Source organism: Kogia breviceps, chromosome 2 (assembly GCF_026419965.1).
Source record: "Kogia breviceps isolate mKogBre1 chromosome 2, mKogBre1 haplotype 1, whole genome shotgun sequence".
Classification (NCBI taxonomy): Eukaryota; Metazoa; Chordata; class Mammalia; order Artiodactyla; family Physeteridae; genus Kogia; species Kogia breviceps.
In genome coordinates, this window is record NC_081311.1 from 154,031,161 (window position 1) to 154,319,518 (window position 288,358).

General features: G+C 35.0%; 2 protein-coding genes across 2 annotated transcripts; both read left to right on the forward strand.

The window, feature by feature from the left end:
• The first annotated feature begins 58,794 nt into the window (after window positions 1–58,794).
• Window positions 58,795–181,930, forward strand: FSIP2 (fibrous sheath interacting protein 2). The gene is made up of 24 exons (XM_059055228.1): window positions 58,795–58,893; window positions 59,222–59,347; window positions 62,790–62,951; window positions 63,644–63,733; window positions 64,967–65,106; window positions 66,195–66,336; window positions 66,809–66,919; window positions 78,964–79,090; window positions 81,470–81,559; window positions 89,679–89,794; window positions 90,616–90,661; window positions 91,865–91,971; window positions 94,086–94,146; window positions 114,757–114,814; window positions 136,233–136,269; window positions 139,056–145,513; window positions 145,562–148,029; window positions 149,883–159,346; window positions 161,862–162,362; window positions 163,900–164,000; window positions 172,845–172,891; window positions 175,983–176,026; window positions 179,223–179,292; window positions 181,794–181,930. Exons 1-24 carry the CDS (start codon window positions 58,795–58,797, stop codon window positions 181,928–181,930), a joined length of 20,802 nt encoding a protein of 6,933 aa, XP_058911211.1.
• Window positions 181,931–184,885: 2,955 nt separating this feature from the next.
• Window positions 184,886–204,211, forward strand: COX8C (cytochrome c oxidase subunit 8C). The gene is given in 3 exon segments (XM_059052868.1): window positions 184,886–184,987; window positions 204,009–204,177; window positions 204,180–204,211. Coding segments are annotated over 3 exon segments (303 nt in total).
• The last annotated feature ends 84,147 nt before the right edge of the window (window positions 204,212–288,358 follow it).

Here is a 288,358-nt window from a genome sequence, read left to right on the forward strand (position 1 = left end):
GACTCAACATAGCATCTCAGCAGGGTGGGGGTAGCCATTACTGGAATTCGTGGAGACAGCAGATGGGGAGCAGTCTGGACCTCTAGTACCCAGACTGTATCAGTGCATGCCTTGGCCTGCACCAGTGCCCACTCCAGCCCATCTTGCTACTATCTGCTGCCCTTTGAGGAGAAGGTGCCAATGCTGAGAAGGATGACAGTGCACACTTAGAGGGAATGGAACCAGCTCAGACCTGACTCTCTGGGCTCCAGAAACTTAGGACCCAAATCTGCCCCTGATAGGGTGGTGTTGGCCAATGAGCAGAGGAGGAGCCCTGGCTCATACCTGGCTCGGACTACAGCCACTCCATCTCTAGCCCCAACTACTACCAAGGTGATAGCTACTAGCACACCCTAGGGGAAGACATGCTTACTTCTGATCCTGCTCTCCCACCAAAGCTCTGGGCCCATGCACATTCTATAGAAATGCTCTCACACAAGGACACCCCTTCAAGACCAGGATATGTAACTATTTCACCTAATTTCATAGAGACAGAGAAAATTAAGCTAAATAAGACAGAGTAATTTGTTTCAAATGAAAGAACAAGAAAAAAGCCCTGAAAAAATAACTAATGGACAGAGATAAGTAATTTAATAGATAAAGAGATTCAAAGCACTAGTAATAAGAATGCTAACTGAACTAGGGAAAAGAATAGATGAATGCAGTGAGAATTTTAACAAGGAAGTAAAAAATATGAAAAAGAACTAGTCAGAACTGAAGAATACAATAACTGAAATGAAAAACACACTAAAAGAAAATTAACAGTAGACCAGCTGATAAAGAAGAACACATGAGTGATCTGAAAGATAGACAATGGAAATCACCCAATTAGAACAGCAGAAAAGGAAAACAAATTTTTTAAAAAGAGAACAGTTTAAGGGACCTCTAGGATAACATCATGCGTACTAACATTAGCATTATAGGGGTCCCAGAAAGAAAAGAGGGAAAGAAGGGGGCTAAAAATGTATTTGATGAAATTATGGCTGAAAACTTCCTGAACCTGAAAAAAGAAGAATGTATAGGAAAGGAAAAATTCCACTGATAAAGGCAAATATAGAGTAAAAGCTGAGGATCAACCACTTAAATAAGCTAGCATGAAGATTAAAAGACAAACAATTGAAAAATCAACTATAACTATAATAAACAGTGAAGGAATAAATATGAAGATGTAAAATATGACATCAAAACACAAAATATGGGGAGGGGACTAAAAACTATAGAACTCATGGCATGTCTTTAAACTTAAACAACTACCAGTTTAAAACAAGTAGATATAGTTATAGGTTAAAATATATGAACACCATGGTAACCACAAATCAAAAATGTACAATAGATACACAAAAACTAGAGAGAAAGGAACACAAGCATTAATTAGAGAAAAACCATGAAACCACAAAGAAAGAAATTAGAAGACAAATCAGAGAAGAACTATTAAAAAAAAAACAGAAAACAAGTAACAAAATGGCAATAAGTACATACCTATCAATAACTGTTTAAATGTCAATGGACTAAATGCACCTATCAAGAGATAGAGTGGCTGTTCGGATAAAAAACAAGACCCATCCATACACTGCTTACAAGAAACTCACTTCAGACCAAAAGGCACACATCAACTAAAGGTGGGAGGATGGAAAAAGATATTTCATGTAAATGGACATGATAACAAAGCTGGGATAGCAATACTTCTGTTAGACAAAATAGACGTTAGAACAAAGTGTTCTATATAGTTCTATATAGTTCTATATAGTTTCTATATAGTGAAAAAGGGATCCATACAAGAAGAGAATATATTCACCTAATAAAAAGGGCACCGAAATATATAAAGTAAATATTAACAGACATAAAAGGAAAAATTGCCAATAATACAACAATAGTAGAGAACTTTAACAGAATTTAACACAATATTGTCTATTGAGGTAACACACTTACCTCAATAGACAATAACCAGTCAGAAAGTCAATAAACAACCGTAGTACTGACTGACACTTTAAACCATTTGAACGTAATAGATATCTATAGGATGTTCCATCCCAAAACAGCATAATACATATTTTTTTCAAGTACACATGGAATATTCTCCAGGACAGATCACATTCTAAGCCACAAAACAAGTATCAACAAATTTAATAGGATAGAAATTACATCAAGCATTTTTTTCTGACCACAGAAGTATGAAACTAGAAATCAGTTATGGAAAGAAAAATGGGAAAAACACAAACATGTGGAGACTAAACGACATGCTGCTAAAAAACCAATGGGTCAATGAAAAAATCAAAGATGAAATCAGAAACACTTTGAGACAAACGAAAATAAAAATACAGTTTGCCAATATCTATGAAATATGTCAAAAGTAGCTCTAAGAAATGCAAATAAAAACTACAATGGGGTATCACCTCACATGGGTCAGAATGGCCTTCATCAAAAAATGTACAAACAGTAAATGCTGGAGAGGGTGTAGAGAAAAGGGAACCCTCTTGCACTGTTGGTGGGAATGTAAATTGATACATCCACTATGGAGATCAGTATGGAGGTTCTTTTAAAAATAAAGTTACCATATGATCCAGCAATTCAACTCCTGGGCATATACCCAGAAAAGATGAAAACACTAATTTGAAAAAAATACATGTACCCTAATGTTCACAGCAGAACTATTTCCAACAGCCAAGACATAGAAGCAACTTAAACGTACATCAACAGATGAATGGATAAAGACAATGTGATATATATATATATGTGTGTATACACACACACAATAGAATATTACTCAATCTTAAAAAAAAAGAGTGAAATAATACCATTTGCAGAAACATGGATGGACTTAGAGATTATCATATTAAGTGAAGTAAGTCAGGGAAAGACAAATTATATCACATATGTGGATTCTAAAAAAATGATACAAATTAACTTATTTACAAAATAAAAATAGACTCACAGATAGAAAACAAACATGGTTATCAAAGGGGAAAGCGGGGGAGGGATAAATTAGTAGCTTGGGATTAACAGATACACACTATTATATATAAAAATAGATAAACAGCAAGGGCCCACTATACAGCACAGAGAAATATATTCAATATCCTGTAATAACCTATAATGGTAAAGAATATGAAAAGATATATATATATATATATATCACTTTGCCAAATACCTGAAACTATCAACACTGTAAATTAATTATACTTCAATAAAAAATAGTACATTAATGTTTAAAATAAAAATAAAATAACAATACTTCAAAAAGAATAAAATACCTAGGAATAAACTTAACTAAGGAGGTGAAAAACCTATGATCTCAAAACTATAAAAATACACTGATGAAGAAAATTGAAGATAATACCAAAAAATGGAAAGATATCCAATATTCATGGACTGGAAGAATTAATATAGTTAAAATGTCTATATTAGCCAAAGCAATCTACAGATTTAACACAATCCCTATTAAAATACCCATAACATTTTCACAGAACTAGAACAAATAATCCTAAAATTTATATAGAAACACAAAATACCCTGAATTGCCAAGGCAATCTTGAGAAAAAAGAACAAAGTTGGAGGTATCACTCTCTGTGACTTTGGACTACACTACAAAGTTACAGTAATCAAAACAGTATGGTGCTGTCACAAAAACAGACACACAGATCAATGAAACAGAATAAATAGCCCAAAGATAAACCCACAGTTATGGTCAATTAATGTATGACAACAGAGATAAGAATATAAAATAGAGAAAATACATTCTCTTCAATAACTAGTGCTAGGAAAATGGAACAGCTACACATAAAAGAATGAAAGTAGAACATTTTCTGATACCATATACAAAAATAAACTCAAAATGGATTAAAGACCTAACTGTAAGCAAAGAAACCATAAAGCTCCTAGAAGAAAATATAGGCAGAACACACTTTGACATAAATCACAGCAATACATTTTTTTAGAAATGTCTCCTAAGGCAAAAGAAACAAAAGCATAATAAACAAATGGGACCCAATTAAACTTTTTACACAGCAAAGGAAACCATCAACAAATCAAAAAGACTACCTACTGAATGGGAGAAAATATTTGTAAATGATATGACCAATAAGGGGTTAATACCCCAAATATATAAACACCTCATATACTCAACATCAAAAAAAGAAAAACACCCCAATTAAAAAATGTACGGAAGAATAGATTAGACATCTTTCCAAGAAGACACGCAGATGGTCAACAGGCATATGAAATGATGTGCAACATCGCTAATCATCATAGAAATGCAAATTAAAACCATAATGAGATATCACCTTACATCAAAAGACCACATCAAGCTATCAACAAAAAGACCACAAATAACAAAATGTTGGTGAGGATGCAGAGATACAGGGACCCTAGTATATTGTTGCTGGGAATGTAAGTTGATACAGCCTCTATGGAAAACAGTATGGAGGTTTCTCAAAAAAACTAAAAATAGAAATACCATATGATCCAGCAATTACCCTCCTGGGTATATATCTGAAGAAAAGGAAACCATTAATTTAAAAAGATATATGCACCCCAATGTTCAAAACAGTATTAATTACAATAGCCAAGATATGGAAGCAATCTAAATGTCCATCAACAGATGAATGAATTAGAGAATGTGGTATATATATATATATATATATATACACACACACAATAGAATATTGTTCAGCCACAAAAAAGAATGAAATTTTGCCTCTTGCAACAACTTGGATATAACTGGAGGGTATTATGCTAGTGAAATGAGTCAGACAGAGAAAGACAAATACTCTACATTATCACTTATATGTGGAATGTAAAAAATAAAACAAATGCATAAATATAACAAAAAAGAAACATACCGATACAGAGAACAAGCTAGTGGTTGCCACTGCTGAGAGAGAAGTGGTGAGGGATAAGATAGAGGTAGAGGATTAAGAGGTACAAACTATGCTGTATAAAATAACCTACAAGGATATATTGTAAAGCACAGAGAATTTGGTCATATTTTATAATAATTTTAAATGGAGTATAACCTATAAAAATATTGAATCACTATGCTGTACACCTGAAACTAATTTAAAATTGTAAATCAACTATACTTCAATTTAAAAAAATTAGAAAAAAAACCTGCCACCTACCAATCTGGAGTACTCTGCCTCTTTCACTGGTCTCTCCTTGCCTTCTGTATATGCAGACTGGTTTCAGATTACACCCAGGAAGCTCCAGAGGATGTTCAATCCAACAGAAACACAATCCTCTACAAATTTTGCCCCCTTAATATCCACTGTAATCTCTTGCATTATCTGTTTTGTCCACAAACACAATAGAATTTATACTTTATGTATTAGATAGCAAATCTTAAGAGTGTCAGTTTAGAATCCACAAAGGAAGGGGGAACAATAGAATTGTCCCAAGTCTCATAGTGCATTTTAAAACTTACTTATTTATATCATTCTCATTCTTATTAAGAATTAGGTGGACTACGGATTGATGAGTGAACAAAGCCTATATTATTCCTTTAAAATTCAGTTTCAACGTAAACTTAAACTTTTCCTCTTCCACTCCTTTATATCTTGCATCCAGTATAGATTTAGATATCCCTAATATTATTTCCGATTTCCCTTTTTTATGTGTATATATTTTGATTCATGGAAACAGTATTGTGACACACACACACATATGTCTTATGTATAACTACACATTCCATATATATATATATAATTCTTTTTATATATAAACTTTAAAATATTTATCTATGTTCTTCTGTCCATCTAATCTACTGTTTCTATTTGGGGCATAGAACTCATGTTGTACTTACATGTCATTTAACTATCCTTTAATCCAGTAATAGACACAGACATTTTCTCCATCTTGTTGACAACACAGGTAACACTTTAATAGACATTGTAATGCATGTCCCATTATTGAACTGTAAAAGAAGTTTGGTGGGAGAGGAGAGTAGAGAGTGGAATATATATCTAGGATCACAATTACTAGGATACAGGGTATCAGTAAAATTAATTAGACTGAGATGTGCCGGACTGTTCAAATGAATGGCTGCCCCATTCTACATTCTCAAAGGTGAAGGATTATTTTACATATTTCTACATCCAAGAACACTTCATTAATTTCTATATAAATGCCCTTGTCTCCTGCACTTCACTCTTCTGAATGAAACATCTGTGTGTTGGTAGGAAGTAAGTGGACAAAAGGTAAAGTTATAATTACTCTAATGGTGCATACAGGTTCTGTGTGTATATAGGGAGAGCAACACATTTCCACTGGGGAGAGGACAGCTTTGACGCTGGGAGGAATGAGGAAGAGGAAGCATTAATGATCTTTTGTCACTGATGATCTTTTAGGACTGCCCCTGCAGCCTTGTTCATGAAGGGAAATACTCTGGTAGCGCTCTCCCAAGCTGAATTCCCAAACTTGCAAGCATCATAAATTTAATCAACTGCTTGGTCTGCAATGTTCCTCCAGATAATTCTGGCCATGACTTGCTTGCCATTCCCTTTAACCTTACTGAAAGGGTTATCAAAAAATTCAGGAAATCTCTCCAGCTTCTGTACTTCTTGTGCAAAATACTTCCAGATCTTCCACACTTTCACTCTCCATTATTCCACACGTGTGAAAAGAAGGCCACCTAGCTGGTGGCGCAGACAAACAGGACACATTAGATTAACTGTTTTCAGGCAGCAAACAAAAACAAGGATTAGACTCAATTATTTAAACTGAATTGGAGGACCCTAAGACTTACCAGCATGTTGCGAGGCCACATTAGAGACACTTTCCAACTGTGCCCCCTGTCTAATATAGGTCCCATTGGAGGGTGGGGAGGCCCAATAATTGTAAACACCACTTTCTTTCTAGGAGTATATATGTGCTCCCAGAATTGTACATCTTATGTGGAAGCCAGGCATAAACTATCCTGTCTTCTGAAACACAGTGACTTTAACCTCAGGGGAGCTCTTAAGCAACTTATAAGCAGATTATGTAGCCCTCAAATGACTGAAGAAATTTCTCCACGATGAGGCTGCCCTTATTTATGTGCATGCTGCAGGCAGTTTTCCCTGCAATAGAAGTCGTTCAATTAAGAAAGTGAACACAAAATTTGTCCCTGATTTTAGCTGAAGCAATCAATGACCGTCAGCCGTGGAAGCTATTCAGGTCAGCTTTGATTGCTTAGACAATATAGATAGAGATTATAGTATTGCTCAGATGGTCTCTTCATGGGCCAAGTTAAACCCTGTACAATGACTAATACATCTTGCTCTAACTAGATTAATGCCTTAGGCTAATGGAAAGACCAATACAGAAACTTAAAAAGATAATCACCTTTCTCTCTGAGTTAGACCCTAATCGTGTATAGCGTTTGTTCAATAAGTTGATACTGGTACTCTGCAGGGCAAGGTTGAAGTCAACATTGCAGGTTGACTCATCTTGCTGGTTCTAGTCTTGTTGATAGTGGCCTTAATTATATACTGCATGATACAAATTTGGTCCCAATCCTTGTCAATCAGATTAATCAGAGTAATTTACATTCTCATGAAAGATTCACCAGAGGTTAAGAAAGTGTAGAAATGTGAGGTGGATATTGCTGAAAGACATTTCTCCAGGGGTCTCTTGCATTTCTGCAGAGACACTGACAACTTCAAAGTACCCTTTCAAGGATGTCCGTATAGCAAAGAATTTTGGAAGATGGAAAGATTATCTCCCATTGGAATAAAGGACAGACTTGTCTCCTGTTCAGTGTAACAAAGAATATGTCTTTCTCCAGGGCAAAGTTTGGGCAGGCTTGCTTGCAGAACCTGATCATGAACTTGGGTTTCCTAAGCTCAGGGTTACTCAGTTGTAACACAAACCCACTGTGTATTCAGCATCCACTTTGTCCTCTTCCACTTCACTTGGGAGACTGGGGCCAAAGTAAACTAATACAAACATAAAATTCATATTGCCTTCTGTGCTGTGAGTAATAAATCCTTCATCTCTGACAAAGGAGTCTCAAGTTATATTCCATGAAGCCAAGTTGTTAACTTACAAGTAGGGTAGAACTTCAGCCCCATCATAGTACATGACAGTATTATATGTTTAACAGATGTCCATAAACAAATATTGCTCTTACATCTACTCTTTCTCCCCATACTACAAGATTTAATTCATTTTAAAAAGTATAACTTGCATTGCAAACACAAGCATACATTGTGCCTCATAATATCTAATGTAATATAAAGTATGCAACTCCTTGTATCAATATGGCTTTATTCTACTGAAAAGATATAATCACATGGAACATTACAAAATTTTTAACAAAGAGGAGGCAAGAAGATGGCGGAAGAGTAAGACGCGGGGATCACCTTCCTCCTCACAGATACATCAGAAATACATCTACACGTGGAACTTCTCCTATAGAACACCCACCAAACGCTGGCAGAAGACCTCAGACCTCCCAAAAGGCAAGAAACTCCCCACGTACCTGGGTAGGGCAAAAGAAAAAAGAATAAACAGAGACAAAAGAATAGGGACGGGGCCTGCACCAGTGGGAGGGAGCCGTAAAGGAGGAAAGGTTCCCACACACTAGAAGCCCCTTCGCGGGCGGAGACTGCGGGTGGCGGAGGGGGAAGCTTCGGAGGCGCAGAGGAGAGCGCAGCAACAGGGTGCGGAGGGCAAAGCGGAGAGATTCCGCAGAGGATCAGTGCAGATCAGAACTAACCAGACCGAGAGCCTTGTCTGCTCACCCACCGGAGCGGGCGGGGCTGGGAACTGAGCCTCGGGTGGATCCCAGGAAAAGGTCTGGAGTTGGCAGACTGAAAACAGCCTGAAGGGGTTAGTGCACCACGGCTGGCCGGGAGAGACTCCGGGAGAAGTCTGGAGCTGCTGAAGAGGCAAGAGACCTTTTCTTCCCTCTTTGCCTCCTGCTGCGCGAGGAGAGGGGTTTAAGCGCGCTGCTTAAAGGAGCTCCAGAAACGGGCGTGGAGCTGCCAAAGAGACAAGAGACTTTTTGTTGCCTCTTTGCTTCCTGGTGCGCGAGGAAAAGGGATTAAGGGCACCGCATAAAGGAGCTCCAGAAACGGGCGCGAGCTGCGGCTGTCGGCACGACAACAGAGACGGGTGTGGGACACTAGGGCTGCTACTGCCGCCACCAAGAGGCCTGTGTGCGAGCACAGGTCACTCTCCACACCGCCCCTCCCGGGAGCCTGTGCAGCCCGCCACCGCCAGGGTCCCGAGATCCAGGGACTGCTTCCCCGGGAAAACGCACGGTGCGCCTCGGGCCGGTGCAGCGTCATGCCGGCCTCTGCCGCCGCGAACTCGCCCAACATCCATGCCCCCCGCCCCCCCCCCGCCTGAGTGAGCCAGAGACCACGAGTCAGCTGCTCCGTTAACCCCGCCCTGTCTGAGCGAAGGGCAGACGCCCTCGGACGACCTACGCACAGAGGCGGGGCCAAGTCCGAAGCTGAACCCCAGCAGCTGTGCGAAAAAAGAGAGGGGGAGGTCTCACCCAGCAGCCTCAGAAGCAGCGGGTTAAAGCGCCACAGTCAACTTGAAGTGCCCTGCATCTGTGGAAAACCTGAATAGACAATGAAATATCCCAAGTTGAGGAGGTGGACTTTGGGAGCAAGATATACTATTATTTTACCCTTTTTGCTTTTTGTGAGTGTGTATGTGAGTGCTGCTGTGTGAGATTTTGTCTGTATAGCTTTATTTTCACCATTTGTCCTAGGGTTAGACCGACCCGTTTTTTTTTGTTTTGTTTTGTTTTTTCTTTAATAGAAATTTTCTTCTTAATAATTATTTTTTTATTTTAATAACTGCATTTTACCCTACTTTATTTTGTCTTCTCCCCTTTCTTTCTTCCTTTCTTCCCTTTCTTTCCTATTTCCCTCCCTCCTTCCTTCCTTCCTTTATTCCCTCCTTCCTTCCTCCCTTCCTTTCTTCCTTTCCTCCCTTCCTCCTTCCTTCCTTTCTTTCCTTTCTATTTTTTTCTCCCTTTTACTTTGAGCCATGTGGATTAAAGGCTCTTGGCACTCCAGCCAGGTGTCAAGGCTGTGAGGTGGGAGAACCAACCTCAGGACACTGGTCCACAAGAGACCTCTCAGCTCCACGTAATATCAAACGGCAAAAATCTCCCAGACATCTTCATCTCAACACCAACACCCAGCTTCACTCAAGGACCAGCAACGAACAGTGCTGGACACCCTATACCCAACAAAGAGCAAGACAGGTCATGAGCCCCATCCATTAGCAGAGAGGCTGCCTAAAATCATAATAAGGCTACCAACATCCCCATACACACCACCAGACATGGACCTGCCCACCAGAAAGACAAGATCCAGCCTCATCCACCAGAACAGAGGCACTAGTCCCCCCAACCAGGAAACCTGCTCAACCCACTGAACCAACCTCAGCCACTGGGGACAGCCACGAAAAACAGAGGGAACTACGAACCTGCAGCCTACAAAAAGGAGACCCCAAGCACAGTAAGATAAGCAAAATGGGAAGACAGAAAAACACACAGCAGATGAAGGAGCAAGATAAAAACACACCAGACCTAACAAATGAAGAGGTAATAAATAGCCAGTCTACCTGAAAGAGAATTCAGAATAATGATAGTAAAGATGATTCAAAATCTTGGAAATAGAATAGACAAATTGCAAGAAACAGTTAACAAGGACCTAGAAGAAATAAAGAGGAAGCAAGTAACGATGAGCAACACAATAAATGAAATGAAAAATACTCTAGATGGGATCAGTAGCAGAATAACTGAGGCAGAAGGATGGATAAGTGACCTGGAAGATAAAAGAGTGGAAATAACTACTGCAGAGCAGAAGAAAGAAAAAAGAATGAAAAGAACTGAGGACAGCCTCAGAGATCTCTGGGACAACATTAAACGCACCAAAATTCGAATCATAGGGGTCCCAGAAGAAGAAGAGAAAATGAAAGGGACTGAGAAAATATTTGAAGAGATTATAGTTGAAAACTTCCCTAATATAGGAAAGGAAATAGTCAATCAAGTCCAGGAAGCACAGAGAGTCCTATACAGGATAAACCCAAGGATAAACATGCCAAGACACATAATAATCAAACTGTCAAAAATTAAATACAAAGAAAACATATTAAAAGCAGCAAGGGAAAAACAACAAATAACACACAAGGGAATCCCCATAAGGTTAACATCTGATCTTTCAGCAGAAACTCTACAAGCCAGAAGGGAGTGGCAGGACATATTTAAAGTGATGAAAGAAAAAAAACCTACAACCAAGATTACTCTACCCAGCAAGGATCTCATTCAGATTTGATGGAGAAATTAAAACCTTTACAGACAAAAGCTGAGAGAGTTCAGCAGCACCAAACCAGCTTTACAGCAAATGCTAAAGGAACTTCTCTAAGCAAGAAACATAAGAGAAGGAAAAGACCTAGAAGAACAACCCGAAACAATTAAGTAAATGGTAATAGGAACACACATATCAATAACTACCTTAAATGTAAATGGATTAAATGCTCCCACCAAAAGACACAGACTGGCTGAATGGATACAAAAACAGGACCCATATATATGCTGTCTACAAGAGACCCACTTCAGACCTAGGGACACTTACAGGCTGAAAGTGAGGGGATGGAAAAAGATATTCCATGCAAATGGAAATCAGAAGAAAGCTGGAGTAGCAATTCTCATATCAGACAAAATAGACTTTAAAATAAAAACTATTACAAGAGACAAAGAAGGACACTACATAATGATCAAGGGATAGATCCATGAAGAAGATATAACAATTGTAAATATTTATGTACCCAACATAGGAGCACCTCAATACATAAGGCAAATACCAACAGCCATAAAAGGGGAAATCGACAGTAACACAATCATAGTAGGGGACTTTAACACCCCACTGTCACCAATGGACAGATCATCCAAAATGAAAATAAATAAGGAAACACAAGCTTTAAATGATACATTATACAAGATGGATTTACTTGATATTTATAGGACATTCCATCCAAAAACAACAGAATACACATTTTTGTCAAGTGCCCATGGAATATTCTCCAGGATAGATCATATCTTGGGTCACAAATCTAGCCTTGGCAAATTTAAGAAAATTGAAATAGTTTCAAGTATCTATTCTGACCACAATGCTATGAGATTAGATATCAATTATAGGAAAAGATCTGTAAAAAAATACAAACACATGGAGGCTAAACAATACACTACTTAATAACGAAGTGATCGCTGAAGAAATCAAAGAGGAAATAAAAAAATACTTAGAAACAAATGACAATGGAGACACGATGACCCAAAACCTATGGGATACAGCAAAAGCAGTTCTAAGAGGGAAGTTTATAGCAATACAATCATACCTTAAGAAACAGGAAGCATCTCGAATAAACAACCTAACTTTGCACCTAAAGCAATTAGAGAAGGAAGAACAAAAAAAAAACCCAAATTTAGCAGAAGTAAAGAAATCATAAAGATCAGATCAGAAATAAATGAAAAAGAAATGAAGGAAACAATAGCAAAGATCAATAAAAGTAAAAGCTGGTTCTTTGAGAAGATAAATAAAATTGATAAACCATTAGTCAGACTCATCAAGAAAAAAAGGGAGAAGACTCAAATCAATAGAATTAGAAATGAAAAAGGAGATGTAACAACTGACACTGTAGAAATACAAAAGATTATTAGAGATTACTACAAGCAACTCTATGCCAATAAAATGGACAACCTGGAATAAATGGACAAATTCTTAGAAATGCACAACCTGCCAAGACTGAACCAGGAAGAAATAGAAAATATGAACAGACCAATCACAAGCACTGAAATTGAAACTGTGATTCAAAATCTTCCAATAAACAAAAGCCCAGGACCAGACGGCTTCTCAGGCGAATTCTATCAAACATTTAGAGAAGAGCTAACACCTATCCTTCTCAAACTCTTCCAAAAGATAGCAGAGGGAGGAACACTCCCAAACTCATTCTATGAGGCCACCATTACCCTGATACCAAAACCAGACAAAGATGTCACAAAGAAAGAAAACTACAGGCCAATATCACTGATGAACATAGATGCAAAAATCCTCAACAAAATATTAGCAAACAGAATCCAACAACACATTAAAAGGATCATACACCATGATCAAGTCGGGTTTATTCCAGGAATGCAAGGATTCTTCAATATACACAAATCAATCAACGTGATACACCATATCAACAAACTGAAGGAGAAAAACCATATGATCATCTCAATAGATGCAAAGAAAGCTTTTGACAAAATCCAACACCCATTTATGATAAAAAACCCTGCAGAAAGTAGGCATAGAGGGAACTTTCCTCAATATAATAAAGGCCATATATGACAAACCCACAGCCAGCATTGTTCTCAATGGTGAAAAACTGAAACCATTTCCACTAAGATCAGGAACAAGACAAGGTTGCCCACTCTCACCACTCTTATTCAACATAGTTTTGGAAGTTCTAGCCACAGCAATCAGAGAAAATAAAGAAAGAAAAAGAATCCAAAAAGGAAAAGAAGAAGTAAAGCTGTCACTGTTTGCAGATGACATGATACTATACATAGAGAATACTAAGGATGCTACCAGAAAACTACTAGAACTAATCAATGAATTTGGTAAAGTAGCAGGATACAAAATTAATGCACAGAAATCTCTTGCATCCTTATACACTAATGATGAAAAATCTGAAAGTGAAATTAACAAAACACTCCCATTTACCATTCCAACAAAAAGAATAAAATATCTAGGACTAAACCTACCTAAGGAGACAAAAGACTTGTATGCAGAAAACTATAAGACACTGATGAAAGAAATTAAAGATGATACAAATAGGTGGAGAAATATACCATGTTCTTGGATTGGAAGAATCAACATTGTGAAAATGACTCTACTACCCAAAGCAATCTACAGATTCAATGCAATCCCTATCAAATTACCACTGGCATTTTTTACAGAACTAGAACAAAAAATTTCACAATTTGTATGGAAACACAAAAGACCCCGAATAGCCAAAGCAATCTTGAGAACGAAAAATGGAGCCGGAGGAATCAGGCTCCCTGACTTCAGACTATACTACAAGGCCACAGTAATCAAGACAGTATGGTACTGGAACAAAAACAGAAATATAGATCAATGCAACAGGATAGAAAGCCCAGAGATAAACCCACACACATATGGTCACCTTATCTTTGATAAAGGAGGGAAGGATATACAGTGGAGAAAAGACAGCCTCTTCAATAAGTGGTGCTGGGAATATTGGACAGCTACATGTAGAAGTATGAAATTAGAACACTCCCTAACACCACACACAAAAATAAACTCAAAATGGGTTAAAGACCTAAATGTAAGGCCAGACACTATCAAACTCTTAGAGGAAAACATAGGCAGAACACTCTATGACATAAACCAAGCAAGATCCTTTTTGACCCATCTCCTAGAGAAATGGAAATAAAAACAAAAATAAACAAATGGGACCTAATGAAACTTAAAAGCTTTTGCACAGCAAAGGATACCATAAACAAGACTAAAAGACAACCCTCAGAATGGGAGAAAATATTTGCCAAGGAAGCAACTGACAAAGGATTAATCTCCAAAATTTATAAGCAACTCATGCAGCTCAATAACAAAAAAACAAACAACCCAATCCAAAAATGGGCAGAAGAACTAAATAGACATTTCTCCAAAGAAGATATACAGATCGCCAACAAACACATGAAAGAATGCTCAACATCATTAATCATTAGAGAAATGCAAATCAAAACTACAATGAGATATCACCTAACACTGGTCAGATTGGCCATCATCAAAAACTCTAGAAACAATAAATGCTGGAGAGGGTGTGGAGAAAAGGGAACTCTCTTGCACTGCTGGTGGGAATGTAAATTGATACAGCCACTATGGAGAACAGTATGGAGGTTCCTTAAAAAACGACAAATAGAACTACCATATGACCCCGCAATCCCACTACTATGCATATACCCTGAGAAAACCATAATTCAAAAAGAGTCATGTACCAAAATGTTTATTGCAGCTCTATTTACGATAGCCAGGACATGGAAGCAACCTAAGTGCCCATCAACAGATGAATGGATAAAGAAGATATGGCACATATATACAATGGACTATTACTCAGCCATAAAAAGAAATGAAACTGAGTTATTTGTAATGAGGTGGATAGACCTGGAGTCTGTCATACAGAGTGAAGTAAGTCAGAAGGAGAAAAACAAATACCGTATGCTAACACATATATATGGAATCTAAGAAAAAAAAAATGTCATGAAGAGATTAGTGGTAGGACTGGAATAAAACACAGACCTACTAAAGCATGGACTTGAGGATATGGGGAGGGGGAAGGGTAAGCTGTGACGATGTGAGAGAGTGGCAGGGACATATACACACTACCAAAAGTAAATTAGATAGCTAGTGGGAAGCTGCCGCATAGCACAGGAGTTCATCTCTGTGCTTTGTGACCACCTAGAGGGGTGGGATAGGGAGGGTGGGAGGGAGGGTGACGGAAGAGGGAAGAGATATGGGAACATATCTCATATACATATGTATACATATATGTATATATGTATATGTATAACTGATTCACTTTGTTGTAAAGGAGAAACTAACACACTATTGTAAAACAGTTATACTCAAATAAAGATGTTTAAAAATTTTTTTAAAAATTTAAAAAAATTTTTAACAAAGGAAAGTAAATGTTGGTAGTTGTATGTTTTACAAAAAGTTATATCTTGTATAATTATTCAGTTTGGTTTATTTCAAATTGAATTTTGTTAATTTAACTAAATTTGTGAATTTTGTTAATTTAACCAAATATTTTAGGAATAATTTGTAAACGCTATTGAAGGAATCTTGTAGGAATATTAGAAAAAAGTACAACATGAACTCAGAATCTAAAAGTTTTACATTCTACAGCACTGTCTCTAGAAATCCAACACACTCAGCGTCATTTCAAAGACATTTTTTTTCTAATCAATATACATTGATACCTGAGAAAGAAGCATCCCTTTTCTATGCTCATTTACATATATTTATTCAATGAATATTAAATTAATGCAACATGGCTAATTTAGAGCTGTACAAACAAATGTCCTGTTCAAAGAATGATGATGGTCCACTTCTAAAAAAAGAAAAATACATGTTACTTGTCTTTTATTCCTTATGCTCCTTCTTATGTCATTTTATGAATTTTCTGAAATTATGTTGAATAATATAGTTGTCATATTACTTTGGTTAGTAGATACTGTAATAGATGGAACAGATGCAAACTAGTCTTCTTAAATAAGACACAAACAATTTTTGTATTTTGAATTAAAAACTATAAAACTATTTTATAAACATAGTCACATCATGAAGTAAATACATAAGCATTCCAAACAACAGAATATGCATTTGGAATAATTTTCAATTGTCCCAAAATATGATGATGTCGAGAAAATCAGGATGGCCCTTTTCTATTACTCTAAGTTGATGATTAGCAAGCAATTATGTACAAGCATGAAAACGCTACATATATTTATTCTGTTAATTTTCTGCATCCATTTTTCTTTTCAGTACGTTTTATTTGGTCAAACATAAAGTTTAAACCAACCAAAATACACACAAAAAATAATTTTACGCTATAAATGGAGAAAATCATTTAAGAGCACTGATATACCTTCGTATATGACAAAGAAATGCAGTAATTGCTGATTTCTTCTAAAGCAATACCTATTGAGCCCCTGAGATAATTTAATCAACAACATATATTTGAGAATATATACTCATGTTTACTAGATATCATGATGGTAAATGATAAACTTCTGTAATCCTTTTCAAAAAAGAAAATATACACATATAAAATTATATTTTATAAATGATTCACCATTTTTTAGACAAACATATTAATGAGGAAAAAATAAGAGAGATCAACTCTAAAAGACAGTACACCATACATAGCTTCAGGCTTCAAATAAATTTCTTTCATATCAAATAAACTGTACAAAATATTCTAGTCTTTACATTCATGGGCAGCTTGTATTACTATTAAAAATGGCTGTAAATAAACAATGTAATAATTTTGAACTTAGATTTGAAAATAATTCACTGTAAACAAATGCCATGCAAGAATTAAGGAATTGTTTTTATCATTTGTTTAGTTCTACTATGTTCACCTCACATTTGAAAAAGAAGAGAGAAAATCAGCATGAGAAAAATAGTAGTTAAAAAGTGATCCCACACTAAACTCTATGAAAAGTTATTCATCCTGGATTAAAAAGAAAAACAACTGTGTCTCATGACAAACATCAAATTGTTTTAAGAATGATGGATGAATACAAAGGTATTTCTAGTGTACAAAAAACAAATGAAAATAAAGATAAAGGGAACATTTCCTGACTCTAAAACAATCGACACTGGTAACTATACATTCAATTATAATTTGATTTTTCTTGTTGTTTGTGCTCATGTATAATGTAATTATAATCTCGTGATAAGTAATTTCAAATATTGAATAAGACTATGAATTAATATAAGTGTTACATTTGACATCCATGACTTCTTTTTTATATTCTGTACAATACTTGTCAGGCCTATAGTAGATACATAGCCCTAATTCCTGCTTTCATCCAATCTTAGGACTGGTTGCTCTATTTTCAGTAAAATAATTTTGGATATGTTAACCATTAGACTATATTTTTGTACATTTACTTGTTCTTGCTCCAAGGGACCACCATCATTCAACACTTTAACAAAATTGTTTTAATGATATGCACACACACACATACGCGCAGCACATACAACAAGCCAGATGCTGAAAGTGTCATCAGACAGGATTCCTCAGGTCACCTGAATAATCTAGATCATATGCGTCCTCAGATGAAAACACTATATTTTAACTAGATAATATGTGATGTATTTTCAAAACATAAAACTATATGTTATTAAGAAGAAATAGATATAAACGGAAAAAAAGTGAAAATAAATCAAATAAAGTTTCCCAAATACAAAATAACATAGAAGTTGCTTTAACTGCAGATGGATATACAATGGAGACAAATCGGAAAGAATAAATGGAGAAGGATAAGGATACACTGTAAAACTCCTATGCAACAACCAGCTCTATGAAGAATTCATGTTTGAATTATAGTGAAAATTGAGCAGTTGAAACCTTTGGGAGAAAACAATATGAGTTGTATACTACCTATACCTTGATAAGAAATGAAGTATACTGCCCAGAAATGAAGTATCCAGCCCAGATCCACTGAATTGAGAGGCAATAAAATATAAAATATTCAATATACACCTGAGATAAAAATAAAGAGAAACAACCAAGTGCCAAAAGAGAATAAATAAATTTAAAAAAATAGATGTAAGAAGATGCTATAGTTTTGAATCAGCTATAGATCTTGGAGAGGGTAGATTTTTTTAATACCCATGTAGCTCCCCTTTCTGGCTCCATGAAGCAGGAATTGGAATTGCCATGACAGATTTCAAAATATGTTTTAAAGCCATTGTTTTAGAATAAATTTTCTTCCACATAAACAAATAGTTGAGCAAGGTTATATCTTTATGAATAAGTAATGCTGATGAGAAAGGGGGAAAATGTTTCTACAGGTATACTATTGATTCATTCTAATGGGATAACTGACTAATCTGAGTCTATGGGAATCTACATATCGAACAAGACTGACAGCTGATTCTTGGTCACACTAGTGTTTAAGTAGCACTGACTTGGGGATATGGTCCAATAAAAATAAAAGTATTCTATTCCAGATAGGTTAGCTCAAAGTGACTTTAAAGGAAAGAGAGTTTACTCCATCTGATTGACCATCAACTCTCAGTTATTTTATATTTAATGACGAACTAAGATGTTATAGAGTATACACTAAGACAGGAAACACATTATTCTTTCATAAGAATACCTAATAGAGAAATTATTCCAATAAGTCTATTATATTTCAAAAGCTTTTTACTTATATTTTAATGGCCCAAGTAGCTAAGTCAGTGTCCTATTTAAAAGCATGGTAGTTTCCAGAAATTTAATACTGAAATAAAATAAACTTCATAATCCATGGCAGATTTTTTTGTTATTTCTGTAGACAATGGAAAAAATGCTTTAAATATTCTCATGGATTCTTTCCTTTCTCCTGGGGACTCTTTAATGAACCAAAGACATCACTATTTGGGAAACCAGTTTGATCATCAATTGCTTAAACGATATATCAATTCAAAATGATTTTGTGGATTCTGAATGGGATTTGACAGATTGTTATTTTATAATAAATACTCATTAAATGTCATCTACACCAAGTAACTGAAAAATACACTCTCTGTGATTCGTTCAATTTACCTTCCAGCATGGAATAGTTATAATTGGTTGAAATCAAGATGTGGGGCTGAAAATTTACTCATTCATCCTCCCCCAAACTGAGAGAAAATGAATATTGAAAATTGGATTATTTTGAAGTATGTGAGTTTGTTTATCTTCTGCAGGGAATTTGAATTTTGGTCATAAATGCTTAGAGCACATCTGGCACATAGGATAAGGAAAGTAAGTTCATTAGACAAATTGCAAAGGGTCACAATGGAGCGTATGCCCATGCATGAATATGGGGACTGCACCCTGGGGTAGTACTGAGGCATGTTTGGCCGGCTGCTTTAATTTGTCCTACATGATTTGTTAAGCAAACAAAAGAATATGAGAAGCTTGCTTGCTTGAGTGTGCCAAAGCTGCAATCAGGCACTTCATCCATCCTTTCCAGCCCACCACCCCTGTGAGAGCTGCAGATGCAGAAAAGCTGGCTGCTGCACCAAGGTAAATATGACACAGTAGCCAGAAAGAATTATGAACTACAAAAATGTGAACTGCAGATGCTGTACCAGAAGAATACACAAACATGAAAAAAACAAGAAAATTTAAAAGGCATAAAATATTCATTGAAGGCTAAAACTCACTTTCTTAGATATCTAGATAAAGTTTGTGTATTTAAATACACTATAAGGAATTATGCAAACGTTGTCATGAATTGTACAATAATAATATAGAAACTCTAACATGATGGAAACTAAATTTGTAGAGGAGAAAAACAGTCACCTGTGAGGATAAACTATGTGTCAACTCATACCATAAATTTGAGGCAGGCCTGAAATTACAACTTGAGCCTCATGATTCCTAGTCTAATCCTCTTTCCATTGAGGCATGCTGCCTATCTCTCATCATCATCATGCTCTCTATATCACCAATATCACTCACCTTATGTTGCTGTTCAACATGCTATTTGATTATTTATAAAATATTACTGCCTATTAAATTCAAGTTATTACTTGATGTTTTGATAATATATTAAATGAACATGTACAACTTTTGTTAAATTTCTCATTTTATTGAACAAATTATATAGTAGTTTAAAATATTTTAATTAATGTAATATATATTATAATTTTTCCTGTGACAATATTTCTATTATTTAACCTTTTTGTTTTCAGGTTTTTTTTTTAGTTCCTTAAAAAACTGGACATACTGTACTCTTAATCCTTTTAAGGAATATTAATTACATTTTTTAAAATGTCTCTTCCATTCTTTACATTATCTCAGTATGTTTTGGAATCTCTGGTTCAGTTTTTATATCCTGATCTTTCTCTTTCTGCTCCTGGCTTTCACCCTTGATTAGTATTTCATATTTATGAATAAAGAAATATGTTGCTTAGTATTGGTATTGGCGTTTTATTCCTTTGCAGGGGTGAAAGGTTGCAAACAACATGCAAATAGTATAAGGTTTGCAAAATGAGCAGGTTCTAATTAGAAGCAGCCTTCCATTTAAATTATTTATTAGGGAGATGCTTAAGACTCTTCAACTCACTATAATCACAAGGAAGCTGCTCTGAGGTTGGCATATTTAATACTTGTTTCAGAACTAAGTGGCACTGAGCTCCTCTACTTTTATTTTCCCTTGTTTATTTTGGGGATTGAAAATTGTCTTAAATTATGTCTGTTCTCCAATTCCCACACTAGTTCCCTTCTGTGGAATGGTTAATTAGAAAGTATTTCTTGGGTCCAGCTAAGGGCATATGCTACAGCCTGCTGCTCCTTGTACACAGAATATATGCATTTTCGAAGACAGTTCTTTAATTCATTACAGTGATTTCTTCTCCAAAAGCCTATCACTGCATTCAGATTTTCTACTGCATTCCCTTCTGTGCAAAATTAGAGTTATACATTCTATTCCTCAGATGTCTCAGTCAATATATCATCTGCTCTCTCCCCTCAGGAATTTGTCAGTGTTTCTCTTCAGTTGATGGTACTATTTCTAATTTTGATACCGACATACTTTTGTGATTACTATTTTGTATATATCAATTCTCACTTCAATTAGAGTTTATGAAAAAGAAAGGGTAAATTATGTACTCTGCCATCTTGAATTACATATGCATTTGCTTTTTATCATTGTTTTTCATTGTTGTTTTGACCATACATTTTAAAAATTCATATAAATCTTTGTCTATCATTTCCTTTTCTATTTTCTGTCTTTGTAGTTTTTATTAGGAAGAATTTTCCCTCTCTAACAATACCCAGCATTTTCTTACTTAATTTTAATTATCTCAAGGTTTTATCAATTTTTTCTCTTTCTGTATGATGATTAGAAACACTATGAACAAAAAAACCCCAACATTATGGACATCAACATGCGATTTACCTACCTCTACTCGGAGGAGGAATTAGGGTGTTCTGCATGGGATTGTGTAATGAACAAAGGATAGAATTAAGATTGTGGGGACTTCGGTTTTTAAGTAGATTATACTATAATGAGAATGCATTAGAGAATTTATGGAATATCACAACACTATAGTTTTCCCAACTGGCATGAGTTATAATCAGTGTAAATAAACTAAATATTAAAACATCTATACGTTTACATCCTCTATCTTGCCATTGTTTTCTGGAAGAAAACTTCAGAGCTAGGAAATGATGGTGACATTCCCTGGCTTCAGGTGTGATCTGGAGTGGGCTATTACTATTAAAGCATCTGTAGTAAGAAAGCTAACTGAATTAATGAAAAGAGTAGATGAACACAGAGAGAATTTTAACAACGAATTAGGAAATAGAAAAAAGAGCCCATCAGAACTGAAGAGTAAAATAACTAAAATGAAAAACACAACAGAAAGTCTATTTGGAAGATCTTCCTATAATGTTAGGATCTATGTAGAAAAAGCACATTTTTTGTTTTCTGGATGCTATTTTAGTTCTGTAAGTTCACTTTCCTTTCCTCCAAGTAATTTTACCTAGTGGAATAGATAAATTTGAGAACTTGCCTTATTAATGAAAGTAAATATGCAAGAATCAGCTTTCTTTTTTTTCCTTGAAGATTGATATTAAGTGAATCTCTACAAGAAATCTAGTTTGACCACAACAAAATTTACCCAGAATGAAGTTCTATAGGGAAGGTAATTACAAAGAAAGAGAATCCCAGAGGTCAAATGCTTTTTGACAAAGAATCAAAAGCAATTTAATTAAGAAAGGATAGTCTTTGTAACAAAGGTACTGGAACACCTGGACACCCATATGCAAAAAACAAACAAAACATCTAAACAGAAACCTTTCACCTTTCACAAAATCAACTCAAAATAATCATAGACATAAATGTAAAACACAAAGCTGTAAAACTCCTGGAAGATAACATAAGAGAAAAATCTTGCTAACATTGGGTCTGGTGATGACTTCTTAGGTACCACACCAAGCGTGAGCTACCAAAGAAAAAATCTGTAAGTTGAAATTTAATAAAATTAAACACTTCTCCACTGTGAAAGACACTGGAAGAAATATTTGCAAAACATATATGATAAATGACTGGTAACCCAAATATGCAAAAAACTCAATAATATGCAAAATTCAAAAAAACACCTCAACAATAAGAACACAAACAACCCAATTAAAAAGTGGACAAAAGATCTAAACAGACATCTCCACCCAAGAAGATATATAGGTGATAAGCACACTAATAGATGTTCAACATCATGTATCATTAGGGATTGCAAATTAAAACAAGATACCACTACACACATATTAGAATGGCTAAAATCCAAAACAGTGCCAACATCAAATCTTGGTGAGGATGTGGAGAAACAGGAACTTTTGTTCATTGCTGTTGGAAATGCAAAATTTTACAGCCACTTTGGAAGACGCTTTGGCAGTTTCTTACAAAACCAAACATACATTTAACCATATGATCCAACAGCTGAGTTGCTTAGTATTTACTCTGCCCAAAAGAATTGAAAATTTATGTCCTCACAAAAGTCTGCACATAAATGTTTATAGCAGCTCTATTCATCATTGTCAACCAGGATAAACTTCAATAAGGTGAATGGATAAACAAACTGTAGTATATTCAGAAAATGGAATATCATTCAGCATAAAAAGAAAAGAGCTATCAGGCCATGAAAATACATGAGAAAATCTTAAACAGATATGGCTAAGTGAAACAAGCCAAACTGAAAAAGCTACATGTTTCCAACTATATGACATTCCAGAAAAGGTAAAACTATGGATTCTGTAAAAAAATGTCAGTGGTTTCCTGGGGTTTAGTGGGGAGCAGATAGAGAAAAGGAGGGATAAATAGGTGGATCACAAGGGATTTTTAGAGCATTGAATCTATTCTGGATGAGACTGTAATGGTGATTTCATGTCATTACACATTTGTCAAAACTGGTAGAAAGTGTAACACAGAGTGAGACTTAATGTGAATTATGTACTTTAGTTAATAATAATGTATCCATATTGGTTCATCTATTTTAACAAATGTACCACAGTAATGCAATATGTTATAAAAGAGGGATAATAGGGCAAGTGAGAACATATGTGGGAACTCACTGTACTTTCCACTCAGTTTTTCTGCTCTGCATACCTAAATTTTCTCTGAAAAAATAATAAAGTATATATTTTTTTAAATGGGCAAAGGAATTGAACAGACATTTCTCCAAAGAAAATAAATCAAAGGCCAATAAGCACATGAAAAAATGCTCATCATTACTAGTCATTAAGGACCCTTTAAAACCACAAGGAGATACCACTTCATACTCAATAGGATAGCTACTATGAAAAAACAAAAACAAAAAACAAGTATTAATAAAGATATAGAGAAATTGAAGCACTCATACACTGCTGGTGGGAACATGAAATGGTCTGTGGAAAAAACTTTAGCAATTTCTCACAAAGTTAAACATAGAATTACCATATGACCCAAAAATTCTACTCCTAAGTGTGTAACAAAGAGAGCAGAAAATATCTTCACACAATAACTTATACATCAATTTTCACAGCAGCATTATTCTTAATAGACAATAAGTGGAAAAAACTAAAATGTTCATTAACTGATGAGTGATAAACAAATGAGCCATGCCCATACAATAGAATATTATGTAGCCATAAAAAGAATGAAGTACAGATACACAGTACCACCTGGAAGAACCTTGAAAATGTTACACTAAGTGAAAGAAGACAAACATGAAATGTCTAATGTTGTATGATGTCAATTATAAATATCTTAAATAGGAAAATCTATAGACAGAGCAAGAGGATTAGTGGTTGAGTAGATTTGAGGAGGGTGAGAGAATAGGGATATGATACCTAAAATATATGGGCTTCTTTTTCAGGTGATGAAACAGTGTTATAATGGACTCTGTGGATGATTGCTCACATCTGTGACTATACCAGAAATCATTGAATTGTTCACTTTGAATGGGTAAATTGTATGCTATGTAAATTAATATATCAATAAAGGTGTTTAAATAATAATGTTGGGAAAATTACTACATGCAAAGAATCGGCATAAGTAGATTCATAAATAGGAAAAAAATCAGTCAATAAAAATAGAATCAAAATGAGAGAGAAGATGGAATTAGAAGACAAACATTAAAACTGCTATTATAAATATGCTTAACGAGGGACTTCCCTGGTGGTCCAGTGGGTAAGACTCTGCACCCCAATGAAAGGTGACCAGGTTCGATCCCTGGTCAGGGAACTAGATCCAACATGCATGCTGCAACTAAGAGTTCAGATGCTGCAACTAAGAGTTTGCATGCCACAACTAAGGATCCCGCATGCCACAACTAAACATGCCGCAACAAAGATCCCATGTGCCACAACTAAGACCTAGCACAGCCAAAATAAATATGCTTTTAGAAATAAAAACATAGATATAAAGAATTAAAAGAAAATATGAAAATAGAAACATGATATTAGAAAAGAACTCAATGTTAACTCTATAGCAGAAAAATATAATTTATGAAATATAATTTATGAAACTTTCACTTGGTAGTCAAAAACAAACAATTCTTTAGTTATGTGTAGGACAATATCATGCAGTGTATCATATGAATAATAAAGGTTAAAAAATGTCTAAAATGGGCTTCCCTGGTGGTGCAGCAGTTGAGAATCCACCTGCTGATGCAGGGGACACGGGTTCGTGCCCTGGTCCGGGAAGATCCCACATGCTGCAGAGCGGCTGGGCCCGTAAGCCATGGCCACTGAGCCTGTGCGTCCGGAGCCTGCGCTCCGCAACGGGAGAGGCCACAACAGTGAGAGGCCCGCATACTGAAAAAAAAAAAATGTCTAAAAGACTTCTTGTGAGAAAAAAAGAATACCTAGAGAAAATGGAATGACATATTTGTAATATAAAAAGTAAAAGATTTTAAAATAAAATTTTCAACCTAGACTTCCATATTGAGGAAAAACATCCTTCAAAAGTGAAGGCAAAATAATTTTTTACATGGAAAAAAAGTTGAAAGAATTCATGACCACCAAATGTGAACTACAAGAACTATCAAAGTATGTGCTTCGGGAAGAAAGAAAATGACGTTGCATTGAAACTTGGATCTACTCAAAATATATACCAAAGTATTGTGGATAAATATAATAAAAGATGTTTTTCAGTTTATGATTTCATTAAAAGGTAATTGACACTGAAAGGAAAACTAATCATTGTGGGTTTCATAACATATAGGGAAAAACATGACAACAGCAAAAAAAAAAAAAAAAAAAAAAAAAAGGAAATGAAAATATACCCTTATAAGAATTTACATTATAAATGAAATGATTTAATGGTATTTGTACGTAGACTGTGTAGGATAAAGATGCAAATTGTATTCTCTAGAGCATGGCAAAAAATAAATCAAAGAGATACAGACAGGAATACACAGAGATAGCATAGAACACTGAAAATATTCGAAAAGAAGAAAAAACAAATAATAGAGGGGGCAAATAGAAGATCAAAGCAAGATAGTGGGTCCAGATATGCTATGTCCCAAGCCAGTTTCTTCCTTGAGCCTTAATGTTGCTTCTTTCAAGATATGTTCAGTTATCTCAGTTTCAAGAAGTGCTGATCATTTTTTTGGTTAATATTAGTCAACATCTCCACCCCACCCTACTTCTCAAGAACTTAGGATTCAGCTCTTTTAGCTGTAAAGGAATAATTTCCTTCTCAATGAAATGGATCTTTATGTTAACATTGAATTATCTCACTCTATGTACAGCTCATCTCATCCAGTTCTTAGATATTTTTAAAAATTTGTTTAGGTTTACATTTCCCTCTAATAAGTATTTACACCATAATTCCTGAGATGCAAGAGGTAAATTTGAAAGTTATTTCTGAGTTATTATTTTAAAACTACTCTCCATTTAGACATATGTGGTATTATTCTTTTTGTGTTGATTCTTAGAATCATATTCCTGTTTTTCTTAGTCTCTGGAATCCAGACTTTATACTCCACTTCTTTTTCTGAGGACTTATTTCTGGATATTTGCTCATCCTTTCTGTATCTATTTAGGGATTGGATTTAGCTACACAAAAGAAAGACCTGCCCATAGAAGCTTTAACAAATAGGGGTTTATTTTTCTCATGCAGTTAGAAGTCCGGTATAGGCAGTCCAGAGCTTATTTAGCTGCCAAAAAAGAAGTTTCTTCTATCTTTCAGTATTTGAGCCTCTGTGACTTTTCCCCTCTTGGTACAATAACACTATTCTGCCTTCAGTCTGAGTATGCTATCTGCATTCCAAGGAGAAAGAAAAGCACAGGATGAAGCAAAACCTTTCCCAGAAATCCACTTCTACTGACTTTACATCTTTTTGTCCAGAACTGTAATACTTGGCCACACTAGCTGCAGGAAAGGCTGAGGAAGTGAGGATATTTAAATGGACACATTGCCTTTCTCAACAAAATTATGAGTAGTAAAGAACAGAGACACTGGAAATCAGGATGCAAATAGCAACCTTAGGTCAGAAGGTTTCTTCCGTAACTTCTTTCTGGATTCCTCAGTACAATATTGTAGTAAAATCTATTTTTTATCTACATCAATATTTTATTCTTTCCAAAGTAAACAAAGCAACCAATTTCACGTATACATTGTTCTCTCATCAAAATATTTGAAAGGGCACCAAGTGTGCCTCTCTTCCATCTGAGAACATGCATATACTCAGTAGTCCTATAGCACTTTCTTTCTTCAAGAAACCTCAAGGTGATATGAAATCAGAACCCAGATAATTCAATTTCCCAGATCCTTTTTCCTCTAGCCAAATACATTTTGTCCATTCCACAGCCCTCCCTAACAGATTTGAACTATAAAACCCTTTATCTACATCAAGAATGTATTAAGGGAATTCCCTGGTGGTCCAGTGGTTAGGACTCCACGCTCTCACTGCCGAGGGCCCGGGGTTCAGTCTCTGGTCAGGAAACTAAGATCCCAAAAGCCGCATGGTTTGGCCAAAAAAAAAAAAAAAAAAAGGTATTAAATCTGCCAGTATGCTATATCATGAAGATTTATAAAACTATTTTTACCTTATACATAGATATTTCTAATATTCTAAAGTTATGGTAAGAAAAATTCGTGATATATTTTAATAAATTATTCAAAATGTATAATATTTGCTTATGATTTCATTATTTATCATTCTCCAGTATCTTATCACCAACTTTTCCTCTTTTCGGGGGAGGGGCGGGGGGACTGACATAGCAAACTGCATCAAACTAATTTATAGATTTTCTTGTCCCTAATTTTTTAATCAATTGGCTATCTGACTGCAGCTCTTTAACTAGTCTTCCCATAATTAATTTCATATTTTTTGATATGTTTCAAAGTAAATGCAAACATTATTACATTTACCCCTGAATACTGCAGTATGGACAGATTTCAAAATTTGTTCAAGTTATTGTTCGTTTAGGTTTTTTTAAATGTAGTATTCAAATACAATAAAAATACACAAATCTTAAGTGTACATTGGCTGAGATTTGATGAACGAATAGTCCTATGAAAGCAAAATCCTTATCCAAGGTAAATAACATTATCGTCACCTCAGAAATTTCCTTTCTTTCCCTTCCCATTCAGTTCTCACCCACACTCCAAACGTAATTATTGCTATGATCTTCCCCATAAGCATTAGTTTTATGCATCCTACAAATCCATATAAATTGAATCATTCAATATGCATTCTTTAGAGAAAGCATACTTCACTCAACAAAGGATTTTTACAATGTACCCGTGCTGCAGTATATATCACTAGTTTGTTCCTTTTATTTCTGATTGATTTTATTTTATTTATTCATTTATTTTAATTTAAGCAATTTATTTGAGCAAAAATTCATTCAAGTCAGGCAGCAACCAATATAGCAGATAGAAAGCTCCAAAGAGTTGTACAAAATCAAAGTTTTACAGGCATGTATACTAAGCAAAAAAAGTAGGTTGGTTATTACAAAGTTCCTTTCCTTTCCTTTCCTTGAGATGGCAAGCGTAACTCAGACAGATTACCTAACTAGTGCTGATCAGGTGATTCCTGATTGACTGGTTTAAGATTCCACTTCCCAGAGAGCTCAAGCTGTAATTAAGTTTAAGTCTTGGCTGGCTACATGTGGCTTAGCAAAAGTGTCTCCATTTTGGGTCTGTTGTCTTATTTTTAACACATTCTATTAATTTTCCTTAGAAACTCGATGATCACCCCTTACAACTGGTTACCATGAAGAATTAGGTTGATGAATATAGTAGATGTCTTGGGTGGTTTTCCTTTGCTGCTGTAGACCTGTTTCCTAACAGTCCATTCCTTTTAATGTAAGGACCAATAGGGTGTTTCTTGGAAGTGGGTCTTCGTGTTGGTGGAACACAGAGGGAGCTAGGCTGTGGATCCCCACAACTACCAAAATAAAGGCTCTTCTAATCTCCAGGGAGAACACCTGCATTTATTCCTGGGTAAAGTTGCCTTCAACACTTTTATTACACATGTATTTTTTTTCAGCATCTGATATAAAGTCCAGAGTTTCCTCAAGCTTTGCTCTTTTATCTTGGGCTTGACAACCCACACTGGCTTGCTACCTAGACAAACAACTTTCTTCTGAGAGTGGTTCTCAAATTTTATTCAAGAAGTTAAAGCTTTTCTCTACTCTACAGAACCCAGGAATGGGGAGAGGGAGCATCCACATGGCCACCTGTCATGAATAAATGTTGTTAGTAGTTAACCTGCCTGGGGGCTCATGGTCCACACCTGCTCCTTATATTGGTTGCTTCTCTGATGCAGTTTGTTCAGAGCTCTTTCAGGAAGAACTACGCTTTCCTCTACTCTCTTGGGTGAGTGTTTCCCCTGGTTTTTATTTTTTCCGTCAGTCTGTTTTTCAGCATCTTGGACTGTAGTTTTTCCATTTCATATTTTCCAACCTTGTTTTGGTTTTTCTGCTTCCCTGTATGTTTCTCTTTTGCTCTTTCATCAGGACCTTAAGAGATACAGAAGGTAAGCAGACAGACAGGTTGTCTTTATTTGGGTCACAATATTTATATTGTAGCTTCTTTAGGAAAAGAAACTAAACGAAGAGAAAAATCTTGTTAGTCATGCTGACATAGTTTTGCAAAGTGCTGATAAAGTGTTTTAGACTTTAGAGAAATATTTAGCTACTGGAAACTTGTGAAAAACTAGTTTGTTCCTTTCCATTTCTGAGTAGTATTCCACTGTAGGAATGTACCACATTTCTTCAGCAATTCTCCTGTTGAAGGACACCTGAGATGTTTCCATGTTTTTGCCTATTACGAAATAGAGCTGTTATTAATATTCATCTACACTTATTTTTTGTGAAAATAAGTTATTTCTTTTTAATAAATACCCAGGAGGGGACTGCTGGGTCAAAGGGTGGTTTATCTTTACTAAAAAAGAGGGGAAAAAAAGCTTCCAGATTGTCTTTTGCAGTTGTTTTACCATTTTACATTCAACCAATTATATATTGGTTGGTTATTCCAATCAACAACCAGAGAGGTCTGGATATTTCACATTGTTGCTGACATTTGATGTTCGCAGTCACTGTAACAGACATTCTGATGGATGTGTGTAGTGTCTCACTGCAGTTTTAATTTGCATTTCTTAGTGGCTAATCACGTTGACTCGGGTGCTTTGAGTCTACCTCATGTATGCATGGTTTCAGAGTCAGTCAGAGATTTTATCAGAATTTGTAAATAAAATTTGGAGCTCCTCACCTCTATTTTCAGATCTAATATTTCAATTGAATTTTCTTTCATATTTGCTATTCCTCTACTGATATTTCACTCATTACAAGCGTATTTTTCCTTTACTTCAATGAACATAGTCAAGAAAGTTATTTTAAAATCTTGGTCTGAAAATTGCAGCATCTGAATTAACTAGCAATCGCCATGTGTTGAGAGCTTTTTCTTGATACTAGGTCACATTTTCCTGTGATTAACTTGATTTTTGTCCTGAACATTGTGAATAGTATGTTTGGTACATTCTAGATTCTGTTATACCTCTCCAAGAACACAAACGTTTCATTTTAGTTTGTTAGACTTAAATTGCTAACTCATGCCTGCATTGAGTGGCAGTTTAGATTTCCACTCGATTCATTAATCTTCAGTTGCAATACGCTTTCAATTTGACCTTCATGTGCCTTGTTCAGGGACCATTCAGTGAACACGGACTAAGTTAATGAAGGAATCAGGTTTCTCCTGTCTCTTCCCTTACTAGGGACTCCTTCCTCACTTTATAGCAGCTGTGGTTTCCTGGATTTCCTTCACAAGGTTCCTCCAGCTTCAAAGATTTCACATTTTCCTATTAGGCTTTTGGAACCCAGTGCTTCCACTTTTGCAACTATGGTGGGAATCATTCCATGTTGATCAATTCTCCCAAGTTTTGCCTCCTCTTAAAAGAAAAAAAAAAATGCCTATTCTTTTAAAGCCATAGAGCCCCCAGGGAGTGTTCTGTTTTCCTCCCAAATTATTAATAACTTATTGGTGAAAAGACCAGTGTGTTAAATTCTTAGTCCTCTGTGGCCAACAACAAATTCTGGCAGCAATTATGTATAAAGACTTTGCTATGTCAGACTAAAACCCTGTCATTTAAAGTGTCACAAATATCAGCTAGTTATGAAAGGGGCTAGCCTTCCTAAAAGTATTTTTGTGGGCCTTTTATCTTTCATTTGAACTACATTACTGAACAGGTATCAAATTAATTCATGGTATTTGTGTATCTGCTATAGGCAACCATTCTATTAGTCCAACTATTTCAGTAGTCCTTTTCATTTCTACAATTCTTATAAATGTTTAGACAAGGCATTTTAATACAGGATATGTAGGTAGAGAAACTGGAAAAATGAATATTGCGTCTACTATGTAGTAAATATTTTGCTAGAGAAGTGAATTCTACATATCTAGTCCTACCTAAGCTTATCCCAGCTACTGTATTTCTCCATGTGGCTCTGATAGCAAACACCTCAGCAAAAACCTCAGATTTTAAGTGCTCAAATATAACTTAAGAAGTATAAGTAAAAAATAGAATCAAGTTACTACCTAATTGTCAAATTTTAAAGTTTTCATGGTAAATAAGTATTTTTTAATCAAAGTAAGTTGGAAGTTTAAGATATAATTATGGAGACAAAATGGGAGATGAAATAAGTGCATAAAATAAGTACAATATATAAAATTCCACATGCAAAAAATAGACAATGATTTTCTTCATTTGTACATAATATGGCATCAAGAATAAATATGCCTTAAATTTTGATACAGGTTAATATTTTATGAACCTTTCTCTAACCTGCTGATTAAAATCAATTTCAAGAGTCAATTTTTCTTTTCATTTTCGTATCAAATGGGTTTTATAACTTATGAATTAATAATGGCCCATCTACTCCAGATTTTAGAAATACTGTATATTATTTCTACTTAAATAATAAATGAATCTTAGGATCCCTGTGATTATTTTATAGGTATATCATTTTTGTTATAGATTTTGCAATAGACTGAATTTAAAACTGCAATTCTTTTTACTTACTTTATTACCATATTAATACATTGAAAGTCACACTAAACTTAATACAGATTGATAAAGTCCTTTTGTTTAATGAAATTCAAACATTCTTTATGGTTCAGTCTACTTTCACTAAGTCTTTCACATATCCTTACTTCTTTGATATCCCACAACATCATTCAAGTGGTATTAATCATGTGCTATCCTGTGACCTCAACTGTAGCATTAGTTTTATTTTTCACACTATATGTCCTATTGCCCTGAATAAACAATCTCAGGGAGATTACATTGTACTTTTAAATTGTTCCTATAAAGAAACTCAAAAGATATGTATACATAATCTGTTGAATATATACAAAAAAAATGAAATATACCTGTTTGAAAACATGAAATACCTATTTTTGTCTTAACAGAATAACATAGAAATGTTACATTTCTGAAAATATAAACAGTGAAAGAATTCCACAATGTCTACAGCTGAATTTAACTATATATATATATATATTTTTTTTGTTTTATTATGTCATTCTAGGATTTTATTATGTATACATTTTAGATTGTTGGCTGTTTTTTATTTGTTTTTGATAAATTTGCCATGTTACATTTTATATATTTAAAGTGCACAGTGTATTACTTTGTTAGCCTCTTGTTCTCTTGACCATTTATCATTCATTACATAATTACCTTATTACCATTTTTGGCTTGATCTATTTTGTCTGATATAAGTATGGCTATACCTGCTTTCTTTCAGTTCACATTTGCTTGCAGTATCATCTTCCACCCCTTCACTTTGAATCTGTTTGTCTTTGGAGTTGAAATGAGTCTCCTAAGGCAGCATATAGTTTGCTCTTCAATCCATCCAGCCACTCTGTGCCTTTCGATTGGTGAGTTTAACTCATTTATATTTAGGGTGATTATTGATATATAAGGACTCATTACTGTCATTTTATGGTTTTTTTTCTCATTGTTTTGTATCTCAATTGTTTGTTTTTACTTTATGTTTCTGTTTGCCTTTCTGGGTTGGTAGTTTTCTATAATGATTTGCTCAGTTTCCCCTTTTGTACTTTTGTTCTAGACTGGTTTTCTGGTTACCATGAGGTTTGAATAAACTCTCATAGATGAAACAGTCCTTTTTCTACTGATAGCAGCTTATCTTCATTTGCTTATATAGGCTCCATCATTTTTCCCACCCCCTTTTATATTTTTGGTGTCACAAATTATCCTTTTTTATGCTGAATTTGTTACTAAACTGTAGTAGCTATAGTTATTTTTAATGCTTTTTCCCTTTAAACCTCTATGCTATAATTGTTTAACATCCTATTCTAAAATAGTTACAATTTTCTGATTCTGTCTTTTATCACCTTACTCAAAGTTTTGTGTATTTTTGTCTTACTGCTTTAAGTAGAAAAGCTCCCCGCAACATTTCTTGTAAGGCAAGTTTAGTAGTGGTAAAATCCCTCAGTTTTTGTTTATCTGAGAAAGCTTTTATTTCCCTTTCATACCTGAAGGATAACTTTGCTGAATAAAGTATTCTTTGCTGCAAGTCTTTATCTTTCAATACTTTCAATATGTCATTCCACTCTCTCCCTGTCTGTAGAATTTCTGCTGAGAAATTTGCTTATGGTCTAATGGGGGTTCATCTGTAGGTTTTTCCCTGACTGCATTTAATGGTCTTTTATCATTGACTTTTGGAAGATTCATTGTAATGTGTCTTGGAGGGGGTCTTTTCTCATTGAGATAGTGATCTTTTATCTTCATGGACTATATGTCTACTTATTTCCCTTGGTTTGGGAAGTTCTCAGCTATTATTTCCTTGAATAATCTCTCTGTCCTCTTCTTCTCTTCTTCTAGTATACCTGTTACTCTTAAGTTAGCTCTCCTAATGGAGTCTAATAGTTCTCATAAGGTTTCTTTACTTTTTTAAAGTCTTAGTTCTCTCTCCTATTCCACTGGAATCATTTCTAGATTCCTATCTTCCAGATTGCTTATTTTCTCTTCCACCTGATCTGTTTCCATGTGTCCCAATGCATCCTTCACCTCATATGTTGAGTTCTTCAGCTCCAGAATTTTTGTTCTTTATAATTTCTATATTTTTGGCAAATTACATCTGTTTACTAATTTTATTCCTGAGTTAACTGAACTACCTTTCTGAGTTTTCTTGTAGTTCACTGAATTTCTTCATAACAGCTATTTTGAATTCTCTATCAGTTAGATGCCAATCTTCCATGACTTTGAGTTTGGGTGCTGGAATATTGCCATTCTCTTTTCTGTGATATCATATTACTGTGATTTTTCATGGTATTTGATGAAATGTGCCTCTGATGGCACATTTGAACTAAAGACACCTTTTCTCTTTTTTAAATTTATTTATTTTTATTTATCTATTTTTGGCTGTGTTGGGTCTTTGTTGCTGAATTTGGGCTTTCTCTAGTTGGGGCGAGTGGGAGGCTACTCTTCATTGTGGTGTGCAGGCTTCTTATTGTGGTGGCTTCTCGTTGTGGAGCACAGGCTCTAGGCACGCGGCCTTCAGTAGTTGTAGCACGAGAGCTCAGTAGTTGTGGCTCACAGGCTCTAGAGCACAGGCTCAGTGGTTGTGTTACATGGCTTAATTGCTCCACGGCATGTGGGTTCTTCCCAGACCAGGGCTCAAACTCGTGTCCCTACATTGGCAGGTGGATTCTTAACCACTGTGTCACCAGGGAAGTCCCTAGGGACACCTTTTTTATTTAGGTAAAGCTTCTTTACCTTGGGAATTAAAGGCCTTTCTTTTGTTTTCTAGCAAGTGGTACTATAGCACATGTTTTCTTTTGCTTGTTTTTAAAGGAGTTGCCTCCAGCTATATTTGTGAGTGCACACTTTCCACCCTCTACTCCTTCTGCCAGAGGGGTTGTGGGTGCCATTGTCCTTGCTTGTACCACAGAGGTCACCAGTTCTGTTGCTGCTAACAAAATTGCCAGGGTCACAGGCACCACCACCATTGCTGGGGTCCAGGGTTGCAGGCACCACAACCACTGCTGGGGGAGCTAGGGTTGCAGGTGTTGCCACTGCTGCCAGGGCCACGGTCATGGGTATCACTGCTATTCCTGGAACTGGGATTGTGGGAACCACCGCCACTGCTCCTCCAGTTCCACCACCTCCATAAGGTCCAATCCACCCACCGTCAGATGTACAGATCAATAGACATATAATGTTTTATAAGTTTAAGGTGTATGTATTGATTTTATAAATGTATATATTGCAATATGATTACCATCAAAGCATTAACTAACACATCTATAATATTACATAAGTATCACTTCTTTTTTGTGGTGAGATCATTTAATATCTAGTCTCTTAGCATCTATGAAGTACATAATGCAGTATTGTTGGCTATAATTACTATGCTATGCATTAGATCTCTAGAACTTACTCACCTTCTAATTGCAATTATGTATCCTTTAACAACATCTTCTGATTTCCCCACCCTCTCCAGCCCCCCATAATCAACATTCTACTTGCTGTTTCTACAAGTTCGGCTTTTTTAGATTCCATATATAAGTGATATCATACAGACTTTGTCTTTCTCTGACTTATCTCATTTTGCAATATGTTTTGTTAACGTTGAATTGGTAGTAAGTTAACAGTTTAGAAGTCAGTCAAGGTCAGATTAGACATGACATAGGGCAAAGAGACAAAAATATGTCATTTCTGGAGAGAAGACTCAAAGAAGGTAAGAACCATATCTAGATCCAGAGATAGATGTTAGCCCTATTCCATAGTATTGCAGCAGGCTCAATATCCAATAGATATTTCCCTGGGAGAGAAGTTAGTAGGATAAAGTACAAGGTCATTTTAAGGTTTTTGTCTGAGTATCTTACATACTTAATTTTATTTTCTATTTCAGCATTTGCCAGATGGGTTAATGGTAATTAATGGTAATGGTAATTCAGCAAGAGTTGCTTAATTTATATACATTATAAATGTATTACTATTCTTGAAATATTAAGTGACTATTTTGGTTAATAAATATATAGTATGTTTAAAGAAATGAATCTATATACTTATTATTCATAATGTGTTTCTTCAGTCAGCTGAGTCTGAAAATTCAAATACTAGCATGGTAAATGGCTGAAATATTTTGGTATTTAAAGGGTTCCATACTCAAAATGTGTGGAAAACAATTATTTTAAGTGAATTTATTTATTATGCTATTTTTAAAAGTTAACACTGTAAAGGAATTTTAGAGATCTCATTGATGGACATTTTGTAAAATTTACCTCTTTAAATAACAAAACAAAACATGGTGATTTAGACATTGGTTCTATCAGCTGCCAACCTGAGTACTGTAAAGATATTTGTTCTCTAAAAGTGTCTGATGACATTTTAAGAAAAATGGCTTATCCTTTTGATATTGAGTAATCTTTCTTCTGAAAACCCTTTTCTATCATAAAACAAGGACCCCATTTAGAGTCAGTTCTCTACATCAGGTTCTACAAGAGAATGATGATGATCAATATAAATGGAGAGATCTAAATATGGTTTTTCATGAGTATATTCAATCACCAACTGTTCACAACAGCATTATATATTTTCCAGACTCAGCCATCACTGTTGTTCAGAGAACACAAAAAATAGTTTGTTTTGATCTAACTTCTTAGAAATACAAAGTTTATTTCAAAAAAATCCTTATGAAAATTACTACTAGTTTCATGTACTAGCTGGTTAAATTACAGTATGCATAACAGAGAGGTATGTGTGTATTACACAAGATCTGTCCTCATATTTATCCCATTTAGAACTGTGCCATATGTGCAAACGTGAGAGCTGTACTCTGAAACTCACAAAAGAACCTTGTTGATTCTTTATAATATGTAAAAACAGCATATTAAATTCTGAATTATAAGCGTACTGTTAAATATATACTGCTTGCATTTAAAGTCTTGATAGTTGCTAACTGAAATTGAATATTATAAAACAGAAGTGTCTTTATCCTATAAAACCTCTCACAGGCTTTGTTTTAATGAAAATATTACTGGAGTTATTCTTCACTGATACTCCTATCTTCTCTTCACCCCACATTTCCATTCTCAGTAATTTAAGCCACATATTTGCTTTTGATTCCTTTCTTTCCTTTATCTACTCTCATACTAAACAACTAAATCATGAAATATTCCTCGTTCTACTTTCTTAATATTTCTGGAATCTATACCTTTTCTCCTTCAAGCCAATAGTTAGCTAAGCCCATGATCTCTAGCTTAGTTTACTTCAACAGCCTATAAGCTGGGCTACCTGTCTCTTGTAAAGGAACTCTTCTGATTCACTCTCTGTATTGCATTCATTCATGCATTCATTTATCTAGTATTTAATATATACTTTGGGACCAGACACTGTTTTGTGTGTATGGTTAATCTTTCTAAAACTCAGTTAATCATATTATCATCTTCTTTAAAACTCTTCAATGAGCTCATCTTTTTCTATGAAATCCAATTATTTAAATTATTTATCTCCTCATTAATTTACTATTGCTCATTACTGGTCCATTGCAAATGTTTAGATGCCTTCTCTGGCTAAGATCTCCCTTTTACCTAATGCTTTGTCAAGACTCTTATGTCCTCCCATAGTATTCATGAAGAGCACTCATTATACTGTATTTTACGTACTTGACTAAAATGTCTCATCTCTTGAAAAGAAGCTCCTTGAAAACAGACAATGTGCATTAGTATTAATTACATGTAAAGTGTTTAGTGAAAGTATGGGGACAATAGAATCTCAATAAAGAATAAGTGAACAGTCCTGATCACCTAAAGTATTACAGTATATGCTAAACTCAATTTTCCATCAATTATGTCAAACTTCTGAATCTCAAATACAATATTAAAAATACAGATCCAAAAACATATTGGGCAAAACCTAGTCACTTTTTTCTGGAGTATCTGAAACATTCAGGCAGAACTGTAAACCAAGAGGTATACAAACCTCATAAGAAAGACAAAGGGAAAGTCTTGTGAGTGACAGATTGCTCACACTTTGGATGTGACCTAGGAAGTCATACGTATTCTGACAGCATATTATGAAAATTCATTCTTCAATATTCTTATGTTGTAAATTTTATACAACATCCCATATTGTATACTAATAAGCAAACATTGCATCATTTAATTTTTCTGTACCATATTTATGACCATCTCTTCATTATACCACTGTGAACTCACATAGATTTCTGTCCAGTAAGATTGACACAAAGATCCCAGGTCTAAATTCATATGAGAATTGAATTCTAGAATTCAATTGATTGTTGATTCTAGAATATCAAGGTGACACCTGGACTCATTCATACAAACTTTGAGGTAATGGAAAATAAAATGTTTTAGTGAAATGTGTCCTCTCTCCCATTTTAAGGTGTTTTGGGTGAGTGTGATGGCTTTATGATGTGTCAACTTGGCTGAACAATATTCCCCAGAATTCTCTTCCTAGTATATTTCTAATTAGAGTAGGCTACAGGGAATATTTTCTTGACATAGTTAAAAGAAAGATGACAGTAGTAATTTTTTACCATATGCACACCGTCTCCTGATTATTCAGTCAAACACTATTCTATGTGTCATTGTAAAGGGATTTTATAAATATTAAAGTCCCTAATCAGTTGGTTTTGTGTGTGTGTGTGTGGTACGCGGACCTCTCACTGTTGTGGCCTCTTCCATTGCAGAGCACAGGCTCCGGATGCGCAGGCTCAGCGGCCATGGCTCATGGGCCTAGCTGCTCAGCGGCATGTGGGATCTTCCCAGACCGGGGCACGAACCCATGTCCCCTGCATCGGCAGGCAGACTCTCAACCACTGTGCCACCAGGGAAGCCCTCAGTTGATTTTAAGTGAATCAAAAGAGAGCATCCTGCACACACCAAACTTAATCTGTTGGTATTTATTTAGTATAATTGACCTACAACACTGTTAGTTCCAGGTGAACAACATAGTGATTTGATATTTCTACACATTACAAAATGATCACCATGATAAGTTTACTTACTACCTGTCACCATACAAAGAGATTAGTATTGACTGTATTCCCCTAGCCATACATTTCATCCCTGTGACTCATTTATTTTGTAACTGTAAGTTTGTACCTCTTAATTTTTCTCAAATATTTCCCTCGTCCCACCATCCTTCTCACCTCTGCAATCACCTGTTTGTTCTCTGTATCTACAACTCTGTTTTATTATGTTGGTTCTTTTTTTTTTTTTTTTGAATTCCACATAAGTGATTTCATACCATATTCATCTTTCTCTGACTTATTTCACTTAGCATTATGCCCTCTCCATCTATCCATATTGTTGCAAGAGGCAAGATTTCATTTTTTATGGCTAACTGTATAAATATACCACATCTTCCTTATCTATTTATCTATCAAATGTAGCATCCACATTTTGGCTATTGTAAATAATGCTGTGATGAACACTGGAGTGTGTTTATCTTTTCAAATTAGTGTGTTTGTTTTCTTCAGAAAAATACCCTGAAGTGGAATTTCTGGATCAATTTTTAAGTTTTTGAGGAACCTCTATTGATTTCCATAGTGGCTGCAACAATTTTGCATTCCTACCAACAGTGCACAAAGATTCCCTTTTCTCCACATCCTCACCAACATTTATTTATCTTTTTTTATAATATCCATTCTGACAGATGTGAGATAATATTTCATTGAGGCTTTGATTTGCATTTCCCTGATAACTACTAAGGTTGAGCATCTTTTCATGTGTCTGTTTGCCACCTCTATCTCTTCTTTGGAAAAAATGTCTATTCAGGTTCTCTACCCATTTTTTATACAGGTTGTTTTTTAATATTGAGTTGTGTGAAGTTTTGTGTATATTTTTGATATTAATCTATCAGATATATCATTTGAAAATATTTTCTCCCATTCAGTAAATCAGAAGGTGTGATACTTCCAGCTTTGTTCTTCTTTCTTAAGATTATTTTGCCTTTTTGAGGTTTTTTGTGTTTCCATACAAATTTTAGAATTATTTGTTCTAGTCTTGTGAAAAATGCCATCGGTATTTTGATAGAGATTGCATTGAATCTATAGATTGCATTGGGTAATATGGTCATTTCTAACAATATTCTTCTAATCGATGAGCATGGTGTGGCTTCACATATTTTTGTTGTCTGTATTTTATAAATGTCTTATAGTTTTCTGAACACAAGTCTTTTGCCACCTTGGATAGTTTTATTCCTAGGTATTTTATTTTGATGCAATTGTAAATGAAATTGCTTCTGAATTTTCTGATATTTTGTTTGTAGTGTATAGAAAAGTGACAGATTTCTGTATTTTGTATCCTATAAATTTACTGAATGCTTCTACTAGTTCTAATAGTTTTGAGTGGAGGCGTATTTTGAATTTCAATATGGCATCCTGTCATCTGCAAACAGTGGCAGTTTCACTTCTTCCTTTCCAATTTGAATTCCTTTTATTTTTCTTGTCTTATTGATGTGGCCAGGAATGCCAATACTATGTTGAATAAAAGTGGTGAGAGTGGGCATCCTTGTCTTGTTCTTGATCTTAGAGGAAATTCTTTCAGCTTTTCATCATTGAGTCTGATGTTAGTTGTTGGCTTGTCATATATGGCCTTTATTATGTTGAGATATGTTCCCTCTATATCTGTGTTGTTGAGAGTTTTTATGAAATGGATGTTAATTTTGTCAAACGCTTTGTCTGCATCTACTAGGATGATCATGTGATTTTTCTTCAATTTGTTAATGTGTTTTATCACATTGATTTTTGGATATGGGACCATACTTGCATCCCTGGGATAAATCTCATTTGATTAGGTTTTATGGTCCTTTTAATGTATTGTTCAGTTAGGTTTGCTGATCTCTTGAGGATTTCTGCATCTTTATTCATAAGTGATTACTGGCCTGTAACTTTCGTTGTGGTGTCTTTTTCTGCTTTTGGTATCAGGGTGATGCTAACCTCATAGACTAAGTTCAGAGCATTATTTCCTCTTCCTTCTTTTGGAGTAGTTTGAGAAGAATAGGTGTTAAATCTTTTTCAAATGTTTGGTAAAGTTCAATTGTTAAGCCTTCTTGTCCTGGGCTTTTGTCTGTTTACAGTTTTGGGATTACTGATTCAATTTCATTACTAGTAATTTGTTCATATTTTCTATTTCTTTCTGATTCTGTCTTGGGAGATTGTATATTTCTAGTAATTTGTCCATATCTTCTAGTTTGTCCATTTTATTGGTGTATAAATCAACTAATTTGTTTGTAATAATCTCTTATGATCTTTTGTATTTCTCTAGTACATATTGCAACTTTTTTCTCTCTGATTTTATTTGGACCTCTTTTTTTTCTGATGAGTCTGGCTAAAGGTTTATCAATTTTATTTATTTTTTCTAAGAACCAGCTTTTTTAGTCTCATTCATCTCTTCTTTTGTTAAATCTCTATTTATTTCTGCCCTGACTTTAACATTTCTTTCCTTCTAACTTTGGGTTTTATTATTTTTCTAGTTCCTTTAGGTGTAAAGTTAGGTTGTTTATTTGACATTTTACCTGTTGCCTGAGGTAGGCTTGTATTGCTATAAACTTCCCTCCTAGACAGTTTATCATGTGTCCCATATATTTTGAATCATTGTGTTTTCACTGTTATTTGTCTCCAGGTATCTTTTAAATTTCCTTTTGATTTTTTCAGTGACCCACTGGTTGTTTAGTAGCACATTGTTTAGCCTCCATGTGTTTGTGTGTCTTATAGTTGATTTCTAGTCCCACAGTGTGTCAGAAAAGATGCTTGAGATGACTGCAATCTTCTTAAATTTACTGAGGCTAATTTTGTGGCCTACCACATGATCTATCCTGAAGAACATTCCAAGTGCACTTGAAAAGAATGTGTATTCTGTTTTTGGATGGAATGCTCTCTATATATCTATTAAGTCAATCTGATCTCATGTGTTGTTTAAGGCCAGAGTTTCCTAACAGATTTCCTCTCTGGATGATCTATCCATTGATGTAAGTGGGGTGTTAAAATCCCTGACTATCGCTATATGACTATCAACATCTCCTTTTGTTTATTAATATTTGCTTTATGTATGTAGGTGCTCCTATATTGGGTGCATATATGTTTACAATTATATCTTCTTGTTAGATTGATCCCTTTATCTTTATATCATGTACTTCTTTGTCTCTTGTACCATCTTTGTTTTAAAGTCTATTTTGTCTGATACACGTATTGTTACCCCACCTTTGTTTCCATTTCCTTGAAATACCTTTTTCCATCTGCCAATTTTCAGTCTGTGTGTGTCTTTAGATCTGAAGTGAGTCTCTTGGAGACTCACATATACATGGATCTTGTTTTTTATCAATTCAGGCACTGTATGCTTCTAATTGAAGTCTTTATTCCATTTACATTTAAAGTAACTATTGATAGGCATGTAATTATTGCCATTTTGTTCATTGTTTTCTGGTTGTTTTTTAGATCTTTTTTTTTCCTTTTTATTTTACTCTCTTCCCTTGTAATTTGATATAATTTGACTATGTTTAGTGTTATGTTTGGATTACTTTCTCTTTTTTCTATATGTATTATAGTTTTTTGATTTCTGGTTACCATGAGATTCATATATATAACTTCTTAAATATATGTGATTATTTAAAGTTGATGCTCTCTCAATTCAAACACATTCTAACCACCCTACATTTTACTCTCCTCTTAAGTTTAATGCTTTTGATATCATATTTTACATCTTTTTGTGTATCCCTTAACTACATATTGTGCATATAGATGATTCTACTACTTTTGTCTTCTAATCTTAATACTAGCTTTATAAGTGGTTGACCTACTACCTTTATTGTATGTTTGCCTTTACCAATAGATTTTTCCTTTCATAATTTTCATATTTCTAGTCATGGTCTTTTCTGCTTAGAAAGATCCCTGTAACATTTCTTTTAAAGCCAGTTTAGTAGTGCTGAACTCTTAATTTTCCTTTTTTGTAAAACTCTACCTCTCCTTCAAACCTGAATGATAGACTTGCCAGGTAGATTATTCCTGGTTGTGGGTCTTTTCCTTTCTTCACTTTGATATATTATGCCACTCCCTTTTTGCCTGCAGAGTTTCCACTGAAAAGTCAGCTTACAGTCTCACGGAAGTTCTCTTGTATGTAACTAGTGCTTTTCCCTTGCTGCTTTTAAGAGTCTCTCTTTGTCTTGATTTTTGCCATCTTAATTACAAGGTGTGGATCTTTTTGGGTTGATATTCTTTGGGACTCTCTGTGAGTCCTGGACATGGATGTCTGTTTCCTTTCCCAGATAAGGGGAGTTTTCAGCTATTACCTCTTTAAGTAGGTTTTCTGCCCCCTTTTCTGTCTCTTTTCTTTCTGGGACCCCTACTATGTGTATGTTAGTACACTTGATGTTGCTCCAGAGGTCTCCTAAACTGCCCTCATTTTTCAAAATTCTTTTTTCTGTTCAGCTTGGGTGATTTCCATGACTCTATCTTCTAGTTTGCTGATCTGTGCCTCTGTATCACCTAATGTACTGTTGATTCTTTCTAGTGTATTTTTTATTTATTATTTCATTCTTATGTTGGTTCTTCTTCATATTTTCTAGCTCTTTTTCAAACTTTTCGCTGTGTTCATCCATTCTTCTCCTGAATTCATTGATCATGATTATGATGAGCTTTTATTGGGTAGATTACTTATCTCCACTTTGCTTAGTTCTTCTGTAGCTTTATCTTGTTCCTTCATTTGGGACATATTCCTCTGTTGCCTCTTTTTAACTAATTCTGTTTTATTTCTATGTATTAGGAATGTCAGTAACATTTCTGATCTTGGAGAAGTGGCCTTATGTGGGAGACATCCTATGGAGCCCAGCAACACACTCATCTCTGATCACCAGTGCTCTAGGGGTGTTCCCTATATGGACTGTGTGTGGCCTCCTCTTTTGTGGCAGGGATGATTACTGTGGGTGTGCTGCTAGGTGGGCTAAGGTCCCAGCATTAATAGTCTAGGAAGAGGACTCCAAAATGCTGCTTACCTGTACCAGTGTCCTCACATTGGAAGAAGCTACAAATGGTTGCCACCAGTGTCTATGTCCCCAAAGGGTCCTATTGGCCTCTTGCCTCTCCAAGAGGCTTCTCCAAGATCTCCAAGTAGGTCTGAACCAGGCTCCTTTCAAATTACTGCCTCTGCACTAGGTCTCAGAGTGTGTGAGACTTTGCATATGCCCTTTAAGTACACAGTCTCTGTTTCCTACAGTCCTCTGGCCCTCACAAAAGTAAACCTTGCTAGCCTTCAAAGCCAAACATTCTGGAAGCTAATATTTCCAATGCAGACCCGCTGGGCTGGGGAGCCCAATGTTGAGCCAGAACCCCTCAGTCTTTGGGGAAAGCCTCTGGAATTGTAATTATCCTTCTGTTGGTGGGTCACCTACCTGGGGGTATGGGCCTTGACTGTACTGTGTCTCCACCCCTCCCACCTGCCTTGTTGTGTTTCCTTCTTTTTATCTTTAGTTGTAGAAGATCTTTCCTGCTAGTCTTCAGGTCATTCTCATTGCTACTTCCTCTGTAAATCATTTTAAATTTCATGTGTCCATGGAAGGAGGTAAGATCAGTGTCTTCCTACTCCACCATCTTGGCCACTTCCCTCTGTTGGAAGAACATTAAAAGAGGGCTTAGCACTTCCCTGATCAAAGACTACAAACAGCAGCTGGATCTGCAATTTCTCTCCTTTTTAGTGGATCTTCCTTTCTGGTTGCCCATCTGTGCACAGTAAGCTTCAGCTCATCTCATGGCGTTTCATCCCGCTCGTGATCTACCCTTCCTGGCTGCCTACTCTGTAGACTTTAGGGCTTGTTTAGCCAGCCCCCACAACTGCATACAGTAATTCCTCACCATAAACAAACAAATATATATATTCACTTTCCTAATGATTCTGTTTCTCTGAATGAGTCCTGCCTAGTACACACTAGTTTAAAAATATGACAACTCAACTGTCCATATCTATAATTACTCATTAGCTTTAATATATTTTAAGAAACATGCCAGGTATGCTTTTTGCCTCTTAGCAAGAATTTAAAGAGTAAACTATTATATCAGGTGTCTGGCTTACAAGAAGAAGTAGTACTGCAACTGTAGATCTCAAAGTCTAATCTTGGATTTTTTTTAAATGGTAAGTAGCTGTATGATTTATGTAGTTTCTGTAATATAATGGCCAGAAGTTTCCAGGCCAAAATCTAAGCGCTTCAGTGATTTATATGAAAGAAGAGTAAGAAACAGAACTAAAAAGTGCTTTAACTCTCACTAGGATGATTTGCCCCGAAGAAGTGATCTGATATAGGAACTACCATATAAGAGGAATTATCCTGAAACTTTACAGAATTTGCTTATTTGTTCTAACAGTTTTTTAGTGTAATCTTTAGGATTTTCCATGTAATAGTATGTCATCTCCAAAGAGAAACCATATTATTTCATCCTTTCTGATTTGGATGTCTTCTTTTTCTTCCCTAATTGCTCTGGCTAGGATTTCCAGCACTATGTTGAATAAAGATGGGCATGCTTGTCTTGTACCTATCTTAAAGGAAAAGCTTTCAAACTTTCCCATTGAGTATGATGTTAGCTGTGGGTTTGTCATATGCAGCTTTTACTATGTTAAGGTATGTTCTTCCCAATATGTTCAGAGCTTTTATCATGAAAAGGTGTTGAATTTTGTCAAATACTACTACTGTTATCTATTTAGAGAATCATACGATTTTTATACTTCATTCTATTAAGGTGGTGTATGGAGTTTATTGATTTATATAGGTTGAGCCATCCCTGCATTCCATGGATAAATCCCACTTGATCATGGTATATGCTCATTTACATATGCTGTTGAATTTGGTTTGCTAGTATTTTGTTTGGAATTTTTCCATCTATATTCACCAGGTATATTGGCCAGTGGTTTCTTTTCTTGTAGCCTTTATCTAACTTAGGTGTCAGAGAAATTTTGTCTTTGGGAACAGAGAACACTTTGGGAGTATTCTCACCTCTTCAGTTTCAGGGTGGAGTTTGAGAAGAATTGGCATTAATTCTTTAAATGTTTGATAGGATTCACCAGTGAAGCTACCTGGTCCTGGGCTTCTCTTTGTTGGGAGGGTTTTGATTACTGCTCAATCTCCTAAGTCATTATTGGTATGTTCAGATTTTGTATTTTTCATGATTCAGTCTTAGCAAATTTATCCATTTCTTCTAGGTTATATAATTTATTGTCATATAATTGTTCATAGTAGCCTCTTATATTTTGTATTTCTGTGGTGTAAATTGTATTTTTTTCTCTTTCATTTATAATTTTGTATATTTGATTTCTTTTTTTCTTGGTTATATTTATTTCTGCTCTAATCTTTTATTTCCTTTCTATTGCTAACTTTGGAATTAGTTTCTTTTTCAAATTCCTTGAGGTATAAAATTTGATCGTTTATTTGAGGTCTTTTTCTTAACATAGGCATTTATCACTGTAAACTATCCTTTTAGAACTGATTTTGCTGCATCCCATAAGCAATTTTATTGTTTTCATTTTCATGTGTCTCAAGTTACTTTCTGATTTCCCTTTTTGATTCCTTCATTTACCCACTAGTTTTTCAAGGTTGTGTTTTAATTTTCATGTATCTGTATGTTTTTCCATTTTCTTGTTATTGACTTCTCGTTTCATATTATGATCAGAAAAAAACAACTGATAGGATTACAGTCTTCTTAAATTTATTAATATTGGCTTTGTGGCCTAAAATATGATCTAGAGAATGTTCTGTGTGCATTGATAAGTATGTGTATTACAGTGCTGTTGGATAGAATGTTCTATATATGTGTGTTAGGTCTATTTGGTGTAAAGTATTATTCAGGGCCACTATTTACTCATTAATTTTCTGTCTGTATGATCTATCCAATATTGAAAGCAAGGCATTGAAATCTCCTACTATTATTATATTAGTCTATTTCTCTCTTTAGTTCTGTTAATATTTGCTTTTTATATTTAGATGCTCATTGCATTCTTCAATTCCAGAATTTGTTTGCTTTATGGTTTCTACTTCTTTATAAAACTTCTCATTCTATTAGTGCATTTTTTCCTGATTTCATTTAGTTGTCCATCTGTGTCCTCTTGCATTTCATTAAGTTTCCTTAAGACGTCTGACAAAGAATTCAAAACAGTTAATTTGTAGATCTCCATTTCTTTAGGGTAAGTTACTAAAGCTTAAAAGTTTCCTTTGGCAGTATCATATTTGCCTGTTTCTTCATGATCAATGCACTCTTGAATTGGTGAGCAACTCCTCCCAGGTCCTTAGTAAATAGTGCTGGTGAAAGGACCATGGCTAATGGGGCTGTAGCCTACTCCTGAGGGGTACAGAGCTGTTTCTGGGTCTTTAATCAAGACCACAATTGGCAAGTCAGCCTCTTGGGCGCGGGCATGCCTCCTCAAAATGGTTTTCCTAAGTTTTGGACTCCACTAAAGTTTCACAACCTCCTACCTAGATCCCAAAGCTCCTACAAAGGCACTTTTGCCCATTTATGGTTGCCAAGTTATTGTTGCTGAGGTGAGATATCAATGAGAACCTCTTTTTCCTCCATCTTGCTCAATTCATCTATTTTTCTTTCCTGTCATTTTGCCTTCTATCTTTTCTCTTCAAAAAAGAGAAAAGAAAACTGTTTCAATTACTTTCCATTTTCTTTCCTTTTATCAAGGTGACCAAGATAGAAGAGGCAAACATGACTGAGGTAGAAGTAACTGGCAGGACTGGGGAATGGTTAAACAAAGGGGTCATGAAAAAAATAAGTAAATTTATTAAGGATAATGGATACCAGCAGGGAATTAAAACATGAGAAAGAGGAAGACAAGAATGAAGCCTGTAGCATTTGATTGGACTTGGATAAATTGGTGTGAGCTGTGTGTTAACAAATGGATATGAATAAACAAAGAAATAGATATAGGTCTCTTTGTGCATGTGTGTGTATCTTAGCTCTGTCTAATGAAAATACCTGGAAGCTATGAGCACATTTAATGTCTAGGTTTTTTAAATAAAAGTTTCAAAAGCAGTAATAACAAACAGGAACTAGTATTGGGAATGAATAAAGTAGGGAAAGATCATTTTTACAGTATAATCACAACTAAGAAGTTCTACATAAATAGGATGAATTGTAGAATGAGAAACAAATAAAAATTTGGTAAACATAACAGTCCTATTTTTTCAGGAGACTATCCTCAGTGGATACTAACACTCATGGATGAAAATGTGTTATGAAACATACTATATAGTCTTAAAATATCTCCCACAATTCCAATCAAAGTTATGGCACGTTTTTGTTTTTGTAGAAATTTACAAACTTATTCTGAAATTTATATATAAAGGAAAGGGTCCACAAATCTAAGATTGGTTTGAATATGAAAAAGAAAGCTGGATGTTGTACAGTGACAGGCAAATCTGTAGTAATTAAGAGAATGTGGTACAGGTGCAAGGATAGACAAATAGCTCAATGGAGCAAAGAGAGAAACATACTGACTCCTATTGTCACCTGGTTTACGTCAAAGTGTCACTGCATTGAAATGAGGAAAGGTGTTCTTTTTTGAATAAATGGTACTGGATCAGTTGGAATCTGTGTGAAAAATACATCTTTTCCACCACAACACACAAATAGCAATTCAGATAGATTATAAAACTAAATCTGAAAGTTAAAACAATAAAGCTTTTAGAAGTTAACACAGGCAAATATCTTCAAGACCCTAGGATAGACAACAATTTATGAGTAGGTATATAAGAAACAAAATATTAAAGAAAAGATAGATTAATTGGATGTCAAAAATTAAGAGATTCTGGGACTTCCCTAGTGGCTCAGTGGTTAAGAATCTGCCTGCCAATGGAGGGGACACAGGTTTGAGCCCCGGTCTGGGAATATCCCAAATGCCATAGAGCAATTAAGCCCGTGTGCCACAACTACTGAGCTTGCACTCTAGAGCCTGGGAGACCCAACTATTGAGCCCAGATGCCACAACTACTGAAGCCCGCACATCTAGAGCCTGTGCTCTGAAACAAGAGAAGCCACCACAATGAAGAGTAGCCCCCACTCGCTGCAACTAGAGAAAGGCTGTAAGCAGCAACAAAGACCCAATGCAGCCAAAAAATAAATACATTAAAAAAAGATTCTGACCATCAAAAGACATTAAGAAAGTGAAAATTAGGCCACAAAATGACAGATATTTGCAATATGTGAAAACAACAAAGGATGTATGCAAGTCCATAAAAACTGCTACAAATCAATAATTAAAAAGCAGACATGCCAGCAAGGTCAAAAACTTTGAACACTTCACAAAAGAGGATAAACAAATGACAGACAGCATATGAGAAAATATGCATCATTAGTCACCAGAGAAATGAAAATTAGATACCACTGCATGTCTACCAGAGGGCTAAAACAAAATAACAACAACTGATTATACCAATTATTAGTGATGATGTGGAGAGCTAGAACTTTTCGGTCCTACTGGTGGGAGTGCAAATTAGAAATCCACTTTGGAAAATAGTTTGCAGTATTTACTAAAGCTGAAAATATTCATGCTACCACTCATCAATTCTATTCCCGAAATACATATACATGTGCATCAAAGAGCATGTACAAAAATTTTTGTAGCATCGTTATTTGTAATATCTCCAAACTAGAAACAATCAAAATGCCCATCAATAATGAAAAGTAAAAGTACAGTTTGCTATATCCATATAGTGGATACCATTCAATGAACTGCTCCTACAGGCAACAACAGGAATGAATCTCACAGACATAATACTGAATAAAATAAACCAAGCACAAATGATACATGTTGTTAGATTCTATTTATGTAATATATAAAACATTCAAATTTCATCTGTAGTGATATATATCAGAATATTTTGCTTTGAGACATCATTGATAGACTTCTGATGTACTGATAATGTTCTAGATCTTGATCTAGGTGACAGTTATATAGGTGAGTTCATTTAGTAAAACTCATAGAGATATATGCTTAATATTTTTGCATTTTACTGGATATAGAGTATGCTTCAATAGAAAAAATTAAATAGACAAGAAATCAAGCCCCAATTCATGCAGTTTGGTCAGCTTCATTGCAATTTGTGGCTCCAAGAAGACTGACAGAACTAAGCCAGTAGAAATCTTCTATTTCTTTTAATAAGTTAAAGAAGTTGTTATAATACTTTTGAAAATAAATATCAAAAAGATAAAACACAAATTGACAGCAGTGTGTGATGCTCAAGATTTAAGAAAACAGTTTTAAAATTTTATGTCTCAGAATTTTAAGATTAGCATATTCATACTCAAGGAGAGGCTGTAACCTGGACTGAGTTTTTATACACAAGATAGAAATCCAGGGGGAAAAGTTGGAAAGGAATCACAGAGTGTTGTATTAAAGTTCTGATCACTTACTGTTCGACTGTTTACATTTCATTTTATGATAATACACATAAAAGATCAATTGTTCTAGAAACAGGAAGATAAATGCTTATTTTATCAAATGTAAAGAAAACATTGTAAGTGTGCTAGATTATCTCTTCTATACCTATCTCTAACATAATCATGGTAAGGATAAAAACTAATTTTTCTGGAATCTTCTTCGCCGTAAGCTCTAGGTCAGAATTTGCCAATGAAAGTAATTTGTGAGACAGGAGAAGTGAAGCAAAAGCCATTGTTTTCAGAGATCAGTCATAGTACCTTAATCAGAGTGAAGCTGCAGATGACTTTACAAGCTCACTGTCCCACTGTGGCAGACTTTGCAGAATTCTTCATAAACTCTCTCTTCATGCTCCCACCTTTTGGATAGACATCGCATAACTGGATTTCTATTTGAACACCAGCTTTTCCTCCTGCTCTAGTGCTTTAGGCTCTAGTTGTTATTGTCTCACTGATCATCCAGCTGTAGCATTTCAGATGTTCATACTAGCCCTTCCTGCTTTTGTATAAGCTCTAATTCATTTTATTAAACCCCTCACTCATATAAAAGTTGAATGGCTCAGTTTTGTTAACTGAGAAGCCACTTTGATATTTTACATATTGAAGTTTTCCAACTTTACTGCCACATTCACATTTTTTAAATTAAAGAACAGGATAACTTACTGACATGTTATTTAAGTACTTCAAAACAATTTAAAGAGATGTAATTTATAATAATAAGCACAATGTACTAATGTTAGCAGTGAAAGCATATTTTTTATATTCTACATGCAAAACTTAGACTTTATTAACTTTTAATTAATGTAACAATCTTCTTATTTATAAAGGTAGGCTGCTTCCTTTATCACTCTAAAAGTCTTTGGAAACTTTACCAGGTAGTTAACAAACTTGAGTTACCGAAACAAGAAAGATTTTTTTTTAATTCTTGTACTTCGTGAAGGTTAAAGGAATAATTTTGGTTTTAAAATATATTTTATGAAGCATAATGGTTATAGAGACAAAGATTTTACAATGTTAGCATTCTGCAATGGTAGAAAGATGATAATTAGTAAAGGTCAAAAACTGTTCTTATTTATGATTAGCTGCAAATAAAGTAGGAATTTAAATGTGTTATCTGAATACCTTTGGACAATCAGATATTCATTGGTAAGAGTTTCCTCCTTAGTGATAAAAGTCTCCAAATAGATGTGATGAAAATACTATCTTTGAAGTAATTTTTTCTGAAATCTGATAAAACTCACTTACAGAAAACTGCATTATTTGAGTAAAAAATTAATGAGGAAAGTGAAAGTTGCCCAAAGACACAGAATATGCATTTGAATCTTATGATCACAGGCAGGCATTATATATTCAAGTTCTCACAATAATTCTTGTTTACATAAATGGAAGAGGAAAAAAATATATAAAGAAGTGGAAAATAACATCTATTTAGGGTTGCCTGCAAATCATTGCACAGCTTCCTCACATATGCTAGTTCACATTTTAATAACATAATTATTTAAAATAGATATTATTATCACTGCCATTTTAATTAAGGAATTGTGGTTCATAGCTCATTCAGTTAAGAGTTGGTAAAGGTGAACTTAGGACTACCTTGTACAAAAGCCTGTTGGAATTTTTTTAAATTAGTGTGACAAAGGTAAATTTTATTCCTGTGAGCACACTAATATATAGTGTGTTCTGGAGTGAAGGAGGAATCACTTTCTAATTCTGTAACCTTGAACAAGTTATTAGCCCTGAGATAACACAAAGGATTCCGTTTCCAAATCAGACTTACATGATTTGAAGATCTTTTCCAATATAAACCTCTTTTAATAATTTCAAAATAATTTTATTAGTACTTTCTGTTTAAAGATATCAAAGAAATCTAGAAGCATTAATAGGACAGTTAAGATCTTTAATAAAGTTAAACAAGAAAGGGAGTGAGAAAGTCACCAAAGGAATCTTAGTAAATACAGCATAAAATAATTTGACAGAGTAGAACATATATTTATGTTAATAAGTGAAAATGGGTTTATTAAATTTTTTAAAAATTTCAAATTGTCCCACAAAACAAAACCCAACTGTTTTCTGTATGTCACAGATATATCTAAAAGTGATTCAGAGGATTTACAATAAAGAAATAGGTGACTGCATATGTCTGTCATGCCACCACTAATAAAACAGAAGTGAGCTCCTATATCAGACAAGGTAAAATTCAGACAGAAAAGTCTCAAATAAAAAAGAATTGAGGGGGCTTCCCCGGTGGCGCAGTGGTTGAGAGTCCGCCTGCGAAAGAGAGGTTTTTTTTCCCTACCAATGTCCTCTAAGGTCTTTTTTATTCCCACCTTCATTACTTTTGAAACCATACTAAAGATAAAAGTTTTTTTCAGACTGTTCACTAATTAGGTGAAAATTAACCAACCAAACAAAAAGCCCCGCAACTGATAAGCTGCTTCCTGTGAAATAACCCTGTGATTCCCTGCAACATTAATATAAATGACCAACTGGCAGAAGACGATAGGATGTAGTAATATTTTTAACTGGTGCTTATTCTGAACACTTATATTAGGATAGTTTTAATACCAAGTACAGGAAAAGGTGACAATTATTCCATGTTAACAAAAATTTCTCAATTCATTATTACAAGGATAAAAAAGTTAAGAAATTAATAAATGCCTCTAATTGTGGTTATACATTTAAATGAATGTCTATTTTTTAACAATATTGAACAACCACATTTCTATGGTGATTGTACCTAGTATAAAACAAATGCTTATTGAAAAAAAATTAATCTTAACTTGATTCCAGTTTCAATCTGAGTAGAACAGATCCAAAATTATATTCTCGAACAGCATAAAGCATTATATTCTCTCAAGTGCCACGATTTGAAAAATTGACAGAAGCCTTGAGTTACAACCTTAAATTTCCCATTAATCTATTGATAATTTTGGAAGATTTCATTTTACTAATTTCCTGTGATTTTATTTGTAAAATAAAAGTATTCATTTAAATGTCCGATACCATTTTCTATTCTAATATTCTGAAGGATTTTCATGTTTTAGAATATTTTTATTGAAGTATAAATGCTCATAATCTATTATTTTGTGGCTGTCCTTCCTTAAATTCATAATACACACATTACATATATAAGGAAAATATGTCAATTATAAATCTATAAAGAAAATTTGCATAAAGTAATATGCTAAATCTGAAAAACTATTTTTTCGTCTTTTCTCTTTTATCTTTAAAAATACTGCCTTGATCCACAGAGTTAATTTCACAAGTAGCTAACAGTTTTTGATCCTCCATTTAACAAAATAACTATACCTTTACCCAGATCAATAAGCCCCTGAACTTTGTTTAATCTGCAGATACTGATAGGTTTTATAAGTATCACTGTATGAAAGCCGAACAATTGCAATTAAAATATTCTGATGCAATCAAAGTATGCAAGAAAGTTATTACTATAATTTAATGATGTACCTAGTCTTTAAATAAATAATTAAATGAGAGAAAAAGAGGAATGGCAAGCTGTAACATTTTCTTTTTACTACCCTGTAGTTCATTTCTTTTAATATATATTGGAGTACAGTTGATTTATAGTGTTGTTTCAGGTGTACAGCGCAGTGATTCAGCTATACACATATCTATTCTTTTCCAAATTCTTTTCCCATTTAGGTTATTACAGAATACCAAGTACAGTTCCCTGTGCTCTACAGTAGGTCCTTGTTATGTTTTAAATACAGTAGTGTGTATATATCAATCCCAAACTCCCAATTTATCCTTCGCCACCCCTCCCACCCCTGCACCTTTCTCCTTTGGTAACCATAAGTTTATTTTCTAAGTCTGTGAGTCTGTTTCTCTTTAGTAAATAAGTTCATTTGTATCATTTTTTTTAGATTCCGCATGTAAGCAATATCATATGATATTTTTCTTTCTGTCTGACTTACTTCACTTACTATGATAATCTCCAGGTCCATAGCTCATGTTCTTAACACCGTGTAAGAAAACAATAATTTAGAGATTAAAAATGTGGGATGCTATCTAAAGAAGATAGTGTCAATTAGAAAGATCATTGCTCAGAAATGGATGCAATAAAATAAAATGAAAACAAAAGCATAAACATCCTGAAGTAAACACTGGTAATGTCCTTTTAGGCAATAACCAAGAAAAAAAATTTTTCCCTTAAATTTACTCATTTACTGAAATGGTGTTTATTGATTACCTCCTACTGTTTTTTTTTTTTTTTTTTTTTTTTTTTTTTTTTTGCGGTAAACGGCCCTCTCACTACTGTGGTCTCTCCCGCTGCGGAGCACAGGCTTTGGACGCGCAGGCTCAGCGGCCATGGCTTACGGTCCCAGCCGCTCTGCAGCATGTGGGATCTTCCCGGACTGGGGCACGAACCCGTGTCCCCTGCACTGGCAGGCGGACTCTCAACCACTGTGCCACCAGAGAAGCCCCCTACTGTCTTTTCTATTTAATAATAATAACTGAGCACTGATCTAGTTATTGAAGAGTACATTGAACAAGACAGACAAATCTTCCCTAAAGAATTTTCATTTTATCGTGATGAGACAGACCCATGTCTTCATATGATCATCCCTCTGTGCCTGTCTATATCCTAACCTCCCATTCTGATAAGGATATCAGTCATATTAGATTAGGGCCTATTCTGATGATCTCATTTTAACTTAATCACCTATTTAAAGGCCCTCCCTACAAATATGGTGACATTCTCAGGTACTGAGGGTTAGGATTTCTACATAGGAATTTTAGGGGAACACAATTCAGCCCATAACAGAGCCCAAGGTTTTTATGGTGGATGATTAGATAGCACCTGCTCCCTAGCAGCCCAGATAGAAACCATGTGTCCAGTATAAACACTGTCTTTACAAACAGTCTAGGCACAGTGAACCCATGTAATCATTTGTGAGTGGTTCAACTGCCAAGTTCCCAGATGCTAGTCATGAGAGAATCTTGCAAGCAGACTTCTCTAAAAAGATAGCAAGCTCAGGTTTAGTGTATTAACCCTTTTGTACACAGGCTGACAAGTTCAAGCTTATTTTTAATTTGTGATATATTTTGGGCTAAATATACACATGTTTATTATGATTACTAAATGTTGCTTTGATTTTTAAAGGAAACAAAAAATATATTTTGCTGGTTAGTCCATAATAAGCAATTTGGCCACTACTTTTCCTTTTATTCATTCCCTAAGCTTATATAACTTTAAATACATTAACAGAGATTTTGCTTAAAGTTAGCAGAGTAAAGGTTTCAAAATACAAGATTTTTTAAAAAAAGCATGAAAATTGAGGGAAAAGAATCTATACTTGTCTCTGAAACAAAAAAAAATTATAAAAACTAGTTTTACTTGAAACCACAACCTATGAGAAATATCTACTCAGGACAGAAAGAAGACAATAACATCAGGCACGTACCTTACCAAATCTCTGTTTGTGGTAGGATGAATTAGTGTTACTGTTTTGAGGGAAACATGACAATATCTGTAAGAAAAAAAAACATACCCTTTAATCTAGGAATCTATTTAAAAAGATGCTTATTACAGAATTTTTGTAACAGAAAAAAATCTAAAAATTCATAAATACAAGACTAGTTGAATAAATTATGGTAATTACAGCATTACACACTATACATGTGTAGTTAAAAATGAAATTAAATCACAGTTGTTCATATGGAATGATCTTCAAGACATATTGCTCAGTAGAAACACTAAATGCTTCATAAGATATGTCTGCATGTACATAACAGTACACAGACTATATCAATAGTTTGCTTCTGGGTTGAGAGTCCTGGGATCTGAGAATAAGGGCGAATTAATTTTAGTGTTCAGATTTTTACCCACATATGTTATTACTTTACCAATATAAAATTCTTCATCTTATGCCTTCTGAGGGACATCAAATGATTAAATCAATCAATAGGATGAAAGTTGAGAAGGGCTATCATAGAAATCAATGCATCTTGGAATTTAAGATAACATAAAGGATTAGCTTGATGATTCAGATTCAAGAGACTCATACCCAGTATCAAGCTTTACTAATAATTTCAAGGATATATATAATCATAAGGCACAGGTAACATTTAAAAAAAGTTCCAAGACCTCTAGCACAGTTCTCCAAGTCCTACTACACCACATCAGATGCACTCTGGCCCAAGTTAACAGATGAGGTTTTTGTGAGGAATGCATTACTTCACTTTGATAGAAGGAGCCAGTTAGATTATGAGACATTTATATTTTATATTGGGTTACACAGATTATATAACATTCTCCAACCAACCATTATCCATAAATCTTTATATTCCAGTTTGTTTACCATAAGCAATTCTAGACCATTTAGGAACGTCCTGCTAAAAGCATTCCATAGAAAAAGATTTTTGCTAGCAAAAACCTTTATTGCTATTGTGTGGGTAGGGCCATCATTAGTATGTAGCAACAAAAATGTACTAAACGCTTGCTAGGTACTATGCCAAGTACTGTACATATAAAATTGAATAAATAAATACCTGCTTTCAAGGAGTTTCCATTCTATTTAAGGGAGAGTGACAGGTAAAGAGACATTTTTGATGTATTGGGAAAAGTGCTAAAATGGAGGGAAGCAGAGTAAGAGAATTTGACAAAAGCTTAGAAATGTCAGAAAGGCTTCCTAGAGGAGGGAATACTTAAGCAGTCTTAAAGGCTGATTGCAATTAGCCAAGCAATGAAGTGCAAAGGGCTGTCAGGCAGAGGAAACAGCACAGCAAAGACACAGTCAGTCTTTAATCAGCAGGCTCAGAAGGGGAAGTATCTAGAATTTCTCAGCTTCTGGTTTGGGTAGATACTGATATTGTCACTGAGATGGGAAATGCAGGAAGAATAGGGCCTTCGTTTTGTTCTATGGTGGAAGGTGTGGGTTGAGATTTGAATATATTGAATTTGAGATGATTTTGAGACATCCATTCAAATTTAGGAGTCCTAAGCATCTGCATGGCATTAAAACAAATAGAGCAGATGTAAAAGTAGAGTGTACTGATTTAAGAAACTGCTTCTGGGGCCACTATTTAATAGTGATTGTCATTCTTCTTTAATCTTTGAAAAAATGAGGTATTTCTTGACAAGGCTGTTATAAAGGTTAATGTAGAGTGTTTAGCACAGAATCTGGAGTTAGCAAATTCTCAATAAATGGTAGGTATTATTACTAATGGCCCCAAAATAAGAGGATACGAGTGTGACAAGGAATCTAAGAGACTAAGTCCAAATTCCTGACATCAGATACAGTCAGTCTCTGCCCTCAAAGTACTCACAGTCTAGTTAGCTCGTTGAAGAAAGGGACCATATTTTTTTCGCATCACTGTATCCTTTAGTAGCCAGCTCAGATGACTGGCCCAAAGGTGTCAGGCACTTTATAAATTTTGGCTGGATGGTTGAGAGGAGGAGAAAGAGGCATATAGGAGAAGAGCAAGAGAGGTGGAGAAGAGGGATTGGGAGAGAGAGAGAAGAGAGCTAGAAATGAAAGAGGAAGACTAGAGGGGGGTCAGAGTACAGTACGTCCTGTGGGACGTGGAGTGGGGTGGGGAGAGGTTATGGGAACCTGGGGGTGTGGTATGGTCACAGTCTACAAGGGGGGAGGAGGGGCGGGGCATGTAGAAAGCTAGGCCTCAGGCCCTAGAATGGGCGGCACAGTCACTCTTTTTTGTTTGTTTTCTGCATGGAACCAAACCTTCTCGGAGACCAGGAGAAATTAGCCAGCTAACACGCCAGCAAAGCTTTATACATTTTGATTCTGAGTTGGTTTGACTGAGGGCTGTAGGGTTCAGAAAGAAAAGATATTTCGACCTTGGCGCGCTGGGACCAGGCCCCTAGTACCAATTTCCCCAGCTCTGAGGCGCCCAGGCCTCCAGCGCAAGGGGCCCACCCTCGCGGAGCACACTGCTGTTGCGTCGCCCGCACGTTCGGAGCCTGTGACGCCGCGAGGGTGGGCCTCCGGAATGCCGGGTACCGGCCATCCGGCCCTGTGGGGACTGAGGGACAACGACGGGAAAGGGGTGTGAGGGGAAGCGAGAGGGGAGGGAGGCGGAGGCGCAGAGGGGCCCAGGCCGGCTATGGAGTTGTACCTCAGCGCCTGCTCCAAGGCTGCCAACGTCGCCGCTACCAAGACAGCCACCAGCGGCCTGGCCGTGGACAGCCAGCAGTGCAGAGACGTGAGTGTCAGCGAAGACTGGTCGTCCTCGTCCTCTAGCAGGCCTCAGGCCTGGAGGGCGTGGTGGGGGGCGGTGCCGTGGACGCTCACGTGCGGTCCGTAACCGTCCAGCTTCTGGCGCCCTCGTGCGGCGCAGCAGGTGGCAGGGCTGGGGCGGCACTGGCCTCAGCTGGCCGTGGCGCAGCGGGAGGGAGCTGGAAACCCGGAAGCGGAGGTCTTTTCGGCTGTCTGGAGGGTTGGACCCTTTAGTTCCTTAGGTTGGAGTAATAGGTTGGCCTAAACTTAACATACCTAAAGGAAAGACAGAACTCTCCAATTGTACCTGACAGGGCGCGCACAAAACCCACTTTCCGGGAGTTGGAGCGGCTCAACTACTGGATCTGCCTCTTGGGGTGAAGCTGCCTGTGATCCCAGGAAGCAACCCTTTATACTATACCACGAAATTAAGTGAAAAGGTAAAGTGATGTTTAATTGTCTTACGTTGATTTCTTTGTCTTTTTCGACTGCTGTTAAATTCAGGCGCTAGCTATATCACGCGAAGTGCATTGAGGGAATTTGCACTAATATTCCGTACCTATCTTATCCTAAGGTATTGTTTAGGATGTGTATACCAAGCAACTTCATCTAGTATGATTTGGACAGAATCATGGGCTAGAAAGTTTAGATTCTTAGTTCTGTCTTAATATTATTCCATAAATTATAAATTAACTTTACAATAACACTTCATTTATACCTATTTATTGAGATATAATTCACTTAGAAATATGTTTGGTTGAAAGGTGGAAAGTTATCTGTACTGGCTGGCATTTAATTATATGTTATGATTTTAACCAATAATAACTTGGACAGAACTCTCATTACAGAACACCTCTCTTTGTTTTGAGTTGAATTCTGTTTCACACACGAAGTGCGAATAAAAGTAGAGTTGAAATGAATTAAAGTGTTTAGTCCTTTAACCTGACTTTAGGAAAACAAGACTCTGTCTCCCTGAGGAGACTCCATGATTTGCCCCAGCCTCCCCATCCAGTCTTTTCTCCAGTGCAGAGCCTCTGCTTTTTCTAGTTGGGGTCTTTTATACCTACTCACACAGACCATGTTAATACTTCTGTGACTTTGTTCACCTTGCCTCCCAAACCTGGCATGCCCTTTGCTCTTCTCCCCAACTATGAATTTGGTCCATCTTTCAAGATTCCTTCTCAACCATTACAGCCCCCCAATTAGCTTATATTTCCTTATAATTTGCATTGCCCTTGGTTTGTATAATTTTACTCAACACTGTAATTTTATAATTTAAATCTTACTGGTTTATAGTGTATACTGCCCTCAAACTCTTTCATGTTTTTAGTCCTCAGTGTGACCCCCCCTCTCTCAAACCTCCCCATTCCTTGATTCAGTACTTAACACTGAAGGAGGTTCAATACATTCTTTTAGAGCAGTTGCTTTGATCAGTATTGCAAAAAATTCTACAAGGAAGAATTCTGAGTTACCCCCTTACTCATCTAGTATTTATGATGTCATCAGAAATGAGTAGGGGCCCTTCATATTCGATAGTTGCCTAATAAACATGATTTCTTAAAGTAAATTTTGTTTTTGGAAAATACATATTTCCCTTTTTAAAAAGAAGTCTCTTCTACTAGAATACAGGCAAGTTAACTAAAAATATGCCAACTTCACACAATTGGACTAAGTCATATACACACAAACCAGCGTTCCTAAAGCATGCTTGAAACCTATATCACTCCTTTTTATTATGTAAACTTAGCCCTGTCTTCTGTCTGCTTCCTCAAATATTGTTTGCTGTATTACCATTTTCTCTGTCAAATAATAATTCACTTGTCAACTACTTTTTAAAAAGATGTTCTCTGTTCTTTATTACATTCATTTTCCCCCAAACTCTTCATTTAATCATAATTAGGCCCAATTTCCCTGAAGACTGACTTTGTACTGAAAGAAAAATAAGGATATCAATCTCCTCAATGAAGTAGTGCTTTATATTTACACTTTTAGTTGTTCTTTCCAATTATTTTAATTGACAACAGATGGGTTACCCTGACACTAATAAATGGGTTTGTATTGGGTTGCCCAAAAAGTTCATTCAGGTTTTTCGGTAAGATGTTACTGAAAAACCCGAATGAACTTTTTGGGCAACCCAATATGAAAGGTGTTCTTTGTTTACAGTCACTAGTCCAGGGCTGGTTTTGAGAAACATAGGCCATCAAAGCTAAAATTCAACATCTAAAGGAAGTTGACAGCTAAACATCAACATCTAAAAGAAACAATCCACTCCTTGACTCATGATTTTTGACTATTTCCCTTACAGGAAAGATATGAACTTCTTATCTGGTCTCACTGAATTTAAGACATTGCCCTATAGAATTCCCTTTTTTTTTTCTTGCCTTCTCAGGGAAGCTTTGGTAATTAGGGAATTCTACTTTACAACTTAGACTGCTTGGAAGAGATTAAAGTCTGGTATTAAGCAAGTGGTCAGAAACTTACCAGGAAGCTTTTAAATGGATAAGGAACACTGGCATCCTATCAGGTTCCCCATTCTCCCCTTTTGTCCACATAAGAATCCTCATACTTACCTTGAGGGAGTTGTTTTTAGGGTCCCAACCCAGGCTCCTTAGTGTTCAGAATCTGACTGAGGTGGCTACCGCCAGACAGAACACAGACTGAGCACGAATTGGTACCTCCAGACAGTTCTGGATTGATACACAGTGTGTGGGGTCATATAAATTGAATTACATGCCTGCAGACAGGGCATGTGCTCTCAGGTTTGCCACATCTCCCACACATTCCAATTGCCTTTCACTTGAGCCAATTCCTGCTTTGACATCACTTTAGACTAAAGTTTCTGTTGTTCTGGCCAAGAAAACATAAAGGAAAGCACAAAGATAAGATACAAAGACAACATTCGGACGACTTCCACACCTGCTTCCATCCTCTACTTTTTCCCTTTCAGATGTTCTCCCATTACCCATTATCACCATCCTGCTATTGAAAAATTTTTGAAAAATAGATTAAGTACTCACATCCCCCCCCAAAATTTTAAACCCCCTCACTTTGTAATGTTTTAACTTACAGATGAGATTAAATAATTCATGTGCTTCCTCTAAAGTAACAGATATAGCAATATGACTATTAGCTGATATTTTCCTTCTTTTATATGTTAATGACTACTTCATAAGGTTGTATTTGGTCTTTACACATATGGAGAAACCTCGATCCCTATCAATATCCTTTATAATTGGTTCTTCAATATGTTGAACTGTATAATATAGACCTTGAATTTTTTCCTGACTGTAGTGCTCAGAAATCATTGGGTTTCTTGTATTAGATAAGAACTCAAAATACAGTAACTCTTTAATTCATCATGTTTAACATCTGAGTTTTACTTCTATTTTTTGTCAGTTTCAATGAATCTTTGTGAAAGATTTTCTATTTTCCTTTATTTTCAGATTATTGAGATATAATCATGATAATTGATATTATCCCTTTATCCTTCTAATGCAGTGCCTTGATTTGGAAGAGGGAGGAGGAAAAGGGAGAATCTTAGTATTAGCTTTATACATTAAAAACAAATTTTATCCTATTCCCTTTCTTTTCCTTTCCTCCTTTGTTTTCTAGCTTTGGGTCAGGAGCTGATGGAGATTGGGGTTGGGGGTGTTAATTGAGTGAGGGTGAATTTTTAGAATAATTCAGGTCAGTGAAGAAAAGAGGTAGGGATAAGAAATTAACATTGCCCATTCCAAATTATTCTATTGCTGGTTTTTCCCCACTTCACATTCTTCTTGCATGCTTTATTTTCAATGAACAATCTGGTATTTTAATAGGTTGATATTTAAAGTAAAATTCATTAATTGTATGTTTATAATATGTTTAAATCCATGTTTGCAGCTTTTCCGACCTTCTTATGGTTTTAATCTGACTGATCCTTATTGTCGACTTTTGGAAAACCAATATAAAAGTCTCCATGATCCACATTTAAGAGCCTACCATAAGCGTAAAGACATCTTGAGGAGATTAAAGAAAGGTGGCTACATCACCAGTAATAATAAAGTGAGTTGAAGATAATTTCTTTTTAATCATTGAAAACCTCAAAGACTTGGTATAAGCTTGCTTCTGTACCTCACTGGGTGACCTGTATCACCTTTAACTTGGTCATAAGAGATACTTAATGGAAAAGTCCATAAATTATTCAGTATTTGGATCAAAGGAAATCAGACAGCAGTTGTTTTCTAAGTGAAACTACTTCCTCATTTACCTTTTTTCTTTATAATATCAAAAGATGATTACCAAATAATTTGAGGATATACAAATAATTCTCCCAACTGTATCATAGTCCTCTTTCTCTGTCTCTAATGGCATGTATGCTTGTCAAGGATTATGTCCCGTATACTTTTTTAAAACTTTAGACAAAATAAGAACCTAGCAAAATCAGCCTGATAGAGTCCTGATAGACTCTATTCTTATTGGGGTTGAACATTATTATTACATTGGTATTTTTTAATAGCTCCAATTGTGTGTACTCAATTCCTTATCATGGCATAAGTCATATTAATGATGTTATTTGGATAGCAGTTTCCTATTGATTAACAATTTTAGAGAGATATTACTTACAAAATTGTTAGCAATTTATTACTTGACATCAAAATGTTATTTTTGCTCTGGAAAGTAATTGCTTTGATTTAAAAATATTTGTATTTATATATTTTTGTTGTTATTCTTGTTTTTTGTGTGTTTTTTTTTAGATTGTATGTACCTTGAGGGAATTGAATAAGTACAGGCAATATCTTACCAGTTTAAAATTAGACTTTGAAAGAAACTATATAAGAGAACAAGTAAGTTAAATACTTAAATTTGTTTTTTTTACATAGAGTTTGGAAGAAAGGTTTGTATACAAAGTATTTTCTTATAATATTTTACTTTGAATTTTGATAACTTAATTTTTCCAGGTAAAAATTTAGAGCAGTAGTAAGTAATATTTTGAGGTTCCTATTTTGTGCCAAGAGAAGGAAAGGGACGAAGTCATCTATTAATATGCCAGTGGTAGCTGACAAAATTTAGTAATTAAATTGCTACTCAGATTGTCCCTTCTACGTGAACTGGGACCAATGGGAAGAGTAGCAAGATTCTTAAGCTGGAAACCAAAACAGCTTAAGTAACAGGAGAGGAACAATATGAATAGTTATAACATCCTAAAGGTGACTCAAGGAACATGTACACTGTATGTTTGTACCCCCACACGTGGCTGTGTTCATACAGTGAAAAATGTCCTTAAAGGTGAAGTGGAATGATTGATATAGAGTGAGTGGGTAAAGTTAGTGACTTCCTTTCACATTTTCACTCAAAGTTCATGTGAGAATGTGTGCCTGCGTGAGTGAATTCAGGCGTTAGAGTCAAGAGAGTTGGGTAAAAATGAAAAAGGTGCTCATATGTGTACTTTTACAAGTTTATGTTCTAAGGTCTAGAGAGTTGTATAGAAATGAGGATGACTCCCCAGTACTTTTAAGTGTTCTATATTTCCCCCCATTTCCTCCTCTGTGCCTACAGTTTCTCCTCCACTTCTTCCATTTTTAAAAATTTCTTCAGAATGGGTAGAAAAATAGGCTGAAATATTTATCTTTTATTTTCAGAGAGAGAAATCTTTACTGTTCAGTTGTCCATGTCTTCAGTGGATTCAAAATAGATTTAAATGAAGTTAGGGACTTCCCTGGCAGTCCAGTGGTTAAGACTTTACCTTCCAATGCTGGGGGGGGTTCAATCCCTGGTCCGGGAGCTAGGATCCCACATGCCTCAGAGCCAAAAAACTAAAAATACAAAAGCAGTATTGTAACAAATTCAGTAAAGATTTTAAAAATGGTCCACATCAAAAAAAATCTTTAAAAAAAAGATTTAAATACAGTTAAACAATATTAGTTATTTACAAAGTTTGGGAATTTTACTAAATACTAAATATGAAAAGACATATCAAATGACAGTTTTCTGGGAAATGTTTAAGAAAATTTATATATACATATATACACACATATACGTACATATACATATATATGATACATACTTTTTCTTAATAGAAAATGCTTGCAAAACAAGTAAATAAACTACAGGAAGACAATCAAATACCTGGACGTTCTGATGTTACACAGTTCCAAAACTGGTTGTTACAGGAGGGCACCCCATCTATTAAGGACCAGGAACGATTAATAAGGCACAGGTGAGATTGAAGTTAATGCATATTTTATGTATATAATGTGGACCCAAATAAGTTGGAAAATACTACAAATAATTGAAGGTAGGAAATTTTTTTAAGTACTGGATGCTATTTAACTCCACTCCTTCAGTATGGAGAGGAAGGGAGATCAAGAAGTACAGGAATTGGAAACTTGGGTACCAAGGCTAAAGATGAATTTCTACTACAGAAGATAGAGTTTCTGGGAGTCCAAGAGGTAAGACAAACTGATAACTGAAGAATTAATCAAATCCAAAATGCTTCCTATAGTAGGAGATGGTAGGAAAGTATCTTTAGCACATGCCTCTAATAATAGTTTTTATGCGTCTTCTTTAAGCGCTGATAGCTTTAAGTTTGAGGAAATTAATGCCAAGTCAAAAAAGGAGGTTTGGTATAACTTTATCTAATACTAATATAAACATGCATTATCTAAAAAAAAACCTGCAAGCTCTTTAGATATTATCTACTTACATTCAATCATTACCTTTCCATGTTCAAGACCATTTCTTACTATAGTTCTTTCCTCCTCCTCCATTAAGGTGAGAAATTAACCTGCATTACCTGATTTTATGTTCCATGGTAGTTCCATAATACAGATTGACATACCAGAGACCCAGAGTATAGATGGAAGATTTGTTCAAGGCCTTATAAATTACAGGGGGCTCAACACACATCTTTTCTAAGGAAATTCAAATCTGATTTTTTCCAGATTTGAAGTCAGTGTTTCAGTTATTTCAGTCTTCTTTGCAAACTCATATTCCTAAGCCTGTTGTGAATATGTACTGTACAAAATGTTTTTAATCAGTCTGCTCCACATTTTATCATTGTCTTGGCCATAACAACAGATTCTTATATATATAGTAGGGAGATCTGTATAATGAATAAAATATGTTGAGTTTATGAGTCAGGCTGGCTTAAACTCCATGAACAGAGCTGATAGAAAAACAGTAAAATTCCTGTAGCTCAAGAAATAAGAAACAAGAAAGGAGGTAGTTTGGGAATATCAAAGCAGATGATGCCATAATAAGGAAAACTCCCAATTCACCTTCACTTACATTTGCATTTTTATTTAGATATTTGGATATGATAAGTAGGGAATTAGAACATCTTGAGAGCACAGCAGAAGAGCAACGCCTAATCCGGATGGATAGGGAAGAAAGACGACAGCGGGAACACACAAGAAGAAAACTTGGTCTTCGTAGAAAAATGGAAGAGGTGAGAGAGAACAAATTTAAAATATTGAGAGAAAAATTGTGTACAGTTATTTCATTTGTAAATAATTTGAGCTGTCCATCATACTTCTTGAAGTCATTTCAAGTCTAAGCATTTTACCCACATTGATCTTTCTTCACAGCTATGATATGCATGTTGTTACATAAAATGAGGATGACACCACAAACTACATATATGAGTTAATATCTGCTCTTAAAGTGATGATGGTGAAAGTTACTAGATACCGTTTAACTATCCTATAGCCCTCAGTGTGGAGAGGCAAAAATTTTAAATTTAGCTTTAGTTAAAAATAACCATCCCTGCATTCCTAATAGGAGTGCAGTGAAGAAAGCGCATTCTAAAGCCAACATATGACTTCAGTTACGCTTGACCTGATTTCTGTTAGGCTCTTGACTTGTTCTAACTTGCTTGTTGGTTTATTGTGAATACATACTGAATACATCGTGCGCTTTAGGAATGGAAGACAAAAGAGATGTTACTTCTAACAAGGATCGGAGAAGATGTTAAAAGAGAAGCTAGGATAGAGGAACAACGGCGTAAAAGCAGAGAAGAGAGTGACAAGAAGGTAGGGTGAGCTTTAACTTCTAATTGGGGCTGTTTGAGGACAAACTTTTGATAGCTTTGATTTTGTAATGTAGTTCACTTTGTGAGATGATAGAATAGTTACCCCAAATGATTTGTATTATACAGAACTGAAAGTTATAAAAAATTTTGCTGTATTTTGGTCATGTTGCAACTATAATATAAAAAGTACTTCTCTATTTTTTGATATAACTACTTTTGATTTTATCTCACACCATAAACTACACTTGTAATTCCTATAGAAAAAAATGACATAACTGATTGTTTTTCTTAGAATCAGAATTTCTTGGAGAAAGTTCTCAATTTTTCCCCACCAGTTAATTTTTTTAGAGTAATTGTTTTGAACCTTAAATAATATGTAATATTTTATGATTCAGAGTATAAATCAGTATAAAGAGAAAGAAAATTCATTTGTAATCCCAGCACCACCCTATTTATTGGTATACATACACACACAGCTACATACACATACATTGCATAATATTTCTATGAATATTTATATATTGCTATAAATACATGTTATTGTTCCTTAAGGCTGTTTTATAGACTGCTTTTTCATTTAATGAAATAACATTGAAAGCTCTTCATGTCAATAAATATTAACCTAAAATAATCTAATCTAAATGATTATTTTAGGTAGTATGTTGTTGACAAACCTATATGTAAGTGTAAGATTTACATAATTTGATTATACTGCTATATAATTTTTTAATATTGGAAATTGAAATGTATTGGTAATCTTTTATTCTATCCTTCATACATGTACCTTTAAGTATTGTAAGGGACTCATTACCCATATGGCAAGCTCAGCTTATTCCAATTTACTATAATTATTATTTTCTAGTTTTTTATTTTTCACCACTTTTTTATTGGAGTATAGTTGATTTACAACATTGTTAGTTTTCAGGTGTACAGCAAAGTGATTCAGTTATACATGTACATATATTCATTCTTTTTTAGATTCTTTTCTCATATAGGTTATCACAGAATATTGAGTAGAGTACCCTGTGCTATACAGTAGGTCCTTGTTGGTTATCTATCTTATATATAGTAGTGTGTGTGTATTCATCCCAAGCTTCTGATTTATCCCTTTGCCCACCACATTTCCCCTTTGGTTACCCATAAGTTTGTTTTCGATATCTGTAGGTCTGTTTCTGTTTTGTAAATAAGTTCGTTTCTTATTTTTTTAAATTAGATTCCACATATGAGTTATATCTCATGATATTTGTCTTTCTCTTTCTGACTTCACTTAATATGATAATCTCTAGGTCCATCCATGTTGCTGCAAATGGCATTATTTCACTTTTTATGGCAGAGTAATATTCCATTGTGTATATGTACCACATCTTCTTTATCCATTCCTCTGTCAATGGATGTTTAGGTTGCTTCTGTGTTGTGTCTACTGTAAATAGTGCTGCAGCACACACTGGGGTGCAGGTATTCTTTTAGATTACAGTTTTCTCTGGATATGTGGCCAGGAGGGGTTGCTGGATCATATTGGATTGCTGGATCAAAAATAGAATCATAGTTCTATTCTTAGTTTTTTAAGGAACCTCCACACTATTCTCCATAGTGGTTGTACCAGTTTAGATTCCCAGCAACAGTGTAGAAGGGTTCCCTTTTCTCCACACCCTCCCCAGCATTTATTGTTTATAGACTTTTTGATGGCCATTCTGACCAGTGTGAGGTCATATCTCATTGTAGTTTTGATTTGCATTTCTCTGATAATTAGTGATGTTGAGCATCTTTTCATGTGCTTTTTGGCCATAGGTATGTCTTCTTTTGATAAATGTCTATTTAGATCTTCTTCCCATTTTTTGATTGGGTTGTTTCTTCGTTTTGACATAGAGTTGCATGAACTGTTTGTATATTTTGGAGATTAATCCCTTGTCAGTCACTTCATTTGCAAATATTTTATCCCATTATGAGGCTTGTCTATTCATTTTATTTATGGTTTCCTTTGCTGTGCAGAAGCTTTTAAGTTTAATTAGTTCCCATTTGTTTATTTTTGTTTTTATTTTCATTACTCTAGGAGGTGGATCAAAAAGATATTGCTGCAATTTATGTCAAAGCGTGTTCTGCCTATGATTTCCTCTAAGAGTTTTATAATGTCTGACCTTACATTTAGGTCTTTGATCCATTTTTTTTTTTTTTTTTTTTTTTTTTGGTGGTACGCAGGCCTCTCACTGCTGTGGTCTCTCCCGTTGCGGAGCACAGGCTCAGCGGCCATGGCTCACGGGCCTATCCGCTCCGAGGCATGTGGGATCTTCCCGGACCGGGGCACGAACCCGTGTCCCCTGCATCGGCAGGCTGATTCTCAACCACTGCGCCACCAGGGAAGCCCATGATCCATTTTGAGTTTATTTTTGTGTATTGTGTTAGAGAGTGTTCTAATTTCACTCCTTTATGTGTAGCAACAACATGCCCTAGGTTTCCTCTTAATTTTTGCCTGATCACATTTGCTTTTCAAGGAGTCTTGGCCAATTTTAGTGACATCTAGTGCACTGGATCAAATTATGGCACTGGGAATGTCCATTAAACATGACCACTGATGTTAGGCATGGTAACACCACAGGCTACCTGAGGCATCTTAATGGCAGAGCTATTTGAATTATTGATATTTCCAATGCAGCTATTCTAAATTGTCTTTTTTGAATCATGTTTTAATATGAGAGGTTTTCAATTCATTTGTATATGTTTCTTAATATATTTATATTTTTTGCTTTCAGATTTGATATTATCAGTATTTTTACTCCAATTTATGTGCTTAAGTTACAGGGTTGTCAAAAATTTTAAAGAGATCTCTCTTAGCTTCTTTGTTAAAAATCAGTTGTATTAGTCTAAATTTACTGCTTTTCTGCTCTTTGCCCTATTTGTCTATTATACTGCCTTGATTATTATACCTCTAATAATTGTTTAAATCAGTAGTGTTAGCCTTCCAAGTTTGTTTTTCTATTTTGAAGTTGTTTTGGTTAATCTAAGCCCTTTACATTTCTGTATAAATTTTAAAATCATCTTGTCAATTTCTGCCAAGAAATTTTGCTGAGATTTTGATTGGAATTGTAGTGACTCTGTAGGTCAGTTTGGGCAGAATTGATCTTTTGATAATACTGGGTCTTCCAACTCATGAACCAAATACCTCTCTCCATTTTTTTTAGGTTTTCTTAATTTGTCTTCTCATGTACTCATGTAATTTGAAGTGTACAGCTCTTACACATCTTTTGCTAGATTCATCCCTATGTATTTCATGATTTATGCTATTGTAATTTGTATTTTTAATTTCTAATTCCAATTGAGGTTAGGATATAGAAAAACAATTTTTAATATTCATTTTGTATCTTGTATTGATAAAAACTTATTAGTTCTAGTTGTTTATTCTAGGTACCAATCAATATTTTACATGAATGATCATGTTGCTACAAATAAAAGTAGTTTAACTTCTCATTGAATATGGATGCCTTTTAATTTTATTTTCTTGCCTGACTGCACTGACTAGAACCTCCAGTATTATGTAGAATAGAAGCAATTATAATGGACATTATTATCAAACATTTTTTGTCCTATCTTGCCTCTCTACAGACATAATAGGCTGCTTGACATTGTACCAGACTTCACTGATACGCTTTTCATTTTGTAATTTTAAAATTGAAATATAATCAGTGTACAATATTATGTTAGTTTCAGGTGTATTACATAATGATTTGACATTTGCATACATTAGAAAATGATCATCACAATAAGTCTAGTAATCCTCTGTCCTTATACAAGTTATTATGATATTATTGACCATATTCCCTATGCTATATATTTTGTCCTTGTGATTCATTTATTATATAACTTGAGGTTTGCACCTCTTAATCCCCTACATCTATTTTACCCACTTCCCACCCCCTCCCTTCTGGAAACCACCTGTTGCTTCTCTGTATCTGAATCTGTTTTATTTTGTTGTTGTTGTTCGTTTTATTGTTTAGATGCTACACGTGATATGCAGTATTTGTCTTACTCTGACTTATTTCACTTAGCTATAATATCCTCTAGTTCATCCATGTTGTCACAAATGGCAAGATTTCATATTTTTAATGGCTGAGTAATATTCCATTGTGTGCGTGACCACATCTTCTTTATCCATTTGGCTATGGATGGACACTTAGGTTGCTTCTATATCTTGGCTACTGTTAATAATGCTGCAGTGAACGCTGGGGTGCATGTATCTTTTGTATTAGTGTTTGTATTTCCTTTGGTTAAATACTGAGAAGTGAAATTCCTGGGTCATATGGTAGCTCTATTTTTAATTTTTTGAGGAGTTTCCATACTGTTTTCCGTAGTGGCTGCTACCATCTAATAATTTACAATCCTACCAACAGTGCCTTGAGGGTTGCCTTTTCTCCACATCCTCACCATTTGTTATTAGTTGTCTTTTTAATGATAGCCATTCTGGCAGGGGTGAGGTGGTAACTCATTGTGATTTTGATTTGCATTTCCCTGAAGATTAGTCATGTTGAGCAAGGCCTCTGACCATTTTTAAGTTGGCTTGTTTTTTTTGTTTGTTTTTTTGTTTTTTGATGAGTTGTAAGATTCCGTTGTGTATTTTGGATATTAAATCGGTCGGGTGTATCGTTTGCAAATATCTTCTCCCATTCGGTAAGCTGCCTTTTGTTTTGCCAATAGTCTACGTGTCTGAAAACGTTTTAGTTTGTTGGAGTCCCATTTGTTTATTTTTGCTTTTGTTTTTCTTGCCTGAGGAGACAGATCAAAGTAATAATAATAATGCTAACATCAATGTCAAAGAGCATACTGCCTGTTTTCCCCTAGGAGTTTATTGGTTTGGGGTCTTACATTTAAGGCTTTAATCCAATTTTGAATCTGTTTTTGTATATGGCATGAGAAAGTAAATCAGTTTGATCCTTTCCCTGTAGCTGTCCAGTTTTCCCAGCACCATTTATTGAAGATGTCTTTTCTCTGTTGTATATTCATGCCTCCTTTATTGTAGATTAATTAACTATATAAGTGTTGGGTTTATTTCTGGGCTCTCTTCTGTTCCAGTGATATATGTGTCTGCTTTGGTGCCAGCTCCATACTACTTTGAACTGTAGCTCTGTAGTATACTTTGAAATCAGGGACCATGATTTTGGTCATCTTTCTCAAGATTGTTTTGGTTCTTCAGGGTCTTCTGTGTTTTCATACCAATTTTAGAATTATTTGTTCTAGTTCTAAAAAATGCCATTGGTTAGGGTTAGGGATTACATTGAATCTGTATATTGCCTTGAGTAATATGGTCATTTTAACAGTATTAATTCTTCCAATTCATGAGCACAGTATATCTTCCCATTTGTCTTCAGTTTATTTCATTAATGTCTTATAGTTTTCAAGTATAAGTCTGTTACCTCGTTTGTCAGAGTTATTCCTAGGTATTGTATTCTTTTTGATGCAACTGTAAACGTGATTCATAATTTCTCTTTCTGATAACTCATTGTTAGTGTGTAGAAACAGGACAGATTTCTGTATATTTTGTATCCTGCAACTTTACTGAATTATTTACTAGTTATAATAACTTTGGGGGGCATCTCTAGGATTTTCTATATATAGTATCATGCCATCTGCAAACAGACAGTTTTACATCTTCCTTTCCAATTTGGATGCATTTTATTACTTTTCTTGTCTGATTGCCATGGCTAGGACTTCCAATACTATATTCAAGAAAAGTGGTGAGATGGGGCATCCTTGTCTTATTCCTGATCTTAGAGGAAATGCTTTCAGTCTTTCACCATTTGAGTGTGATATTGACTGTAGGTTTGCCACAAACGGTCTTTATTATGTTGAGGTATGCTTCCTCTGTACCCACTTTGTGGAGGGTTTTTTTTAATCATAACTGGATGTTGAATTTTGTCAAAACTTTTTTCTGCATCTATGGAGAAAATCATATGATTTTTCTTCAGACTGTTAATGTGGTGTATCACATAGATTGATTTGCAGATATTGAACCATTCTTATATCCCTGGGATAAATCCCACTTGATTGTGGTGTGTGATCCTTATAATGTATTGTCAAGTTCTGACTTCTAATATTTTGTTGAGGATTTTTACATCTTAGGTTCACCAATGATAATGGCCTGTAATATCCCTTTTTTGTGGTGTCTTTGTCTTGTTTCAGTATCAGGGTGATGCTGGTCTCCCAGAATGAGTTTAGAAGACCCTTCCTTCCTTCCTCTTTGATATTTTGGAATAGTTTGAGAAGAATAGGTGTTAACTCTTCTTTAAATATTGGTAGAATTCACCAGTGAAGCCCTCAGGTCCTGCTGGTTAAACTTCGTTACTAGTAATTGGTTTGTTCATATTTTCCTCCCAGTTCAGTCTTGGGAGATTGTACATTTCTGGGAATGTATATTTCTTCTAGGTTGTATATTTTATTGGCTTATAATTGTTCATAATAATCTCTTATCCTTTGTATTTCTGTGGTGTTGGTTGTAACTTCTTTTTCATTTCTGATTTATTTATTTGGGACCTCTCTTTCTTGATTAGTCTGGCTAAAGGTTTATCAACTCTGTTTATCTTTTCATAGAACCAGCTCTTAGTTTCATTGATCTTTTCCACCTTTTTTTTTTAGTCTTTATTCCATTTATTCTGCTCTGTTAATTATGACTTCTTTCCTTCTACTGACTTTTTTTTGTATGTTCTTCTCTTTCTAATCCTGTTACGTGTGGGTTAGGTTCTTTATTTGAGAATTTTCTTGTTTCTTGAGGTAAGCTTGTATTGCTATAAACTTCCTACTTAGAACTGCTTTTGCTGTGTCCCATAGATTTTTGGATCATTGTGTTTCTATTTTCTTTTGTTTCCAGGTATGTTTAGTTTGATTTCTTCAGTGACCCATTGGTTGGTTAGTAGCATGTTGTCTAGCCTCTACATATTTGTGGTTTTTGCAGATTTTTTTCTTGTGGTGATTTCATTGTGGTCAGAAAAGATGCTTGATATGATTTCAATCTTCTTAAACTTATTTAGACTTGTTTTGTGACCTAACATGTGATTGATCTATGCTGGAGAATGTCCCACATGTACTTGAAAAGAATGTGTATTCTGCTTTTCGATGGGATGTTATATGTGTATATAAAATCCATTGGGTCTAATGTGTTATTTAAGGCTAGTGTTTCCTTATTGATTTTCTGTCTGGATGATCTATCTATTGATGTAAGTGGATTGTTATTGTCCCCTACTATTATTGTGTTACTGTCAATTTCTCCCTTTATGTTTGTTAGTATTTACTTCGTGTATTTAGGTGCTCCTATGTTGGATACATAGCTATTTATAATTGTTATATCTTCCTGGATCAGTCCTTTTATCATTATGTATATCCTTCCTTGTTTCTTGTCACAGTCTTTGTTTTAAAGTCTATTTTGTCTGATAAAAGTACTGCTACCCCAGATTTTGTATGGAGTACTTTTTTCATCCCCTTAACTTTCAGTTTGTGTGTCTTTAGATCTGAAGTGAGTCACTTGTAAGCAGCATATATATGGGTCTTGTTTTTGTGTTCATTCAGCAACTCTGTCATTTGTTTGGAACATTTAGTCCATTTACATTTAAAGCAGTTATTGTTATGAATGTACTTAATGACATTTTGTTCATTGATTTGTGGTTGTTTTGTAGTTCTTTTACATTCCTTTAATCTTTTGCTCTCTTCCATTGTGACTTGATGAGTATCTTTAATATTATGCTTGGATTTGTTTCTCTTTTTTTGTGTTTTATTATACATTTTTGGTTTGTGGTTACTGGGAGGTTCATGTGTAAAAACCCATATATATATGATTATTTTAGTTGATTATCTCTTAGATTCAAATGCATTCTAGCAATCCTACATTTTTATTCTCCCCTCTACTTTTAATGTTTTGATATATTATATTTTACATCTTTTTATTTTATGTATCCCTTAACTACTTATAGTGGATATAGATGATTTTACTACTATTGTTTTTTAACTTTCCTACTAACTTTATAAGTGGTTGATCCACTGCCTTTATTGTATGCTTGCCTATACCAATGAGATTTTTCCCTTTGTGTTTTTCATATTCCTAGTTGTGCTATTTTCTGCTTAGAGAAGTCCCTTTCACATTTCTTGTAAAGCCAGTTTAGTAGTGCTAAACTCTTAGCTTTTGCTTATCTACAAAACTTATGAGCTGTCCTTCAAATGTGAATGATAGCCTTGCCAGGTATTCTTGGTTATAGTTTTCCCTTTCACACTTTGAATATATTGTGCCACCCTTTTCTGGTCTGCAAAATTTCGGCTGAAAAGTTAGCTCAGAGTCTTATGTGAGTCACCTTGTACATAACTAGTTGCTTTTCTCCTGCTGCTTTTATGATTCTTTCTTTAATTTTTGCCAATTTAATTATAATGTGTCTTGGTGTGGACCTCTTTAGGTTGATCTTGATTGGGTTTCTTTGTGCTTCCTGGACCTGAATGTCTGTTTTCTCTCCCAGGTTAGATAAGTTTTCATCTATTTCTTCAAATAAGTTCTCTGTCCCTTTCCCTCTCTCTTCTCCTTCTGGGACCCCTGTAATGCAAATGATAGTGTGGTTAATGTCCAGAGATGTCTTAAACTCTCCTTATTTTGTTTAACTCTTTTTTTTCTTTTTTCTGTTCAGCTTGGGTGATTCCAACTACTCTGTCTTCTGGTTCACCAATCTGTTCCTCTGTATCAGCTAATCTGTTGATTCCTTCTAGTGTATTTTTTATTTTAGTTATTGTATTATTCAGTTCTGTTTGATTCTTCTTTATGTTTTCTAACTCTTGTTGAACTTCTCACTGATTCATCCATCTTCTGGGTTCCTTGAGCGTGTTTATGACCATTACCTTGAACTCAATTTTATCAGGTAGATTGTTTATCTCCACTTTATTTAGTTCTTTTTCTGAAGTTTTGTTTTTGTTTGGAACATATTGCTGTCTCTCCTCATTTTGCCTAATTCTTTGTGTTTATTTCTGTGTATTAGGTAGATTGGTTACATTTCCCAATCTTGAAGAAGTGTCCTTATGTAGGTGCCATCCTGTGACTCCCAGCAGCACACTCCCCTCTGGTCATGAGAGCTCTATGCTCTAGGGGTGTCCCCTTTGGGTGCTGCATGGGCCTTTCTGTTGCTTCTGCAGTTGCAGGGCTGACTACTTTGGTGCGCTGGTAGGCATGGCTGGTCCCTGGTCTGGTTGGCTGCCAGGCCTTGCCTCATGTGATGGCTGCCTGCCCACTGGTGGATATAGCTGGGTCCTGGTGCAGCTGGTTACAAACCCAGGGGGTCCTATGTCTCATGCCAGCCAACTGGTGGGCAAGGCATGTCCTAATGAGGCTGGCTATGGAGCCTGTGGTGGCTGGGTTAGGAACTAGTCACCTGTTGGGAGATGGTGGGTCACAGTGAGGCTTGTTGTATGGCCCAGTTGGATCCCAGGACTGGTACCAGCTCCCTGGTGAGAAGATCATCCCCCAGTGCTAATAAGCTAGAGGGAGGATTCCAAAATGGCACTTGCCAGCACTGGTGTCTTCATAGTAGAACAAGCCTCCCAAAATGGCTACCACCAGCATCTCTATCCCTAGAGGGAATGCCAGCTGCCTCCTATCTCTCCAGAAGTCTCTCCAAGATGAACAAATTGGTCTGACCCAGGCTTCTTTCAACTTACTGCCTCTGTGCTGGGACTTAGAACATGTGAGATTTACATGTGCTGTTTAAGAACAGAGTCACTATTTCCTGCAGCCCTCTGGTTCTCCCATGCACAAGCCCTGCTGACCTTCAAAGCCAGATGTTCTTGAGGTTCGTCTTCTTGGTGCAGGACCCCCTGGCTGGGGAGCCTGATGTTGAGCTTGGACCTCTTTCTCCTTGGGAAGAACGTCTGCAATTGTGATTATCCTCTTGTGGGTCACCTACCCCAAGGTATGGCTCTTGACTATACCTCATCTCTTCATCTCCTACCCATTTCATTGTGGTTACTTCTTTATATCTATAGTTGTGGAAAATCTTTTCTGCCAGTCTTCATGTCATTCTCACAGTTGCTCTGCAGATAGTTTTAATTTCAGTGTGCCCATGGAAGGAGGTGAGCTCAGGGTCTTCCTACTCTGCCATCTTGGCCACAGCCTCTCATTTTGTAATTTTTTTTTCTGTGTTTCTTTTTAGATGGTTTCTTTTTCTGAACATGTATTAATTAATCTCTTTCCCTGAAATATCTACTCTGCCATTAATGTATCCATTGCATTACTCATCTCACACATTAAAAAAAATTGATTTGGGCCCTTTTTATATCTTCTGTGTCTCTTATTTACCTTGTAAATATGTAGAATGTAGTTATGTTTTCTGTTTTTTAATAATTCAAGTATAGGTAATTTACAAGTCATGTTAGGTTTAAGTGTGCAACAGTGATTCAGTTGTACATATATATGTATATATAGATAGATGCTTTTTCTTATTCTTTTCCATTATAGTTATTACAAGATACTGCATATAGTTCCCTGTGCTATACAAAAGGTCCTTGTTGTTTACCTATTTTATATATAGTAGTGTGTATATGTTAATCCCAAACTCCTAATTTATCTCTCCACCCACTCCCTGCTATCCCCTTTGGTAACCATAAGTTTGTTTTCTATGTCTGTTGAGTCTATTGCTGCTTTGTAAATAAGTCCATTTGTATCATTTTTTTAGATTCCACATATAAGTGATATATGATATTTGTCTTTCTCTGACTTACTTCACTTATGTGATGATCTCTAGGTCCATCCATGTTGCTGCAAATGGCATTATGTAATTCTTTTTTATAGCTGAGTAATATTCCATTGTATACACACACACACACACACACACACACACACACACACACACACACACACACACACATATATATACACCATATCTGCTTTATCCATTCCTATGTTGATGGACATTTAGGTTGCTTCCATGTCCTGACTGTTGTAAATAGTGCTGCAGTGAACATTGGGGTGCATGTGTCTTTTCAAATTAGAGTTTTCTCCGGATATATGCCCAGAAGTAGTATTGTAGCATCACATGATAACTCTATTTTTAGTTTATCTATTTTAATATTATCTTTAATTCTAACATCTGTATCATTTCTGGATCATTTTTTATTGATTACTCACTTTATGGGTCATATTTCTGTGCTTCTTTATATGCTTGGTATTCTTTGATTAGATGCCAGATATCATGAGTTTTATATTGTATGTGCTGAATATTTTCAGCTTTTTATAAATATTCCTTAGCTTTTTTTCTTGAATGTAGATAGGTAGTTTATTTGGAAATGGTTTGATTTTTATAGGTCTTGCTTTTTAATAGTTGTTAGATGGGGCCAGAGCCATGTTTAATCTGGGACTAGTTATTCCCCACTACTGAGGCAACATTTTAGTACTCTACCCAGTGCCTTATGACTTACAAAATTTTTCTGGGGTGGCTGGTGAGAATAGGCATCATAGGTAGGTGCCAAGTACTGTTTTCTTGAATCCTTTGGGATGATCCTGTCTTTGGGGAGTCCTGCTTTCCTCACATACACATAGTGATCCATTCCATTGCTGACTACTTTAGGAAATTCTCTGAGGATTTCTGGGTGTTTTCCTCTGTGCAGCTATCTCTTTTCTGGCACATCCAGTGTCGATATTAGTCCAGAGATTTACAGAGAGAAGTCAAATTTCATGTATGATATTATGTTTACCTATGTTAGGCCTGAGTGACTCTTGGTTAAGGAATCCTCCAGCTGAAGATGATTTGAAATGGCCTAAACTCACCAGCAGAGCAATGCATTGAGATGCTATCTGATCTGAAACTAGACACCCTGAAGGTGTGCAGTAAGATAAATTGCATCTAAGGGTTAAATATATTCTTCATGTTTGACCACGTGTGGAAATTTACCCCTTACTACCCTCCCAAATTTGTACTCAGAATAACGTTACAAGTCACAAGGCTTGCTCATTTCCAACATACTATCACATTTTAAATATTTATTTGTATTTCTAAACAGCAAGTTGATGTTAACCAATATACTTCTTTAATATTTTAGAAACAAGCCCTTCTAGAGAAAAAAATGGCTTATCATTTACAAAAAATGCAAGAAAATGGCATTAAAAGAGAAGATATGAGGAAAAATACAATTGATTACAGAGAACAAGATGGACCACATTATGAATGTGAGAACATTAAGGGCTGATGTAGCTATGTAGAAACTGCTTGTCTGTGTATTGATGTAAAAGATCCTTTTACAAAACTCTGTTTGCTCATGCTTGCTACCTGCTTTGTGCTAGGGAAGGGTTCTAGGCATTTCCCTATCAATAGTTCAAGTTGAAAAGTAGACATACATGTAAAAATTAAAATAACCTTATCAAGTGGTTCAGCAGACAGGCTTGCCTATATTGCAGTTCTAACCAACTTCCCTATACTTAATGTATTTTTTGCTACTAAAACCTGAAAAATTTGAAAGATAATTGCTATCACATAGCAACATGGTGTTCTACTATTTCGCCAGCCATAAAGAATAGACAGTACCAGAAAAGAACACAGGGAAGAAGGAAAGGAGGAGGTAGAGAAAGATAGAAAGGAACAAAGAAAGGAAAAAGGAAGAAATGAAAGTTTAAAGGAAGTGCATCAAGTCATTACTTTGTTCTGTCCAATATCTACCAGCTTCCTTTTATTTTTAACATTTTAAGGCTATAGTAGGATTTATTAAATTAATTAATGATATTAAAATTTCATGGCCAGAATACAAAAATGTAGACTTGTTTTAATTATCTGTGACTAAATGTATCAGGAAAGAAGATAATAATCTTCCATGAGTTATCATCATAGCATCCCATCAATCCTATCTCTGTCCCATCAATCCTGTTTCTATGTGAGAGCCTCCCTTTGTCACTTAAGTATATTACTAACTAGTCTCCATTGGCTCTTATTTTTACCTACCTCAGATCCATTTTTTACACTGCTATATAATTACACATAAAACTCTGTTCTGCTAGTTTTCTCTCCTGGCCTCAAAACTTAAAGATCCCCATTACCTCTTAAATGAAGCTCAGACTTAGACAACCATTCATCACCATCTAGGGTCAAACCCAAACCTAACTTTATTTCACATTACCTCCTTGAAGAAGGCAGATATGATCTAGGGGTGATATGCTTAGGCTCTAGAGCCAAACTGCTGCAGTCGAAGTCCTGCTTTACCATTGTCTAGCCATGTAAACAGATTGGACAAATTATTTAACCTCTTTGAATCACAGTTGCATCATCTGAGAAGAAAATACTCCGAAATCCCATAAAGAGCCCACGAATTCTAGCCCATAGTAATTGTTCAATTAATTTCATTGTCTAGTCAAATGAGACTGCTGACCATTCCTAAAACACAAGTGAACTTTTATACTTCTGTGCCTCTCTTTATCCAAGTTTCTAGCCTGGAATGACATGCTCACTGTCCATCTCTTTAACTCCTACAATTCTTTAAGCTCCACTGTAAGTGACACTACAAAAAGTCTTTCTTGTTAACTGTAATTGGAAGATACCTGTCCTTCGAATCATTTACAGTACTTTGTATTCTTAATACATGTATTCCATACTTCCCACTGTCTTAATTACCTATTATATTGTAACTCCCACCTTTCTGTTGCACAGAGCACCTAGTATTATATGTATATATATATATACCTTTGTATGTGTTTGTACATATGCATGCTTACTGAATGGACTAATTCAGTCTATTCCGCTCATTGAGATAATGATAGCAATTTCATCCTTCAAAAAAGAAATCACTTTAGAAACTATATACATTCCTGCATCAACAACTGTTAACTTTCTCATTTAATAGGAAAAGAGTTTCAAGAAGACATTTTTAAACACTTGTTGCCTCAAATCCCTTTTTTTGAAGAAATAGGATATAAATTAATTTATTTTATCAAGGTGACAAATGAAATTGAATTATTCCTCTGTAGAAATGTTGTCATCTTCCACCAAGTAGACAGCTTCCAGAGGGACAGAGAGAATAAGAGAGGACAGGAATATTGGGTGAACCTGCTCCAATGAGAAGACAGATCACTCTCACATTTGACAGCCTTAATGAAAACCCATTGAGTGCACATGCTGTGAGGATCCTTTGCCCTCCTAAATGGTTAGAAACGGGAACTATAATTTCCTTTATCGCAAAAGAGGAATATGTATATGGTTGCTTATGCTAGGCTGTGAGGTACATTCAAGAGTTGCAGTTGTCACTGTGGGCTGGTGGGTCTCCAGCCAGTAGCTGTATTGGTATCCATCTCTACAAAGACAAAATGGCGTGTTACAGTTGAGCCAGGTATAGCTTTTCTCTCTGTCAGAGGAAAATTCTGTCCTGTCTTTTAACTTGAAGGGATAACATTTGAAGAGTAATCGTTTTTCTCATTCCTCCATCTTCTCCAATACCTCCCCACAATCCTAAATAGAAATTAGCATATAGGCTCACTTCCTATTGGGCATGAAAAGAGAGCCTGTTATGGGTAATTCTGTCATCATCATTATTAAAAATAAATGTTTTGTTGCATTTCTTTAAGCTTATTCTCCAAAGAAGAAAAAGAAGAGTAATGATGACATAAAGATAGTTTATCCTGTTGGTGACCAGAAAGCAAATAAAGGAGCAAATGGTAATTTAATATTGTGATAAGAAATATTAAATAGTATTTTGGGGAAAGACTGAATTTGGATGGCCTTTTTTTGCTTAAATTCAGATAATTCCTCTGTTCTTTGTTGTCAAATGACAGATTTAGAGTGATGCTTACAAACAATGATATAACCTCTATTGCTTTCAGAATTTCATCTCAAGTTACAGATTTAGTGTTCTGAACTTATCATCATTTTAGACAAGTTAAATGGTCTTATTGCTGCTGAATGAAAAATACATGAATGTAACAAATTGCAAGATAATTTTTATATTGCTCAAAATGATTTTTAAAAACTCTGCAATGCAAGAGGCAGGGGATATGGGGATATATGTATACGTATAGCTGACTCACTTTGTTATACAGCAGCAACTAACACAACAATGTAAAGCAATTATACTCCCACAAAGATGTTAAAAAAAGCAAAAAACTCTGAAGTGAGTCAGAAATTAAGTTTATGTACATGCACTCAACCCACTGTGGACCCCAGTGAAATATCACTTTCTTTATTTATATCATTCTATTTTACTTCATGTTGTCCATTAGAGCTCATTGGATTAGACCATTAGAGCTCATTGGATTAGACCAGGAACCCAAGCAACGGCATAAATATCCTCCAAATAATATACTATCAAAAGTATAAGACTGTTAGAAATTGAGCAATATGAATTCTTCTCCCATATTACATTTCCAGGGAAAAATTAAAGTATAAAAATTAAATCCCTTTGTCTTTATCAATTAAATTCTAAAGAAAAAGTTTAAAATCTTTTCTTCCCTGAGTGTGTAATTTGATTAGTCTCATAAAGTCTCTGGGGATAAGACAGGGTTGCCTTACTGAGGCTGTCTTCCACTCAGGACTACTGAGGTTCACTTAATTCAGCTCTAAGCTTTAAAGACCAAAGATTTTTAAAGTCCAAAAATTTTTTGGTCCCATTTTTAAAGTCCAAAGATTTTTTTAATAAAATATCAAAGAGTTACAGCATATACAATTATGACAACACCAGCCACATATCTACTAAATGTAGACAATAAAACTAAATTCTCAGTCTCTAAAGCAGTTATCTCATGCAGAATGATCTTCTAAAAGTCTAGTGTTGAATGCAGGCCAGACTGGTCTTACTGATGTCAAAAATATCTCAGTGTTATTGGGGGAAAGGATGATAGATGGAAAATATGATTTTCAGCTTCACTAAGATACCCGTCTATCTCTGACAGTTGTCCAGGTATCAAAACTATAAATTTAATTAAGCATAGTTGGGAGACAAAGATGAAATCTAAAACTATATTAATACATATCTGGGGGGGGAGAGGATCTATTTCTACCCTCTAAGAGATTGGCAAGTGAATCATTCTTGTTTTGTGTGAATTTTAGAAATGTACAGTAGTGATATCACAATTCATTATATATTAAAAGTGCACCTCTTTCCCATTCACCATAATCAAACCTCCTTAGTTTCCATCTCATCACTGAACTGAGTATGAACTCCATACAGTGTCACAACCTTTACACTCTTATGGGCAGTTTGCCCCCACATTTCATAATTGGCAACTATCCAAACAGTTCAGAGGCCAGAATTCTCTATAGTTCCTGCTTCTGATCTTGTCTCTGTATTTTTTCATTCTCATAAAAAGATCCTGAGGTAATTTATTATGGTTTTTAAATAACCCTAAAGCAAAATGGAATTTTTTATATAATTGCATGATTTTAACACACGTATGAATTTGTATGACCTCTACCACAATCACATGAGAACATTTACAACATTCCAAAAGTGTCCTTTTGCTGTCACACCATCTTGCCTCCCACTAATAAGCCCAGGCAACCACTGATATGTTCTCCATCACTATAGTTCTTTTTCCTTTGTAAAATGCCATGTAAATGGAATCATATGGTATTTGACCTTTTGATAATTGCTCCTTTCAGCATGCCTTTGAAATTCTTTCAAATTATTTCATTTGTCAATAGTTGACTCCTTTTTAATTGCCGAGTAGTAGTCCATTGTATGCACCAGGTTTATTTATGCATACATCAGTTGAAATAAATTTGGTTGTTTCCAGATTTTGGTGATTATGAATAGAAAGATCAGAAGTATACATTAAGCTTTTTTGTGAACAAGGAATTGTTGTATACGTTTAATTTTATAAAGAATTGCCCAACTGTTTTCTAGAGTGGCTATAGCATTTTGCATTCCCTATATGCTATGCATCCTTGTAACTGTTGGTATTATCAGTAGTTTTTTTTTTAGTCATTCTAATAGATGTACTGGTATCTCATTGTGGTTTTCATTTGTATTTGCCTGATGGCTAATGATGATGAATATCTTTTCATATGCTGTTTGCCTTTTGTAAATCCTGCCTGGTGAAGTATCTGTTGAAGCTTTTTGCTCTGTTGAGTTTTGGGAGTTATTTGTATATTCTGAATATAAGTATTTTTCAGGTGTGTGACTTGCAAATATTTTCTCTCAGTCTGTAACTTGCCTTTTAATTTTCTGTTTATGTTTCTGATTGATCAGTGTGTCTCCCCCTTTGCCCATATTGCACTATCTTTGATTACTGTAGCTTGTTATTAAAATGTAGTATAATTCCAGCAACTTAATTTTTGTTCAAAATTTTTATGGGTATTTAAATTCATTTGCCTGAGTATAAATTTTATACTCAGCTTTACTGTAAAAATTATGCCAGGATTTTTGAATAAAGTATATTAAATCAATCTATAGATCAATTTAAGGGGGAAAGAAATCTTTACAGGGTCCTTCCAATCAAGGACGTTTAGGTCGTCCTTGATTTCTTTCATAAGTGTTTTGTAGTTTTCAGCACAGAAATCTTGTATATGTTGTGTTATATGTATACATAAGTGCTTCATTTTTGGTACTGTTGTACATGGTATTTTTAAAGTTTGATTTCCAATTGTCCATGGCTATTGTTTTTACTATGTCTCTTTGTACAGATTTTTTAGTGGTTGTTCTAAGTAACAGTGTACTTACTTAGCTTATCACAATCAACCCTAACTAGATATTCTACTTCTTTATGTAGAATATGGAAACCTTACCACTATATATGTCTCCTTACTCCTCTCCCCTTTGTTATATTATCTTATGTATTACATCTACATATACCAAACAGCCACTCAGAGTAATCATCATTTAAATGACTAAATAGGGAAGAACAGCCTATCATATTTACTCAAATAATTAACATTTTGGTTGCCCATTAATTCTTGATGTTTCTGGTCCCACGTTTCTTTCTGGTATCATTTTCCTTCAGTCTTTAGAACTTCCCTTAGCATCTCTCTTAGAACAAAATATCTGGCACTGAATTATCTTAGTTTTCCTTCACCTGAGAGTATTTTTATTTTACCTTCATTCCTGAATGATACTATTTACCCTTGATATCGAATTATAAGTTGTCAGGCTTTTTTTTCCCCAAAAAACTTTAAAACTGTTGTTCTCCATGGTTCTGATGGACAAAGATACCATTATTAAAATATTTTAATATAATTGATATGACACTGTATACAGTGTTTTGTGACTTGCTTTTTATACTCAGCATTATATTTCAAAAGTTTTACCTATGTATTATTTGACATTTTACTTCCTTTCAATACTAATCCTATCCCATTGTGTGAATATCCCATTGTGTAAATATACCACAATTTAATATGTTTTTCTTTTGGTGGAAGTATCTGTTATTTGAACAACATTTCACCAAACATTCTATACATATATATCTCCTGGTATTCATGGACAGGTGATTCTCTAGGGGTTATATGCCTCGATATGGGATTTCTGGGTCATGTTCCCTCTTCTGAGAAATTATTTTTTCAAATCTCTTCTCCATTTTCCTATCGGGTTATTTTTCTTTCTTTTACGGATTTGAAAGATTTTTTTGGTCACATACTCTATTATATACATATATATGGTATAGCAATACCTTCTTCCAATTTGTAATTTGTTTCTATTCTCTTTTTATTTTTGATGTACAGAAGTTCTTATTTCAGTATAATGAAATTTTACATTTTTCCATATAGTTTGTATATTTTGTTACTTTTTATTTGAGGTTCATTTCTATGAGTTCTCTTTGATATGGCAAAGACATTAATCTTTTGTCCTATTTGTGGCACATATTTCCATAATTTTGTTAATGACTTTTTTTAGCCTTATTAAACATTTCAAACATAAGCAAAACCCAACAGAATCCTTATGTGCCTATCTTTCAACTTCAACAACTCATGGACAGTTTTGTTTTGTCTATGCCCTCAACTTCTCCCTGCTGCCATATTGTTTTAAAGCACATCCCACACATATTATTTCATCCATCAGCATATCAATATGTACCTAAAAGATAAGGATTATTTTTTTAATGCATAAGCACAATACCATGATCACATTGCACAAATAATAACTCCTTAATGTAATCAAATATCTAATCACAATTCAGCTTTCCAGTAATCTCATAAATGTCACAATAATATTTTGACATTACTTTGAATCTACATTGACACATACTGTGATAGTTTGTATGTCTTTTGAGTCTTTTAATCTATAGGTTCTCCTTCCATATATTCCTCTCCTTCCCTCCCTCCCTCCCACCTCTTCTTTAAAATTAGTTTATTTGTTGAAGAAATAGAGTTGCTTGTCTTGTTGAGCTCCTCAGTGACTGAATTTTTGCTGACTGCATCTATATGGTATATGTTATTTCTTCTGTATTTCCTGTAAAGTATTAGTTAAATCTATGCACTTTCAGGTTCAGTTTCTTTAGCAAGACTGATGCATACATGATGGTGTATCTTTCCATCAGGAGACACATAATATTGCATTGTCTTTCTCTTTGTGATATTAGCAGCCATTTATGTTCAAGGCCTTGATCCACAAATTAATTATGGGTTACAAAATTGGAATATTTTCCCTTCTTAGTAAACCAGCTAGAAAATTTCTAATAAAAAGAAACGTTCCCCCAACTACTGTTTGGTTACATTGTAATACAGGATACTTGAGAAGAGCAGACTGATGCTTAATATTTTACCATCATTTATTAGTTTTCCAAATAATGAATTGTTTTAGTAGCATCGTCTAACAGTGAGCAATTAGTTTTGTTTTGTTTCATTATGCATTCACAGATTTATATAAATTTTATGCGCTTAAAAATTGCTATTACTGTGCTTACTAATGTTGAAATTGTGACAACTCTCGCCAGTGAGAGTGCCTTCAAGATAACTCTCGAGTCCTTTTTGACACAACCCTAGTGATTTTTGTTAGCTTCCTTGCTATCTGAGAAGACTGGACTATCCAAGCTTATCTTGTACACATTCAGTTGTTTCAACACCAATGAGTTTCATTGGTATCTTTGAGAAGATGAAGTAATCATATATCGTTGGACCTATTTCTGGACATGCTTTTCTTTTATTGGTATATTTGTCCTTATGTGTGTATATTCAATAGCATTCTCTTAATTACTGTTGCTTTATAATAAGTCTTGAAATTTGGCAGTTTGAGTTCTCCAACATTTGTTGTTCGTCTAAGTTGACTTGGTTGTTCTAAGCCCTTTGCATTTCCATAGAAATTTTATTTTTTTTTATCAAAGTATAGTAGATTTACAATATTGCATTAGTTTCAGGTGTACAGCATAATGATTCAGGGGTTTTTTGGCAGATTATATTCCATTATAGGTTATTACAAGATATTGAGTATAATTCCCTGTGCTATACAGTAAATCCTTGTTGCTTATCTATTTTATGAATATAGTTTGTATCCATTAATCCCATACTAATTTGTCCCTTCCTTATTCCCTCTCCCCTTTGGTAATCATTAAATTTGTTTTCTAAGTCTGTGAGTCCATTTCTGTTTTGTATAGATTCATTTGTATTATTTTTTAGATTCCACATATAAGTGATATCATACAGTATTTGTCTTTCTGTGTCTGACTTAACGCACTAAGCATAATATTCTCTAGGTCCATCCATGTTACCGCAAACAGCAATATTGCATTATTTTTTATGGTTGCATAATAATCCATGTGTGTGTATACACATACATGATACACTACATCTTCTTAAGCCAGTCATTTGTTGATGGGCACCTGGGTTATTTCCATGTCTTGACTGTTGTAAATAGCAGTGCTGTGAACATTGGCATGTATGTATCTTTTCAGCTCTCCAGTTTCTACAACATAGTCACCTAGGATTTTATTTGGGTTCACCTTTCATTTCTTTTTCTTGCTGGCCAGGACCTCCAGAACAGTGCTGAACAAAATGGTGATTGTGTACATCCTGATCTTGTTCTAAAATATAAGGCTAAGTGATCAATATAAATTAGAATATAGTTCTGGAGATTTGAAGATAGCTTTTATCAAAGGAAGGACATACCCTCATATTCCTCATTCACTAAAAGTTTCATCATGAATCGGTGTTGAATTTTATCAAGTTTTTCCTTTCGTCTTTGAGATAATTGTCTACATTTCCTCCTCTTTTCTCTTACTGTGGTAAGTTACTTCGGCTTATTTTTGAATGATAAACTAACCCTGCATTCTTGGAATAAGTCTCACTTATTCATTATGTATTATCTTTTATTGTATATTGTTATATTCAATTTATTTATAGATTTTGCATCTTTATTCATAGGAGGATATTGATTTTTTTCTTTTCTTGTAACGTCTTGTAATGATTTTTATATCTGAGTGATTCTGGTCTCAAAGTATGAGTTGGGAGAGGAGTTTACTCCTCTTCAATTTTCTGGATGAATTTGTGTAAAATTAGTGTAAATTCTTCCCTTGGTATTTTGTGTAATTCAGAAGTAAAGTCTTTTGAGCCTGGAGTTTTCCTTATAGAAATGTTTCTAACTATGTATTCCATTTCTTTAATAGATATGAGATTCTTCATATTTTCTATTTATTCATGAGTGAGATTTGATTGTTTTTGAGGAAAATCTGTCCCTTTCATATAAGTTTAATTTATTGTAATACATTTTCATAATCTTTTATTTTTAGTATTACTTATAGACTGTTATGCTGTTATCTCTGATTTCCCTGATGATGGAAATTTGTGTCTTCTCTTTTTCCTGATCAATCTGGCTTTATCGGTTTTATTGAACTTCTCAAGGAGTCAATTGTTAGTTTATTTTCTCTCTTGTTTTTCTATTTCTTTTTCACTTTGATCTTTACTTATTTCCTTTCTCCTGCTTACTAAGTGTTGACAAGGATGTGGGAGAATTAAAACTCTGATGCACTGCTGAATTACCGGTATGAAATGGTACAACCATTTGGGAAAACAGTTTGGCATTTCTTAAAAGTTAGACATATACCTACCATATGACCCAGCCATTTTACTACTAGGTATTTACCCAACAGAAATGAAAAAGTATGCCCACACAAGAACTTGTGCAGGTAAGTTCATAAATATTTGTAAGTTGCCAAAACTGGAAACAACCCAAACAACAGGTGAATAGATAAAGAATGATAGCATATCCATACAATAGAATACTTCTCAGAAATTCTTTAAAAAGGAATAAATTATTAAAACATACAATACTGAGTAAAAGAAGCCAGGCAAAAGATACTATATATCACATACTGTATGATCCCATTCATATAAAATTCTAGAAAATTCAGATTAATCTTGTGTAAGAGGTACAGAGCAGTGTTGTCTGAGGATGGAAAGAAAGAGATAAATGGATTACAAAGGTGGATGAGAAAACTTTCAGGGGTATTAGAAATTTTATTTTGGTTGCAGTGATGGCTTCACAGTTATAGATGTATTTTTAAATTGAGGAAACCATTCAATTTAAATAAGTTATAATTAAATTATAATTAAACCAAACAATTGTAATTAAACCATTAAATCATACTTCAGTGAGTTCTTTTAAAAAATATACTGTTTCTGGGCTTCCCTGGTGGTGCAGTGGTTGAGAGTCCGCCTGCCGATGCAGGGGACGCGGGTTTGTGCCCCGGTCCGGGAGGATCCCACATGCTGCAGAGCGGTATGTGAGCCATGGCTGCTGAGCCTGCACATCCGGAGCCTGTGCTCCGCAACGGGAGAGGCCACAACAGTGAGAGGCGAGCATGCTTCAACAACAACAACAACAAAAATACTGTTTCGTTCATTTACTTTTAGGACCCTTTGTAAACACCATTCATCGGTCTCTAAGTAGTTCAAAGAATGTTGCAAAAAAATCAGTACCTTCTGTTGTTTGTCAACCAGATGTACAAGATAATGATATTGAACAAAAGGTATGAAATTATGTCTCAAGCTTATATATGGTGATTATTAATTTATCTAGTTAACTTTTACTTCTGTGAACCATCTCCCTCTCTAGCATGTTATGGATTGGTTAGGGATATTAGGATCTATTCCTGAGAATTGATCCCTTTCCCTAGATGTGTTGAGTTACCTTTGTGCTAAACTCACTCTCATTAGCAGAAACTAATCCAAACAAACATTTAGCAATTGCAATATCTAATATTTATTGAGCATCTACTGTTGGCCAAAGCCCTGTGACTTTTTCCTGAAGGAAGGGAAAATGAATAAATTGGTCACATAGGATACGAAGAAGAATAAGACATAATCTTTCCCCTTGAGGACTCATTGTCTAATGGGACAGACATATACAAAAATGTTATTACAGTAAATAGAGAGTCTGTGATGATAAATTTTATTTTGATTCTAAGCAATGTGTTTTTAAAGCATTAGACTGGATTAGAATAGGTTGGATTTTATTTCCCTGAAACAAACTGAATGACTAAACATTTTAGAACCAACCACTAAATAGATTACCATGTCTTTAAACAAAATATGGAGTACTAGAAGAGGGTAAAGTTTGTACGTGGCTGCATATTAAACTCAATTTTGTACTAGTGAAATTTGAGATCCCTGTGGAAGGTGTCCTAGGAAGTTGGTAATAAGTATTGTCCCTGAGACAATTTTCATGAGAGAGTTAGAAGATAAAAGGGAAGAAAATCTGTATTAATTTGGTTGATTGGTAGAAGGCAAAATCTCTTTCAGAAGTGAAGTTACTAATGAATGTTTTTATCTTTAATGTTGTACCATATAGAAAGATGGAGAGACAAATAAAAAATCAAGTATTTTTGATAATAGAGGTAAGAAAATAAAAAGCATTCATAATTGTTGTTTGTTAAGTACCTAATTATGGTTTCACCATATGGTTTCTCAAGTTACTTGTTATACCATGGATTATAAAAACCATGGTTATTTTGGAAAATAAAGCATGGTATAAAACTTTATGAATTTTGATGTTATAATTAGCCTATATGTTTGAATGATTGCTTGATAAGTGTGACTTTTGAAATTTTCAAAGTGTGGAAAAGTTAGAGTCTCTGCTGTAGCTGTTTATAGTGATAGGTAGAGTAAGGGACTGACATACTATGGTTTAGTAGGTTATAATACAGAGAAATATCCCCAGGAAGGTCCTCATACTGCACTGCCATCTATTCCCCACAGACAATACATCCTATTTCCCATCTCCCCTTGAGTGGAATATACAATAACTAAGTTTTTCTGCACGTTGTTAGATTTTCGGAAGTCACTAAAAACACTCTCATGCAAAACCTATATACACACATAGAAAATACTGGACACCTCCATCCAGTGGCCAATGACCACCTCAAATTCAATACAAAAATCAAATTTTTTAACTTCTTGATCCTTCTGTTTTTACCCAGGCACAAAACTTGACTTATCTTTGACTCTTCCTCTTTCTTGAATTTTGTATCCCAAAGTTGCCACTCTCTGTCTAATCTACCTCCTTCATTCCTCTTTCCCTCTCTTTTGCATTCCCACAACTGCTGCCTTTCTTTCCTCCATCCTTGACTATTTCAGTAACCTTCCTCTAACCTCTTCTTCTTCTTTTTAATCCACCCTACATTTTGGTGTAAAGCAATCTTCCTAAAACACAGTTTTGGTTATTCCCCTATCCAAGTTGTGAATGGTTTTCTGTCACAGACTGAATGAAATGCAAACAGTTAAATCTGCCAGTGGTTTGTGGTTAGTTATAGGGATTAAGCTGGCATAATATTAAATAAATTAGGATCAGATGTTAAGAATCTCAGACTTGTTCCTGAGGGCAGTGGTGAACCACTGGAAATTTGTAGACACTAAACATCAGAAAAGGTCATGTTATTCTTAGAGATACTTCCTTAACTCAGGTAAATCCCTGATTGGTGTATTCCAGTGATTGTGGCAGCTCAGCAGGGAGAACATTGGATCAGTTCTATTCATTAACATTCACCCTTGTTCCAGCAATATTATCTTTTCATATGTAAAAGTATCTCGTCTTTCTCCAGGAGAGATACATGTCTCAGCTCAAGATTCAATGATTTCAGCTCAGAATTCAGCTACAAGAAATTTTCCCAGATCTTCACAGTCTTATGTGGGTCCTTCAAAGGATGAGGTATATATTTCTTTTGCCCCAAATGCAAACAATAAATGAAGTACAATCATATGATCATCATTGGTATAAAAAATTCACTCATGAAAAAAAAAAAAAAATTCACTCATGAAATGACAGTACAGAACTTCAGTCCCTGAAATTAATCATACCATAATAAAATTTTAATAGCTCTAGGATAGTCTTCCCAAATATAAGCTACAACATGTTGTTTACAGTACATATGTGCAGCCTTCAGAGGAAGTATCAAATTAGGCTTCTCTGATTGGGCTTTGACTAGTACTGATGGATTGTTCAGAGACAGACATACTGTCTCTCCCCATTTCCTTTTGACCAGTGAACAGTTACTTGCTGTTGAAAAGTTACCAGCAAAAATTCAGGGTGCAGCTTCTGAATATAACATAGATATATAGATATTTTTCTCTGTGCATTGCCAGCTTGCCATTATAGGAGTCAAAACCACATCTTCCATTCCATTAGTAACACAGTGTTAACTGTATCAACTGTGCTAAAAAGTTAACATGGTTTGCAAGAGATTTCAGTAAACTGGAAAAATATTAAATTCTCTCCAAATGAATTCTATTTGATTAGGGTAGAAAGTGGCATCTTCTGTGTCCTCTAATGCATAATGATTGACAGACTACATTATACGTAGCTCATAAATGTAGTATGTTTACTATAATATGCTTCTGTGTAGCACAGTTTTATTATAAACAAGTATTTTACATTTCAGTGTTCTACTATGTTAATATCCACATTAAGCATGAAAAAGAAATTTCTTAACAACTCTGACATTTAAAGTCCTCATATTGCCCAACAGATGTCAAAGACTATGTCGTGTACTAAAAACCAAACCAAAACAACAAAAAAATGAAAAACTTCTTTAAAAACAGTCTATAAATTTTATTATTGACCTTTTTTGAGTAATATATTTTTAAATTTGCCATCCATATTTCTCTAAAATGAATACTAAATGTCCACAAATATCTAATTTATTAGGATAAATACTATGAGAATTTTATTATGATAAGTATCACATCCTGTTTCCAACATGTTGTACAAAGCCTACCACTGTCAGAAAATGTATTTCTGGTGGCCTGTGTTCAGCTCTTAGATCTGGGAATAAAAAAGTCTATTGCAGGAATTCCCTGGCAGTCCAGTGGTTAGGACTTGGCGCTTTCACTGCTGGGGGCCTGAGTTCGATCCCTGGTTTAAGAGCTAAGATCCCACAAAGCACATGGTGCAGCCAAAAGAAAAAAAGAAGTCTATTGCACTGGATTTTCTGCTCTGAGAGCCAAATCCTCATATATTTAGAGAATCTGCTCTCTGCCTTCCAGCTCTGCTTAGTCTTTTATTCTTTTTTTAGCCTTGTTTAAAAATACACCTATTCATTTGTCCCATTAACTTCCTTACTAATCAGTGCACTCCAAAGATAATTTAACAATAAATAATATTGTACAGAAAAGAGTTAACATAGCAGGCTTGGGACTGCTGTCTTTGTAGAGGCCTGCTTACAAGATTGGCCTATGGCTAGTGTTTGGGAACTTGGCTTTTCTAACATTCCCTAACCGATATGGAAATTTTCCTAACTGAATGGGTGGGTGCATGTACGTAGATTCTGCAAACAATGTGATTTTTGCTGAACATCTTATTTCCTTTAGGGGGGCTAGAATTTCATATATGCACTAGACAGAGGATGTCTTCATGACCAGCCTTCAATAAAAACCTTCAGTGCTGAGTTTCTAATGGATTTCTCAGGCTGAAATGTTGATGCATTTTTTATTGCTGGAGAAAAGAGCATGTTCAAATGTGTCCTTTTACAGGAGGGAGAGAACATAAGGAAGACTATGCATGGATTTTTCCATACTCCTCCTATGTCTTTCCCCTTATTTATCCTATAGTGTATCCTTTTACTGTAATAAATCTGTGAACTTTTGAATTCTGTAAGTAATAGATGTAATATAACCATCAAAAATGTGTACATTTCTAAAAAAACTGACATTTAAGAGTTTTCAGAATATTAAATCTCTATTTTAAATATATAAATAATAGTTGATGTTCAGATCCTGGAAAAAAAATCCTTTGAGAATGTTTGTTTTGTTGTTTGGATTATGTAGGAGGAGATAAATGCTGATTGGAATGAAAGATCAAAGAGACCAAGTTACTTCTGTGAATCAGGTAAACATCAGCAACAGCTATTGAGTAAATGGTGCAGTCTATTAATTCATTCTTTCAACTAATATTTATTGATCTCCTGATTCATGCCAGGTATGGTGCTAAAGACTGAACAAAGAAAACCCATGGTTCTTACCCAGGGCTGTTACAGTGTAGTCAGGAGATAATCATGCCAATAACCACAACCCAATATGATAAGTACAATAAAGAAAGTAGGAGTGTGTACAAATCAGAAGAAATATAGAGAAGACAGTGCCTAGGTCTGCCTGGGGTCCTCAGAGAAGCCTTTACAGAATAGGTCAAACTTAAGACGTGAAAGATGAGAAGGAATTTTCTATTTTAATTTTGAGAAAATTGATACTTTTTAATGTTCATTGTTCTCTTTCTTTCAGTATTGAATGCCTTTCTATTTGTTTAGAAGTTGTCTTGAATATTGTTTTATTATATACATATATATGACACATAAATATGTGATTCAGGATAAATATTGGTTTTGTGCATAAGTTTATTCCTAAATAATTTTATCACTTTTGCCACTTTTATAAATATATGCCCACATTCATGTATAAATAGAATCCTAATGCTACAGAAACACTAAAGTTTTTCCTCTTGTATCCAACTACCTTACCAAAATCTCCGGTTAATTTTAATACTTTTGTAATATTTCTTGTTTTTTTCTTAATAAACAATTACATGAGAGAATTTTTTAAATTCCCAAATGTTTGTACTCATTTTAATAATCTGTCTAAATATAGTTACTGGAACTTCCAATATTAAGTGGCATGGTAGTTAACAATATGACTGTTAAATTCTGGGTTTTACTTGAAATAGTTTTGGTGTTTTGCCATTTAGGATATTTGCTGTTGATTTTGGTAAATAATACTTTATATTGTTTTTCTTTTAATGTCATTAGAAATTTTATTTTTTTTTAATTAGAGTATAACTGTTTTACAATAATGTATTAGTTTCTCCTTTACAACAAAGTGAATCAGTTATACATATACATATGTTCCCATATCTCTTCCCTCTTGCGTCACCCTCCCTCCCACCCTCCCTATCCCACCCCTCTAGGTGGTCACGAAGCACAGAGGTGATCTCCCTGTGCTATGCGGCACCTTCCCACTAGCTATCTAATTTACATTTGGTAGTGTATATATATCCCTGCCACTCTCTCACTTCGTCACACCTTACCCTTCCCCCTCCCCATATCCTCAAGTCCATGCTCTAGTAGGTCTGTGTTTTATTTCTGTCCTATCACTAATCTCTTCATGACATTTTTTTTTTCTTAGAATCCATGTACATGTGTTAGCATACAGTATTTGTTTTTCTCCTTCTGACTTACTTCACTCTGTATGACAGACTCCAGGTCTATCCACCTCATTACAAATAACTCAGTTTCATTTCTTTTTATGGCTGAGTAATATTCCATTGTATATATGTGCCACATCTTTATCCATTCATCTGTTGATGGACACTTAGGTTGCTTCCATGTCCTGTCTATCGTAAATACAGCTGCAATGAACATTTTGGTACATGACTCTTTTTGAATTATGGTTTTCTCAGGGTGTATACCCAGTAGTGGGATTTCTGGGTCGTATGGTAGTTCTATTTGTAGTTTTTTAAGGAACCTCCATACTGTTCTCCAAAGTGGCTGTATCAATTTACATTCCCACCAGCAGTGCAAGAGGGTTCCCTTTTCTCCACACACTCTCCAACACTTATTGTTTCTAGAGGTTTTGATGATGGCCAATCTGACCAGTGTGAGATGATATCTCATTGTAGTTTTCATTTGCATTTCTCTAATGATTAATGATGTTGAGCATTCTTTCATGTGTTTGTTGGCAATCTGTATATCTTCTTTAGAGAAATGTCTATTGAGTTCTTCTGCCCATTTTTGGATTGGGTTGTTTGTTTTTTTGTTATTGAGCTGCATGAGTTGCTTATAAATTTTGGATATTAATCCTTTGTCAGTTGTTTCATTTGCAAATATTTTCTCCCATTCTGAGGGTTGTCTTTTGGTCTTGTTTATGGTATCCTTTGCTGTGCAAAAGCTTTTAAGTTTCATTAGGTCCCATTTGTTTATTTTTGTTTTTATTTCCATTTCTCTAGGAGATGGGTCAAAAAGGATCTTGCTGTGATTTATGTCATAGAGCGTTCTGCCTATGTTTTCCTCTAACAGTTTGATAGTGTATGGCCTTACATTTAGGTCTTTAACCCATTTTGAGTTTATTTTTGTGTGTGGTGTTCGGGAGTGTTCTAATTTCATACTTTTACAGGTAGCTGTCCAGTTTTCCCAGCACCACTTATTGAAGAGGCTGTCTTTTCTACACTGTATCTCCTTCCCTCCTTTATCAAAGATAAGGTGACCATATGTGTGTGGGTTTATCTCTGGGCTTCCTATCCTGTTCCATTGATCTATATTTCTGTTTTTGTGCCAGTACCATACTGTCTTGATTACTGTAGCCTTGTAGTATAGTCTGAAGTCAGGGAGCCTGATTCCTCCAGCTCCATTTTTCGTTCTCAAGATTGCTTTGGCTATTCGGGGTCTTTTGTGTTTCCATACAAATTGTGAAATTCTTTGTTCTAGTTCTGTAAAAAATGCCAGTGGTAATTTGATAGGGATTGCATTGAATCTGTAGATTGCTTTGGGTAGTAGAGTCATTTTCACAATGTTGATTCTTCCAATGCAAGAACATGGTATATTTCTCCACCTATTTGTATCATCTTTAATTTCTTTCATCAGGGTCTTATAGTTTTCTGCATACAAGTCTTTTGTCTCCTTAGGTAGGTTTATTCCTAGATATTTTATTCTTTTTGTTGCAGTGGTAAATAGGAGTGTTTTCTTAATTTCACTCTCAGATGTTTTCATCGTTAGTGTATAAGAATGCAAGAGATTTCTGTGCATTAATTTTGTATCCTGCTACTTTACCAAATTCATTGATTAGCTCTAGTAGTTTTCTGGTAGCATCCTTAGGATTCTCTATGTATAGTATCATGTCATCTGCAAACAGTGACAGCTTTACTTCTTCTTTTCCTATTTGGATTCCTTTTACTTCTTTATTTTCTCTGATTGCTGTGGCTAGAACTTCCAAAACTATGTTGAATAAGAGTGGTGAGAGTGGGCAACCTTGTCTTGTTCCTGATCTTAGTGGAAATGGTTTCAGTTTTTCACCATTGAGAATGATGCTGGCTGTGGGTTTGTCATATATGGCCTTTATTGTGTTGAGGAAAGTTCCCTCTATGCCTACTTTCTGCAGGGTTTTTATCATAAATGGGTGTTGGATTTTGTCAAAAGCTTTCTTTGCATCTATTGAGATGATCATATGGTTTTTCTCCTTCAGTTTGTTGATATGGTGTATCACGTTGATTGATTTGCACATATTGAAGAATCCTTGCATTCCTGGAATAAACCCCACTTGATCATGGTGTATGATCCTTTTAATGTGCTGTTGGATTCTGTTTGATAGTATTTTGTTGAGGATTTTTGCATCTATGTTCATCAGTGATATTGGCCTGTAGTTTTCTTTCTTTGTGACGTCTTTGTCGGGTTTTGGTATCAGGGTGATGGTGGCCTCATAGAATGAGTTTGGGAGAGTGTTCCTCCCTCTGCTATCTTTTGGAAGAGTTTGAGAAGGACAGGTGTTAGCTCTTCTCTAAATGTTTGATAGAATTCGCCTTTGAAGCCATCTGGTCTTGGGCTTTTGTTTGTTGGAAGATTTTTAATCACAGTTTCAATTTCAGTGCTTGTAATTGGTCTGTTCATATTTTCTATTTCTTCCTGTTTCAGTCTCAGCAGCTTTTGCATTTCTACGAATTTGTCCATTTCTTCCAGGTTGTCCATTTTATTGGCATATGGTTGCTTGCAGTAATCTCTAATAATCTTTTGTATTTCTGCAGTGTCAGTTGTTACATCTCCTTTTTCATTTCTAATTCTATTGAGTTGAGTCTTCTCCCTTTTTTTCCTGATGAGTCTGGCTAATGGTTTATCAATTTTATTTATCTTCTCAAAGAACCAGCTTTTAGTTTTATTGATCTTTGCTATCGTTTCCTTCATTTCTTTTTCATTTATTTCTGATCTGATCTTTATGATTTCTATCCTTCTGTTAAATCTGGGGTTTTTTTGTTCTTCTTTCTCTAATTGCTTTAGGTGTAAAGTTAGGTTGTTTATTCGAGATGTTTCCTGTTTCTTAAGGTATGATTGTATTGCTATAAACTTCCCTCTTAGAACTGCTTTTGCTGTATCCCATAGGTTTTGGGTCGTCGTGTCTCCATTGTCATTTGTTTCTAACTATTTTTTGATTTCCTCTTTGATTTCTTCAGTGATCACTTCGTTATTAAGTAGTGTATTGTGTAGCCTCCATGTGTTTGTATTTTTTACAGATCTTTTCCTGTAATTGATATCTAGTCTCATAGCATTGTGGTTGGAAAAGATACTTGATACGATTTCAATTTTCTTGAATTTGCCAAGGCTAGATTTGTGACCCAAGATATGATCTATCCTGGAGAATGTTCCATGAGCACTTGAGAAAAATGTGTATTCTGTTGTTTTTGGATGGAATGTCCTATAAATATCAATTGAGTCCATCTTCTGTAATGTATCATTTAAAGCTTGTGTTTCCTTATTTATTTTCATTTTGGATGATCTGTCCATTGGTGAAAGTGGGGTGTTAAAGTCCCCTACTATGATGGTGTTACTGTCAATTTCCCCTTTTATGGCTGTTAGTATTTGCCTTATGTATTGAGGTGCTCCTATGTTGGATGCATAAATATTTACAATTGTTATAGCTTCTTCATGGATCGATCCCTTGATCATTATGTAGTGTCCTTCTTTGTCTCTTGTAATGGTTTTATTTTAAAGTCTATTTTGTCTGATATGAGAATTGCTACTCCAGCTTTCTTCTGATTTCCATTTGCATGGAATATCTTTTTCCATCCCCTCAATTTCAGTCTTTATGTGTCCCTAGGACTGAAGTGGGTCTCTTGTAGACAGCATATATATGGGTCTTGTTTTTGTATCCATTCAGCCAGTCTGTGTCTTTTGGTGGGAACATTTAATCCATTTACATTTAAGGTAATTATTGATATGTGCATTCCTATTACCATTTACTTAATTGTTTCGGGCTGTTCTTCTAGGTCTTTTCCTTCTCTTGTGTTTCTTGCCTAGAGAAGTTCCTTTAGCATTTGTTGTAAAGCTGTATATAAGCTGTATATAATATACAGCTCAATGAATTATCACAAAGCAAAACACCCATGAAACCACAATGTAGATCGAGAAATAGAACATTGGAAATCCAGCAGAAGGCCTCATTATACTCACTCCCAATCACTATTCTCCTCTGCAGATACTGTCATTATCTTGATTTCTGATATTATAGTTTATATATCCATTTGTGTATATTTGTGCAGTTTCTTATTATCAAGCCACTACTCCACTGTCCTAATTACAAAAGCCTTGTAGTAAATCTTGATATCCAGTAGAGCAGGTAGAGTATTGACTAGTTGACTATTCTTAGCCCTTTGCCTTTCCATATAAATTTTAATAAGAGCTTGTTGAGTTCCAAAAAAAAAAAAAATCTTACTGGGATTTTTTATTGGAATGTCATTAATCTGGAGATCAGTTTCAGGAGAATTACATCTTTAAACTATTATATCTTCCATTCCAAGAACATAAATAACTTCCTTTAATTTCTCTCACTAATGTTTATGCTTTTGTGTCTTAAATATTTTTCATTAGATTTATTCCTAGGAACTTGATTTTTTATGATATTTTAAAGAATATCTTTTATATTTGTATTTTATAATTATTGATGCTCTGATGAAATAAAACTAAGTTTTCTATTCTTGGTCAGAAACCTGGGTAACCTCAATTATTATTACTAATAATTTGTCTACAGATTATTTTAGACTTTCTACATATATAATAATGTTTTCTACAAATGTCAACTTTCTTTCTTTCTTTCCAATCCTATAGCTATTTTTCTTGACTTCTTAAACTGTCTAGTATCATTAGTGTGTATTGAATAAGACATTTTTTTTGTTCCCCATCTGAGAGAGAATACTTAACATTTTGTAATTAAGAAGAATGTCTGCTGATTATTTTTTATAGGTCTCAACATATTAAGGACATTGTCTTAAATCCTTACCCTGCTAAGCTCTTTCATTATGAATGGATGTTGAGTTTTGTTCAATTGGATTTTGTTTTTGTTTCACAATTACTTGAGATGATTATATGACTTTTCTCCTTTATTCTGTTAATGAATTATGTTCATTTTTAAAAATGTTGCTCCAGACTTTTCTTGAAATAATAATCATTTGATCGTTATGTATTATTCTTTTTCTATGAACCTTGATTCAATCTGCTTGTTTTGTTTTACATTTTTTCCTTATATAGTCATAACAGCAATTGGCCTATAATTTTCACTTCTCATAATATCTTTTTTAACATAAAGGTTGTACTATATAAGTATTACATCCTTTATTTTCTTCTGGAAGACCTAGGTAGAATATTGGGGTAATTTTTTCCTTAAACATTTTGTAGAATTTACTGGTGACACTATCTGGGCTAGGAGTTACTTTGTTAGGTAATTCTTAATTACAATTAAATATCTTTAAATATAGGATCATTTAGTTGTTAGTCTAGTAATTTATCTTTTTCTAGAAATTTATCAATTTGCCTAAGTTTCCAAATGTGTTAGCATAAAATTATTCATAATATCTTGTGTACATATCCTAATACTATTATTTTAACTTTTTAATTAAAATTAAAAGCATTCAGAAAATACAAATTTGTGTTCAATAAATCATCACAAAGCACACAAATCTATGTAACCCCTGATATGAACAATAATATTATCTGCACTACAAATACACTTATTCTTTTCCCTCCAAATCAAAACATCCTGCCTCCTTTTCATTCTCTTGATTTCTACAATAGATTAGTACTGCCTGTTTTGGAACTTTATATATAAATGAAATCAAGGTATGCTTTGTTTCTGGCTGCCTCTCTCAATACTATGTTTCTGAGTTTCATACTATTTTTGTGTGTCATTGTAATTCATTTTAATTGTTATATAGTATTCCACTTTATGAACATACAATTCTACTGTTTATGGATATATGTATTTTTCAGATAGGAACTGTTATGAGTAATAATTTATGAACTTTCTAGCATATTTGTGTGTGAGTGTGTTCTATGGATATATATCTAAGAATAAAACTGCTTGGCCATTGGATATGTATATACACTAGTAGATAATGCTCAAGAGTTTCCTGAAGGGGTCTCACCAATTTAAAGTTTTACCAGCAGTTAATGAGAATTCTTGTGATTTCATATCCAGCCATCTCAACACTTTGGTATTACAGTCTTTAATTTTAGCCATTCTGGTAGATTGTTATGTTATTGAGGTTTTAATTAACATTTCTTTTATTAGTAATGAATTTTCATATCTTTATTGGCTCCTTGGATATCTCATTTTGTGAAGGTTCTATTTAAGCCCCTTACCTATTTTTCTATGAAATTATGCCTCTGCTTCTTAACTAATTTGTTAGTAGGCTTTTTTAATATTCTGCATAATGAATCCTTTGTTGTATATAATGGTGTAATATTTTCTCACACTATATGCCTTTTCTCTCTTTTATTAAGGCTTTTGAAGAACACGTTATTATCATTTAAATTACCATTTATTTTTGATGAGTTATTTCTGTGTCCTGTGTAAGAAACCTTTTCCTAGCCAATGTTAAGATATTTCTTTGATTTTTTTGTGAGAAAACTTAAGATCTATTCTGTTAGCAGATTTCAATTATGCAGTACAGTATTATCAACTACAGATACTATGTTATACATTAGATCCTCAGACTTTGTTCATCTTTTATATAAAAGGTTTACCCTTTTACCAGCTTCTCCCTATTTGCTTCTTATCCCAGCCCCTGGCAACCACCATTCTACTCCTGGTTTCTATGGGTTCAACATTTTTTTTAAGATTCCACATAAAAGTGTAATCTTGCAGTATTTGTCTCTGTGTGACTTATTTCAGCTAGCATAATATGCCCTCCAGCTTCATCCATGTTTTCCCAGATGGTGAATGTGTGTGTGTGTGTGTGTGTGTGTGTGTGTGTGTGTGTGTGTGTGTGTTTAGAAAATATATTTTCTTTATGCATTCATTCATCAACAGACGCTGATATTGTTTCCATACCTTAGTTATTGTGAATAATGCTGCAATGACCATGGTAGTACAGACATCTCTTTAAGATAATGATTTCATTTTTTGTGTGTATAGACCTGGAAGTGGAGTTGCTGGATCATATGGTAGTTCTATCTTTAATTTCCTGAGGAACCTCCATACCGTTTTCCATAATGGCTGTACTATTTTACATTCCCACCAACAGTGTATACGTGTACCCTCTAACCCACATCCTCACCAGAATTTATCTCGTCTTTTTTACATCACCTCACACCTATTAGGATGTATATCTTATTGTAGTTTTGATTTGCATTTTCTTGATGATTATTGATGTTGAGCACCTTTTCACATACCTCTTGGCCATTTGTAGGTTTAAACTGGAAAATGTCATTTCAGTCTCTCTGCCCATTTTTTAATTGGGTATTATGGGGTTTTTGCTTTTGAATTGTATCCTTATGTATTTTGGATGTTAACCACATATCAGATATGATGTTTGCAACTGTTCTATCCCATTCCATGAATTGTCTGTTCATTTTGTTTATGGTTTTCTTTGCTGTGCAAAAGCTTTTTAGTTGAAGTGATCCCATTTATTTTTGCTTTCATTTACTTTGTTTTGCTGTCAAATACAAAAAATCATTGCCAAGACCAATGTCAGGGGGCTTAGTTTTCTTCCAAGAGTTTTATAATTTCAGATCTTATGTTCAAGTTTTTAATCTATTCTGAGTTGAATTTTGTGTACTGTATAAAGTAGGGCTCCAGTTTCATTCTTTTGCATGCAGTTGTCCAGTTTTCCCAACACTATTTTTTAAAAACACTATGCTTTCTGCATTGCATATTCCTGACTCCTTTGTTATAAGTTAATTGAATGTATATATATACATATACATATATACATGGGTTTACTTCTGGGCTCTCTACTCTGCCCCATCTACCTCTGTACCAGTACTATGCTGTTTTGATTACTGTAGCTCTGTAATAGAGTTTAAAATCAAGACGTGTGATGCCTCTAGCTTTGTTCTTCTTTCTCAAGATTGCTTTGGCTATTCAGGATCTATTATGGTTTGATATACATTCTAGGACTGTTCTATTTCTGTGAAAGATACCATTGGAATTTTGACTGCAATAAATTAGTAGGTCACATTTGGACATTTTAACAATATTAATTCTTCACATCCATGTTAAGACATATCTGTCCATTTATTTGTATCTTCTGTTTCTTCCATCAATGTCCTATAGCTTTCAGTGTACAGGTCTTTCACCTCCTTTGTTAAATTTATTCCTAAATATAATATTCTTTTTGATGCTATCTAAGTGGAATTATTTTGTTAATTTCTTTTTCTGATAGTTTGTTATTAGTGTACAGACACATAACTGACTTTTATATACTGATTTTTGTATGCTATGTCTTTACTGAATTCAATTATTAGCTCCTCCAGTTTTTTTGGTGCATTCTTTAGGGTTTTCTCTTTATAATATCATGTCATCTGAAAATAGAGATAATATCACTTCTTTCTTTCTGATTTAGTTATATATTATTTCTTTTTCTTGCCTAATTGCTCTGGCTAGGACTTCCAGTACTGTGTGAATAAAAGTGCCAAGAGTTGGCATCCTTGTCTTGTTCCTGACCTAGAGCAAAACTTTTTAGCTTTTCACCACTGGATATGATATTAGCTGGGGACTTATATGGTCTTTATTATGTTGAGGAACATTCGTTCTATGCCCAGTTTATTGAGAATTTCTATCATGAAATGGTGCTAAATTTTCTCAAATAATTTTTATGCATCTAGAGATGATAATATGATTTTTTAGCCTTCATTTTGTTAATGTGGTGTGTTACAGTTAACCACTTGCATATGTTGAACCATTCTTGCATCACAGGGATAAATCCCACTCGATCCTGGCATATGATTCTTTTAATGTACTACTGAATTGGTTTGCTAATATTTTGTTTTGAATTTTTACATCTATGTTCATCAGGGATATTGGCCTATAGCTTTTTTTTCTTTTTCCTTGTAGTGTCCTTGTCTGGCTTTGATATCTCAGTAATGCTGGCCTTGTATAATGAATTTGGAACTGATCCCTCATCTTCTGGGTTTGGTTTTTTTTTTTTTTTTTGGAAGAGTTTGATAAGGATTTGTATTAATTCATCTTTAAATGTTTGGTCAGTTCACCAGTGAAACTGTCTGGTCCTGGACTTTTCTTTGCTGGAAGGTTTTAATTTTTTTCATTGAACTATAGTTGATTTACAATGTTGTGCCACTCTCTTCCATACAGCAGAGTGACTCAGTTATACAAATATATACATTCTTTTTTTATATTATTTTCCGTTACGGTTTATCATAGGATATTGAAGATAGTTCCCTGCGTGGAAGGTTTTTGATTACTAATTCAATCTCATTAGTAATTGGTCTGTCAGATATTCAACTTCTTTATAATTCCATCTTGGTAGGTTGGATGTTTCTAAGAATTTATCCATTTCTTCTAGGTTATCTAATTTGTTGGGATATAATTATTCATTGTAGTCTTTTATTATCCTTTGACTTTATGTGGTATCAACTGTAATGTGTACTTTTTCATTTCTAATTTTGAGTCTTTCCCCCTTTTTTTTCCTGTTAAGTCAAGCTAAAGTTTGTCTATTTTGTTAATCTTTTTTAAAAAGTACTTATTTTTATTAATCTTTCCTATTTTCTTTTTAGGCTCTATTTCATTTATTTCCACTCTGATATTTGTTATTACCTTCCATCTGTTATCTTTGGGCTTAGTTTGTCCTTCTTTAATTAATTCCTTGAGCTATTAAAGCTAAGGTGTTTATTTCAGATATTTTTCTTCCCAGAAAATCAGTAACGCAATGGAGGTCCTACGTTGACACAGTAGACAAGTTTGACTTAATTGACATCTACAGGATACTACATCCCCCCCCAAAAAAACCAAAACAGACTACACATTCTTCTCAAGCATGTGTGGAAAGCTCTAGAACAGACCACATACTAAGTTAACCAAACAAGCTCCAACAAATTTGAGAGGATAGATATTATTTCAAGCATATTTTCTGACCACAATAGTATGAAACTAGAAATCAAACACAGAAGAAAAATGGGAAAAGAATGAACACTAATGGAGACTAAGCAACATGATACTAAAAATCCAATAGCTCAATGATGAAATCAAAGAAGACATCAGAAAATACCTCAAGATAAACAAAAAAGAGCTCACAACCATATAAAATCTATGGGATACAGCAGAAGCACTTCTATATACAAAACTACAACAGTCACACAGATAGAAAACAAATATATGGTTTCCAAAGGGGAGAAGAGAGGGAAGGAGAGACAAATGAGAGGAGTATGGGATTAACAGATACAAACTACTATACATAAAATACATAAGCAACAAGGATTTACTGTATAGCATGAAAAATTCAATTCAGTATTTTGTAATCTATAATGGAATATAATCTGAAAATATGTATAACTGAATTACTATACACCTGAAGCTAAGGAAATATTGTAAGTCAATTGTAATTTATTTAAAAAATAAAGAAGCGAGTCCGCCTGCCGATGCAGGAGACGCGGGTTCGTGCCCCGGTCCGGGAGGATCCCACATGCCGCGGAGCGGCTGGGCCCGTGAGCCATGGCCGCCGGGCCTGCGCGTCCGGAGCCTGTGCTCCACAACGGGAGAGGCCACAAGAGTGAGAGGCCCGCGTACCGCAAAAAAAAAATAAAATAAAAAATAAAGAAGCAAAACATAAATTTAATAAAATCAAACATCCATTTTTCCATAGAGATAAGGACAGAACATTCCCAGACAAGCTATTAACTCTGTCTTCCAAAACTGTGGAATTTTGTTTTTTATTCCATTCTAATACCCTCTACGCTAAACATTTTCCTGTGAGTGTAGCTCACAACTGTAGATTTTGATGTAAATTGTTCTGTTTTTTATTGGTTTACACATAGATTTTACTTCTCTTAAATTCTCTTTCAAAACAGATATCTCTGTATATTTTTAACTTTCTAATAAATAATTTTGGTAACATTCTTATTTTTAATTTCTTTGAATTAATATCAGAAAATATAGCCTTTAAATCTCTCTTCATTGAAGTTGTTTTCTTCGTGGCCAAATATGTATCAATATTTTTTAATGTTCCACAGATATACCCCAAAAATGTCTATTCTTTATTTGAGAGACCTAAGGTTTTAATTCATGTGTTGGCCAGCCATGAAGTCTCTATTGCAACTATTCAACTCTGCCACTGTAGCTGGAAATCAGCCATAGGCAATATGCAGTGAATGGGCATAGCTTGAGCCTTTCATCAGTTTTGCTTTTGACAATGTCACATGTAGTTCTCAGCCCTATGATTGCTGGGTTCCTCTTGAGTGAGTTTTAAATTTTCTCTACTTGGTCATACTTTTTTTTTTTATGACCTTAGCTGTTAAGCCTATGTATTAGCAGGAAATCAGCAAGTAGAGGAAACCACAATTATTTCTGCATAAGGGGAAAAGGATGAATAGAATCATAAATAACCCTCTGTTAAGAGAAAATTCCTGTACCTCCCCTCAGGTATAATTTGTAGCCCTTTCTTAAGGACCTACAGCAAACCAGTCTACCAGTAGAGCTCCCCTTCAGGTCCTCTCATTGTAAAACTGTTATCTCCCTTGCCTTCCTCCCCACATGAATAACTGTTTGCCTGATAACTTTTTTTTTCTTTTTTAATTTTTACTGGAGTATAATTGATTTAAAATATTGTGTTAGTTTCAGGTGTACAGCAGAGTGAGTCAGTTATACATATACATATATCCACTCTTTTTTAGATTCTTTTCCCATATAACCCATTATACATTACAGAGTACTGAGTAGAGTTCCCTGTCATATACAGTATGTCCTTATAAATTATGTATTATATATATATAATTATCCATATATATATACACACACTGTATATATGTAGTATGTATATGTCAATCCAAGTCTCAATTTATCCCTTCCCCCCCTTTACCCCATAGTAATCACAAGTTTGTTTTCTACATCTGTGACTATTTTTGTTTTGTAAATAAGTTCATTTGTTCCTTTTTTTTTAGATCCCACATATAAGTGATATCATATGATATTTGTCTTTCTCTGTCTGACTTCACTCAGTATGACAATCTCTAGGCCCATACATATTGCTGCAAATGACATTAGTTCTTTTTTATGGCTGAGAATATTCCACTGTATATATGTACCACATCTTCTTTATCCATTCCTCTGTTGATGGACATTTATGTTGTTTCCATGTCCTGACTATTGTGAATAGTGCTGCAGTGAATATTGGGGTACATGTATCTTTTTGAACTATGGTTTTCTCCAGATATATGCCCAGGAGTGGGATTGCTGGATCATATGGTAAGTCTATTTTTAGGTTTTTAAGGAACATCCATACTGCTCTCCATAGTGCTGTACCAGTTTACATTCCCATCAACAGTGCAAGAGGGTTCCGTTTTCTCCACCTCCTCTCCAGCATTTATTGTTTGCAGATTTTTTGTTGATGGACACTTAGACCAGTGTGAGGTGATACTTCATTGTAGTTTTGATTTGCATTCCTCTAATAATTAGTGAGGTTGAGCATATTTCCATGTGCTATTTGGCCATTGACATGTTTTCTTTGGAGAAATGTCTATTTAGATCTTACACCCATTTTTTGATTGGGTTTTTCATGTTTTTGATACTGAGCTGCAAGAGCTGTCTGTATATTTTGGAAATTAACCCCTTGTTGGTCACATCATTTGCAGATATTTTCTCCCATTCTGTAGGTTGTCATTTCATTTTGTTTACGGTTTCACAGCACCACTTATTGAAAAGACTGTCTTTTCTCCATTGTATATTCTTGCCTCCTTTGCCATAGATTAGGTGACCACAGATGTGTGGGTTTATTTCTGGGCTTTCTATCCTGTTCCACTGATCTATATTTCTTTTTTTGTGCCAGTACCATACTGTTTTGATTACTGTGGCTTTGCAGTATAGCCTGACGTAAGGGAGTGTGATTACTCCAGCTCCATTTTTCTTTCTCAAGATTGCTTTGGCTATTCAGGGTCTTTCGTGTTTCCATACAAATTGTAAAAATTTTTGTTCTAATTCTGTCAAAAATGTCATTGGTAATTTGATAGGGATTGCATTGAATCTGTAGATTGCTTTGGGTAGTATAGTCATTTTCACAATATTGATTCTTCCAATCCAGGAACATGGTATATCTCTCCATCTGTTTGTGTCATCTTTGGTTTCTTTTGTCAGTACCTTATACTCAGTACTTATTCTGAGTACAAGCATTTGCCTCCTTAGGTAGGTTTATTCCTAGGTATTTTATTTGTCTTGATGTGATGGTAAATGGGATTGTTTCCTTAATTTATCTTTCTGATCTTTCATTATTGTATAGGAATGCAAGAGATTTCTGTGTATTATTTATGTATTGTGCAACTTTACAGAATTCATTGATAAGCTCTAGTACTTATCTGGTAGCATCTTTAGGGTTTACTATGTATAATATCATGTTATCTGCAAACAATGACAGTTTTACTTCTTCATTTCCAATCTGGATTCCTTTTATTTCGTTTTCTTCACTGATTGTGTGGCTAGGACTTCCAAAACTATGTTGAATAATAGTGGCAAGAGTGGACATTCTTGTCTTGTTCCTGACCTTAGAGGAAATGCTTTCAGTTTTTGCCATTGAGAATGATGTTTGCTGTGGGTTTGTTGTATATGACTTTTATTATGTTGAAGTAGGTTCCCTCTATGCCCACTTTCTGGCGAGTTTTTATCCTAAATGGGTGTTGAAATTTGTCAGAAGCTTTTTCTTCATCTATTGAGATGATCATATGGTCTTTATTCTTCAATTTGTTAATACAGTGTATCACATTGATTGGTTTGCATATATTGAAGAATCCTTGCATCCCTGAGATAAATCCCACTTGGTAATGCTGTATGATCCTTTTAATGTGTTGTTGGATTTGCTTGGCTAGTATTTTGTTGAGGATTTTTGCATCTATGTTCATAGGTGATATTGACCTGTAATTTTCTTTTTTTGTGACATCTTTGTCTGGTTTTGGTATCAGAGTGATGGTGGCCTCATACGATGAGCTTGGGAAGTATTCCTTCCCTTCCTCTGCAATTTTTTGAAGAGTTCCAGAAGGTAGGTGTTAACTCTTCTCTAAATGTTTTATAGAATTCCCCTGTGAAGCTGTCTGTTCCTGGACTTGTGTTTGCTGCAAGTTTTTTAATCATAGTTTCAACTTCAGTACTTGTGATTGGTCTGTTCATATATTCTGTTTCTTCCTGGTTCAGTTTTGGAAGGTTGTACATATCTAAGAATTTGTCTCTTTCTTCTAGGTTGTCCATTTTATTTGTGTATCGTTGCTTGTAATAGTCTCTTATGATCCTTTGTATTTCTGTGGTGTCAGTTGTAACTAACTTTTTTCATTTCTAATTTTATTGATTGGAGCCCTCTCCCTTTTTTTCTTGATGAGTATAGCTAAAGGTTTATCAGTTTTGTTGTTCTAAAAGAACTAGCTTTTAGTTTCATTGATCTTTGCTGTTGTTTTCTTTATCTCCATTTCATTTATTTCTGCTCTGATTTTTATGATTTCTTTTCCTTCTACTAACTTTGAGCTTTGTTTGTTCTTGTTTCTCTAGTTGCTTTAGGTGTAAGGTTAGGTTGTTTGAGATTTTTCTTGTTTTCTGAGGTAAGATTGTATTGCTATAAACTTCCATCTTAGAACTCCCTTTGTTGTATCCCATAGGTTTTGGATTCTCTTTCTTTTGTTGTCATTTGTCTCTAGGTATTATTTGATTTCCTCTTTGATTTCTTCAGTGATTCATTGGTTGTTTAGTAACATATTGTTTAGACTCCATGTGTTTGTGTTTTTTATAGTTTATTTACCTGTAATTGATTTCTAAACTCATAGAGTTGTGGTCAGAAAAGATGCTTGATATGATTTCAATTTTCTTAAATTTTCTGAGGCATGATTTGTGACCCAAGGTGTGATCTATCCTGGAGAATGTTCCGTGTGCACTTGAGAAGAAAGTGTATTCTGCTAGTTTTGGATGGAATGTTCTATAAATATCAAGTCTATCTTGTCTAATGTGTCATTTAAGGCTTGTGTTTCTTTATTAATTTTCTGTCTGCATGATCTGCTATTAGTGTAAGTAGGGTCTTAAAGTCCCCCACTATTATTGTGTTACTTTTGATTTCCCTTTTTATGGCCATTAGCATTTGCTTTATAAGTTGGTGCTCCTATGTTGGGTGCATATATATTTACAATTGTTATATCTTCTTCTTCGAATGATCCCTTGATCATTATGTAGTGTCCTTCCTTGTCTCTTAAAGTCTATTTTGTCTGATATGAGTATTGCTACTGCAGCTTTCTTTGATTTCCATTTGCATGGAATATCTTTTTCCATCCCCTCACTTTCAGTCTGTGTGTGTCCCAGGTCTGAAGTTGGTCTCTTACAGACAGCATATACACAGGTCTTGTTTTATATCTATTCAGCCATTCTGTGTCTATTGGTTGGAGCATTTAATCCATTTACATTTTAGGTAATTATTGATATGTATGTTCCTATTACCATTTTCTTAATTGTCTTGAGTTTGTTTTTGTAGGTCTTTGTTCATCCCTTCCTCTTTTGTTCTCTTGTGGTTCGATGACATCTTTAGGGTTGTGTTTGGGTTGCTTTTTCTTTTTTGTGTGTGTATCTATTTTTTGGTTTGTATTTCCCATGAGGTTTTGGTGTAGCAGTCTATATATATACAAGGTTGTTTTAAGTTGCTGGTCTCTCAATTTCAAATGTAATTCCCATTTCCTGTATTTGTACTCTCCTCATGTTTGCTGGTTTTGATATCATCTTTGTATATGGATGATTTCCTACTTTTACTGTAGGTTTGCTTTTACCAGTGCACTTTCCAATTTGTTATTTTCTTGTTTCTAGTTGTGGCCTTTTTTTTTTTTTTTAACCTCACCTGCCTAGAGAAGTTCCTTTAGCAATCTTGGTAACTTATTACCAAGTTAATAACTTAATCTTATTGTTATGTAGTGACCTTTATCCTGAGCCATGTTTTCTGTCTTAAATTCAATTTGCCTGATGTTACTATAGTTGTATCATCTTTCAATCTTAGAGTCTTTAGATGTTTAATTGTAGCTCTTATAAATACTTGACTTTGGATTTTGCTTTATTTTATTCAGTATTAGAATTTCTGATTTTTAACTGAATTTAAACCATTTACATTTATGTTAATTACAGATCTTTGGAAGATTTTTACTGCCTTATTTTGCTTTCAGTTTGTTCTCCTTTTTAATATATATATATATGTATTTTTTCCTTTCTTTCTTTCTTTTAGAATATTAAATATATTTTTTAATTCAGCTTTCCTTCTACTATTTTGGAAATTTTTTACTATGTGTATATTTCTTTTGACAATTACCCTTAAATTTTAACATGTATACTTAAAGTAAAAGTCAAAGTTAGAATAATCTACTCACTATTTCATATCATATTTAACTAATAATTTATCTGGTAAAAAATTCAAAATTAAATTACTGTTCTATTTTATAGAAATTATGTTTCTATTTTTCTATTAAATTACTATTTTATTTTTCAAGTTTTATTTATATTTTCTCACGTTTACCATTTTTTATTGTTGTTCATCATTCCTTTTTGCATTTCATACTTTATAGAATCACCTTCATTTTTCCTAAAATACATCCATTCTTTAGAAATCATTAATGAATGTATTTTAGGAGTAAAGAAGTCTCTGATTTTATTTAGTAACACTATTTTATCCATGTTATGGGATATAATTATGGCTGGATATACCAGTTCTCAGGGACAGTTCTTTTTTTCTTAGCACTTTAAAAATATTGTTTCACTTAAATGATCTGCTTTCTGTTCTACTTAATTCCTGTGTAAGTGGTCCTTCCTCCCACATCCCCCTCCCCACCTTCTCACCCCCACCACACACACACACCACAGGCTGCTTTTAAGATCTTTCATCTGCTTTACTTTAGCGTCACTATCATGAACAGTTCTGGCCAAGTCTCAGCTGTTTTTCTCTCCTATATTGCTTCTCCTCATTTTCTTCATTCTTTTCTTCTGAAACTCCAGTTATATACGTGTGTGTGTGTGTGTGTGTGTGTGTGTGTGTGTGTGTGTGTCTACTTCTACATCGTCTAAAAACCACATTTTCCATTTCTCTCTATTGCATTCTGGTTAATTTCTTTGAGGTTGTCTTCCATTTCACCAATTCTCTCTTCAGTTGTATCTATTTTACTATTCTATAAATTTAATACACTTTTAAGTTTGTTTGATTATACATATATATAATATATATTATAAAATTTCTCATTATTATTCAGATTTGATTGGACTTTTTTGATAGGTTCCATTCCTGTGATTTCCAATTACTACTTTATTTATTTAAACATATAAAATGCACATATTTTATATTCTATATTGATAATTCCAATATCTGAAATATTTGTGGTCTAATTTTAATGTTTTTTTTTTCCTGATAACTGGCATGTTGGTTTGTTTCTTCATATTTGTCTATGTGTGAGTGGCAGGGATGTGTTGTTATATGTTAGCTTGTTTTTGACAGAAATGCATCATTTTTGACAGAATTCCATATTTTGATAGGATGTATTACTATGTAGAAACTCAAACTGAACATGTTAAATATGTACAATTTTGCAAATATCAATTATACTTCAATAAAGCTGTTAAGTTTTTTCATATGCTACTGCTAGGCATCTGGGAGAGCTATAAAAACAGGTTCATTAAAATTTCTCATTTAGTTTTATGGACCATACAGTGAATTTGAACCTCAAAGTCACATAAGAGATAATATGTGATTATGAATTCTTAAGAGATATTATTCTTTTCTGCTCTTCCTCCTCTATCCACAGCTGATGCCAAGGCATAATTTGTTTGTGCTGCTACCTCTGTGGCATGACTTTTTAAAGACAGCTCTTTCACCAAGGGTGTAGTTTTGTGGGATAAAGTATATTTTCACAAGCTCTAAGGTTTTATTTCCCAACTGGTTTGAGCCTGATATATGGTTTTAAATCCACTGGCTATCCATTAAGTTTGCAGTTATGGCCAATGGGTGCAGGGCAGGCATCAGCTTCATCATTTGCTTACAATTCCATATGTGTGTTCCCCATTCCCCCCAATTTTTTACTCTCAAATATTTCTCTTACCTCCTTGAAAGCTTAGCTGTTTTTAAGAGGATGGCTTTAATATTTTATACAGAATTCTAGGAAAATATTTTTAGAATATTTACTCCAGCATATTGATGAAACCACAGAAGAGCTTGTTTTTTATTTTGCTTTTAAAATTATATTATCTTCACACCTTAATTTCTCAGGTCTATGAATTCTTAACTTCAGGTACTGCTTCTCCAAATCTGAACACACACAATAAAACATATCTACACAAACAAAGTCAAAAACGTTCATAGGATTTAAGTAAGACTTTTTTACACATCACTGGTACCTATTGGTTACTCATTTATTGGGAGAAACAAGAGTTACCACTTAAACTTGACTGAACAGGCTCTAATTACTAACACTACTTTCTGTAACCAGGACATTCTTTTTGTCTAAGATTTTTATTCATTTGTGTATTTGCATAATTTACAAACACCAAATCCAGTGTGGAGGTGTTGTGCATAAAAACTTTCTATGTCATCTGTACCCAGAATCTTTACTAAAATCCAGTAATGAAATCTATCTAGATTACATACAAAGCAAGTGAGATGATGTTTGAGTGGGAAGAGATTAATGGCCAACAAATCAATGAATAAATGTTGAGGAAACATATTAATTACGTAGTATTCTCAAAAAATAAATGTTGGAGATACAGTGGGAAATTTACATCATAATCAGGGAGACAGAAGAGTAAACCTTTAATTACCATAAAATTTTAATTACTTAAAAAACATAATGAGTTTTATAATAGAAATGGATAGAATGCTTTAGGACCACTAGAGAAGAATATTTACTTAGTTTCAAGGAAGGCTTTCTAGAAGAGTTAACACAAGCTGACTGAGCTCTAAAAGATAAGAAGTTAAAATAGGGCATAGGGTGCTCCAGACAAAGGAAATGGCAAAAACAAGGGCCCAGAGGCATGGAAAAGATGATACATTTAGGAAATAAGTTATTTTGTGCCTCTGATCCATAGAATACACATGGAAGGCTAGCCAGAGAAGACACTAGAGAGGTACATAAGAACATCAGATTGTATGGTATATTTTATGCCTTGCAAAGAAATTTAGACTTCATTGTCGAGAGTCTCTGGAGGCTTTTAAACAAGACTGTGACAATAGAGAATAAAGAACTATTAGAGGATATTATCGTTTTACAAGTTGTTGGGGAAGGATGCAAACTAATTATTTTCTTTTTCTGGTAAATAGGACCTCGGGCTCCTGCCACAGTCCAGGGTGTTTTCCCTTCTTGTGTTTTCTCAAATACGTAAGTATCTAAGTAAATTAATGTATAATGATAAATTAATATTCTAATAAGTACATGGGTCATATTAAAAAGCAAATAATTACGTGGGATGCTCCATTCTTGTACTTCTACTTAGATTTAATGAAATGTTTGTCTTTTGCAAATTCTCCTCACTAAGCTTAAATTGTAAAGTAGAAAAAGTTAATGTTCTTCCTTTTCCTTATTTCCTTACCCCACTGTGGTTCTACACTTACCCTATGTTCAGAGTCTTCATACCACTTTCAAATATGTCCAACCATGTCTTCTCCTCTTCAGGTAGCTTTCCAGGATCTGGACTTGTCTCTTTGCCTTTCTCCCCTTTGAAACATTTACCATTCCTTAAACCTTTTGAGATTACTGGCTTCCTAAGGACAGATTAGATTAGTTTTACTTTTTAAATTTTTAATTAGTCATTCCTAACCTAAAGTGTATTTGCCATATAATCCAAAATAATAATCTCTAATGATGGAACTTGCAAATCTCTGGAGAAGAAATTTGGGGAGCCTGAGGGATTTTTATTCCTCAGACTGGTGGCAGCCTATTTCTGTTGGTGTCTACATATGGCTTTCTCAACTTTAGAGCAGAGAGACTATCATTTTAGACCCAACACCGTTGCCTTTTTTAAAAAAACAGTAACTCATCTGAGGTCCAGCAAAGACTTTAAAAACCCCAAATTCCTATGAAAATGGTTAGATAGAATTAAGTGGTATATGGTGGTAAATGCTGTTGAATTATTCACACCAAGCTTTCTTGGAGGGGAAGGATCTTGACTTTAGGATTGATGAACATCAGTTTAACTGACTTACTGAGAGTTCATAGGATACACTGCACTATAATAGATGCAAAAAGAAGGAAACTGGACTAGTCCGGTTTAAATAAATAGAACAGGGTGGAAGAATGGTGATCATTTGTACAAAAAGGCCATTTTAATTTTAGTTATTTAATAAATGTTTATTAAATATAAATACCTGACTCTTTATAGAAGTGGTTAGAGGAAGATCATAGTAAAGTCTTGAGTGCTGCCTCTTTATTTTTCTCCACCCAACATTATAGAACTACAGAGTCAGGTGGATCTTCCATAGCAAATACTATGGATACTTTTTCATTAAAAATCTTAGTTCGGTAAGATGAGTAACTCTGTATTACCTGGAGATTCCTCACCATGCCCTCCCAAATTGACAGGGAAAAATACTTTTAGTTGCAGCCAACCAGCCTAACATCCTGTCAGAATACAAACAAAACACAGCTAACAATACTTTCTGGTATTGAAGAATCCTTGTATCCCTGGGATAAATCCAACTTGATCATGGTGTATGATCCTTTTAATGTGTTGTTGGATTCTGTTCGCTAGTATTTTGTTGAGAATTTTTGCATCTATATTCATCAGTGATATTAGTCTGTAATTTTCTTTTTTTGTGATATCTTTGCTTTTCATATCAGGGTGATGGTGGCCATGTAGAATGAGTTTGGGAATTTTCTTTACTCTGCAGTTTTCTGGAAGAGTTTGAGAAGGACTGGTTTTAGCTCTTCTCTAAATGTTTGATAGAATTGGCCTGTGAAGCCATCTGGTCCTGGGATTTTAGTTTGTTGGAAGATTTTTAATCACAGTTTCAATTTCATTACTTGTCATTGGTCTGTTCATATTTTCTATTTCTTCCTGGTTCAGTCTTGGAAGGTTATACCTTCCTAAGAGTTTGTCCATTTCTTCCAGGTTGTCCATTTTATTGGCATAGAGTTGCTTGTAGTAGTCTCTTATGATGCTTTGTATTTCTGCAATGTCTGTTGTAACTTGTCCTTTTTTATTTCTGATTTTATTTATTTGAGTCCTCTCCCTCTTTTTCTTGATGAGTCTGACTAAAGGTTTACCAATATTGTTTATCTTCTCAAAGGAACAGCTTTTAGTTTTATTGATCTTGCTACTGTTTTCTTTTTTTTCTATTTCATTTATTTCTGCTCTGATCTTTATGAATTCTTTCCTTCTAGGAACTTTGGGTTTTCTTTGTTCTTTTTTCTCTAGTTCCATTAGGTGTAAGGTTAGTTTGTTTATTTGAGACTTTTCTTGTTTCTTGAGATAGGATTGTATTGCTATAAACTTCCTTCTTAGAACTGCTTTTGCTGCATTACATACGTTTTGGATCATCATGTTTTCATTGTCATTTTCTCTGGGTATTTTTTTATTTCCTCTTTGATTTCTTCAGTGTTCTCTTGGTTATTTAGTAATGTATTGTTTAGCCTCCATGTGTTTGTGTTTTTTACATTTTTTTTCCCCATAAAAGATTTCTAATCTCATAGTGTTGTGGTTGGAAAAGGTGCTTGATATGGTTTCAATTTTCTTAAATTTACCGAGGCTTGATTTGTGACCCAAAATGTGATCTATCCTGGAGATTCGTTCCATATGCACTTGAGCAGAAAGTATAATCTGCTGTTTTGGGATGGAATGTCCTAGAAATATCAATTAAATCTATCTGGTCTAGTGTGTCATTTAAAGCTTGTGTATCCTTATTAATTCTCTGGATGATCTGTCCATTGGTGTAAGTGAGGTGTCAAAGTCCCTCACTATTATCGTGTTAACTGTCAATTTCCTCTTTTATAACTTTTAGCATTTGCCTTATTTATTGAGATGCTACTATGTTGGGTGCATATATATTTATAATTGTTATATCTTCTTCTTGGATTGATCTCTTTATCATTATCTAGTGTCCTTCCTTGTCTCTTGTAACTGACTTTATTTTAAAGTCTATTTTACTTGATATGAGTATTGCTACTCCAGCTTTCTTTTGATTTACATTTGCATGGAATATCTTTTTCCATCCCCTTATTTTCAGTTTGCATGTGTCCCTACGTCTGAATTGGGTCTCTTGTAAACAGCATATATATGGATCTTGTTTTTGTATCCATTCAGTGAGCCTGTGTCTTTTGGTTGGAGCATTTAATCCATTCACTTTTAAGGTAATTATTGATATGTATGTTCCTATTACCATTTTCTTAATTGTTTTGGGTTTGTTTTTTTAGGTCCTTCTCTTCTCTTATGTTTCCCACTTAGAGAAGTTGCTTTAGCATTTGTTGTAGAGCTGGTTTGGTGCTGCTGAATTTTCTTAGCTTTTGCTTGTCTGTAAAGCTTTTGATTTCTCTCTTGAATCTGAATGAGATCCTGCCAGGTAGAGTAATCTTGGTTTAGGTTCTTCCCTTTCATCACTTTAAATATATCATGCCATGCCCTTCTGGCTTGTAGTTTCTGCTGAGAAATCAGCTGTTAACCTTATGGGAGTTACCTTGTATTTTATTTGTCATTTTTCCCTTGTTGCTTTTAATAATTTTTCTTTGTCTTTAATTAGTGTCAGTTTGATCAATACGTGTGTTGATGTGTTTCTCCTTGGGTTTATCCTGCCTGGTACTCTCTGCACTTCCTGGACTTGGGTGGCTATTTTCTTTCCCTTGTTAGGGAAATTTTCAACTTTAATCTCTTCAAATATTTCCTTGGATCCTTTCTCTCTCTCTTCTCCTTCTGGGACCCTTATAATGTGAATGTTGTTGCATTTAATGTTGTCCCAGAGGTCTCTTAGGCTGTCTTCATTTCTTTTTATTCTTTTTCCTTTATTCTGTTCTGTGGCAGTGAATCACACCATTCTGTCTTCCAGGTCACTTATCTGTTCTTCTGCCTCAATTATTCTGCTATTTATTCCTTCTACTGTATTTTTCATTTCAATTATTGTATTGTTCATCTCTGTTTGTTCTTTAATTCTTCTAGGTGTTTGTTCTTTCATTCTTCTAGATCTTCATTAAACATTTCTTGCATCTTCTGGATCTTTGCCTCCATTCTTTTTCTGAGGTCCTGGATCATCTTCACTATCATTATTCTGAATTTTTTTTTTCTGGAAGGTTGCCTATCTCCACTTCATTTAGTTGTTTTTCTGGGGTTCTATCTTGTTCCTTCATCTGGTACATCACCCTCTGCCTTTTCATCTTGTCTATCTTTCTGTGAATGTGGTTTTTGTTCCACAGGCTGAAGAATTGTAGTTCTTCTTGCTTCTGCTGTCTGCCCTCTGGTGGATGAGGCTATCTAAGAGGCTTGTGCAAGCTTCCTGATGGGAGGGACTGGTGGTGGGTAGAGCTGGGTGTTGCTCTGTTGGGCAGAGCTCAGTAAAACTTTAATCTGCTTGTCTGCTAAGGGGTGAGGCTGGCTTCCCTCCCTGTTGGTTGTTTGGCCTGAGGCGACCCAGCTCGGGAGTCTATCTGGCTCTTTGGTGGGGCTCATGGCAGACTCTGGGAGGGCTCACACCAAGGAGTACTTCCCAAAACATCTGCTGCCAGTGTCCTTGTCCCTGAGGTGAGCCACAGCCACCACCCACCTCTACAGGAGACCCTCCAACACTAGCAGGTAGGTCTGCTTCAGTCTCCTATGGGGTCACTGCTCCTTCCCCTGGGTCCTGATGCACACACTACTTTGTATGTGCCTTCGAAGAGTGGAGTCTCTGTTTCCCCAAGTCCTGTTGAAGTCCTGCAATCAAATCCCGCTAGCCTTCAAAGTCTGATTCTCTGGGAATTCCTCCTCCTGTTGCCAGACCCCCAGGTTGGGAAGCCTGCTGTGGGGCTCAGAACCTTCACTCCAGTTGGTGGACTTCTGGAGTTTAAGTGTTCTCCAGTTTGTGAGTCACCCACCCATTGGCTATGGGATTCGATTTTATTGTGATTGCACCACTCCTACCATCTCATTGCAGCTTCTCCTTTGTCTTTGGATGTGGGGTATCCGTTTTGGTGAGTTCTAGTGTCTTCTTGTTGATGATTGTTCAGCAGTTAGTTGTGATTCCGGTGCTCTCGCAAGAGGGAGTTGAGAGCACGTTCTTCCACTCTGCCATCTTGAACCAATCTCCAATATCTGTCTCTAGGTATTTTTTTATTTCCTCTTTGATTTCTTCAGCGATCCCTTGGTCCTTTAGTAACATACTTTTTAGCCTCTACTTGCTTGTGGTTTTTATAATTTTCTTGTAGTCAATTTCTAATCTCATAGAGTTATAATTGGAAAAGATGCTTGATATGGTTTCAGTTTTCTTAAATTTAGCAAGGCTCACTTTGTGGCCCCACATATTGTCTATCCTGGAGAATGTTCCATATGCACTTAAGAAGAATGTGTATTCTGCTGCTTTTGGATGGAATGTCCTATAAATATCAATTAAGTCCATCTGGCTTAATGTGTCATTTAAAGCCTGTGTTTCCTTATTGATTTTCTCTCTGGATGAACTCCATTGATGGAAGTGGAGTGTGAAAGTCCCCCACTGTTATTGTGTTACTTATGATTTCTTTTTTCTGAAGTTGGCTGTTGCTTTAATTCTGATTTTAAACATCTGAATACTGCCCAGCTAAGAAATTCCACTTCTAAGAATTTATTTTAAGAAAATAATGAGAGATGTGCAGAAATGCATATATAAAGGTGTTCATCAAAACACTTGCGTTAATAAAGATTAGGCAAAAGCATAAATGCCCAATGATAAAGAATTGGTTAAATACTTTGATATAGTCATTTTATGGAGAGTGCTTTGGTTATTAAACATGGCTGTATTTTTATCTCTGTCTATATACCTGTATTTTCTAATTTTTATCTACCATAAATATTTTGTAGTTATATAACTTAAAAGTTTTAAAATCTGCCCAGCTCAATGCTTTGTCCAAAATTATGTTCCTTACTTGTTTTTCTTATGCTTTTTTTGAATTTGACTTTATAATTGAATAGCCAATCAAAGTTCAGTATATGTAGACTCTAAGTTTTAACTTTCAACTTTAGCTTTTACATCTTCTGTTTTTATGTAGTTTAGCTTTACTTCAACACCTGACACTGAGCTGCTATAGAACAGCACACAAGCCAATGGAAAGCTGTCATTTTCGTTTTGAACACTGTCTGTCTCCTGCAAGCTCATATCTGAGGCCTGTACATTCTAATTAAGTATCAAGAAGGACAAGCACAACCATAAACTCAAATATCTAGGAAATATTTGAAGATGTAATCAGTTGAAACATTCCTTTTTTCATCTAGACCTGACTGCATCTTAACTCAGAGTAGGAATTTTGGCATGGTTTTGCCAGGGTTGAAGCCTGTTGGCCTAAAAGCCAGAATGAATAGTATCTTTAGTATTTATAGCTCAAAAATTGTCTTTTTGAAAGACAAAGAGGTGCCTGATTACATCATAGCTATGTGTGCCGGTGTATGCACCTGTGTGCACACCAGTGTGTGTGCATGTCTGTCTGAGAGAGGAGGGATGGGGGAGGGGACGGAATGGAGGAGAGGGAGAGGAGACAGTGAGAAAATGAGTGGGATTGTGTAAAGGGTTTCTGTTATCTTTGGTACTAGGTTAATTTGCCCTTTTAAAGTTGTTATAGACTCCAATCGTTCTTCCTAGTAGATGTTCTACTTTTAATTAATTGATTAGTTGTTCAATGTCTGACTCTCTTTCTAGAAGGTAAGAGACATGAGGGCAGGAACCATGTGTCCACCCACTCCCCTCTCTCCATAATTCCTACCACAGTGCTTTTTGCATGTGTAGTGAGGATTTAATAAATATTAGTTGAATAAATGTATGCATGGGGGTCTTAAAAAAACATATATAAATATATATATAGTTTTTTACCTTGTCCAACAGCTTCTGTGGCTGCTGTAGCTCCCCTCACCTCCACCCACCCCCACCCAGCTGCTTCTTAAAGCCATTTTTATAGCAGGAGAGGACCATTTACTCAAACTGAAGGAGGTGCTTGTTGGCTACTTCTGCAGTGGGAGGGTTGGCCCACCCTCTATCCATTGTGAGCTTCAAAAAGTGGGACCTACTCTTCAGCCCTGTTTTACGGAAGTTAGGATTGGTGTCTGCACCTCCCTTCCTAGCTGCCCCTATGCTGTTCTGTGACAAAAACCAAGCATGTGTTTCACAGTCTGCAGTAACACAGGGCTGTAGCCTTTTTAGGATGTCTCATTTGGATGCCAGTGTGACTGTGGAAACTCCAGCTCTCTCATAGACAAAGTACACATCCATCTTTAATTTGTGCTACATGCTAGGCTTTGCCTCTTGAAAGCTTGGTGAAGGAAGGCATTTTTGCCTGTGTTGTTCACTGCTCTGTCTTCATCCTTAAGGACAGGGCTTGAATGCCCACTCTGGGCACTCAGTAACTGTGGAGTGAATGATGAAATATCCTCATAGCTGGTGAATGTCATCTTGTATTTGATGTGGCATTTTGGCTATAGTTCACTCAGTTAAGAACTTGAAATGTGTACTGTTTATGAAGAGGGCAATCTTTTTCTCACCCCCCCTACCCCCATTACATTTCCAATACTCTGCTGCATGATCCTTCTAAACTGGATGCCAGTTCTCCCATTTTCCTTTACAGAACAGACCAAACCATTAATGTTGGCAATCATGTGCTATTGAGTATGTTGTTACCAAATTTCCAAACCTTCTGATCAATCCACAGAATTTACAAATATAACAAATACACTTTTTTTATTGGTAAAATACTATACTTTCAAATCAATGTTTTCTATAAGAATACTGATTTTTGCTGTGTGATTCAGAAATCAGAGGACAAATGGTGATAATATACACTAAAATTAAAATTAGTCCACCTCCTTTTGTATAGAAGAACCTTGTCACTTCCCAGTTTGCTTTGTCTCTCAGGAAGCTCAGAGCTAAGAGTTATGCCCACGTATTCTTACCCCCAATTTCACAGGGATTTCATCTCTATTTCTGTTCATTACTTTGTTCTTTTAAACATAAAAAAGTATATATGGTAGCATGCTTTGTCAAAAGTAACCCCAAATTCTTTTTGGTATTTGAAAAATTATAGTTAATGAGAAGGAAAATATTTAACTATTCACAGGTGCTTTTCAAAGCCTGCCTTCCTTGATGCCATCAATGCCTGCCTCTCACTCACTAGATAGCAATGCTTTTCGTGAGCTGGATTTCTCCAGCGTCACTGGCACTGGGAAATAAGCATGTTATGCTAGAACATTAGCCTGTAGCAGAAAGAGACCTTGGTTTGGAGTCAGCAGAACTGGGTTCTTGTTACAACTCCACGTACTACTGGAGTGATCTTGGACAAGTCACTTAACCTGTTTCTCCTCTAAACATTGAGTATAAAGCCACATGTTATACCAGCTACCTTGGGTTCTCATGATGTAAATGAGATAAGATGTGTCCCTGTGTTTTGCAAATATTACAGTTGTCTACACATCTGTGTCCCCACAAGTCTGTACACTCCTTAAGATCAGGGACTACATCTTGTTCATATTTATGTCCCCAGGGCTTGGCTTGTTGACCTGAAGACAGAGGGCACTGAATGTGGGTGATACTAATTTACTCATTGTTTTCTTTCAGAAATGTTCCATGAGAGTCTGTTCATTAGTAAGCCTTCATTGGTCAGCAGATCTTAATTGAGTACCTTCTACATGCTTTCTACTACCCCTAGGTTATTTATTTAATCTTTTTTTAAAATTAGAGTATAATTGCTTGACAGTGTGCTAGTTCCTGCTGTACAATGAAGTGAATCAGCTATATGTATACATATATTCCCTCCCTCTTGGACCTCCCTCCCACCCACCACCCCTCCCAGCTATCTAGGTCATCACAGAGCACTCAGCTGAGCTCCCTGTGCTCTACAGCAGGTTTCCACTAGCTATCTATTTTACACATGGTAGTATATTTATGTCAAGCCTAATCTCCCAATTCATCCCACACTCCACTTCCCCCCATGTCCACACCAGCTTTCTCTATGTCTTCATCTCTATCCCTGCCGTGCAAATGGGTTTCATCTGTACCATTTTTCTCAATTCCACATAATGCATTAATATACAATATTTGTTTTTCTCTTTCTGACTTCACTGTGTATGACACACTCTAGGTCCATCCACATCTCTACAAATGACCCAATTTTGTTCCTTTCTATGGTTGAGTAATATTCCATTGTATATATGTACTACATTTTCTTTATCCATTCATCTATCAATAGACATTCAGGTTGTGTCCATGTCCTGGTTATTGTAAGTCATGCTGCTATGAACATTGGGGTGCATGTCTCATTTTGAATTATGGTTTTCTCAGGGTTTATGCCCAGTAGTGGGGTTGCTGGGTCATGTGGTAGTTCTATTTTTAGTTATTTAAGGAACCTTGATACTGTTCTCCATAGTGGCTATATCAGTTTACATTCCCACCAACAGTGCAAGAGGGTTCCCTTTTCTTCACACCCTCTCCAGCATTTGTTGTTTGTAGATTTTTTTGATGATGTCCATTCTGGCCGGTGTGTGATAATACCTCATTATAGTTTTGATTTGCATTTCTCTAATAATTGTGATGTTGAGCAGCTTTCCATGTGCCTCCAGGCCATGTGTATGTCTTTTTTAGAGAAATGTCTATTTAGATCTTCTGCCCATTTTTGGATTTGATTGTTTGGATTTTTTTTTTAAATTTTGAGCTGCTTGAGCTGTTTGTATATTTTGGAGATTAATCCTTTGTTGTTTCATTTGCAAATATTTTCTCCCACTTTGGGGGTTGTCTTTTCATCCTGTTTATGGCTTCCTTTGCTGTGAAAAAGCTTTTAGGTTTAATTGGTCCCATTTGTTTATTCTTTTTTTAATTTCCATTACTCTAGGAAGTGGGTCAAAAAAGATCTTGCTCTGATTTATGTCAGAGTATTTTTCCTATGTTTTCCTCTAAGAGTTTTATAGTGTCCAGCCTTACATTTAGTTCTTTAATCCATTTTCAGTTTATTTTTGTGTATGGTGTTAGGTAGAGTTTGAATTTGATTCTTTTATATGTAGCTGTCCAGTTTCCCCAGCATCACTTATGGAAGATACTGTCTTTCTTCCATTGTATGTTCCTGCCTCCTTTGTCATAGATTAGGTGACCATAGGTGCATGGGTTTATCTCTGGGCTTTCTATCCTGTTCCACTGATCTATATTTCTATTATTGTGCCTGTACCATACTGCCTTGATTACTGTACTCTGTAGTATAGTCTGAAATCAGGCATCCTGATTCCTCCAGCTCCACTTTTCCTTCTCAAGATTGCTTTGCCTATTAGGGGTCTTTTGTGTTTCCATACAAATTGTAAAAGTTTTTGTTGTAGTTCTGTGAAAGATGCCACTGGCAATTTGATGGGTCTTGCATTGACTCTGTAGACTGCCCTCGGTATGGTAGTCATTTTCACAATATTGATTCTTCCAATCTAGGAACATGGTATATCTCTCCATCTGTTTGTGTCATCTTTGATTCCTTTCATCAGTGTTTTGTAGTTCTCTGAGTACAGTTTTTTTGCCTCCTTACTTAGGTTTATTCCTAGGTATTCTTTTTGTTGCAATGGTAAATGGGATTGTTTCCTTAATTTCTCTTTCTGATCTTTCATTGTTAGTATATGGGAAGTGCAAGAGATTTCTGTGCATTTTGTATTGTGCAACTTTACCAAATTCATTGATTAGCTCTAGTAGTAGCATCTTTTCTGGTAACATCTTTAGGATTCTCTATATATAGTATGTCACCTGCAAAGAGTGACAATTTTACTTTGACTTTTCCAATTTGAATTCCTATTATTTCTTTTTCTTCTCTGAGTGCCACAGATAGGACTTCCAAAACTATGTTGAATAATAGTGGCAAGAGTGGACATCCTTGTCTTTTTCCTGATCTTAGAGGAAATGCCTTCAGTTTTTCACCATTGGGAATCATGTTTTCTGTGGGTTTGTCATTATGACCTTTATTATGTTGAGGTAGTTTCCCTCTAGGCCCACTTTATGGAGAGTTTTTATCATAAATGGGTGTTGAATTTTGTCAAAACCTTTTTCAGCATCTATTGAGATGATCATATGGTTTTTCTTCTTCAATTTGTTAACATGGTGTACCACATTGATTGATTTGCATATATTGAAGAATTCTTGCATCCCTGGGATAAAACCAACTTGATCATGGTGTAGGATCCTTTTAATGTGCTGTTGGATTCTGTTTGCTAATACTCTGTTGAGAATTTTTTCATTCTATGTTTATCAGTAATATTGGTCTGTAATTTTCTTTTTTTGTGATATCTTTGTCTGGTTTTGGGTGACAGTGGCCTCATAGAATGACTTTGGGAGTGTTCCTCCCTCTGCAGTTTTTTGGAAGAGTTTGAGAAGGATTGGTGTGAGCTCTACTCTAAATGTTTGATAGAATTGGCCTGTGAAGACATCTGGTCCTGGATTTTGTTTGTTGGAAGATTTTTAATCACAGTTTCAATTTCATTACTTGTGGTTGGTCTGTTTATATTTTCTAATTCTTCCTGGTTCAGTCTTGGAAAGTTGTACCTTTCCAAGAATTTGTCCATTTCTTCCAGGTTGTCCATTTTATTGGCATTTAATTGCCTGTAGCAGTCTCTTATGATCCTTTGTATTTCTGCAGTGGAAGTTGTAATTTCTCCTTTTTCATTCTAATTTTATTGAGTACTCCCTTTTTTTCTTGATGAGTCTGGCTATAGGTTTATCAATTTTGTTTATCTTCTCAAAGAACCAACTTCTAGTTTTATTGATCTTTGCTATTGTTATCTTAATTTCTATTTCATTTATTTCTGCTCTGATTATTTTTAAATTTTTTATTTTTTTTTAATTTATTTTTTTATACAGAAGGTTCTTATTAGTCATCAATTTTATACACTAGTGTATACATGTCAATCCCAATCTCCCAGTTCATCACACCCCCACCCCACGCCACTTTCCTCCTTGGTGTCCATATGTTTGTTCTCTACATCTGTGTCTCAATTTCTGCCCTGCAAACCGGTTCATCTGTACCATTTTTCTAGGTTCCAAATATATGCGTTAATATACGATATTTGTTTTTCTCTTTCTGACTTACTTCACTCTGTATGACAGTCTCTAGATCCATCCACATCTCCACAAATGACCCAATTTCATTCCTTTTTATGGCTGAGTAATATTCCATTGTATATATGTGCATCTTCTTTATCTATTTGTCTGTCGATGGGCACTCAGGTTGCTTCCATGACCTGGCTATTGTAAATAGTGCTACAATGAACATTGGGGTGCTTGTGTATTTTTGAATTACGGTTTTGTCTGGGCATATGCCCAGTAGTAGGATTGCTGGATCATATGGTAATTCTATTTTTAGTTTTTTAAGGAATCTCCATACTGTTCTCCATAGTGTCTGTATCAATTTACATTCCCACTAACAGTGCAAGAGGGTTCTTTTCTCCACACCCTCTCCAGCATTTGTTGTTTGTAGGTTCTCTGATGATGCCCATTCTAACTGGTGTGAGGTGGTACCTCATTGTAGTTTTGATTTACATTTCTCTAATAATTAGTGATGTTGAGCAGCTTTTCATGTGCTTCTTGGCCATCTGTATGTCTTCTTTGGAGAAATGTCTAGTTAGGTCTTCTGCCCATTTTTGGATTGGGTTGTTTGTTTCTTTAATATTGAGCTGCATGAGCTGTTTATATATTTTGGAGATTAATCCTTTGTCCATTGATTCATTTGCAAATATTTTCTCCCATTCTGAGGGTTGTCTTTTTGTCTTGTTTATGATTTCCTTTGCTGTTCAAAAGCTTTGAAGTTTCATTAGGTCCCATTTATTTATTTTTGTTTTTATTTCCATTACTCTATGAGGTGGATCAAAAGAGATCTTGCTGTGATTTATGTCAAAGAATGTTCTTCCTATGTTTTCCTCTAAGAGTTTTATAGTGTCTGGTCTTACATTTAGGTCTCACATCCATTTTGAGTTTATTTTTGTGTATGGTGTTAGGGAGTGTTCTAATTTCATTCTTTTACATGTAGCTGTCCAGTTTTCCCAGCACCACTTACTGAAGAGACTGTCTTTTCTCCATTGTATATCCTAGCCTCTTTTGTCATAGATTAGTTGACCGACCGTATGTATGTGGGTTTATCTCTGGGCTTTCTATCTTGTTCCATTGATCTATGTTTCTGTTTTTGTGCCAGTACCATATTGTCTTGATTACTGTAGCTTTGTAGTATAATCTGAAGTCAGGGAGTCTGATTCCTCCAGCTCTGTTTCTTTCCCTCAAGATTGCTTTTGCTATTCAGGATCTTTTGTGTCTCCCTACAAATTTTAAGATTTTTTGTTCAAGTTCCGTAAAAAATGCCATTGGTAATTTGATAGGGATTGCATTGAATTTGTAGATTGCTTTGGGTAGTATATTTTCACAATACTGATTCTTCCAATCCAAGAAACATGGTATATCTCTCCATCTGTTGGTATCATCTTTAATTTCTTTCATCAGTGTCTTACAGTTTTCTGCATAGAGGTCTTTTGTCTCCCTAGGTAGGTTTATTCCTAAGTATTTTATTCTTTCTGTTGCAGTGGTAAATGGGAGTGTTTCCTTAATTTCTCTTTCAGATTTTTCATCATTAGTGTATAGGAATGCAAGAGATTTCTATGCATTAATTTTGTATCCTGCAACTTTACCAAATTAACTGATTAGCTGTAGTAGTTTTCTGTTGGCATCTTTAGGATTCTCTATGTATAGTATCATGTCATCTGCAAACAGTGACAGTTTTATTTCTTCTTTTCCAATATGTATTCCTTTTATTTCTTTTTCTTCTCTGATTGCTGTGGGTAGGACTTCCAAAACTATGTTGAATAATATTGGTGAGAGTGGACATCCTACTCTTGTTCCTGACCTTAGAGGGAATGCTTTCAGTTTTTCACCATTGAGAATGATGTTTGCTGCGGGTTTGTCATGTATGGCCTTTATTATGTTGAGGTAGGTTCCCTCTATGCCCACTTTCTGGAGAGTTTTTATCGTAAATGGGTGTTGAATTTTGTCAGAAGCTTTTTCTGCATCTATTGAGATGATCATATGGTTTTTCTTCTTTAATTTGTTAATATGGTGTATCACATTGATTGATTTGCATATATTGAAGAATCCTTGCATCCCTGGGATAAATCCCACTTGATCATGGTGTATGATCCTTTTAATGTGTTGTTGGATTCTGTTTGCTAGTATTTTATTGAGGATTTTTGCTTCTATATTCATCAGTGATATTGGTCTGTAATTTTCTTTTTTTGTAGTATCTCTGTCTGGTTTTGGTATCAGGGTGATGGTGGCCTCATAGAATGAGTTTGGGAGTGTTCCTTCATCTGCAATTTTTTGGAAGAGTTTGAGAAGGATGGGTGTTAGCTGTTCTCTAAGTGTTTGATAGAATTCGCGTGTGAAGCCATCTGGTCCTGGACTTTTGTTTGTTGGAAGATTTAAAATCACAGTTTCAATTTCATTACTTGTGATTGGTCTGTTCATATTTTCTATTTCTTCCTGGGTCAGTCTTGGAAGGTTATACCTTTGTAAGAATTTGTCTATTTCTTCCAGGTTGTCCAATTTACTGGTATAGAGTTGCTTTTAGTAGTCTCCTAAGATGCTTTGTACTTTTGCGGCGTCCATTGTAACTTTTCCTTTTTCATTTCTTATTTTATTGATTTGAGTCATCCCCCTCTTGATGAGTCTGGCTAATGGTTTATCAATTTTGTTTATCTTCTCAAAGAACCAGCTTTTAGTTTTATTGATCTCTGCTACTGTTTTATTTGTTTCTTTTTCATTTATTTCTGCTCTGATATTTATGAATTCTTTCCTTCTGCTAACTTTGGGTTTTGTTTGTTCTTCTTTCTCTAGTTCCTTTAGGTTTACGGTTAGATTGTTTATTTGGAATTTTTCTTGTTTCTTGAGGTAGGCTTTTATAGCTATAAACTTCCCTCTTAGAACTGCTTTTGCTGCATTCCATAGGTTTTGACATCTTTTTTTTTAACATCTTTATTGAAGTATAACTGTTTTACAATAGTGTGTTAGTTTCTCCTTTACAACAAAGTGAATCAGCTATACATATACATATGTTCCCATATCTCTTCCCCTTTGCATCACCCTCCCTCCCACCCTCCCTATCCCACCCCTTTAGGTGGTCACAAAGCACAGAGGTGATCTCCCTGTGCTATGAGGCAGCTTCCCACTAGCTATCTAATTTACATTTGGTAGTGTATATATGTCCCTTCCACTCTCTCACTACGTCACATCTTACCCTTCCCCCTCCCCATATCCTCAAGTCCATGCTCTAGTAGGTCTGTGTTTTATTCCCATCCTATCACTAATCTCTTCATGACATTTATTTTTCTTAGATTCCATATATCTGTGTTAACATATGGTATTTGTTTTTCTCCTTCTGACCTACTTCACTCTGTATGACAGACTCCAGGTCTATCCACCTCATTACAAATAACTCAGTTTCATTTCTTTTTATGGCCGAGTAATATTCCATTGTATATATGTGCCACATCTTCTCTATCCATTCATCTGTTGATGGACACTTAGGTTGCTTCCATGTCCTGGCTATCGTAAATACAGCTGCAATGAACATTTTGGTACATGACTCTTTTTGAATTATGGTTTTCTCAGGGTATATGCCCAGTAGTGGGATTGCTGGGTCGTATGGTAGTTCTATTTGTAGTTTTTTAAGGAACCTCCATACTGTTCTCCATAGTGGCTGTATCAATTTACATTCCCACCAGCAGTGCAAGAAGGTTCCCTTTTCTCCACACACTCTCCAACACTTATTGTTTCTAGAGGTTTTGATGATGGCCAATCTGACCAGTGTGAGATGATATCTCATTGTAGTTTTGATTTGCATTTCTCTAATGATTAATGATGTTGAGCATTCTTTCATGTGTTTGTTGGCAATCTGTATATCTTCTTTAGAGAAATGTCTATTTAGTTCTTCTGCCCATTTTTGGATTGGGTTGTTTGCTTTTTGTTATTGAGCTGCATGAGTTGCTTATAAATTTTGGATATTAATCCTTTGTCAGTTGTTTCATTTGCAACTATTTTCTCCCATTCTGAGGGTTGTCTTTTGGTCTTGTTTATGGTAGCCTTTGCTGTGCAAAAGCTTTTAAGTTTCATTAGGTCCCATTTGTTTATTTTTGTTTTTATTTCCATTTCTCTAGGAGATGGGTCAAAAAGGATCTTGCTGTGATTTATATCATAGAATGCTCTGCCTATGTTTTCCTCTAAGAGTTTGATAGTGTCTGGCCTTACATTTAGGTCTTTAACCCATTTTGAGTTTATTTTTGTGTATGGTGTTCGGGAGTGTTCTAATTTCATACTTTTACAGGTAGCTGTCCAGTTTTCCCAGCACCACTTATTGAAGAGGCTGTCTTTTCTCCACTGCATCTGCTCTGATTTTTATGATTTCTTTCCTTTTACTGACTTTCAGTTGTCTTTGTTCTTCATTCTCTAGTTGCTTTAGGTGTAAGGTTAGATTGCTTTTTTGAGATTGTTCTTGTTTCTCAAGGTGAGATTGAATCGCTGTAAACTTCCTTCTTAGAACTGCTTTTGCTGCGTCCCATAGGTTTTGGGTTGTTGTGTATTCATTGTCATTTGTTTCTATGTATTTTTTATTTCCTCTTTGATTTCTTCAGCGATCTCTTGGTTGTTTGGTAGTGTATTATTTAGCCTCCATGTGTTTGTGTTTTTTACAGTTTTTTTCTGTAATTGATTTCTAATCTCATAGTATTGTGTTCAGGAAAAACACTTGATACAATTTCATTTTTCTTAAATTTTCCGAAGCTTAATTTGTGACCCAAGATGTGATCTGTCCTGGAGAATGTTCCATGTGCACTTGAGAAGAAAGTGTATTCTGTCCCTTTTGGGTGGAATGTCCTATAAATGTCAAGTCTGTCTTGTCTGTTGTGTCATTTAAAGCTTGTGTTTCCTTATTTTCTGTCTGGCTGAACTGCCCATTGGTTTCAATGGGAAACCAAAGTCCTCCACTATTACTGTGTTACTGTCAATTTCCCCTATTACAGCTCTTAGCATTTGCCTTGTGTATTGAGGTGCTCCTATGTTGGGTGCATAAATATTTGATTGTTACATCTTCTTCTTGGATTGAACCCTTGATCCTTATGTGGTGTCCTTCCTTATCTCTTGTAATAGTCTTTATTTTAAAGTCTATTTTTTCTGATATGAGTATTGCTCCTCCAGCTTTCTTTGATTTCCCCTCACTTTCAGTCTGTATGTGTCCCTAGGTCTGAAGTGGATCTCTTGTAGACAGCATAGATATAGGTCTTATTTTCTTATCCTTTCAGCCAGGCTATGACTTTTGGTTGGAGCATTTAATACATTTGCATTCAAGGTAATTATCAGTATGTATGTTCCTATTACCATTTTCTTAATTATTTTGGGTTTGTTTCTGTAGGCCTTTTTCTTTTGTGTTTCCCGCCTAGAGAAGTTCCTTTAGCATTTGTTGTAAAACTGGTTTGGTGGTGCTGAATTTTCTTGTCTTTTGCTTGTCTGTAAAGTTTTTGATTTCTCTGTCAAATCTGAATGAGATCCTTGTTGGGTAGAGTAATCTTGGTTGTAGGTTTTTCCCTTCCATCACTTTAAGTATTTCCTGCCACTCCCTTCTGGCTGGCAGAGTTTCTGCTGAAAAATCAGCTGATAACTTTATGGGGATTCCCCTGTATGTTATTTGTTGCTTTTCCCTTGCTGCTTTTAAAGTTTTTTCTTTGAATTTAATTTTTGTTAGTTTGATTAATATGTGTCTTGGTGTGTATCTCCCTGTGTTTATTCTGTATGGGACTCTGTGCTTCCTGGACTTGGGTACCTATTTCCTATGTTAGGGAAGTTTTTGACTATAATCTCTTCAAATATTTTCTCAGACCCTTTTTCTTTCTCTTCTTCTTCTAGAACCCCTATAGTTCAAATGTTGGTGCATTTAATGTTGTCCTAGAGATTTCTGAGACTGTCCTTATTTCTTCTCATTCTTTTTTCTTTATTCTGCTCCTCAGCAGTGATTTCTACCATTCTAGCATCTAGCTCACTTATTTGTTCTTCTGCTTCAGTTATTCGTTATTGATTCCTTCTAGTGTATTTTTCACTTCAGTTATTATGTTGTTTATCACTGTTTGTTTGTTCTTTAGTTCTTCTATGTTCTTGTTAAACATTTCTTGTATTTTCTCGATCCATACCTCCATTCTATTTCTGAGATTTTGGATGATCTTTACTGTCATTACTCAAATATTTTTCAGGTAGCTTGCCTATTTCCTCTTCATTTATTTGGTCTTGTAGTTTTTTACCTTGCTCCTTCATCAGTAACATTCTTTTGTCATCTCATTTTTTTTTTTTTTTTTTTTTGATGGTTTGGGGCTATGTTCTTCTCTTACTGTTTGTTTGGCCTGAGGCATCCAGCACTGGAGTTTGCGGGCAGTTGGGTAGAGCTGGGTCTTGGTGCCAAGATGAGGACCTCCTGGAGAGCTCACAGCAATTAATATTCCTTGGGGTCTGAGGTTCTCTGTTAGTCCAGTGGTTCGGACTCAGTGCTCCCACCACAGGAGCTAAGGTCTGATCCCTGGCCTGGGAAACCAAGATCCTGCAAGCTGCATGGCACAGCCAAAAGAAAAACAAACAAACAAAAAATTGGCAACAAACAAAAAGGAGAACAACAACAAAGAATAAAATTAGAATAAAAAATACATTAGAAAAAATAAAAATATAAATGAAACAACAAGGCAAAACCAAACCACAACAGCAACCAAAAATAAAAAAGGCCCAGAAAAGACCTCGGTGGGGGATCAGGGATTAGGCGAGTGGGACAGAGCATAGGCTCAGGACTGGCATGCCGGAAAAGGCCTTGGGGGATTGGGGGACAGGGCCTAGGCTCAGCACAGCCAGGGTGCGAAGGTTTAGGCTTGGGACCCCAGGGCCCTGAGCCAATGGGGAAAACGCTGGCTGTGTTCCCTTCTGATCCCCCAAAAGTCTCTCCCCATCCCTGCTGACCCCCTCTCCATGTGTGGGCCCCTCTGAGCGTGGGAACTGCCCCCATACCCCAGCCTCACAGGGGCACGAGTCCTGTTTTGCCTCTACTTGCTGTTTTCTTAATTTTGGGGGGTTTGTTTATGTAGGTGTTTTTTCTTCCCTTCCTCTTCTCTTGTGATTTGATGACTATCTTTAGTGTTGGATTCCTTTTTCTTTTTTGTGTGTGTATCTATTGTAGATACAGTTACCATGAGGTTTTGATAAAGTCTGTATATATGCAAGGTTGTTTTAAGTTGCTGGTCTCAATTTCAAATGTGTTTCCAATATATCATGCATTTATACTCTCCTCATGATTGATGGTTTTGATATCATATTTGTGTGTGGATGATTTCCTACCTTTATTTTATGTTTGCCTTTACTGGTGAGCTTTTCCATTCATACTTTTGTTTTTAGTTGTGGCCTTTTTCTTTTCCTCCTAGAGAAGCTCCTTTAGCATTTGTCATAAAGCTGGTTTGGTGGTGCTGAATTCTCTTTACTTTTGCTTGTCTGTAAAGCTTTTGATTTATCTGTCAAATCTGAATGAAAGCCTTGCTGGTTTGAGTATTCTTGGTTGTACATTTTTCCCTTTCTTCACTTTACATATATCATAACACTCCCTTCTGGCCTGACTTTCTGTTTGTAGTCTCCATTCTGCATGCCGCAGGATTGTAGTTCTTGCTTCTGGTGTCTGCCCCCTGGTGGGTGAGGTCGGTTCAGGGGCTCATGCAGGCTTCTTGGTGGGAGGGACTGGTACCTGCCCACTTTGGGTGGAACTGGGTCATGTCCCTCTGGTGGACAGGCCTGTGTCAAGTGGCTCAGGAGGACTTTAGCTAGCCTGTCTGTTGATGGGTGGGGCTGTGTTCCCGTCCTGTTGGTTTTCTGGCCTGAGGCATCCCAGCACTTGAACCTGCAGGCTAATGGTTGCGGCCAGGTCTCAGTGCCAAAATGGTGACCTTTGGGAGAGCTCATGCTGAGGAATTTTCCCAGGGGCCTCTGCCACCAGTGTTCTTGCCCCTGAAGTGGGCCACAGCTCACCCCTAGGAGACACTCCAAGACCCGCAGGTAGGTCTGGCCCAGATTCCTACAGAGTCACTGCTTTTCCCTGGGTCCCTGTGCACATGAAACTTTGTGTGCACACTCCAAGAGTGGAGTCTCTGTTTCCCCCAGTCCTATGGAGCTCCTGCACTCAAGCCCCACTGGCCTTCAAACCAAATGCTCTGCAGGCTCCTCCTGATGCCAAACTCCCAGGCTGGGGAACCTGATGTGTGACTCAGAACTCTCAGTCCTGTGGGAGAACCTCTGTGATATAATTAGTTTCCAGTTTGTGGGTTGCCAACCTGGTGGGTATGGGATTTGATTATATTATGAAAGCACCCCTTCTACCATATTTTTATGGCTTCTTGTTTGTCTTTGGATGTAGAATATCTTTTTTGATAGGTTCCAGTCTTTTCTGTCGATGGTTGTTCAGCCATTAGTTGTGTTTTTGGTGTTTCCATGAGAGAAGGTGAGCTCAAATCCTTCTACTCAGCCATCTTGCCACCCTTCTGAAGGAACCCATTTAACTGTATACATGTTCTTCTGAGATCTTGGGAGAACACAGTTGATGAGTAAGCTATCGCTGATTTCAGTTCAAGTTTGTTTCCTCTGCGTGTGATCTTCTTCACAGGTCAGTGTTGCTCACTGCTGTTAGAGCAGGATCCCAGCTCTCATCACTGCACAACACAAACTCAGTGTCTAACTTTATAATGTAAAGTACAGGCCTAGAAAAAGTAAAAAAGGTATATCAGTTTTCTCTTAAGAAAGCAGAAAGAAGATGAGCAAAGGGCCTATGTTGAAATTTATGAAAATACATATCTGAAATATACAAAAATAAATCAGAACTAAAGTCTCAGATCTTGTTTTATTAGCTATGTTATTCTGTGTTTTTCATTGAGTTCTTTAATTTTTATAATTCAGAAAACCATGTTTATTTCATTAGTATCATGGTAAAACATCTAATTAGAACACATGATAGAATATTGTCATACATAGAAAAGGGCTACATCTAAATTGGTATTTTTTTTAAAATTGGTATTTAATATGGCTAGAAATTTATGATTTTAACCCATAGTTATTAAATAGTCTCCATTTAATTCCTTACTACTGTTTGATGAGAGTGTGGGTAGGACTATGGGATTTGAAAGGGTAAGTTAAGGATTATCCGGAAGCTCTGGTCAGATTGTCTTGCTACCTCATGCTGCCTTTTAGCAAACAGAAAGGACCAGCTCACTGTCTCCCTCCAAGTCTGTGTCCTTCCCCAGAGACCTCAAAGCAGGAATGGTTAACATGGGTCAGAATTGGAATTTTCAAATAGACATATTTTTTATGCAGTAGCCACAATTCTACTCCTTTGAGTAATAAATCATGTGGGCCAAAATCAAAGAAGGAAGAGAAATAGGTGGTGGGGGTGGACAATAAAAACGTTTATTCTTTTGAATTTATTTTAAAACTCTCTTAGATATAAAGAGAAGAAACTGGTTCACTGATTAGAAATTTTGGGAAAAGCTACGTAAATTCTTGACCCTAAGTAATAACTAAATCATCAACCTTTCTTGACTTTACAGACAACAGAATCCCCTACAAAACAGCTTGCAAGAAAAAGTATGTATCATAAAACTCACTGATAAAGCAGCATATTAATGATACTCTTGTATGTGTCATAATAGGAAAAAAACTCTATGAATCAAACAATGAGTACTCATTTATTGATATTAGTATCCCTCTTTGCCCTTTTTTTCTTCTTTAATAAGTTTACTTTAATTCTTAGATTTTACAGTAGTCTAAAGTTCTCATCAAAATATAATTTTGGCTCTTCAGGAAGATGTCTCATGGGGATGAGCAGGAAGTCAGGGAAGGGTCATTAAGGGACCTAGCCATCAAATAATCATAAATCCAGTCTGTCATGGGAAGCCATTAACAAAATCACTTCACAGACTTGGCTGATGAGTTGGGATGCCTGGGTTTGTCTCTAGCCAGTTTTGTGGGAAGCACCCCAGTCACATAAAAAGGACCTGGTCACCTATGAGCTGAGACTTGGATAAGAGGGTATTTTTTTTTTTTTTTTTTTTTTTGTGGTACGTGGGCCTCTCACTGTTGTGGCCTCTCCCGTTGTGGAGCACAGGCTCCGGACGCACAGGCTCAGTAGCCATGACTCACGGGCCCAGCCGCTCCGCAGCATGTGGGATCCTCCCGGACTGGGGCACGAACCCGTGTCCCCTGCATCGGCAGGCGGATTCTCAACCACTGCACCACCAGGGAAGCCCAAGAGGGTATTTTTATAAAGCCTAATTCCGGATCCAGTCTGACCAGTTAGGAAAGAGAGGTTTGAAAACAACATATATTCTGACATACTTTTTCACATGGACTCAATTCATAGAACATGTAGCAAAATGAACACTTTGATTCAAGAGAATATTTCTCAGTTTAATATTATAATGGAAAGCAACTGCAAATTAGGTTCTTTTTATCGTATTTTACTACATAGAAAATTTTAGGAATATCTTTCGTATATCAAGGTTGGGAACTTTTTCTCATACCTAGCCTAAGAGTGATAATGTAGGTCTACTGTTTATTATCTCTGGTACTAAGAAAAATAATATATATTGAATGTCTTAGTTTATATGTCATAGTAGATTAGAACAGTTGCTTTGTTCTTAAAATATTTGATTTTCAATGTGAATACTTTTTATAGGTATTATATGCCATATGCTATCACCCAAAATATGTTTTTCAGACCACTAGTCATTGTCTGTATAATAAATGCAAAAATGTATTAGGAGATTCAGGGATTAGAGCAGAATAAAATAGCTTTCCTTGGGGTGCCCCTAAACAGTCTTTAACGTGTCAAGAGACAGTATGCTACATAGGTGTTAACTTATCTTTCAATGTTGGTCTGAAATGGGAATAATTCTAACTAACTTAAGGCAATATTTTGAGTGTGAACAGCCCCATTACAGGAATCTTTTTGTTTATCCTCCTGTCTACATGCCAGCCTTCCAGGCTTTGCTGCCAGTTACTTGTGTTTATTGCTTTTTATGTTTTAAGAGTAACAACAATTTAAAACATACTATTAGTTTATTATAGGCAACAGGATGTTTTACGAGTCCAAAATATATTTTCAGGGGCTTCCCTGGTGACACAGTGGTTGAGAATCTGCCTGCCAATGCAGGGGATGCGGGTTTGAGCCCTGGCCCGGGAAGATCCCCCATGCCATGGAGCAACTAAACTACTAAGCCTGCGCTCTAGAGCCTGTGAGCCACAACTACTGAGCCCACACGCCACAACTACTGAAGCCCGTGCACCTAGAGCCCATGTTCCACAACAAGAGAAGCCACCACAGTGAGAAGTCTGCACACCCCAACAAAGAGTAGCCCCCACTTGCTGCAGCTAGAGAAAGCCTGCACACAGCAATGAAGACCCAGTGCAGCCAAAAATAAATAAAAAATTTTTTTTTCAGTATATAATTTGAGGTATATAGAAACAGATCGATTTTGTTTCTACTGTTGGTCCAGTTTAAATGTAGGACAGCACCACTGACCACTAAGGAAACTGTCATTCAAATCTGGTCCCTGAGTTCTTATTTCCAGCTCAAAATGAGGGATTCTGCAACACCTATTCTTGCTCAGCCCTCCTGACTCTTTGAGACTCAGTTCTAGATTGCCCTTGTTTTCAATCTAAATTCATTTGTTCCCTCAGTGCATCACCTTTTCTCAGTCTTCTTAAGATAGTTTCCACTGATACTTTTTTGTTGGATACAAAGCCATTCAATCTCTGTAAGGCATGAACTTTTTTGTTGCCTATCAAATGATTCTTAGCAATTAGCTGTAGTCATTTCCATATATACACATCACCGGCTCACCCCTGCAGCAGGGAAGGGGAGGAGAGATGGCTTCTTTTCCATCCTTACATCTTAGCTAGACAGATGCCTCTGAAGGCACCCAAATGTTTTGACTGCATCTGTTTGAGAAATGCTTTGTTAGAAATAATCTGGTTCATTTTAAAGTAATTTTGCTGCGTTGTAGACACCATGTTTCTTGCCAAAATACTTGCCTGTAATGTGCCTGGATAGCAAATTAGTGATTTTTTTTTTTTTTTTTACCAGAAATTCATTTATCCTAGCAATAAATGTTGGGGGGGGGAGAAAAAACTTCTGAGGGCATGGGAGTCAAATGGAAACTTATACAAAAAGTATTTTACTGCAGCACAGAATAAACCAACTTGAAATTAATTTGAAATTCTAAATAGATTTACTTTCACTGTGTTCTTTTTATAACGATGATGGTATCTATGCATTGTTTGACATAAAAAATTAAATGTTATCCTCCGTCCCAGAATAGAGTAAGTTGTTAACATGATTTTCTTTTTATTCCTGCTTGCCTCTTTTCCAGGTAACTTCTGGGGAACTGAAGAGCATAATTCAGAATATAATGACCTGGGTTGTGGCTACAGTGACCAGTATATTATACCCAGCCATCACAAAGTATGAAGAAAGATTGAAAAATAATGCATACCCAGTGTCTGATGACTCCATCCTCTCTTCAGATAGTTCGAGTTTTTGTAGCACATGCAGTGAAGAGTTTACATGTGGAAGCTACACATCTGCAACAACTAAAACATTTCAGGGAGAGCCCTGTGCATTTGCAGTTGACATATCAGTAAGGCGACCAACCACACCTTTAAAACCACCATCTGCCCATGTGGAAAGAACAGTTGTGGGAAAAACATATCCCATTAAAGGACAGTCTATAACATCTGAACTCAAATATAATAAAACAAGCATGATATATACATACCCTAAGCTCAGAAGTTGTAAATCTGATAGTCACCTTCTAGCATCATTTGAAACGGGCACAAAAAAATCAAAGGATGCCTCCACTGAAACAGATGGCTTAGAGAGTCCATTGTTTTCTGATCAAAAAACAAAAGCCATGAATGAAATGAAGAGTTTAAAGAATGTTTTTCTTAACTTTAAGTGTCACTTAAAAGGGGAAACTGAATTGATTTTGGAAAGCATTTTTCAAGAAATAATGTCTGATTTAACACAGGCCATTCCTTGTATTTCTTCTGTTACTGCTGAAGTTTTTGTTGACCAAAGTGAGCCTGAGAAAGGAGACTTGGTTTCTAATGCTAATATCTGCTCAGTAGCTTCAGGGATTGTGGAAAATATGCTTGAGAAGCTACAGTCTGCAGTTGAGAAAAAATGTATCCAGATATTTTCACAAGAAGATTTGTCAGTCAACATTAAACCAAGCTTAACACCCAGTGGAGAATCTCTCACTCCATCATATGGAAAACCTTTAATAGATTCACTGCCTCATACTGTGGAACCCATGTGTGATATTGCAGAGGATATGGTGCATGCCATTTTAGAAAAGCTGATGACTCTTGCATCTTGCAAGCAACATGAACTTCCTCATCTTGAAGATGCAGCTAAACTTTCCTATCAGCAACATATGGCAGACCCAACATATATGCGCCTTATAAAAGCCAACAAAAAGAAATGTAGTCCTGAACTTGATGCAGCTAATTTAATTTTTAAAGAAGAAATACAAAATTTAATGTCAAATATTTTTTCCCAGTCCTCTTTGGTTGGCTATATAGAGGAAGCAATCAGCAGTATACTAGGACATGTACAAACCGAACTTAATAATGAGAGACTTATTGCATCTGATGAAACAGTAGTACTCCTTAAGCTGCTCGATGATATCTTTACTCAGTTACATCAGGAACCAGTAAAAGCAGATAATCAAAAATGTAGACACTCTAGACTGAGAAGTCCTTCTGACACTGAAGTAAAGTACAGACTCACTGGCACTAGGTTATCTAATCGTCCTGGGTCTGGAAGACCATTTCCACCTATTAATGTTCCTGGCATGGTCCTTTATTCTGAAGATGATAATGAAGAAATAGACAAAATTGTGGAAAATGTGCTTGATTCATCTTTTAAAGATGAAAAAGCAAAATCACAAGAACAGATTCCTGAGCATTGGTTTACAAAAGGAAACACTTGTCTTGAATACAAAAGAAATAGCAAACAACCTACAAAGCCTGACTCTCCAAGGAGCAAAATTGCATTTCATGATCCGAGGTTAAAGACTGAGCTACCAGTTTTTAAGAATAAAATTTTAAAGGAAAATCCCTGTTTAAATAAAGATACTCTGTGTTTCAGCCAAGATCAAAAGCATCAAATACAAAAGTCTTCAGAAAACATAGTTAAAAGTATTTTAACGGAAATTCTCAAGGACATATCTTCTATTCCTCCTGGTCACTTAGACAGTAAAACTGGCAAAGAAGCTTCAGTTCTTGTTTCAGAAAAACCTCAAGGACTGTCACATCAAGAATGGATGGAGCAGATGTTTTCTGTGTCAGAAATTAGTGCAGTGGCTCAAGAAATAACAGATTCTGTATTAAATACACTTCATAAGGCAAGCTGCATTCCCAATACCACCAAAAGTTCCATTTCATCATCAGTTCATCAAACTTCTCTAGAGAGTCCTGACACTCTCCACATGGTCAAAGAAGCACCAAATCAAAAGCCATTAAAAATACAGTTCGAGAGTGAAAAGAAAATGAAATATTTATCTTCACTCGATGTAGATCCTGCAAAGTCTTCCCTGTTAAAATATGAAGAAAGTGAACCTAAGCCTATAGATGACATTACTGATAGGATCATTAATGCAGTTTTTAAAAGGCTGAAGTTATTTGTTTGTCCAAAATTGCAAATGGGCTTCAAACCTTCACTTACAGAGCAATCTTCATTACAATCTCAACTTAGTACTTATACAACTAAAGTGGTAAACATTGTTTTGCATGCTATCCAGAATGAACTGGAACTCAGTAAGAAAAACATAAATCTTAGGGAAACAGACCATACCAAATCCCTTACAGGTAAAGGATATTTTACTGACACTGATAAATTAGAATCTCTTGTCTCAAATCTCAGTGATGACATTATGGCATCTCCATTATTAACTTGCATTTGTGAAATATTATCAAGTGGACATTCAGATCAAAGCAATATTTCACTCCCTTCAGATAATCCAAAGCCTATGACATCATACAGATCTGATAATGTTGATAAAGGGAACATTTTGCCAAGTGGACAGGATAAAAAAACTTTTTACAAATTTTTAGCTACTCCATGTGCTCTCCATAGTGTCATTAGTGAAAAAGATCTCAAAGAGAATTCCAGATTGCAAGTGTTAGATAATATTGGGGAAACACTCTGTGAAATGTTATGCAAGCTCATAGGAGCCCACCCTCACTGTCAGCCATCTTGTAGTAAGCTAAGCAGAGAGAAGACAAATGAGAATCAGCAAACAACCACTGAAATGCAGTCTAATATTCACCTCTTTTCCACAACAATTTTGGAATATATCCTTGCAAAATTATGTAGTGTTGACATGGATAGTAGTTCTGTAAGTTCAGGATTTAAACCTGTCTCAGAGTCTCTTGATATTGACAGCCTATCATTTACTTCAATTATTGAGGAAATGGCCAAGTGCACTGACATAATCTCCAGCATAGTTTCCAGGATGGTTCAGAAGGGTAATAAAGAGATGACTAAAAGCAAAGAAAAATCTATTGTTCCTAAGTCTTCCAAAACAGGGAGCACAAAAGAAATTCATTCTCATAAACTGAAAGCTGTGGCTTCAGATATTCTTAATATGGTTTTTGCTAAACTAGAAGGGTTTGCCAATGGAAATTTAGAAACTCTGGAGGCATCTATCAATGATGGAAATAAAAAAAGTAAGATGGACTTAGAATGTGAAAGTCCCAGTGTTTTCACGGACACACATGAAGAACTATTGCAGTCTGCTTTATACACGCATGCAAAGAAGGTATCAAGTGCTATTTTGAAAGCTATTCAAACAGAATTAAATGTGAACTCATTAGATTTGAGAGCAAGTATGGAAACACCACCACCTGACAAACAAATGCTTGAGAATATAGTCAGTTTAATTTTAGAGGCAGTATCCTCAAATATGCTTAATGAAACTGAATCTGAAGAGAGAGGCATTCAAACTTACAGATACAGGCCAACCTATGGAAATTTTCTTCCTGGAGGAGCTGAATCAGATTCATTTCTAGAAGATGCTGCAAACACAGAGAAGGAATTCACTGGAGAGAGAAGATCACTTACAGAAGAAACTAAATCAGATTCTCTTCAACAATGTGTTCTAGAAAAAACCTTAAACAAAATTGAAGTGAAACTCAAAGAACCACAGAAATCTCCAATTGTTCCCATTATAAGAAATATTTTGAATGAAATTTTTCAAAGTGCTTTAGTCAGTCAATTAAATGTGCTTTCTCTCTCCCCCTCCTATTTAAGTGGCATCCCTCACAATGTTGAAGAGACAATTGCTCAAACATCTGTTCAATTTATAGATAAAATGATGGTGTCTGAAGCAGATGTAACCATAGTGGCAGATGATGTTGTTAGAACTGTGTTTGATAAACTTTATTCAGCTGCTATAATGGGGAGAAATGCAAGTGAAAACGGGTATAAAACCATCACCTTTTCAACAAATGTTTCTTTTCATGAACACACCAGTGGAGGAGGAACGCCCTCCATCACTGTGCCGAACAAGAATCCATATACTCTTCAGTCCAGATTCAATGTTGACAAACAGGCTAAAGTAAACATAGTTGAAGATATTGTACAGGCAATATTAACAAGTTTAGAAACTTTTGCTACTTCCAAAGTACAATCTCTCTTTTGTCCTCAGATCAACTTCACAGTTCCAATGGCTTTACCTATTCAGCAGGATAAGAGTACATTAAGCAAAGCATTATCAGCCAAAGATTTATATTCTGATGATCAATTTTCCTGTTGCTCAATGGATCATATTATGTCAGAAAAGACCAACTCATTATGTCAAGTCTCTTTGAATAAATTAAATACATATGCAACAGAAGTGGCCAGAAAAATTTTACAAGGAATCAAACATGAATTAGATAAAGAAAGGGAAAATTCTTTTTTAACTCATAACATTATGGTTTCTGAAAGTATTACAAGTCAAATTGTTAACACAGTGTTAGATATTGTATCATCTAAAGGAAAATGTGACAAAAATAATTCTGACAAAGAGATTAATTCAGATCAGCAAGAAGGTATTATTGAAAAGCTGTTTATTAAGACTGAGTATCAAAAAGTACTTCAGTTTCAAATACAACATACCATTGAAAGTATCTTATGTGATATTTATGAAAAAATACTGTATCAGAATAATCTCTCATTTGCCACACCCACTTTGGAATGTAACATAGCTGGCAAACATTCCAAAGCAAATTCTGAAATGTTCATTGAGGGTGCTAATAAGATTCTTCCAAATTTTTCAGTTCCTAACTCAGATGTCATTTTGATATCCAATGATATGGTAGATATTGTTCTTCATAATCTCAGTTCTGCTGTCATACTTAGCATAAATTCAAAGGATCCTACTTCTACAAGATTGCCCCTGACCTTTTGTGATATGTTTCCAAAAGCAGAGTGTCACCAGCCTCTTCCTACGGAGTCAAAAAGTGAAAGAAAAACACAGCATTTTCTATCTTCAAAAAATCTGAAATCAGCTTATGCTAATGATACTCATATAACTATAGTAGAGAAAGAAGACCCCAAGAAATCTGTTCCTGACCCATGTGAGGAAAGTGCTGACTTCATTACTAAAACTATTTTCAATCGGTTAGAATCGTTTGCCACAGAAAAAATGGATTGGTTAATTACTCTTGCTTTCCAGCCTAAAGAAAAGTCATTTCTGAGCCCAGAACTGGAAAACTGTAGACGAGATGACAGCATCTTTCGTGAATCAAGCCAGGTGGAATCAAATGTGAATATTCTGAAAATATCAAATGAAACTGTTCTCAGTGAAGAGCTCACAGATTTCACTTTTGCCAGTTACAGAGAAAAACTTGGATCTATAATTCATCTGTCACAAGCTAGTCTTAAGGAATATGCTGACATCATTGCCAGTGCCATTTTGAAGCTGATTAAAAATGACTTAGACCTCAAAATCCAAAAGATGCATCCATACCCAAACAACATTTCATTCCAGGAAATCACCACTGTGAGTGAAACTGTCAATAGTATCTTAAAGATTTTATATAATAAAAGATCTGTAAAGGAAATCAGTTTTTACTCAAAGGACAATCCTAACTTATTTTCACAACTAACTGCATCAAATGAAATATCACTGGGACAAAGAGCTCAGGAAACACACACCAAACTGTCTCTGTTTTCAAAGTATCCATCAGAACAAAACCAAATGGCATTGGAAAGGGAAAGCCAGAAAATTGTTCTAGAAGAAATATTTACAAAAAATGCAGAATCAAAACAAAAAGAAAGAACTGCATTATTCAGTGCAGTGGAAGAAGTTTTAAGTAAAGTGTATCAAAGAATAATGGAAATCATAGGCCACTTGCCTTCATTTAATGAAATCCCCCACTTTATGTCTAGCTCTAAAAGTAAAACATTAGACGTAATACAAAAAAACTTCTTTCAATCCCATATTGACAGTGTAACAAGTGACATAATTGAAAGCGTTTTGCAGAAAATGTACTCTGTAGTTGTGACATCGTTATATGAAAGTAATAAAGTACAAGCAACTGACAAAAATATTTTACCAAAGAAATCATCATGCATCAGAGAAACTACACAAGAAGGAATAGGAAGTAATCTCACTAGCTATATGCTACCACAGGTTTATCCTTATGTAGGCAGTCAAAATGTCTCTCTATTGGAAAAAGATTTTTTACAATATTCACCATTAAAAGTGGGGAAGGATTTAGTCCAAATGGTTCTCAATAAGATCACAAATTTTGCCTCACTTTATCTAGAAGAGGCCCTGTCCCATAACGGTTGTTCTGTTGAGTTGCAACCTCTAAGGCTACACAGTTCTAAACTGAGCCCTAAGGGAAACCCTAAGCCAAGTTTTAAAACAAGTTTAAAAGCAAGATCAAAAGTTACTCCTTTGCCTAAATTTAGAGCAAAACCACACCTAGGACCTAGTCATACTAAGGCCAAAAGCAAGACTAAATTAGGTCCTGGAGAGAAGACTCCAAAAGACATCTGGTCCAAGACTGCCATTGGGCTGCCACACATCCTACCAACGGGAGATGCCAGAAATGTACTGGAAGTGAAGTTGCCTACTTCAGAACTAAAAATGTATGCCAAGGATATAATAAGTAATATCCTGAAAACAACTGTGAAAGAATTTGAAAAGGTGACGCAAATTAGAGCAATGGTAAGTGATAAAGCTTTACCATCCGATCAAATCATGGCAGCAAATAAAATAGTTAGTATGGTTTTGCAAGGATTATATGCTACAAATAACCAAAATTTGGCTAATCCTATCATATTGTGTCATCTGGATGATCCCAAACTTTCACAAGGGAATACAGGTGCAGAGTCTCTTGTCAAACCACAAGCATGTTTTTACTTGGAAAATGTTTCTTCACAGTTAGAACAGATTTTTCCTAAAGAAGGTATATTTAAAAAAATGTTTGACAAATGCCAAGCAGAATCAAATGACATGGAAAATGAAAAATGTAAGCTCTTGAAGATAGCTGAAAATGGTTTGGCTGAAATTTCAATAAAAGCAAAAGAATTAGAATATTCTCTTTCACTTTTAAATTTGCCACATCTTGAGGATTGGGAAAACAGGTTTCATAGTTGTTTTAAGGGAGCTTCTACGAGAGCTGAAGACACCAAAGCACAGATTAATATGTTTGGAAGGGAAATTGTTGAAATGCTATTTGAAAAATTACAGCTGTGCTTTTTATCCCAAATGCCCACGCCACGTGGTAAAGAAACTCCAGCAAGTAGGAAAGAACACATTACTACTAAAAGTAAATATGGTTTTCCAACCAAGGACATCCTCAGCAATGAACCAATATATAACACTAAAACCGAAGACCAAAGTCCTTTGGGCTCTAGCAACCAAATTGTTCGAGAAATTGTAGAAAGGGTTTTAAACCTGTTAGAGTCATTTGTAGACTTACAGTTTAAACATATCTCTAAATATGAGTCTTCTGAAGTAGCAAAAATGCCTGTAGAAAACCTTTTTCCTGTCCAACAGAGACTATTAAGCAAAAAGATGTTGCCAAAATTACAACCACTAAAAAAGTTTTCTGATGAATCCAAGTCAAGTACTGTTATTTCCAAGGAAAATGTACAGAATGCCCTTCTACAGGTTCATTCGTTCCATTCAGAGTTACTTACATATGCCATTAATATTGTCAGTGACATGCTTGGTGTAATTAAGAGCAAGCTGGACAAAGAAATAAGCCAAGCAGAACCATCTTCAATTAGCATATTGAAAGAAAATATTGCAGCAAGTGAGATCATTGGTACACTGACGGACCAGTGTACTCATTTCAATGAGTCTCTGATCAAAAACCTTCCAAAGGAAAGTTTGTTCCAAGGAGTAGAAAATACCTATATTGTTAATCAGGTTGAATTAACAACTAATACAAAAATGCCCATGTCAAAGTTAAAGGAAGTAAGATTCGGGAATCATCCTCCACAAAGCAGTGTACCAGGTTTAGGGTTTTATTCAGAGGAAGATAAGAAAAAAAGGTATAAGTCTTCATCAAATTTACCCTTATATTCCAGAGCCTCTGTAGAAGACACAATTAAAAGCTCAGAGCCAATGGAAAGGCCTAATTCAGAAAACATACCATCATGCTCTAGAAACAAAGTACAAGACTTTAACCCAAAGGAATCTGACTTGGGCTATTTTGATCAAGCTATGAAAGGAAATAGCTCCCTCCCTGAAGGGAGTGTCTTAGAAAAACTGTTAAAGAAAGCAAGTGAATCCACAGAAACAGCATTACAGCAAGTCATGTCATTCACAGAAATGAGAAAAGGTGAGAATCCAAGAGTGTTTCATTATGAGATTTCCAAACCAGTTGTCGAGCCAAACCAAATTCAGACAACTGTCTCTCCACTCAAAATTTGTTTAGCTGCAGAAAATATTGTCAGTACTGTGCTGTCAAGCTACGGCTTTCCAAGTCAACCGCACATTAATGAAAGCACAGAAACGATGAAACCATTTTTCATATCAAAGCAAAACTCTTTGTCTGTAATATGTGGTCAAAAGAATGAGAAAAGTTTGCTTAGAATGCGGGATAAAAGAATCAGTTGTATACCTGAAAAAGAAAACAAAAAACCGGAAACCAGCAGGGGAGATTTTTCTTTAATGCAAAAATGGAAAAATAAGAGTTACCTGAAGATAAAGACTCTGAAGGAAGTTGAAGTCATTGCTTTTGCTGATCATGAACTGGGTCCAAATGAAATCCATTGGGTAGCAAGACATGTCACCACATCTGTGGTCACATATTTCAAGAACTTTGAAACTAGAGGTAAGCAAGAGTGGGCATAATTTAGAAAAAAACAGATATATTTAAAAGTGGGCATAATTTAGAAAAAGTAGATATATTTAAAAGATCTCCTGTCCAAGAAGCTTCATTTACTGTTTTTCTAAAAACAGCCTTAGAAGGAGGGTATTTAATTACTTCTTAATATATCAGTATACTAAAAAAAAAAAAAAAAATTAAACATTCATATGGTTTGAATCTGAAAAGGTCTGTCTTTCAATTTTCCATATCTGCAGATGAGAGAAAATGTGACTTTTTTTAAAGCAGGGGATTTTGGTTGAACATGAAGTACGAGTTCCAAAGATCTTTTAAAGTTCTCATGCATGACTTCTTTATAATCATACCAAATGTACAGGTAACTGATTGAAGGTTGTGATTCAACTTTAATGTGTACAGTTGAAGTCGTTGCTATTATTAGTCACAGTGTATAAGAACTAGTGTTAAACATTTATTTTGCTTGTATTTCAGTGTTATTAAATTCCTTTTAGGTATAATACTCTAAACATATATTTTAAAATATATTTTCATTCCCTTTTTAAAAATGCTTATCAGTATATGTTAGAGGTTGAACCATATGTGACAGCTACTTTCATATGTGAAAACCTATTATTGGGAAATTCATAAAATTCAATCTAATAATCTATTATAGGCTTGAACTGGATCAGTAATTCTAGTTGCCAATAATTAGTTGCTACGTTACCAGTCCAGATACATCATTTGCCCATCATTCAAATTGCAGAACACATACTATCAGTCCTACCTACCTGCACAATGAGGCCATTTCCTATACTTAAAACTGGTATGATTTCAAGGTGGACAGTTGTGTGTCTGCAATTGCAAGCTTATAAGTAGAATTTCTTTAAGCATAGCCTAATTGAGCTTAGAGAATAAGAAAAACAAAGCAAACAAGAGAAGATCGATGATTCCCTACCATTGGTATTTGGCTCTTTCTATCATATCTCTTCTCTATTCCCAGACATGTCCGGGGCCTTTCAGCGATTTCACTCATGTTCCTTCCACGTGGAGCACTCTTTCCTCCCTCCCTTCATCTCAACATGGCCAAAACCTGTCTAGCTATCAAAGTTCAGCTTAAAGCCTCCCCTCTCCACTGAGTCTTGCCTGATTCCACATGCAGAGGTGTAATAGGTTATTACATTCTGAGGAAGTTTTGTGAAAAAAAAAGTATGTAGCTCTGGCTACCACTCAAGAAATCGGCCATACCAAGTAGATATATGGTTTGCAGTATTCTGTTGAATAGCAGAATACAGTCCTGTGCCTGACTGGGTTGGCCTATCATCTTTATGACAAACTAATCTAGGGGTTAAAGTACTGCTGATGTTATAGTCCATCACTAACCTTTCTGAAGTGAGCACACTTTTATTTCAGTCAAGTTGTTATTGCAACACAACTCTTTAGCTTCCTAAAAGTAATACATAACATTATGTGTTTGACTAAAAATATTTTTTAATTATGTGAAGTCTCTAGAGATCACTGCAGCCATGTTAATATGTAACACCACACGTGGAAATCATTTCTCTGCCCCAGGATTTCCAGCTTCTTCGAGCACCTTAACCCATCTAAGCAAAATAGGTATCAGCACTAAACTTAGAGATTTGAATTCTTCAGGGTTATTTTCTCAACTTTATGGCTACAACTAAGATTCCACAGGTGGGAAAATAAGTATCTGAAGAAAACCCAGTATCTTTCTTGACTAGATTTTTCTTTTTCTTTAGTGAGGTGTTCCAAAGGTGAAATTCATATGTAAATAACTACCAATATATAGAATTTTCCATATGTCCCTTAATGCATGCTAAAATGGTAATGTTTTCTTTTTTAAGTTTCCAGTGAGGAGGTGTCTATTGTTTCCACACTGTCAAGAAAAAAATATGAATCAAAACAGCCTCTAAGAAGCATATACAATGATTCTTCGCTCTATCAATTTTGTGAACATCTCACTGAGTCTGTCATTTGCCATTTAATTTCAAGCATTTCTGATAGCACCACAGATAGCAGAGAAAAGGAGAAAGCTTCCCATGCAGCATTTAACACAATTATTTCAATTGATTCTCAATTGTTTGAGAGTAGGTCAATTTCTGTTGGAGAACTTGCTTTAAGTATTTCTGAAATCATTGCTGAAATCCTTTTAAATAGTAACATCATAGAGACTGACATTGCACAGCAAATGTTTTCGTTAAAAAGAAAGTACATTTGCTGCCCAGGAGTAACTGCTGCTGACTTTGATGATCTCTTTCAGGATCTCTTAATAGGTGTGATTCATGTACTGTCCAAAGAAATAGGGTTAAATCATCACCTGGAAAACAGTGGAAAAAATAGACCATTTTCCATGCTTAGAAGCAATAGTGTGCCCATTTGCAACAAAAAAAATACCATGCAAAGACAGAAAGCTTCCAGAGATTGGGAATTATCTACTCACAAAACTAATCATATTCAAAAAAATAAATTTAGTTATCTGGCCCATAAGTTAGATAGTCTGGCTGGTAGCCTAAAAACTCATGAATCCAAAGAAGTAGTCAACAAAGTTTTCAGTATTGTTTTGGATTTATTTTTACCAGATGAACAGCCAGATGAGTCTATGGATGCTGATAAAAAAGCAAGAATATTTTTCTCATCATCAAATGATCGGCAGTATAATAACATACTTGGAAATAACTTAGGGCTCACCCCCAAATCAGTTTTCCTTCTCAATGTTGTGTGTGAGAAACTTATTAGAACACTTTTAGAAAAATGCACAAACTCTGTCTTTCTTGATAATAGCCCTCTTTCTGAAGAGAGTGCAGCAGAAGAATGTCAACTTTTAAAAATACTTGAAAGTGTACAAGATGAAGAATTTGATTATTGTAAGAGAACGATGGACTGTGAACAATTTCAAGGGGATTATATGTCAGACGTTTTGGAAAATCTGGCAGAAATGGATCAAGATTTACTGTCATCAGACTCTATTCTTACTGTTCTTTCCCACAGCTTGGTTAAATCATTGATGGATAAATTATGTCACAATATACAACTCCCCCAAAGTCCACCTTTTTCAAACAAGCATTTGAAATATGGAACGAGAGAAATACAGTCTAGTTTCATAAAAACAAAAAGGCCAGAGTTAACAGAATTAGGACAAGGTAAAGGTTCTTTAGGACTCACGAGTTATGATGGCAATGCTTTGACAGGACCGCTGAATAATCTCAGTGTAGTTAACTCCAAAATACAAGCACCATTTGGCAAGAAGTATTCAGTAAATTTTGCTAATGTGTCACCTCTTAAAAGACAGGGAACAAAGGATATGGATACAATAGCCATCCATAATAAGCTATATCCAAGAGATATGAATACGGGTGTTTATTCAACCACATTTTTAGAGGACATAATTTCAGAACTGTTTTTTAACCTCTCTATTTCACTGTGGGGCAAAAATGATAACATCACTGAAGCCCAGCTCAATGAGATGAATGCATTATTTGTCAACAATGTAGTGAATGAGTATAATAAGGCAAGGGTCACTGTTTTACGGAATTCTGAAGAAAGGCTGTGTTTTCCACCAATCCATAAAGAAACTTTTAGTAGGATTGTTGATTCAGTTTATTATGATGTTTTACAGAAATATAAGTTGAAAATGACCTGTGGTGGTAATCTGGCATGTGACAGTACTTCAATAGCAGAACAAATAACGAATAGCCTATTGTTAGAGATTTTGGACTACCAACTCCCATCTTGCTTCAGGGGAAAGCTCTTACATAATTCATACTACCCTCTCAACGCTGAAATTATATTACAGAAACTTCAAAACAACCTGAGAGAATTTACTTCCCAAGCTAGGTCTTCAGCAGGCTATAGCACCATGTTGTCACACTCATTTTTAGAAGATATCATCAGAAGACTTTTATCTCAGCTCATTCCTCCACCCAGTAAGGTATCCTCTTTGGGAAAAAAATATTTCATGAGTTCAGATTTTAATGAACTATCTACCTGTATAATAAATAAGGTTATATCAGCCATTTCAAAACATAAAATTTGGTTCACTATATATGATAATCAATATCTATGTACAGGAGAAAACCTCCAGAAGATGGTGGATTCTGTTTATAGAAATATTATGCAAACATCTGACTCTCTGCTTTCAATACAGAAAAGTATAGTCAGCAGAAACCCAATTATGGTTGACCAAATAGCCAGTTTTATAATTCAAGAGATTATTGAAAATCATCTTCAACCATTTTTGTGTGGAGAAGGTTTACCTCGTCCAAAGACTCCATCAGATACAATATCGAATATGGTTAAACAGGTTCTCAGTGAAGTCACAGAGTCACACAGACCCCAGACACCATCACCCTCAGGTATTTACCCTAAGACATTTGTAGGGGAAATTGTTGCCAGACTTTTATCAAAAATTTTCAGTCCAAAGCATAACACTGAAATTGAGCTGGAAAACATGACCCAAAAAATAGTAAACTCAGTAAATAACCATTTTGACAAAGCTAAAGTTCACATTCTATATGATGACAAAGAACAGTCTTACCTCTCTGTAGGTACAGATATTGTGGATGAACTCGTCACCTCAGTTTATAGAAATGTTTTAAAACAGCATGGATTAGACCCTGAGGTTGATAAAGAGTCTGAGGACAGCAATATTTTTGTGGAAAAAATTACCAACTTAGTTGTAGCAGCTATTTCAGATTACCTTCTTCATCCACTGTTTTCTGGGGATTTGTCATCTTCTTCATATTTTATTTCAACAACTGAGAATATCATTCAAGATGTTCTTAGTGACATCAGTAGGTCTACCAAGCCAAGTCAGAGTTTATCTCCATATAACACCTTGCTGCCATACACATTTTTAGAAGACATGATCAGAATACTATTATCTAGAATTTTCCCTTCTGCATCTAGCATTGTTGCAAATAGAGAAACTCCAAAAGATAGATCAAAAGTTAATTTCAATGAAATTGCTTCAAATATAATCAGTGATATTAGGATGAAAATTTCCCAACATGAAATTCGATTTTCAAAAGATGAAGAAACCAAGTTTGTTTATTCAGAAGACAATATTCAGCATCTTGTGGACTCAGTTTTCAAAAATATTTCAAACTCTGAGTCTCAAGAATCAGTTGAGCAAAATATCACAAGCAGTAATGATGTTTTTATTGACAGAATAGCAGGTTTTATCATTAAACATATCTGTCAACAACATCTTCAGCCATTTGTGGACAGAAAGTCATTACCTTCTTCATCATATACATATTTCGGTGATGAGAAAAGACAGTGGTTTTATGCCAGTGTTTATTCCTCAACTTTTTTGGAAGATGTGATTTCTGGGGTTTTAAGCAAGATATTCCACAGGGTATTAGGCATTGTACAAACAAAATCAGTAACAGATTCAGAAGATGAACTGTTTGATAAAGCTGAAAAACTCATACAGTTCATAACAGAGGGATTCTCAAAAGCCCAAGTTAGCATTTTAGAGAATGCTGAGGAACATTTATGTTTGCCTCCAGTGGAGAGAGACGTAGTCAAAAACATTATTGACATGGTGTACAGCAAAGTTGTGCAAGAATATGAAATGGATATGATGCCTGATAAAGATTTTCTAAATGACACAAAGACACTGGCTGCAAGGATAACTAAAACCATCCTAGCCGAAACCTTTGATTTCCAAATTCATCCAAATCTTATAGAAAAGTTGCCATTTGGATCACAATCCAAACTTAGTACTGATACTTTGATAAAGAAAGTTCAATGTGACATTACTAAATCAAGATTCCAAAGACAGGCTTCAACAATATATACTACTATGTTATCACATACTCATTTGGAAAAAATTGTGTCTCAGCTTATATCTCAGATGAGTCCATTTGCCTCCAGTACAGAACACCCAAATACTTCTCAATCAGACTTAAGTAATACAGTAATAAAACTGATAAGTGAAATCATATCAATAATTTCAAAACATTCAATATGTATTATTAAACATGGGAATGAAAAACATAGTATGATTTCAGAAAAAGATATCCAATCCATGGTTGATTCCATTTATGCTGATCTTTCCTATTCAAATATATACCAGTCTCTTACAAAAGATAAAAAAGGTATAAGTAATATACCTGTTTCAAAAATAGCAAGCTTTATAATAAAAGAAATCTTTAACCATCATCTTCAGTTATTTTTATCTGGAGATAAAACTCTCCTTTCAGACACAGTTGATCAAACTTATAAACAGAAAGTAGTAGATCCTAAACAAAAAGAGTTGTCTTTCATTGTGAATTCAGCTGTCTTTTTGGAGGAAGTAATTTCTGAACTTTTATGTAAACTTATTTATGCATTCTCACATAATGTCTTGGCTGCTGAAAACCCAGATACAGTAAAAGACAAGATTACTGGCATTGTTACAACATTAGTAAAATCAATTGTTCTGGAGTTCACCACTTCGGAGATTTTAGTTTCAGATAACTTAGATGATGATATGCGTTTTTCAGAAGGATATAAAGAAATGGTTCAAAAAACAGTCAACCTAATTTATGAAAAAATATTAGATGAATATAAATCTCTGATTCAAATATATAGGGCTATACAAAGTGACACAGCTTGTTTTGGAAGAAAAATATATAATTTGCTTTTGGAAGAAATTTATGATCATCAGGTGCAGTCATTAGTTTCAGGAAAATTAGTACCTTCTTCCTACTCTTCCCCTCAAGCTGATAAAATCATCAGAAATGTGCTCAATGTCATGAGACATAGCCATGCCTTGCCATTATGTATTACTGTGCTGTCACATTCTCTTTTAGAAGACATGATTTACAAGCTTCTAATGCATATCTTCACTTCAACCGACACTGAAAGTGAACTACAAGAGGAAGAGGTTTCACCAGATTATGAGTTTGTGGATGCAGCATCAAAATTAACTGATGAAATTATCAAAGAAATTTCTGAACATGAGATCCGTCTTGCTACGGCAGAGGAGAATGCAGAGAGTATGCAATTAGAAGTGATTGAGAATTTGGTTGACTCTATATGTAATAATATTTTGAAAAAATCTGCATTTCAAGTTGAAGTCCAGAAAGATGCAGACAAAAAAGGAGGCTCATTCCTCAGTAAAATAGCTGGTTTCATTATGAAGGAAATCATGGATCATCATCTGAGGCCATTTTTACATGGTGAAGAATCATCTTCCAATAACTTATCTAATTATGACCATGTCTCTGTACATACTAAACCTGGTAAAGAAAAGAGACGGCCTTCTCTATATTCAGCTACATTTTTGGAAGACGTAATTGTTGACCTTGTTCACAAGTTTTACTCTCTTCCAAGTATTATTGAAGATTCTAAGAAAAAAGAAACACCAGAGCCAGACATTGTGAGCTTGGCTATAAAATTTGCAAACTCTCTGATAGGAGAATTTAGGAAAAGTGAAATTAAAGTTCTACCAAATGCTGAAGAAATTTTTTCTTTTCCACCAATTGATAAAGAGATAGTTGATAAGATATCCAGTTTTGTGTATGATCAGTTCATAGGAATGTATGGATCTAATGATATTCAGAAGGATGATAAAAATAACATTGTTACAGAAATGATTGCTGCTTCAGCCCAGAAGGCCATCTCTGCTTTCAAGATTCAACCACTTTTTTCAGGAAACTGGTCTTCCACCTTCTATTCATTTCTAAATCCAGATAATATCACCCAAAGGGTTAAACACCTTCCACAGAAAACCTCTACACAGATAAACAGATGCTTAAAAGGGAACCAACTTACTTTACCAGAACAATCATATAAACACACATCTCTAACCTCTGACCAGAAAAATGTGTGGGATACTTTGGAAATAGATAGAGGTGCAATGAGTAAAAAGAAAAGTTTCAGAACTAAGGAGACATCAATGAAAAAAGGTGACATCCAAGATCCAACAGTTACCTCTGTAACTAGAATTATGAAGAGCAACATGGTTAACCTGATATCAGAGTCAGCTGCAGATGTGGCAAATAAAAAGAAAGAGAATGAAAATAAAATGGGGATTCCTGTTCAAAAATATAATGTATCAGAAGTTACTTCTCGAGCTACTAGTGTGAAAAGTAAAGATAAACAGGAGCCATATTTGAAGGGAACACTTAAAAATAATGAAATTGAGAAGAAAAGCATATCACCTTCAAATAAGGAGGGGCAAGGTAAGGAGGTACACACACAATTTCTAGTAGCTACTGATGGTACAGAATATGAAAAGGAAATACTTGGACCAGATTTTGCAATAGACATTGAGAAGAAGATTCACAAAACAAGAGAAAATTCATTAAAAAAAGAAGACAAGCCCTTTCAATTATCTTCTTTGACAACCAAAGCAAGAAATACAAAGACCACAATAGAGAAAACAGTTGCCCAAAAGCCAAACAATGAGGAGAGGAAAGACTCTCCAGCTCAAACAGATATAAAGTGCTCAGATTATGAATGTGTTCAAAATGTCATTGAAAATATTTATGATAATATCTTAGGAATATATCATTCTCAAGAATCAGCAGATTATTCAAAACAACAAAGTCTCCCAAGTTATATATCATTGCCTCTAGTTCAAGAGGTTGACAAGGATTTTGCACAGTCCATTTCAACAAAGGATTTATACCTGTCAATTAACAAAAATCTCCCTGCCAAAGAGAAAAAGGAAGAAAAAGAGAAAGCAAGAGAAATAGAAAAAGAGAGGGAGAAAGAGAAAGAGAGAAGGGAAAAAAGAGAAAAAGAGAAAATAAAAGTTAAGGATATTAAAAAGGAACCTAGTAAATCAGACAGTCCTCAGTACCCACCAAAAAGTGAACCTGGAATTTTTCCTGCTAAATTTTTAGAAGATGTTATCACCGAAATGGTTAACAAATTGGTCTTTTCTTCCTCACCAGAAACACAAACACATGATAGATGTCAAAATGTAAGTGATGATGAAAATCAAGCTGAACTCTATGACACATCTATGAGACTTATTGATTCACTGTTGAAGGAGTTTTCAGATGCTCAAATTAAGGTATTTAGGCCAGATAAGGAAAATCAGTTTTTTCCACCTGTAGATAAAGTGTCATCAGTTCCTAAAGAACCTCCCAGGCATAAAGAATCAAATATAGATAAAGCACCATCCAACGTCAAGAAAATAACTGTGGATAATATGCATAAAATGACTGAAAAACCCTCTTCAAATAAGATACTTTTCCTAGATAAAATATCAATTGATAAAACATTGGTCAACAAAGTTGTTCACTCCTCTGTGTGCAATATTTTGAAGGAATATAAATCTCAAGACTCCATTTGTAAGAGTATAAAGAGTAATGGGGGAAATTTAGCAAGACAACTAACCAGTGCAGTGATAAGTGAAATTTTTCAATATAAGCTAAATTTGATATCGTGTGATGAGTTTCCACCTTCATCATGTTTGCCTCTGGAAACTAAGAATGTTGTTAAAAAGGTCCAAAAGGTGGCTCAAACAGCCAGCAAAGAATGTCAAACATCATCGCCATATACCATCATGCTGCCTCATGAATTCTTAGAGAATGTGATTTACGCTCTTTCATCTAAAATTTTCTCAACAGTATCCAACACTGAAGCAGAAACATCTGATGGCAACTGGTTCACAGAACTAGATTTCCTTCAAATGAAGTTATTAAGTACAGTTACAACAGAGATCTCCAAAAATGAAGATATGATTATACAGTATGTGGAATCCTTGCATGCCAATGATGATGAAATTATTCAATTAGTGGTTCAATCACTCTATAATAATCTCTTGTCACAGTTTGGATCACAAGAGATTATACAAAATTGTGCAGCCAGTGGATGCAGAATTCTTTCAGAAACCATGGTTGACTTAATTCTACGAGAAGTCACTGGCAATCAGTTGCAGAACTACTTTTCTGGAGAGCTAACTCCATATCAGTGTTCAGAAGTTGACAATGTTGTTGAAAATATTCTTAAAGATGTTATCCAAACTGCTGATGTTCCCCAGCCTCAACCATCACATGCTCATATACTGCCTTATAACATAATAGAAGAAATTGCTGTAAAATTTTTATTGAAGCTTTTATCTATGTTTCTGAAAGTATATAATGAAAGACCCAAATCCCTAGAAACTGAAATTCAAAAAATTGTCTCAAAAATATTAAATTCAATACAAGAATTTATCTCCAAAAGTAAGATTAAAGTTGTATCACCAGCGAAGGAATTGCCTACTGTACCTTTAGCTGACAATGAAACCGTTGAAAAAGTAGTTAATTCTGTTTATACCAGTATTTTAAAGCACTCTGGCTCACACACTTCTATATTTAAAGATTTAATGGGTAAGAGTAATGTCCTCTCTGATATAATAAGTTTTTTATTGGTGAAAGAAATTTCCAATTGTAAATTTCAACCTCAAGTAGAGGAAGAATTATCAAGTTCAGAATTAGCTCTGAAAGCTGTCAAAATTATGGAAAAAGTGGTCAAAATGGTTGATGAATTTAAGTCCCAGGAAAAGTCTTCATCCAAAAAACATTCTGTGTTAGATGCCACGTTTTTAGAGGAAGCATTGGCTTTGTTCTTGGCTAAAATAGTAAGGTTGCCAAGTGCCTCAAGCAAACATGCAAAAAACTTATCAAAGCCTGAGTTAAATAAAATTACATCTCAACTGACAAAATCTGTGGCAGCTGAAATTTCTAAGAGTAATATTAATCTTGTTGCTGCTGATTCTGAAGAACACTTTTTAAATCCAGAAATTATAGAAATGATTTCTCAGGTTATTGATTCTATTTATAGTAATGTACTACAACAACCTGGAACCCATAAAGATCTTTATTATGATATAAAAAGTACAAATGGAGTTTTCCCTAAAGAAGTGGCCAGTTTAATTATTAATGAAGTTTCAAAATTTTCCTTAGATACAGTTAGTACAAAGAATTCAAATGCTGGTCTCTTCGGAGATCTAGACATTAACAGAATTGTTCAAAAGGCACAAGAGCATGCTAAAGTGATCCCTGACTTAGATAAAGAAGAGTCAAATAAAGATTCAACTGTAGAGGACTCTACAATTAAAATAGTTCCACATGTTGGGAGTAAACCACTCAAAATAGATCCAAACATTATCTCAGAACATTTAGCAGTAATTTCTATAAAAACTAAACCTCTTGAGAAACTTAAGGTGGAATGTTTAAAAAACACTGGACATAGCATAGCAGAACTGAGAAGAGCATCAATAAGTAGAAGTTATTCCTCAGACACATCTACTGTAGGACAGTTAAAGAGAGAAAGACGTACCTCATTGAATAAGACGGGACGACTCGATGTAAAACCCTTTGAGGTAAGTGAAAAAGCAATAGAAAAAATAAAAGTGAGCCATGGTGGTTCTGTGATTCCCTTCCTCAAATAGGTATATGGAAATGTATTTTTTGTTGTTGTTGTTATTGCCTAGCCCAAAAGGAAAATTGGTTGCACAAGTTCATTCGTATAGTTATATGACTTACTGGGACTTGCCGTATCAGCTGTGTGGCTCACTCTAAAGGTTTCAGGCTAGTTTTCCTAAGACAATCAATTTAAACTGGCTTTAAAAAAATAATGGGAATATAGGGACATACCCTTAACAGTAAAATCAGGCTGACTGAAATTATAATGATAAAACTATCTAAAATAGATTTCTCAAACCTAAGCCTCTACAGGAGTAATACTACTCTTTTTACTTTTAACAACATTCATCAACACACATCAGACTACTCTGATTACTACTACTCTATAAACTCAGGTTATACTTGATTCTTATTATTTCACTTTAATTATATTAGCCTTCCTCAAATTCTTCTATACTCTCAAGAAGTGCCAAGTTTCTTTCTTTTTCTATCCTTGTTCTAGATTTAACTGCTTTAATGCTGCCATATTTATGAATCTATTTCCTCATGCTTTAGTCCCTAGCTCTGCCCCACAGCTCCATACTTAGGCCCCAAATATATTAAACTAATTGAGACTTTAAAATGACAAAATGATGTCCTTGTTATAAGGAAAGTATACCGCTGAGGAGAAAGGGTGGTCTGGCCAATAGTTACACTGATCTACTACACATTTTGACTTTTATCAGAGCCTCTTCTACTGGTGGTATTCACTCATAAGAGGACTGAGTGTGCTTAGGGGTATAATCTGTGGCCTGGACAATGAGCAAAGTTTTATAGAACCATTCTCCCTGGAGCATAAACTTGAAGTAAATTTTCTCCAGCACTATCCTGCAACCCATTGAACTAGTTCTCAGGGCTGTTAAATATGTTAATTGGTACTTTGTGTTTTCACACTCAAATACTGAGATTATTATGGGCTGACATACTAATTTAATCTTTTCCCTAAATTTTTTGAACCAGATGACAGTCCTTTCAAACTCTAAAATTTATCCTTCCACGTGGATTCTCATCATTTGCATTAGCAAATTATTTGGTAGTCTTCATTCATACATAAGTAACACCTTAGGAGTAAAATTTGTTGAACAGACTATAGAATAACATTAGTCAAAAGCAGTTTTTAATTATCTGTAGAATTGTCTGTCACAAATCTTACTCGTAGTTACCAGTTCTCTTTCATTAAGTCATTTATAGACCACAGGAAAGCAGGATGGGAATATTTAAACCAAAATAATTACCGCTGTCCTCTTAAGGGGAAGAAAATCCATCCTCAAAATAAAACACAAAGAAGCAGACCTAGACAACTCTGATAAGACATGTGATTTGTACCAATCTGAGTATCAATTTCCTGCATAGGGACAAGAGAAGAAACTAAAGAACAGTAGATTAGATCAGCGAACCTAGACACCTGTTGGCCTCACCCAAGGGCTTTATTTTCTGTTTTGAGATACCATAAATTCCCAACACACTAGGCATGTACATATGAAAACCATATATAGTCACAAATTCCAAAGCCATATAGAATGATTTTTGATTTTGTAAACCACTGGTCCCCTCCACTAACACAGAAAATCAAAACTGATTGGTTTTAAATTCTTAAGGAGGCTGTTTGTATATTTTGTTTCCACAGAAGATATTCTTTTAGGACACCAATATCTGAAAAACTGGCTTATAGTGTTACACAGGGATGTTGAGGTCTAGAATTATTAACTCAAAACAATTTGGAGGTTCTGTGGCATCATCAAAGGCTACTGAAATGCAGAAGTTCTATTATTTAATTGTAACTGTCTATTTTATCTGTCTTAAGACATTGAAAATGAAAAGTGAGATTTGACTAGAGAGGTGAGAAGAAAATGAAGATTTATGTTTTCAAGATTCTTTTGGAAAATATATCCAAAGGATCAGGGGTGGAATGATAGGGCTTAAAGAGTCAAAGACCTTTACAATCTTGGTTATTCATCATTTTTAAAAGTCAAGATAATACCTTGCTTTCTTGTTGAAAATATGTACATTTCAGTTTCTCTATGATAACCCATCTACAATTTTAGAAAAATATATTATCATGTCTACTTCTGTCACAAACTTTCAAAGTAACCAACAAACAAAAAAGTAAATATGATGCAACAAAATATAAAGTTTAACCAAAAAAAGAAGAAAAAGAACCTATTTTAGTCCTTCCTTTAAACTCTGGAGTAAATTATGGTAGATTAATAAAATAACCTCTGAAGGTAAAAGAAATGATAGATACCAACAAATATTTCTTACAATTTTCATGTTTCTTTTTTAAAATATTGCTAATGTAAGCATGGCATCTGAAGATAATACTACTTTAACACTGAAACTAGAAATCATACTAAAATAGCTGTATTATAACAGAATCACAGGAAAAGTGATTGAGGCATTTGTTTTTGATATTCATTATACTTTCAATTCCAGGTTGTTTGCAGAAATTCATTTCAGAATATAAGAAAGCCTGATATCACCAAGGTGGAGCTTTTAAAAGATGTTCAGAACAAAAAAGAACTTATACTTCGGTTAGTAGCTCATGATATTGATCAAGAAGTTTCAGAAAGTACCATAGAAGAGGAACTAATGTCTGATGAAGATGAAGTTGTTTTAAGAGAGATTGTACAAGAAGAACACTTAGGAGAAATAGTTGAAGATCAAGTGAAAGAAGCCACAAAGCCAGTAGAAACCAAAGTTGTTTCTCCCAAGCCAACACGAAGCACAAGTAGCCTGAAAAAGAATTTTTCACTAAGCAAATGCTGTCAGCCCACATCCAATGCAAATGCTGAAAATACTGAAGCAACCTCAAATCATGTAATAGAACCGAAGGAGGGACAAGTTAAAAGAACTGTTGCTAAACTTGACATGGCCACCTGCTCAAGAACCTTGACTGAAGCAGATTCTATTTGTGAGGAAAAGCCACAGAGGAAGGTGAGTGAGAAATATGACTGTCAATAACCAGATATCTATGGAAAGAGTAGAGATCTTCAGAAATTCTGTCCAAGAATGTACCTTAATTGGGCAGAAAAAAATACTAAAATGGTTCCAGATAGTCTCTTCCTTAGTCTGGCAACATTTACAGTATGAGAGAAATAACTAACAGATGAAGCCATAAAACACAATTGAGGGAAAGCAGGTAATGGAAAGAGACCTATATTAGCTAGAAGTCCAGGGATAACAGAAAATGGAAGCTATTTAAGAGAAATGCAAGCTAATTATTTACATCCATCTTTTAATAGATTCCAGAACGTTTGTATTTTGGCTGATAAATACCTTTTGAGCAGGTAGGGTGGCACCAGAAAATAGGCCAAGGTAGGAAGAGGTAAAAAATAATCCACATGAATTCAGATTGTCTGAGTTTGAATCTTGACTCTCACTTTAATAGATATATATCTTTTGGGCACTTACAAAGCCAACTTTTTTCTTACAAGTTACTTAGCCAACTTGCACAAAGTTAACAAGTTAATCAAAATATTTTAAATATCACCCTTGCAATCAGCCCATAAACTCCACTCTTGTCATGGGGAACAGCTCTTGTCCCTAATACCATACCCCTCACAGAACATAATGGTCTAGACTTCAGTGACCCTTTGGGTGGTTCCTGTCCAAAAATCCATACCAAAACAATCTTGGAAAAGTGTATATGATACAGGATTTCCTGGTGAGACAATTCTATTGATTATCCATTTGACATTATTCCTAGGTTAACACAAAAACTGAGATGAACCAGAGAAAAAGAACAGAGATACAACTCTTCAGTTCAGAAGTGTCCCAGGTAAATCATCTTAACACATACTCTGACCTTTTTGTTGGGAATCTATGTGTGATTACATGACCAAATGCAGTCTGCAGAATAGTTTTCTTGAGCCTCATAGTCAGAAATGCTGGCTTCATAGATAACTAAAGAATTGTTATAACAATACCAAAAGTCAAAATGGATTTCATATAATGGATTATTTTTCATATACAATAATCCCAATAATAGTAGGCTGTTTTTTCAAGATTCTAATAGACATAGCAATTAAGGTATTCTTACAAAAGTTATAGCCATAAAATCACACATGACTTCCCAACAAACAGATCAGAGTACGGTTAAGATGACTGACTTGACAAGCTTCTGAATTGACCAGAATTATATCTGTTCTTTTTCTTTTTGAACTAAATTTTCATTAAAATATTTATAAAGTACAGAAATGGAAAAGTATATTCTTCAAAGTTTGTGCTAGGTTAATCTTTAATGTTTATTCAGACTTCAATATTATAATATAGATCATCTTTACTAGCCATTCCCAAAGAATTATACTGGAAAGAGACATTTTAACTAGAATTACAGTGTTCATCCATTTTTAATGTAATCTCTGAAACTTTTTCTAATAATAGTGTAGATTAGAGGGCAGAATATGCCAAGTATATGAGAAAGTGCATATCAAATGCTACTTTATGTAACATATTGTTTGCATTTTTCCAGAAAGAAGAAAGAAACCTTATTACTGAGCCGACACATTACTTCATACACAGAATTATGAGTTCATCTTCATACAACCAAGAAGATCTGATTTCATCTGCTGGGTACATGAGATTAAAGCAATATAAAAATAGAAATATGAGATGAAAGTAATGCTTATGGGAAGAATGAGGTCTCTGGTAAAACTATGATTGGGCAAGTATTCAGCCCTAGACCTTCCCTCACTCCTTATCCTTTTCTCCCTTGGCTCCCTACTGTGGACATTCCCTAAACCCTCTCCTTTCTATCTGATTCCCCATTTCTAGTTACCTGGCCTCTATGTTCTTCCTAGTTTAGCAGTGTCTTGGATGAAGAATTTGCTAGTGTGTTTTGTTTTTGTTTTTTGTTTTTCTTACCTGGAAGATAGTGCAGATTCTATTGTGACCCAGTGCCTTTCAGCCCAAAGGGTTCCTGCTCAACTCTCTTTAAGTAACTAAATGTTCCAGTGTGTATAACTGCCTCTAAGAAGAATCCAAATAAGAGAGGGAGCAGTGTAAGCCGAAGCATTCAGGGATGAATTCTAGAAAGCAATGGAGTTTGATGTGGGCCTATAAAGATGGATAGCATTTACATGAGGAGAAGGCAACCCAAGTTCGGATGACTATAGGAGCAAAGTCTGAACTATATGGCATTTATAGAGGACAGAGAGAAAAAGTACACTGTAGACTTGAAATCTAATAAATAACTATATCTAAAACAATAGCTATCTAAAAGTTAGAACTTGTCTAAAATTATTCTTAATTTTTTAAGAATATTCATAACCTAGAAGAGGTAGCATTTCTATTGTGGGAGAAGCAATAGGTGTAAATAGGAGAAAAATATACCTGGTTATAATTTTTTCCCACTCAGCATGATGGAATTGTTTCTTTTTGACACTGACACTATTTTGGGACATATTTTCCTGGCCAATCATTGCCTCTTTTTTCCTGCGTAATGATTAGATTAACATACAAAATTAGTAATGCAGGTACCTCTCTATTGTTTATATCAGTGAAGACAGAGAGCACAGACAATATCAAATAAAAGACAATTTAGAGCAAGATAGCAGACCAAGAAACTGTACACACTTATTTTCTTGTAGGAACAAAAAATAAACAACTATAGACTGCTAAAACAATTTTATAGGAGCTCTGGAAATCAGTCAAATAACTGCAGCAACCAAGGGAATGCCCAATTAAAGAAAAGCCACATTCAAAGTGGCAGGAAATTCCACACACACACACTTTTACTTGTTTTTGCACAATCCCCTTCTGCAACATGATGTGGCACAGTTGGGAAGAAATGGCCCAATTCTCAGTTTTCTCTCTTGAGGTGGAAAGAGCAGATTGGAACTTGTTTGTAATGTTTGGGCCTATCTGTGGGCTGCCTGAGGGAATGTTTTCTGTCTCACCTGAATAGGAGCTCAAATTGGGAATGCTGGCATTGTTTGGGTCTAAGCCTAGAAGCCACAGAAGTCAGTAGATGGATGCCATGGTGCATGAAAATCACAAGGGACTGCAGATGCACAAACACCTGAGGGAAAGAGATTACAGGCAGGGGAAAACAATAGGATAGCTAAGGCCCTGAGAAGAAACATGATGAGACTCTTAGGAAATAAAACATTTAAAAGCAGGTCAGGAAAATGGAAGAAGGAAAAGAAAAAGTACATAACTAGGCCCACAAGGACATATACCCAGAACAAAAGTAAGATCTGAAGGCTTTACCTCAGACTGTTCCCAAGGCCCAGAGTCCTACTAATTAGTGAAGGGCTTCTACAACAAACTCCAAAAACTGGAAGAGGCAGCTATTTCTTTAAATGCTCAAATTTTGACAAAGTCACAATGCATATTAATGAAAATATGGCACATTTTAAGAAACCCAATAAATTCCCAGAAAATGTCCATGGAGAAGCACACAAATTAGACATATACATGACAAAGATTTTAAAATAACTGTCTTAAATATGTTCAAAAGCTATAGAAAAACACAAAGAACTAAAGGAAATCAGGGGAAAAGTATATGAATAAAATACATATAAATAAAAACAAAGAGATAGAAACTAAGATGGAACCAGACAGAAATAAATTCTGGAGCTCAAAAATTCACTAGATGGGTTCAAGAGCAGACTCAATCAAGTGGAAGAAAGAATCAGTGAACTTGAACACAAGTCATTTGAAATTATTGAGTCTGAGCAGCAAAAAGACTGAAAAAAGAGTGAACAGATTCTGTGGCACTTAGTGGACACCATCAAGCAGTGATTATACATATATAAGTGTGTGTGTGTATACACACACACACCATGGTGAGATCCAGAGAAGAGAGAGAGAAAGGGGCAAGGAGATTTGAGGAAATAATGGCTAAAACCTCCTCAAATTTGAAAAAGCATGAATATACAAATACAATAAGTTCAGTGAATTCTAAGTAGCATAAGCACACAGAGACTACCTGAGACATCTTATAATCACAGTCATCAAAAGCCAAAGACAAAAAGAGAATCTTGAAAGTGACAAGACAGAAATGAGTTGTACAAGAGATCTCCATAAAATTATCAGTAAAATTTTCAGAAGAAATCTTGCAGGATGGAAGGCAGTAGATTATATACTTAAAGGGCTAAAAGAAAGAAAACTATCAAGTGAGAACTCTATAACCAGCAAAAGTACCTTTAAAAATGAGAAAGAAATCAGAACATTCTAAGACAAAAAATAAAACAAAAAGCTGAGAAAGTTCATTACCACTAGACATGACTGAAAGAAATGCTAAAAGAAGTTCTTCAAATTGAAAGTAAAAGATGCTAGACAGTAACTCAAAACCATATGAAAATATAAAACTCTCTGCTAAAGGTAAACACAGGAACAAATATAAAAAACAGTATTATAATAATTTTAGTTCATAATTCATCTTTTATTTTCTACAGGATTTAAAAAACAAATGCATAAAAAATAATTATAAATTTATGCTGATGGGCATGGAATATATAAAGCCATAATTTGGGACAGTAATAACAAAGGGATGGGGGTTGATATATAAATCAGTAGAGTCTTTGTATAAAGTTGAGGTTAAATTGGTATCAATTTAAGATAGACTGTCATAACTTTAGGACATTATATGGAATCTGTGTGGTAACAAAGAAAATATCTATAGAATATAAATGAAAGGAAATAATGTAATCAAAATGCATCTCTGCAAAACCTCAACTGACACAAAGGAAGGCAGTAGTGGAGGAAATGAGGGATTACATACTTCAATATATAATAAAGGCCATATATGACAAACCTGCAGCTAACATCATACTCTGTGGTGAAAAGCTGAAAACATTTCCTCTAAGATCAGCAGCAAGACAAGGATGTCCAGTCTTGCACTTTTATTCAACATAGTTTTGGAAGTCCTAGCTATGACAGTCAGAGAAGAAAAAGAAATAAAAGGAATTCAAATTGGAAAAGAAGAAGTTAAACTGTCACTGTTTGCAGATGACATGATACTATACATAGAAAATCCTAAAGACACTACAAGAAAACTACTAGAGCTTGTCAATGAATTTGGTAAAGTTGCAGGTTACAAAATTAATACACAGAAATATCTTGCATTTCTATGCACTAACAACGAAAGATCAGAATAAGAAATTAAAGAAACAATTCCATTTACCATTGCAGCTAAAAGAATAAAATACCTAGGAATAAACCTACCTAAGGAGACAAAAGACCTGTATGCAGAAAACTATAAGACACTGATAAAAGAAATCAAAGATGACACAAACAAGATATACCAGGTTCTTGGATTGGAAGAATCAATATTCTCAAAATGACTATACTACCTAAGGCAATCTACAGATTCAATGCAATCCTTATCAAATTACCAATGGCATTATTCACAGAACTAGAACAAAAAAATCTGTATGGAGACACAAAAGACCCCGGATAACCAAAGCAACTTGAGAGAGTAAAAGGGAGCTGGAGGAATCAGGTTCCCTCACTTCAGACTATACTACAAAGCTACAGTAATCAAGACAGTATGATATTGGCACAAAAAGAGAAATATAGGAGAATGGAACAGGATAGAAAGCCCAGAGATAAACCCACACACCTGTGGTCACCTAATCAATGACAAAGGAAACAAGAATATACAATGGAGAAAAGACAGCCTCTTCAATAAGTCGTGCTGGGTAAACTGGACAGCTACATGTAAAAAAAGAAAAAAAAATGAAATTAGAACACTCTTTTACACCATACACAAAAATAAACTGAAAATGGATTAAAGACCTAAATGTGAGACTGGACACTATAAAACTCTTAGAGGAAAACATAGGCAGAACACTCTCTGACATAAATTGCAGCAATATCTTTTTCGATCCATCTCCCAGAGTAATGGAAATAAAAACAAAGGTAAACAAATGGGAACTAATTAAACTCAAAAGCTTTTGCACAGCAAAAGAAATCATAAACAAAATGAAAAGGAAATGCACAGAATGGGAGAAAATATTTCCAAACGATGTGACAGACAAGTGATTAGTCTCCAAAATTTACAAAAGCTCATGTGGCTTACTATCATAAAAATAAACAACCCAATCAAAAAATGGGCAGACGACCTAAATAGACATTTCTCCAAAGAAGACATACAGATGGGCAAGAGGCACATGAAAAGATATTCAACATTGCTAATTAGAGATGTGCAAATCAAAACTACAAGGAGATATCACCTCACACCAGACAAAATAGCTATCATCAAAAAAATCCACAAACAATAAATGCTGGAGAGCGTGTGAAGAGAAGGGAGCCCTCCACTGTTGGTGGGAATGTAAATTGGTACAGCCAGTGTGGAGAACAGTATGGCGGATCCTTAAGAAACTAAAAATAAAGCTACCATATGATCCTGCAATCTCACTCCAGGGCATATATCTGGAGAAAAACATGGTCCAAAAGGATACATGCACCCCAATGTTCACTGCATCACTGTTTACAATAGCCAAGATATAGAGCAACCTAAAAGTCCATCGACAGAGGAATGGGTAAAGAAGATGTGGTACATATATGCAATGGAATATTACTCAGCCATTAAAAGGAACAAAATAGTGCCATTTGCAGAGACATGGAAGGACCTAGAGATGGTCATACACAGTGAAGTAAGTCAGAAAGAGAAAAACAAATATCGTATAACATCACTTATATGTGGAATCTAGAAAAATGTACAGATGAACTTACTGGCAAAGCAGAAATAGAGTCACATAAGTAGAGAACAAACATGGTTACCAAGGGGAGAAGGGTGGGGTGGGACAAATTGGGAGATTGGGATTGACATGTATAAAATAGATAACTATTGAGAACGTACTGTTTAGCACAGGGAACTCTACTCGGTGATCTGTGGTGACCTAAATGGGAAGGAAATCTAAAAAGAGTGGATATATATATATACATATAACTGACTCACTTTGCTGTACAGCAGAAGCTAACAACATTGTAAAGCAACTATACTCAAATAAAAAAGAAAAAAGATCTTATAATAACAACCTAACATTAAATCTTAAATACCTACCTAAAAAAAGAAAAATAAGCTAAACTCAAAACTATTAGATGGAAGGAAACAATAAAGATTAAAGTAGAGATAAACAAAATAAGAGAATAGAAAAATAAAACCAGTGAAACCAAGAGTTGGTTCTTCAAAACACTGATAAAATTGACAAATTTTAGCTACATTTCCTAAGGGAAAAAAAGAGAGGACTCAAATAGCTAAAATCATAAGTGAAAGAAGAGACATTATAACTGATTTTACAGAAATAAAAAGAATTATGAGTACTGTGATTTTACAGAAATAAAAACAATTATAAGACTACTATTAACAATTGTATGCCAACAATTTGGATAAGCTAAATGAAATAGACAAATACCTAAAAACATGACCTACCAAGATTGATTCATAAAAAAATGGAAAAATCTGAAAAAACCTATAACTAGTAAAGAAATTGAATCAGTAATTAATAAGCTCCTAACAAAGAAAAACTCAGAATCAGATGATTTCACTGGTGAATTGTAGCAAACATTTAAAGGAGAATTAAAACGAATCCTCCTCAAACTATTGATATAAAGTAAACTTCCTCCAAACAAAACAAGAACAAACCTCTTCAAACTATTGATACAAAAATCTTCAACAAAATACTAGTAAACAGAATTCAATAGCAGATTAAAATGATTATACACTATGACTAAGGTTGATTTATCCCAGGAATACAAGGGAAGTTCAACATATGAGAATCAGTCAGTGTAACACAAAACATTAACAGGATGAAGGAAAAAGAAACACATTCTTATCTAAACTAATGCAAGAAAAACCATTTAACAAAATTCAACACCTTTTCATGATAATGACACTTAACAAACTAGAAATAAGAGGAAATTATGTTGAAATAATAAAAGCCATATATGGAAAAACTACAACTAACATTATTGTAGTCAGGGTGAAATCCTGAAGGATTTTCCTCTAAGCTCAGGAAAAAGACAAGGGTGCCCATTCTTATCACTTCTGTTGAGTATATTACCAGAAGTCATAGCCAGAACAATTAGGCAAGAAATAAAAGGCATCTAAATTGGATGAGAAGTAAAGTGAGCTCTGTTCACAGATGGCATTATCTTATATGTAGAAAACCCTAGGGCTTCCCTGATGGCGCAGTGGTTTGAGAGTCCGCCTGCCGATGCAGGGGACACGGGTTTGTGCCCCAGTCTGGGAAGATTCCACATGCTGCAGAGTGGCTAGACCCGTGAGCCATGGCTGCTGAGCCTGCACGTCCGGAGCCTGTGCTCTGCAACAGGAGAGGCCACAACAGTGAGAGGCCCATGTACACAAAAAAAAAAAAAAAAAAAAAAAAAAAAACGAAAAGAAAACCCTAAAGATTCCATACAAAAAAGAAAGAAAACTTTTAGAACAAATAAATGAATTCATCAAAGTTGCTGGACATAGAATCAACACAGAAGAAGACAATTGCATTTCTATACACAATGAACAATCCAAAAATGAAGTTAAGAAAAATTCAATCTGTACTAGTATCAAACAGAATAAAATATTTAGGAATAGACTTACCAAGCAGCAAAAGATTTGTACACCGAAAACTACAAAACATACCTACAGGAAATTAAAGCAGACACAGATTAATGGAAATAGGCTGTTAAGATTTCAATATTACCCAAAGGATTCTACAGATTAAATGAATCCTTATAAAAATATTTAATGACCTTTTTCTGCAGGAAAAGAAAAAATTCATTCTAGAATTTATATAGTATCTCAAAGGACTCTTAACAGCCAAAACAATCTTGAAAAGGAAGAACATACTTGGACTTCCTGATTTCAAAACTTACTACAGAGCTATGGTAATCAAAACAGTGTGGTGCTGACATGAAGACAGTTATGTAGACCAATGAAATAGAATAAAGAGCCCAGAAACAAATCCTTAATATATGGTCAAATAATTTTTGATAAGCATGCCAAGACCACCCAATGGAGAAAAAACAGTCTTTTCAACAAACAGTGTTGGGAAAACTAGATAACCACACACAAACAAAAATGAAGTTAGACCCTTACCTTATACTGTGTATAAAAACTAATTCAAAATGGATCAAAGACCTACATAAAACTATAGAACTCTTATAAGAAAACATAGGGGGAAAGCCCCATGACACTGGATTTGACAATAGTTTTTTGGGTATGATATTAAAAGCATAAGCAAGTAAAAGAAAAATTAGATAAGTCTTAATCAAAATTTAAAACTTTTGTGTTTCAAAGGACAGAGTGAAAAGTCAGCACATAGAATGGGAGAAAATATTTGCAAGTCATATGTCTGATAAGGGATTACTATACAGAATATATAAAGAACTCCTATAACTCAACAACAGCAAAAAAACAAACAACCTGATTAAAAATTGGGCAAGGGACTTGAATAGATACTTCTACAAAGAGGATGTACAAATGGGCAATAAGCATGCGAAAAGATCCTCAACATCACTAATCATTAGGGAAATGCAAGTCAAAACCATAATGAGATGCTACTGCACACCCATTAGGATAGCTATTATCAAAAAATTTTTCAGAAAATAACACGTTGGCAAGAATGAAGAAACTGGAACCCTTGTACAATGCTGCTGGGAATTTAAAATGGTGCAGTCACTATGGAAAACAGTGTGAGAGTTTCTCTAAAAAGTTAAATATATAGAGTAACCATATGATCCAGTAATTCTACTTCTGGGTATATACCCCAAAGAATTGAAAATGGGGACTCAAGCAGATATTTTTACACTCATATTCATAGCATCATTATTCACAACAGCCAAATCATGGAAGCAGCACAAGAGTCCATTGATGGATGAATGGAAAAACAAAATATGGTACATACATTCAGTAGAATATTATTCAGTTTTAGAAAGGAAGGACATCCTGACACATGCTATATGTCACCTTGAAGACATTACGCTAAGTGAATAAGTCAGTCTCAAAATGACAAATATTACATGATTCCACTTATGAGATATCTAGGTAGTCAAATCACAGAGGCAGAAGGTAGAAGATTGGTTCCAGGGGATGGAGAGAGAGGAATATGCGGTGTTAGTATTTAGGAGTACAGAGTTTCAATTGGGGAAAATGAAAAAGCTCTATAGACGAATGGTGGTGATGGTTGCACAATAATGTGAATGTACTCAAGCATAGAACTGTACACTGAAATATGGTTAAGATGGTAAATTTTATGTTATGTGTATTTAACCAAAATTTTTAAAGTTGGGAAAAAAGAATCAATTTAGAAATAATTTGCATTCAATTTGGAAACTCAGTGATACACTCTTCCATGTTTACTTCCATATGAAGAATGACTGACAGATTGTTCTTTTACTTAACCAGTAATTTCTTGATTCATTAAATACACAAAAAAATTAAATATATTTTTTCTTTTGTTTCAGTGAGACTGAAGATTGTATGGCAGATAAAAGTACTAAAATTATGGCAGGTTGGATTTTTGTATTTTTGATTTAAAGTAGAAAATATTCAAAAGGACACTCTACTGCTTTGAACAGTTTTTTTAGTTATCAAACCTGAAGTTGATACATTTTTTTTTCCCATGAGCGTATCTACTTCTGGAAATGATCCAGTACTACATCACGCAGGTGTTAAAATAAGTCAGCTAGTTTGTCTTATTAATGATTTTGGTCAAGAATATGGTATGATGATATGAATTTATATTTACCATACTCCTGTGAGAAATATTTACAAAATCAGGGTATATCATATGATAGTTTCTAGCTGAACCAGAACCCATGATACTAGGATTTAACAATTTCTTTGAGAAGTTATCCTTCATTTGTGCTTAACCCTTTCAAAATGTACCCCAAAAAAGGCTTTAAAACTAAATTTATTTGCTTACATTTAAATATGGCTACTGTGGACCTCACTTTGTTGTTGTTGTTTTAATCTATAATTGTACTGACTGCTTAGAACATTTGTGTGAGGACTGTTTGGCACTCTGTTGAAACCTCAGAAGATTAATGTGGTTCTATCAATGGTAGCATGCCCAAAATTGAGTGTCACGTTTACTATAAAGTGACCTTGACATTTGAACCACAGGTTTACCCTGGCTATTTCAAACATACAACTCACTCAGGTTGTTACTTAAGAAACATATTCTCTCAACTTGGAAATGGAAATCATTTTTATTAAGATGGGATTCATAGAGTAACAGTAAGCATGCCAAAATTCTATAAATGTACCATAACCAGGGGTCAAAATAATCACTGTATGATTCCTGTATTATGGAATCCTAGACTGCTAGAGTTAGACAGAAATCACTTACTATAACACCCCTCATTGTTTACATGAGGAAACTCAAGCTCAAGGTGAGAAAATGTCCAAGATTACTTTGAGTCAGAGGCAGAACACAGTCTAGATCCCAATGCTCCTGACCCTAAATTCAGTGTTTTGTTTTTTCCAACTTTGTTGCAATGATCCAGCTTAATTCTTATATCCTTCAGTAATATTGCAGCTGTCCAATTCAATCGTTTATTTATTCATTCATTCAAAGATTTTACTGAGCACCTTCTTTGTGTTCTAAAATCCCATGTGTGAACAAAACTGACAAAGTCCTTGATCTCAAAGAATTTACATTGTAACTTGAGGCAGGGCATCAAAGATAATACCAGGTATAAGTATTTCCCATCTCATCTGGAACAAAAGCCAAAGAACTTACAATGGCTTGCAAAACCTTACATCATCTGGACATCACTCCAAATTCCTATTACCTCTCTAACCTCCTCCTCTGTTTCTCTTTCTGGCTCACTCTGCTCAGGCCTCACTGACCTTCTTGCTGTTCCTCAAATATTCCAGGGATTCAGGGACTTTGCACTTGCTGATCCTCATGCAGTGCTCTTCCCTCTGTATCTACATTGCTCATTCCTCACATTCAGAACTTTGCTCCAATGTCACCTTCTCAGTGACATCTTCTTTGACCACTTTTTGAAATTGTAACCTCATTCTCAAGATGGCACTACATATTCCACTTCTTTGCTATTTTTCTCCCTAGCATTTATTACTATATGCCAGACTGTATGTTTTAATTAATTGTTTTTCACTACCTCCCTCCAGAATGTAAGCTCCATGAAGATCACAGCTATATTCCCAAGAGCCTAAAACAGGCATATAGTAGGAGGAGGCAGTTAGTAAAATAGGAGAGACTATTGGAATCTAAGGAGGGTGCACAATAATTCTGTTTTGTTATGTTAAGGTATTAGATATTAGATATTTAAGTTGAGGTATCACATAAGTAATAGGATATTTCAGTCTGGAGTTCAGTGACAAGCTTAGGGTTGAACACATACATTCCTAATTTGAGTTTATAGTTTTATATAGAATATGGGAGAAAATCTCAAATAAATCTAATTATGTTAGATCCTGAATTAGCAGGAATTTTTCTGTGACACTTCATCAAAACAAATTCCTAGTATATCCTGGAAAGTTGATAGCCATCTAATCTGGAAACATAAAAACTGGTGTTTGGAATAATAGTCCTGGTAGTGAACCCAAATGTCCTCAGTCATTTAAAAGCAAAAGTCAGTTCAGCTATATGCAGTATAGAGTCAGACACTTTAGAAATATTATCAACCAACAATGAAATTTTACCAATTTTCTCAGATAAGTCAGATGAGTTAATTGAGTTAATTGAGGTTTTACTATTTTTTTCCAGAACCTACATTGACTCAAAGGGTAATTCAGAGAGTAATCACATGTGTTGACTCTTGATGATTGCATGTCTATAAAATGCATACTTTTTACATATGAGATATCTCATTGAGTCCTCTTGAGAGACAGGCAGGAAGATAGTCTTATTCACATTCTACATAGGAGGAAACTGGGAGAAAAGTTAGATTAAATTTGCCAATATTCACACAGCTCTAAGTAGTGAAGCCAAGACTCAAACTCGGGTTTTCTGACTCCCTAACATGTTAGCTGGGGTCTTTATGAAACTTATCTCACAGTACCATTTCTACCTCCTTGGGTTGAATTCTACTGGTGTCTTGACCTCCCCTGAAATTTAGGTAACTTTTAGTTCTGTGCAACTCCACAAGGTTTCTTCTTGGTATTGCCTCAAAATTCTCCTGATTTTCACTCAGAGTATTTCATAAGACTAGCACCTTCTTCTTTGTTCCAATTATCTGCTTTTAATTAGCTATGTAGAATCAAAGAGTGTTAAAGCTAGAAAGGCCCTTAGGAATCACCTACAGGGTAACTTCTCATTTTACATGTAAAATAAATAGGCCCGTAGAGACTGAGTGGCCATGTATAGATGTATACCTACTAAGTTACAGAATCTGCCTTTCCTACCACATCACACTTCATCTTTCATAATTTCTAAAAGAAGGGCTAAGATATGCCACAGAATTCTAGCGATCCCACCTATTTCAGTTTTGTTCACATTGTCTGTACACTAAAAATAATAATAATTTCTTCTATCAGCCTAAATTCTATGACTTTTTGGTGAAAAACAAGATCAGATTTGTGTCAACACTATTTATGCCTCAGAAAAAATACTATTTTTCTCCCCTCTACAGCAAGTTCTCGGGAACAAAGGCCAGAAAATTCAAACAATGTTAAGGTAAATATTTTTCAATATCCTCTAATTAGAATACATGGAGTCCAGGTGAACATAGCCCAATTTTCAAGGTCAAACCAGGAACTACGTGGTGCTATTTGAGAGGCATCAGGAAGCATTCCCCTATTTGCAATTTCTTCATGCTCAGATCTCTCCTCCTGGTTGAGACTTGTTGGTGGTACCCAAGAAATCTATTAATTCTCACCTTAGGGTTAAGTTATCATTCCTTGCTTAAGTGCACAGGATAAGCCACTGTTCCTCCCTAGCACCTAATTGCAATTACATTCCTTAGCTCTGTTACTGCAGTCTCTGGAGGAAATCCTAGAGGGAGTGAGTCACTTGGCCCTGCCTAGGGCAGGTAGACCCAAGTGAGGGACTTGGTGGAGGCAGAGAGGAAATACAAGCAAAAATGGAAGAGAGTAGTTTATAAGAAATAATTGCTGATTCCATCTATTTCTTTGTATTCCTAAGGACTGACTGTCTAAAGGCAGTTTTCCAAAAGGCCCAGTTGTTCTCCAGTGTAAACTCAGAAAGTGTCCTCTTTGCTAATCCTTTTTAGAAAGCTTCCAATGAGTGCTCAAGCTACAAATCCTCTTCTGTTTTGTTTGTTTCTTGGCTCAATTTAATCCCATTTTTAAACAAATCTCCCCACCCCCATGATATTACAGTCCATCGATTATCCAGTCACTTCTCATTATCAGAGTAATTTTCAGAACCATATCTTACAACCCATACTTAAGATAACTTTTGCCACATATCTAAAGATGCTGGGTTAGTTCCTCACTCAACCTAATCTTCATTTTTGAACATAAACATCTATTTGATAACCTCAGGCTGCACTTAAGCCATATTTTCCAAGTAAAATCATATGGCACTAAAGGGGAGACAATCTCTAGTCTGATGACAGTCCATTCCTTGTGCCAAAGTGAATTGCAGGCTAATCTGGACCCTTTTGGTTCTTGCCCTTTTCCTTGCTTACTGCTTTTTCCATAGTAAAACTATAACTAAAGCTGTTATTCAGTCCAGTTCTGAGTAAGGTGGAGTAAGCACATTCCACCTGTATCTCTCACTGATTAAAACTAAAAACTTTGGACAACTACTGAGGGTTCTCAAAAGTAAATAATAGCAGGAGTTTGAGGAGGGAAATCAAAACAAAAAATAATACCATTACAAGTTTCCTGGGTTTTTTCCTCTCACATCTCCTAGCATAGACCCAGGGCAGTTCAAATCCTGTAATTATATAGAGGGAATGGAAAATAAGAAAGCTCCAAGAGAATCCACTGCTCTCTTACCAGAATTAGGAAGTTCCTATGAAATGGAAAATAGGGAAGCCCACTTCTTCCCCCCTCTTCTGCTCCTGCCACAAGGTAAGTTTCAGCCATGAAGCTACACAACAATGGCAGCAAAGGCTGTGAGGCACTTAAGACTGAAAGAAAATCCTTCTGACCAGAGGAATTAGGAAAAAGGCTCCAGTAACCTGAAGAACATTAGGGGGAAATGTGCTACTTTTTTCTCTGCTTTCTCTTGTTAATTTATCCCAGACATGGATATAGTCATGGGATGTGTGAGACAGCACACAGGAAGGCTAGAAGCACACAGCATTCTAGGCATAGAACCAGAAAAGGGGACTGCTGAGAGTCAGAGACACTAAAAGAAATCAAAGAGAGGAGGGATATCAAAAAAGGAATCCCTCCAAATCTGTTTATAAATTGTCTCCTGAGATGTGCATGCCAGGAACTGACCTGAAGTTCTATAGACAAAAGGCTATGAGAACTTGAACTACAGACTTAATAGTGGTATACACGAAAAAATACCACCGAGACTTTGAAAACTGAACTTACATTGGAACCACAGCCATAGAAGGCAGAGTAGGATGTGTAGTCTGAAACTTAATGGGTTAATTACATACTTTAAAAAAATCAACCTTCTACAAAGGATTTTAACAGTTCTTAGAATCACATAAATTGTTTAAAATGCTCAGGATACAATCCAATATTACTTAACATACAAAGAACTAAGACAATGTCTACCACTTTCAAGGGAAAGGACAAGAGATGCCAACTCCAACATAGCCAAGATTTTGAAATTTTCAGACAAAAACCTTAAGTGATTTTAACAATGTTCCATGAAGCAGTAGCAAATACCCCTGAATCTAATGCAACGCTAGAAGTTCTTAGCAGAACTTAAGTATATTACTCATCTCATAAGTAGGGAGCATCTGCTCCCTACTTATAGATTAGGGATTATCAACTCTAATTCTCACAAATTAGAGCCATGATTTTTTTCAATATCAATATCTGCCCCACCCTCAAGGATTTCAATTCCAGTGGTGGTATGGGACCCAGGTATTCATATTTTTAAAAAATTTTCCACAGATAACTCTACTGTGAAGCCAATACTGAGAATAAATTCTTTAGGTAGTCTCTGCTCCATTTTTTTCTTCAGGCATCCTATTCAAAATACTTCAATACATAAACTACCTCAAGTCCTTTTGGAGGAATTGTGGTAAAACTCATTAATATCTGGTAGTCTTTACATAATCTATATACAGTACATTTTATGTTACATGTATTTAGCCTTACTTCATTGACTTTTACTTTTTAAATTGTTAGCATTATAGAATAGTTACAGTGAAACCCAGGTACCTGTCCCAGGCTATTTTATGCCTTTCTGGGACAATTGCTCCCTTTGCATTCAAAGATATGATAAAGACCTACAGAGTAAAACCGGTACCTGAGCCATGTTCCCTGCCCTAGCTCCACACACCCACTTTACTTCTCTAGATTCCAAAATTGCTAAAATTTCCATAAAAGGAAATTGGGCTTATATAGTAAACATCCATTTTCCTTCTCTTATCTCTATTATCAGAAAAGAATTTATAACTTACTTCTCATTCCAATTTATCCAAAAGGGGAGGGGGTAGAGACAGAGCTGAAATTTTTTGTCACTTTTAACATGCCTGAACCTTTAATCATCATTTGGTAGCCAAGGCCCATATCTATGATAAGGGTCAATCCTAGCCATCACAATTGGCAAAAAGTATGAGTCTAAGTCTCAGAGAATAATTATTTGTGACTGCAGAACACAGAAATTATATAAAATGCTGTAATGATTATGCTATATCTCGAGGATTTCTAGGTATCTCTAGTGTGTAGTATCCAACAAAAGATCGAGTCAATACTTTATTTTGTCTTGGCAGTTTATCACCATATTTGAAGGAAACAAGAATATTCTTGGTAGTGTGAATTCCTCAAAAGAAGTCATTTCAGGTACAAAATATACTATCCTGGGCTTCCCTGGTGGTGCAGTGGTTGAGAAGTCCTCCTGCCAATGCAGGGGACACGGGTTCGTGCCCCGGTCCGGGAGGATCCCACATGCCGCGGAGTGGCTAGGCCCGTGAGCCATGGCCGCTGAGCCTGCACATCCGGAGCCTGTGCTCCACAGCGGGAGAGGCCACAACAGTGAGAGGCCTGCATAATGCCAAAAAAAAAAAAAAATATATATATATATATATATATATATATATATATATATATATATATATATATATATACACACACACACACACACACACTATCCTTTTAACATTACTCCTAGAATGGGTAGTTTCTTCCTTGCAGTATTGACATGTATTATCAATATGAGATTGCTATATATAAAAATATAAATAGTAAGATATTATTTCCATTTGCAGTTTACTATGCAATTCTTAAACCAAAGGAGTAATAGGTAACGGAACTAACGTTGAATAGGTATCAGCTATCTTCATTTTACTAAAGAGAAAGTGAGAGGAGGTTACTCAAGGTCACCCCAAGCTAGTAAGCTGCAGAGCTGGGATTCAAATACAGATCTGCCCGTCTTCAAAGCCTAAGCTCATTCAACATGACCACAGTTCACATAATCAAATGTTCACAGGAGCTAGGTAGGTAACAAACAATAGCAGTATTTTGAGCAGGGGTCTGTGGTCCACTGGAGATGGCATGCACCATTTAAAGAAGGGAGCTGTTACTCAGGTCCAGTCATTGGCATGCTGGATTGTTGCTAGGCCTTCTAATTCAGGTCCTAGCATTTTTCAAAAGAAACTGGAAATGGAAGTTATATCTGAAAAATCCTAACTTTCAAGTTTTATCAAGTAATGCAAAACACTTTATGGACCAAACCAAACTTGTTCATATCTCCTACACCATATTATATTCCCTCTGCAAGTCTTAGAGCCCTAATTTACAAATGAGAAAATGGAGTTAAATAACTGTCTGAGGTTATACAGCCAACAAATGGAGAGCTTTTAGGGCTCAAAAACATATCTTCTGACTCTGACCCAACATTCTTTCTTCCCTCTACATTGTGGTTCCATATAGTTGCCATTGCATCCCAGAATTATGTCCTCAATGACAAAGATAGCTTAAAGTTTTACTGTGAAAAGAGCTATTAACTGATAAACACAAGGGTTCACTATTCTCTCTGGGAATGATGCTATTAACCTAGGACACCAGCAACCCACCAGTCATCTAATAGTGAATGTGGATTTGCGCAGAGTCTTCATTGTGTTTCTAGGAACTGCTTTATACTGGAACCACCCAGAATACTTTTTAACAATGGACCCTCTCTAGCTAGCTAAGTTAGCATCTTGGAGTAATGATGCCCAAGAATCTGCATTTTAACAAGACCACCAAGTTTTCAGAACATTAACTCTTACCTCTCCTGCGAGAATTTCAGAAGCCTTGTATCAATGCCTCAGTTGTGTTAGTAAAATTTTTATCTTGCCTTTTCAGGATATACATCATTCTCTTTCATTCATGCTTTTGTCTTATCTGCTGTAGATTTTGGCTTTTTCCTTTTTATAGCACAGTAAAAGCCTAAACATACATTTTTATTCTTTATTCTGTTGGCTTTCTTAGTTTTAAATCTGCTGTTGGCTATCTTAGCTTTAACAATAGAAGATTACTTTGCTAGAAAAGACAAATCTAGGTAACTGCAAGAGGTATAGTCATGAACTTTGGCATGTACTGGAATTAAGAAAAGATGGGCTTTTACTGTCATGTGTGTTTTCATGTCCTATCACATCCTATCATAAAGTTTCAGAAAAGTACATATTTACTTCTCTTTACATGTAAAATATTCATTTTGTTAAATTATATTATGATATTCTGAGAGTCCATGCCCTGAAGAAGTGGTATAGAAAAATGAATCCAAATAGAAATTTTTATTATCTATACAGTGTTCTGTCACATGACAAAAAAAACCACTTGAAGTTAGTCAACTAAAATTTTACCCGAAGTGGTGAGAAATTATAGCAGTTTTAATGCACTCCTGTTTTCAAGTGAGCACTCTGAAATAGACACCTTCACTGTATAGCACTGAAAGTTATTTTCCCTTGTGAGTTTAGCTCATCAGACTTTTTCAGAGGTTTTTCGGCTAGAAAAAGAAAGGTATTCTTTGTACACCTGATTAACGAAGTATCAGAGTATAGCATATAATAATGCCATGAGAGTCAGAAAGCTGTTCCCTGTCCAAGCTTGGCCACTCCTCATGTGACCTTAGGCAAGGTTTCTGACCTCGCCAAGATTCATATACAAAAATGGAGATATTTTTCCTGTTTCCTTCACAGGAGTGTTGGAAGAATCAAATCAAAAAAATCTTTCTTTTTTAATCCCATAAATTATTCTAGAAATGTCAGTTTTTGAATTCTAAATCATCAATTGTATAGTATAGCTGCCTCAACTAGAATGTCTAATAAATATCTATACTACATTTTTTGCTTTGTCCACAGAAACTCCCGAGCCTAGTATTCCTAAACAAGGATCTAAAATGCTGGCAAAGTTATCTTCAGCTCTGTCAAAGGTGTTTTCTCGAACTAACACCAATATTTCCAAATCTTCCTCACCACCTCACCGGGACAAGCACTGAAGTTTCTATACCTGATATAACTATGCTTACTTCCCTTAGAAAATAAAATGTTTTTTAAAACATAACATAGTGTCCTGTAAGATGATTCTTGTAATGCTGAGCAAAATATTAAAAGCAAGAGACGTATATTAGAGACCTGGGTGAGAGAAAGTTTTGATAATGCTTTTGATAAGCATTTTGGTATAAGAAGATGCTGAGTGCTAGTATTATTCAATACATACATGCCATGGAGATAAAGAGACAAAAAGTGTACCTAGTAAACCAGTTAGCCCTCATTACCCATCAGAAAATGAACTTGAATTTTTCCTGTTAAATTTTTAGAGGGTATGTTCACCAAAATAGTTAGCAAACTGAGATGAAACTCAAGCTTAATTCTATGACACAGCTATGAAACTGACTGGTTCACTATAAAAGATGTATTTGGATGTTCAAATAAAAGTATACCACCTGCAGATAAAATTTCATCCGTTTATAAAACACCTCCCAAAAAGATCCAACTATGGATAAAGCACCATCAAGAAGTAAAGAATTGGGACTTCCCTGGTGGTGCAGTGGTTGAGAGTCCGCCTGCCGATGCAGGGGACACGGGTTCGTGCCCTGGTCCGGGAAGATCCCACATGCCGCGGAGCGGCTGGGCCCGTGAGCCATGGCCGCTGACCCTGCGCGTCTGGAGTCTGTACTCCGCAACGGGAGAGGCCACAACAGGGAGAGGGGAAAAAAAAGTAAAGAATTATTGTGCAGAAAATATTATACATAAAATTACCCCGTGACTAAAAATCCGTTTTATGACAAGGTACCTTTTGTGGATAAAATACCATCAATACACAAATTGTTGTCAATAAAGTTATTAAATCCTTTATATAGATACCTTATATGAATATAAAGATTCTGTTTGTAAGAACATAAAAAGCACTGAGGAAAACTTAACAAGATGGATAGTTAGTGCTATCTATTTTTTCAAAATCAGTTAACTTGCTACTTTGTGACATGGATCCAACTTCGTTCAGCATCTTTGCCTCTGGATTCTAAAAGTCTTGTTTAAAAGATAAAAAAGGTGGACCAAACAGTAAAGAATTTCAGTCATCATCACTATCTACCCTAATGCTGACTCATACCTTTTTAGAGAATGTGGTACCTTTTATCTATAATCTTCTTGACAGTAGCCAGTGCTAAAGCAGAAACATCTGAGAAAATTTTGTTTCACAAAATTGGATTTCCTTTAATAAAGTTAGTCAGTGAGGTTATGACAGATAGCTCCAGAGGGAAAAAATGTAATTATAAAGAATTTTTACATTCCAGTGATGATGAAGCTACTCAGTAATGTAGTCTATTTATAATAATCTCTTATAAATTGTTTGATCTCAAAGATTATACAAAGTGATGTACCCTATAGATGTAGACCTTTTCAAAAATGATAGTTGATGAGAAATGACTGGTGGTCCAGATCAAAACAATTTTCAGGAGAACTAATTCTTCTAGTGTGCATAAATTGACAGTGGTATTGAAAGTATCCTTACAGATGTCGTCCAAACAAACCACTGATGCTCCCCAGCTTCAGAAATCACATACTTTTAGGTTGCCTTTTAACATAACAGAAGATTTTAGTGTAAAATGTTTTTTATCAAAGTTTTCATCCATGTTTTCAAAAGTTGATAAGGAAATAAGCAAATCTTTAGCAGCTGAAATGCACTCTGATTTTAAGGCATTCTGGTTCACATACGTCTCTAATTAAAGATTTAACATATAAGAGTAATGTACTCTCTGATACAAGGTTTTTAATGATAAAGGAGATTTCCAATTTTCTCCAACTCGAGAAAGAAGCATAAAGTTCAGAATTCTTGAAGCTGTCAAAATTATGGAAAAAGTGGTTTAAATTATTGATTAATTTAAGTTCTAGGAAAAACCTTAATCCCGAAAAGCTTCTGTTATGTCATGTGTTAAATGAAACTTTGTGACTGTTTAGATAACTTAGTGGGAAAAAAATGCATATTACCTGATAAAATTTGTAGTAGCTTAAATTTCTATAAGTAACGAGCTTTTGATTCTGAAGAATACCTCTTAATCCATAAGGCATGGGAATGAGTTCTCAGGTTGTTGACTCTGTTTCTGTTGTACAGAGGCTGGCAAACCTTTTATGTGAAGGGCTAGATAGTAAACATCATACTTTTGCAGGGCATAATGGTCTCTGTCAAAACTATTTCATTATGCCTTGCTAGCACAAAAGCAACCATAAACAATATATGAATGAGTGAATGTGGCTGGAATTCAATGAATATTTATGAAAAGTAAAATTTGAGGGTTTTTTACATTTTTACACCCCAAAACATCATTTTTTTCCAGTGATTAAAAACTTATAAAACCATTCTTACTTTGCAGGCTTGTCAAAAATAGGTGACAAGCCAGGTTTACCCCATGGGTGATAGTTTCCTGACTCAGGTACTATGAAAATTTGGGACCCATAAACTAACTGAGTTTGATATTAAAGGCACATATATTTCTAAAAACAATGAACTTTGGGAGTTCCCTGGCAGTCCAGTGGTTAGGACTTGGAGCTTTCATTGCTGAGAGCCTGGGTTCAATCCCTGGTCAGGGAACTAAAATCCTACAATCCGTGCAGTGAGGCCAAACAAACAAAAGCAATGAATTTTACTAGGGAAGTTTCAAATTTTATTACAAAAAATTAATACATAAGGTTCAAATATTCATCTTTTTAGTAATTTGGTTATTGAATACATTGCTGAGAAGGCACATGAGCATTGTGCTAAAATATCCCTTGAGTTAGAAAAAGAAAGTTGGAAAAAGCAAGTTAGATCAAGACTTAATGTGAGGTTGAATTTCCAGTAAAAATTGTTTATTACCTTAGAAATAGCCAATCAAAATGGATCCAGACATATTTTCAGAACACATGGTAGTCACATTTGTGAAAACCTCACCATTAGTCTAGATTGCAGCAAAATGGAGTATACACCTCGAAGTTCCCAAACCCCCACAGAAACACTGACAAACAAGCAAAAACGGTCAAGCCCAACTTTTCAGAACTCTGGAAAACAGTTAAAGGTTTACAGTAACTAATCAAACATTGAATCAAGAAAAAGGTAACTTTCAAATGGTAGCAAAGATTTATGATGTTTTTACTTGCCCTTGCCCCACCCCCTCCCCAGCACAGTAGCAGTCTTAAAGAAAGAAAACTTGCATTCCTTGTGTAAGTCCTTGGTCCCTGCTTTTGAAGGAAGCAGAGCAGACTTCATTGAAAAATTATTGTGTTTGTCTGTTACAAACTGGGAGCTGCCTGAAATGTAGAAAAGCACTTGTCCCTGTTCAGCTTAACTGGGAACTCAGACCAGAAAAGCAGTAGGCATAGCTCAAAAAAACTGCAAGCCAAATTAACAACTCACAGATGCTTAGGGGAAAAAAATGTGATGGAAACATAAAACAGATGCCAAAAGCCCTGGAACAAAAGTTAGGGAGTTTCATTAAGAAACTAAGGCATTCAAAAGCACCCATGAGAGGAATTTAGAAAGCCATGGACATGCCCAGAACAAAACTCATGCTCAGAAAAGATATGAAACACCCTAAATTTTCACCTCAAACCAACCTTAGACTCAGTGTAAGCCTACCTAAGTATTCGAAGTAGTTCCCTTCATAGATCCAATCTGCACAGACTATGGTGTGTATTTTTTTTAGCTCCTGGTGTTCAAGGGAATCTCTATGAAAACTCTAGCTTAACACAAGGAACAGAGACTTCAGTGACCACAGAAGATTAGGAACACATCCTCTGAAAATATAGTTTGGGGAAGTCACTAAACAAATGGGCTACTATAACCTTCAAAAATCAAAAACATAGGGCTTCCCTGGTGGCGCAGTGGTTGAGAATCCGCCTGCTGATGCAGGGGACACAGGTTCGTGCCCCGGTCTGGAAAGATCCCACATGCCGCGGAGCGGCTGGGCCCGTGAGCCATGGCCACTGACCCTGCGTGTCCAGAGCCTGTGCTCCGCAATGGGAGAGGCCACAGCAGTGAGAGGCCCGTGTACAACAACAACAACAACAAATCAAAAACATTAAAAAAAAAAAAACAAAAAACCACGGAAAAGAGGGAGATCTGATTTTCAAGTTACCACATTATAATATGCAAATGTCCAGTTTTCAACAACAAAAACAACCCCCAAAAACCCACAAGGAATACAAAGAAACAGGGAAAATATAGCCCCTTTAGAGGAACAAAATAAACATTAAGAAACTCTCCCTGAGGGAGTCCAGACTTTGGAGTAATTATACAAAGACCATAGAACAATTATATTAAATATCCTCAAAAAGCCAAAGGAAAACATAGACATAGACTGAAGGATATCAGGAAAATAATATGTGAACTAAATGAGAATATCAATAAAGAAGTAGAAATATAAAAGGGAACCAAACAGCCACCATGGAAAATTTTGACAGTCCCTCAAGAAGTTAAGCATAGAATTGCTATGTATTTCATTAATTTCACTTCTAGGTATATACCCAAAAGAACTGAAATCAGGGATTCAGATACTTGTACACCAATGTTCAAAGCAGCACTATTCACAAAAGCCAAAGGTGGAAACAACCCAAATGTTCATCAATAGGTGAATGGATAAACAAGATATAGTATAAATGTACAATAAAATATTATTCAGTCTTAAAAAGGAATAAAATTCTGATATACACTACAACATGGATGAACCTTGAAAACATTACGCTAAGTGAAATAAACCAGACACAAAAAAGGTTAATGTATGATTTCACTTATCTGAGCTACACAGAACTGGAAAATTCACAGAGAAAAGTCAAACAGATGTTAACAGAAACTGGAGAGAGCATGGATTGGGAAGTTATTGATTAATGGGTACAGAGTTTCTTTGGGAGATGATGAAAAAGTTCTGGAAATGGATAATGTTTGCAGATCATTATAAATGTACTTAATGGTACTGAATTACACACTTAAAAATGGTTAAAAGGGTAAATTTTGTTATGTATTTTTATCATAATAATAAATAACTTGTAAAAAATGGAACCACACAGATTCTGGAGATGAAAAGTACAATAACTGAAATAGAAAATTCACTAGAGAGGTTCAACAGAAGATTTAAACACACAGAAGAAACAATCAGTGAACTTGAAGATAGAAAAATTGAAATTATTTAGTCTGAGAAGCAGAAAAAAAATGAAGAAAAATAAACAGAGCCTAAAACACATATATGAGATAAGGACCTATGTGATACTGTCCAGCAGACCAAAATATGCATTATGTGAATCCCAGAAGGAAAAGAGAAAAAGGACAGAAAGAATATGTAAAGAAATAATGGCTAAAACATCCCAAATTTATCGAAATTCATGAATCTACAAACCTATGTTTCAAAATTGGATAGACTCACACCAAGAAACATTATAATCAACCTGTCAAAAGACAAGCTATCATGAAAACAGTGAGAAAAGTGACACCTCACATTCATTTACAAGGAACCTCAATAAGATTAACAGGTAATTTCTCATCAAACTATGTGTGACAGAAGACAGTAGGATGACCTGTTTAAGGTGCTGAAAGAAAAAAACTATCAACTAAGAATTCTGTGTCAAACAAAACCATCCTTAAAATAGGGAGAAATTAAGACATTCCCAGGTAAAAGCTGAGGGAGTGTGTTATCACTAGACCTGCCCTACAAGGATTTATAAAAAGAATCCTTCAGATTGAAATGAAAAGATTCTAAACAGTAACTCAAAGCTTTGTGAAAAAGTAAAGTTTTCTGGTAAAGGTAAATACATAGGCAAATATAAAAGACAATGTTATTAATTTTTGGTTTGTAACTCCATATTTTCCTATAGGATTTAGAAGACAAATACATTAAAATTATAATTCAATGGTATTGGCCACATCATGTATATATTTTTTATAATCCTTATTGTATTCTACATAGAATAACTACAGGGGGGAAGAGGAGATAAAGCTGTATAAGAAAAGCGATTTTCCATGCCATTAAAGTTATGTTGACATTAATTCAAATTATGTTATAAATTTGTAAATGTATTCTCTCCATGGTATGGTAATAAAATATTATTTTATAAACATTTTAGATGTTAATAAAACATCTAAAAATATACAGAAAATAAAAAGATAGTCAAATGGCTCATCACAAAACAACAACACACAAAAGAAGGCAGTGATGAAGAAAGTGAAGGATAAAAATACCTGTAAGCACACAGAAAATAGTTAAATGGAAAAATCCTTCCTTATCTGTAATTACTTTACATGTAAATGGAATGTATTCTCTAATCAAAAGGCAGAGGCATATAGAATAAAAATAATAATAATAATACAACTATATACTGCCTACAGGAGATGCATTTTAGATCCAAAGAAACAAATAGATTTAAAGGATGGAAAAAGATACTCCATGCCAATAGTAACCAAAAGAGGCCTGGGTTGCTATATTAATATCAGACAAAATAGACTAGGTCAACGTTATGAGACAAAAAATGGCATTATATATTGATAAAAGGGTCTATTCATTAATAAAACAATTATAAACATATCTGCACCAAACAACAGAGCCCCAAAAATAAATAAAGCAAATAATGACAGAATTCAAAGGAGAAACAGTTTTTCAATATACCACTTATAATAATGAATAACTTCTATATAGAATATCAATAAGTATTATAGAAGACTAAAATAAAACTATAAATTGATTAGATCTAACAGACATATAGAGCACTCCATCCAGGAAGAGAATCCACAAGGGCACACAGAATATTCTTCAGAATAGACCATGTTAGGCCACAAAACAAATCACAATAAATTCTAAAAGACTGAGTCAAATAAAGTATCTTTTCTGACCACAATGGAGTAATGCTAGATATCAGTAAGGAACATTGGAAAATTCACAAATATGTGGAAATTAAATGACATACTCTTAACCAATGGGTCAAAGAAGAAATCTCAAGAGTTTAGAAAATACTTATAAATAAATTAAAATAATGATACAACATAACAAAACTTATGGGATGCAGCAAAGGCAGTGCTCAGAGGGAAATTTATAACTGTAAACATCTACATTAAAAAAAGAAGAAAGATCTCAAGTCAATAACCTTAACTTCACACCTTGAGGAACTAGAAAGAGGAGCAAAATAAACCCAAAGCTAGAAGAGAAAGTGAAATAATAAAGATTAGAATGAAGAAAAATAAAATATGCACTAGAAAAACAATAGAATCTATGAAGTCATATGTTTGTGTTTTTGAAAAAAATGAAAATTTACAAACTTTTAGCTAGATTGACCAAAAAATAGGAAACTTTCCACTTTTCACCATTGAGTATGATGTTATTAGCTGTGGGTTTTTAATAAATCACCTTTATCATGTTGTGGAAGTTCCCTTCTATTCCTAGTTTTCTGAATGTTTTTATCATGAAGGAATGGTGGATCTTGTCAAATGCCTTTTCTCTGTTCATTGAGATGATCATGTCACTTTTCTTCTTCAATCTATTAATGTAGTCCCAATTAGTTACTTAGGGCTACTGTTACAAAGCACCATAAACTGAATGGCTTAAACAACAGAAATGTCTCACGATTCTAGAAGCTAGAATTCTGAGATCAGAGTTTGCAGGGCCATCCTTCCTCTGAAAGCATTAGAACAGGATCTGTTCTAAGCCTGTCTTCTAGCTTTTGGTAGTTCTTTGGCTTTGGGCAGTATAACTCCAGTCTTCACATTGGATTTTCCCTGTGTATGTCTGGGTTTTTACATGATGTTCCTTCTACAATAACATTAGTCATATTGAATTAGGGTCCCACCATACTCCACTACAACTTCATCTCAACAAATAATTATATCCTCAATGACCCTATTTCCAAATAAAGTGACTTTATTTGGTAGAGAGGTTAGAAAATCAATATATGAATTTGGAGCGGGCACAATTCAAACCATAACAGTGTATCATATTGGTTAGTTTTCTCATGTTGAACCTTCCTTGCATTCTGGGATAAATCCCATTGAGTCATGATGTCTAATCCTTTTAATATGCTATTAAATTCACTGTGCTAGTTTTTTGTTGAGAATTTTTGCACTTATATTCATAAAAAATATTGGTATTTAATTTTCTTTTCTTGTGACGTCCTTACATGGCTTTGGTGTCAGGGTAATGCTGGCCTCATAGTACAGGTTAGGAAATGTTCCTTCCTCTTCCATTTTTGGAAAAGTTTGAGAAATACTTGTGTTAATTCTCATTTAAGTGTTCAGTATAATTCACTACTGAAGCCATCTTGTCCTGGATTTTTCTTTGTTGGGAGAGTTTTAGTGCCCTGTTTCATCACTACTATACAACATCATAATAGAACGTTTTTTTTTTAACCAGAGCAATTAGACAATAAAAAGACATAAAAGGCATCCAAGTGGGAGAGAAAGAACTAAAACTATCTCTATTTGCAGATGTGAATAGACATTCCCAAATATGCAAATCCACAGGAAGGCTACTATAACTAATAAGTGAACTCAGCAAGGTTACAGGACAGAATATAAACACAAAAAGTCAATTCTATTTCTATACACCTAAAATAAATAATCCCCCCCAAATTAAGAGCAATTCCCACTACAATAGCATACCTAAATAAAATAATAATAATCAATCAATCAAGGAGGTGAAAGACTTAAACAATAAAAAGTTCATAACGTTTCTGAAAGAAATTATAAAAGGACTAAATAAATGGAAAAGACCTTCATGTTCTTATATTTTTGGCAATGGATTATTAGATATGACACCAAAAATGTGAGCAACATATCTGGACTCCATCAAAATTAAAAACTTTTGTGCATCAAAGGATATTATCATGAAAGTGAAGAGACAACTTGTAGAATGGATGAAAATATTTAAATATTTTCAAATCATATATCTGATAAAGGTGTAACATCCAGAATATATAAAGAACTCATGCAACTCAAAATAAAAAACAGTTAAAATATGGGCAAAGACTTGAATAGACATTTCTCCAAACAAGATACAAAAATGGCCAATAAGCTTTTGTAGACATGCAGTATCATTAACCATTAGGAAATTGAAATCAAAACCAGAATGTCTTACTGTTTCATACATACTAGGATGACTTTTTTTTTTTTTTTTTTAAGGAAAATGACAGGGTTGGCCAGGACATAGAGAAATTAGAATACTCTTAAATTGCTGTGGGGAATTGCAGTTGCTGTGGAAAAGTTTGGTGGTTCCTCAAAAAGGTAAACATAGAATTACCATATGACTTAGCAATTCCACTCTGAAAACAGGAATTCAAATACTTATACAATAACACTCATTGCAGTATAATTTGCCAAAAGGTGGAAACAACTATTGTCAACAGATGAATGGACAAAAACAATGTGATATACACATATAGTGGAATATTATTCAGCCATCAAAGAATGAAGCCCTTATACATGCTATAACAGAAATGAACCTCTAAAACATTATACTAAATAAGTGAAATAATCCAGACACAGGACAAATATTTATTCTCCTTCAATTATATATTGTATGCAATAGGCAAATGCATAGACCTAAAAAGTAGATTAAAGGTTACCAGGAACAGGGGTTGAAGGTAGGAATGGAGATTACTGCTTACAATTACTACTTAATTGTTGCAGTTTCTACTTGGAGTACTGAGAAATTTTTGGAAATAGTGGTGATGATTCCTCAAGACTGTGAATGTAATGCCACTGAATTTTACACTTAAAAATGTTTAAAATGAAAAATATTGTACGTTCTATCACAATAAAAGAAATTTAAAACCCTCACCCTTCTGGAGAAACTGAAGATGTTATATCTAACTAGAACTGGACATAGAATAACTGAACTGAGAAAAGCATCAATAAATGAAAAGAGTTACTTACTAGGCACATCTAATGCAGAAAACAGGAAGACCTATTTCATTAGATAAACCTAGACAACTGGATGTAACGTTTTTAAAGGTAAATGAAAAAGGCAATGATGAGAAGATATGAGTGGGCAGGGAGACACAGTTCTGTTACCCTCTTAAACTGGACTCTGAGAATGGAAATGCAGTAAAACTGACTGGCTGAAATTGTAATCCTCATTGACCATTCAGAAGAAATGCAATCTTTTACAGGTTCTGCAATTCTTTATTATGGATATTCTTTATCATACACTGTAGTGATGCAAAAAGGCCAATAAATAGAATAATGGAAAACTAACCTCTGCTATGGTTTTAAATCCTCAAACTAGTGTTCCACAGTAGCACTGTTCTTATTTTAACAATATTAATTAGACTTTAAATACTAGGTTTCCCTCACTTTTTCTTATTATACTTGCACTACCATAAACCTTTCTCATATATTTTCACATCCTCATAATAAAACTAACTTCTTCCCTCTTTTACCTTGTCCTAAAGCTAGCTATCCCAATGTTGCTAATCTTATGCATAAGTTTCAGTAAGGAGCTTATCAGGTCAATAGTTTTATCTCATACTCTATTTTTTTGGAAAACATAGATATCATGACCAAATGCAATGTGCAGTTTCCCACTGCAGCATGATCAGAAATGCTGGCCTATAGCAGTTCTAAGGAAATTTTGTGGGTTTTTTCCTTAATTTATACCAAACTCTAATACCAGACTTGCATTTTTCCTAAAGAAGGAGACCAATTACTGAACTAACACATTACTTCATACACAGAATTATGAGTTCACCCTCATATATCCAAGAGGACCTAATTTCATTTGCTGCTTACATTCAATTAAAGCAACTAAAAACTACGAATCTGAGATGTAACTTAATCATATGGCAAGATGGAGCCCTTGATAAAACTTTGAGAAAAACAGTGATCAGCCCTCAATCTTTGCTGACTTCTTGACCATTCCTCCATTCCCTATCTTCTATGGTCAGTTCTTAGGCCTCCCTTTTCCATCTGCTTCCCTACTCCTGTTACCCTGATTTCTATTTCTTTTTCTTGAGACCATCTTTGTTGTACAGTGATACAATGGATCAAATTTTTGGAATGTGTTAGATTATTTAATTGGGACACAGGCACTGAGTTAACAATAATACAGTGCCTGTACTATAGGCCCAAAAATTCACTGATTCAAAGGTTGCATTTTTGTTTTTAGTATTCAGTTTGTAAATCTAAGTCTCCTTAAACTTGTAACACAACCTGTCACTTATAATAGTCACTTGTAAATATAGTAAATTTGTGTTAAAATTAAAGGCACGCACTTTTACTTGTGCCCTTTGTTCAAATAATACTTAATTAGTTTATCATTTTGACAGTGGAGAATTACCTTATTTAACAGTTTACAAATTTCATTAGGTAAATTCCTTAAGACGGTTCAAGCTATATGAAAAAAATTATTCTATTTTTCTCAAGCATTCAAAATATCTACATCTCAATCTAGACAACAAAGGCCTACCACTTATAAAACTCTTTTAAATTTAATAAATCAGACTTTTAAAAAAATCAAACACTCAAGTATTTCAAAGCATGAAAAAAAGCATAGCAATTATAAAATTTGTCACTACGCTTCTTAAATATATCAAATAAATTAGCAATGCCATGGATTTTTTATAAACATGCACCCATTCAAGTACACCCACACACATATATGAATATTTAAACATTATTATAATTGTAAGGTAGCTTTAAGCTTTGTGACCAAAAACAAAGTTTGGGGTGATGAATTTCATTGGTGGGTGTCATTAGAGGGCCTGAAATGACTGAAGATTACCAGGATCACCTCACCACTCTAAGGCTAAGAGCAATGATCAGAGAGGAAACCCAACTGTCAATATTTGCTCAATTGAAGCAGTCATCCCCAAAATTTGTCCTCTGATACTGCTTTAATTAACTGAACATGTAACCAAAAGAGATTATTTAAACAAGAATAACAGGATGTTGTCAATTAAGAAGTTTATTTTTCCATTAGCAGAATGAGATCCCATGGAAGGCAAAAGGAAGGAATATTAGAACACTTACAGAAAGATGAAGAAACTGTTTTCTCTGAATACCAAAGTATTGTCTGTGTTAATGTGCAGAAGTTGTGGCTGGGACTTTTGGCTATGGCTTTGAGGAGTTTAATGAATCCTCCTCCTCAAAAATATGTGTAAAATTAGACAGAATTATCAAAACAAACCATATTAGGAATCTGGAAATAGAACAATGGCAAAAAAAAATGGGAAGGGATTATTCATAATTTCAGGTAAGAATAGAGTCTGTTTTTTGCATGGGCGGGGGGGGAGTGGTGTGGGGCTGCTCCCTTCCTTCTCTCTTCTCATCTTGATCAGCCAGGACACTTTTCACAGAGCATGGCTGACCACCATAACAAGAAGCTTTGCTTCCAGAAAGGCACACTTGATTTGAGGTGAAAGCTAAAAACTTGTGGTGATTTTTTTTCATTAATAGTAGGGAACTGAGTGGGAAATAAAGGGCAAAACCTGTAACTCTGCTAGGAATAGTTTGTAGTCCTAGTTGGTAGAGTGCCCTATCCAGAGAGGCTGGATACTGGAGAAATATGTAAGGGTGAGATAAGCTGTCCTGGCTGACAAAGAAATTATGTACATGCATAAGGAATACTTGAGAGATCCTGAGATCGCTCATCCCTGAGATATTTCAGATATCTGAGAAGTGGAAGCCTAGAAAGACTGGAAGACTGGCTGTATTTTGAATGCATTTCAACATACATGCAGGTAATTAGGCTAAGGTTTAAATTCTTAAGTACTTGAGTTGTAGGAGCACATGCTTTTCCCCTATCACTGGCTGAGAGCTTTGCAGTCTTAGCCTCTTAGACACCAGGCTAAAACATAATTAGAATAAAAAATATGGGAAGAGATATAACCAGATATATTCTTTGAGATGAAGGAAAGTTACAAAGAATAAAGTAGGATTCAGATTGCTACAACATATTACCTAAAATGCACAATTTTGTCAATAAAATGAGGAAACATGAAAGAATAAGGAAACCATGATCCATACTCTGGAAGAAAAGCAGACACTATAAATGGACTTTCAGAGGCCCTAGATGTTGGATTTAGTAGATAAATGCTTCAACTATTTTACATATATATGTTTAAAGAATTAAAATAGGATAAAAATGACTCAATAAAGGGGATTTTCTAGTTACTTTTCGGTTATTTCTAGTTTAATCCCATTGTGTTCTGAGAGCAGTCACTACATGATTTCCATTCTTTTAAATTCATTAAGGTGTGTTTTATGGCTCAGAATGTAGTCAACCTTGATGAACATATTATGTGTGCTTGAAAAGAATGTATATGCTGCTATTGTTGGAGAAAGTGGTTATAGATGTCAATTATATCCAGTTGATTGTCCTTATTGATTTTCTGCCTACTGAATCTGCCCATTTATAATATGGGGATGTTGAAGTCTCCAGTGATGGTAATGGGTTTATCTATTTCTCTTTGCAACTTTATTAGTTTTTGCCTCATGTAGTTTGTCATTCTCTTATTAGGTGCATACATGTTAAGGACTGTTATACTTCTTGGATAATTTATCCTACTATTATGTAATGCCCCTATTTATCTCTGATATCTTTCCTTGCTTTGAAGTCCTCGCTGTCTAAAATTAATATAACTACTCCTGTCTTCTTTTGATTAGTATTAGCATATTATATTTTTCTCCATCCATTTACCTTTAACCTATATATGTCTTCATATTAATGCAATTTCTTGTAGACAACATATATTTAGTCTATTTTTTTACTCATCTGACAACTTGTCTTTTAATTGGTAAATTTAGACAATTGATGTTCAAAGTAATTACTAACTTAAAAGGATATTAGAGGACAAAACTACTAATCATCCCAAATCTCATAGATCATTTGTTATCACTTTAATGTCAGCACTTTTACTGGCAAAAAAAAAAAAAAAACTGGAATGAATACAGCTATATTACAAATTAATCATATGTTATTACAAATTGATCATGTTTTCAAAGGTAACACTAAATTATAAAATTTCCAGTATCACAAAGAAAAAAAATGTGCTCTCAAACATTTCTATGCTATAGCACTTATAAGAATGATGTTTAATTTAATAATGCTATTTAAAGCATTTCAAAAGTTGAAAAGCATAGTGAAATATACCTTTGTGAAGGAGCTTATTTTTGATAGTACATATAACTTAAGTTTTTATTTTGATGGAATAAAATCACCTTTGGAATTTCTAAGAAAAATCTTAGTTCAAAAATTCTTACTGACAGAAATTCCAAGAAAGTTGTACTAGAGAGGTGATATGACAAAAATGGAAGAGTTATGAGAATTAAATGATTTGCAATGTGTAAAGCACTTAGAACAGCCTGACACAAAGTAAATTTAAGAGTGCTCAAATGAAATAATTAACATATATTCCCAAGTAACCTCTCATTCCTAATTCCTTCCCTGGAGAATTAAAACAATCCAGGAAATCATATTGAAAGGCACCTAGTTTACTTTAGACCAAAGCAGAGTTAACAGTCATACAATTTTTTCAAAGGCAGTTGGTGACACCCGAGGGACCTATGGCAAGGAAGTCTTGAGGTACTTTCACGTGAGGTAAAATCTTAGATTTGGAAACGTGCTAAGAGTTCTAGGGATAAAAAAATAATAATAAATATACTTAGGAAGTGCTCATATCAGTTAAATTTGGTTCTTGTAAGAGTTAACTAGCTCTTTTTACCCCAATAATCATGTAAAGATGTTATGTTGGTCAGATAAATTGCTCCCAGTGGGCACAGTGGCTTCCTCAGAGAATATTGCCACTTGCATCCAGAAAGATCTGAGTTGAGAGACAAGAGGTAGTTATGACTTTTCACCTCAATATATGCAAACTACAAGTGCTATGTCGATGATCTCAAAAGCTAAATTAAATTGCACACAGGATTTTAGATATATATCCTGATGCACTTGAATGCCACAGAGAGGGATGGCTTCAAATATTTACTGAGCTTCTACTACATCTCAGGCACCGCTCACATCAGGTAATACAGAAATAAGTAAAACAGTTTGCAGCCTCTGGCTCAGTATAGTATACAAGGAATATATATTAACTGATAATCACAATAATGTAAAATAGGTAGTATGGCTAATACAAACAAAACATGAAAGATAAATGAAAAACATATCTAAATGTACCAAATAGCACAATTTTTAAATCACTGAACTCTCAGTTCCATAGTAATTACATAAATTTGTAGAAAATGAAAATACAAATATGTCTTCTGTAACAAAAAAAAGATAACTGTATGACTGATGGAAATATAAGCAATATAAAGAACTGTATTATATCACCATCATAGAAAAGAATCTGGAAGTCAGATATAAAAGCATGTAAAGAGGGCTTCCCTGGTGGCACAGTGGTTGAGAGCCCGCCTGCCGATGAAAGGGAGACGGGTTCCTGCCCCGGTCCGGGAAGATCCCACATGCCGCGGAGCAGCTGGGCCCGTGAGCCATGGCCGCTGAGCCTGCACGTCCGGAGCCTGTGCTCCGCAACGGGAGAGGCCACAACAGTCAGAGGCCCGCGTACCGCAAAAAAAACCCCCAAAACACATAAAGAAACATTTATAAATATGCATGTATATAAGTAGAAGTCTGGAAAGTGATACGGGAAATTGAAACAGTTGTTTTAGCTCTGAGGCGCATTTATTTTTTTCTTTTATAAAATATTCATGGGGTTAAAATTAATAAGTGAATAGCTATATTGACCTTCCTTTCTGCTATTACGTTAATTATCTGCTACTTCTGTTATTACATTATCTATTATGGAGTACATTTCAAAACACGTGGGTTTTGGTTAATCCATATTTAAATATTATAATGTGGTGAATAATGACAGAGAGTTGAGAAACAAACACACCTGGGTACATATTTTCTCTCTGTCACCCACTACCTGGGACAGGTTACTTATTCTTGCTGTAAAATGGGATACTAAGAATTCCCATTTCACAGCGATGTTGTGAAGAATTATTGAGGCATGTAGATGATGCTCAATAACTGTTATTACTCTCAATTATTATCAACTACTGACTTTGTTTAGCAATTTCACTTTACAGGTGAGAAAACTGAGATCGAAAAAAGTTAATAGACTTACCCAAGGTCATAGATCATAAAATTTAAAGCCAGATTTACAACTATTTATTCTAAATAACAGCTACTTTGCTGTATGTTGATGAATTTTAGTTAAATTTACCATTACTTCAATTTTTTTCTAAAATTAATGAATTGTATATAATTCACAGATAATTTTCATTCAGATGAAATATCCTCAATGCCCTAATATTCCTTCAGAGGCCAGAAATATTCACTCCACTAGTGAGTCTTGTGCAGATGTTCCATACTCTATAAAAAATATGAGGAAAAGGTAAAAATCTCACCTATCCCCACTCCACACCTAGAAGCCCTTTTTGCCTTGCAGTAAGAAAACTATTTCCAGCTAATAATTTGGAAAAAAATCACAGGATCATGTTGTTCGCTTTTGTGTTCTCAGAGGATCACAGACTTACACTGCATTTTGTCCAATGCCCAAAAACAATTATTTCATATGTTTTGTCTGCCTTCATATTTTGTTTTTGCTGAAGGAGAAAGGGTAAATTCAGTTCATTACTCTGTCATAGATGGAAAGGGAAGTTATTATTTTATTTTTACTCTTATTTTAAAATTATTTTATTAGAAAACTATTAGGTAGTTTTAGTTGGAAACTTCCTACCAGATCAACTAAAAGATTTTATACACTAGAGTTTAATCAGTTCAGTTCATGATCAAGACAGTTTTATATACATTCCTTGTGGAGCACATGAATTTCCTCTGAGCTTAGAACACCAAGTCTAAATATCCCTGACCTTAGAGAACAACTAAGAGTGCATGAGTTTAGTTTTTTATTGACTTGAGAAGTGTGGTTTAGATAAATCACTTTTTGACGTTCTAAACAGTTTCATCACATCATTCAGAACAATTATATATTGTGTTTAAGACTCCCGTTGCTAATATGTGCCAGGCTCTGATATTATATATTTATAAAAATTTTACATCTGATCATCTTTTATCTATGATTACACAAAAGATTCCAAAATTCACAAGCTTCAATTTATTTAAAAGTTTGAAATAGGGTATTGTCTTAACTAAGAAATAAGAGTTTCAAAATAATACTATAACGCAATCAGATAATTGATCATTATCAATATGTTTTGGTATAAACTATATACTCATTTTCTGAAAATTATATATTTCTAACTTGCTGACAGCCTATTTTAAACACTGAATAAACTATTTTACTCTCTAATGTATTTCACTTATGATTTATTTTTTATTGCAGTATAAGGAAAAAGAAAGCAGCTGCATTCTCCAGCTGTGACAAAGTGTTTCAATATATGAGGCAAGCAACATCAGTAATAAATAAAGCAATTTACTTCTTTACAAAAATGACTATCTCTATTTAATATCAAAGCTGTTGCTAGTGGTAGAGACTAGCAGCTGGTATGGCTAAAGTGAATACTCACAGGGAAATTAGGTTGCCACTATATCAGCTATATTATGCTCACAAAGGTATACTAAGATTCCTGTGGAAAACATTTAAGTGCTTTCCTTTAGAATTCACTACCAAGAAACTATCTTATTTCACTTAGGTCACTGATAACAATTGAGTGACAGAATGCAGTCCACTGCTGCTACCACAAAGCAGTTAACTTCCACTTCCCATTGTAGGCAGAGTCCAGAGTGCCCTTTAATGATAAATAAGAAATGTACTAAACTCATAAAATTTATGCAAAAAAATAAAATTATATTGCATCTCCAGAGGTTGCCATGTTTCTAGAAAAGCTAGGGGCTGTGGAACTAGAGTATGTTCCAATATGAAGCTTTCAGGTAATTCATCATTTTACACACGAACACTCACACACACACACACTTCCCCAGTTATCAACTATCACAAGTTAGACTACTATGACAAAACTAAAACTTCCCAAAGGGGCTTCAGAACTAGTTGTATTTTCGAGCAACCACTAATCTATAAGGACCTATGGTTAGACTGAATTTTCTGCCATTTTCACTAGAGAAACCAGGCAACTACCCAACAGTTATTTTGAACCATCAACCTGGAATCATATTTTCACACTAATATTTGGATATTAGAGATCAAGGCATCATCTATTCATGGATCCAGGTATGTGTCTTGAATTTACATATGTCAACAACTAAGAACTTGCACTGTGTTCATATTTCATTGAAATAACTATAGCTTATATTTGGATATCACCTTATAGTTTACATTATATTTTTTGTATATTAATATATTTAATAACTTTGTAAGATGGATATGAGAGTGTAACAGAGAAAAACAAACCTGACTCCATATTGGATCTATTCCTTTAGCTCTAACCCTTGTGCTCTGTTGCCTGTGCTTAGTCATGCTGGCTGTGCACCTTTGTAAAAGAATGTTACCTATAGCCTGAAATATACATGATAGGCTCTGACCTTTAAAGGTATAACACTTTTCCATTTATATAGAGAGAAAAAGTTGCAGAACAGAGAATAACATTTGCCTTCTTGGAGGCTTACAAGAACATTGTGAGGGACAGCTGCAAGAACAAAGGATTTCTTCACCAAGAAGTCTGCAACCTTTTAGTATAAAAGAAGCCTGAATTCTAACTCTCGTAAGATGGTTCTTTTGGACACTAGTTCACTATCTTTTTGGTTCAGTCTACTGGCTTTCCAAATAAAGACACTAGTCCTTGCCCCAACAATTTGTCTCTCATTTATTGGCCTGCCATGAGGCGAGCAGTATGATCTTGGACCCAGTAAAAAAGGAATTATTGCCCCACTTGATATGAGACCATGAATTTCAGAAGGGTAAATAATAGCCTAATGCTACATAGCTAACCATTTGCAATCTGTTTTCTAGACTGTGAAAAAGGAAAATTCCACAGAATAACCGTCAAAGTCATTATCATTAGACTAATACACTAAGTTTGGTAAATAAGTTAATGATAGGGCAAAAAGCTTATAATAGAAAATTAATGGAGAAAGGAGATGATTACAAAGGAATTTCTGTTAACTTGCATGTTTTCATCAGTATTTTATCCTATATCTCTTATTGTATCAACTGAAATAGATTTCTGCATATAAAACCACATTATGTATTATTTGTGGAGAAATTCTGTATTCTGAGTGCTGACAATCTTGTCAACTTGCTTGAACTACTAAATGCCCAGCAGGTACATACTGATAAGAATTTTTATACCCCAAAGGTCTGACACTGAGGACAAATTGGAAAACTTTTCCATAGCTGTCAAATAGTACAACATGATTATAGAAAACTAAGAGGTAACTTAAAAGGCCACTTCTTCGTTTTCTATATTTCATAAAATGGTCAGTGAAGTAAAAATTATTTTCTCAATAATAATAACAGTAATATGAAGAAGCAGAAGAAGAGAAAGAAGAGAAGGAAGAAGACGAGGAAGAAGGGAAGGGGGAGGTGGAGAACAAGTTTGCCTTTTTCATGCTACTTTCTTAAGTATTCCAGACCACATTATGTATATTACAACTGAATGAATAAGCTCTCTTCTATTGAAACAAACATGAAAGAGATTTCTAAAATGATAAGATGCCACTCTTCTTGCTATTTTTGTGTTTTAAAGTTATTTTTATAGTTATATAAATATATAGAATATTTTATAAATATTTCATAATATATTTGTTTTAATTATATTGTTATATTATATATAATACCTATTTTAAATGAATACTCTAAAAGTTCTCCATTTAAATTTCTAATATGAAAAATATAGAATTTACCCACATTAAGGGTCTCCACAAATTTTAAGAATTTTATAAGTTTCTGAGAGCAAATTTTGAGAGCCACTCCCTTAAATTATGTTTTAGAATGTGTTACACCAGGTACATAACTAATATATTCATCTTTTCAAATGGGCAAAGAGTTCTGCTTGTGCTACATATAATGAGTTCTTTTTGTCTGGTCTACTAATTTAAAATTTTAGAATAAATATTTTCTATGGAATATTTTTAAAATACTCATAAACTATCATTAAGCATAGGTAAATGAAATAAAAATTCATATTAAGGATGTGGATCAAAATTTGTTATTTAATTTGATAGTTTATCATTGTAGGTAAATAATTTTCCTTTTCATAGTCATGACAATTTATTATTATATTGGTGATTATCTATAAAACTTATCTGTATAAGGAGTAGTATATTTTGAATTAGAGAGAAAACATGTAAACAGTATTCTGGCAATGGTCAAAGTGGATTATGTTAAATGACTTCAGTAATAGCACTCTCTTCTTTGGTGTTCAAAACAATAGATGTAAAAGGTTCCTGACTGCAAATTTTGAGAACCACTCAAAAGCACATGTGTATTAGAAAATTTTTTTTCAATAAATGTAATTGTCCTCCCTTATAACACAAAATATTTAAAATAATCAGTAGTTAGAAACAACCTATAAAATAAGAATGCTAAAGTTAAAACTAAAGTAATTTGAAAGTATACTATGGGATGTAGATTGGCATATTTTAGATTACCTGAATAATCCCATAATTCTGTCTTTTACAATTTCTAGGGTATGGATATATGACGTTACATTTTCACTTAGAAAACTGATTTAACACATATTATGTGTCACAAATTGTGAGTAAAACTGGAATACGAAGTTAAGATGGATGTCTCAGGCCTAGATGTTACAAAATTTCCAGTCTCTTGGTATGAAAAGTATATATGTATATTATTTGTTAAGTTTTATTGATATATATATACACATACACACACACACACACACACACACACTCACACACATAGATATAGATATAAATATAGGTATAAAAGGGTGTGAAGACCAAATCTTAATCTATGTAGAAGCTGGGAAGACCTGAAATAGACTAAGGGGTTCTATCAGTCTACTGTGGGTCCTGAAGTTCTGATACAATACTATGATGGTTGGTCATTTTGCATGAAATTTGGGAGGTTCATTTCATTATTAAATTTAATTGAATATTTGGTTTGTTTTGTTATTCTCCCAAGGGAATCTAAAAAAACTAGCTTGATCTGAGTTATGCTAGTTCTGCCTGTCTTGGTATAAAAGTTAACCTTTATTCTATCTTGGTTTACTTTGTTTCAGCACCAACTTTTGGTCCATATTCAACTGTTTTATTCTTATTGGAAGAAAATTATATATTATATAATTTTTTTATCATGGATCATAAGAGTAAAACTAAATTTATCACCACTGCCTAAATTAAAGTTTTTTGGCTACACTACTTTATTAACCTAACCACCAGCTTATGCTTCAATAGTTAAATAAACATCCTAATTTATGAAACTAATTGTATATATAACTGCAATTGTAGTAGTTAGGAATTATTAGTAGAGCTCATACATTGAAAATCTAGCAATCTAGTTAAACTAGCTAATCCTAGTTGTCTTGCATTGGGAAAGAGTTTAAGCAAACCATGCTAATAATAAAGGATACTTCTCTAACAATAACCAGTGCTCTTCTGCTCATTTAGTTGTAAGGATAGATAGGGCTCCATAGCAAAGAAAATAAAATCATGCATTGAAACATTTTCTTCACTATGTAAAGCAACCTATTAAAATATCAACACTGTGATTCCCTTGCAGGTATGAAGAAGCAACTGCCTCAAATCAATCATCTGAGCTCCTGATGTGGTTAGTTTTATGTCAACTTGACTGGGCCACGGGGTGCCCAGATATTTGGTCAAACATATTTATGGGTGTGTGATGGTGTTTCTAGATGCAATTAACATTTGAATTGATAAAAGCAAGTAAAGCAGATTGTCCTCCCCAATGTGAATGGGCCTCAACCAACCCATTGAAGGAATAAATAGACTAAAAAACTGAATAAGAAAAATTATTTCTAACTGCTTGACTGTCTTCAAGTTGGGACATCAGTATTCTCCCGCATTCAGGCTCAGTCTGGAACTTACACTACTGGCTGGCTCTCCTACATCTCCAGTTTGCTAAGTACAGATCTCAGATTTTATGTTATAAAACCTCGCCACGCGTCACTTCGCTTCACTTCACCTCGCCTCGTGTCTTCGCCTTGCTGCGCCTCAGCCAACAAGTCATGCCATGCCTGCTGGTTCTCTGCCTACTTCCCAGCCCCTGCTGGTCCTGCAGCCTGGTCAGCGCCTGGCCCACTGGGAGCCTCCGCGCCAGCGCCCCGTGTCGACCGTAGAGGTGGCTATTGCCCTCGTGGTGTTTTTTACCGCCTTCTTAACCCCCAGTGGTATGTGCTAAGCAATATGAACCAGTTCTGAAGACAGTAGTGGGAGAAGATGTAGAGCAGCTGTTAACATTCAACAAACTTTCAGAAAACACTGTGGCTTCTTTAAATGAGTAAAAGTGCTTAGTTGGGTTGATGATGCAACCGCTGTGGGTATTCACTTTCATAACCACATGCTTATGGTAAATATTTTGCACTTTTTTTGTATGGTGCATTATAGAAAGTTGTATAGTCATTTAAAAATGTTAAATAAAATTGAGACACTTGTTCATGCTTGGTAAAAATAAAAAGAGAGAGGTGTCTTATATTGATACCACACACACACACACACACACACACACACACACACACACACACACACACACACACAGAGTCAAATTCTCAAAAGCAAAGTATACAACAGTGTTTGCCAAGGGCTGGGGGGGATGGAGAAAATCGGGAATTGTTATTTAATGGGTATAAAATTTCAGTTACACTGGATGAGTAAATTCTAGAACATATGCTGTACAACATAGTACATATAGTTTACAATACAGTATTGTGCTCTTAAAACTTTAAGAGGGTAGATCTCACCACAATAAATAAATAAACAAGAAAACTCTGGAAGGTACTGCTATGTATATTATCTTGATTGTGGTGATGGTATCAAAGGTGTTTGCGTATGTCCCAATTCATCAAACTGTACACATTAAATACATGCAGCATACATATAAATGATAACAAGGCTGTTAAAAAATAGGGAACTTCCTCAATCTGATCAAATGAATCTAAAAAAAAATCTACAGCCTAGATCTTCAATAATGAAGGAAACCTGAATATTTTCCCTGAATAATCAGGAAAAGGGTAATGATTCCCACTTTCAACACTCCTGTTCAACATTGTTCTGAAGGCCCTAGCCATTGCAATAAGGTAAAAAAAAAATCAATAAAAGATAAAGCTAGGAAAGTAAGAAGTAAACCTTTTGCAGATAGTATGATTGTTTAAATAGAAAATTCCATGGAATCCACAAAAAACTACTAAAATTTATGAATTAATATGGCAAAATTCAAGGATAAAAGATTAAAATACCAAAGTCAGTTGTACTTTTGCTAACTAGTGGCAACAATTTAAAAAAATAAAATATGGGCTTCCCTGGTGGTGCAGTGGTTGAGAATCTGCCTGCTAATGCAGGGGACACGGGTTCGAGCCCTGGTCTGGGAAGATCCCACATGCCGCGGAGCAACTAGGCCCGTGAGCCACAACTACTGAGCCTGCATGTTTGGAGCCTGTGCTCCACAACAAGAGAGGCTGTGATAATGAGAGGCCTGCGCACTGCCATGAAGAGCAGCCCCCGCTTGCCACAACTAGAGATAGCCCTCAAAACGAAGCCCAGAAACAAAGACCCAACACAGCAAAAATAAATTACATAATCAATAAACTCTTACCCCCAACAACAAAAATAAAATAAAATATTTAAATTTCCATTCACTATACACAAAATAAAATATTCATGAAAAAGCCTAACAAGATGCACTATTTTTCAACTATGTAAATTACATACCATTAATGATAGAAAATAAAAAAGACTACTAGATGGAGACATATTCAATACTCATGGACTGAAACACTTAGTATTTTTAAGATAGTAACTCCCCCCATTTCAACTATGCATCAAATACAATTCCAATTATACAAGTCAACAAGCTGATTCAAAAATGATTTTGAATAAAAAAAAAAATCTGGAGGACTTATTCCACCTAATTTTGAGAATAAAGCTACAAAATCAAAACTGTTTGGTATTAGTGAAAAGATAACATACATCAATGTAACAAAATGGAACATCCAGAAATAGGCCACATATATAAGGTCAATTTGTTTCTGACAAAGATGCCAAAGCAATTAAATTTAATCTGTATGCATAGATTGAGCATTCTCCCTTTTCTCATGACATGCAGAAAAAAATGAACTCAAAATGAAAAGCCTACCTAAATATTCAACTAAAAATGATAAAATTTCTTAAAGAAAACGGTTTATTTGTAATCTAACCAAGATTTTTTAGATAAATTAACAAAACATGGAACATAAAAGAAAAAATTGTAAACTGAGACTTCATTAAAAAAAAGTGTTCCTCAAGGACTTCCCCGGTTGTCCAGTGGTTAAGACTCCACACTCCCAATGCAGGGGACCCAGTTCCATCCCTGGTCAGGGAAGTGGATCCCACATGCCTCAATTAAAAGATCCCCCATGCCTCAACTAAGACCCGGCACAGCCAAATAAATATTTTTTTTAAATCGTTCTTCAAAAGACATTATTTATACAATGAAGAGAAAAACTGTTGAGCTGCCAGGTGTCAGGGTGGTAGATTAGGACGATAAGCCAAACCAAAAGTAACAATCAAGGCTTTGTTCACTTACCGTATTTGTTTGTTATGACTGCCCAACAGGGTACCACAGACTGGGTGGTTTAAACTTACAGTTCTAGAGGCTAGAGATCAAGATGTCAGCAGGGTTGTTTCTTGTGAGGCCTCTCTCCTGGGCTTGTAGATAACCATCTTCTCCCTATGTCTTCACGTGATCTTCCCTCTGTGTGTCTTTGTCCTAAAATTCTCTTCTTATAAGGACACCAGTCTTACTGGATTAGAGTCCATGCCAATGACCTCATTTAAACTTATTACCTCTTTAAGTCCATATTTCCAAATACAGTCACATTCTGAGGTACTGGAGGTTAGGACTTCAACATATGAATTGTTCGGGGACCCAATTTTCCCCATGATACTGCGATAGTGCAGGAAAGAAGCAAAGGAAAAGTACAGGCTAGCCAATGTTCCATTTTTCCCCATGGAAAGGTACTGGCAGAGGGTCAGTCAGATGATATGCAGCACAGTGGGGGAAATCACCTCAAGGCTGAGGATCCTGAAAAATAATTTAAAAAACAAAACAAAACCCTCCTGCCTTGTATAGACCCAGTTGGCCAGGAGCAGGGGGAGGGAGATGTGGTAGGAGTGAAAAAGTGCTGAGTCAGAGTGGAGCAAATTTCTTAGCAAGAAGGTTTCAGCTGAGGCGCCTAAAATGTGCCTCAGCTGTGGGCTCTGAATGGCGGCACCTACTTTAGGAATGCTGCTATGCATATGAACATGGCTCGCCCAGAAGTGGGGGGCTTTGTCCTTGACTGCCACTCTCTCCATAGTTACAGTCTCAAAAATGGTTGTTCATGAATACAATGTATAAATACGTGAAAGTCTACATTTTAAATATAAGATTAGGAACACATACTCTAGAAGCAATTAAAATAAATTTGTCAGGGTACTGATAAAGGAACTGTGGAAATAAACTAAGACTACCCAAGTGAGAATGAGCAAATGAGATTTATTCAGAGCTTGCTATAGCAAGGGAGTCAGCCATCAACCCTTTTGTTGGCAGAGACGCAAAGGCAGACAGATGAATGGGAAAGCTTTATATGGAAAGAAAAAAAAAGGGAAGGCTTCAGTATCCTCTGATTGGAGGCTGTTGCCCTGGAGAAGCTGTAAGCAAACTAACTTGAAGTGGAGCATCCTATATGATTGGCTAGGGGAGCACACTTGGCTTTCTCTGGTTGATCCTAAGTTGGAAGCAGGCGCAAAAATTAGAGAAGCCTCAGTTACTGATCAAGTCCTGGCTGTTTTGGGTCAATGGCTACTGAGGCTGTTGTTTAGCTTCCTGGACTGGTTGCTGCAAGTTGAGGGTCAGAATTCTACTTTTATATATGGTTTTGAGATAGGCTGGGACTGGGACGCTTTACTGGAGTGCTTGCACCTGGACAAACGTCTCCTTCTTGAGCAACAGAATACAAAGAAACTATAAGGGATTAAAAATAACTGCATGCATGCACAATTGGGGCAAATTACGAACAGTAAGATATAAAAAGGCTAAAAACCAACTGACACGTCTGAGGTTCCGGGAGCAAAAGCAGGGTACTACATATGATCCCTGCACACAGCACCACCAAGGGGGTATGCAGACCACCTAAGCCGCCCTTCCAGATGACCCACCCATCTGCCCCTACTCTCATCACATTTAAGGAACCAGCTTGCCCCACCCTGGGGGAGCAAGCAAGGGCACCTGTTACTTGTTTTCACTCCCTCTTGCTGAAGCATGAGTCCCAGTAAAGCCTTGCTTAAGTTTCTCATCTGGCCTCTATCAATTTCTCTTTGATTAAAGAGTCCAAGGACCCAGGTTGGTAACACTTTGGCTATTGTCCAATTATATATTCAATCTCTCAGTGAGAAAGCGGTAAAAAATTAGTGCAGAATTTTATGACCAACTTATACTGTCAATTCCTGAATAAAGCCCAAGTAACATATATTCTTTTGCATTTTTTTCGGGAGTTTATACATGGAATTGAAAGTCACATTAACATTAAATATGTAATTAGAATTAAAATTACATTGTAAAGTAGGAAAAGTGTTCACAAAGCACAAAATTAAGTGAAATAACCATGAATGTACTATAAGGTACTGAGGAGGAAAAATCAAAGCCTGGAGTTTCCCAGAAGACAGTGAATGCAATGCAAGACACAAATAAGGCATAACACAAGATCAGCAGATTAGAGATCCTAAAGGCAAATTATAATTTTTTTAATTTACCACATTTTTTTCCAGAAAAAAACAACTTGGAGTAGTATTTAGAACAGGCATATATTCCAAGGCATTGATAAAATTAATGACTGGAGAACAAACCAAATTTTAAACTGTCTCTCAGCCAGGGTAAAAATAAATGTTAATTGCATTTGCTCTCTTTAATTGAAAGAATGAACAATACAGAAACCTCAAAGAAGGAAATAATGTTTTAAACACTAAAAGAAATTTCTCATAGTCTGGTAGTTTGATATGATGATAAACAGTGTATGTAGTCTCTAAAATCAGACGGCCTCAGATCAAGTCCTATCTCTTCCACTTATAAGCTGATTGTTTCTCTCTATAACATGAAATTCTTGTCATGGTTATGTAGCATATATTTAAACCACTTAAACATAACACCTAGCACCTTGTTTAATATCTCTTCAAAGTTAGCTATAAATATATTATTCATATAAGAAATAAGTTTTGAGTGCTGAAAACTGTCTAGTCACTATTTTAAACACTGGGGATACAACAGTAAACCAAACAGACACGGTCCCTGGTTTTATAGTTGCATTCTGGAGCCATACAAATGCTATAAAGAAGATTAGGGCAAAGTAAGAGTTAGCGATACTGCAGAGAGAAGTGTTCTATATATATAGAATAGTCCAAGAAGAACTTCTTCAACACAGTAACCTTTGAACATAGACCTGAAAATAGAGAGGGGAAAAGTCACAGGGAAAGGTATAAGAGTGTGTTTGATAGAAGGAACTTTGTAGAGTGCCACATACATGTCAATGCATTCTTAGCATGTTCCAAAAACAACAAGGCCATACTGGTGAAATGGAAACCATGACATGCTTTGAGCAGAGCAATGATTTTATTTTATTTTGAAAGTATTATACTGGCTACTCTTAGCAGCATGAACTATAGGGAGGCAAGACAGAAGAACTATTATCTTTGTCAATGTCTCCCCCACCTTTCCCCCATATATATCAACCATCCATTCATTTATTTATCTATCTATCTAGAGTATATTATATAATATACATATGTTGTATGTATAAAAGAAGACCAGCTATTATATTTGCCTTGTTCATCTAAGGTGATATAACGAGAACTCTTTTGGAGAGAATTTTTAAAACAGAAGTAAATAGAGGGTATTGTTTTGCTTTGGTTTTTGTTTTCTGTTTGTCTTGCTATAATTTTAATAAAAGATTAGGGCCTAGTAAAGTGAAATTCAATGAAAGCAAGGTTGTAAGTATCTAAGATAAGTATGCCTCAGTTTGAATCTTGGTTCTGTGACCTTGGACAAATTACTTAACCTCCCTGTGATTCAGTTTCTTCATCTTTAAATTGGAATAATGCTAGGACCTATAGCAAAGTTGATTTTTTTGTTGTTGAGAATTAAGTTAATATATGTAAAATGCTTAGGAAAATGCCTGCAATATAACAAGCATTTAATAAATATGAGTTCTTATTATTCTTATTATTATTGAAGAAAAGAAAGAGAAAAATGATTTGATTGACCAAACATCATGTGGCTCTAAAAGAATATTTTAAATTCTAACTTAACTAGTAGAATTGTGTCAGTGTAGGTGATTTTGCTCAGCAGCACAGTGAGGAGGCTCTGGGTCAGAGACTCTGAAGGACAGCAGCAGTCTGAGGTCTTTTATAGACTGAGGTTTATCATACAGATGGCTAGCAGGTGTTGAGTGCAGTTTTGCAGGGTATGCAAAGCAAACAGTCTCTAAATGGCCTAATCTAAAAAATCTGAGTTTGGTGCCTGTGGGCTTTGGAGCTAATGGGCCCCAGTCTGCTATGAAGAAATAATCAACATAGGGCCAACAGACAGAGGCTACCTTTGCCTTGTTTAATATAACAGAGCCTCCCATGAGTCCCATGTGATGTGGACATGACTGGTTCAGAGTCAAGTCTGTAGTCAGGGACTCTGAAATAGCAGGGTCCCAAAAAGCAGGTGCCCGAAGAAAAATCTGACAGAGAAGTAGAGAGAGCTCCTCTTCCACTCAGGATGAAAGGAAGACTGAGAGGGACAAGAGCTGTCAGTGGGCACTTTTTAAGACACGGAGATCAGGTTCTTTGTTACTCTGGCATGGACTTTTGTTGCAAAGGCTATCTGGGCAAACAGTGACCAGAGGATATGAATGATAGAAGTGTTCTGTGCCTCACCTTAATAAGAGATCCCATAAACCATATTTCCACACACCTCTTGTCATTTGTAGACAAAGTCTGAGAAGCCTGAGAGACCAAGCATTTTACCTAGAGAAACTGAATGTTTCCTTAAAAGATTATTGAATCACTTATTTTCTATACTAAGTCTAGCTCTTTTGTTGATTTTCCTTTGCCTGCTATCCAAGATAGGGGTTGGGGAGGGCCTGCGAAGAAAAAGAAACCATTTATAGACAAAGAAATCACCTTTCATCTGATCACAGCTGTGGTTGTTTGAGGATTTTTCCCAGTATTTCTACCTACTCATTATTTGAGATTATGGTATTGGGGGGGTGGTTCTGTGTTTGGTAAAGAACTTTTATGGTTGCTTGTATTTTCTTTAGTTCTCAATTTATTCAGTTTACAAATGTAAAAATCGATTTTCCTTTTAAACTCCTAAACACGGTTTATAATCTGGTGTATTCAATTATAAATATAGTAATGTGGGTTATCACTAAATACCTTTATTTGGAAAATTTGTTTTTTTAACAACTTTATTGACGTATACAGAAAACTACTCATATTTAAATATGTCATTTGATGGGTTTAGACACAAGCAAACATCTGTGATGCCATCAGTATAATCAAGGTAGTAGACATATCCAACACCTCCCAAAGTTTTCTTGTGTCCCTTTATTGTTGTTGTTTAATTTTTTAGTAAGAACACTTAACATGAGGTATACCTTCCTAACAAATTTTGGAGTGCACCATACCTTATTGTTAGCCATAGGCACTATTATACAGCAGATGTCTAGAATTTACTCACCTAGCATAACAGAAACTGTGCATCCATTGAACAACAGCTCTCCATTTCCCTCAACCCCCCAGCCCCTGGCAACCACTATTCTACTCTCTGTTTCTATGAGTTCGATTATTTTAGAAACCTTAGATAAGTGGAATCAAATTTAATGCCCAATTAATTTTCATTTTCATTTCCATGAGTAAATTTCCCTAAATATCTAGCAATGTTTACAAACTTAATTTTATCAATTCCTTAAGACATTTTAAACTACATATGAAAATTTAATCTTTTTCTCTCAATCATTTGCAATACCTACTTCAAACTCTTTTACATCTAATAAATCAGACTTTTTTTCAATCTCCTTCAGTGTTTCAAATAAACATACAGACAAGCACAATGATTTTAAAACTTGTCACTACACCTGTCAAATACAACTTAAACTAATTGTATTTAAATTTAAATCTACTATAATTCTATAAATTCAAACATTAATTTAAATCTATTAATGTTATAGAATTTGATTTAAAAATCACACATACAAACACTCCCATGCAAACATGCATAAATATGGATAATTATAGGCATAGGGGACAGTGTTAAAAATAACTATATCAACTATGTAAACACTGATCCACTTATAGACACCTCCCATCTTCTCTCATTCCCACATACATCATATTCAGACCATCCATACATGTCCATATCCAAAAGCATAAGACCCATTGATCCAAAAGCATACATAAACTCATATTTACATATAAATATTTAAATATAACTGGAATGGACTTATAAATATTGTTAGAATAATATCAATCTTAAAATAATCTTGCCATATTAATATATTCTAATGCTTTAAATACACATGTGGTATAATAAATAATACCAAAATTCTTATAAAAATTGAATTGCTTCATTTGGTATTGCAATATAAAATATTCACATAGAGAAATTTTGTAGAATTGGCAACAATCTAGCATATCTGTTCCTTTGTGTTTAAAGTACATCATTTCTTAGGTGAAGATTAGCTCCAGATCTCTAAGGAGTCACTTTTAATCCTCAAAGCGAACATTGTAAAGAATGGGACATTCTTATATAATAGGTTTCCTTAGATTTGTCACTTATTTCAGCCAGGTTTAAGATTATTTTAGACTTTGCATCTTCTAATCTGAACATCAGAGTTTTCACTGCAACTTTTGAATAAGCTTATTACTAAGTCATGGAGTTGGAGATGACTAGTTGAGAATGGCCCTTACAAAATAGCACCTGAGCTGTATACCCAGCAGTAATAGGATTTGCAAAGTGAAGCAAACAAAATGTCTAATTCATTCCTTTAGATTTTAAAACAAAAGGGATAATTTTACATAGTAAATAATTAATTCATTTCTCAAAATGATAACCCCCTGCTAGTTACCTTCTGAATAAAAAACTATTTTTATGGTTTTGGATATATGTAAACAGAAAGTTTTAATGCTTAAAAATATATGTAGATTCCAAAATGAATCTGAGGATACAGTATATTTAAATATACTTCAATATTAATGTTGAAATATGTTAAATTCATCAATGAGTTTATTTTTGGTTTCAGTATGAATTCATAATTAGACCAAACATGGTTTGAACATAGTATACATTTGCAATGAAGAAAGTGAATATTTTGGGTAATTGAATCATAAATTTTACCCATTATACCTGGACTTTATGTTTATATCCTTCAAAAGAGCTCTAACATCCTTAATTGCATCCTGTATTATTTTTGTAAAATAGCTTTGCACAATTTATTGCACAATTATTTCAGAACAATATGAGGACACAGATATCACATTCATTTATCTTCTTTCCATTGTGTTTTATGGTTGTGTGAGGAACTGTGGTTCTATAATTTGTATTTTGTTTGAATATTGGACACTATATTAATTTGACTGAAATTTTAAAAAACTTACAATCGTCCACAGTGAAGAAACATTATTTCAACATTTTTGGTAAATATAGAGATGTACCACCAGGTCTCCCACCAGGAAGGCTGACTGCCTAACAGTGGAGAGGAAAGTCGGCAGACAACTTCCAGCTCCTAAATTCTTCAGAGCCTGCCGTAGCTGCAAACACCTAACCTCACCCAACTTCATGCCCTTCCCAGGGCACCTGTATCCAGACTGAAAGAGATAAGGAGACAAGGGCCTTGCCCTTTTGACCCAACTGGGTATCATCTGATGGACAACACTCCTGAGAGCCCCTTGCCAAGTTGACCAAGGCTTTTCTTTTTTTTTTCCTTTAACATCTTTATTGGAGTATAATTGCTTTACAACGTTGCATTAGTTTCTGCTGTATAACAGAGTGAATCAGCTATATGTATACATATATCCCCATAACACCTTCCTCTTGCATCTCCCTCCCACCCTCCTTATCCTCCCCCTCTAGGTGGTCGCAAAGCACCTAACTGATCTCCCTGTGCTATACAGCTGCTTCCCACTAGCTGTTTTACATTTGCTAGTGTATATATGTCAATGTACTCTCTCACTTCATCCCAGCTTACCCTTCTCCCTCCCCGTGTCCTCAAGTCCATTCTCTACATCTGTGTCTTTATTCCTGTCCTGACCCAAGGTTCTTCAGGACTTTTTCTTTTTTTTTTTAGATTCCATATATATGTGTTAGCATATGGTACTTCTTTTTCTCTTTCTGACTTGCTTCACTCTGTATGACAGACTCTAGGTCCATCCACCTCACTACAAATAACTCAATTTCATTTCTTTTTATGGCTGAGTAATATTCCATTGTATATATGTGCCACATCTTCTTTATCCATTCATCTCTCATCTTAGGTTGCTTCCATGCCCTGACTATTGTAAATAGTGCTGCAGTGAACACTGTGGTACATGACTCTTTTTGAATTATGGTTTTCTCAGGGTATATGCCCAGTAGAGGGATTGCTGGGTCATATGGTAGTTCTATTTTTAGTTTTTTAAGGAACCTCCATACTATTCTCCATAGTGGCTGTATCAATTTACATTCCCACCAACAGTGCAAGAAGGTTCCCTTTTCTCCACACCCCCCCAGCATTTATAGTTTGTAGATTTTTTGATGATGGCCATTCTGACAGGTGTGAGGTGATACCTCATTGTAGTTTTGATTTGCATTTCTCTAATAATAGTGATGTTGAGCATCCTTTCATGTGTTTGTTGGCAATCTGTATATCTTCTTTCGAGAAATGTCTAGGTTTTCTGCCCATTTATGGATTGGGTTGTTAGTTCTCTTGATATTGAGTTGCATGAGCTGCTTGTATATTTTGGAGATTAATCCTTTGTCAGTTGCTTCCTTTGCAAATATTTTCTCCCATTCTGAGGATTGTCTTTTCATCTTGTTTATTGATTCCTTTGCTGTGTAAAAGCTTTTAAGTTTCATTCAGTCCCATTTGTTTACTTTTGTTTTTATTTCCATTTCTCTAGGAGGTGGGTCAAAAAGGATCTTGCTGTGATTTATGTCATAGAGTGTTCTGCCTATGTTTTGATAGTGTCTGGCCTTACATTTAGGTCTTTAATCCATTTTGAGATTATTTTTGTGTATGGTGTTCAGAAGTGTTGTAATTTCATTCTTTTACATGTAGTTGTCCAGTTTTCCCAGCACCACTTATTGAAGAGGCAGTTTTTCCTCCATTGTATACTCTTGCCTCCTTTATCAAAGATAAGGTGACCATAGGTGTATGGGTTTATCTCTGGGCGTTCTATCCTGTTCCATTGATCTATAATTCTGTTTTTGTGCCAGTACCATACTGTCTTGATTACTGTAGCTTTGTAGTATAGTCTGAAGTCTGGGAGCCTGATTCCTCCAGCTCCATATTTCGTTCTCAAGATTGCTTTGGCTATTCGAGGTCTTTTGTATTTCCATACAAATTGTGAATTTTTTTTTTCTAGTTCTGTGAAAAATGCTAGTGGTAGTTTGATAGGGATTGCACTGACTCTGTAGATTGCTTTGGGTAGTATAGTCATTTTCACAATGTTGATTCTTCCTATCCAAGAACATGGTATATCTCTCCATCTGTTTGTATCATCTTTAATTTCTTTCATCAGTGTCTGATAGTTTTCTGCATACAGGTCTTTTGTCTCCTTAGGTAGGGTTATTCCTAGATATTTTATTCTTTTTGTTGCAGTGGTAAATGGGAGTGTTTCCTTAATTTCTCTTTCAGATTTTTCATCATTAGTGTATAGGAATGCAAGAGATTTCTGTGCATTAATTTTGTATCCTGAAGTTCTACCAAATTCTTTGATTAGTTCTAGTAGTTTTCTGATAGCATCTTTAGGAGTCTCTATGTATAGTATCATGTCATTTGCAAACAGTGACAGCTTTACTTCTTCTTTGCCGATTTGGATTCCTTTTATTTCTTTTTCTTCTCTGATTTCTATGGCTAAAACTTCCAAAACTATGTGAATAATAATGGTGAGAGTGGGCAACCTTGTCTTTGTCCTGATCTAAGAGGAAATGGTTTCAGTTTTTCACCATTGAGAACAATCTTGGCGGTGGGTTTGTCATATATGGTTTTTATTATGTTGAGGTAGGTTTCCTCTATGCCTATTTTCTGGAGAGTTTTTATCATAAGTGGGTGTTGAATTTTGTCAAAAGCTTTCTCTGCATCTACTGAGATTATCATATGGTTTTTATCCTTCATTTTGTTGATATTGTGTTTCACATTGATTTATTTGCATTTATTGAAGAGTCCTTGCTTTCCCGTGATAAACCCCACTTGACCATGGTTTATGATCCTTTTAATATGTTGCTGGATTCTGTTTGTTAGTATTTTGCTGAGTATTTTTACATCTATGTTCATCAGTGATATTGGCCTGTAGTTTACTTTCTTTGTGACATCTTTGTCTGCTTTTGGTATAAGGGTGATGGTGGCTGTGTAGAATGAGTTTGGGAGTGTTCCTCCCTCTGTGATATTTTGGAAGAGTTTGAGAAGGATAGGTGTTAGCTCTTCTCTAAATGTTTGATGGAATTCACCTGTGAAGCCATCTGGTCCTGGGCTTTTGTTTGTTGGAAGATTTTTAATCACAGTTTCAATTTCAGTGCTTGTGATTGGTCTGTGTATATTTTCTATTTCTTCCTGGTTCAGTCTTGGAATGTTGTGCTTTTCTAAGAATTTGTCCATTTCTTCCAGGTTGTCCATTTTATTGACATATAGTTGCTTATAGTAACCATTTTATCTTCCAGCTCACTTATCTGTTCTTCTGCCTCTATTATTCTGCTATTGATTCCTTCTAGAGTATTTTAATTTCAGTAATTGTGCTGTTCATCACTGATGTTTGCTCTTTTGTTCTTCTAGATCCTTGTTAAATATTTCTTGTATTTTCTCCATTCTGTTTCTGAGATTTTGGATCAGTTGCAGACAATTTTGTTATACCACTACTTAAATGAACCAACTCTTAATATCAACCTGAAAATAAACATTATGACATTTCAAGAGCTCACAGAACTTTATCTGTGGTCAGATCATTATTAACTTTAAAGCACTACAGTTTCTGTTAGGGAGCACTTAATGACCTTTAATTTCTTGGTGTCAAGACTACCCCTCTATCCTCTGCTCAGTGATGCTGGGGTAGGAAATCTACAAACTATATTTAGCCAATTCCTTTACCAGCTGAAAGTTACTCTCTCCTAGTAGTAATCACTGGTGGAAGATTAGAAAGCTGGAATGAGAAGAACTTCCAGCTCACTGGTCTGGTTGACCTCTCTCTGGTTAGGATGCTTAAGTCCAGATTCCATCATCTTTTGACACACCCAGCAGTCATGTGTCACTCCCTCTGGAGTATGCATAACAGCCCAGAAACATGAACTGAGGTGTTAGAGTTTCAGAAGCACCAATTTGCATCCACCCCTTTTCTGCTCTCTGAACTCCATCAATCACAGCCTTTCATCACTGGTGTGAGCATCAGAGTCAGGATTTCTAGACTCAGGTGATATCACTTCTTACCTTTGGTTTCCCTGCTCAAACAACGGTGGGACCTTTACGCAATTTTGATTCTCTGGGTTCCCTTAGCATACTTTTATCCTCTGTTGGCTCCACCTATGAAAACAGATGCTTGTATTAAATCTCTGTGATTTATTTTTTTTACTGGACCCTGACTGATACAGGATGTTTTCTCAGAACTGGGGTGGAGCAGAATATAAATTCTTATACATCAAGAAAACTTAGTTTATAAACATGAACACAACATGAAAAGATGTGACAGCATGAGAGTACAAGCCAAGTATTACTGAAATTCTTACACTGGAAAATCAATACAAAATACATGTTTAATAAAATCACAATGTTTTAAGTAGTGATATTTTTTTCACAGTGCATACATATATAAAACAAGGCCTAAAATGAAGTTACCTAAAAAAGATAACTTCACCAACATCTAATTAGAGTCTGCTAAATTATAACTTACAAGATACATTGAGAAAATCATCCATTCATTCAAGGTTTGTAATTTCCTCTTTAAGACATAAAGTATATAACATCTTTGGTAAAAACCTTGCAATTGGGGGCAATATTTAACTCAATATTACGGACAACTCCAAATCACTATTTGTATGTATGTGTACAAAACTCTTGCAGTTTGCAGCGTTGAAGATGTTCCCTACCCCATCCCTCCATTGCCCCTGCCTACAGGTATTCAAGCCCTTGTGTAATACTTTGCCCTTGAATATGGCCTGGACTTACTGGCTCATTTCTAGTGAATATGATATAGCGGGCATGAAAAGCTGCAGTCTTTCTTGCTCTGTCTTAGATTGCCCACTCAGAGGGAGACCAGCTGGCAGCCCTGTGGAGAGGCCACATCACCATGCCTACAAACAGGTCTATCAATAATCTTGAAATTATTGATTTCTTCTTCTGAGGCCTGTCAATAATCGTGAAAGTAAGCTTGGAAGTGAATCCTACCCTAGTTGAAATATGAGACAACTTCAGTCCTAGCTGACACTTTGATTGCAGTCTCTTGAGAGGCCATTGGGCAGAAATACGCAGTAAATCTGTGCCTGACTTCCTGACTGACAGAAACCGTGAAATAATAAATGTTTGCTGTTTTCAACCACTAAGTTTTGGAGTAATTTATTAGGCAGAAATAGATTACTAACACAGATTTTGGCGCCTGAATGTGAGGACTGCCATTACAAAAACCTAAAACGTGGGAACAACTTTGAAACTGAGCAGTGGACTTTGAGGAGAGTGTTAGTGAAAACTTAAAATGCCTTCAACATTCTGTCTGTGGAATTTAGGACTTTATGCTGTGGGTGAGGGCTTACAAGAAGAGAGGAAAATCTTTCTGAAAAATGGAATAAGGAGAATCCTTGTTACTATCGGCAGAAAGATTAACAACACTAAACTGGATTGTGTAGAAAGTAGAACATATGCCTAATGAGCTGGGTGATCTCCCTAAAGAGATGTATAAGAAAAGAGATACATAAGAAAAAAGATGTATACGAAAAGTTTTGAAGGAGCAGCCTAGCTTCTTCATGATGCTAATAGTGAACTGAAAGAAAAAAGAGATAAATTGAAAGACAGACTTAAAAAAGAGCCAAAACTTGACGGTTTAAAAAATCTTCAGCCTCTCCAGACAGCATATGATGCTAAAATTAAGAATGTACCGGGCTTCCCTGGTGGCGCAGTGGTTGAGAGTCCACCTGCTGATTCAGGGGACACGGGTTAGTGCCCCAGTCCGGGAAGATCCCACATGCCGCGCAGCGGCTGGGCCCATGAGCCATGGCCGCTGAGCCTGCGCGTCCAGAGCCTGTGCTCCGCAACGGAAGAGAAGAGGCCTTTGGACCTCCAGATTCTACTTGCAGGAAGCAGGCTACTACATCTGTTTAGCTATCAAAGAAAGTGCTACCTTTCATGCAATAGGTAAAAGGACTCAGAGGGTGAAAACATGAGGCCAGAGATCAGACGTGAGTGCCAAGGGAAATTATTTCCAGGCCTTAAGGCATAATCAAGGAGCTTCTAACATTTCCATATATTTTAGAATTCTTATAAACAAGCGACTACTTGTCTCACTTCCCCCCTTTCTAAACTGACTGTCTATAGCAGTTATCCTATACATGTCTCACCATTAATTTAGGTATTTTGAGGGCAGACAACATGTCTTTTTGGTTTCCAGGGTCTACAGATTCAGAACTATAATTGAGGAGCTGTACTTAGGAAACAAACTTAAAGGGCTTTATCCATGTATGGACCTGAATTAGATGATGAGATTCTGGACTTTGAGATGATTAAGTAATGGCATAAAGAGCTCTCTAAGGAGAGATACAGGATATATGTCAGAAAATAAAACTGTTTTGAAATGGAAAAGAGTTTTCAAAAACTATCCAAACTTTACTAATTTCTTCAAAGCATAAGGAGGAAAAAATAATCAAGAACATAATATTTTCCTCATTTTAATAGATTATGTTCTTATTATTGAGTTATAAGTGTTCATTTTATATATATGTGTGTGTGTGTGTGTGTGTGTGTGTGTGTGTGTACAGGTCCTTTATCAGATATGTGTTTTGAAAATATTTCCTTCCATTCTATGGCTTGCCTTTTTATTTTCTTACAATGACTATTGAAGAGCATCATAATTTTAACTTTGATGAAGTCCCATTTATCATTTTTTTGGATTTTATAATTCATGATTTTTTTTGTCCAGTCTAAGAAGTATTTGCCTAACCTATGGTCACAAATTATTTTCTTTGTTCTCTACTAGAAGCTTTACAGTTTTACTTTTTACATTTAGGTCAATGATCAGCTCTGAATTAGGTATTGTAAATGTATAAATTAAGTTTTTAGGTTAAATTTTTTTCCCATGTGTATATTTAACTTTCCCATCATCACTTTTTTTTTAAGAGTATTTCTCCCACTGTATTTCTTTTATCAAAACTGAATTGACCATATCTATGCAGGTGTATTTCTGAACTCCCTATTTTATGCCACCAATATATACATCTAATACTTAAGTAAGAGTACACTATCTTAATTACTATAGCTTTATGGTAAATCTTGAAATCAGGCAGCTTAAATCCTTTAACTTTGCTCTCCTTTTTCTAAAATGTTTTGGCTTTTCAAGGTCCTTCATATTGTCTTATGAATTTGAGAAACAGCCTGTCAGTTTCTGAGAACTCCCAGTGAGGTTTTGATGGAATTAATGTTTGCCATGTTTTACATATGGTTGCTTGCTAAAAATTAGTAGTATATAGAAGAAAACAGCTTAGCTTTCAAAAGTGCTTACTCAAGGAAAATGCAAATGATTAGTTAGATAGTAATATGGAAAACATTTTGCCAATAGGTTTTTAATCAATTAATAATTTTCTTCATTAAAATACATAAATCCAGCAATAACTCTTAAATAAAAGAAATACAATATTGTCTAACTCCCTTTTTGTATCTAGCTTTACATCATTAAGATGTTCATTAAGATGTCTTTCTCACTAGATTACAGGTGAAAATCAAAATGTTAGTGCCAATTAACAATGCTTGCTATAATAAGCATAGCATAAACACTTCTTTGATTTTTTTAACATCTTTATTGGAGTATAATTGCTTTACAATGGTGTGTTAGTTTCTGCTGTATCACAAAGCGAATCAGCTATACATATACATATATCCCCATATATCCTCCCTCTTGCATCTCCCTCCCACCCTCCCTATCCCACCCCTCTAGGTGGTCACAAAGCACTGAGCTGATCTCCTTGTGCTATGCAGCTGCTTCCCACTAGCTATCTATTTTACATTTGGTAGTGTATATATGTCCATGCCACTCTCTCACTTCATCCCAGCTTACCCTTCCCCCTCCCCGTGTCCTCAAGTCCATTCTCTACGTCTGCGTCTTTATTCCTGTCCTGCCCCTAGGTTCTTCAGAACCATTTTTTTTTTAGAGTCCATATATATCTGTTAGCATATGGTATTTCTTTTTCTCTTTCTGACTTAGTTCACTCTGTATGACAGACTCTAGGTCCATCCACCTCACTACAAATAACTCAATTTCGTTTCTTTTTATGGCTGAGTAATATTCCATTGTATATATGTGCCACCATATGACCCAGCAATCCCACTACTGGGCATATACCCTGAGAAAACCATAATTCAAAAAGAGTCATGTACCACAATGTTCACTGCAACTTTATTTACAATAGCCAGGACATGGAAGAAACCTAAGTGTCCATTGACAGATGAATGGATAAAGATGTGGTGTAAACCCTTCTTAATTTTCTTATTGTTCATTAATGAGACATCAACCCATTTTATTTATATATTATTATATTCATTATAAACATATATCACTCTTATTCTTCTCAGATGCTCCACTGAATGAGTTTGATGATGCAATTCTCAAGAGAGAGAAATATATAGTGCTGTGTGGCTAAAAGCAAATTTTCTTTAAATAGATTATCTCTTTCATAGACTGAAAAGAACATGCAGTTCTTATAAACATTTAAATTCTGTTTAAGTAATAAAATACCAATTTGACAATATACTTCAAACAATTTTTAGGTTTAAGTAGATACATTTATAAATAGTCACAACATATCTGTCAGTTCTTTTGGTCTACAATTATAATATATAGCCTTAATAAAACAGCATCACTGAACACTTGTACCTTTACTGGCTAGAATGACAACAGGAAATCATGTTGAGTGGAACCTAGAGAAATATGCTTAAGTATTCTGCTGTCTAGGGAGCAAAGGCTCTGAAATATGTCAGTCTGGCACTATTCCCACTGAGTGAGCTGAAAAGGTCAGGCAAGGGTCTTTAGGGAGCTGGAAGGGGTCAGTGTTTATAGGTATGTTGGGTTATCTGTCACTCAGTTTCTCTGGATGATCAGTATGAGATTTCCCATGGGCTAATCATCTTTCATAGTTAGCATATCTAGATTGACACATATTATCTGAAACTCTGACCATTTCTTACTACATCCACTGTGAGTAAGCACCACCATTTCTCAGCTGGGTCATTATTATAGATTCTTAACTGGTCTTTCCTCGCATTTCTATGTCTATTCTCTACTCAAAAGCCAGGGTGAGGCTTAGAATCATTATCCAGATCATCTCATTGTATTTTTCAAAACCATTCAGTGCCTCTCCATCTCACTCAAAGCAAAAGTCAAAGTTCTCACATGGTCTGAATGACCCTCCAAGGTCTGTGCTTCTCAGTAAAGTTTTGTCCCTGCTTCTCTCAAGACAGTATTAAAGGCCACAAGAATGAGTCAACATAATTCTACAGTCTGACATTTTTCTACTTAGTTCTCTAAACATCCAAACTCTGTAGGCATATGATATACGTCTTTCCCCAACACACACACACACACACACACACACACACACACACACACACACAAAGAGATAATTTAACCAGGTGCTTTATTACCAAATAAGGATTGCCAAATGCCCACTTGTTAGTGAATGTATTGGGTTGGTCAAAAAGTTTGTTTATTATGTTATGTAAACATAACATCTTATGGAAAAACCTGAATGAACTTTTTGACTAACCCAATATATTCCCATCCTTCTGACAACTCCAAAAGTTTCATACTTTAGAGCTTGTCAGAGGTAACAGCCTACTTGCAAGTATCAGATTATTAGGAAACTTTTGACTGCAAATGATGCCAATACATCTCAGACTAGTTCTAAGAAAAGAAAATATAGTGCCTAAATTGAGACTTTGAAAGGGGAAAATGAATTCAGGTCTCTCTTCTTCTATTGACTTGGCTTTTCTTCCTACTGTGCAGGGCTCCTTTTGTGAGATCTACAGATGGGCTTCCACCATTCAAATATGTGAGATGACCATCAGAGGCCTCAACATCACATCTCATAGTTGAGCAGATTTAGAGGGTTTTTTTTACCTCTTTCCTTGTTTCTTAAAATTAATATTTGAGAGTATATCTCATTGGCACTGTTTAGATTACATGCCTAATTCTTTGACAAACACTGTTAAGAAAGAGAAATCATAATTGGCCTGATCTTGATCATTGTTCCCCTAAAACCTGGAAGTGCCTTACCAGGATGACATAACAGGCAAGACAGTAATTCCCCAAAGGGAAGGATGCTACACATGGGAAGAGGAAAATTCTGATATCTTGCTATGATATCATATATTTGCACTTTCGATGATAAGATATGGAAGCTAGTAGCATTTGCCAAATTCTGCATCTTTCACTATAACAAGAATTTCTACTCTGAACAAAAATGCAATGTCTTCCATCCCAAACCTGAAGAAGGAAACAGATATCCAGGTACGGGAAGCATCCATCAACAGAAGAATGGATAAAGAAGGTGTGGTATATATATGTAATGGAATATTACTCAGCCATAAAAATGAATGAAATATTGCCTTTTGCAGCAATGAGGATGGACCTACAGAATCTTATGCTCAGTGAAATAAGGCAGACAAAGACAAATACTGTATATTATCATTTACATGTGAAATATTGAAAATAAACTAATGAATATAACAAAACAGAAGAAAAGTGCAATATTTTTATAGAAAAAAATAGCAACAGGCTCAGTACTGAAGTTTTGCTCTTAAGAAACTTTATGGGTGACCCATACCCATACCAATGAGAAGTCAGGTACTACTGTGCTATTTATAAAAATATTATATGGCTTAAAACTATACATGGAGAAAGCCTCAAAATGTTTAAATTCTGTGATACAAATGGAAACAAACTGCTATAACTATTAATAGAAAGAGGAAAGGTTGTTGGATCCAAGAAGAGTTTATAAATTTTTCAATATAAAAAACAATCAATTATAACACAGTGGCATAAATTAATTAATTAATTAATTAATTCACCTAACAAAAAATACATAACACCTTTATACCTATTTTAAAAATTCAATTAAAGAACAGAAAAAAATATCTATATAAATGCAGACATATACCATTTTCATAGAGTGATGAAAAATATCAATACTCTAAAGATGCCATTCTCTCCAAAATAATTTAAGTATACATTTAAATAAATAAATTTAATTTATAAATGTAAAGAAATATGAACAAAATATGCAATTTCATAAAGGGGTCTTAAAATTTACATGAGAAAATAAATGCCCACAGTGAGCAAAAGCAATTGAAAGGAACACACATAAAAGAAGTCAAGGAAAATGCACCCTAACAGCTATTAAGCTAGCTGAAGCCATTGCAATTAAGACAAGAACTGATATAGACAAACAGATCAAATAGAATCCAGAAATAATTTTGATTTATGTAGAGGTACCATCACAAATAAATGTGAAAATAATAGAATGTTCAATAAATTATTTGGGGAAATTTAACTCACTTTAAGAAAACAATATGATGCTATTATCATTAACTCACATCATAAATGAAAATAAGCCCCAGGTGGATTAAATGCCCAGCTATGACAAGCAAAATTATAAAGCCCTGGAAGATAAAGCTAAGATGATTTATGGAGTGGGAAGGATTTCTTATACAGGGTCTTAAACGCAAGCTCTAAATTTTTTTTTTTTTTTTTTGCGGTACGCGGGCCTCACTGTTGTGGCCTCTCCCATTACGGAACACAGGCTCAGGCTCAGGCTCACGCCCAGGCTCAGCAGCCATGGCTCACGGGCCTAGCTGCTCCGCGGCATGTGGGATCCTCCCGGACGGGGGCACGAACCCGTGTCCCCTGCATCAGCAGGCGGACTCTCAACCACTGCGCCACCAGGGAAGCCCTCTAAGATAATTTTTAATGAATTTTACTACAAAATATAAATACATTTTATTTAGCTACTATAGCTTTGATCAAAACAATCTCCATACCCCATATAAATTTATCAATAATAATTAAGTAATTAAAAAGTTAAAATATAGAAAATACTATTGGGAATATAAAAAGTAAATAAGACAAAAAAAATCTCTATTTTCAAGTAGTTGACATGTGCATGGATAATAACTAAAATTTCAAGTAGAATTTGATAGATTTTTTAAAGATAACTCAAATTACTGATCATTTTTCCCACCTTGTATGCTTTAAAGCATAATTTGTATGTGTTATCTTCTCCCTATTTCAGAGAATTCAGCATAAATGATACATTCAATAATTTTTATGTTTTCATTTATGATAGTACCGTCAAACTTACTAATATGTTTGTAAAACTGCTTCAAAGAATCTATTTCCACTTAACTTTAACCTAACCTAAATAGGTTAGGTTACAATAGCTTTTTGGCTAACAAATCTGTGTGTTTTAATTACTGTTGTTAAAAGTGTAAAGGCTTTTCTCCCTCATGATTTTATTATGAAAATATCTACCTAAGCCATATACCATATGGATCACACTAGAGAAAATTTATTTAATATGTTATAAAAGGCTGTACTCCTCTCTTTAATTAGGACTTTAATGCCAACAGCAACCACGCATCTTGAGTTAGCCACAAAATTATCAAATGCAATGCTTAGATTTAATTAAACATTTTATAATCCATTTTAACCTGGCAAAGATGTTCACCCTTTTCCCATGTCCAGTTATAAGAATAGAATGGTAAATAACTAATAAATTAGAATTAGGTTTATAATTTTATCTCCAGAAAAATTACATGTTTTTAATATGCATTTCAGCTTATATGTAAATAACCTAAAAGTGATGTTGAAATCTTACCAGGTAATATCCCTTCTGTCATATTCAAGTATAAGCTGGTGGATGCTGTGTGTCAAATGACCACAATTTTCTGAAAACATACAACATAATGAATCACATATTTTAAATGTTCATTAAATACACATTTATTGTCATTTCTCTTAAGACAAAGATAACATGTACTCATTTGTGGAATATTGTAATAACCTTCTGTTATTTTTAAGGTAAAATGAAGCAAGTTCAAAATTATCAAAAAAGATGAGTTTATTTGGGAATAGCAGAGGAATTACACTTCCAGACACGCAAACAGGTGAATCTGCTGAGGGTTTAGGGTAGGCTCTATATATGGTCAGGGAACATAAAGAAGGGAAAGTGCAGTTGGAGTCTGTTAAAATCAAAAACAAATGGAGACCAGGTGTGAAAATTCCCTGAGCAGACAAAACCAGTCCAGACATATAAACAAAGCTCAATTCAGCTTATTTTTCAAGACCAATGAGACCTGGCTCATTTCTTGTTCATGCCTCTGGAAACCATAAGCAAACTCTCCCAAGGTTGATATGAGGCAACCCCTAACCAACTCCCTATCATTTAAGAAAATTCCAATATTATCAGTCATCTGTAAATCAGGCATTTATAGGAAATCAGTCTCTCAGTCCTTAAGTTTTGTTTTCCTGAGGGCACATGCATGACATTTTCCATTTTATACTCTCTGGTTGTCAGATTGACATTCTTTCTAACTATACTCTCCACCACCAGCTTCTCGCCTTTGAATTGTCCCAGCATAGTGCTGCTTGCTTATTCTTTCAAAAGCACCCTCAAATGATTTCTCTGTTCAAGAGTCATCAGCTCTCCACTGCCTATAGAAAAATGTCTACACTCATTATCTTACTTAATGTCTTTTATAACCTTGCCCAAATAGTTTTTCAATCGAATTTCCCAATACTATCTTACAGGAAATTTGCATTTAAAGATCAAGAGTCTACTTACTATCACATAACTCACTTGTAATTTAACTCAAATCATTGAGTACCTACTATGTGCCAGGTACCACCTTAGCACCCTTGTTCATCTCTTGTATAATACGACATCCTTTGTTGATTTTAAATATTAAAAGTCTATGGGTCTTTCATGTCCCAGAACAGACACCATCTGTACCATGATACCTGTCCTAACTGCTTAAACTCAGTCATCTCTACTTGAGCCAAGAACCCATATTCTGATATTTATTGGTTTATTTTACTATAATTCACATGTATATGTCTTGCAGAAAAAGATAATTGGTCCCTACAGTGCAGAGACAAAATATGGAATATGAATAAAATACTGTTCCTGCTTTCAAGTGTTTATCAACCCCAAATAGATATCAGATGACCTCATAAATACTTTCCTCTGCTATAAACATCAATAGGCATCCAGCATATCAATACACACACATACACACACACACACACACACACACAGAGACACACGGAACACATTAACTTCAAGAAAATACTTCTCTATAATTTATTTACATTTCCCTCTTTCACTTTTAAGATGTATGAGAATTAAAACCATTTACCGGTACACGCACAGAGCTTACCATCTATATTAAAATGACTTTTAGTTTTCCACCGTCTTCATCAGCACATCCAAGTGGTCATAAAGTAGTTACAGCTTTTGAGCTTTTTTTTTGTTGTGTTTTCCAGGAAATTCTTGCCCAGGAAGAAAAAAGTTACAAATAATTTTATTATTCATTTCAGGAACAGTTCCTGAGAGACCTATTTCATTGAACATCAGATTACTAAGCATTTTAATCAATAATCTCAAATGATTGTTTTCTTTCCCAGACTTGTTTTATTTTTATTGAAGTATAATTGACATACATTATATTAGTTTCAGGTGTACAACACAGTGATTTGACACTTATATATATTACAAATTAATCACCACAATAAGTCTAGTTATCATCTGTCACCATACAAAAGGAATAGAGTATTACTGACTATATCTCATATGTTGTACATTACTTTCCCATGACTTATTTATTTTATAACTGGAACTTTGTACCTCTTGATCCCCTTCACCCATTTTGCCCATCACCTAACTGCCCTCTTCTCTGGCAACCACCAATTTGTCTTCTGTATCTATGAGCCTGATTTTGTTTTTTTTGTTGTTTTTGTTCATTTGTTTTGTTTTATAGATTCCACATATGAGTGAAATCATATGGTATTTGTCTTTCTCTATCTGACTTATTTCACTTAGCATAATACCACATTTTCTTTATCCATTCACCTATCAATGGACACTTACGTTGCCTCCACATCTTGGCTATTATAAATAATAGTGCAATGAAATAGGGGTGCATATGTCTTTTCAAATTAGTTCTTTTGTTTCCTTTGGATAAATACCCAGAAGTGGAATAATTAGAACTACCATATGATCTCCTAAACTCTTTCAATCCCTTTGCTCAAAACCCTCACTTTGTTGTATTCATGAGGCCTCAAAACCCTCACTTTGTTGTATCCATGAGGCCTAAACTATCAAATCATAATCTTTACCCAATCCTAATCAGACTATACTATCAAAAAGTTCATAAATTTCACAACTCTGTGTCTCCCCTTGGAGATGCTAAGACTCTATCTAGGTAGTGCTCACTCTTATCACAGAAAGTAATGGACTCACCTTTGTCTTATTAACAAATTATTTCAGTGGTATTTTGGGGAGGCTAGTATTTAACATTTGTCATCATTATATATTATGGATTCGTTTACAGTCTGTGTTCTTAGCTAGAAATTAGAAATTAAAACTAAAATCCCTAAGAGTAATTTGAGTGACTAAGAATTAAAGATTCTTGGTGCATAAGGTATGATGCAGAAAGGAACAGACCATAATCTTAGGAAAAAATTATATTTGATGTTTGAAACTTATTTTCCTTTAACCTGAAGAGAAATTTTATATCTTGGGATTTACTCTCTCTGCATTCTGACACACCTTGATTATAAAAATTATTTAAAACAAAGTGAAACAAAACCTCAAAAGGCATAAGCACTTTTGTGTGTGTGTGTCCACTTAAAGGTAAATAAGGATAGTTAGGAACCAAAATTCTATCTCAATCTCTAATTGAGTCACATGGAGAAAGAAAGCTAACAGGAAATAAATTATTTGGGGGAATCATCATAACTAATCTTGGAAAAAAATGTGAGGATTATTCAAGTGAAAGACCAGGCTCAGAAACTGCCTTTTTGCTCACACACTGTCTATAGCACTGTCTCAAATATGCCACATGGACTGCACTCTTTCGCCTGGGTAACAATTGGGGTTAATGTGAGACAACCACATGCCAACTCTTTACTTTCCATAATTAAGGGTTCAGAAACATTGAAGACGAGTTAAGAGAGAAACAGGATAGGATTGATGGGACTTCTCCTGGCCTTAGTTCCCTAACAGATGTAAAGTTGCTGGTAATCCTGCCCAAGCATGATAGAGTCCAACCAGATTTGAGGAAAGTCTGTAATTACTGGCATTAGGTCTTTAGTAATTCAAGTGTCCATCCCAGCAGAGGGTGGAGGTTGGGGAGAATATACAAGCTTATTTCGTTCGTTTAAGGGAATATGAAACTCATCATTAGGGGGGCCATACCTTCACCAATGGGCAATATATCGAGTTCACAGGTATACTGAGAGCCATGGCTGCTTCTTCCCATCCAATGTCTCAAAGAGCACAACCCTCATGAACATATACTGGCACATATCATCTCTAAAATAAAATGGACTTAGGTTAAACTGCATTGCAGTTAATGACTTAGGTTATCATGCAATGAGGACAGGAGAGAAAGCTGTGTGGGAGTGAGAGCTTGAAGTTAGGAAAACTGCAGTTTTAGACAAATAACAGATGAAAATTCAGCACTCTAGGGAAACAATGTTGGGCTTCTGGAGAGCTACTAAAGAAGCCTTAAAAATTGTTAGTTTTTACCAAAAAAAAGAGAAGAATTATATCTATGGGAGTTTGGGAGTAAAGAAGAAAATTTTAAAGGCATTTGTCTGAATCATTTACTGTCATTTCTAAAGGATGTAAACATTTCTAAAAAAAGTACATATTCACAATTTTAGAATTTGTGGATTGACTCCTTTGTGTTACAGATGAGGAGCAGATAGCAAGAGTTTAAGTGACATATCTAAGGTTATATAGATAGAAACAAAGCTATTCAGGAATAGAACCGCAATTCTCTTACCCTTGAGAAAAGTTTTTTCCCCCTCTACAATATCACACTCTCTATTTCAATCAATTAAATTGTGTTCTGAATATTCATTATACAATCAAAAAACATTTTAAAGAATCTACCAGCCACTGGGCTAAGTACGAACAATGGTGATCAAAATGGGTATGCCTCCTCCCCTCAAGACCCTTACAGTTTGATATTATGAGAAGGAAATAATGTTTGAGTACACGTATCAGGTCCCATAGTGCTTCAAATAAAGTTGGGGAAGTGGGACTTCATGACTAAATGCAGACTAAAGGAATACACAGGGGGAGACATAGTTCTTTAAGTCAGCAACACAGATAGTATTTACATTTTACACTTAAAGAGAATGGAGAAGGCATTGCTAGCTAGAATGGTAACATGAGCAAAGAAAAGGACAAATGGGTGAAAGAAAGCAATCTTGCGTTGCTTTTAAAATTCTTTTTACATATCTACATAATTTAATTTTTAGAAATATCTGTAATTTAGTTTTAATTTTTTTGTATTTTGTATTTAAAATAGCTTAGATTTAGAAAGGCAATTAATGTGTTCAAGTCAGCTAAGGTAAAAAATGCCTAAACTTGGACTAGACCATAGGTTTTCTGATTTCAAGTCCAGTGCTTTTCTACTATAGTGCTGCATAAATCACAGCTCAGATTCCATTTCCTGAAGCAAACAATCACAGTTGATGCTGTGCCTGATTTGTGTAACAAAAATTGGATCTGGTAATAGAAATGCCAACTCACAATCTTAATAACCTAATCATTCATATCTGAAATTTTTTTTTCAAAATGTGTGACAAATTAGTTTGAAGTAATAATTTATTTGGTTTTTCCCCAAATTTTCCAATATGTGTTGTAATTCTACCACTGTTAATTGGACACTTGATGTTAATAACCATTTTGAAAATTTCAGTACATTTGAATTATATAGCTAAAAGATAAATCTATTTTTCTCTACATTTCCCTATTAAATAAATACTTATTACTAGGATAATCTAAGAAGGAATATATCTGAAGACCAGAAATGAGTTATGGAATAGAGAAAAAATTATGTAACATTTATTGCATACATTATCCTACACTATTAATTTTAATCCCTGTATTTATATTATAGACAAAGAAATGTATAGAATTAATAAAAAATAAATTCATAAATAGTCAATAATGACTCACAAAGGCTGCTGCTATGAGACAAATGATAGAATTAACCTATTTTCCCTTTTACATATTTTTTAAGTGTTTTATACTTAAGTAGTCATATTCCTATTTACAGAACAATCAATATACACCAGTTCTTAAAAGTAAAAAAAGGTTTGCAATAGGGAAGAATGATTCTGACTCCATATGGGTCTGTTTCTTTAACTTTCTATTGTTTTTGCTACAAGTTAATCACTAAAGAGATGTTGCCTATAGCTTAAAGTATACATAATGGCCTATCCCTGGGAACCCTGCTTCCCATACAATGAGGTTAAACTAAAATACCTTTGTTTAGCTCACAGGAAACATCTTGATCAGGCTTACCTGTGAATGGCTGCAGGAAAGAAGAAATTAACACATCCCCTCTGGAGTCTGGCAGGAACCAGGGAATATCTGCAACAACTTATCACCTTTTTTTACTCACCTCCCTGCCTTTGTTCTATAAAAGAAACTAGCATGCAAACACAGACAAGATGGTTCTTTGGGACACTAGTCCACTATCTTCTTCATAGGCTGGCTTTCAGAATAAAGTCATTTCTTGCCCATCCCTCCAACAACCATCCCTCCATTTATTGGCTGGTCGTGTGACAAGCAGTATGAGCTTGGACTTGGTAACAAGTTCACTCCCTTCCTCTACTGAAAAATGGGTAATATTTCATACCAATGACCATTGAATAGAGTATAGAAAGTAAGACTGAAAGAGTAAGAAAGGAAGAAAGCAAGCAAGAAAGAAAGAAACAAGGAAAAGAAGAAAGGGAAAGAGAGAAAGTTAGACATCACAAATTCTTGGATTATGAATTTGGTTTTATGACCTTTATGTTTTTAATAATTTGATACCAGGTTATAAATGCTCAGAATGTGAAATGATGAAAGCAGAAAAAATATTAGAGGGTTGTTTATTACATACTTAACATCTGAAAAGCCCATATTTTAAAACATCCTTACATAAAGAGTGTATATATATACACATATATAACTAGTTAATGTAGAAAGAAAGAAATAGTTGCTAATTTGTGGCCATTTCCATTATTAAGTTAACGGAGTACTTAACTCAAGCATAAACTAACTTTTTTACTGCTTTATATTTCTAATATAACTTTAGAGCTTGTAGTTTACAATGTTTATAGTCTACTTTTTATCCTATGAATGGCCCTGTTAGTACATAAGCATTTACAGTCTTAGTTATAGATGACGAACTGCAGGCTTCAGTGGTTAAGTGATTTTCTTAAGGCTACTTAACTAGTAAATAGTAAAGTCTAGATCCAACCATATCTTCTGAATTTAAAGGCAAGGCACGTTCTATTATAAATAATTCCCCTGAAAATGAGTTTTCATTACTTAGTAGTCATAATCAAGGCACATATGCTCATTAATTATTAATTTTAAGGATAGAATTCAAAACAGTCTAATGATTATTGAATTAGTTGCTATGAAAAGCAACTTGAGCATGCTTGAAAATTTTCAAATGCCTTGTTCTGCTCCAGATATCAAGCATGTTACCTACCAGAGAAATAGCTCTCTCTTAGCTATAAAATTTTGCTTCTCATCTCTTAGAATTCACCTAAGACTGGTGAGGAACAGAAGAACTCATCATTTCTTTTTCTCATTTCCAAAGCTCTATTTTCTGCAAAGAGGAAAAATCCAAAGTGGAATATCCCCCTGAGGTGAACCCCATATTACAATATTGCCATGAAATGATGGTATAAAAAAAGATGAGCACATAAAACAGGAGAACCTCTAGGAGATATTTCCTTAAGGATGTGATATTGAGTTGAGGTTTGAAGGATAAGATCAACAGAATAGTGAAAATGTTTTAGGCAGAGAAAACAATGTGGACAATGACCCTCTGACAAGAACATATGACACATTCAAAGAAATATTAAAAAGTCTGCATGACTGGCTCAGACAGGAAAAACATGATGGATGTTGTGATAAACTTTTGACATAATTTCTCACTGCAGTTTCTCTATTGTCTATTGCATCTGTCTTTTGTGGTTTTTCTTTCTTTCTTTCTTTTTCTTTTTTGTCCTGCTATCCTAGTCCTTTTATTTTTTTTTTCAAAAAATGGGAAATGAAACCCATTATCAGATAGTAAGTAAATTTATTAAGCTTCCAAAAACTGTACTAATAAGTAAAATATATATAGAATAAAGCACTCTTTCACATATTTTCTTTTGTTTTGTATTAAGTAGTTCAACATTTTAACTGCCATGCTTATTTAAGTTATCACAATCATTCAAAAATCATGATTCTGAAAATATAACAAGAATCATTTTTGTAATAATTTTATAGTCCATAAATAATGTATATTCATTTAGTAAAGATTAAATGAATTCAAAGTGAAAAATATCTAGATAATCATGTTACTCACTAAAGTCCATTAGAGAGAAAGTGAGAAACAGAGAGTTAATAAATGAATAACTGCCAAATAGAGAATACTTTGAAACCAACTAGTAGAAAATATCAGAACTGGATATATAAATATATTTACAATTCCCATGGAGTGTGTAGAATTTTCTAAGAGAATTTGGCACATCTCTTAGGTATCCAAATAACAAAATCTTGAAGTAAATGTAAGTTTCAGAACAGGCCTGTTGCAGGTGAGATGTGAATCATCCCTAGGTTTCTCATTATAGACTGTATAGTAGTCAGGAAGGAAGAAATAAAGTAGGATATCTGCTTCTTAATTTTCTGAGACCTAGTTGTATAAACCAGAACTCTGGACTGATGATGTTACAGAATGGAGAAAAAAGGTTGAGAAAGAAGCACCTTTGTAAGTACTGACCCAAGTCACTTGAAACAAGATAAATAAATTTCCACTTGGGAGAACTATGAAAGCAATAAAAACTCCTGCAGATAAAAAAAAGGGGACACCAAACCTGAGGGCAGATATGTTACCCCAGGGAGAGGACCCAGTAGATGTGGTGAAAAAGTATCCTTATAGAGTACAACCTAACTAAAACTTTCAGATGATTCCTATCATTCTCCCCAAATTTCCCCCACAAATTCTTGATGTAAATATAGACAAAGTTTTAAAAATTGTCACTGATATGAACAAAGTAGCAGCTTTGTCTTGAAATCTCCCATTCAAAATATTGATGTTCTTTCTTAGTGCATAGGACAACACACTTAACAACAACCATATAAGCACACACAAACAAAAAACACTTTCTCAGGGGAGAAAAACTAAAGAAAGAATGAAAACACTCACACTTGAAACTAGAACACACTAAGAGGAAATCCTCAAATTCTAAATGCTAACAGAAACAACAGAGAACTTTGGAGACATCAGGAAGCAGCAATGGGAGTGACAGTAGAATGGGGAAAGAGAGAAAGGCATTGAATGGCACATACCCAAAATCAGAAGCAAAAGTGAGCTTTCACCTCATGCTGCATTTGCACAGGATGTGAGCATATGTGAAGGGATAGAGAGAAAGTGTAGAAATAACCCAGGGACACAAAGTTGGCAGACCTCACAAGGTATGAGGAATAAACATCTTCTAAAACAGAGGAACATAGCTTACAAGGAGGAGCTAGGAATTATGGAGATAACAGCCAGTGAAGGAACTAGAGAGCACAGGAAGCTCCCCAGAACATGACTGAGTTCATAAAAGTCAGAAGCAGGTTAGCTACCAATTGGCATGGCACTTAAAGAGAATAACTGCCCCCACAAAGTTCCCTGGGAGTGACTTCCTTGCCTTCTCCCCTTATGCAAAAAGCTGGTATAGAAAAATTAAACTTGGAAGCAGATTCTAGGACTAAGTTAACTGTTAAGAAACAGGCAAAACTCAGTTTCTTAGAAAAATAAAACACTTACAGAAACAAAGTCAAAATTTTAAGGCACATGGGAGATGACAGACCTGGTTAATAGTTAAGTAGAGAACATAAAGGACAGAAATAAAGTAGTGAGCAAACTGAAACAAAAATAAACATTAAAAATTACTAGTAAGAAATTGATCACTGAATAGGGAAAGGATAGCCACTGTATGCATACTTGGAGTTTCCAAAGAAAAATATTAAAACAACTAGAGAGAACAAATGTTTAGTAATACAATTCAATAAATTCCTATAATAATAGACTAGAATCTGATGTTGAAAGGGCACTTTTTGTGATGGAGAAAATTAACCAAGAATGTTGAACACCAAGTCAAATGTTAGAGAAATATTTAGATTTTTTAAAATAAAATAATAATTTTTGGTTATTAGGCCAAAAGATCAACTCATATATTTTAGAAAAAAAGGACTATGGCTAGTATAAAATTTCTCTGCATTAACATTCAACATACACTAAGACAGGAGTGTGCATACTTTGGGATGAATATGACCATGTTTGCATGTGGGAGGGTAGCCATAGGACTGACTACATAGAAAAATTCTAGAATTAAGAAAATATTAAAATTAAGAAAACAGTTTATAGTTTAACAGTAAAAGAGACATAGCTAAAGAGAGAATTAGTGAACAAGCAGAGAGGTCACAAACAAATATACCAACTAAAACGCAGAGCAGGAAAAGAGAATTACAGAAAAAAAACGTTAAGAAATACACAGGCTATCGTGGAAAAGTACAACATAAAGTATAAATAAAACACTAAAAGGAGAGGAGATAGATAATGGGGCAGAAGAAATATTTGAAGGTTTTTGGTTAAGAATTTGTAATACCAATAAAAGACATTAACCTATATATTCTATAAGAACTAGGAACACCAAAGAGGAAAAACATGATAAAAACCATACTTAGGGCATCATAATACAATTTCTGGAAAAAAAAAAGAAAAAGATTTTAAATGCAGCAAGGAAAAAAAGATAGTTCTGCTATAATGAGACATGTGTTCCTATAAATCACTGTATTATGCAAAATGACGTAATAAAATCCACAGGGATTATGGGTCAACAGGGCTGCAGGCACAATATTCAAAAACGGTCAGTGACACATTAAAAAAAAAAAACCAACATGGGACTCTAATAAAACAGTACTACAATTTTATACACATTAAATGATTAAGAAAAATATAAATACTATAATAAATATGGCACTTTGCCTTGAAAAATGCCCAAAGTTTATTTGTGAAAGAAACTGTGGGAAGAGTTGCAGCTAATACACAATCTTATGAAAATTAATAAAAACAAAGTAGCTCTCTCTGATTATCAGTCCTTTTCAATACCTACTTTATAGAATTATTTTGAGTATAAAATATAAGCAAATTGCTTAGAAGAATGCCTGGCACTTTATGTGTTCACTAATTGTCATTAGTCATCAAGGAAATACAGATAAAAACCACAGTGTGATAGCACTTCATACCCAATAAAATGGCTGAAATAAAAGGGATTGACTATGCCTAGTGGTGACAAGGATGTGGAGCAACTATAATTCTTATATATTTTAGATGAGAGTGTAAAATGTTACAACTATTTTGGAAAACCTTATACAATTAAACATATATTCATTCCATGTACCAGAGATGGCAACTCATGGATATATACCCAAGAGTACATAATGTATATACTCATAAAAGATTTGTAAACTAATATTCATAACATTTTTATTCATAATTGCTAAAAACTGGAAACAACACAAAAGTCCATTGACAAGAGAATAAATATGAAAGTTTTGGCATATTCTTACATTGTGATAGTACTCAGTAATAACTGATATAAACTACTGCTTTGTGAAACACCACAGAAAATTCAAAAAAATATATCATGGATGAATTTTTTTAAAAAAACAAAACATTGCTGAGTGAAAGAAGCCAAATGAAAAAATTTTACAACACAATTTATATGTAGTTCCAGAACTGAAAAATCAAAACTGTAGTGATAAAAATCAGATCAGCGGTTACCCAGAGGCCAGGGCATTGAAAGCAAAAGTTCAGGAGGACCTTTCAATGATTATAGAAGTAATTTTTATCTTGAGATTGTCGTTCCACAAGTATATAAATTTGTCAAAACTCATCAAATTGTAGTCTTAAAATCTGCTCATTTTAATTTATGTAAACTTTACCTTGGTAAAATTGATTTTAAAAATCTGAAAACAACCCAAATATCCATCAACAAAAGAATGGATAAAACATTTGGAGTATACTCATATAATGGAATACTCCTAGGATATAAAAATGAAGTACTGATTCATGGAACAATTGGATAAATCTGAAAAACATTGTGTTAAGAATCCAGAAACAGGGGCTTCCCTGGTGGCGCAGTGGTTGAGAGCCCGCCTGCCGATGCAGGGGACATGGGTTCGTGCCCCGGTCTGGGAAGATCCCACATGCCGCGGAGCGGCTAGGCCCGTGAGCCATGGCCGCTGAGCCTGCGCGTCCAGAAAATTGCATTAACATGAATTTATAAAACCAGCAAACAAAGCTAAGGTGCTAAAAGTCTGAATGGTGATTGCTTTGGGGTGGTTTGGGGAGATTAGATAGAAAAGGGAAAAGCATAAATTTCTTAGATGATGGGAATGTTCTGTATCTTGGTTTGACAAAGCTTGTTAAACATACAATCAAAATTTTAAAATTTTCTTGCATGCTAATTATACTTCAATGATAAACAAGAACATACATATCTATGCATGTATGTCTTTGAAAAGAAATACAATAAAAATAAAAGTTCAAACTATGTTTTTAGTAGTCTTAAACTAGTTATGTACACTAACTGATGTTTCAGCATAAAATTCAAGTTCTCTGACAATAAATTCAAAACTGAGGAGAATAGGGAGGAAAAATGCCATTAGTCAAAGAAAACATGAATGATTTGAATTTGGGGATGGAAATATATAAGTAATACAAAGACAGAAAACCTCTTATAACTGAACATATTGGTTTACTATCTCTCATAGAAATTAAAAGAAAACAAAATATCAATGTACAATATTTGCTTGACGTTTTCAGAGTCAGCTTCAAAAGGCAACCTATTGTCTTATATATCAAGATCTAATCATGCAGCTCAGTGGCCTGCATCTATGACTTTGCTGCTTGAGAGTGAATTTTGCCCATAACTATAACTAAAGGCTAAATTGGAGCTCCAATCTATCATCTGTTTAAATTTCTTTTACTCATGATGACATAAAAATTACTAGGCAGATAATGTCTATCTCTTCTGTAAGATTCCTGTGCTGTGCTTTTCCATTTTATTTAGTAGTTTTGAAAACATGTTTACAAACCAATAATTCCCCTACAACCTAATGTAACATTTTTCTTTTTCTCTAAATTTAAGATTATATTCGTATTTTAAGGTGAAAGACAGAAATCGGTTCAAACATAAGTTGGAAAACCCTAGCTTGACCCCAGAGGAGTGTGCATCAGACCAAATGTTTGTGGGTCCTGTTTCTCCTTCACATTATTTATCGCCTGTGTTCTACAATTTCAAACTCCCTATAATATTCTAATTTGCAATATTCTAATTTGTTGCCACCACTCATTTATAATTCAGTCTTCATGTCATCTAATTAGTATCCAGAAATTTACACTGCCTATTTGTAGTTGTAACATAAGCTCAACCCAGACAGAATTCTCTAAATCAGTGGGTTTTAATAATTTGGGGGCTCATGGATGCTTTTGAGAGTGAGATAAAAGTATGAACTGACCCTCCCAAGGAAATATATGTGTGCACAGAGACACATACATGTGCACATTTACATGTACATGTCCACATATTTATTACATATATGTATATATGTGGATTATCAAATTATATATTCTATTGTCAAAATTTTTTTTTTTTTAAGTGAAGGACCCTCATGGATCTTGTAGGTTTTTCTGGACACCCGACTGAAGTAGGTCTCCATATTTGGTTTTACTTATTCTGGGCTCTAGCGTTTGGGCAGATACAGATTTCTCTGTATACCATTACCTGATGTAGACTTTTACTCAAGTTTTATGAAATTGGTAGAATTTCTTAATAATAACTAAACTGAAGAATAAATATCCAGAATAATAAGTGATATAGATTGTGATTCTAAAACCTGTTTCTAGAACACTAACAACAACAAAAGCTATCATATAAATACTGTGAAGGAACTAGGGGAAGTTTTGATAATATTAAGACCATGGAAGGACAAATGTTTTCCTCTCTTCCTGCTGCATTAAATGTAATGAAATCCATTGTTCAGTTTGGTAAAGCCTCCAGCCACTTCTCTACATAAACAGAAAAAGATGATCATATTGGAACAGATCTTTAATCTTTAGAGAACTTTGAGAAGCTCTTAGTTTACACAAATTTAAATAAAATAAACACTTTGCACAAAAAATAAAAATTCTCAATACAGCATGACTGCACTAAGCCTTGTTATTAATATTCAGGAATCTGAAGAGGATGGACCTATGTATACAAGGTATAAGAAAACTAGAAATCTTGGTAGCAAGATTAAGCAAGGAAGCAAATCACTCAGTCTCCCTCTCCCTAGGCTTCAGAGTTCTGCAAATCTGTCAGATGGATCTCAGTATTTTTGATCAAGGGTTCATTTACTGCTATTTACCATCATAAATGACATTAATTGACTGACCATGAGAGAAGAGAGAGTCAGAATTTTGTGACCTTAACAAAAGGACACAGAGGTCATCTCACAGATGATTTGATTTGGGAAAGATGATGTATAGACTTTGAAGCTTGTGGCTGGGGAATGATAGTGGTCCAAGGAGACTCCTCTGTTAACTACTGTTGGTTCCACTTTTCTGACTGAACCTTGACAGACACATACATTGAGAGTGGTTCCAGAGGATCAGACTCTTAAGGATAAGTTCTATGAATTTGTTCTAAGATTTATGGAATGAGATCTCTGATCTGATTAGATATAAAAGCATTAATGACTCTGCTTCCAATGGTAAAGGAGGCATGATAGCCTATGACATGCATAGGAAAACAGTTACTCAAATTATCATGCTAAGATGCTTGTATCAAGTGTCGAAAGGCAAGGCTCTGTGTGATTATGTATTCACTCCCATGGAATATTTTAATGAACATAAACAGAATAGGGCAGATGGTTGGTTGCTTGCTTCTCTGTGGTTGCTTGCTCCAACTGTGCTGGAGGGTTTGAGAAAATTATGTACTCGGGCCGTTAAATTCCTAGTTCAAGGCCTTAAGTAAGGGATGTGAAAGCCTCTATGACTTTCCTGAAGAAAGTCTTATTTCTGTAGCTACAGGGCCAAGACTTCTGCAAACCAGAACAAGCAAACTGAACTCCTAAACTTGTGGGGTCTCTTTTGTTAAAGTTAGGGCATTAATTGGGAAGGAATGAGATTGTGACAATTGTAATGGGGTTAGAGGACAGATTCCAATATGGGAAACTTGGAATTAGGCTGAGAGAACCACTCAGTTGTGAACATGTGCTACATTTTCTGAGAAAGAAACTTCGCTCAAAAGAGCCCTAAAGGTAGAGCTCAAAGCCATGCAGAATTATTCCAAAGCCTTAAGACAGTTCAAACTTCCAGCATTATTCAATATGGACTTTAGAAATTCTATGGACCAGTGATAACTTTAGTCTCCCATTTCCCACATTTTGAATAGGAATGTCTATAGTGGCTATCCTATATCTGCCCCACAGTTGTATGTTAGGTGTATGGGAGCAGATAACTCATCTGTTTAGTTTCACAGATCAAAAGGAAGTGTGTTCAAAAAACTGTAAAGAAATTACACGTGAGGAGCCTCATCCATGCCTGGACCTGATTTAAAGGACAAGACTATGGATTTTGAACTGATGCTATGAGATGAGACTTTGGGCACTCTTGGGAGGAAGAGAGTGTATTTCATATGTGGGAGGGCTGTGAACTATTGGGGCCCAAAGCGCAGATTATGGAAGCCAGCATCCAAGATAGCACAAATCATCTTACCTCCTGGAATTCAGTCTTTGCATGATCCCTTCCCCTTGCGTGTGGACTAGATTTAGTGACTCACATCTAATACATAAGGTTAAGTGATAATTTACTTCTGAGATTACTTCTGAGATTAGGTTATAAATATCTGAGGTGCATTCTTACTTCCTCCAAGATCATTTATTCTGGGTGAAGCCAGTAGCCATGTGAGATTCCTATAGAAAGGTCCACATACAGAGGCCAACATCCAGGGGTGAATTGATGCCCTCAGTCCAAAAGCCCACAAGGAACTGAGGTCTGCCAAAAATCTCTGAGTGACTTTGGAAACAAATTCTACTCTAGTCAAGCCTTCAGATGAGAATGCAGGCCCAGCTCAGAGTGTGACTGAAATAATGAGAAACCTTGAGCCAGAGTTACCCACTTAGGCTGCTCCTGAACTCATGATCCACAAGAATAACTATATTTGCAGTTTTTTTTTTTTTTTTTTTTTTTTTTTTGCATTATGCGGTCCTCTCACTGTTGTGGCCTCTCCCGTTGCAGAGCACAGGCTCCAGATGCGCAGGCTCAGCGGACATGGGTCACGGGCCCAGCCGCTCCGCGGCATGTGGGATCTTCCCGGACCGGGGCAAGAACCCATGTCCCCTGCATCAGCAGGTGGACTCTCAACCACTGCGCCACCAGGGAAGCCCTATTTGCAGTTTTAAACTGCTAAATTTTGGAGTAATGTGTGGCACGATATATAACTAATATAGTACTGCTAAAATGAATAAACAATTGTAAGAGATATATAGACTGTGGTTCTGATAGCACTATCTTAGGTTTTCTACAAAGCAAGTGAAAAGTAAACCTACCAGCCTTTTCAAGGGAAGGATATTTTTCTGGTCTGGTTTGCATTATATATGTTGTTCACTTTTGCTGATTCTCTTTAATGGATCTAATATTCTTTTATTTCTCCATATCATCACTATTAGAATTCTATTTATTTGTACAGTGCCCTTACTATTAAGTTCTTAGCCTTTGTATGCTCAGTGCTGCAAGTACCACTTAAGAACTAAATCTTTATCAGTTGATATTCAATGCAGAGTCTATTTCTAATGTGTTTTACAAAATGCCAGCTTTCTGCTTTACTTGTTAACCTTGGAAATGACTGTTATCTGTTTGGCCCTGCAGTTCCTTCGGTAACTAATCAGTCTGTCTTTTTTTTTTTTTTTTTTTAATCTTGAACTCATACTAAAAGTCAGCTGTGTCATCTCTGCATGCTGGGGCAAATGTGAGTTTTAATTCTTAATTTTTACCAGTAGTAGGAAAAGGGAGGGGGAAAAATGCCTGCAATCTTACATAGTTACACAGTAGCTCTTTTACTGAAAATTTATTTGAGGGTGATAGTCTCAATTTATGCCTGTTGTCCTAGCATAATTTTTAGCATATCCTTTTACTCTAGAAAGTGTCTAGATATAAATGATAATTCTTGACAACTGCATTTATAATCCAAAGTGTTCAATCTAAAGAGGCAGTGTTAAATTGTGATGAGTGCCATTTTTGTCACCAGAAAACTATAATGAAATTCTAATGCTATCTTTTTTCAGCTTTTTTGCTCTGAGGCAAATTATTTACCTGCTCCTCGTTTCCAAAATAGAAAAAAAAAGTAATATGAACTCATAGATTTATTATGAGTATTTAATAAATTAATACAAGTAAAATCCTAAGTAAAGTAACTGTCATACAGTAATCAGTAAATATGAATATAGCTATGGTTAATTTTCTATGTTAACTTGACTGGGTCATGAAGTATTCAGATATTTGGCCAAACTTTATTCTGGATGTTTCTAAAAGGGGGTATCTGAATTAGATTAAGATTGAAATTGGTAGACTGAGTAAGGCAGATTGCCCTGCCTAATGTGGGTGGGCTTCATCCAATCACTTGAAGGCCTGAATAGAATAAAAAGGCTGACCCTCCCCTGAGTAACAGAGAATTCTTTCTGAATGACTACCTTCAAACTGGAACATTGGCTTTTTCCTGCCTTTGGACTTGAACTGGAAGATCAGTGCTTCCTGAGCCTTGAGGCTGCAGGTCTTCAGACAGGAACTACACAACTGGCTCTCCTGGGACTCCAGCGTGCTGACTCACCGTGTAGATCTTGGGAGTTGCTAGCCTCTATAACTGCATGAGCAATTCCTTTAAATAAATAAGCAATTAAACTAACAAACATTTTATTGATTACGTTTCTCTGGAAAATCCTGACTAGTACACGTATTACATAGTCTATGGGAAAATTGCTTAATAACCAGTTGTGTATGCTGGAGAAGGAAAAGGATATATTCTTCAACTTTTCCACCTGTAGCTTTTTAAAAGGGGAGAATTTAATACTGATCCTGAGCAAATCCATTTACAAAATGGTCTGTAGAGAATGTGATTAAATTAGCTTACAATTTTAAAAAATGTAGTGTACTATAATTCAGGAACTGGGTTCTCAGAATTTTGATATCGTGGTGAACATGATGACAATGATGACTATGGTTATGGAAATCAGAACAACTACTACAGTCATCATTTACCTTAATACAAAGTGACTAAGACTTGAACCCAGTAGCGAGGCAGAAAATATTTTAAAATATCAAAGAAAAAAGGTGTTTCTTATCATTAAAATAAAAATTATTCAAATTAAAATAATAATGAAGCACAATTAACCTATTAGAATAGCAAAATATTTTCTTTACTTTTCAAGTAACAATAATTGATTTTGAACAGTATCCTGTGAAATGGGTAGTTTCTTAAAAAATAATCAGACAATCACACTCAAAAAACCAAATAAACAAAAAATTACTCGTCTTATTTAAAAGGGTAAATAATTGAAAAAGCAATGATTATTCAAATTATATCACATTGCTTTAATACAATAGTATGTAAATATTAAAATTATGTTTATAAAAAATTTGTAATGGCATTCCAAAGTAATGCTAAATGATAAAAAATCAGGATGCAATATGATTGTAACCAAATTTTTAAAACATCCTGAAGTAGAAAAATAAAGTATAATGTTCATTTCATTTCTGTAAAAAGATCATAGTTTTTTAAGATGATATTCTTTAAAATTTTAAATATATTTTCTCAAATTTTCACCCATAGCAGTAATACATTAATTATATGAGAAAAGAGAGAAGCAACAGATACTAGAAGAAAAATAAACAAAAAACCTGAACTGTTCATTTGTTATATATTTTGTGCTCAGCAGCATGCCTATAAGGAACTTACAATCTAATTGAGGAAATAAATAAAATACTTACTGAAAAAAGATGAGCTTGGTATTTGCCATGTTGACTTTAAACCACAATAGGGCTTAAAGCAATCTCTTGCGTTATAAAAGCCAGGAATTACCTGTCACCTTGAGTGCCAATTTTGCAAATAATATGAGCCTTTCACCCTCAGGAGCAAAATCCATAATATGAACACTGTGAGAATATGACTGACTGACTGCATTAAAGTCTTAGATTATTTTTTATTTATTTATTTTTAACATCTTTATTGGAGTATAAATGTTTTACAATACTGTGTTTGTTTCTCCTTTACTTCAAAGTGAATCAGCTACACATATACATATGTTCCCATATCTCTTCCCTCTTGTGTCACCCTATCTCCCACCCTCTCTATCCCACCCCTCTAGGTGGTCACAAAGCACAGAGGTGATCTCCCTGTGCTATGCGGCAGCTTCCCACTAGCTATCTATTTTACATTTGGAAGTGTGTATATGTCCCTGCCCCTCTCTCACTTCGTCACAGCTTACCCTTCTCCCTCCCCATATCCTCAAGTCCATGCTCTAGTAGGTCTGTGTTTTATTCCTGTCCTACCACTAATCTCTTCATGACATTTTTTTTTCTTAGAGTCCATATATATGTGTTGGCATATGGTATTTGTTTTTCTCCTTCTGACTTACTTCACTCTGTATGACAGACTCCAGGTCTATCTACCTCATTACAAATAACTCAGTTTCATTTCCTTTTATGACTGAGTAATATTTCATTGTATATATGTGCCACATCTTCTTTATCCATTCATCTGTTGATGGACACTTAGGTTGCTTCCATGTCCTGGCTATCGTAAATAGAGCTGCAATGAACATTTTGGTACATGACACTTTTTGAATTATGGTTTTCTCAGGGTATATGCCCAGTAGTGGGATTGCTGGGTCGTATGGTAGTTCTATTTGTAGTTTTTTAAGGAACCTCCATACTGTTCTCCATAGTGGCTGTATCAATTTACATCCCCACCAGCAGTGCAAGAGGGTTCCCTTTTCTCCACACCCTCTCCAGCATTTATTGTTTCTAGAGTTTTTGATGATGGCCAATCTGACCGGTGTGAGATCATATCTCATTGTAGTTTTGATTTGCATTTCTCTAATGATTAATGATGTTGAGCATTCTTTCATGTGTTTATTGGCAATCTGTATATCTTCTTTGGAGAAATGTCTATTTAGTTCTTCTGCCCATTTTGGGATTGGGTTGTTTGTTTTTTTGTTATTGAGCTGCATGAGTTGCTTATAAATTTTGGATATTAATCCTTTATCAGTTGCTTCATTTGCAAATATTTTCTTCCATTCTGAGGGTTGTCTTTTGGTCTTGTTTATGGTAGCCATTGCTGTGCAAAAGCTTTTAAGTTTCATTAGGTCCCATTTGTTTATTTTTGTTTTTATTTCCATTTCTCTAGGAGATGGGTCAAAAAGGATCTTGCTGTGATTTATGTCATAGAGTGTTCTGCCTATGTTTTCCTCTAACAGTTTGATAGTGTCTGGCCTTACATTTAGGTCTTTAACCCATTTTGAGTTTATTTTTGTGTGTGGTGTTAGGAAGTGTTCTAATTTCCTACTTTTACATGTAGCTGTCCAGTTTTCCCAGCACCACTTATTGAAGAGGCTGTCTTTTCTCCACTGTATCTCCTTCCCACCTTTATTAAAGATAAGGTGACCATATGTGTGTGGGTTTATCTCTGGGCTTTCTATCCTGTTCCATTGATCTAGATTTCTGTTTTTGTGCCAGTACCATACTGTCTTGATTACTGTAGCCTTGTAGTATAGTCTGAAGTCAGGGAGCCTGATTCCTCCAGCTCCATTTTTTGTTCGCAAGATGGCTTTGGCTATTCGGGGTCTTTTGTGTTTCCATACAAATTGTGAAATTTTTTGTTCTAGTTCTGCAAAAAATGCCAGTGGTAATTTGATAGGGATTGCATTGAATCTGTAGATTGCTTTGGGTAGTAGAGTCATTTTCACAATGTTGATTCTTCCAATCCAAGAACATGGTATATTTCTCCACCTATTTGTATCATCTTTAATTTCTTTCATCAGTGTCTTATAGTTTTCTGCATACAAGTCTTTTGTCTCCTTAGGTAGGTTTATTCCTAGATATTTTATTCTTTTTGTTGCAATGGTAAATGGGAGTGTTTTCTTAATTTCACTCTCAGATTTTTCATCATTAGTGTATAAGAATGCCAGAGATTTCTGTGCATTAATTTTGTATCCTGCTACTTTACCAAATTCATTGATTAGCTCTAGTAGTTTTCTGGTAGCATCCTTAGGATTCTCTATGTATAGTGTCATGTCATCTGCAAACAGTGACAGCTTTACTTCTTCTTTTCCTATTTGGATTCCTTTTACTTCTTTATTTTCTCTGATTGCTGTGGCTAGAACTTCCAAAACTAGGTTGAATAAGAGTGGTGAGAGTGGGCAACCTTGTCTTGTTCCTGATCTTAGTGGAAATGGTTTCAGGTTTTCACCATTGAAAATGATGCTGGCTGTGTGTTTGTCATATATGGCCTTTATTATGTTGAGGAAAGTTCCCTCTATGCCTACTTTCTGCAGGGTTTTTATCATAAATCGGTGTTGGATTTTGTCAAAAGCTTTCTTTGCATCTATTGAGATGATCATATGGATTTTCTCCTTCAGTTTGTTGATATGGTGTATCATGTTGATTGATTTACATATATTGAAGAATCCTTGCATTCCTGGAATAAACCCCACTTGATCATGGTGTATGATCCTTTTAATGTGCTGTTGGATTCTGCTTGCCAGTATTTTGTTGAGGATTTTTGCATCTATGTTCATCAGTGCTATTGGCCTGTAGTTTTCTTTCTTTGTGACATCTTTGTCTGGTTTTGGTATCAGGGTGATGGTGGACTCCTAGAATGAGTTTGGGAGTGTTCCTCCCTCTGCTATCTTTTGGAAGAGTTTGAGAAGGGTAGGTCTTAGCTCTTCTCTAAATGTTTGATAGAATTCATGTGTGAAGCCATCTGGTCCTGGGCTTTTGTTTGTTGGAAGATTTTTAATCACAGTTTCAATTTCAGTGCTTGTAATTGGTCTGTTCATATTTTCTATTTCTTCCTGTTTCAGTCTCAGCAGCTTTTGCATTTCTACGAATTTGTCCATTTCTTCCAGGTTGTCCATTTTATTGGCATACAGTTGCTTGTAGTAATCTCTAATAATCTTTTGTATTTCTGCAGTGTCAGTTGTTACATCTCCTTTTTCATTTTTAATTCTATTGATTTGAGTCTTCTCTCTTTTTTTCTTGATCAGTCTGGCTAATGGTTTATCAATTTTATTTATCTTCTCAAAGAAACAGCTTTTACTTTTATTGATTTTTGCTATTGTTTCCTTCAATTTTTTTCATTTATTTCTGATCTGATCTTTATGACTTCTTTCCTTCTGCTAAATTTGGGATGTTTTTGTTCTTCTTTCACTAATTGCTTTAGGTGCAAAGTTAGGTTGTTTATTCGAGATGTTTCCTGTTTCTTAAGGTATGATTGTATTGCTATAAACTTCCCTCTTAGAACTCCTTTTGCTGTATCCCATAGGTTTTGGGTCGTTGTGTCTCCATTGACATTTTTTTCTAAGTATTTTTTGATTTCCTCTTTGATTTCTTCAGTAATCACTTCGTTATTAAGTAGTGTATTGTTTAGCCTCCATGTGTTTGTATTTTTTAGAGATCTTTTCCTGTAATTGATATCTAGTCTCATAGCCTTGTTGTTCGAAAAGATACTTGATACGATTTCAATTTTCTTAAATTTGCCAAGGCTAGATTTTTGACCCAATATATGATTGATCCTGTAGAATATTCCATGAGCACTTGAGAAAAATGTGTATTCTGTTGTTTTTGGATGGAATGTCCTATAAATATCAATTAAGTCCATCTTGTGTAATGTATCATTTAAAGCTTGTGTTTCTTTATTTATTTTCATTTTGGATGATCTGTCCATTGGCGAAAGTGGGGTGTTAAAGTCCCCTACTATGATGGTGTTACTGTCGATTTCCCCTTTTATGGCTGTTAGTATTTGCCTTATGTATTGAGGTGCTCCTATGTTGGGTGCATAAATATTTACAACTGTTATATCTTCTTCATGGATCGGTCCCTTTATCATTATGTAGTGTCCTTCTTTGTCTTTTGTAATAGTCTTTATTTTAAAGTCTATTTTGTCTGATATGAGAATTGCTACTCCAGCTTTCTTCTGATTTCCATTTGCATGGAATATCTTTTTCCATCCCCTCACTTTCAGTCTGTATGTGTCCCTAGGTCTGAAGTGGGTCTCTTGTAGACAGCATATATATGGGTCTTGTTTTTGTATCCATTCAGCCAGTCTGTGTCTTTTGGTGGGAGCATTTAATCCATTTACATTTAAGGTAATTATCGATATGTATGTTCCTATTACCATTTACTTAATTGTTTCGGGTTGTTCTTGTAGGTCTTTTCCTTCTCTTGTGTTTCTTGCCTAGAGAAGTTCCTTTAGCATTTGTTGTAAAGCTGGTTTGGTGGTGCTGAACTCTCTCAGCTTTTGCTTGTCTGTAAAGGTTTTAATTTCTCCATCAAATCTGAATGAGATCCTTGCTGGGAAGAGTAATCTTGGTTGTAGGTTTTTTTCCTTCATCACTTTAAATATGTCGTGCCACTCCCTTCTGGCTTGTAGAGTTTCTGCTGAAAGATCAGGTGTTAACCTTAGGGATTCCCCTGTGTGTTATTTGTTGTTTTTCCCTTGCTGCTTTTAATATGTTTTCTTTGTATTTAACTTTTGACAGTTTGATTATTATGTGTCTTGGCGTGATTATCCTTGGGTTTATCCTGTATAGGAATCTCTGTGCTTCCTGGACTTGATTGACTATTTCCTTTCCTATATTAGGGAAGTTTTCAACTATAATCTCTTCAAATTTTTTCTCAGTCCCTTTCATTTTCTCTTCTTATTCTGGGACCCCTATAATTCAAATGTTGGTGCGTTTAATGTTGTCCCAGAGGTCTCTGAGACTGTCCTCAGTTCTTTTCATTCTTTTTTCTTTATTCTGCTCTGCAGTAGTTATTTCCACTATTTTATCTTCCAGGTCACTTATCCGTCCTTCTGCCTCAGTTATTCTGCTATTAATCCCATCTAGAGTATTTTTCATTTCATTTATTGTGTTGCTCATCGTTGCTTGCTTCCTCTTTATTTCTTCTAGGTCCTTGTTAATTGTTTCTTGCTATTTGTCTATTCTATTTCCAAGATTTTGAATCATCTTTACTATCATTATTCTGAATTCTTTTTCAGGTAGACCGCCTATTTCCTCCTCATTTGTCAGGTCTGGTGTGTTTTTATCTTGCTCCTTCATCTGCTGTGTGTTTTTCTGTCTTCTCATTTTGCTTATCTTACTGTGTTTGGGGTCTCCTTATTGCAGTCTGCAGGTTCGTAGTTCCCGTTGTTTTTGGTGGCTGTCCCCAGTAGCTAAGGTTGGTTCAGTGGGTTGAGTAGGTTCCCTGGTTGGGGGGACTAGTGCCTCTGTTCTGGTGGATGAGGCTGGATCTTGTCTTTCTGGTGGGCAGGTCCACATCTGGTGGTGTATTTGGGGATGTTGGTAGCCTTATTAGGATTTTAGGCAGCCTCTCTGCTAATGGATGGGGCTGTAGACCTGTCTTGCTCTTTGTTGGGGATAGGGTGTCCAGCACTGTTCATTGCTGGTCCTTGAGTGAAGCTGGGCCTTGGTGTTGAGATGGAGATCTCTGGGAGATTTTCGCCATCTGATATTACGTGGAGCTGGGAGGTCTCTTGTGGACTAGTGTCTTGAGGTTGGTTCTCCCAGCTCAGAGACACAGCCCTGGTGCCTGGCTGGGGCGCCAAGAGCCTTTAATCCACACGGCTCAAAATAAACGGGAGAAAAAATAGAAAGGAAAGAAAAGGAAGGAAGGAAGGAAGGAAGGAAGGAAGGAAGGAAGGAAGGACGAAATGAAGAAAGGAAGAAAGCAAGAAAGGAAGGAAGGAAGGTGGAGAGGAAGAAAGGGAAGAAGGGAGGAAGGAAGGGAGGAATGAAGGGGGGAAGGAAGGAAGAAAGGAGGGAAGGAGGGAAGAAAGGAAGGAAGAAAGGTAGAAAGAAAGGGAGAAGCCAAAATCAAGTAGGATAAAGTATAGTTATTAAAATAAAAAATAATTATTAAGAAGAAAAATTTCTATTAAAAAAAAAAAAACAAAAACCCTGGTCAGTCTAACCGTAGGACAAATGGTGAATGCAAAGCTATACGGACAAAATCTCACACAGCAGCACACACATACACACTCACAAAAATTAAAAAGGGGAAAATAATAGTATATCTCCCTCCCAAAGTCCACCTCCTCAACTTGGGATATTTCGTTGTCTATTCAGGTTTTCCACAGATGCAGGGCACTTCAAGTTGACTATGGAGCTTTAATCCGCTGCTTCTGTGGCTGCTGGGAGAGAACTCCCCCTCTCCTCTTTGTTCGCACAGCTCCTGGGGTTCAGCTTTGGACTTGGCCCCGCCTCTGCGTGTAGGTCGTCTGAGGGCGTCTGCCCTTCGCTCAGACAGGACAGGGTTAAAGGAGCAGCTGATTCGGGTGCTCTGGCACAGGCCGGGGGGAGGGAGGGGCACGGATGCTGGGCGAGCCTGCGGCGTCAGAGGCCGGCGTGACACTGCACCGGCCCGAGGCGTGCCGCGCATTCTCCTGGGGAAGCTGTCCCTGGATCCCAGGACCCCGGCAGTGGCGGGCTGCATGAGCTCCCGGGAGGGGCGGTGTGGAGAGTGACCTGTGCTCGCACACAGGCCTCTCGGCGGCAGAAGCAACCCTAGCGTCCCACACCCGTCTCTGCTGTCCACGCCGACAGCCGCGGCTCGTGACCGTTTCTGGAGCTCCTTTACGTGGTGCCCTTAATCCCCTCTCCTGTCGTACCAGGAGACAAAGAGTCAAGAAAAAGTCTCTTGTCTCTTCGACAGCTCCACGCCTGTTTCTGGAGCTCCTTTAAGCGTCGCACTTAAACCCCTCTCCTCACGCACCAGGAAGCAAAGAGGGAAGAAAAGGTCTCTTGCCTCTTCGGCAGCTCCAGACTTCTCCCGGACTCCCTCCCGGCTAGCCGTGGTGCACTAACCCCTTCAGGCTGTTTTCACTCTGCCAACTCCAGACCTTTCCCTGGGATCCGACCGAAGCCCAGCCCGAGCCTCAGCTCCCAGCCCCTGCCTGCCCCGGCGGGTGAGCAGACGAGCCTCTCGGGCTGGTGAGTGCCGGTCGGCACCGATCCTGTGTGCGGGAATCTCTCCGCTTTGCCCTCCACACCCTGTGGCTGCGCTCTCCTCCGTGGCTCTGAAGCTTCCCCCTCCGCCACCCGCAGTCTCCGCCCGCGAAGGGGCTTCTAGTGTGTGGGAACCTTTCCTCTTTCACGGCTCCCTCCCACTGGTGCAGGTCCTGTCCCTATTCTTTGTCTCTGTTTATTCTTTTTTCTTTTGCCCTACCCAGGTACGTGGGGAGTTTCTTGCCTCTTGGGAGGTCTGAGGTCTTCTGCCAGCGTTTGGTGGGTGTTCTATAGGAGAAGTTCCACATGTAGATGAATTTCTGATGTATCTGTGAGGAGGAAGGTGATCTCTGCATCTTACTCTTCCGCCATCTTCCCACATTAAGATTCTCTTAGATTATTATAAGTGCATTCTTTCTAACTCTCTAGAGTAATGATGCCATTTCATTGAACTTTAATATTCTTTGTTGTTTTCCTTGAATATAAATTAATAGAAGAACAAATTCCAACCATTCCAACCTACTATATTGTTCTTAATGAAGGTCTCCATTAAAACCATCCACAAAGGATAACCATTATTAATAGTTCATGTTTTTTCCTCTAAATGTCTTTCTAGATCTCTCTTTCTCTCTCTTCATTAGTTTATATCATTGGATCTTGCTATAGAAACTATGAAATGACTTTTTCATTAAAAAATATATAATATCTATATATCTAAATCTATCTAAAATTCTATTAACATAGCGAATAGCACGGATTTTGTAATTATAAACACTGCATTCAAATTCTACCACATACTGGCTGTGTCACCTAGAAAAATTATGTAAATCTCTCAAAAGCCAAATTTCCTAGTATATAAAATGCTGATGATGTTTTCTGACTCATAGAATTCTAATAAAAATTCAATGAGCCAACACATGTAAAGCTCTTAGCACAATGTTAAATATGTTCAGTTGTTTTTTAGTTGTTGGTATTGTTTATTATTATTATTTTACATTTTACAACAAAATGGTATTTTTACATGCATGAAACATTTTCTTCCATCCGTTTCTATTGCAAATTTTTTGTTCTTACAAAATTTATTGTTACAAATATATAATGGATAAAATGTACCCATGCAAATATTGCTTGAGGATCAATTTTTATAAGTGAAATTATGGATCTAAATCTTTTCATCTTAAAAAGTTTTAGCCAATTTAAACTCCTTATAAAAACATATGAGAATTACAATGTTTTTTTTTTACACATACTTATAAAAAATGGCTTTGTTGTTTTAATTTTCCCAAGATTATTTTCTCCTTATTTTCCACGTCTTCAAGCATTTCAGTTGAACTTCACTATTTCTTAAAGTGTGTATTAGAGATTCGAATTTGACAGCATGTAACAGAGAATTCCCAGTACAGTTAAATAAACAAATGAGAAATTTAGATGTTAATTTCTTTGCCATAACAATCAGGAAATAGATAGCTTTATGAAACAAGTTCCTCTTTCAGGTATAAAGAAAAAAGCATGTGTGGCACCTGAAGTGAATATTTCTCCAAATGCCAAACACTTCTGCTTACTTCTAATTGGCAAGAATTGTCATATGGTTAACTGACAGGAAGCCTGGGAAAAACATCTAGCTGGGTTCTTCACTGCTTGATCTCAGATTTCCAGCCTGCAGAATTGTGAGCAATAAATCCCTGCTATTTATAAGTACCCAGTCTGTGGTATTTTGTTGTATAAGCCTGAACAGACTAAGACAAAAATTGGTACCTAGAAGTAGAGTGCTGCTGTAACAAATACCTAAAAATGTAGAAGTAGTTTTGGAACTAGGCAATGGCCAAAGGCTGGAAGAGTTTTGAGCTGCATGTTAGAAAAAGCCTATATTGCTGTGAACAGACCAGTAAAGGCAATTCAGGTGAGGACTCAGAAGAGGACACCTGCAGAGAGAGCCTTAGTCTTCTTAGAGAATATCTAAGTGGCTGTGAACAGAATGTTGGTAGGAATGTGGACAGTAAAGGCCATTCTGATGAAGTCTCAGATGGAAATGAGGAACATTTTATTGGAAACTACAGGAAAGGCAATCTTTATTACAAAATGTCAAAGAACTTGCCTGAATTTTGTCATTACCTAGTGTTTTGTGGAAGGCAGAACTTGTAAGTGGTGAAAAAATTTGGATATTTGACTGAAGCTATTTCTAAGCAAAGTTTTAAAAGTAAAGATTGACTTCTATTGAATACATATAGTAAAATGTGAGAAGAGAAATGACTTAAAGAGGTAATTGTTAATCAAAAGGGAAGCAGAAATTTAAAATTTGGAAAATTCCTGTCCTATCGTTTTGCAAAAAAAAAAAAAAAAAAAAGCATGTTCTGAAGGGAACACTCTGTGTGTGGCCAAGCGAACCTCTGATAAGGAGATTAGGAACCATGGATTTAATCAGCCACCCCAACAGGAAAACAGCCAGTTTGAATGGAAGGGGAAGGAGACAGGAAGGAATTTAGACGTTGTTGGATTTCCTAGATTTTACTAGAAGGGACCATGGAGTTATTCACCTGCAAACATGCAATATTCTTCAAGACAAGAGAAAAAAGATTCCAAAGGTGATTCAGAAATCATCAGAGCCTCCTCCTCAGTTTCAAAAGTAGGAGCCATTGCCTAGGTTTCAACAGACTGGAAGACCATGGCTGAATCTGTGGGGGTGGTAGCACCCAAGCCATGGGGGCTGGGCCCCAGCCCAGGGGTGGGTCTACCCCCACAAACCCAGACCAATAGAACCACTGGCCTGTGTTTCCAGACCAGGAGAGATGCTGCATCGGCTGTGCCCAGCAAAGCCATGGGAACTGGAATGTGTGTCCAGAAGGCAGAATCCCCATCCCAGTAGGTCTGAAAGGCATGGCCTCTGCCCCAGAGGGCAGAGCATCAAGTTAAAGAAGATTTACTCTCAAGCCTTGTCTTGTTGGGTTTGGGATTTGCTTGGGACCTATCACCCCTTCCTTCTGTCCTGTATCTCACTTTTGAATTTGGAATATCTGTCTTAGGCCTGCCCCACTATAGTATTTTGAAAGCACATAACTCATAACTTGTTTGATTGCACAAATTCACAACTGGATAGGAATTTGTCTCAGAATGAATCATAATTTGAGTCCCACCCATATCTGATTTAGGTGATATTTAGAGGAGACTTTGGACTTTAGATTTTTAAGTTGATGCTAGAACAAGTTAAGACTTTTGGAGCTGCTGGGGTGGAATGAATGTATTTGTATTTGAGAAGGAAATGAATTGAGGGGGTGGGGCAAAGGCAGAATGCCATGGCCTGAATGTCTGTGCCCCTCCAAAATTCATTTGTTGAAATCTTAACCCCAAAATGTTATGGTATTAGAAGGTGGGGTCATGAGAGTTGAGCCTTCATGAGTGGGATTAGTGCTTTTAGAAAAGAGACCCCACAGAGATCCCTCACCCCTTCTACCACATGAGGATACAATGAGAAGTCTGCAACCCTGAAGAGGGCCCTCACCCAACCATACTGCCACCCTGATTTCATACTTTCAGCCTTCAAAACTGTGAGAAATAAATTTCTTTTGTTTATAAGATATCCAGTCTGTGGTATTTTTATACAGCAGCCCTAACAGACTAAGAAACTGCCCCCCCCAAAAATTGAAGGTTTGTTACTAAGGAAAAAGGAGAATTGAAATTAGATATGTTAACAATCTTTGTCACATTAGCCTTTTATAATTCTTCTTTATTTTAGTCTAAATTGCTTCTTTATTTTTTGGTCCATTTTTCTATTCAGCTGCTCTATTTTTTCTGTTGAGATCATTATATAGTTTGATACAATGGTGTGCTGATAAATATTTAACAATGTTATCTGATTAAAATGAAAGATGTTAATTTGTAGCATCTGTCAATATTCGTGGTATAAATTCTCCCATGGAGGCCAATTTCAAGCAACCAAAGTAATATCACTGAACATGAAGTAGCAAGAGATAAGTAGTAATACACCATTATATAGTATTTCTGCCCTAAAGATACAATAAACATGAACTCAAAAGCATAAATAATAGTAAAATGTAGTAACTAATTAGAAAGTAATGAGTTTTCAGTTTTTATTACCTTTGTTATATATATATATATATATATAAATAATAGCTGTATTTAACTGACTCACAAGATTTATCTAACAATTGGCTATTACAATCTATGAGCCAGCCCCAGTATAGCAATCATTTGACATATGTGTCTCTATCTATGTCTGTGTGTGAGTGTGTATGTACTAGGACAACCTTATTTTAATTAACTTTCCTGCTTATTTATTGACTATTTGTACTAACATGTTTTAAAAAATTTGTCAGGCATCAATATATTAGTGTTAAGATCTCTTCACTACTATTGTAATGTTGTGTAATTCTAGTAATTTTACATGTTATTATTAAATGTGATTTTATTTTGCCTCATGAATGACCATTACATTTTAAAATGACTTTAGGGTTTTTTTAGCAGTTTTAGGTTCACAGCAAAATTAAGAAGAAAGAACAGAGAATAGAATAGAAAACAGAGAATAGAATAGAATCTAAAAAAAGGTGGATATATGTATAAGTATAACTGATTCATTTTGCTGTACAACAGAAACTAACAAAACATTGTAAATCAACTATACTCAAATAAAAACTAATGTTTTAAAAAAAGATAAGATAATGGAAATCATCCAATCTGAAAAACAGATAAAAATAAACTGGGGGAAAAGAAAACAAAAGTCTCAGGAATATGTCAGACAATAATAAATGATTTAATACTGGTGTCATAGGTGTTTGAGAAGGAAAAGAGAAAGAGGAAGGGGCAGAAAAATTATGAAGAAATAATGGCTGAATATTTCCCAAATTTGGTCCCCCCCAAATTCCCCAGAGAAACCTACAATTTAAAGAATCTGAGTGAACCCCAAACAGGACAATACCAAAGAAATCTATGCCAAGACACATCCTAGTCAAACTTCTGAAATCTAAAGACAAAGGAAATATTGTTTAACCAGAGAAAGAAACTGACACATTACCTATAAGACAAAAACAATCCTAATGACTGTTGCTATCTCATCAGGAACCATGTTAGCTAGGAGGGAGTGACACAACATAATTCAAGTGCTGAAAGAAAAGATCTGTCCACTTAGAGTTTGATATGCAGAAAATACATTATTCCAAAATAAAGGAGAAATCAAGGCATTTTCACATGAAAGAAAACTAGGAGAATTTGGTTCTGGCATGCTTACCCTAAAAAAATAACTGAAAGGAGTTGTTTAAGCAAAAATGAAATGATAAAAGAAGGAAACTAGAACAACAGAAAGGAAAAAAGAAAATAGTATGAGCAAAAATATGGGAAAATACAATACCCTTTCTCTTCTTGAGTTATGTTTGTCGGCTGAAGCAAAACTTATTAACATATCTAATGTTCTCAATACATGTAGAGGAAATATTTAAGACAACTAAACTACAAGTGAAGGAAAGATGAAATGAGCACTAGGTTCTATACTTTGGTAAATGTTGACACAAGTAGACTTTGATAAGTTAAATATATATGTTATACATAGAGCAACCACTAAAGATGCTACACAAAGAAATATACTCAGAAATACTATAGAGACATCAAAATGGAACTCTTTAAAAATGTTTGTGTAACCTATAGGAAGGCAAGAAAAGAAAACAGAGGAACAACACACATACACACACAAAAAAACAGTGAGAACAAACCATAAGAAAAAAAAATTAGAGTGGCAGACTTAGGCACTGATATATCGATAATTACATTAAATATCAATGGTCTAAATACAGCAAATAGAAGACAGTTTGGCCAACTGGACAAAACAAATTGACCAATCATATGCTAGCTAAAATAAACTTACTTCAAATATAATGATTTCAAACAAAATGATTTCAACAAAAATACTTAGGTTGAAAATAAAAGGATGGGAAAAGTTACAGCATGCACCACATCAAGTGAAAGAAATCAGGAATGGCTATATTAGTTAAGTAGGCTTCAGAGCAAAGAGAATTATTAATGACAGAGGGTGACATACTGAAATGCTAAAAGGGCCAATCTACTAAGAAGATATGGAAATCCTAAATGTGTATGTACCAAACAACAGAGCTGCAAAATATGTAAAGCAAAACTGATATATCTGAAAGGAGAAATAGGCAAATGCACAATTATAAATGGAGACTTCACTTCAATATCCTTTTTTCAACAATTGATAGAGCATATTTGTCTATTGACAGAACATCAACAAAGACTTAGAAAAACTCAACAACATTGTCAACCAACAGGATCTAATCAACGTTTATAGAACAGTCCACTCCAAAACAATAGAATAGACATTTTTTTCCCAGCATGGAATATATACCAAGATAGACTATATCCTGTGCTATGAAACAAAACAAACAAATTTAAAATGATATGCTCTCTGACCACAGTGGAATCAAACAAGAAATGAATAACAGAAAAAAAAAAACCCCAAATCTCCAAATACATGAAAACTAAACAGTGAATTTCTTAATAATCCATAAGCTAAAGAATAACTCTCAAGGAAAATAAAACAATGCCTTGAATTAAATGAAAAAGAAAATAAAATATATCAAAATTTATGAGAAGCAGCTAAAGCAGTGTTGGAGGGAAATTTGTAGTACTAAATGCTTGCATTAGAAAAAGGGAAAGTCTTGAGTCAGTTAATATAAACTCTCACCTTGAGAAACTAAAAAAAAGAACAGAAAGATTAACCCAAAACAAGTAAAATAAAGGAAATAATAAAAGCAGATATCAACAAAATGTGAAACAGAGAAACAATACAGGAAATCAATAAAAAATAGACCTGCATCTTTGAAAAGATCAATGAAATTGATAAACCTTTATAAAAACTGACAAAATAGAAATAAGGCACATATTACTAAAATAAGGAATAAAACAAGGGATATCACCTCAGACTTTGCAGACAACAAAAGGACAATAAGGGAATACTATCAATAATAATACACATACAAACTTGACAAATTAGATGAATTAGGCCAATTCTTCAAAAAATATAAACTACCACAACACAACCAATATGAAACAGAAACTTTTAATAGCCCTATAACTATTAAGTGTATTTAAATTATTCTTTTAAATCTCTCAGTAAAGAAATCCCTAGCCGATGGTTTAACTGAAGAATTCTATCAAATATTTAAAGATGAATTAATATTAATTCTACACAATTTCATCCAGAAAATAGAAAAGGTGGAAACACTTCCCAATTCAACCCATGTAGCCAATATTACACAGATACTAAAACCAGACAAACACAGTACAAAAAAGAAAACTAGACTAATATTCCTCATGAATATAGACACAAAAATTCTTTACTTTTACCAAGTAGAATTCAGCAATATATAGAAAGAGAATTATATACTATGAACAGAGTATTTATTCCAGGAATTCAAGGCTGGTTTAATAATCAAAAATCAATCAATGTAACCTATCATACTAACAAGCTAAAATTGAAAAGTCACATGACCATATCAATTGATGAGGAAAAACCTTTTTACATGATTCAAAACCCATTCATAATAAAAATACAAGAAAATTTCTTCAACTTAATAGTGTCTACAAAAATCCTATACTTTACGTTACATTTAATGGTGAAAGATTGAATGCTTTCCCCCTAAGATCAGAAAAAATGTCAGGATGTCCACCTTCACCACTACTATTCAACATAATACCAAAATTTCTAGCCAGTGTAATAAGGCAATGAAAGGAGATGAAAGGCATATGGGTTAGAAAGAAAGAAATAAAACTGCCCCTATTTGTACATGACATGATGGCCTATATAGAAAAACCCAAGGAAGCTACCAAAAAAATTTTAAAATCCTAGATCTGATAAGAGAGTTCAGCAAGTTGGCAGAATGCAATATATACTCACACAAAAATTGTATTTATATGCATTAACTGTGAACACATGGAAACTGAAATTAAAAATAAAATAAAATTTACAATCAGTCATGAAAAATGAAATGCTGAGATGTTAATTTAATAAAACAAGTACAATGCGGAAAACACTGACTGCTGAAACACCAGAACTCTGTTGAAAGAAATCAAAAAAGAAGTTCTAAATAGAGAAATATTTTGTGGTCGTGGATTGGAAGATTCTAAATAGTAAAGATGTCAATTTTCCCCAAATTGATATACATATGATATGGAAAGTCAAAGGAACAAATTAAGGAACTAGAATAGCCAAAATAATTCTGAAAAATTAGGAAGAAGTACTCAACCTGATTTCAATTCTTATTATTGTTACAGTAATCAAGACTGTAAGGTATTAGCAGAGGGACAGATACATAGATCAATGGAATAGAATAGAGAACCCAGAAATAACTCCACAAAATTACAGTCAACTTATTCTGACAAGGTACAAAAGCAATTTAATGAACCAAGGATAGGCTTTTCAGCAAATGCTGCTGAAACATTTGGATATCCATCAACAAACACACAAAAACCTAGGTCTCACAACCTGTACAAAAACCAATGAAAAATAAACCAAAGATTTAAATGTAAAACATAAAACTAAAAACCTTATACTAGATAACATAAGAGAATATCTCTGGGACCCAGGGATCAGTAAACAGTTTTTAGAAATGACATCAAAGAACAATACTTAAAAAATCTTGATAACTTGGACTTTACCAATATTAAAAATGTGTTCTGTGAAATACTCTGTTAATAAGATGAAAAGATAAGCTATACATTTAGAGAAAATATTTGCAAAATCATATATCTGACAAATGACTCATATGAGAATATATAAATAATTATTAAAATCAACTGTAAAAAAATCTAACTCAAAAAGGGTCAAAAGATATGGAGCGACATTTCACAGAAGATACGTGGCTGGCAAACAAGCACATGAAAACATGTGCAATATCACTACTCATTACGATCAAAATGATATCACTACATGCTTACTAGAACAGCTAAAATTAAAAGTGATAATTTTTACATTTTAAGAATAGCAACCTATATAAAAATATTTAAATGATTTAGTTAAATAATATTAAATATAAAAATAATATAACCAAATGCTGATAAGGATGCAGAGAATCTGATCTCTCATACATTGGTGGAGAAAATGTAAAATGGTACAACCATCCTGGAAAACTAGTTCAGCAGTTTCTAAAACAAAACAAAACAAAACAAAAAACCTAAACATATATTTACCATACAACCCAGCAACTGTTCTTTGGAGCATTTATGCCAAAGAAATGAAAATTTATGCCCTCACAAAAACCTGCCCATGATTGTTCATAATGGCTTTTAAAAAAAATTGTGGCCAAAAATTGGAAACAACCAAAACACCTCTTGATGACTGAATGGTTAAGCACATTGCAGTACCCCCATACCATATACTCAGCAATATTAAGGGATAAACTACTGATACACACAACACCTTAGATGGATCTCAAGGATATTATGCTAAGTGAAAAAAATCCAATTTCAAAAGTCACATACATTATTATTTCATTTATATAACAGTCTTGAAATGCCAATGTTAAAGAGTTGGAAAACAGGAATGTTTCCCAGGGGTTATTAGGAAATACAGATTAGTGGTTTCCAGGTTTGGAGGGTGGAGGGTGGAAATGACTAAAAATGTATAGCATGAGGGAGAACTTTGGAGTGTTGGAACAGTCTGTATCTCTACTGCAGTGGTTGTTATGTAAATCTACCCCTGTGATAAAAGGACAAGAACTACACACACCAACATAATTGTACCAATGCTAAATTCCTGGTTTTGATATTATTGTACTCTAATTATATGAGATATAACCATTGGGGGAAGTGGGTAAAGGATACAAGGGGTCTTTCTGTCCTATCTTTACAACTTCCTTTGAATCTATAATTATGTCAAAATAAAAGGACTTTAAAAAAAACTAGCAGCATAATGTACATATTTCTTTGCATCTGGAAAAGAAATTTGTCTTAGAGATTATACCATGCTACCTATTTCTTTATCATGGCTGTTTACTATATCAATTTTTAAAATTTGGGTATTGTTTGATATTTTGGTTTTTTCTGACTTTTTGGTATGATAAACATTGTTGAAATAAATATAAATAGTATGTGATATCAGCAAGTGCTTATCACAGCACATTCATAATAGTTGGTTACAGTGGTAATCTATTCTGAAAGACTGGGCATATAATTTGATGAATCAGTTCCATTAAAATACTGGCTCTAAAAGTTTTATATGTTGTATTAATCTATATGACAAATTTCCAAGAATGAAATTACTGGATAAATCTATTTTTATTAAGCAAAGTTTAAATTAGTTTTAATACTTAGTAGAGATAGTATCTCCTCACTACTTTTTATTTTTACAAAATTTCCTGGGAATCTTTGTCTATTTATTTTAATGTGAATTTAGAATAAGTTTTGCTAACTAAAAATTCACACTGATATATTATTGGAAATATGTTAAAATTATAGATTAAAATAGGGAGAGATAGTGCCTTTCTGATAGTGAGTCATCTCAAGATCACACTGTGACTGTAATTATTCAGTTCTTCCTAACTATCCCTTAATTTTTCATATAGATCTAAAACATTTCTTATTAAATTATTTCCATTTTTGAGGCTTTTGTACACTGTATGTTTTTTCTAGTACATTTTCTAGCTCTACTGAAATTTTTTAATGAAAAAATCATTGATTTGTGTTTTAATTTTAAAAGCTCCCCTCTACAGAATATAGTTCACTGTATTTAACACTTGTTTTGCTTTCCTCCTGAACACACAGTTAACACCTCCCAGCCACAGTACACCTACACACACACACACACACACACACACACACACACACACACACACACACACACACACACACACATTACCTTGGAGTTAGGTATAACCATATGATTAAGTTCTGACAAACAAATGTGGAAGAAGGGATGTAACACAGTTACATGAAAAGTACTTGCATCATCTACACATTCTCTCTTTTGTAACCAGATGTGAAGGGTCTAACAGAAGACTCTAAATTCAAAGAGATAACCTGGTCTTTAAATCATCATGTAGAAGGCCAAAGGGATGATCAACTGCTAAACACCAGCACCAAACTTGGAAGAGAAATAAGAAGCCATCAAGGCATTTCTTCGATGACATACTTAAGATCATTTAAAAATCAAATTGGAGTAACTACGGTTCAGGCCTCCAAAAGGGAGCTGGGTGGCTATTGTGGATGTGGTTTTAGACACATTCCTATATCACTGAGAACTTGAGTTTTCTCTGAACTGTATCAAACTCTAGGACACCACTAACCATTTTCAAAACACTATCTGCTAGCAGCTACCAGCTGCAAACTTGTACTTTGACAGTTCCTCACTTTGAAACTTATGTAATAATTCCAGACCCCAACAAATCCTTGCTTAACAAGCTCCCATACTTCTTACCAGCTCCAGTTCTAATTACTGACAAACAACTTATGTAACTGGACAGTTTTTTGCCTTTATAAACCTCCCCCATTTTGTAGTCAGGCAGCATATAAATCAAGTGCTTCTTGAATCTGTCTCTCCCAAACAGCAAGCCTAACAAACAGCAAATAAATGCCTCTTTATTTCAATCAGGTACCCATTTTTGAAATTTTTGGTTAACATCTTAAAGCATTATGCATGCAATTATTTCAGGTTTCATTATCCTTCAACTGCTATGGATTTGGAAAATGTGTTTTTATAAATATCAAGGGATTTTAAAATTTACTATGGAAGTTTTTTTCTTTTTGAAGTCAGAAGAAATTATTAAGAGTTTAAATAAAATTATAGCTTCAGAGATGTTCAAAATTAGTTATTTTTTAAATCCACAAAAGAAAAAAAATTATGCTGAAAAATATTAATTATCCACTAAAAGTTTTATCTTTTAAAAATAATTTTGCCTGTTATTGAACTACAAGAAATAAAAATGCACTTTTAATTTACTGACATTATGATTAAAATTTTTAAATAGATGTTTCTGTACATTGCAGATTTCATTTAAATAATGTATGTATCCTATTTAGTCTCATAGAGGGGATAGATACAGATACAGAGGCATGGAGATGAGTAGATAGATGATGATGTACATAGATAGATAGATAGATAATAGAAAAATATATGGATAGAAAAAAATATATGGGTAGATAGAAAATTTTATATTGGAATAGACATAAAAATTACTGAACTGATATTGTCTGAGACTAAAGAGAAAACAAAACTTTCGGTTTACTAGCTGTTATGAACTGAATGTCTCCCCAAAGTTCATGTGTTGATGACCTAACCCCCAGTGTGACTCTGGGGTGATGGAGCCTCTAAGGAAGTAATTAAGGTTAAGTTAGGTAATAAGAGTTGGGACCCTAACAGAATTAGTGTCTGTATGAGGGGAGACAGCAGAGAATTTTCTCACCCTTTCCATGTACATGCAAGGAGGAAAGGCCACGGTAGGACATTGTGAGAAGACAGCCATCTGTAATCCAGGAAGAACCAAATCAACTGGAACCTTGATCTTGGACTTCTGGGCTCCAGAACTGTGAGAAAATTAATTTCTGTTTGTAAGCCTCCTATTCTATGGTATTTGTTATGGTAGCCCAAGGAGACTAAGACACCAGCAAAAAGTCAAGAGATAAGCTACATATTTGCTCAAGTTTCAACACAGAGAGAAAGGAAAAATTAGCCTCAACACACAGTTTTGAGAGGTCAATTTGGGGAGAATAAGGTAGTTTTCAATTGAATCCTACCTCTGATTTTTCTTTGGACATTTGCACAAAGCATTCATTATCAAATTGACAATTTTTGAAAGTAATTTTTAATACAAGATAGATGTTTCCTTTGATAATGAAAGGTTTTGTTTCTTCTTCTCTTTTTATGTCTTCTATTTTAGTTTTTGTTGTTATTATAGTTTGTTTCCATACATTGGGGGAAATGCCTTAATTTACTTCTTTATATAAATGTGTAATGTGTGTATAAAATGTGTTGTAAAAATGACTCTTTGTTTAACAATGTAATAAAACCTGATTCCTGTTATGAGGGACCTTCCCTTTTCTTCAGTCCACCCCCATCCACACTCCATGAGTGTGATCTTATGGAATCTAATATCCTTTATCTATGACACTGAAGTTGTGTGTCCATGAAACTGCGGCAAGTGCACTTGGTAGCTTACAAGTAGGGCAAAATCTCAGACCATTCACAATTTTTGATAACTTTCGTCCTCCAGTAAAGTAGCCTGGTTGTGATGAATAGAGTCTAGAAGCAGCCTCATGATTGCCACCTCCTGCTGTTCACATCCTTATGGGATTCTCTCCCCTTGGGTATGGGTTGGAACTGTGATTTCCTTCAAAATCCATAGAACGTGGCAAAGGGGATGGTATGTATGTGATTATGCATATGAGATTACATGACATAAGAATGCAGTACTTATCTTTTGAGTTTCTTTCTCTCTGGCTTTAAGGTAGAAAGCAAGCAGCCTTACAGAGAAGCCCCACATGGCAAGGAATGACAGTATGTCTCTAGGAGCAAAGAACTGAATTCCTCCAACAACCTGTGTGAGCATAGGAGTGGATCTTTTATCTGTCAGAACTCAGATGAGACTGCAGTCCCAGCCAATACTTTTATTTCAGCTGTGTGACACCCTAATCAAGGACTGAGCATAGCTGTGCCTGGACTCCTAAACCACAGAAACTGTGATAAACATGTGTGGTTTTAAGCCACCAAGTTTACAGTAATATTGTTACACAACAATAGATAACGGACACACTGTCTTTCTCACAAAGTAGCCTGGAGGAAGCATTCCAAGGGAATAAAAGTGGAAGCTGCAAGATCTCTTAAGGTCTAGCCTCCAAAATCAGGTAACATCACTCCAATCACATTCTGTTGGTCAAAGAAAGTCAGAAGTCAGCTTAATATTCAAAGGAGTAGAGAAATAAACTCCAAGTCTTGATAGGAGGAGCAGAAAATTACATTGCAGAGGACATGGGAGGAATTGTTTCAAACACCTTTCAAAGCAATCCAACACAGTCTGCTCTTTGGTCTCAGTAACTAATATCCATACCACATGCAAAATAAACTCATTCCCCTCTCTCAAGGCCCTCAAAGTCTCATCAATCATGGCTTCAGGCTCAAAGTTTATGAGACACAGATCAGGCTCCTTGAGCATTATCCTTTTAAAGGTTTTACAAACTGGATTTCTTTTCTTTTTTTTTCTTTTTTGTGGCTGAAAGAAGTCTTGAGGGAAATGTTCCCTGCCAGTGTAAAACTAGTCATATACAATGAAAAAAACAAATAATGAAATAAGAGCCCATCCCTAAAAATAAAGACATTGCTATTTTCCACATCTTACTCTTTCCTCTTTTTATCAAAATGCTCAGCTCAGTTTTACTTTCTGTCTTAAACTCTTCCTCCCCATGTAATAACTACAATCACCAATGAGATCACCAGCTCACGCATTTTCTTGCCCTTTAGCCAGTAAGAGTTGACGATGTATGTTTCTTAAAAGTGTCAGCAATGAAGTTTGGCAGCAAGAAGATGTAACAGGAGTTAGAGAAGGAAGGGAGCATAAATATATTCATCCCAGCCTAGAAACAGAAATTAATGAAGTATAGATTATTGAAGTTTTCTGATTGATATTATTTCATTGCTTTCTTTTCTTTAAATGAAATAGCTATAATTTCAGGCCCTGGAATGTGTACATTTTTAAAATGATGGGCAGTTTTCCTTACTAAAATAGGATACCTTTCCATTTGCTAGCTTCTCTTCTCATCTACAGTCTTCTTGTGCAGATGAGAAAAAAGCTAAAGATTAACATTAAATAAATCTGCCCGATTATTCCTTTTACTTTAGAACAGTGGTTGGCAAACTTTTTCCTTAAAGATCCAGGCAGTAAATATTGTAGGTTTTGAAGATCACATGCTCTCTGTTGCAACTACTAAACTCTGCCATTGTAGCCTAAAAGTAGCTATAGCCAATGTGGAAACATATGGGTGTATTGTTGTACAAAAGGGGTCATTGGTTGGATGTGGCCCAAGGCAGTAGTTTGCTGACTGCTGCCTTAGAGCAGCACTGTCACCTAGAAAAGCATGAGCCACACATCTAATACTACATTTTCTAGTGGCCTCATTTAAAAAAATAAAAAGAAACAGGTAAAATTAATTTTAATACTATATTTCATTTAACCCATATACCCAACATTTATCATTTCAAATGTAATCAACACATAAAGTTGTTTTAAGTAATTTTCTTATAAAATTACTATATTCTACATGCTTTTGTGTATCTAAATAATATCTTTTTAAAAAATACCTCTAGATATTTCACATTCTTTTCCTTTTCTGTACTAACTTCAGAATTTAGTGTGATCTAATACTTGCAGGACATATCAGTTTGGACTAGCCATATTTCACATGCTTAATGGCCACATGTGTCTAGTGGCTACCTTACTGGACAGCACAGTCTGAGAGTATGCAGAAAATGAAAACAACCTGAAATACTACCCAAAACCTATTTCAAGCGACCTTTTTCCAATTCAATTTCTCTTGTATTAGGTCTGAATTTAAAGTTGTGGTAGATATTTTAGAGGAGCAAAATTTGCCACCCCAGAATGTATGTCTCTGGCAGGAGGATTAATTTAGGCTGATTATTATTAAGAAACAGAAGACTCGGGAAGTCTTTCTTTTTACCTCCCCCTTAGCTGCCTGAAGAATTTAGATAAAGGGACTGTTCCCAGAATACAGTTATTACCAGAAAGATCTGCAAAGAATATGGGCTTGTTGTGGTGGGGGAAACTCCAGGCCTGGCCTAAAGATGAGAGCCCATCCTGTGTCCCAGCGTCTCTGCCTGGCCCAGCCAACATTTGTTTACCAAACCTTTGCTTTTCCATCTCCATGTGAATTGCCTTTCTCCCCTCTGAACTCCCAAACCCCTACCCCCAATATCGTCTTTTGAATTTAGCTGAAGATGATATTTAAGGTGAGGTCTTTGAAAACTGAATTACTCAGTTTTCCCAAGTCCCTCCCACCTACACATTAATAAATTTTGTTCGATATTCTCCTGTTAATCTATCTCACATAAATTTAATTCTTAGACTAGCCAGAAGAACCTAGAAAAGTAGAGAAAAATTTCTTCCTCCCCAACAATATTTAACAAGAAAAATTTTATAGTGTTTTTCCAAAGACATCATAAACTTAGAAGGGGCATACATAGAGAAAAGTGTTGCAGTAGTTAAATGACTGTTCTAATTTAGTGGTTGAGTAGTTTTATAATAAGTTTTTAAAGTTTTGTGATCACACAAAATAGTCTGGCCTCTTGTTAATCATATAGAATTCTCCTAGAGATTCTATTTCAATGGAACTGGACATGGGCCTCAAGATTTATATATAGTAAATTTCCCATATGGTTTATAGAACCCTGACATGTTTATACATGTTTATACATGTATAAACTACATAAACACTACATGTTTATGTAGTGAAGATAAAAATATGTCCATATTGATTTATGCAATAAACTGGAAACTAAGATTAAGTTTATTCTTTAAACACTCACACAAACAAAAACAAACAAGACAAAACAGTCCCTTGGTACAGAAGTGGATTTGGAAATTTTTATCATTCCTTCACTCAACAAACAATCCTTATCCATTCTCTATTTTATCTGCTTTATCTTCTCATTTCTCCTGTCTCAGTTTTATTTTCCTTTTATTTTCCCATTATCCCTTACAAGTTGAACCTCCCCCTTCCTGTGACCATTCTCCTACCATCCTCAGGATTTTACTATCAACTTCTCACTAATAAATTTACTCTTCCCTTTATCCTTACTTTTACTTCCACACCTCGTTCTCTTAGTGTTGCTATATTCCTTAAAACATTCCTCCATTTATCTCCAACTACATCCATGACTTAAATCATCACTTCAGTAACCAGCTTTCACTTTATCCAGTTTAAAATTCTTCTTCAATAAAACTGACTGAAATAGAGCATGAGATATCATCAATTTACCATAGACTGTTAAAAATGAAACAGACCTTAAAAATAGTTCCTGCCCTTAGAGGTCCCTGCTCCAGCGATAGAATTTTTCACTTATGTGATACATTCCAGAATGTTTCCAGAGGATAGGTGACTTGCTATTTTCTACATCAGTCTTTAACAGTTATAGTAATAAGGTAAAAATAAAACTAAAAGTGACGTATATGAAATACTGTGGACATTTTAATTAAAGAACAGAAAGGGACCAGCAGAGAAAATAACATCAAAAAAAATAAACAGAGATAGGAATCAGAGAAAGGAATGAGGGACAAACATAAACAAAGACAGAGAAAAACAGAGACAAGGAAAGAATAAAGACAAAGAAAGAAACAGGAAGGAAGGCACCCAGCAAGAGACAAGAGGAAAAAGCCTAACAGGAAATACATTTAAAAAATGATTAAGTATCTTTGGATGACATCACTATATTTTCATTTTCTGTCCTTGTTTATTTTTCATGTTTTCTACCCATAAGCATCCATTACTTTTATAATTAAAGATACATTTGGGGCTTCTCTGGTGGCGCATTGGTTGAGAGTCTGCCTGCCAATGCAGGGGACACGGGTTTGTACCCCAGTCCGGGAAGATCCCACATGCCTCGGAGTGGCTGGGCCCGTGAGCCATGGCCGCTGAGCCTGCATATCCAGAGCCTGTGCTCCACAACTGGAGAGGCCACAACACTGTGAGGCCCGCATACCGAAAAAAAAAAAAAAAAAAAAAAAAAAAAAATACATTTTATGTCTCAATCAGAAAAATAATATATATTTTTAGTATAATTTAATATAAAGACCGAATAATTTTACCCATCCTCATGTAAAAGTATGGCATATATTCACATTCTTGATCCGAAAAAAAAAACAGTTTTTAAATCATAGGTGAACCTAATGAGTTTTTGTATAAATCTGAGTTTTAATCTCAGAGCAGCTTTAACAAAATAGTAATTAAGTTTTTGCAATTGATCTGAGCTCTCAAAATTCTAAATGCTCTTGTTCTCTAAAAGTGTTAGTTTTTTCATCATTTTTCTCATAAGCAAAGTTATAAGGGCATCTAAAATCTTGACAGTAAAGATCAAAATAAAACTTCAAATTTATTCCACTGGAAAACTCTCAAATATTATTGAAAGAACAATATATTAGAAATTCTTTTAAAAACGAATTAACAGTAGAAGTTTAATATTGAATTGTGTGAGACATACACAAACTCCCAATATTATATTCAACTCACATGTTGTATATAATATGTTCCCCCTGTACTTCCTGAATTCTGAGGCATTCTTCTTTCAGGGCTTATCTGTCCTCTTCTAAAAGCTGAATTACTTAAGTCAACTGTTTATTCATTTGATAAATATATGTTAGCTTCTGATTTATGCCCAGATTTGTTCCAAACCCTTAGTATAAAAAGATAATTTAATAGGGCCCTGCCTCTAGGATCTTGTAAAATAATATTTACAATTTACTTATAAAGCCTCTAGCAAATGTAGGAATGAAGGATTATATTCAACATCCCTATGCATTCAGATGAAATTTCATAAATAGTAGGTGCCCAAAAATATACAATAATACATTTTAGATTAATAGATTGGTAGTATATAGTCAATACAACTGGAATTTATGTAGAATTGATTTGCCCTGTTTTTCACAAACTGAAAAGCAAATTGGCATGGCCCAATTCCTCTACATATAACTTGGTAATGCATCTTGGGCAGATCACTGCTTTCTAAAAAGGGGTAAATAATATTATTGGAAAAATAATTTACCAACAAGCACTATGTAGAACAAATACAGGATTAGTATACCCTTTGAGGATTCTGTTTGGATTTGTTTTTTTAGAGTTTTATTTATTCTGTATCTGGCCTTATTTTATAAATCCTTTCTTAAAGGATTAAATCTTCAAATCATATTATTTTCTGTCTTTGCTTTTAACTTAACAGTATTTGAAAACACTGCAACTTAAAATAAAAGATTTAAAACATTAAAAAAAAAATGAAAAGTGAGTTTTGAGGCATAGTAACCTAAAGCTCTGAAACAAAAATAAACTCAGTCTTCAAGTGACAGTAACTTTAGCAAACAGTAATTCGTACAGAAGTACTTCAACTCTTTTTAAAAGCCCCTTAGTATCAAAAGAAGACATGCAAAAAGTAAGAGGGCTTCAGCAGCAGTTTTCAGAATGAGAAAATTAATAGGAGGAAGCAGTTCCTTTTATCTTTCAATTCTTTTTATGTCAAATACTATAATCTAACCTAACTATATGTTAACCTAACTATAATCTAGATTCTGAGCAATCAAGACACAAAGATGTTGGTTTTTACCTTTTACTTATATAATCTGGTGTTGAGCAGATGCAGCTATTAAATGATAAGAAAAATAATCTATGAAAATGAATATCATATAATAACAATAAGTAATGAAATAAATGCACAGAAGTCATACTGATTAACAGCATTCTACTATAATCCTCTAAATGTGTAGTATTGGTTTATTACAAGTTGCCTTGGAAACTATTTTAGGAGATTTTGTTTTCTGAGCTAAAATGATTTTCCTAATGAGAACAAAGATCTAATAAAGGTATGCAATCAATTCCCCTACCACCTCCCTGCAAAAAGAAATAAAAAATGAAAATCCCTTGTGTTTGATGTTAGCTGCTTAATGCAACCACAATTTTCATATTTTAAGCAAAATGCTCAGTTTGCAACAGCAGAGGAGGGTAACCCAGTGTGGCTATTATCAAGAGTTGTGTTTCCATTTTTGTGGTGAGGGATAAGGCTTTGGAGACACATGGCTTGGGTTTGAATCAAAGCTCTGCCATTTATAGCTGGTTGTTCACAGATAAGTTTTTAAAACTCTCTTTGTTTTAATTTATTCATCAGCAAAACTCAAAAAATGACTTGCACCTGCATTGTAGAACACATAGTAAAACCTTATTAAATGTTAATCATCACTTACAAAGAATACTGATAAAAGGCTAACCAACAATACTGTGGAAACACAATCCTGTCCGGTATCTATTGTTATTTCCCCGTTTTCAGGTAAGCAATATTTCATCTGAACTTAGCCAGTTTTCACATAAGAAAATGAGACAGTTAAGAAACACACCAGCTACATAGTTAGAATCTGGAGGACTAGGATTCCAACTTCATCTTCTGATTGTAAGTGTACCACCCTAAATGTGCACCTTGGTTCATATCCTCGTCAGCGTCTTCCTCTATCTTAGCCTCCTCTGCTACCCTACCTGACCCCAGCCATCTTTGTCATCATCATCATCACCACTACCACCACAGTCAGGACTTACTGGTTATTGATTTCTAACTATGTGCCAGTCACAGTGGGTTTTTTGGGGGGTCTTTTTGTTCTCTTAGGTTTTTTTTGTTTTTTACAATCATCACCTAATTATTTCTCATAATAACTCTGGAAATTTGGTGTAATTTATCCCCATTATACAGAGAAAGACACTGAAGCTTTAGAGTGGTTAGGTAAATTTTCCAAAATCTTTGAGTTAAGTGATGAAATGGAGTTGAATCATTTGGTTTTTTATGCAGCTTTAACAGCTTCATTTAGATATAATTCACATACTACATAATTCACACATTAAATTGTACAATTCCATGGCTTAGGTATATTACATTATTCTTTTTAATTGTGGAAAATACATATATATAATAAAATTTACCATTTTATCCATTTTTAAGTATATAATTCAATGACATTAATTACATTCACCATGTTATACAACTATTACCAGTCTCTATTTCTAAAATTTTTTTATCACCCCATATAGAAATTCTGTAACTATTAAACAAATACTCTACACCTGACCTCCCCCAGCCACTAGTAACCTCTAATGTACTTTCTGTCTCTGAATTTGCCTATTTCAGATATTTCATGTAAATAAAATCATGCAATATTTGTTCTTGTGTGTCTGGCTTGTTTCATTTAGCATAATGTTTTCAATGCTCAACCATGTTATAGCATGTATAAGAACTTCATTCTTTTTCATGGATGAAAATTATTCCATTTTTTGTGTATACTACGTTTTATCCATTCATATGTTGATGAACACTTGGGTTGCTTCCACCTTTGTCAATTGTGAATAATGCTGCAATGAAAACAATTTATATTTTAAAAATTTTGTTGTTTGTGATTGGTGTCATATCTAAGAATCCATTGCCAAATCCATGGTCATGAAGATTTACTTCTACGTTTTCTTCTAACAATTTTGTGGTTTTTAACTCTATATTTAGGTTGTTGATCATTTTGAGTTAATTTTTTCATATGGTATGCTTTAGGGATCCAACATCATTCTTTTGCATGTGGAAATCTACTTGTCCCACCACCATCTTTTGAAGAGAATATCCTTTCTCCATTGAATGAACTTGGCACCCTTGTCAAAAATTAATTGGCTATGGAGGTATAGATTTATTTCTGAACTCTCAATCCTATTCCATTGATTTATATGTCTTATCTTCATGCCAGTATTACAGTATTTTAATTGCCATTGCTTTGTAGTAAATTTTAAAATCAGGAAGTATGTGTCCTCCAAATTTGGTTATCTTTTTCAAGATTATTTTAGCTATTTGGAGCCTCATGCAGTTTTATTTGAATTTGAGAATCAATTTTTTTATTTCTGCAAAAAAGACCATTGGAATTAAAAGGATTTTGTAGAATCTGTAGATCATTTTGAGTAGAATTGACATCTTGATAATATTAAGTCTTTCCATCCTTGAACATAAGAGGTCTTTTCATTATTCCAGTCCTTAATTTCTTTCAGCAACATTTTGGAATTTTTAGCCTACATTCTTTTACCTCCACAATTAAATTTATCCTCAGTATGTTATTCTTTAAAACGCTATTGTAAATTTTTTCTTGATTTCTTTTTCTGATTGTTCATTACTGGTGTATAGAGACACAACTGATTCTTGTGTATTGATCTCCTACCCTACAACTTTGCTTAATCCGTGCATTAGCTCTAATAGCTTTCTTCTGAATTCTTCAGGATATTCAATTTTGGGGTCATGTTATCTGTGAAATGAGTTTACTTCTTCCTCTCTAATTTGAATGCCTTTTATTTCTTTTTCCCTGTCTAAATTTCTTTGTCTAGAATTCCAGTACAATGTCAAATAGTAGGGTGAAAGCAGGCCTCCTTCTCTTGTTCCTGACCTTGAGGGGAAAGCATTAGTCTTTCACCACTGAGTATGATGTTAGCTATGGGTTTTTCACAAATGCCTTTTATTTTGTTGAGGAATTTTCCCTTTATTCCTAGTTCTCTGAGAGCTGTTGTTGTTGTTTTTAATCAAGGTGTACTGGATTTGTCAAATGCCATTTCTGAATCAACTGAGATCATTAAAGTAATGTGATTATTAGATTAATTTATTTATTTGCTTATGTTGAACTATCCTTGCATTCCTGGCATAAATCCACTAGAGTTATGGTGTAATCCTTTTAATGTGCTATTGGGACTTCCCTGGCAGTCCAGCGGTTAAGACTTCGCCTTCCAACGCACGGGGTGTGGGTTTGATCCCCAATCAGGGAGCTAAGATTCCAAATGCCTTGTGGCCAAAACATCAAAAACAAAACAGAAGCAATATTGTAACAAATTCAATAAAGACTTAAAAAATGGTCCACATCAAAAAAAATCTTTAAAAAAAGTTCTATTAAATTTGGTTTGCTAATATTTGATTGAGGATTTTTTTCATCTATACTTATAAGAGATATTGGTTTCTAATTTTATTTTCTTGTGATGTCTTATTTTATTGTGATTAAGAACACTCAACATGAGATCTATCCACTTAAAAAATTTATTGTTGATTATAAGTACAATGTTATAAAACACATCTCTAGAATTTTTATCTTACTTAACTGAAACTATATGCTTGTGGATTAGTAACTCATCATTTCCTCCCCCGACAGCTCCTGGTAATCACCATTCCAGTCTTTGATTTTATAAATTTGACCATTTAAGGTACCTCATATAAGTGGAATCATACAGTACTTATCTATGTCTGGCTTATTTCACTTAGCATAATATCCTCAAGATCCATCCATGTTTCTGCATATTGCAGAATTTCCTTCTCTGTTAAGTCTGGATAGTATCCTACTGTATGTACATACCACACTTTATTTATCCATTTATCAGCAAATGGACATTTAAGTTGTTTCCACACCTTGGCTATTGTGAGTAGTGCTGCAATGAACATTGAGAGTACTAATATCTCTTTAAGATCCTGCTTTTGATTCTCATGGATATATATAGAGAGAGTTGGGATCACTATATCACATGGTAGTTCTATTTTCAATTTTGGAACTATTAAAAAACTATCTATTTTTAATTTTAATTTTAATGTTGGAATGTGTTCCAGAATCCAGGCTCTCTGGATCTGGACTTAGACTACATCTCTTGTTTTTTATAAGGGCAGTTAATTGGAGGAAATAATAAATGTACCATAGTTTGGCCATATTTGGTGCCATGAATACAGATGAAGAAGTACAAGTGTTCTTAATCCACATTCTGTCACTGGCCTTATTTACGCTTGAATATTTCCAACCTATGAAAAGTATGCAGTTTGTAGCTCTGAGGTAAATAATTTTTATAAAGAAAAAACGTTTTAATTTCCTAAATGATGGCATTTTATTTTGCTCTAATGTTGTTTTTTGAGTCATTCCCATTCAAAGCTTCATGAATCAGAAATGCATGTTACAAACACTAAATCACTTTCATTTCTAAGTATCTTCTCTTATATGAAAGGGAGGATTTTTTTTTTTTTTTTTTTTTTTTTTGTGGTACGCGGGCCTCTCACTGCTGTGGCCTCTCCCATTGCGGAGCACAGACTCCGGACGCGCAGGCCCAGCGGCCATGGCTCACGGGCCCAGCCGCTCCACGGCATGCGGGGCCCTCCCAGACCAGGGCACGAACCCTTGCCCCCTGCATTGGCAGGCAGACTCTCAACCACTGCGCCACCAGGGAAGCCCAGGGAGGCATTACTAAAGAAAAAATATAAAAGTTTTTTAAAAAGCATCTATATGAAAGCCAAATGAATATGAAAAATTAATTTAAGCCTTGGTTTCTGGAGCATTTAAAGAAGAATGCTTTACAGCACACACACAGAGGCATGCACACACACATACACACACACAATAAAATTAATATATATAATATCATACTCCTTGTTAAAAAATTATCAGGCCTAAAAAATAGTAATCATAAAGATCAATTTGGAAGGAAATGTAAATTATTTATATCACATATCATAGATTTACTTTAAATTTTTAATTTTTTATTATTGATGGCACAAAACTAGAAAATTGGACAACTTTTAAAAAGTTGATCATCTTTGACAACATTTGAAGAGAGCAGTGGTTATTTAGAAATTGCTCATTTTGAGAAATGAACATTTAATTACTGAGATATACATTAATTCTTCAAGGAAAACATTTTAAGTTACAAATTATTAATACATAAAAGTCCATTCATGAAAGACTAACAACTGGGGAGAGTTACTGGGATGATTTATTATCAATCTACTGATTCAACTAAATTTAATTTGAGTTAAAGTCCATTTCAAAATTTAGGTAAGAGCTTGTGTTACAACTTCTAACTATTTACTTTTGATTTTTAATCTATTACTTTTTTCAGTTCTGTGCAAATAAAAATTCGTCCTTAAAAATTGCCTCTAATATATTGAAATCTGTAAATATTCATTGGGGAATATTATTATCTTTGAGAGTCAATCATTTTTAGAATAATACATGACATATATTTTTACTAATATTAATAATGGAAAAACACGAATCTTGGATAGCTTTCCTTTATATCTCACTCAATACTTGCAACACTGCTATATAATTGCTGCTGTTCAACTTCCAATTTCACTTCCCTTACCATGATGATTGTGGAAGCACAATCTCAGTTAATTACTTCCATCTGTTAGTGGAACAGATCACTCATGTTCACGTTTTATTGGTCAAAGCAAGTGATATGATCATGTCTAATCTCAAGGAAACAGAGTGATGTAATTCTCCCAAGTAGCCAGAAGTCTATCCTTCTGGTGACCAAACATTAGGTCACTCTTTTACCTACACTCATTATGCATTCTACTCCTGCTCAAAAGAAATACTCCCAAAGGTTATTCCAATACTGCAATCATGTTCAGGGTCCAGAATCCTTTGGTGAAAGTTGATGATCTCTATCTCAGATGAATGTTGCAACTTTTGATTCATTATCTTATGAACTAAAAGACAAGTTATCTGACCCATGGACCCTCAATCATCAATGGGAAAGAATGAGTGACACATATCAGGCAATAGCTGTGATGGATAACTTTATGTGGCAAGTTGACTAGACTAAATATTGAATAATACTGAATAATATTCAGTCAAACATTATTCTGATTGTGTCTGTAGGAGCGTTTCTGGATGAGATTAACATATGAAGCAGTAGACTGGGTAAAGCAGGCTGCCCTCCATAATGTGGGTGGACCCCTTTTAATCAATTGAAGGTCTGGATAGAGAAAAAGGCCAATTCTCCCACAAGTAAGGGGGAATTCCCTCCTGCCTGACAGCCATGAGCTGGAACAAAGGTTTTATTTCTGCCTTTGTGAAGCATTAGCTTTTCTTGGGTCTTAAGCTTCCTGTCCTTCAGACTGGGACTACACCATCTACTTTCTTGAGTATACAGCTTGTCAACAGCAAACCATGGGATTGTTAGCCTCCATAATCATGTGAACCAATTCCCATTTCTATTTAAGAAGGAGTTTTTAGAGAAGTCCAAAGACAACAGAAGAGACAAAAATAAAAACACTAGAAGAGGAATTCCCTGGTGGCACAATGATTGAGAGTCTGCCTGCTGATGCAGAGGACGCAGGTTCATGCCCCGGTCTGGGAGGATCCCACATGCTGCAGAGCGGCTAGGCCTGTGAGCCATGGCCGCTGAGCCTGCACGTCCAGAGCCTGTGCTCCACAACAGGAGAGGCCACAACAGTGAGAGGCCCGCGTACCACAAAAAACAAAACAAAACAAAACACAAAAAGAACACTAGAAGAATTCAAATCCTCTGGCAACTGCAGGTACAGCAACCAGTAAACATAGTATAACTCGTAGCAAGAATAACATACAATTTCACAATGAAGGCCTTTACCTTTGCTCTAATTATTTAATACATCATATCTGCTTTCAACCAAAAATTACAAGGCATGAATAAGGCAAGAGAAAACACTATCTGAAGACATAAAGTAAGCATTAAAATAACTATGATTAATATGTTAAGGACTCTAATGGAAAAAGTGGAAAACACAAAAGATCAGGTACATTACCTAATGTTAGGCAGAGATATAAATTTTTTTAATGAATCCAAAAATAGTAAAAATGTTGGGCTTCCCTAGTGGTGCAGTGCTTAAGAATCCACCTGCCAATGCAGGGGACACTGGTTCGAGCCCTGGTTCAGGAAGATCCCACATGCCACAGAGCAACTAAGCCCATGAACCACAACTACTGAGCCTGCACTCTAGAACACACAAGCCACAATTACTGAGCCCACGTGCCTGAGCCCATGCTCCTCAGCAAGAGAAGGCACTGCAATGAGAAGCCCATGCACTGCAACGAAGAGTAGCCCCGCTCACCACAACTAGAGAAAGCCTGTGCACAGCAACAAAGACCCAATGCAGCCAAAAATAAATAAGTAAAATAAATAAATAAATAAATTTTAAATGGTAAAAATTTAAAATATTGTAACAGAAATAAAGAATTCTTTTGATGAGTTCATCAGTAGACTGGATATGGCTAAGGAAAGAATCAATAAAATTGAAGATATGTCAATATAAACTTCCCAAATCAAAATGCAGTGAGAAAAAGAGTAAAGAAAAAACAGTTACAAAAGGTGTAACATAATGGAAATGCCAGAAGGAGAAGAGAAAAAACAACAGAAGAAATGTTTAAGTAATAATGACTGAGAATTTTCCAAAATTAATGACAGACACCAAACCCAAGATCCTAGAAACTCAGAGAATACTGAGTTAAAAAATTTAAAAATACAGGTAAGCATATCACATTCAAACTGCAGAAAATCAAAACAGAGAAACCTTGGAAGAAGCCAGAGGAAAATAGCACCTTACGCATAGAAGAACAAGAATAAGAAATAGATCAGACCTCTCTTCAGAAACCATGAAAGCAAGAAGAAAGAGGAGTAAAATACTTAAAGCACTGAAAAACAAAAATCAAACTAGAATTCTGACCAAATTAAATTCTCTTCAAAAGTGAAGGAGAAATGCTTTTTGAAGAAAACAAAAATAGAGAGAATTTGTCACTAGTAGACCTGAATTGTAAGGTATATTAAAACAAGTTTTCAGAGAGAAATCGTATTGTTACAATATCAAATCTTCCAACTTCTCTTCATATTGGATGCATTCCCAATCAAAATTCTAGCAAGTTACTTTGTGGACATCAAGAGACTGATTTTAAAGTTTATATGGAAAGGCAAAAGATCCAGAATGGCCAATACAATATTTAAGAAAAAGAACAAAGTCAGAGGACAGATGCTACATGATTTCATGACTTATTATACAGCGACAACAATCAAGGCAGTGCAGTACTGATGAAAGAAGAGATAGATCATGTGACAGAACAGATAGCCCAGAAAGCGACCTATACAAATATAGTCAACTAATCTTTGAAAAAGAGGCAGAGGCAATGGCAATAGAAAAAGAATAGTTCTTTTCAACAAATAGTGCTGGAACAACTGGATATTTATGTGCAAGATGACCGTACAACTCCCACAAAAATTGACTCAAAGTGGGGCATAGACCTCAAGGTAAAACACAGAACTATAAAGTTTATAGAAGATAACAGAGGAGAATATCTAGGTGACTATCTCTTTGGCAAAATGTTTTTAGGTAAAACAGCAAAAGCATGATCCTTAAAAACAAGTATATATTGGATCTCATTAAAATTAAAACTAGTCTCTGCAAAAGACTATTAAGAGGATGAAAAGACAAGCCACAGACTGAGAGGAAATATTAGCAAAATAAATATCTGATAAAGAACATGTATCCAAAATATACAAAGAACACTCAAAAATCAACAATAAAAAATTCAACCCAGTCAAAAAAGTGAGGAAAAGGTTAGAACAGACACTTCACTTGAAGATACAAGGATGGCAAAAAAAAAAAAAAAAAAAACATACGAAAAGACGTTCCACATCATATGTCATTGAGGAATTGTGAACTAAAACAAAAATGAGATATAACTATACACTTACTAGAATGGCTAAAATCCAACACATTGACAATACCAAATGTTATCAAGGCTATAGCAAAGAACTCTCATGCATTGCTGGTAGAAATGCAAAAAGGTACAGCCACTAAGGAAGACAGTTATGCAGTTTCTTAAAAATAATAAATATAATCTTACCATATGCTCCAATAATCATGCTTATTGGTCGTTACACAAATGAGCTGAAAACTTATCTCCACACAAAAACTTACACATGGATATTTACAGCAGCTTTATTTATAATGCCAATACTTGGAAGTAACCAAGATCTTCAACAGATGAATGATAAACAAACTGTGATAATCCATTCAATGGAATAAAGAGAAACTATCAAGCTATGAAGAGACATGAGCGAACCTAAAATGCATATTACTAAGTGATAGAAGCCACTCTGTAAAGATTACAAACTGTATGATTCCAACTATAAGACATTCTGGAAAAGGCAAAATTACTAACAGTAAACTGATTAGTAATTTCCAGACATTAGGGAAAATGGGAGAGAGAAAAATGGAATTATATAAAATGTTGAATGAAAACTAGAAAAGGCAGAAAAAGAGGGAAAGGAAAAAGAAACGAAGAACAAATGCAGTGATTAGAAAACAGTTGCAAATATGGTAGATATTAATGTAACTATCAATAATGCAAATAGTCTAAATATGCCAATGAAAAGACAGATTGTCAGAGTAGACTAGAAAAAAAGACCGAATTGTAAGTTGTCTACAGAAACCTACTTTAAATATAAGGACTCTGATAGATTAAAAGTAAGAGATGGGAGAAAATATATCATGCTAATAATAATCAAAATAAAGCTGAAGTAAGCAAAATAGATTTCAGAACAAGGAATATTATAAGGAATAAAGAGGCATTTCAGAATGAGAAAGAAGCCAATTTTTCATAAAGACATAACAGCCCTTAATGTGTGTATTTTAAAAGTGTCAAAACACTTGAAACAAAAACTGATAGAACTGCAAGGAGAAATAGACAATTCACCATTATAGTTGGAGACCCACTGTAGTCAGCAATCCTCTCTCAGTAATTGATAAATCAAGAAGGCAGAAAATCAGTAGGGATATAGATGACCTGAACAGAACTATCAATCAACTTGATCTCATTGACATTTACAGAATACTCCATTAAACAACAGAAGAGTACACATCTTTCTCAAACTCACATGGAACAGTCACTAAAACAGACCAAATTATAGGCAATAAAATACCCCTTTAACAGTTTAAAAGGACAGAAATCATGCAAAATATATTCTCAGACCACAATGAAAATGAATTATAAATCAAAAACAATCAATAAAAGAACGGTTGGACATTAAATGACACACTTCTAAGCAAAACATGGGTCAGTGAAGAAGTCTAAGGAGAAAAAAATTTTTTAATCTATTTATTTTATTTATTTTATTTTCAGCTGTGTTGGGCCTTCATTGCTGTGCGCGGGCTTTCTCTAGTTGCGGTGAGGCGGTACTACTCTTAGTTGCAGTGCGCGGGCTTCTCATTGTGATGGCTTCTTTTGTGGAGCACAGGCTCTAAGCGCACGGGCTTCAGTAGTTGTGGCATGTGGGCTCAGTAGTTGTGGCTCATGGGCTCTACAGTGAAGGCTCAGTAGTTGTGGTGCACAGGCTTTGCTGCTCTGCGGCATGTGGGATCTTCCCAGATGTCCCCTGAATTGGCAGGAGGATTCTTAATCACTGCACCATCAGGGAAGCCCTTTCATGAGAAATTAAAAAAAATTTTTAAACTACATTTAAATCAAAATTTAAAACTAAATTTTTTTTAGTTTAAAAACTAAAAAAAAAACTAAATTTTTAAAAATTTCAGTTAAATTGATAAACCTCTAGCCAGGCTAACAAAGAAAAAATGAAAGAAGACAAGATTATCAATATTAAAATGGAAGAGGTGCCATCACTGATGATTCCATGTACTTTAAAAGGATAGGGCTTCCCTGGTGGCGCAGTGGTTGAGAGTCCGCCTGCCAATGCAGGGGACGCAGGTTCGTGCCCCGGTCCGGGAGGATCCCACGTGCCGCGGAGCGGCTGGGCCTGTGAGCCGTGGCCGCTGAGCCTGTGCGTCTGGAGCCTGTGCTCTGCAACGGGAGAGGCCACGACAGTGAGAGGCCCACGTACAGCAAAAAAAAATTTAAAAAATAAAATAAAATAAATAAAAGGATAATATAGGAATATTATTGCTGACCCTAGGACTGGGGAAAAAACAAACAAGATGAACATGCACCATCTTGTAGTGTCAGAAAGTAAAGAAGTGTTAAAAACAACAACAATAACAGCAACACATTGATAGGGGATTTGTCAAAGGGACATAAAAGCTAATTTAAAGTGCTTCCAATCACCAAAGCTAAAACTATTTGAGCAAGAAAGTAATGAATTATTGGTTACAACTCAAAGTATAAACTAAATACCCATGATTCCATAATGACATGCATAAATGACTGAACTAATAAATAAATGGGGGATAAGACCCCATGTAAGAGAACTCCAAATAATTTATGTAGATACTCCCCCTTCAAGGAGGTTGAGTGAACTCCTCACTCAGGCATGAGCTATGCAGAGTGACTTCCTTCCCATTACTACAATATGGAAAGTGGGTGGAAAAAAGAGTAACTCTACAGTAAAGAAAGTTGAAAAACTACTAGCTCAGCCAGTTGATCAAGGTCAAGATCAACAGTAATAAATCTTGTTGATAACATGTACTCTGACATGATGTGATAAAAAATAGTGCTTTACTTCTGTGGATTCCTCCTCAAAACCTATAACCCCAGTCTAACCATCAGAAAAATATCAGACAAATCCCAATAGAGAGGCATTCTAAAAAATATCTGATCAGTGTGGGTGGGAGAGGGAGACTACAAAGGTGTGAATTCCGGAAGGTTAAAATTACGATGCCATCTTGGAGGCTGTCTTCTATAATCTAGCCTCTGACTTTCAGTGATTCATATCCACTCCACATGCAAAATATATGAACACCTTCTCAAGACCCCTAAATATCTCAACCCATGACCCATGACAGTCAGCTCACGGTCTGGAATCTCATTATCTAAATCAAATCTGAGTGTGAATGAGATGCCATAGGTGTTGTTCCTTATGTACAGCTACTTGCATATGGTTCCTCTTTATATGAAGTCTTGAAAACTAAAGAGAAAGTTATGTGTCTCATACACTCAACATGTTGAGACAGGAATAGGATAAATGTTATGGACATTCTTCCTCAAAGATGGAAAATAATTGGCATACAATGGATACTGGTAAATTTGATCTTTGCTTAGAAACCATTTATTAATTTTAGCTCTCTTTGCCACCTGAAAAGGTTGGTAACCTTCAAAATCAGCAAGTCCCAGCTTCATTATTTAATGATCCTTCTATTAGCTTATCTTTCTCTTCTTTCATTTTGCTACAATCTGCCAGAAGAAACAAGATGACATTTTCAACCCTATAGTTACAAATTTCTTTAGCTATATCACACAGTTCACTGGGCACATTGTCTAATTTGCACATTACTACAGGCAACAGGGTTGATAAACTTTATGCCACAACATAACAAGGACATTTAATGATTTAACTAACATGTGAGTCATTAGATGGTATTTGCTATTATGCTTTGAGGAACTATCTAGAGGAATTGTTTTCTTAAGGAAAAAGAAATAAATTTAAATAAAAATTCATCAAAAAATTATTACAAGAAAAGGATTACATCACAAAATAATTTTAACACAAAATTGGTAAATGTATACTTTATGTTATATATACATACTGACCACAATTGTCTTTATAGTCTACCTGTCATACAACTGACAGATCAGAAACAATAAAGATCTCCTTATTTCAATTTAATCTATTGTTTATAAATGCATCACAAATTCTAATGACTTACCATACTTAATTTCCTTTAAGCCTATCTTTGACATTGAGAAATGCATGTCTATTTGGAATGAAAAATTATTCCTTACTAAGGTTATAAATTTGGTATAATAAAATTATATTCCTATCACTTAGTAAATTTAGTTTAAGCAAGATTGAGATCTCAGAGAAAAAATAAATTTTCATATTATCATATTTCATTTGTGAATGAGGAAGAGGCTATTACTTTTCTTCATATTGATGGAAATTATCTTCTCTTGATTGACTGCAACACAGGACAAATATTTTTAACAAATACTTTAAATTTTAAAAATGATTCAGTAGAAAACGAATCATGTTTAGCCATGCTTTTTTAAAGACAACAATTTCTTATAAGTAGCTCAGGTTAGAATAGATTTTAGTCTCCTATTTGTTAAATAGCTCAGCTTCAAAAAGAAAAGTATTACTTTAGCTACTTAGAGGAAAAGCTGAGTGCTGAATTCTACGTCAACCTCTTTTCCTCTGAAAAGAATAACATTTTTAAATTATAAAAACCATTCAGTAAATGAAGAAAGAAGCTGTATCAGTAGAATATCTATTTTTAATGTTCTATTTTTTATTTTATAGATTTTTTTTCTATTTAAAATAAAAAGAGGGAGAAAAAGAATCATTCCTTTAAATTCTTGTATTTATCATAAATTGCATAGAGTTTTTGTTTGTTTGTTTGTTTTTGTGGTACGCGGGCCTCTCACTGTTGTGGCCTCTCCCGTTGCAGAGCACAGGCTCCGGACACGCAGGCTCAGCGGCCATGGCTCATGGGCCTAGCCGCTCCGCGGCATGTGGGATCTTCCCAGACCGGAGCACGAACCCATGTCCCCTGCATCGGCAGGCGGATTCTCAACCACTGCGCCACCAGGGAAGCCCTGCATAGAGTTTTAATACATAATTGTCATAACTGGAGGAAGGGTTCTGGTTAGACCCGTTCTTTATTCAGATTTGGTTTTGTGTAGATATATTTAACTGGTCCATTTCCTACTTTTCTTCTTTTGTGATTTCAGCATTTAATATTATAAATTTCTCCTCAAATATCCCTTTTTATGTATACCACAAATGTGGTAAAAGTATTTTCATTTGCACTCAGTACTAAATATTTCTAATTTTCATGTTTCATTTCATTCATAATATTTTATTTTCATTTTTATTTGGCACATGTGTTATGAAAAAGTGAGGATTTACATTTCCAACTTTAAGGGGATTTTCAGTTATCTTTTTATTAAATTGTAACTTAATTTCATTGTGGCCAGCAAATTGGTCTCAATTTTTTTGAGAAATTTTTAGGGCCCAATAGATAGTCAATTTTTAAATGTTACATGTTTGTTTGGAAAGAATATGTGTCCTCCAGTTCTAGGGTAGAGAGAGAGAGAGAGAGATACATACACAGATGGTAGATCAATGTAAGTATAGATACATACAGATACAGAGATAGATATATACATAATATGCATATACTGGACTAGTTATGTTTGAAGTTTTCTTAAAATTTTCTATATTCATATGGATTTTGAGTCTGAATAATCCATAAACTAGTGAGAAAAGTGTATGAAAATCTCTTCTAAGAAGTTGTTGATTTCTTCTGTTTAATTCTGTCAGTTTTTGCTTTACATATTTTCAGTTTATATAATTAAGTGCATACAACTTTATGGTTGTTACATATTCCTGGAAATTTGGATCTTTCAAAAGCATAAACTGGATTTTTAAAAAATTTCAAGCAATAATTTTTTTTTTGTCAAAAAGTCTATAGGTGTACAAACTTCTTTTCAATGTCTTTTCCTTGTGTATGTATATATATTTTTATTTTGACCACGCCTTCACTTTCAAGTTTTCTCTGTCTATATTCCAGGTATGATTTTAGTAAATTGTGCAAAAATCACATTTTTTTCTCATCCAATTTGGTAATTTTTATCTTCATTGGAGGGTTAGTCCATTTGGATTGACTGTTGATGGATGTATTTGAATTCATTTCTAATATCTTCTGTTTTTTATTTAATCTCCCTTGTACATTGAGGTTTTTTTTTTTCTGTTCAGTATACTTTATACATCTTTTTTTCTTTTCTCTGGACTTCTTTTGTATTACTGAATTTATATTTCTTTTCTCTGAATTCAGGTTTTCCCTCCTTGCTTTATGTGAGATTTTCTTATATAACCTCCCAACCTCATCCTGATCCTTAGAGAATAGTTCATTAAAATCAAGACTTTGTTTCCTGGTCCCCAAAGAAGTGGCTCATTAAAACTAAGGGGCTAGGCCATCAAAAATAAACATCAAGAGGAAAGATGCCAGATCTAAAGATGTTTTTCTTTAGGATCATCAGATTATCCTGTGTGGTTAATACCATTGAAGTACCTGACTAGCATAGCAAGAGGAAATCCAACCCAGGCTCCATGCAACAAACATTTCCCTGGAGAAAAGGGTAACTCTTATAATTCTACCCAAAGACCATGTTTGTTTTTTGCAACTCCTTCACCTAGATTTGTTGCCTTTTTGCAATGTCCACATAGTCCCCACATGTGCTAGCATGTATCCATGCTTCTTACTCTGGATTAATGCTTCCTTGTTGAATTGTTTAGTATCCTATCAAGAAAAGAGAAACCTCTCTAGATATTTCAAGCATGAGAGACTTAATGCAGGGAATTGGATAAAGAACTGGAGGAGCAAAAGGAAAAAAGATATCTAGAAGCTGCTTCCTCTTTCAGGTAGGAAGCTATGAGCCTGCACGTGTCACTGAAATGACAGAAGTGATGCTTTTGTTTTTTCTGCATTTAAAACTGGACTGCTGACGATTCAGAAGCCGCAATCTTGTTGATGTTGTTGGAATTGCCCCTGATCCTAAGAAAACATGGGTCTATTTTCAGTCAACTGCTGCTCTCATTGCCAGCAATCACTGATAGAAGCAGAATATAAATAGCTCCTGCTTTTTTTCTGCCTTTCAATCTTTCATCTATACTTTCCCACTGGCAAAAGCTAACATGAAGTCAAGTATTAAGCAACTCTGGAAAGTGTAGTTTGAGGCTTCCAGCCCCAGTGAAGAAGAAAGTACAGGTTTCCCCCACTATCGGAAAGCAGAGCATTCCCATGAAAACTTTCATAATGTCCTAAAGTGAAGAAGCAATTAACTTGGGACACATCTTGCTAACACATGCACAAAATAAAATGAGATAAAGCATAGACACAGTTCAAAGTTACAGCGGCTTGATGCTGAGATGATGAGTGCATTTCCAGGGGAAGGAGCTTGGTGGTGTCACTCCTGCTGCTTAGGGTGCAGGCTGCCTTTATAACAGCTGGCTGCAAAACAAACACTGAATGCTATTTTCACTTTTTACCTCTTTTGTAAAAGTGAAAATCCTCTTTGTATTTCTTTCAGTTAGTGAAAACTAATGTAGGTACTACATGTAGGTACCATTGAAGGTCTTTTGTAAAAACAAAGCATAAGGCAAACTTTCAAAAAGTGGGGGACACCTGCATAGGTGTACCAACGTGGGAGGGAGACTAGATGTTACAGTCCAGCCCTTCCACAACTCAGCATCCATATACATTTCTCTACTTGCTAATGACTGAGTGTTTGTGTCCCCCCTCAAAATTCACACATTTATGCCTAATCTCCAATGTGTTGGTATTTGAAGGTGGGGCCTTTTGGATGTGACTAGGTCATGACAGCAGAGCCCACATGAATGTGCCCTAATAAGAGATCCCAGAGAGTTCCTTTGCCTCTTCCACTATGTGAGGAAACAGCAAAAAAACCACCATCTATGAACCAGGAAGAAGGTTCCCACCAGACACTGAAATTTCCTGTGCCTTGAATTTGGCCTTTTCAGCCTCCAGAACCATGGGACATAAATTTCTGCTGCTTACAGTCTACCCAGTCTATGGTATTCTGCTATAGCAGCCCAACTGGGCTAAGACACTACTCATATTTAAATTTCTATTCAACAACAATAAAAACAGTATAAATAATACTTTAACTAGCAAAATGCAACAACAGCTCATACAAATGAAAATAAGTTCATCCTCTCCCCAAAAAGGGGAAACAAAATTTCACCAGTCATTGTACTCAACTATGAAAGATGTTAGTTCTTCTTTCGGTCCACTTGGATATTCTAGAATTAAAGATTACATTTTAAATTTACCT

Coding starts and splice junctions, on each gene's coding strand:
- FSIP2 (XM_059055228.1), top strand. CDS start 58,795: ATGGAGTTGTACCTCAGCGCCTGCTCCAAGGCTGCCAACGTCGCCGCT. Junction 91,972..94,085: donor TGGGTCCTTCAAAGGATGAG/GTATATATTTCT, acceptor TGGATTATGTAG/GAGGAGATAAATGCTGATTG. Junction 148,030..149,882: donor CAAGAACTTTGAAACTAGAG/GTAAGCAAGAGT, acceptor TTCTTTTTTAAG/TTTCCAGTGAGGAGGTGTCT.